This window comes from Lathamus discolor, chromosome 5 (assembly GCF_037157495.1).
Source record: "Lathamus discolor isolate bLatDis1 chromosome 5, bLatDis1.hap1, whole genome shotgun sequence".
Lineage (NCBI taxonomy): Eukaryota > Metazoa > Chordata > Aves > Psittaciformes > Psittacidae > Lathamus > Lathamus discolor.
This window is the reverse complement of record NC_088888.1, coordinates 31,188,365-31,454,111: the sequence shown is the minus strand read 5'-3', so window position 1 is coordinate 31,454,111 and position 265,747 is coordinate 31,188,365. Positions and strand designations below refer to the sequence as shown.

Here is a 265,747-nt window from a genome sequence, read left to right as displayed (position 1 = left end):
GAAAGCACAGTAGGGGCAAGTTAATATGACAAGTCTTCCACAGTGTCTTTGATTTCTGTAGTAAACCCAAAGCACAAGCCTCTGGCAGAAGCAGAGCACATCCTGCAAACCCTCCAAAGCTCCAATTAGTTTCTTCACCTCCTACCAAATGTTCACTAAAGGAAACAAGCCAATTAAATGATCAGCCAGAGACTGAAAAAGGTGCCACAGCACTGGGAGAAGAACAGCGATTTTATGAAAGCCTTTGGAGTTCTACAATCATGTTTGTACAAAACTGCCTGACAACTGCGTGCAAGAAACGTCTGCAGGAACTGCATTTCTTCCATGGCAGATAGAGCTGCACAGCTAAAAAAAAAAATAAAAATCAATTATGAGAATTCTGTGCTTAAAACAAGCCTGATCTTTGTGTCCCAGTATGCAAAAATGTGGAAGGGCAAGAGACTATAACCAAACACACCAATGAGTTAAATACTCTCAACCACAGGAGAGTTAAACAGCAATAGGAAAAGTAGGATCTTAAATTATATCACTGTAATTATTACCACCTGTGTAACAGGTACTTACCCACCTAAACTGGGGATGAACTGTGTCTATCACATTTATTACGGAGATAATTTGTTACAAATGCATATGTGGAATGAAACTGAGCACTGCAGAAACCCTGTAAGGGAAATAATTTCACATGAAGAGTCCCACTGGGTGAACGAACCAGAACAAATATTAACAAAATTGATGTTATAAGCTATGCTGGGAAAAGGACAGAACAGACCCAGCTTCATTTCAACGTAACCCTTCTGCCTCTTAGACCAATTGAACTTAAATAGAGCTGAACTGCGTCATGTTCATGCAGAAACATACTTCTGGGACGTGAATTTCTGATGTGCCCACACACAATGCACTGTAAACAGCAACAGACACACAGATTACATTCACTTTCTGAATGGCATTAAAGTGAGAACAAAAGTCTGCTCATCATCTTAAGTTTAAACTGCTGACATGTAAATAATTTACTTGATTTCTACCACATGTAGTTGAAAGGTAAATGAAAAGGTAAAAGATAAAACCCAATTCAAATGAAAATCAAAAAATTACATTCACAAAAAGAGGTTGTAGCAGAAAATACTTTAATTTGCATTTGATTTTTCAAACATAGCAAAGATTGGGAAGTGTTTAGATCTCAGTAAGCAGTTCCAACACTGATTCTGGTTTTAATAAATATTACATTTTCCTAGGCTAGCCATATGGAGGAATTGTCAGGTGACGAATTGCCAATTGCTACTTTGTAAACATAAGCATCTAGGTTATTCACAACATATTGCAGGTCATTTCCCAGAAAAGCACAAAGCAAGGTCACATAAAGGCAACCCAACCATCCAAACGCAACTCCAGAAAGTGTGGCACAGTGTATTTCATATACATACAATGACATATAGCACAAGTCTCCAGCTGAAGTAGGGAACCACTCCTCCTAGCTCAGCTTACACAAGTCTATTTTCACTGGTTTGCATCTGTACTCTCACCTTCCTCCTCAGGCACTGGAGAGGAAGTTGCTCAGCAACAGTGCCCTACATTCTACCTATGCGGTTTCCACCAAGTCTTTTTTACCATTTCACATAAGTCTTCATGACTTGGGAAGAAGGAAATGTGCTTTGTCTTTGTCTTCCTGCTACCTCTGGGATTACAATCATTGGGTCATTTGTTCAAGGAAATGTACTTTAAAGTGAACAACAGACAATGTTGACAAGCTGATCTCCAATAGAGAGCTGGAATTTGAAACAGTTTACAAGTGACGGGCAGTGTAACTAACCTTGTTCATTAGTATAAAAACAGCTCTAAAACTTAACATATAAAGAACTAAGCCATTCGACTCACATGGCAAAACTTCATAGGCAGCAGCGTCACAGAATGTACATCAAATACAGTAAAAAAAGATGGTGACAGGAAAACTGTTTCAATTAGATTTGTAACAGGAAAAATCTTATGTCCTATTCCTACAATGACAGTGAAATGAAACGCCTTCCTTATTTGACCACCAAGCCAGATGTACCTTCAAATGCAAAAGAACTTACTTAACCCACACACAGAATTTGCTGGTCAGTTGCACCCTGCGTTTTCATGAGACAAAGGAAAAGAAAAGCTTCCCATCTCTATGTCCTTACCCAACAGCATTAACTGTTAACATTAAACTGTCTGCAGTGTGCCAATGAGGGCTGCAAGGAGCGTGTGTCCAGGACCATTCCCATCCCATGAGCAAGTGCATGATGGCAGTACATGGTGCTGCTTCAGTGTCTGTAGATTTTAGCCAGGCACAGGTGGAAAAAAAAGTAGCAAGTTGCACTCCCAGGATAAGGTTGGAAGCAATTCACTTTCCCCATAAAGCAAGGGGGAAAAGGAAAGAAACAATTCTGAAACTCAGGTCCTTCCTGGGGCAGCACAGACAACACTTGCTTTTCAACCAGAAAATCCTGCCTCAAGCTTTAGGCACTATAATACATAACAACACAGATAAATCCCGACTATACAGCATTCTTCTCACAAGTGAGACTACAGGTTCTAGCCTTTGCAGGTCAATCCAAAAGGCAAAGAATTAATGGCCATCTGAAAACTACGCTGTCAGTATATACAACTACTCGGAAGAGTTGGACACTTGGGGGGTAACTCCTTTACCAAACACAGCTATTCACATCTGAGCTAGTTACCCAGATTCCTACTTTAATGGAGAAAAATGAACTCCAGGGTGCAAATGCAGAGTTCAGAATAAGCCAGATGAAGCCACCTAGAAATCACCCGCTCTTCTCCACTAACTAGAAAGAGGAAGCCTGCGGTGATGTGCTCAGACACAGATGGGTGCCCACAGGCAAGAGAAGCTGCTAGGTAAGACTGGCATCAGCTTTCTCTAACACCATGTTAACTACTGGCTTAAACAGAAACTTCCCACTGGTTCATTGCCAAATTGTGAAACTACCACCAAAACTTTGGGGGTGTCTGGTGGTTTGGTTTGGGTTTATTTTTTCCTTTATTTTTCTTTCTTATCCCAGTTTGACTCAGGAGGGTTGACTTCCTTGAAAAACAATATTCTTTCTAGTAGCAAGTGCCAGCAGGATAATCTGTCATGTTTCCAGTCAGGTAGAAATTTGAGGCTACTCTGGAAACATAAGACATAGAGCATATTCCAGCTTTCAGACAATCTCAGCTGTAGAAGACCACATTATTGAAGCCAACAGAGTTACAGTCAATTATATAAACAGGGCACTAAATACCTGGTAGGGTGAAAAATGTTTAAGAGCACTTTATTTTGTGAAGACTTGTTTTAAAAACAAGAGATGCATCTACACTGTACCAGCACTTCCCACATTCGTAACTTCACTTTGAAACATGCTGGTTTAAAACAATTTATTACTTCATTTCAAATTAAACCAACATTTGGTTGCTACTAATCAGTTTCTCGATTCTGGTTTGGACAATGATAAGTTACCACTGACATCTATGGACAACGATACATGAGTAATTTCTTATTTTATGAATGTTATGTTATTAACATACCCGTTTTTTTTTACACTGAATATCCTTTTAAAGAAGACAGTTAGGGATTGCATAGATAGAGTATGCAGTGGTAAATGTCAGTGTGAATGAATTTTAAAAAGGATCATTTTTTAAAAGTCACTACAAAAAGTTGTTACTTTGTGCACTGACCTTATAAACACAGCACTAAAACATAACCCATAAAGAGCAAATCTATTTCCACAGCTCGAAGATTGAAATGTGCTATTTTAACATTTCAGACATCAAAAAGACCATTTCTGGAAACTGAACCTGTGATTACAAACTAGAAAATAAAATGTGGTGGATACAAATTTGATTGACTGAGGCTTTCCAGCCAGCAGAGCTCCACTAACCACCTCCCCACCGGACCACTGCGCCCCCAAGCAAATGCAGGTAGCCAGGGGGCTGCAGAGAAGTCACTCTGAGCTGTGCTGAACCAGAGACAAGGCAGGTGTTTTAAAGGAAAAAGGAAATTGTGAAAAGCAGCATGAAAGGAAAAAAAACGTTGCTATCAGCACGATGCAATAGAGCTCGGTATGAAATGCAATCTCTGCTCAGCCAATTTCCATTAAATAAGTTTCCTATTACAGTGAGAAGGCAGAACTCAACAGGAGCCCCACTTCCTTTTTTATTTTATTTTTTTCTCCCCTCCTTTCTTCTTTCAGACAGCCAGGATCAGCATAACCCCATCCTCAGAATATACTGAAGCTCAGTACTGGGGAGAGGTGAACACCCTCTCTCAGAACCAGCCAAGTCAGGGGAAAGGTACATATGTTTTCATATAAAACAACTGTCTCAGAAAGGCAAGGGAATAAGAACATTTATGAAGTTTCAGTACAACAGACTGTGAGCAGAGAACTTAAACAGATCAGCATAATTTACACATTTAAAAACTATAATATTTCATTCATAAATATCTTCTCTAATTAATAACCATTCGTAGCTTAAACATAAATATTCAAGTTGGTATTCGATTTTACTTTTTCAGTTCATGTGAGTCCTGTAAGGATCAGTTCCTTCTGCTCAATGCAGTCATGTAAATGGTCTTCACTAATGAGTTGTGCAAAGGCCTTCATTACCTCGTTTGTTGTAATAAAACTTTAAAATTCTGCAGCTCTTTTATACTTGTGGAAAGCCTGTAAAACAAAACCCCTTCAGTATTAGTAAGTCAACTATGAAAGAGAAGTGCAAATCATCACCTTCCATCCTTCCGCAGGGGCTTTTTGCTTGGTCTTTAACAAACAGTTTTGTTCCAAAAGAACACACTGGAGATACTACTTTCTCTCGAAAGATCTGGCTCACCATTATATTTATGTATTATATTATAGGGATTAAACCATATATATACACACACTTAATGGTCTTGACTTCATTAAACATGTAAAAAACTCTAAGCAGAGGTAATAATGTTTATTACATTCCTTTAAACAGGAACTGATTGTTAAATTCAAGATGTGAGGAACCAGCATGATGAACAAAGCAAGTTCTATACATCTTTTAAAGCTGTTAATTTATTTCATCACTTGAATAGGATAAAGTTTTAACAATAATTACATCATACACAAATATCCAAAAGGCTAAGGGCTAAAATGACAGTGTTAAAAGAAGTTTCCCAAGTACTTTTCTTCCTTTTCACTAAATTTTACATGCACGCATTTAAAACAAATATAAAATGTGGAATAGCTGTAGTCCACAGCCAAAAAGGAGAACATAAAGTCTAAGGCTTACGGATGTTTAGGAGACTTAAATCCAGCTCTCACAAGATGGACTTTATGATAGAAAGATAAATTAGATCCAAACACAGAATGATGACCAAGGCTAATATATCAACACTTCACATACACAGTCTGATGGCATTAAGTTTATCAGTAACACTAATTCAGCCTTTAAAAAGCTAAAGCTATCTGTACAGTGCCAACTTTCCATAGAACATGAGTGCTGACACTGAAATTGTATGATTTTTCTACAACACAAATGGTATGAACTTACCTTCCAAAGGCATTTACAAGAGCAACTATTTCTTGACGTGTGAGCTGAAAACCTTTTGATGGGCTATTCTCAGGAAGGCTCTGTATTTCCTTCTCAGAAAACAAGATTTTCAGAGCAGTTCCTAAGCCTTGAGTCTACAAAGAAAAAGGTGCAGGGTTTTTTGTTTTTTTTTTTTTGCAGTAAGATCACTCCTCCAAACCCTCAGGAAACCATAAAAAAGGTAAAAAATTACTAATCCAGGCAATTCTTCTATACTGACACTCCCTTTACCCAAAGAACTATGCACCAACAAGGACACTAATGCAAATGGCTTGCCATCGACTATGTACCAGGTTCAGTCACTTTAACATTTGTTTCCTCAGGTATACTTGCTCTTCATCCTCATGTATTTGATCTCTTCCCACCTCTTTTATTTTCAAGCACAGCAGATGCATATGAAAACATGCCTGTCACATGACTTCCAGTCCCTCCTGCGCCTTGCTTTACAGATGCTCTGCTGCGACGGGAGCTGTTGGATCAGATCACCCCTTATCCTCTTCCCTCCCCCTTCAAAGTCAAACTAGATTTTATTATGAGGTATCACACTTCTGCTTTTTCCACCTCCAGTCCTAGGGGCATACACTGCAGTTTCAGTTTCAATTCCTATTTTCTATACAGAAATAGAACAGCAGAAGCTATTCTTATTTCCTCTTTTAATTGGGCAACAGAAAAAAAACATTGGGTTTTGACAAAAAGTGGTTAAGGCTAGCTGCAAGAGAATTTTATAGGTCAGGGAACCTAGTCCTATTCCATTTTGTGTGAGAAGGGATAAACAACAGATCAGAAGTGTTCACTAGGACACAGCAGGCAAAACTCCAGAAATTCCGCTGAGACCATCAAATTTTTGATGTTATAAATGTCTTTGAAAACTGAACTCTGATAAGCTTAATGCTACAGAGGAATATACAGTACAGTAGAAACCTCCCAGGAACAACTATTCTCAGTCTGGACTTAACATTATTCTTGATGTTTAAAATCTTGTTATTAATAAAATGAAAACAGTAAGTGTCCAGAAACTGATACTGGTTTGCAACTTCCAGCTTTACTATGCACCTCTGCATTCATTTGCTGCCTTCTGCATAAATTGTGAACATCTGAACTGCTTCTTTTTCTTATGCCTCAGTTTGTGCAGTTAAGTCCCACACAGGATTTTCTAACAACTAAGCAAGTGCTGTATTTCCAGGAAGGCTTCCCGCAGGTGATTCTACAGATACAGATACAATACTGACTGCCAGTAAAACTTTGCCATGAAGCATCTGGTTTAAATACTTTCCCTTTTTGTTTTTTTTGACAATATAAACTATAGCTTTTAATAAACTAAACAGCTGTTGGCTAAACATAATGACCCTTTTTTTTGAACTCTGTTTTTAGCAATGAACTAAAGATATGCGGATATCAAGTATCAACCATGTACAGAAAGTCTGAATGCTAAGGGAACGGGCATCCTGGCAGACTGAAACAAATGCTTACCTTCTAACCTCCCCCTCCACACAATAGACTGTACCTGTAGTTTGCCCCACAACCTGCATTTGTCACATCCAACACAATCCATTATGCGGGATATGTTCTTGAAATGCAATCTGAATTCTTCCTATCCGTTAAAAAACAAAACAAAACAAAAGAAAAAGGTTAAGTTAAAGTATCTCTTAGCTTTACAAAAACACAAGGCTAACTAATCTAGTACCACTACATCAATTCTCTAGTACTAATCACAGAATCACAGAATCCCAAGGGTTGGAAGGGACCTAAAAAGATCATCTAGTCCAACCCCCCTGCAAGAGCAGGGTAACCTACAGTACATCACACAGGAACTTGTCCAGGCAGGCCTTGAATATCTCCAGTGTAGGAGACTCCACAACCCCCCTGGGCAACCTGTTCCAGTGCTCTGTCACTCTTACAGTAAAGAAGTTCTTCCTGATGTTAACGTGGAACTTCCTATGTTCCAGTTTACACCCATTGCCCCTTGTCCTATCACTGGATATCACTGAAAAAAGCCTAGCTCCATCATCCTGACACCTACCCTTTACATATTTGTAAACATTGATGAGGTCACCCCTCAGTCTCCTCTTCTCCAAGCTAAAGAGACCCAGCTCCCTCAGCCTCTCCTCATAAGGGAGATGTTCCACTCCCTTAATCATCTTTGTGGCTCTGCGCTGGACTCCTTCCAGCAATTCCCTGTCCTTCTTGAACAGAGGGGCCCAGAACTGGACGCAATATTCCAGATGCGGCCTCACCAAGGCTGAGTAGAGGGGGAGGAGAACCTCTCTTGACCTACTAACCACTCCCTTTCTAATGCACCCTAAGATGCCATTTGCCTTCTTGGCCACAAGAGCACATTGCTGAAAAAAACCTCTACTTTTGTGGTCAGGCCATAACCAAGGCCCACGTAAACCCAGAACCTTGTTTACAAGACACTGCTAACAGTTAATTCCATAAATACAAACAACCCCCCAAAAAACCCCAAAATAAACCCCAAAATACAGAACATTCAGGGTCATACACTGAGTTTCTACCAACTATCTCAAAATGTTCTGAGCTGTAAGTACTGTATCTGTGTCCCTACCCAATTTTTCTTCTATTATTCAAATCCCTTTTGAACCAACTCATCTTTCTGACGAGCGGGAAAACAAGTCACAATTCACAAAAGACACTTCCTATCCAAATCTATGGGTAGGCTTGCTGCTTTGCAGCTTCAGTTAGAGCAAAAGCAAGCACAGCACAGAACTAATTAAGATGATTTCAATTAAATATTTAAGGCCAGAAAAAACACTAGCTGAGCTGATGATGGCACCTTTCTAATAGCATTCTCTCTAATGCTGATGAAATTCTACACTATTACTGAGATAAGTATTAAAAGTGTTAAGTATTAAACCAGACTTTTTTTTACTGAGCCACACTCCAACTGTGGAACTGTAGTGCATACCAATCTGAACTCCCACATGGTAACACTGGAAGTTGCTAGGTAGTGACAGCATTCACATTAGGTACCCATGTCTAGGAACTATGCTTTTCTGATGATATTAAGTGTAACATTATATTGCATTATATTATACTACATAGGACATCTGTTCTTTAAGCAGATATCACTATGGCTGTGTGGAGACCTCTTAGCAGCCTTCCAATATTGGAAAGGGACCTACAGGGATGCTGAAGAGGGACTCTTTCACCAGAGGCTGCAGCACCAGGACAAGGGGCAATGGGTTTAAACAGGGGAAGTTCAGGTTGGGTAGAAGGAAGAAGTTCTTTACTGCGAGGATGGTGAGGCACCGGAATGGGTTGCCCAAGGAAGTTGTGAATGCTCCATCCCTAGCAGTGTTCAAGGCCAGGCTGGACAGAGCCTTGAGTGACATGGTTTAGTGAGAGGTGCCCCTGCCCATGGCAGGGGGTTGGAGCTTGATGATCTTAAGGTCCTTTCCAACCCTAACTATTCTATGATTCTATATCGATGTGAAACAGATAATATTTAAAAAACACCATTGCGTCTACTGGTAATCCAGTTCAACTCATTTGCCTCACCACAGTCCTAATGGCAGACCCAAGGCACTAAAACCAGAGACTTCAGTCTGCTTGGTTCAGGACAACACTTCATATTCATTTATTATAATGTAAATTAATTAAGAGGCCTCAGATATGATTCTAAGTTTTTACACCAGTCTTTTTGCCTCGCAACAGCACATTTCTGGTTGGTAGAGAGATTTTCTAAAACAAGACAACTTAATTCCAAAATGGGTATTTTGGATGTGATTCAGAAATAAAGCTTTACCTTTAATGACTTGGCTCCTTTTTTATCTCCAGCAAACATGGACTTTTCATCAAAGTGCATATGGAAGGACCTAATAAAGACAAAATGCAAAAAAAAAAACCAAACCCCAATGCTGACATACTGTGGTCCATCAAGGTTGGTGAGCAGCTGATGCCATCAGTATGCAATACTTTTCAGAGTTCATAGTTTTTACAAAGTAGCTCTAAAGAATTTACTGAATGGTATCAGTTCTACTGCCCAATCACTGTAACTTGAAATATGTTATTTACAGTTTTGTTGAGAATTTTCTTCACTCCATTTCCACTGATCAAGATTTCTTTCTAATATACACTGCAACTGTTTTAAATGTTCACCTTTCCATCGACTGTTGTTTGACTGCATTTCAAATACCTACCAAGATTAGCAGGGACAGCAACAAAACCACACAGAATGTTACAAATCACAAAAATTAGCAAGAAGGAACCAAACTAAAAAAAATTTACAGACTAAACAGAAGAAAGAAGGGATGGCTAAAACCCCAGAAGTTAAGTCTGTGATAAAAGCTGGATTACTCACTGCTTATACCGAAGAATCAGCGAAAGCAACAGAGAGTAGTAGGGAGTCGTGTGGGGTTTGGGGGAGGAGGGGAATTTTTGTTTAATTTTTTTGTTTTTAAAAGACTGGTATATTCAAACTGAAAAATATTCATCTCTTCCTGTCAAACACAGAAATTCCTCTTGTTCTCCCATTACTTAATGTTATTTCTTCATTCCACTCTCCTCTTTGTCCTATCCTGTCAAGGACTCATCTGTTCTCACTTGTGAATATAAATGAGAATTTCGAACAATTCATAAAAAAAAAAAAAAAAAATCCTATGCCTTACTTGGTGTCCCTGAAGATATCCAGTAAGAGAGCTTTAGATTCAGCATCCTCATGGCCATTTCCAGTGTAAAGGTCAACAAATGAACGCTCAAAGTATGGTGCAACCTTCGACAAAGCACGCAGCTCTATCAAATACAGGAAATACAAATTTTTGAGCCTCCTTGGTCCTTCTCCTTTTGTTTCAACAGGGTCAAAGCGGCGAGTAAACTCCTTCACATTTGGTCCCCAGCAAGGCTTCCCCCATGTTTCTATACAGAGGGAAAAAAAAACAAACCAACAGGTGAGGGGTGAGTAAAAGCTACATATTTAGAATGAAAAAAACAACTAACTACACATCAAAAAATAATCAGAAAACAACAAATACATATTACAGATATTGTAGAATTCCATCCAGCAATCTTAAATAGATTTAAATTACCTTCAAGAAGATAATTTGCACACAGATGCAAGTTGATGCTAGCATGAAGTCCAGAAATGAGCTTATAAAACACTCTTTTCTCAAGGCAAAGACCTATCCAGGAAAAAAGGCAAACAGGCCCCAAATTAAATACTGGAAATAATGTATTAAAATGAATATACCTTGATATTTCAGTAATGCAAGTCCACATTGTTAACATTTCAAGAGTTACAATTACAGCACTTAACTATTGTTAATAATTCCTTATATCCATCATGGGAAAAATTTACCTCTTAATTTTTTTTTTTTATACAAAGCAGTACTAAGAATGAAGTTTGACACTTCTTACTTGGTATTTTAGTGCTCTAATAAATACAGTCAAATAAGCATGGACAACTAATACAGATAAATTGCCACACAAAAATACGATGCTCACAAGATTTGAGCAATAAATTTCAAATAGCCTTAAATTTTAACATTCTGGAGGCCAGAACTATACTGTGGCACATCCTAATTAGAATTAAACCTACCACTGAATTAACAACCTTACAGAAAAACATCAAACGCCCCAGGAAACCTTCTGGCATTGGAAAACAGCAAAACTATTTCTTCCCAGCTCTACTGTAAATTCACTGAAAATTTAAATACACAGAGCAAAACCTTGCAAAATATGATTTTGATAGGTACTGACTTCTACAGTGGAAACAGAAATGCAATGGCATTGTGTGGCCAAAGCAGAATTTAATTGCAGAAATTACAATACCACTTAGACCCAGGGACAGAGATTACACTTGGAATTAAGGAGTTTGTTCCTTTCTCAAGGGTATGTTTGGGTGACTTCCCTGCCACTCCAATCTCCACAAATGGAAGAAGGAACAGCTGATGGTGAAGCCTATCTGTGAGGCTGAGATATGACCTCATTTACAAACACTACTTATTAAATAGCAAATAAATTTGTATGCTTTCCTACAACAGCACCAGTCTGAGATTTCCAACTAGACAAGTAAAAGGCTTATGAGAGGCAGAATGAAATTTAAAATTAAATACATTTAACTCATTTACTTTTCCACATACCTCCAAAATGTGATTTTGATTGCTGCTACCACTGTAATAATGTTTTCCATTTAAATATGAATAAAAATCAAATTGCTTTGCCTTCTGAACACACATTATATTCATGTTAGTTTATATACTGGGAACAGAACCATAAAAAACTTAATTTTTTTTTAAAGCTGTTTATAAATAAAAGGTCTTAGCAATGTTATTAATAATAATGTCCCTATTTAAATGCCTAAAATGAGCAGAAAATTCAAAGTAGATGGTATTGTAGTGAACTCCCTCTTTATAAAAGGTAAAACACTGAAGCGTTTAAAGGAGAAGACCATCTGAATGACTGAGATTTCCAAAGACCCTCAAGAAAAAACTATTCTTTGAACAGCACTCAGAAGTTCTGCACAATTTATTAAGGATCCCACACTATGGAAAATATCTGGGGAGATTAAAAAAACCCTACTACAATGGTTCCTCTAGTGAATTTAACATTATATTAACCCATCCAAGAGCTTTTACCTTCTAGCCATGTGTAGAAAGATTCTCCTGCAAATACAAGGTATATGGTTAAACGAAGAGTATTAATTTTCAACATCACAGTAGCTTTGAATTACTACGCATACTAACATTAGCTGCCATCTGGACATAAAGCTAAATAACTCAGCTATTAAAGTGAGAAGAGACACTGAAGTGGCTCAGCACTGAGGTTAGTTTAAATCTGCGGGGGTCAGAATAGAAGAAATACAAGAATGGGCACAACTAAGCTGCTGGTCAGGCATTCAGAAGTGTATAGAAGCACAAGCCTGATTAGATGTGCTAGCGGTGAAAGACATGATTGAAGAGTGTAATTATATCTGATAGCCTTCATCTTGACTGTTTTCTGAAGATTTCCTGTAGGCTTAGGTCTTTGTCTGAGAGCTTTCAGCTGACTGAAAAATCTTAGTCTGTCTCACTGTAGACAGACCAAATTTTCTCCCCACTCTCTCTCCACCTTCCCAAAATCAAGGACATTCAAGAAAGTACAAAAAAAAACTGTCCCTCTTCTTTTAAGTAATCTGACATCAGTATCAACCAGGCTCAGCAGGAGACCCAAGAATCCTTTGATCTATGCATCTCCAGTTACCTTGCTAGTAACATTATCACAACACATATTCTGTTACAAGGATAAGAATCAACAACAGAACTGTATCCTGCTCTTATCCACTCATTCCCCTACTCCAAATGAAAGCATTATCTCAATAAAAACATTTTCTGATCAATCATCTGCCTAAAATCATAGCTTTCCTGCCCCTTAATGCAAGAGCAATAAAGTGAATAAATCAGATATCCAAAACTCTTTCAATGTTTACTTCATGTCTGCAAGTCAAGCAAAACAAGGTGACTCACCATCATCTCCTCCTTAGGGGAAAAAAAGAAACAAAACAGAACAAAATTTAAAAATCCATGAGCATTAAAAAGATTATTTCCACAGCAAAGCAGTAATGAAACACAGGCTTTACTACAAACATTGAGAAAGCAATAAATGCAAGAAACCATATTTAATCTATAAAACGTAGGCTACTTTCCATCTTCCTCTCCTCAACACAGAGATTAAACAAATAATAGTAATGAAAGTCACTAAGAATTTGAAATCTTAGTAGCAGCTTATTTGCACATTCCAGAAAGCTATGTCTTACCTTCAGAAAGATGATTAGGAGTCATCTTCTTCATATTATTCAACAATATTACCCATGTTCCTTTCTGAAACTCTGACCCCCGAGTTTAACTCTCTTGAACTTCTTTTTATTTGTGTACACCAGCAATATATTATCTTAATAGTTATAATTACTAAAAGCTATCTCAATTTCCTAATGTGTAGTGATGTTTTCTAACTCAATCTGCTGGCTAATAGTTAACTTTTAAGGGAAATGAGACACACTGATGGAGGAAGTCGATTTATTTGCAACACCAGGTTATAGTTTTCCATTTAAATTTAAATACTTAAACCTTAAGTCACCAGCACACTTTTTTTACCCATTCTTACAGATAACTGAGCCTTCCTAAGTATCCACTCTTTCTTCAAATAATGCAATTATTTGTACATTTGTAATACACTAAATATTATGGATGAAAACTGTAAAGCTACATTATACCACAATGACTACGAGCTAAAGTGATAATGCTCTAGAAAAAAACCCAACCAAGCAACAACCCCCAGCCAACCAAGGGAAGAACACAGAGTGCTGATTTTTTTATTGAACTTTAACTCCTTCCTATCCATATTGGAAAGTTACTGTGACACTTACTAAACAGAGATGTATTGTAGTTTTCACATTAGCTCCCCTGACATTAATACACCTATTCCTATGCAATAATATTAAGCATGTATGTCATCAAATCTCACAAATCTTCATCTAAGTATTTGAACATGAACAGCTACTGCTACAGAGCAAATTAAAAAAGCAGAAAGCACATCTACAGAGCGAACGCTACTATTTGTATCACTTTTATTGTGAAAGTCACTGTATTAAAAGAAATGCATTAGAAAATAAAACGAGCAAGACCTACCCCTACTAGGCGCCAATGGATTTAAAGGACGGTAAACAGATCGAGGCCTAAAAAAATAAGAAAACATAAAAATCAGTTTTAAGCTAAACTGAAGTGCAAATATAAAAGATAGGCTTCCCCTCCCTTCCAATTACTTGAAGCAGTTTTCTTCGTAGATGCTGTTCCACACTCTCCAAGCAGAGGGCCCCTTGTATCCAGTGTAACGTTCTGGATTCAGAAGCAAATCCACATACTGTGCATCTGGAGATCTCTCATCTAAACAGGAAACCTTTTGTTACATATTCTAACTCATCAGTTAAGACAGACTTTATCTTAAAAAACAGTCACAGATTTTAATATAAGTAAGAGGTCTTATATATAATACTATTCTATCTTCTGGCTGGATTATAGGTGGATTGTACATAAAAATACAGCAAACAAAAAGCTCAAAAGTAGAGAATTTATTCCCAAGTCTCTTATGTGGCCATAATTTCTACGATTTCTGAACACCCACATGGCTTCTTCAACTCCACCAAACACACTTGTCATGCAATATGTTCTCTCACCCTATGCTAAGATATAAACAGTGTTTTGTTTTAAATGGGCTTCAAATTCAGGGTTTATTTGCCTGGCAGTATTTCATTGGAAGGACTGTTTTTTTGAGGTGGGTATATTGCTAAAAGGGCTTCTTAATAAAGACAAAGGCGAAGAAGTGCATCTTGTAGTTGATATGTATTGTATATTTATTAGCTAAATCCCTCCCCCCCCCCCAAGCCCTTGTATACAGCTAGAGAATCTGGATCACATTGCTTAAATGAAGAAACTTTCAGCATATTGCAGAATGCTCTATTGGTTATGGCAAAAAACATGTTATTTCAATGCATTTCATCTCTGAAGCTCACTACAAATTCAAGCAAGATATCCAAAGAAAATTGTGAAATACTACTCTTGCTGCTTAAAACCTCTATATGAATAGAATCTTAAGTTTTGAGCTACAACTAGTAAAAACCAGGGAGAATTCCCTCCTCTTTGAAATTCTAGGTCAAGAGCAACTCATGCTTAAAAAAACCCCACATACAATATAAGCCAGTAGTCCAGAGACTTATTCATAGGAATAAGCCAAGCACTGCCACTGAATATTTCCTCAGATGTAAAAAACCACCACAAAGTGGAAACTGCTCTAAAAAGAAGAGATGATTCTTCATAAGCAGTTAAGCCTTGCTTCAGCAAGAACAGGAAGAACAAAGAAAAGAGACACACAAAAGACACACAAGACAGTGACTGCCAGATGAGATAATGTCAAATTACAGCTTTATTTATTTCTTTGACAGCATGCCTGACTTAAGTAGTTCCTACACTTCCTGGGCACCTCAGGTCTCCACTTTTTCTTCTCATTATCCATATAAAAGAGAGTCTGTGGGGCAGTGCAACAGAAAGGTGGAAAGCTGACCTGAGCTATTGAAGGTTTTTTCAGCTAGATCAATTCCCTTATCTAGTTTATCATTAAGCCCAGCAAAAAGCTTAAAGTAAAAAGTAAAACTGATTCTATTGTCTTGTGCTACCGCTGAGCGAATTAAGAGATCTCTCACCATCAGAAAGAGACAGAGGAAGAGAAAAGGGTTTCTACATCCTCCTGTCACTCCCAGTAGTTATCCTCCCTCATGTCTCCCTGCTCCAGCTCACAAACTGACCTGATAAGCCAATTCATAATAACAATCCAGGAGATGCAAGGGAGAGGGCAACTTACCTTCCTGTTATTCAAATAAGCTGAATCAGCTTAACATGTGAAAAAATGCACTGGAAAAACACAGCTGAGGGCAGTACATCCCCCCTCAGGAGGGCATGACGTAAGGACAGATGGAGTTATAATCAGGAACCACTTAAATGAGTATTACTTCTAAAATAAATGCTCCTAAACTATACCTTTCTCAACTGAGTCCTCTTGAAAATGTAAGCAGGCAGCCTGAAGACAGTGGAGAGAACTGCAGCTTATTGCAAGTAATAGTTCAGATCCACAATAACGTTCACCGACTGTTTATTACAGACACAGCTTATACGGAAAACTGTCACAGATCAGGCACAGCAGAAGTGCTAAAAGAGAACAGCAGTTGGAAAGTCCACCACAGCTGTTACTTTCTCAGGTGACTCCAAACATTAGCCTAAAGGCAGATTAAAACACTTTCTATTATGCTCTAAGTCTTCCTAGCATAGTCAGCTTTTTAAGGTACTTATTAGAAAGCCCTTTAAGCAGTCATTCCTGAACCTGGCAATTCTCATGTTTTTCTGAAAAATATTCCTTTGAGCTTCAACCATTACAAGCAAATAAAAAGATTTACATATGTGGAGCAGAAGGAAGACACAATCTAGTATCCTAGTATTTTAACAACAAGGAAGTCCTTTTAGATAACAGGTGAATTTAGTGCAGAGATCATTTGGAAACATAGCAAGGCAGGAGGAGGAACAAACTCAGTCTAAGCACAGACAGAAGAGCAACAAAAATAATACAGTAGCAAGAAACAACCAGCTGCAAGAAATTCGTGCTGTATTTATGCCAGATGCAATTTCTTTCGTGAGATTTTTAAAAATTAGATGCTAACCCCTCCCATTTATCTTTTTTTTTATTTCCATCAGTCTCCTGTTCACTATACCAAGAGGCAGCTACAGTGAATGTGCACTGTGTAAACTACCAAACTTTCCTTATAAAAAATTGCATATTTTGCATGTAAGATGATATGAACTGTCACATTTCTATTTAGCACAAAATTAAAACTTTTTAAAAACAGTTATTTACAGAGCAACTGTAATGTTTTGTGTTTTTAAAGAGACAGCAAATAAAGCAAGCACTGTGAGAAAGCTTAAACATTTTTACCATCAAGTTCACAAAAATGATCCTGTGAATCATCGTATCTTGCCCAGTCAATGAAAGCCTCCTTACTTTGGTTACTGAGGGGGAAAAAATATATTTGATTTTAAACTTTTAAATAAACAACATTAGTAAGAGCTACTGAAAGAAACACAATCCACATACAGCAGTTAACGTGAAATTGCATTCTGAATTACTGTATCTGAGACTCAAGAATACATGGAGTTACTGCTTGTCAGTTGCAGAGAATTTCAAGCAGGCATCAACTGCAATACTTTAAAAAGTCATCTTCATGTTAAGACAGCAAGAAAGATTTTACCATCATTATCTGAACAAACTGTGCTGCAGCAGTGACTTCCTTCAGCAGGAGCTTGGTAAAATACTTTCATAGCATGCATTTTTAACACTTCAAAATACTCCTTTAGCAGCTGTCACTTAGGACAGGGGAGAGAGGAGGAATAATCATATTTTCATAACCTGTACTTTCAATGAGATCTACAATAGTTAGCCTTGCTTTTTAGTGGGAGACTGGATGTCTAAAAGCCCCTTCTAAGCTAAATTATGCTATGAATATGATTTATCTTAAGCCTTTTAAATAATAATGGTATTCCATTTTCAAAGGTGTACTGTTACCAGAGATAAGTACTTTGAAGTTCCCATACTATGAAACACAAACAGTGCAAAAGCTGAATGCTTTCTTCTATGTGGCACAGAACTACTAATGCCACGTCACAGACAGCAAAATGTAAGCAGTTAAGATTGGGAATTTTGCTCCAGGGCGCAGTGAAGCACTTTGAAATAATGAAAACAACCTATTCTGTTTGATCAAATTAGTACTAGCCCAATTCTACAAACACAGGCAATTCCATAACACAATATATTTCCAACCTTCTGCCAAATCACAACAGGACACTCATACTTGGCATTAAGTGAGGAACTTCCAGTCATTACTAGCAGACAAGATTTGATAATCACAAGTAATACAGATGATATAAAAAATTAATCCAAAACCATGAGGATGATGCACTGCTAGGCAGAGAACATGGAGGTTTGCCTAGAAAGCACAAATTCTTCCTGCACTTACAAGATCCTCTCTCAGCTTTAATTGTCTATCTTACTCTCGCAAAAAACATTCTCTTTAGCTCTTCATATGTGTACTTAACCTCACATTCTTTTGCTCTACAGTGGTGGAGGAAATTTAATAGCTTCTTACTTCTCCTAAAAAAAACTTGGGTAAGGGCTCTGCCCAGTTTGGTTTATAACACCACAAACCAGGCAGAAGCAGTCACTCTTTCATAGCAGTCCCATTTTGTCAGATGACAGAGGAAAGAGTGTCAACATTTCTATCAGGTAGAACTGCTGAAATCTGTGGTCAAAGGCACTATGCCTCTTCATCAACAGTGAAGAACTGATTTTTCTATTTCTGCTTTTGAAAGGTGGGGAATCTAGTAGAATGCAAGTTTTCCTAAGTGCTGTTCCACACACTTTCCTACTCAGGGGCAACACCATCCTGCAGAATTCCTCCCACCCAACCTTGACAGCGCCATGCAACAAGTAAGATCAGGGAACTGATCCAAGCTAAAAATAACTTTGCCAACAACACAAATAACTCAACAAGCTCCCTGACCTGGTTCACTGAATGATCACAAACAGGCGCATCAGTGTAACAGAGACAGAGCAGGACAGAACCCCTTAATCCAGCACAGTCATCAAGAACGAAGACTGATACTGGTAAAAAATAGAAAAAAAGGTAGGGTTATTTGCAAGTTTCTTCTGAGTCTTGATGCTGTAAGATACTATTTGCTGAAGGTGAAAAAGGTATCAAAGTGTACTTACAAGAAGTCTACTTATCACATAATACCTTCAGATGTTCTTGCATCATTTCACATTTACTTTCTAATGAGTTATGGAAAGAATGAAGAACAAAAACTAGCACATTGTAAAAACAAGACAGACAAAATGAAATGTTCCTTTGTTACAAATTTTGGACCGTTGTTAATCACAGCATACCTTAAGGTACTGTTAACTGCTCCCAGTTTGTTAGCTTGCTCACAGTCTTCCAATTCTTTGGAATTATTTGCCGCTTTTGAATACTGGAAGAAAGTTCATATTTAATATGTAAATGAATTACACATAATTCTCTGACAACAGGTGACATGAAAGATATTTCTAGGTTTAGCAGTGAACTGGCAAATATTAGGGAAGATCCTCGGATTCTTGATGCAGTAAATAATTCTGGAACATTTCTTATTTCTTTTTCTTCACTTAATTTTATCAAGCCCGTTGCACTTTGTGGGTTTAACTACCACAGAAAATTCAGCTAAACATGTAAAAAAATTTTTTTCTTTTGCCTTTTCTTTCTGTTTGTTTAAAATGAATGGAGTTCTGAAGTGTTTCAGATACTTATTTACAGTCTTACAAAAAGACCCTGAAGACAAGCAGTGTCATACCTATAAACATACCTTGTATTTTGCAAGCATAATCATACCTCAAATTGCATTGGTCATTTCAGTATGTTTGGCCATTTTCCCCTCATGTTTCACTTAATCCTATTCACTGGCATGCTTTAGACATACACAGGTCTGAAGACAGTCTTTTCAAGCTGAACTCAAATTTTGGTTATTTGAAAGCCAGAATTGAAGTACTTAAGCTGAACCCTGATTCTACAGTATTTTTAAAAAAGTAATCCACTAAAACAGAGTTACTACTAGAATAACTAGAATAATCGAAGAATTAAAGATTCAATTCCACTATTCTACAATAGCATAGTTATGTCAGCAGGGGATTTGTCCAGCATGTCAGCTTAAAGCTCAAAAAATCCTTTTAGCAGTTTTGGAACATAACAGGTAGCATCAGTGCTCTCTGAAAAGATAAAGAAACCAAACTTTCTCTTTTGGGGGGATTTTGGAGTTGGGCATTTTCAGGGTTGGTTGGCTGGTTGTGGGGTTTTTTGTATGAGTCTTTTTCAGACTGAGCCTTAGGTTTACATGGATTTCTATGTTACTGCAGTCCTTAAGAAATAAAGAAAATCATTTAATGTTAAGTAACTGATAGCTTCCATAAAGCCAAACTGCTAGCTTCCCTTCACTTCAGGGCACATACATGCTGACATGAAGGATTATTACCCAAAACTAGCTGAAAATAAAAACAGAAACTAAAGGCCTTGGTCAACCCTTTGGAAAACAACAATAATAATTTGATAAATTCAAAAGGAAAAGGAATAGTTCATATCTGAAGACGGACTTGTGGTCAAGATGCCAGAGGCAAAGCACCAGTGCAATATGTATCCCAATACTTGTCAATAAAAATAAAGGATTTAATTAAACCATTTAGACGAGTAGGCAAGATGACTTCCTTTAAAAATGCATTTGCCAGAACCAGTACAAGGAAAAACAGCAGAATCAAGTGAAGACCAAGAAATGAAGGTGATTAAAACCCCCAAGTATTTTAAAGCTAAAAACCCCAAATAATTTAAATCTTATTAGTGGCCTTGCCCGTAAGAAATATTTACTCTGCAAGGAACTTCTCACTCAATTTTCTTGGATTTGCCAGGTGTGGGGACTCATTCTTTAGCATCATATGGATGTCAAATGGAAAAATATGAACAAAGAACAGATCTGACCTAGAATGAAACAGATACTGCTGATGAAATAACATACTGAGATGCCGAGGTAAACCTTCTGCATGTTTAGAGTTGCAAACCAAACCCTACCCTGAAGTGAAAAAAAATTACTGCCAAGAATATAACCCTAAATTGAAGGTTTCAAACAGAATGAACATTCAAGTCTCAAAACATGCATCCAGTCCTCACTGTTCTCCAGTGTTCAACAGCAATAGCTATCAGATCAGTGCTCTCTGACCACTGACTAGACTTAGACAAAGTATCTGCTCCTGCCAAGGCGGGATCTTGTAAGAGCAGTGTCTGGAAGAAAACAGAAAAGAGGAGGGCAGGAAGTAAAGTATTAAGTTAAATATTGTAACTTGAGTTACTGCATCCCAATCCCTGCTTCCAAGATTAATATAGCAGCTGTCACGACAGCTACTGTAATGTCTATTCTCCCAAAACATGTTCACCAGTCAAACTGAACAGGACTAATGAAAGGGAAACTACTTTGTGCCTCTCCAGCACCATTTCAAAAAGCTTATCTTGGTTACAAGAATTAAATAGATCCTGTATCCCTAGCTGCACTTTCACAGGGAAGCTCTGCAAGTGTAGTCCTTGGTATGGCTTGATGAGCTTTCAAAAGAACTACTCTCTCCATTGTTCAGCAAACAAACAAAAATACCTCTAAATAGCCTAAACAAAGCTAGAGGTTTACAAACTCATCAAGGCAATGGGAAACTGAACTTAAGCACTTAAGACCACAGACAACTTCACAGGATTCTACCCTGAGTATACCTACTCAAGAGATTGTACCTCTCATTATTAAAAAGATGCTTTTGACGTTTTCACCTTTCAAGCCAGACATGGTTAGGACCAAAGAGACCAACTGGGCATGAATCTACCCAGGAGAAAACACATCTATTATTTCTTTTTTTTCCCCCCTCCTAAACTAATACTTCAAGGATAATCCACAAGATGCAGGACACTCCCGAACGGATCAAGCACAGGATAATAGCACGGTACTTGCATAGTCATTGAAACAAAAAATTCATACTAAGATGAATTTCATGTTTCCTTAGAAGGGATATTAAATGGCTCCAAAAAAGACCTTGAACTGAATCATAAGTAAGAAAACGGTGTAGCTAAGATTTAAATCGGCCCTGATGACAGCTTTCCTGCAGAAATATTTAATTTTCTTACAGAGAAGCGACAGATATTAATATCTTTGTTCTGCCACAGATTAAAGGTATGGAATTGCCAAATTTTCAGTACTGTAGCTGGCTGCAACACCTAGAAGGCAATTCAAAAGAAATTACTACAGCAAATATACCGGCAAATGACAGATTCCCAAATAAGCTATCCCAGTTCCTTTACTATGGTGAAAGCAAAAGGTGGCTGATCTGTAACTTCCAAAGTTGAATTCGATATGCCCATGTGAAGTGTCTGAAGAACAGCATATCTTACAGCTATTAATTAACATCTTTGTTATGGCTCTCAAGATTATCAATGAGGAAGTTCAAATGCCTGTGAGAAGAATCCTTTCTAAAACAGTCTTTAAAGTCTTGAAATGCCTCTTTAGGGATCCAGAAGTCAGTTTCTCTACAATTAAGCTTGAGAGAGAATAGTCTCAATACAAAAAAAAAAAAAAAAAAAAAACCCAAAAAAAACCCAAACAAACTAAAACCTCAAAATCTCAAGATCTTCTGCCCAGATAGTGCCAAAGATGTTCCAGAACAAGTACTGTTACTTGTGCTGAAACAGTGAAAGACTGACATCTAAACCATGACAAGGAGAAAGATGTTTTTTCTCCAATCAGCATAAACCTTTAAAGAAAGAGGCACACTTTACTTCTGAGTGAGCTTAACAATGTATATATAAACAGTAGATGAGACTTCCTCTTGAGCTAAAGCTTGGCCAGACTTCCCTGCACTCTTTATGACAGCAGAACACAGAAGTCATCAAATCACAATAAAGTATTCCTCTCATCTATCTTTGGTAATCTTTCTTGGCATAAAGTCTAAACCTAATGCTAATAGTCATTTATGATACAGTGAACCACACTCAGGTATGCAAGCGGCAACTATGCCTGTCCAGCAGAAAGTACTGGGCAGGGTGGAAATATGATAGTTAAGCAAGAGTAAGTATGAATCTGCAACACAGCCAAGGCACTCAACAGGAAGATCTCTCATATGGTCACTATTATTCCATTAACTGCTAAAATCCTTACTCTTGGGCACTGTGTTTAGGATCTGGGGGTGGAGAAGAGTTGTTGGTCTTTCTGCTCTGACCTCTTTTCTAGGCGTATATACATACCCTCTTTACTTCCTTGGGTTTGCTAATAGCACTTGGTGATCTAGGAAGGATCACTTGGAGAGAAGCAATCAAATGCCAGCAGCACAAACTGACTACTTAAGCTTGCACTGATCACTTGAACGTATATTGTCTTTAGACTAACTAGACTAATGACCTGCTCAAGATTAAATATGGCAAAACTACATGTAATCCTTCAGGTTCTTTCAATATTAGAGGTTGTGGTTGTACACGATGCTTACAAAAGACTGCACTGCTATTCCCTTTGTGCATCTTAGCCTGTGGCCATGTACTGATGTCCCTGGTCATTCATTCATTGACTGAGGGCCTGTCATAGCTTGATTCAGAACCATACGACAATACCAGCTATGTCAGAAACACTATTATACATAAAAGTAAAAACGTAAAGCCACATACAGGAACTGATAAGTTATGTTAACATTTTCATCACTATGCCAAGACTGCAGGTTTGTAATAAAAAGTTACACAGCTACCATAATGTTAAATTTAAAAATAAAATATAAAAAAATCAGTAAGAACTTGGCAAACAAATGATTACTTACCTTATTAGAGCTCCCAGCCTTAATTCCAACTGGTATTTTGCTCTGAAAACAAACAAAAGATCAGGTTTTAGACTGTTCACAGAAATCATCATGCCTGATTAAAATCCACAAATTAAAAATCATTCCTACAGAGATCGAAGTAAACTTGTTTTTAAATAATTAACTTCCTCCTTTACCTTTTCAACTTGTTATAGCCAAAACGGTGCTACAGCTTAGAATAGACTTATTCTTCAAGTTATCTGTTTTATTGGTAAAATGACTAAGATTTTAAAATACTTTGGCTGTATTTTTGCTTTTGAAATGGAAAACAATTTTACAGTCACTTATTTAAATTTAAGTTCTCATTAGTAAATATAGTTAGAATAGACACTGAAAATTGGCAAATTTTTTAAACAAATAACCTTTTTCTATTTTATATTATTTGATCCATACCTCAGGACAAGGCTCTACATGACAATCTTTGATAGAACAATGGCCATCATCAGCCCAAAATGGGCATGGTCTCTTCAGGTTGACCTAAACATACAAAGAAAAAGTTTGAAATTGACACTTACATAAGACATTTTTTTTGGGGGGGTGTGTGGAAAATGGAGCTCTCAGAATCAGGAAATTCTTTAAAATTAAAGGAGGGGATACAGTGAAAAAGCATTAAATTCAAGTCTGAGGGTTTTGTAGGAGTCTGGTTGGTTTGTTGAACTACTCTCCCTCTGAGTATATAAGATGAAGCTTGCTACAGTAGAAAGGCTAGTGATAATGGTCTCCAATGGAGACAAACACATAGTATGTCAAAGCACAAACTATATCTCTTACCACTAACTTCAAAGCAGCAAATAAACCACTAAAATGAAGGCAAATCAGTCATATGTTGTTCTAAAATGGTTGTAGTTACAATCAGTTGTACTCGTACTATACAGATCAAGAAAATACATTTGATGTAGGACAGACTAGTGCACAAGTTTCCTCATTCAAACAAGTGCTTGGGTGATTTCAGATTTCAAGAAATAAAAACAGGCAATCATTACTATACATCATAGCTAGTCAAGGAAGAATGAGTATCATAATGTCCTTAAATTAGGGATCTGATATAGCACAAATACAAATAATGAAGAGAAACCAATTCAGAAACATTACCAGCAAACCCTGTGATGATTAGTGCTCCTATTTTTCATGACATGGCACAATCAAGACAAAAGTACCACATATATTAGCATATACTACACTGCAAGAGATTAAAATACTTTACTGTGTTTGGACTGTCAATGTGAAAATCAGTGAAGGAAAAAAAAATAATCCCAGCTTTCCATTAGCCTTACACAAAGAAATATCAGTGATAAAACCCACTCTAAGTGGCCTGGTTTAGGGGGGAATACAGTAATAGAAGCCCAACGGCTCCAGTCACTGAATTGTCAAACCTGAGACTCAGCAATAAAAAAGCCTGAATTTAATTAATTTTTTTTATCATTGTTTTTTTTCTGCCTGGCATTATACATCATATACTAAACACATATAAACACATATAAACATATACTGGGAAACTAGATCAATATGCCTCTGATACAGAACTGGCACAGTATGAAGAATCTGAGATGAATTATAGCCAGATTTTACTCTCCCTAGTCTATTCTATTTTTTATTAATACTATAAAAATACTATAAATATAAATAAAAAGCAAAATTATGGACCTGAAATAAAGACACAACTTCTGCTCCTTGAAGGATAAATTGTTCGGGGATAATACGTACCCAAATTCAGGTAAAACAAAAAGAATTCCCTCTTCAAGTGTTCTGTCAATACCACAAGAGTTCTCCAAAGACTAAAACGTAATGCTTGACTTGCTCATCTGCCCTTTATTATACTAAATTTCTCTACCAAACTTTTTGGCAAGTAAGTTCTCTATTTTCAAACACATACATGCAAAGTTAACTGCTATAGAACATGTGAAGAAAAGATTGTTTTCCAGGTTTCCATTTTGCTGTAATTATGCAGAATGACGAGGAATTGTAAACTCAGCTTTAAAATGTTAAAGAGATTCCTCAGTCAAAAAATCTCTAACAAGACATTCAACAGATGATATGACTTCTTAGAAGTGATGACAACTATCTTCTAGTTACAGTTCAAGCCATACTAGCACAGAAACATTAAAAGCACAGATTTTAGGTTGCTTCACCCCCCTTTCCTCTTGTCACGCTAAAACATCATCCCTAGAAAAAAAAAATATAAAATTCTAGAACTCTTTGTACCTGTTCACTCATCATCTTTTTTTAAATAAAGCACAGTGTTACATTTTACATCACTTTCACAGTAAGACCTAATACATAAAACATGCCCCTCCCACCAATTTCTGACAGAAAAAGACCAGCTGACTAGACTACAACCTCATCCAAAGTAAACTCTAACAATAAAAAATGCTAACAATTTAAGAAGATATAAGCAACTCATGCAGTAACTTCTTACACAGAGAAAACTGTAAATAAAAGAATACTGCTGTCTAAAGTGCAGGTTAATTCAGAAAGAACACCTACAAATATACTAGTCCTAGATCTCAGACAAACTGAAGTTGTACAGTGCTTGTACTTTAATCAATACCTATCCTTTGCTGACTATATCAAACTTCTGCTTTTTTCACAGTGCGAAGTATTCATTTCATTATTATCATTTAGAGTATTATTCAATACTTGTCACAGATAAAAAGTTAGACTTCTTGTCATGAGGCTTCCATAGTCTGCATGCTTTAACATATAAAACTATACAGAGACAAAATTTTTTATTCCTTTCTTTCATTGAGAAATCTTCCACTATCTAGAACTCACCTAGCACAATTTCAGCAAGAGTTTAAAAAAAAGAAATTGTCTTCATCCTTTAAATAAAAATTAGCTAGTCCATTCAGTATTATATATTCTGAGACTGTTGAACTATAACACAGTGGAAACACTGTGGCTGGTAATTAGAAATGTTCATGATCAAATTCTCCTACAAACTAAATTACTTCAGAGTAGGAGTGTTTTCACACCCAGAACAAGCATACTTCCCCTATGCTTACTCAGTATTTACTTACACTGTAGTTGACCTAGATGATCATTGCCTACCCTCACAATTTCCACATGCATCTAAGTGCTTAACAGCAATTTCATGATTCTTTGCAGGGACATAAAAAAACCCCGCTGTTGCTTATTCAGAAGGGAAAGGGTGAAAAAAGATTATTTACTCAGTTTGCTTGTTCAACATAAATTCATTCCTGTCACATCTGGAAGTACTAAGTAATGTGTGGTGACGGGTGGACTGCACACTGGCCCTTGTAATTGCCCATTCATTAATAAAATGGGGTAGGACTGTAACACACCATTAATGTATAGTCTGCAGAACCGCTGCTGAAATTAATATTAGCTCTAAATTTATAGGACAAGGTTACTGTTGTATGAAACCCATATACCTGTTGCTCATCCTCTTCAAATACTTTGTTTTGTACCTTTCTGGTGCTTCTGGAGAATCTAATTATCGCTACTATGTGATTTATTACCACTGAAGTTACACATACGTTGTTTTCCTGAAAAGTGAAGTTAGAATTGTACCATAGAGCAGGAGTTGATTCGGGGTGAAGCTACACATTACTGCTTGCTCGGACTAGAAAAGTAAGATTTTAGCAGTTTTTTCTCCTTCCTCACATTCATAACCCTATCTTGCATGAGTGTAATGCTTGTCTGATACCAGATCAGCTCGATAGCTTGCTACATCCTGAGAGGGAAGAAGAAAAAATAAAAACCAGCAACTTTCAAGCTAAACATATCTGAAAAGAGAAGTATCAGGCTTCAAAGTCTTATTTTTCTTATTAGTCTAATACAGAGACAAACAGTATTTAAAGTCATTACAAAGTGTTATTACATACTACTTGAAAATTGAGTACTTTTACCAGTTTATCAAAGGAATAACAGTTCTCTAGATAGCAAATACTAAAATTAGTATAAAAAATTTAGTATTATTAATATTTACTATTATAGTTGCTTATTATATTAGCAACTTATAAAAAAAGGAAATCACTGCAATATTTCAGCTCCAAATTACGCAGGTTTCTTAGAAAACAAGTACTGCATGCTGTCAGAAAGTTGCTAATATACAATCCTTTTTTCTAGATGCTGCAGTACAAAGATACTGCCTTTAGTAGTTGTCATGATTTACCGTCACTGACTCCAGGATTAACACAGCAAACACAACTTACTACCAACGTAACTGTCAGGGACTGAAAACCTGCTACAATCAAAGAGCTGTTGGCTTCTGAAAGACAACTTAATACAGACAAGTTGATTTAATGTTGTCTTGGGTTCAGCAGTAGCAGTAATTTTTCTCCTCCTTAGGAGCTAGTACAGTGCTGTGCTTTGATCTTTTGGCCTGGGAACAGCACTGATAACGCCAATGTTTTCAGTTGCTGCTTGAATGCTTGGTCTGGCCAAGGACTTTCTGAGCCTCATGCTCTGCCAGGGAGCAGGCGAGGCTGGGAGGAAGCAGAGACAGGACACCTGACCCAAACTAGCCAAAGAGGTATTCCATACCACAGCACGTCATGCCCAGGAGGTAACAGAGAGTTACCCCAAAGGGTGGGGACTGCAGGGTTGGACGAGGTATTGGTCAGTGCTCGGCTGGGGGGAGTGGGGCAAGTTATTGGTCATCTGGTGTTGAGGTGTTGCATTCTTTCCTCTTGTTATTTCCTTTATCATTATTATTATTGGTGGTAGCAGTAGTGATTTGTGTTATACCTTAGTTACTAAACTGTTCTTATCTCAACCCGTGGGAGTTGCATTCTTTTTGATTCTCCTCTCCGTCCCTCCAGGAGCAGAGGGAGGGCAAGAAGTGGGGAGAGTGAGTGAACGAGGTTTGTGGTTGGGTTTAAACCATGACAAATGTGTAATCCTCCCTATATTTTCTGGATTTTATTCAAATTATTCAGGAAAATACCATTCTAATGGTACCTTGTAATATCTGAAGTAATCACGTTCTTGCAGTTTCTGTATTTTGGGGAAGATCTTGAAAGTATTGAAGTCATCGATGCTTTCTATGTCACACAAACAATCATCTAGGACTCCTGTGAGCTATTAAAAAAATACATAAAAATTTATTTTAAATCAAGAAATGCAATATTAACTACAGAAAAATCCCCTAAAGAGAAATAGATGGCAATCACAAGAAATACTAGTGAAATGCAAATACTTTATTTCTCATCATTAAAATACTCTACAACATACCTTACACACTCAGACACAGAAAATAACAGATCTTAGCACTTTTTTTGAGCTTAACTCCACCTCTACATACAGTGTTAGCCAGACTAACACTCTTTATTTCCCAACAGATTCGGCATATAGAACTTTCTGCAGAATGAGCAGCAAGATTTTCCAAACTACAAACACAAGGTATATTAGCCCATCGGAGTTCCATACCGAGTATTCTCCTAGCAAATGTTCATTAATTGAGTTGCCTAAAAAAAAAAAAAAATCACACAATCACACACTGTCATCTTATTTTTATAGTTCTTGTCAAAGCATAGGAACGCTTCAGCTAGTTTCTTTAGAGGCACTGGATAAAGGGGAATAGGTACTTATCTGCCCAAAAAGTTAGTAGCTGCACAGTTAGATTCTGCAAATAAATACTAGGAAAACCAGGCGCAGGCACCTGTACTGTAAGGCTGTAAACCTATTGTGAAACTGTGAACTTTGCAGGTCCCATCCCACTTCTTCTGCCAGGACAGCAACTGGTTCAAGGTACTGCGCTAGCTTAAGACTATGAAGAAGAGTGTACACAAGCGCAGACGCGCTACTGCCAGCACAGCAGAGGAAGGCAGGACTGTGGCAAGCAGCAGAGGGGAAAGGGCAAACTAACTCAGTGGACTGAGCTATAGCAACCCTTTTGTCAAGACTGTGACAGTGTCTTAGCAAAAGGTGGAAACAGTGGAAGTATTTTTTCTATGAACATTTGTAGGCTAAATTTAATTAAATCCAAACTAACTACTCCTAACCATAGCATCTCAAAAAACTACAAACATGTTTGAAAGGCCTTTCAAACATGAGGTTGAAGGCTTAAGATCATATGTTAGGGAATGGAACCAAACACTCCTGTTAACTACTACTGTTCTTCAGCCAGACAACAAATTAATTGACATACGTGATGGCCTAGAAAGCATATAAAATAGGAAAGTCTATCTTGCATGGCCTTGGAAGAGCTTGTAACTATTCCAAGGTTACGTGCAAAAGGAGACAAAGAATATTTTGCGGCACATTTTTTCTCCACAAATTTCACACAGATGAGATTATGAAATCACCTAATCTGTTTTATGCATGATAGATCACTAAAGAACAGATAACCTTATATAACCAAGCTTGATGCAAAAAAGTCACTAGAAACCTAATTGTATGCTTCTGTTCTTTTATGAAGCATAAAAGAGGCCTGGAGAATTAATTTCCCCAGCCCTCTGTGAGAGTAAAGGGGTGAAGGTTTGGCAATAAAGCTTTTAAGTAGAAAATTCAACTTATGTAGATCTTTCATTTCCAGAGGCACTAAACAGGCTGTCACAATTCTGCAGAGTAGATATGGATGGCAATGAAGTAAAACTTATTTAAGGGAAGTTACTTTACCCGAAGTCTTCCATGCTGTTATGCTCGCCTTGTTAATGCTATCTAGCATCAAATCAGAGCAAACAGCAATTACACACTTTTCACAAAGCCAAGAAAGCTCTCAGCCCACATGACTGCCAACTTTAAAGTCAGAAGACAAAACATGTTATTAGTGCTTACAGAAATACTACCCCTCCAATGCATTTTAATCTATAATGATTTCATTCAAATTTCAGAATTTTCTTATCAGTCACACATAGGCAGAAAAGAATTTTGCAGTCTTTACAAGTAACACCATACCACAAAACAAACAACAGTACATTTCACTGCAATATAAAAAAAGTAAAAAAGATAACTTCCAATATTTTGCTCAAATATTTAACTGTATAAACAGTGAAGAACAATTATTAAGCTGAAAGCAGTACAAAAGATCCAAGATATTTTCTTTGGACTCAGGAGATAAAGAGTAGGAAACTATTTTGATGACCACCTCATGGAGCTATCCACTGCTTACAAAAATATTTTTACCATCTACGCAAAACCAAAAGATGCTTTTCCAGGGAAAAAGTGCTCCAAATAAATATGCAGTAATTACACTCAGCATCAAATCCCCATGGAAAAATAAAAAGCTGCAGTTGTCTTATTCAACTAAGATGGCAAACTACTGGAGGTCACCCCTTTGCCAGCTGTCTTCGATAAAAATCTCAATTCTAAGAACAGCTTTCAAAATGCAGTACAGTTTACTTAGAACACTATGAAGTTTCAGGAAAAAGCCCTCCCCAAAAACTAGAATTTCCTAACAAATTATCAAGAGAAAAAAGTAATATGAATAACAAGAGCAATGAAACAAAATTCCCCATTTATTTCTCACAACTTTTTCAAAATTGGAACAGTTAGCTCTCTGTATACATAGAACAGCAAAATCAATGTTTCCTTGGAAGGCATGCTCTAAAATTAAACTATGCTATAGCTGCACCAAACCTCAATTTATAAAATGGTTTGACAGCACACATGAAACACCCATACTGCACATCAGTGGAGTCAGTTAACAGTACTAATAAAACTGCAACACTGGCTTCTAGTATTCCAGTTGGAGTTCTTTTATCAGTCCATGTGTAGCCTTCAGTGCTCTCACTTACATAACGATGTAACACTCTATGAACATGCAGAAAATTGTTTCATTTCTGTCAACATCTGGATCTTCCAATGAATACTTTTTTAAACTGGAAACAAAACTAAGAATAGTGTATTACCCAGTTAAAATTACGTATCATAAGACTTACTTTGCTATTCATACCACTGTTTTTTGCCTTTTTTGTAACTGAACTATACTAGTGAACTTAGTCCACATATATAGTCAACTGTAGTGTAAGTTATCACCAATTTTATTACAGTGGCCAAGTATCATGCCTTCTTTTCATCTGATAATTATTTCCAACTGTATAACAAACTCTAAAAGCATGAGCCTACTATAAGCTGTGTTAAAAAATCCATCTGAAAATTTAATAGCTGCAAACTCTTCTCTATTTCCAATATGCTTATCAAAGTATTTCCAGGTATTGTCCAACCTAGCTTAGTTCTTGTACAGGTATGAGAGCTGTACTGGAGATGTTGAACTTCTAACTCATCTTCTCCAAGATAAATCAAACTTTCAGATTAAAAGGTCACTGTCCAACCTGCATCAACTTCGCCTTATGAAATCTGTAAAGAGAAATTTATTCCGCACTTTAGCATTAAGAAAAAACTGAATAAATGTGTGCACTAACGAGCAGTCTATTCATACAAACAACCTTATTAGTGTTATCAGGTTGTTGTACTTAAATTGCTTCAACAATTAGAAGGCTACTGGGACACCTTGTTCCGTTCCTTAATGTTTTACTTTGCCATAGTTGCAGAATGAGAGAAAAGCTACAGGTAACATGACTCCAAGAACTACTAGCTACCTTATCTTTTCCCTGTGTAAGTCAAATTCGAAGTATTTAAACTCTAAACACAATATGCTAACAATTTGCTGGAATAGAAATAACCGATCTCGCTGTCACGTGTCATAATAAAACCATCCCAGTTAATGGCTTCCTTGAGAATTCAAATTCAATTAGCATTTAGGTACACTAAACCAGTTTTTAAAATATTGGATTTTTAAACTGGGTAAAACCTCAACTTACAACAAAAACAAACAAACCTGCAATCAAAGCTATATGCTAGACGAGTCGTTACTTTGCATGGTCACTTACAATATAGCATGTTATACAAAGCAGAAATTTAAAAAATATGTGAAAAATAATGTTAGGATACAGAAGCCAAATTTTGCTCCACATGGACATTGTGACTTCCCATATAAACTCACTCTAATGTCTTTGACCCAGCTAAAATCCTTCCCTGCTTGACATAAACTATTATTTCAGGAACAGCCACACTGCTGATGAATAGCAAACTCTCAACCTGAGACACCTGCCCTTCTGAAACTGTAAAGGCAATTTACAGAAAGAGGCAGCATTTTCATTCTTCTTTGCAATGTGGGCAAATAGACACAGAGCTAAACACAAGCCAAGCCGGGCCACTGCTATTTCCATTCGACCATATGGCTTCTCACCAACTTCACGAGCACACCCAAGTTTCTGCCTATAGTCAAGGGTATGATCCAACCCAGAACTCTTCAACACAACATCCCACAGACAACAAGCAGAGTTACCTGCATGTAACAACTCTCCTGTATGTCTGGACCGCTATATACGCGTATTGGCAGTGCTTCCCAGACCGACCAACTTCTCCCCTGACCGCAGCAGCGGGGCCCCACGGACCGGAGGCACCCAACGGACCGGTCCCGCCTTGGACCCCAGCAAGGAGGAACCGCAGGGTATAGAATAGGAAGGACTTGGGCTGCAGACTTCAGCGGGAGATCCCCCGACTTCTCCGCCGGGGAGGCTGCACAAGACACGGCCCCGAAGCTGCCCTCTCCCCCACGACCCTCCGAAGCGCCCTCACCACCTCCTCCAGCCCACGACAATGAGGACCTCTGCTCTCCCTTTCCTCAAGAACGGGTCCCCAGCCCTGCCCACGGCCGCGGGGGCATCCCTGCCCGGCCACGCTTCTCTTCCCCCTTTCCTCCCCCGCCATGAGGGGGCTCCGCCGCATCCTTCCACCGCTGGCTCCTACCTGGGCCTTAGCTGTCACGACGCAGCCGAGCACCGCCAGCAGCCGCGCTGCCACCCGCGCCCTCACCGCTGTGCCTCGGCCAGCACCGCTGCCGCTCATGCTGCTGCTGCTGCCGCCGCTCCACCCGCCGCGGCTGACGGGGGAGGGCGGCCCTCGCCCCGCCGCGCAGCAGCCGCTGCTGCCACAGGAACGCGAAGGACGAGTCGAGCGGGAGCGGCGGGGGCAGCGCCTGCTCCCGGCGCGGCCGCTCCTGCTTGCGGCGGGACCCGTCGGGCGGGGGCGCCGCGCTCACCTCAACCTGCCCGCGCGCTGCCGCCGCCACAGCACCGGCGCGCGCGCGCGCGCACACTCACAGACGCTCCTCGCGCGCAGCCGCCACCCGCACGAGCCAGCGCTCCGCCGGCCGCCGCGCGGCACCCCGGGAGCCGTAGTCCGCGCGCGCAGCCCCTGGCGGCCGCAGGGCCGGGGCGGGGCCCGACGCGGCGCCCAATCGGGGAGGACCACGCGCACCTCCAAAACAAGCGGCGAGGGGAGGCGCCGCTGGGCGCGTGCGCGCGGGGTGAGCGTGAGGGGAGGCACGATCCGCCCGTGGGGAGGCCCGGGGCGCCCGCCTCAGGCTGCTGTCTGACCGAGGCAGAGGGACTGCGGGAGGCTGCGCGTCTGTCCGCACCTGCGGCGTGCGGGGAGGAGCCCTTGGGGCTGAATCCTGTCTGTGGTTTAGAAGGGGCTTGTTTTTCTTTCGGGTCACACCGCTTTTTCTCTTAGCGCGGCTTCTTTGATGAGAAGCTGTATACGTGAAGATGCGCGCAGCTCATTATTTTTGCCTTGTTTGATTCTTGTTCCCTTTTGAGAGCAAGTCTGAAAGTTAATGGAAAAACTACAGGCTCTCCATTCGTTGGCTATTTTTTTTTTTTTTTCTTTTCAGTTGCAACACCCATCTCCTACCTCCAGGGTTGGTTTTGGTGGTATTTTTTGGTTGTTTTTTTTTTTTTTTTCAGGGAAGCACAGGCTACTGTGAAGGTACAAGACGTTAAGATTCTTTCAGATGTGGTTTTACATTACAGCTAAGATAATGAAATACTGAGTTGTGTGGAAAGAGGCAGTACTGTTCTTCCATCCATCTCTCCCTCCTCCCAGTTCCTCATCCTCAGTATCCGAGCTAGCACTCCTGAAGCTGCATGTTAGCTCAGCTGCTTGAGTGATTTGTATGTTCTTTATCCTAGGGATAATTTTCTGTCAGAGCAGCTAGCTGAACTGACTCACTCATGTCTACCTGATCCGCAGAAGAGGCAAGGGTGCATACGTATCCCAGTAGGAAGAAGAGAGGGCCCCTTGAGGTGGCTGCTTGTTGTTAGATAAGTTTAGCTACACCTAATTTTTATTTTTTTTCCTGCAAGCCCTTAGGGAGACTGTTTGGCACAGCTGGTTATGGGATGACATCAGCTGAGTTTGTCTAGCTGTGCTTTGCCAGTAGCTATTGGAACTGGTCTAAGGCTTTTACTGCTGCTGCTTTTCAGAAAACTGAGAAACCCCAAAAACAAATGCAAACATCCCAAGATTTCCCACAACCAACCACTACCAACCCTAAGCAGCTCAGACACAATCTTGCTTCCAACAGTTAAATGAGTATCTGTAATTCACTTCCAGAATTGCAAAGTGAATCTCCTGCAAGAAGATGAGTGTTGCACTGATTTCATGTGCAGGGTTGCTAGAATTAGGATTTTATTTTCAGTCCATCTGCTACCCTTGTCAGTTAGAGGAGAATGCTTCTCTAGCAGAGTATGGAAGCAAACTTTAAAGTTGGGGTAACTCTCAGCTTAAAAGTTTTCAGATTTGCCGTTATGATTTACTTACACATTCACTCAAATTAGTTTCCTGTTATGTTTGTCCTTCTGTGTCAGTATGTCACAGATTTTTGCATTGCTGAAAATGTCTTGAAAAGCTGAAGGATAGATAGCTATACAGAGAGCATGAAATGGTGTAGGCTGTAGTTGTACAGTTTGGTCTCAGAGAGATGATGTAATGGCTCCTTCCTTTCCTCTCTGAAGTACAGACAGTACACCTATCATTTGGGAATGATTAAATGAGAATTTATTTCTACTTTCAGCTGAATCAGTGCTTTTTAGTCAGCTCTTGCCAGAATTGAGCTTATACACTCTGGGTATACACAGAAATAATGATCTGTGTTCATCACCAGTGTAAAAATGTGTCTCAGAAATTATTGCAGACTAATTTAAGTGAACAATCAGGCAAACAGGCTGGCTTCACGTTTCATGTTAGGAGAAGTTTGGTAAATCCCAGCAAATTTTCCAAGTTCATGAACTAGATTTCAGTAGTGTGACGTGGATTTTGGGAACTTTTTGCCCTTGAAGCTTTTGCGTTTATTTATTTTTCCAAAGTAACATTAGAGTGAGACCTTTCTAAACTTAGGAGAGTAAACCAGAGGGATCAATACATCACAAACTTCTGATTAAATCTGGCAAACAGGAGCAGTGGGAGTGTGGTGCCTGTTGAGCAATGGAACATCTTATGGTAGTCTAGTTATGAAGATTTGACAGCAAGGCAAAGCTGTGGGTGAGAACTGTTAGTAAACCACCTCATGTGACTACAGACAAATAAAAAGCAGACAAGTAGTGGGGTACGTGAGTGCTGTGGTCTGTCAGGCCTGCTACAACTGAAGAACTGAGGCACCCAAACCCCTGTTTTATCCAGTTGTAGTTAGGCCCAATATGTTTCTGTCAAATATCAAAATTGAGACATCTCTGTACAACTGTAAAATAACAGACCAATATCATTATTGGGAAAGAATGTAGTTTTAACTTTTTAGGTCCTGATTAATTATTCCTATGCCAAAACAGTCTCAGAATTTTAAAGAACTGGCCTAGTAACACACTGAAGCTACTGACAATTGAAAATCAATGATTTTCAACTGATAATTGAAAGTTATCGATAGAATATTCAGGAAAGAAAATGCAGGGAGGTATTTTCTAACTGTACTGCAATACATTAGAGTTGAAGAACTTATGTTGAAACAGAAGTATTTTACTCAATACAAATGTCCTTAGATAAAGATGTTTGAAATGTATAACTCAAAGTAATGAGGAAGAAAAACCAAGATTGCCACAGGCCCACAGTTACCATCCCTATTAGCAACCTTTGTCGGGGGGAAGGTTATACTGTTCCTCTGTGTTAGTGGTATTGTAATCAGGAACAGAAGTTTTTTATTTCCATGGGGAAAAGCCATAGATGATGAGTTAGAAAAAAAGTGTTTTATCTTTTTTTTTTTTTTTTTTCTTTTTTTTAGGTGTGGGGAGAGGGGTGTGTTGGGGAAATAGCAATCATATTGTGCTGGAGAGGAATATATTGTCCATGGGAAGAAAGAGGCTTCATCTGCAGCCTTGTGCTCAGAAGGCAGGAAACCCCTTGAGACTGTGGGTTAATTGCTATTTCGAGCAATAAATTAACTGGCTATGTATTACTGGATAGTTTTCAGATTTTAGGGAGAAGTCTCTGTGCCCGTCAAATATAGCAGCTTTTTTGATGGGGCCAGGAAAGGGGTGAGAAGAGGCATGTGTAGACTTGATCTGTAAAAACTTTGAAAATATTAATTCCGTATTTAAATGGAGATTTACAAAATGCTGAACTCTTCACATCATTAGTTACACTGAAATTAGCACTTTGCAGGGTTACAGCAAGACAACCTTTAGATTTTACTTAAGTATAGAAATTTGATGAGAAAGATAATCTGTTCTAGAGAATGCTGTTACTTAAAGTTATCTTTTTCTGGATTTTGTTTTTATGATACAGTTATATTTAGTTTGGCTAAAATAATTGCTGACTTTCAGGACTGGTCAGTTAAGTAACAAAGATTTCTGTATCACTCATTAAATGATACATGAACAGGCATGCAACAGCCAAATTAAGCTGTACTGTTGACAGTGCTCTAGAAATACTTCTGTGTAATTGCAGACTCTTCCTTCAGCACTAGGAAAAAAATTGCTAAATTATGATGACTAACCTAAGTTTGAGGCAGTAACGTTATCTAGACTATTCACTTATATTATTAAATTTCATTACTTTAAAGAATTCTTAATGAATAATTTATTTAATAAATCTGTTTCAAATTGAAAAGCTGGTGTGATTTACAGATACACTGTTAAAAATAGACAATTTTTAACAACATTAACCAGTTTTGGTTGCTGACGTGTTGTTCAGCTAAACTTATTTTGTGATTGTTTACTGAAGTAATTTTTTAATTCTGATGTAGGATGATTTAATGTTGGAAGTTATCAGAAGAGTAAACGCCATGTTGATGGTAAAACCTGGTACAGACCACAATACCAATGATGTGTATGTTTCTGCAGTTTACAACCGCCTGTGTAAGAATAGTACATTAGGGATATTTTGAATGACATTAATGGATACATTTTTATATAGATTATACATATATTTCTCCAAAGCTTTTTTAGTCACTGACTGTATCTACTTCTGGGGTTAAAGCCAGTAGTCTTCAAACAGCACACAGAGGCAATACATATATGCAAGTCCTGAGGGCAGATACAGCATTCATTTTACTGAGGTAAAATTTGGCAGGTTTAAAATCCAGAAAATTCTTAGCTCTACTGTGGCTTTGTCATTCATTACAGTTACAGGAGAGGCTCCAGTTACTACTCTGGCATTTATTCAGACCTGTGTTGGTAAGAATACACTTTGTTGGTCCTCTTAATTCTCAGGCTGATTATCCATCACTAAAACCATTGTGCCTCTGAGGAAATCTAAGCAAGCATACAGAATCAGCAATTTTATTTCTAATCAGACTTGGTGTTACCCTTTGAAACTAAGAAATGCCTCTGTTCTTTCAGAATGATACTCAGTATTAATGTGGAAACTATCACAGTCAACCTGTATCTTGGACAGCCAAACTTCAGTAATATGCCTGAAAAAGAGTACTACTTCTGTTTTTATACATCATAAATTACAGAAATGTTGGTGATCTGTTAGCTCTACCTTGGAGATTAAAATATATAGAGATATACATGTGTGTGTGTGTGTATAACCTAATGGCAAAACCTCCATTTGTCTCGGGCAAAATAAGGGTGATGCTCTGAATCTTCCAAATAACCATGTCAGTATTCCCACTGGTAGGATAACACAGACTTGCGCTTCTACAAGAATTCACAAATTCAGTACCAGAATCATTGAAGAACCTTAATATTATTGATGTTAATGAAAAGCCAAACAGCAGGATAAGCCACTGTAGTTAATCTAAATTCTGAAATTAATCTTTGTAAGTTTGGGTTTTGGATTTTGGTGGGGTTTTTCTGTGTTTTGTGGTTGGTTTTTTTCTGTTTCTTTGATTTTTTTGTTGTGGTGTTTTTTGTTTGTTGAGGGTTTTTTGGTTGGTGGGGATTTTGTTTTTGTTTTGGTTATTAGATTTGTAACGTGCATGAGAAATTAAAATAATCTGTGGGAAAACACTTAGGTTTTTAATGCTTTATATGGACCAAAGGCTACTTTTAGTATTCCAGTGCAAGCCAGTTGACTGAATTGGAACTCTCCCAGTGTAACAGAGTAGAATGGGGCCATAAAGTTACCTTGTTAATAGATGAGGAAGGTGGCTAACACACAAATGTGGGTGGTTTCTTCTGTTTGTATTGCACAATAAATAGCAATACATGGTATTTCTTATTTTGAAAGTGGTTTCATGCATAGACCCCATTTAAGAAATATGTGTTACTTGAAGTGTATTAAGAGAATTTGCCAGACATGACAATGGGGACCCAAAGCAATTATATACAAAGATTTGACATCATCATGGTATTTGGAGTGCCTGTGCCATAAAAAGATGATTTTTGGTATTTCTGAAAAAACAGTGCAGTTTGGTTGTTGCTCTGCAAAACTTAACTGTGCCTATGCACTGCAAGCCATTTGCAGGTCAAGACCACCTTTCTATGTCTGCAGGTGGTTATTGAAGCATGTAAATATCTGTAAGAGCAGGACAGCGAGCACTTGATTTTATATTGCTGAAATAACTTACCTTGGGTTCAAACTAGTATTACTCGACAAGCCACAGTATGCACTCCTTGCCTGTGGCCGTAATTGAACAGAGTTTTCACACTGTCGAGCACCTTCCGCTCGAAAGGAGTTGCATCATAGAGCCACAGAATGGTTTGGGTTAGAAGGGTCCTTAACGATAATCTAGTTCCAACCCCCTGCCATGGATAGGGATACCCTCTACTAGACCAAGTTGCTCAAAGCCTCATGCACAATTAACCCGACGTATCCATGGAAGAGTGGCGTTTCCTGATAGGAAGTGCGGGCCCCCAGGCGGCCGCCGCACTCGGCCCCAGCGGGAGTAGCGCTCGCGGTGGGACCTCTCTCCCGCGGCGGGCCCTACCTGCAGCGGGGCGGTGGCAGGAAGGGGGCGGTGCAGTGGGGCGGTGGTTCCGGGCACGTCGGCGGCCGCCGCTCGTTCCTCGCACTGGGACCCGCCGCCCCTGCTCGCCTCATGGCCGCTCCGCAGGACCCACTGCCCCCAGGTGAGGAGGACGCCGCCGATGGCAGGGGGAGACGGGCGGGCGGGTTCCCCCCCGGGGCGGCAGGAGGGGGGTGGCGGCTGCGTCTGATGCGGGCGCCCTCCCCCATCACCGCCGGGAGTCCGGGGCTGGGCGGTGCGGCCCACTGCGTCCCGCTTCCATCCCGGCCGGGGGTAACCCGCGGCCGTTTCTCACGGGAGCCGCGCAAGCAGCCTAGCCCCAGGAGAGGTTAAAAGGGTTTGTTAGTTGCGCCCTTCCCCGTCCGTGCACGCTAATTAAGCATGGTAATAATTTATCATGTGCTCTGCTGATGTGATTTAGTGCAACTTGTCTTGTCAAGCCTGCGCCGGTGTTTACTGTGTAGGTTAGCTTGTGCTTGCTAACAGCACATTGAAAAGACATTTTCATAAAATCCTGCACTCCGGGTGGTTGAAAGTCCAAACTTTAACGTGTGTGGCTAATGGTGTAAATGGCCTGAGTACCTCATCTTAGATGTGCCAGCTTCGCAGCTTTTCCCTATGGATCTGCTGAGTGACAAGGTTTTGAGTAGTTAACAGAAAACAAAAATGCTCAAGTGATGATGGACTTGGATTTTTCAGGTAACCAGGTATTGTAATATAATTTGCTGTATTTCCTCCTCTTATCCAAATCTGAAATTCATGTGCTTCTGATCAAAGCACCAGTTGATTTGGGTTTAATCAAAGGGCTCATTGCTGTGAACGATATTAGTACTATGGTGATCAGTTTGAGTTGTAGTGAGTTGTACTTTTAATGTGTATGGCCAGCCTTGGTGTGAAAGAGGTCTTACTATGTGTATGTTTGAATACATAACTGCAGTAGACCTTACGTGCTTCACTTGCTACTGGTGCTGTCAATGCTACGTTGCAAGAAAAGACCTGTAATGGAGGGAATACCATCTCTGCTACATGTTGCTTTGTGAACCCCCTCCTGCTTAATGGTCAAAATGCTGTCATCTCCAAAACTGACCTTCAGACTTCTTTCCAGTTAAAAGGTGCAAGAGCAGATGTAGGATTAGAAGTTTGAATGTGTATATGCATAGACATATATATACATCTGTGTATGTATAAAATTGACAGATTGTTCACACTGGTAAGTGCATAGCATTGCGCCCCTGTTAAGAGTGTCAGTACTGAACAAAGAGAAACAGTAGTGATGCGTACAAGTCTGCTGTTCCGGTTGCACACTGGTTATCCCAGATGGTCTCAGGCAGAAGAGCTGTGGCAGCCACTGACAGCATGCAGGTGATGTGCAGCAGAAGGGAACCCTGGCAGCAGCCACCGAACCTGACTTATGTTTGTTCGAGTGAATTTGCATGTGCTGATTTATGTCCATCTGAGTCAACTCACGTGTGGTTCCTGGCAGAAGTGTGGGGAAGTAAATACAGACCTGCAGGAAATGTGGCTGTATGCTGTCAGTGGGCAGTACAGTGATAGTGAATTTTATAAGGGATCCCAGGTAATGTTGGTATCAGGTTGCCAAAGTGACTATGAAATCAGACAGTCTGCCCTGAATAGTCAGTCAAATGATACCTGGATTTCCTGTTGGCCTTTCAACATGCAAAACTGTGGATGTTTTACATTTGAGATAAACAGCGAACTTTCCACCCTGCTGTTTTGTGCACCTGCATTCAGCTGTATGACATGAGCTGCAGAATGCTGTAGGAAAGAGAAAAGGGACATGGCATTTTAATTGCCTTGTTCAGAATTAAATATCAAGTCTGTGGTTTTCAAATTACGTGCCTATTATCATTGGTTAACAAGACCATGGTGAATCACCTGCAGCCCAGTATATGGAGCCTTTATTCTTAGGTACAAATATTCACAGACATATGTGCCACTTACAGAGAATGCTGGGACTTGGTAGTACTCTACAACCTAAAAACCATGGAAATTACTGCTCTTCATAGAGAACTAGAAAAACAAAAGGGAACAAATTGAGGTATAGGAAAAGAAATCTGTTCTAAAATTTTTTTCAGGATGTATACTCAGTAAGGAAGATACAAAGTGTCACAAAGATACAGATTCAAGGTGACTGTGTTTCTGTGCAAGACCTAGAAAGCACCAGGCAATTAAAGGTGGCACCTTGCAGAGTGGCGCACCCCAGCTCCTCTTGTAGAGGCACCCTGGGGTCTGTCAAGTCCTTATTTCAAATGCCTGTATTCTTGGAGCTTCTCTCATTTTTCCAGTGCTTTCCTCTGGATTGTGAAAAGTAAATTACCAGTGTTGTAATGTACATTGGCCGTATCTTGGAGATATAACAGAGGACAATGGATAAAGCCCTTACCATAGCTGCAGTAGCCACCGGGGTTCACCAGGGCATGGACCTTCTGTGGGCTCTGCTTTCAGCTACCTCAAGGCTCCTTTTATATTGCAAGAGTGAAGGAAGGTTTTTAATTTTTTGTAATGAATCTAAGAATCCATAAGGAGGAGCTGCAAAGCCTTCAGGATAAATTGATGGTAAGCTGCATGCTTTGACATTGGGTTTATTGGGCCTTAGCTGACAGAGAAGGAACAGTGAGACTAGGGATGCCTGGGCTGGTCTTCCACCCTGAAGCCTTTCATTGGCTTTTTCAGCTTTTCTTCACAGGGCGGGCTTCTCTCTTTGCCCCAGCTCCCTTTCCAGTTCCTTTGCAGCTCTCCACTACAGTTCCCAGTTGCATCCTCCATTTTTGCCCCTGCTGTCATGCAGGGTCTTACAACAGTTTATTGTGTTTTCTCATATCCTAGTCTGACTCTCAGTCTCTCTGTGTTTGAGTTGGGAAGCTTATGGCAGCTTGTGTCGCCCCTTGCTATCAAGGCAGGCTTTATCCAGAACATTCAGTTAATACAATGTTTCTAGAGCAAGGTTATCATATTTACCAAAAAGGTCATGTGTGACAGGAATATGGGGTTTGGTTTGGGATTTTTACCTCTTCTACATATGTCTTCCTAAACTTTGTACCATAATGTGAACATTCTCATCTGAAATTTCATAGACCTCTGAATTTCTAAAACATTCGGTGTGTCTGTGTGCAAAGGGTATCCTCAAGCCTCGTAGATGTGCCCCTCTGATGGTGCACCTCCTGCCTCGACAGTGTGGGTGTATTTTCTGTGGGCACTCGCACTGAGAAACACTCTTCCTGACATTGCAAAGAGGGGCTGGGCACAGCACCGGACACCCAGGAACTGCTTCAGCTGTGTCACAGAAGCAGGAGGGAGAATGGCGCTGTCAAAGAGCCCTGGGGCTGCTTCTATCTCACTGCTGGCACCTTTTTTATTTTCAGGCCTGTTTATTGTACTGTCTTGTATTGTCAAATGCTTTAGCTTGTTGTTCTGTTGTATTGAGTATATTTGTAGGATTTGGTCCCAAAATAAACAGTTCTGTGCTATGTTGGGACACAGTGTTTATAAATTATTTTCTGTAATTGATTTCTGGGCCTGTGTTCTAAATGCAGTGATTTTTATAACTGGGAGAAGGTAATCACCAACTACTGATTCAAATCACCTCTTTCTTGAGGAAATGGCAGGATGTTGTTGAGTTACAGGAGTGGTTTGTGAATCCTGACTTCTGTATGAGATTTGTTTTGGATTCTTTGTGTGTTTTTGGTCAGTACACCACTAGTACTTGTCAATTTAGCCATTGATGTAGAGGGGTTGACGTTTCAACCTTGAATGATCTGCAGGTACTATGAAGATTTATTTTTGTATTCTTTTGATGTTAATATAATTGAAGTTTATGATTCTATTGTATACAAATAATGTTTACCTCAAATATGGTTTTTACTAGGTTTTCTACTACAATCTGCTGTTTATTATATTATTAATTTTTGTTGTAGTGGGTATGTTCACTATTTGAACTACTGCTTTGAGGAAAAGACAGAGTGTTGTCATTAGAGAACAGAACCGCTTTATCAGTTTCACAGGATTTTATTCTTTATTGCTGAATTATTTTGTGATTTAAAATTTGTTTCTTTTACTAAAAAGAATTTAGAATTTTTATTTAAGTCTGTTTTTTATTAGCTTAGAGTTGGGTTTCCAAGTTGCATGTAGTTTCTCACCTATGAGCTAGTAGCTCTGTTATTTTCCAGTTTGTCACGTTTTCTTGTGGAAATGTAATTTGACATAATGCTTGCAGTGGCTGCATTGCTGTGCTTATCTTGGTCAAACAAAAAAGCAAAATATGAATTCCCAGACAGAACTATTTTGAGGATTACGAAGTGATAAAGCTTTCTTATTTCCAGCAGATCATGCAGCAAAAGAGCCAGTAGAGGATACGGATCCAAGCACTCTTTCATTAACAATGGTATGTGTTTCAAGTGTAATAGAGTTCAAATCTTTATAGCTCTCTATAGTTAGCTATGTAATGCAGAACTGAGGTAAAGCATTCAAGAATGTTAAACTGTGAGTATATATGGGGTTTTGCTTATCTGTATGATTGCATTAAACAAATTTTAATTTACTAACCTTGTGCAATTAAAGTGTAAGTAAAAATACCAATAGGTACATAAGTTGAATTGGATGATACCAGCTGAGCAGGCTTTCACGGTACCATTTTTCTTTTTAGTTGAAGATTGGTGACTGACCTTCTACTGTAGTATATGGGTTGGAGGGATAGGAAAACCCACCTAGGGCTTAAAATTTCAATTGCACTAAGGCGTTAGTCCTTCCTGTACCTATTTTATCTGATGAGTTGAAGTCATGGAAACAGCATAAGACAGCAGGCATGAGTGAACCTAGGGAGGGACCAAACAGTGCTCTCTAGTGCTTGCTGGCAGAGCATCACCGTTTATGACAAGGTTTTGTGTCTTAGGATATTAAGTTTACCAGTCTTATGCTGATACAGGAGTATATCAGATTGTAGACAGATCAACAAGTAGCAGTTTAAGGGATGTAACTATAATGATGCATTGTCACATACTCTTTCTCCAGCACAATTATACTCAAAAGTAACAAACACCTGTCTCTTGCCTTTTTATGACAGACTGAAAAATACCCTGTCCAAGACACAGGAGTTCCTAAAGGTAAGTATTGTGAGTTCTGTCTGTTCAAGTGTCATACGTCTGTGTTGTTATGTGCGATAAAACAGTTGGTGTTACCCAATATATTGAAATATCTTACTTTTTTTCTTAGATTCATGCAATGCAATGTTTTAAATGCAATGTCATCTTCTGTATTTTTGAGTCAGTTTATATAAAACTTTTGAAATTTCCTCCCAGAGCTTAATTTTGATGAAAAAGTCAATTTAAAATTATCCTCAGAAGATCTTGGTTCTCAATCTGGAAGGAAAATACAGTGGTGCCATTGAAAAACAGTGTTCAGAGGAGAGATGGTAGAAACACAATAGTGTTAGAAGGTGGTTTTGAGGAAATTACCGGTGCTCTCAGATTATCAGAAATATAATCCAGAAATACCTTCCAGCTCTCTTGCCTCTGATTGCATTCTCAGCCCCATAACAAATCAACTCTTCATGCTGTCTTTTACCTTTAACAAGTATTAATACCATCTGAATTAATTTTCACTGAAAATGAGGTGCAGGAGTGCAGGTTCTGTATTGCACTGAAGTCAAATGCTTGGATTACACAGTGTGAATATCCCCTTTATGGTTTCCTTGACAGGTGGGGTGGTTTTTTTTTGTCATCCTAGGCTTCACCATTGGCTTTTGCCCATGGAATACACTGCAGAGGCTCAGTTGAGGAGCGCTCTGCAGGTAGTATGTTCTCCATCCTGTGTTGCACAGCAGGACTGCAGTAGGGACAGACACAGGAAACCATGCAGAAGCTAGTCACAGCGGAAGCTTTTGCTGCGTAAGCAGTGTACCACTGGGGTTAAAGGAAGGTTAGAGACTATTTTGGGGGCTTGAGAGAGCCAGCCAGAGGAAATGAACATCCTCTCAGAATTGCTGTTCAATAGGGAAGGAGAATGTGGGATGAAGACTATTTGAAATTATAATTACTTTATTTGCAGGCAGGTGGTTTGTTCCTTCAAAATTGTTTATTAATACTAAATCAATTTCTCTGTAATACTCTTTTTCATATCCCGTTTTTTATTTCACCTACGACATTAGGTCCTCCTCAAAATAAATTAGATACATTCCTAAATTTTGAATTTGTGAAAGTTGTTTGAAATCAGAGATTGCATGTTTTAAATGCATTTAATATAAAAAAGATTACTGAGAGGAGGTAGAAATCTCAGCACTTTCTGTAGAAAGGAAGTGAACTCAGTTTTATTTTCATGTGAATACTAATGTAGTTGACATTTTACCTCTTAATATTCTGTTCATTTCCATGGTTTAATTTTTTTATGAGAATGATTTTTCAAAACTATTTCTGTAAAAATGCAGACTTGGAAATAGGAATTTATGAGCTAAAAAGTGGCATCAATGTGCATGTCTGTTTCTCTGTAACACAAAGTTATGTTTGCTTCAGATTTAAAGTTTGAGTAGAGTAGGCTTAATGTTTGCATCATGGTTTGATTATAATTCTACCTCTGCTCAAATATGAAACAAATTCACACAGCATTTTTCCACACAAAGGAAGTGGAATTTTGGTGCCCATGCTCTGCATTTTCAGCCAGACTTTTTTGGTTTTTATTATTATTTTTGTTGTTGTCCCTGGACCTACAGTCGTAAAGAATAAAGATGATCCTCATTAAACATTTATCCTGCTGGGGGTGGAACACAGGTTGGCTTTAAGTTTCAACAGTGTTACAAGACCAGAAACAGAGGAAAATTATTATTATTTTTTTTCTTGCAAGTACAAGGATAAATTCTTTGATTCAGCTCAATTTCTTAAGTGAGATAAGGACCTATGCCATGTTTCTGCTATCTGATGATTCATAAATAGCTGTTCTTTAATGAGATCTTACCATTAAACAAACAGCAAATGGAAATGTACGAGCACTACAAACAGCCATCACTATGGCTTACTTGTGCGTAAAAACGTGTAGAATATAATCTCTTCTAATATTGTGTTAATGGTTGGTCAGCACCTGACACAGGAATTATGCAAATGGTTTGATATTAATCACGCAGAGTGAAATTTGTCTGCACAAGGCTTACAAAGGGCTTATATACCCCTTGTACCTTATTTTGAGGGCTGAAGTAAGGCTTGACAGGTAAAGTTTGTGCTCTACTGGGGAATGTGGTGCTTTTCAGTGGGCTTCCAGGTCAGTCAATAAACACACTGAAATAGATTACTTCAGCACTTCAGAAAACTACTGTGTAGTAGCGATAAGTAGAATGAGCTTAATTTAAAAAAGGGTAGAATAAAAGGTAAATATTTGTGTAGTCCATATTTCAACAATTGTTATTATAAGTGTGACAAGAAAAGCAAAGCAAAAACTACAGTGACTTGGAACAGTCGCCTTCAGCCTACTTTCATGTATTGGTTCAGTTCAGCTTTTTGAAAGAAGAGCATGACTCTTGTTTCAAAAATAGTGTGGTGTTTGTTTAAAAAACAACTACCACACTAATACCTAGTCTCTGCAAGGTTTATTTTAATTCACACATTGTGCTCTGCATGATTATTGCAGTCTCTGCCAAGTTAATATTAGAGTTTTTAAACCAGCATTTCTCAGTGGCTGTGGTATGCAGCTAAAGGATGTATGTTAGATACCTATAATTTACATTTTATAGTCTTAATATTTAAATTTGTATTTGGGTGGAAGACCAGTGTTTCACAATCTTTGTCTTAGATGAGGAATACCTAACAGATCAAGTTACACTGGAAATTGCATCTGTGAACATCAAGACCCTTACGTCAGATTCTGGCCTAATCCAGCAGGTAAGAAAAATGATGCCTGAATGTAAACTAAATTATTGCTGTTTTTTTAAATAAGTATGTTAACAAATCTGTCTTCAATCTATATCAGAAAAGTCTGGAATTACTCAGTGAAACAGATCAGAAATAGGCTCTCTTTTTTGAGTTCAATGAAGTGAGCTTTTGTGGAGAACAGCAAAAGAAAGGTTATATAATCATGTGTACTTCATAAGCAGGTTTTGATTAGTGTGTAGATGCTCCAAAGAAGAGCTGACAAAGAATTAAGGCTTTGTGATGCATGCTTTTCCTCTTTCGTGCTGAGAATAGAACCAGAGCAGAGAATAACTGAAGAAGTAAGGAATCCAAGGTTTGGAGTTTTGCCCCTTGGGAGGCATTATACTCTTCTGCTTTGAACATGGGACACTGCTCCTGGTATAGTGGAAACACTCTCCAGTGTTTGTGAAATCTTATGTTGCGGTAGGGTGGGCAATGCTGACTGACCTCCATGCTCCATGGTTACCATCTTTCAACTGAATTTTTTTTGCTGAATTTTAAATAGATTCTCTTTGGGTTGAGCAGAAAACTTGGAGAAGAGAAATGAATGAGCATTTTCCAGCAAGGCAGTTAAAAGGAGTTCCTTAGGCCAGAGTCCCAGCTGAGTTTCATTAGAAAAAAACATGAGTTTGATATGCATTTCACAGATGGTGGAGCTAACAGTCTTATTCCCATCATCAAGAAGAGATCATATAGGGTTTTCATTAGACCTGTAGAGGTCACAACTAAAGTGGGCAAAAAATATTCTTGCTTAATGACTTCCTTTCATGGGCAGTAACACTACATTGTCCTATTGCAGTTACGTTACAAGAAAGTTGTCTTGAATAAATCTGAGTGCATCTGACTTGATAAAAGTGGATTATAAGTGATCAGTAAAACCAGAATTTTTTTAAAACAGATGTGTGGCACAAGTAGGTATCTCTGGTTTTCTTTGTACTTTTTGCAGTACTAGCCATTCTTGTTATTTTTTACCACAAGACATGAGTATAATGACATCTCTTAAAGGCATTTAGATACTAACTTTCACAATATGGTTTGAACTTTCGTGAATTCATAGAGTCTGGGAAATGTTACTGGAGCTCTGGAGCACAGGACAGGAACTTAACTATTGCAAACTAAGTGAATGGTAGCCACCTTTTTTTTCCTCCTTTTTTTTTTTTTCTTCCTTTAGTTGTTATTTACTTGTTTATTACTTTTCAAACAGATCTCTGGGGAGGCTGGATCTGTGATGGGCAGCTCCTCATTTTCCCAGTGATTTATCCTCCTGGGGATTAGTTCCTCATGGCTCAGTAATAATGTTCTACTTTTTTAAGGGATTTGTGGGAATGGAGACAATTAATATAATCAGGACCTCCAGACTTAATTTTTCTTAAACTTTTGGTGCTCACATGGTGCCATGAAGGTCAAGCTCATTAAAAAGCTCTGTCCAGAGAAAACTTAAATAGTGCCGGTGGAAAAGTAAACTACTAGAAGATAATAGCAAGGATTATTCTGTTGGAAGTGGTATGTGTAGTGTTAGATCTCTCAAGCAGAGAGCAGACATTTTGTGGGGTGAATTGATGTTGCACGTGTGTTCTTGCAGTTTTCAGGGAATAAAGAAATGCTGAAAACAGTATGCAAATTTTTCCTTTCCTAGCAAAGTCTTTACATATTTTTCGAGATAGTTTACCTTCTCTGTAATTGGACTGTGCATGGCATGTTCACCACATCAACTGAAACTGCCTATATTCTGTTTTTAGTGGATTTCTTAGTAAACAAGGTGTAGCAGGTAGGAATAGAGTATCTTATTACCCTGTGTTGTTATGCAGTTGACTTGTGTTTGCATGCACTGCCTGCAAAATGTAAAGGAGCCTGCTGTGATAGTTTTGGAAGAGTGAAGTGATAGAGAAAATCAACAATGTTTGATTGCAGCTATCAAAGGGGAAAATCCCCGTCTGCTTTCATCTTGAAATCATCAGCAGAAGAAAGCTATTTCACCTGGCTCCACACCCGCAAAGTTAAAGTAAGGGCAGCTGCAGTTTCCTGCAGTCCTAGGAGCAAGGTACTGCCTTTCTAGGTTTTAGATGTTGCTCTCTAAATAGTAGAATTGAAGTGTTACAATGTGTGCTGCAGACTTAAGCTGCTAAGTAATTTCATGACGTTTAATTAGCAGGCAAAAAGCCGCAGACAGAATGTTTACTTTGAACAGGAGGGTTAGACATGAGTCAGCAATGTTCAAGTCCACCTGTTGCCTAGAAAAGCTTCCGATGTATGTAGAGAAGTTTGTGAAAAAGCTCCTCCACTTTTCCTAGATAAATGAAACAATCCCTTACTGCTGCATATCCCAGGCAAATTCTTGATTTTTTCATTACAAAGCATTTAAAAATGTTTTTAATAAAACCATATGAATTGTTGAACAGCTGTTGACGGTTTTATACCATATTATTCAAAAGATGTAACCCTATAGTGTATCATTAATAAGGATGACCTTGTTGAGTGGATATAACCAACAGGGCAGTTCTGTGAGCCAAAACATGAGAATGCTGCCTGAAAAGACTGCAGGCTGTCAGTAATTCCTTGAGATCAGATATATTCTATGTCTGACTTTACAGATAGCTTGGGATTCTTCTAAGTAATCTCCTGCCATGTGTAAATTCGTCAAATAGTTATTCTGGTGTTCAAATATATTGTTTTGCTGTGATTTATATTTTGTTTTCTGCTTTGTAGCCAGAAGACAAAGACATGCAAAGCCATACTGATGACTCACTGTCAGGTAATATGTCAGCTTTACTGTTCTGTGTATTTTGTTCCTAGGTTATCTTTGAAAGTACTTTATTAAAAATTGCTATTTGTCATAACCAAGAACTGCCTGGGTAACTAAGGCATTACCAGAGTCATTTACAGCTCCCTCTTTGTTCTAAGGGGGTGGTGCTCAATAATACAGACCATACAAAATGTGTGAGTTGGGCTTTCCAAATAAATATAGTATATCCACCTTTATAAGAAATCTTTAAACAGCTGTGGAATAAGCAGAAGCTGGCAGAAGGCTGTGGGGCCTTGCCCCATAACTGTATGAGCTGTGCTGGGGATGGAGTATGTGTGGATGATATACAGCCCTGTTAATCTAACAGTGAACAACTGAGGATTTCCTCTTAGTAAAGAAGCTTGTCCTATTATGTAGCATTAGGATCATGCAATTAGGTGGGTAGGTAGTCATTTGCTTATCGGTATCTAACACCAGGGCATCTTAGAAAAAGCAGGATTCTTTATAATGCTTTTGGTAGTCTGTACACAGTATAGCACAAGAAGCAGGTTGGTTTAGTTTTGTTTACATATAACTGTGCCCTGTGTTTTCCTTACACCTTCATCCCTGCTGCTGTTGGAGGATAAAACTTACTTTGGCATCCTTGCAAAGCAAAGTAAGATGAAATTGAGATAGGTTGCTCTCCTGCCCTTTGAGCCAGAGGCTCAGCAAGGGTTTTGATTGTATATTCATTTTGCCTTGTTTGTGTAACTAGATATTGGTACAAGCGAAGCAAACAAGTCTTGTCTCACTTCAACAAGAGTTTATGGTGCACAAGAAGAACAGAGTACTTAACATAGATATTTCTATACAGAACAGCTGCCAGGCCTGTGGAATACCTGTGAGTGAAGTTGTCACCAGAACATGTTTTCCCTTAGCAGGGAATCTGAGCATTTTTATGAAGTTACGTGTCTGCAGCAGTGTTGCTGCACGTCCTAACTTGTTGAAAACTCCAGAAATTGTCTCTGGCCTGCTAAAAAAGCAAGCTGATGAGCAATGTTACAAAAAAAGCAATAGCCTGTTCTTCTCTTAAAAGCAAAACCTAAAGCCTATGCAGAAGCTACATTCAGCTCACAGTTTGATGGTCTTTCTGGATTTTTCACACAATCTGACAGTAATTGCTACAAATAAAAAAAAACCCAAAGAAACACAAAACAAAACAAGAAAACCCACCACCAAAATAGGACACCTTCCCCCCCAAAGAAAACAAAAAGTCACAACTGTAACAGATGCTGTTGTCTGCATGAATAGGTGGCATTAAGTACCAGATCTGCCCTTTGCCAGGGATACATTTCAGGTCTCTTAGACTGGCACTGATCCAGCACTTGTATATTGTGTGTCACAGTTTTATATTGGTTTTAATCAATCTTTTGATTAATACAAGTTTTTTTATTGTAGTGTCTCTTTTTTAAAGAGTTTCATCCCAGGTAGGACCAGTTATTTTCCTCGTTCAAGCTATCCAGTAAGGGTGAAGGGAAGAAGCTTTAGAAAGTGCTTGTAGGCTGTATTCATTATCTACCACTCTTTGGAGATACAAAGTTCTCCTAGCCTTCAAAAAGGAGCAGGGAGGGTTAAGGTCATATTTGCAGCTAAAATGCTCACACAGTGATCCACACCACTGCAATGTTAAAGATTTGGTATTAGTTTTTAACTAGCAGTATGACTAGAACTGGTTTCTGCAAACTTTTATGGGTTATTAATATGTAATATTGCCTGACAGCACCACATTGTTCACACTGCTGGGGAAATATTGACTGGTGTGTATGGAAGACCTCAAAATGGCAATTTTTGGTATTTGATGCACATTTTGGAACATATCACCACCTGTATCCAGCAGCTTGGTATTTTGGAGGAGTATGCACTTTCTTCCTTTCCATAATGTACATTTAAAACAGGCTTGCTTGGTAGAACAGGACGTCTATTATTTTAAGAGCCCTACAAAGCAAAGGAACATTTCCACTTACTCATTGTGTTAAAATACTAAATGTTGTGTTTGCAGCTGTCAGTGGAGATTCTCCTCGTGAAAATGTCTCATGTAGTTATGAAGGCAGCAGCTCAGAAGTGCAAAACCTTTTCCTTTTTCCTCCATCACATGTTTAGGAGATGCATGTCATGTGCACATAATCCTGTTGGTGATGTAAGCAGGCGTTATGGCAGATTTGAGGAAGTAACATAGTCCAACAGCAAAACAGGGAATCAGCTGGATTGAATTGCATGCCTTTTCTATAAATATGATACTTTCAAAATTACCGCCTTTTGATTATAGCCACTGAGTATAGTGGCTGTTTCATGAGTACTTCATAAGGAAAGTCATTATATGTAACTATTCTGACTTTTTCTGAAATTATTCACAGGAACATAATACTTTACAGCCTTTTGTGCTTTTGTGTTCCTGGTGAAACCACAGCAATAGATCCTAACTTCTCCCCATGTAATGCTTTTCACTGCAGATCTCAAGAAAACCTGCAAGGAACATGGCACCTGCTCCTTGTGCTTATTCCGTGCACCGACCATCAGTGACATGCTCAATGATGAGGACTTGTTGTACACAGTGAGGATAAAGCTGGATCCCTGCCACCCAACAGTGAAAAACTGGAGGAATTTAGCAAGCAAGTGGGGGATGACTTACGATGAATTGTGTTTCCTCGAACAGAAGCCCCAAAGTCCCACCTTGGAGTTCTTGCTACGGAATAGTGACCGGACTGTGGAGCAGCTGATTGATCTCTGTAAATTTTATAAGAGAATTGATGTTGTAAAAGTGCTGCTGAAATGGGTGGAGGAGGAATGGCCCAAAAGAGGGAACAGAACTTACCAGAATGATTTCTAGGTCAAAGAAAGTTGTTAGTCCATGCATGTTAAATGCTGGGACTAGCTGCTACTAGTACATGGGAAGTTTCCCTTGCAAGAGAGAGAGAAAGCCTGTACTGACGGTTTGTATACTGTGTAAGCTCTGTGTACTGTATACACATATATATGTTCTGTGCCCTCAGGGTTGCAAAGATAACCTTGCAAAAGTGGATGGAATAATGCAGGTTGGTTCTTGAGTCTACAAATGCCTTCAGTTCCTGTGCTGTTGTTTGTAGGCTTCCTAAGCAGAGGAGGTATGAAAAAGCCAGATCCTGGTTTCACAGCAGCAGTTGTGAACCATGTCAGTTGTGTGTTGTTGCTACTGGGAAAAGCACCACCAGAAGGCAAGTCTTCTGGCCTTTCTGGGAGCCCTTCCACAGTTTTGTATGTTCTACCTGGTAGAAGATGAGGGGTTATTTTTTTTCTTTTCTTTTTAAGCTTTATGATACTGTTTTTGCCACAGGAACACCTCAGTGTTCCAAGTAGCAGTTTGGATTTGCATACCACTGTTAATCCAGTGTTTCAACATCACGTTCAGGCAAGTTAAGCTTTACATCTTTTTTAGACAAGAATACATGTTAAAATAATTATTTGCGTCATAGGGCATATATTTGCTATAGAAGAAATCATACAATTCAGAGAGACTTTCCAGCCCAGAACCAATAGGGACCAAAAAAGTACTTTCCAAAGTTTTGAAGACAATATATACTCTGAGTGCACTTACTTATATGGCTCTTGCTTTTCAGTGTGAGGTGACAGCTAATGCCTCACTCACAGTATATCCTTAGTATTGAGTATAACTTCCCCTTTCACAGGCTGTGGCTTGACCTACTTTCTGTCTCATGCTGAAGTAGTTACACACTTGCATGAAATTAGCACAAGTTTATATATTGATGAAAGCCACTTTAATGGGAAATTAATAGGTAAATTCATCTACAGTCCAGGTGGATGGTTATTAAAGCACTTACAATGGTTTGGACTGATGTTTCTCAAAGAATTTTGATACTCTGAATTACAATTTATGCTTTAAATATTTTAGAAATTGGTATTTTTCCTACCGTTATTCTGTATTCTGATGTTTAACTCCTGAAAAATCAGTTACACAATACAATGTGTAAAGTACTTAAGCTATAACGCCACACAAAAATGTTGTTAACTTTAAAATGCTTCTGGTTGTTACCCGTACCAAAAGCATCTCAGACAATACTAATATGTACATAGGTGTATATACCAAAGCACTGGTGAACAGTATGTCAAGATGTGGGACAAAACTAGAATGGGGTACAGGTTGATGCACTGTTTACTTTTCTCTAGTAGAAATTACTAAGAATTAGTAGTAAAGCTGAGGGAAGTCTAATGCTGTATACTGAGTTTCTTACTCTAAGAGAATGAAAAGGGACCTCTAGTAATACTATACTATAGATGCTGAGTGATACAGTTACAGAGAAGGTGGGGGTAAAGACTAAGATTTTCAATGTCGGGCACTAGTTCTGAGGTGACAAATTATTTTAGTGACATCAGGAAGCTGAAGATACAGTTTCAAGGGGAAAAGTCTGACCTAAATTTGAGGTTTGGTTTTTTTTTTCTTTCTTAAAACTTGTGGAAGACTGGAATTTTTAATACCTTTTTAAAAAAAAACATTCCTCAAAAAAGCTGCTACTCTTTAGAACAGTAAGTCTTCTAGCTATATATTAAAGAGGAAATTGTACTGCTGTGTCTTGGGGCTACAGTTCGAATGTTTTATGTTCCTCTTCTAGAAACAGGGGTTTGTGTTTCTCTTCTAGAAACAGGGGTTTGCTGATAGATGTCAACTCTAATTTTTTTAAATAATCTGTCTTTAGGTAGGTGCTCTAGAATCATCTTTGAGGACTACTGCTGTGGCTGGGCTTCCTGCTATGTTCAATACCTACAGAGGCAGCCACTTGCATACACGCACATAGCTCATAATGCAGCTTGTCCAACGTAATTCCTATACCTTGGGCCGACTATATCCATGATTTAGGATCATGTGTCAGTGTGTAAGTTGTTCTTCTGAGTGAAGAGTGTTGGCATATATGCCAACAACTTTTCTCTCCCATAACATACCACAGCTATATGTGTATGGTATTATAGTATGCTCTGCTTTGGTAGATGGGAGTCCAAGAAGGAGCTGGAGCCCTCACCTAAGAATCATGATGGGAATATGAGATGATGCAGCAGCATTCCTGAATCAGGATGTTCAACTGGAATCTACCCCTTTTCCTGTTTTATGGCTAAAACTTGTAAAATTTTGAAGAAACGCTGTTGTCTTGTGGAAATGAGTTCTGATCCCTTGAAGATCTTGAAAAGTCAATGTCAGCTGCTAGGATTTATGTCTGATGGAAATAAAGCTGCTTTTGAGAGTTCATAGGTGGATTCTGCATAAATCCAGCACTGAAAGTTGAAAATGTTAGCCTTATACTTCATCACACACTGGATTACTAATTAGTATACTTGAAATATTTTTTTCCTCTTTGTATGGATTGAGATGTACACGCTTTTTTTAGTTTTATATCTATTTACAAGATATGGGGTCTGAGTGTTCAGTTTATACTTGTATCTTCTGTTATAATGTATACTATTTTTAGAAGAAATATAGATTGTCAGTGGTTGACTTTATTGTGTTTGTTTTTATTACAGCTAGGAAAACAGCTGTTTTTCTCTCACCAGTCACCTTGGAACCACTGAACTATCAACTAGGTGTGCTCTGTAAAAATGCATTTTATCTACAAGACTAATGGCATCTTAGAGCACCTATCTTTGCAACAGATACAGCTGTTCAAGAAAGGAAGAACACTTTTTAATCTTTACAATATGAAAAAGGAGTTAATTTTGACAAGATGATAACCAAAGATGTTTATCTAGAAACTTGCAGTGGAGTTACTAACTATAGAGAGGTATGAAACCTACACTGGTTGAACTCTTCCTGAATTAATAACCTATCTGATAATGAAGGTTAGAGAATCACATAGACACTGAAATGGCTATCAGTTTTGTTCCATTACAGCTTCTATTCTTGTATGAGACCCTCTCTATCTTCAGGGTTTTCTAGTTCTTTTTGGCTGCCATCTCTGTGCCTGCAGAATAATCAGTGGCCCTTCCCATCCACTTTAGCTTCTATGAAGATATCCAAACCACTATATTCTTTCATTCCTACAGCTTTATCTAAGACATGGTGAGTCTAATAACTGTTCTTCGACAGCAAAGTTGTGTGCTCCAGGAGCCCCTAGTTTTGCTGTGGGGCCAAGTATGGGGCATCCCTAGCAAAATGGTAATTCTTGTCTTCATGCCTTTCTTTCTGCATGCACTTTGGTCTGTGGAGAGGAAGGCAAGATGAGTTTAGGGCTGTCCTTTGGAAGCCCACTGTAAAGGATGGGGTAATCAGTATAGCCCCAGGTCCTTGGTTGGAAATAAGTTGTACACAAACTGTAAACCATGCTTCTTGATTCACTACTGAATAATGGAGAGCTTGCAGCACTTTGTGCAACAGACTGCGTATTTTCCACTATCTCAAGCTGCCTCCTTCCCACAGTTCCGAGTCAAGCTGTTGGCAAGTGGGAAAAAAATGTGAATTCTGCCTTATGGTGGTTTAGCTTAGGGTCACACTGTTGACTTGTGGCCAGATATATTTGGAAATTTTTTGTCAGCAGAATTGTTTAAATAATATCAAAGAAAGTACATGGCATTTATAATAATGTAAGGAGCAGCCTACTTCTGTAACTTTTACAGCATATCGTGGTGTCCTGTCCATGAAGGAAATGCAATTAATGATTCTTAACTAATTTCAGTGTATCTTGTAAGTCTTAAGTTTTGGGTCAGTTTTGGACAGTAGGGCAGAGTGCTGCTAAATGAGGACTTGGTCTTGTTGCCTGTTTTGACTGAAAAGTGCTTTTCCTAGTCCTTGAGCTCAGCTAGTCCTGATTGCATTACTGTGGTCAGTTGTTGCCCTTAGGGGGTAGAGAAGATATGGATCTACTGGTCATACAGACTGAATATAGCAGCCCTAAGAAGAATTTATTTGGAAAGGTGGAATCTGTAGTGTTTGTTTGCCTGTACCTTGGCCAAGGACTGGGACTGACTCCATCTTACAAGAAATTGATGGCAAAGTGGAGTTTACAGGCTGGGGGAAGGCTTACCTGTATCCTCCCTTGGGGGAAGAGGGGGAGCAGCTAAACAGGTAAACAGACTTACTCGTTGGTTTGTTCTGTGTATTTTACCTTTGCAGAATGGTGATTCTTGATTTCAAAGGCAGGTTGTTGGGGCAAATGTGTATTTGTTACTGTGGTAAATGTGAGGAAAATGGAGCAGTGCGAGTTCTGTTAGGATGGCATCAGCAAGGTTGCTGTCACCTTTTTAAATTCCAGCATGAAAGAGTATTGGTGTGTTTGGTTTATTCTTGCTTTGTTTACTGGCCTTCACAGTACTATGAAGATGAGAATTAAAATTTGAGAAGAGATGATAAAGAAGTAGCTTCTGTCAGAAATAACTGGTAAGAAGTAATGTATGTCTATGGTGTTAATGTTCTCTTTCTTCTGATGTATGTACAGAAATAGTTTCCTTGACTAAAAATTTTAGTTATTTACAACTGCATTATTTTTTATTATTTTTTCTTTTTAGAAAATTCCAGAAACAAGGGCAAATGTATTAGCAACTTGGATAATAAATGTTCTGTGTACATCATGAGATAGACATGCAACTTTATGTATCCACATGAAGGTCCTTTTTTTTTTTATTATTATGAGTTTGCCTCAGAATTGCCCCATGTTCAGAATCGTACAATCCAAGAATGGTTTGAGTTTGAAGAGATCTTAAAAATCATTTAGTTCCAGTGTTTTTTGTCTCTGAAAATAACCAAAGTTTCATGTTCTTGATGACATAAAACACATTCACACAACTAAAAAGTTTCGCAACAGGAACAGCCAAGATAAGAATCAGACGGGCACCCAAATCCTTACACCAGCAAGAATATCTTCAGTCTAAATTGAGGATATTTTTTTTTTTATGTTTGTGCCTAAGATATGTGAGCTTTTCCTACCATTCTCAGGCTTCAGTTCATTCAAAATCCCATAAATAGTTTACTAGGGTTTTTTCTTATCCTAATTTACTTGTGTCTACTTTCTCTGAAGCTGCAGAGTTTACACACTCAAAGGGCTATTAAAAGACTATTTCACTCTAACCATCAGGAAACACCTACCATCTCGTGGTAAGAGGTGATACTGCAGCCCTCTCATATCCCTCGAAAATGCAGGAAAGGCTGAGGCCAAGTAAGCAGATCGGTAAGTGCAAAGACCCACCAAGGAAATCCAAAGACAACTGCAACGAGGATGATGGTGAAGCTAAGGTGTGAAGGTGTAGTCCTAGGGATCTTGAGTTTGGCCAGTATCTCTACTTTGGAGAACATCACACAGTTTTGCATTTTGCACAGATGCATGATGTTTCTTATCTCCCTAGGTAGATAGGGACTGAGGCACTATGCGTAGACTTTGGCAGAAGCATCTTTCCCGGGGCAGACAGGGCAGGCACAGGCACAGGTTTGCACTAGTATCTAGTGGTGCATTGCCATATAAGCAGAAACTTCTGGTTCGGATTTTCCTTGTGGGTTAATCAGTGATTCATTAAAATATATTACATGCTGCCATGGAGCATGTTGTTGAGGCCCAAAAGTGGTGTCATTGACCTAAAAATTAATTGAGAAATCCATGGTCTGTTTATTCTGTAAGATGGTGCAATTGTGGCACCTGGCTCAGAAAATCCAAACCAGCAAATGGTCAGAAGCTGAGGGTGTTGTACTGTGTGCTTCTCTTGGTTCTCCCTCTGCTCCTCCAGGCAGCTTGTTACAGCCACTGTCTGTAATGGTTGTGAGTATGAGACCCTTTGACTTGATGTGGTACAACCAGTTTTGTCTTTACCAGACCATAGATGTTTTGTACCAACCTTGAAAGAAAAGCAGTACTTAAGAAACTGTTATGGTACTGTATGAATCAGAAAAAGGACAAATGTAGCCAGTGGGGCAGCCAACCCTACCCCCAGGCTAAAGTCAGCATAATTTGGGGCTTTGGTACATAAGCTAGGAAAAAAAGCAAGCATATCTGAACATGGGGAAATCACAAGTAACCTATTACAGAAAGTGCTGGATAGGCCTAAAAGGGAAAAACAGCCTCTTACATAAAGGGAAGAATGGTGTTTTGAATTGTGGAGAGAAGTGTTGAACAAAAAAGGGACCTGTGAAAGGTTTTGCAACGTGTTTGTGTCAAGTCTAAGGACTTCTCTTTAAGTAGCTCCCCGTTACTTGGTAGAAATTTTATAATTGGAACTGTGTATAAAATATTGGGCCAAGGAAGTGTGACTGGGTATGCTGTTATCCTGATTTTGGGTAATAACTTGCTGCCCTGAGAGGTACAGGTATAGAGGCTGGGAAGCAAGGATGGGAGTCTGCCTAAGAAGTCTCCTTTAAGAAAGTAGGATAGCATGTAATCATGTACTTTGTGCTGCTGCTGAAAATTGGGAGGACTTGGAGGGCAGGAGCAGATAGCCAAATGGCAGCAGATTGCTAAGGCAGCTGGCAGAGCGAAATCACTGCTGGAGTGACTGCCAAAGAACAGAGCAGCTTGTAATGCTTCTGGGTCTGGTGCAGTTTGGATGCAGCCCTGCTGCCCAGCAGAGAAGGCACCAGCCTCTGCTTTGGAGAAGTGCAGATGTAAGATGAGGTGTTTACTGCAGGATGAAAGAAGCAAACATAGCAGCTCCTTTACCAGGAAATTACAGAAGGGCTCAAAGTTGGTTATACTCATTCTATCCAATGAAGTGGTGTTTGTTAAGCTACTTCAGTGAATATGTGAGGTTAAAAATAGTGTCTGGTCATCAGTTCAGTTCAATTTTCTCAAATCTCTGAGTAAGCTTTGTTACTAGCATGGCCTGTGTTGCTGTCAGAAGCTTACAGTGAAGCATCCTGCAATTATACAGGTGATTGTAACACACTGTATCAAATCCATTTTTGCTGACAACAGACTCAGCAAGCACAATCTTTATCTAAACTAAAAATTGTCACTATTAGACTCTGTAATCTAATAATAGAGCTGCTTACGTCTTGGGATTATATTCCTCTCCCAGTTCTTGTAGTTGGGGCAGGAAAGGCAGGTACATTTTTTTGCTCTAAAAGCAAAAGCTTGAATTAGGATTTGGACAGTGGAAATAAGGGAAGACTTTCTTATTTGCTGTCATGACTGCCATTAGTAAATGGTGCTAAAAATAGCAATCATAAGAAATCAGCTGGGAAATGACAGTCTGAACAATCAACTGCAGTGTAGCGCAAGGCTGCTCAAGCGGTAACCCGACTGACTCATTGTCAGGGGTTGGATAGGGTTGGGGGCTGAAACAGGGGTTTTCCTACAAATTTCATAAACTGCCTTCAAAGAGCTGATCAGCATGTTAATCAAACAGCTGTTCTGCTTCAGTAGAGAACTGGTGCATACTTTAAATCACTGTATTTCTTTGGATCATTTCTTCCTAAAACTAGAGGAGCCCTGAGCCAGAAGTAGTAGTAAAGTAGCAAAACTTTATTCTCTGTGGTTCTTCAGGAAACGCTTCCACTTAGTGCTTCTCTTTTCAGTATCACTACTTCTTTATTCCAGCTTGTCAGCATCTTTTCTGTCCTTGTTGTTTGACCTGCACTTTCAAACCTCCTTTAAGGTTGCTTTCTGAGAAGTCAAGGCATTTCATGTCCTTCTGTCAGTTTAGTTTTATCAGAAGTTTCTACTTTTTAAACTACTGGAACAATAATTCAAAGGAAAATGTAAGTGGTAGTTCAAGCCCTAGGACCTTTTCTTTATTCCTTTTTAGAAGAGTGCTGTGGAATTCTGTAGAACAATTGAAAAGCATGCTTTTTGCTACCTCCTGACTACAGTCAATAGTTCTCAGTTCTCTCTCAAAACCATGCATGACTCTTAAGGTATCTTTCCCCATGCAATCTGCTTTGCTGCTTTTTAATCCAAATAGCTGCTGTTCCTAAATGTTACCTTTCTGTGAAGGAATCCTTCATATAGAGGTAAGCTACAGTATTCCTTAAAGCAGAACTCGTACAGCTAGTAGCAGTACTCTAGCAAGTAGATACGATTTGGTATGTTGTTTGTGCTGGTTAATTGTAGAATAGAAGGTATCTAGCTAAGCTATTGAAATGGTCTTTATGACAAAAGTGGCTGAATACCATTCAAACTTTGCTGTAGCCATGTGCTCTGCTTCCTGCAAGGCAAAGAAATACTGAATCCCTGTAATTGAATAGGGTATGGTGATTTCATTTTGTGGGCATTTTCTGTTGCAACCTTTATTTTTGTACTCATTTTTCCCCCATCCAGCTTATAAACAGGGGGAGCTTTAAGTAATGCTTCTCTGAGCAGCTTGTTACATATCATGAGCTGCAAAGCTACTAGGGACTTCATTGCCTTATGTGCTTACTTGACAGAAAAAGCCAGCAGCACACTTTGTGAGGCCCGTGAGGAAACAGGAGGATGAAAGCACAGCTTTGGTGTGAGGCGTCAAGATTTCCACGTTTCAGAAACTTCACTGTACTGGAGAAGCAAATAATCCAGTCGCCTCTGAAAATCGCATTTGGGTCTGGTCACAAGTGATGGGGTCTGCCTGGGTGATCTACCTAGGAAGAGATGGGTTATGCTGTAAAAAGGGACCTACAGAAGACACACGAAGCAGAGGGGAAGTGAAAGGTTCGCAAGTGAAGCTTGTGGTAGCGTTAAGGATGTGAATTAACTTCGTGACCAAGCTACTTCAGCACTTGTAAACCCGAGCCCATGGGCCAGGGTTCTGTGGCACGGCGTGGCCTGGGCCCAACCGCCCTATACGGGCAGGGCGTGAGCCGCCCCCAGGAGCGGGTCGGTGCGGTGCCCGTGGCACGTCAAACTCACTTGGGTACCGGGCGCAGCCGCGGCAGGCGGGGAGCCGCTGCGGTGCGGCAGCCACCAACACGGTCAGTCCCGCAGAGCAACACCGCCCGCTGCGGAGACCAGAGCGGCGTCAAGTGCACGCCATGCCCTGCGCGGTGACGTCAGAGCCGGCCGGAAGCGTTTGGGAGGGGCCAGTGCGGGCGCGGAGCCGGGGCCGGGGTGCGATGGTGTGGGCGGGCGGGTTCAGCCCGGGGTTCTGCAGGCGCTGCTAGGCACGGAGGTACGTTGTGCGCGTACAGAGGGAGCGTCCCGTTAGCGGAAACCGGAGGGTAAAAGTAGTAACACCTCCCACCCTCCTGCCCTTCCCCGGGAGAGCCTGCCCGGCGGGGAGAGCGGCTGCTCCGCGGTGGGGCTGAGGCGGGCCCGACTGAAGGAGGAGGGTCTGTGCGGCGGAGCTCTCTCAGGGCGCGGTAAGGCAGAGGCTTCCGAGGTGTCCCGGTGGAATTAGCCCTGTGCCCTTACAGCGTGTTGTCGGGTTTATAGCTGGGAGGGGGAGGCCACGGGACTTCAGTCGCTTGCCCAGAAAGTGTCTCGCCTGTTCTCTCTGCAGAAGTCTTGTGTGCTCTGGTGTAAAACCTTGGTTTGATTATAAAGCCTAATTTGTGTTACCCTCATGAAAGACATTTTCTGCATGTCACACTGGGACAGTGTAATACCTGGTTTGTGGGATTTCTGTTTTCCTTTTATTCATTCATTTTTTTTTTTATTGAAGAGGTTTTCAGCTGCTTTGCAATGTGTGAAATAACAAGAAATCATATATGCCTTTTCCAGTTCTAAAAGCAGAGTCAGGAAACCTTAGCTTAGAGTGCTGCATACTTAAGATTCGGTGTTCCATGTTACAGAACCTCATCCCATTGCTTTGCCATAATGCCACCTGGTCTGCCAAGACCAACAGTCCAGGATCCTCATTCAGCAGGATCCAGATTTCTGTTGCACCCCCAGGGGAGTTCAGTGAGCAGGCTGTTAGACACGGGGTTGTAGCTTTTGGTTTCGTTTTCTTGGGGTCAGCTCTTGGACTTTCTGATGCTAAAGGCAGAGCTATAATTTGCTTTGGTCTTGATTTCTTCCATTTCAAAATTAAAACAATTAAATTTATCTGTCTTTGCATATTCCTGTTATGAATTGATGGTGTTATCTCATGAGAAGATCAAAGGTGCAAAACAGGGTACCTTGTATTCTCTGAATTGTATTCTAGACATTGGTTTTAAGTGTGAGAAATAATACCCTTCTGACCCAAATCTCCTGCAAGATAAGCTAAATGTTGCAGTGGGCCACTCCATTGTTGAATCATTGCAGAAGATTAACCGTGGGGCCCTGTGGAACAGGTCGCAGACCAGGGGGGTTTGATTTAGTGGTGGTTTTTTTTATTCCTCTTCTTTTTTTTTCTTTTTTTTTTTTTCTTCTGGTATTATGAATAGTTGGCACCCAGTAGTGATGCTAGAACTCTCACCTTTGACTTCTCCCCGTCTACCTGTCACCACCACACAGTTTGCATGCTACCTTAAGTTGGTGGCATTCTCCATAATGTGCAAGAAATAATTACTTAGTAGTTTCAACTGGGCCCTGACTTTTGGTCACCTCATTAAAAGACTTGCTAAAGAAATTGTAGTGTAGCTGAATACACTCACAGACCGTTGTTTCATTTCTTATTAATGCTGTGCATTTAATGAAAGTAGTTAATTGTGAAGTTCAGGGATTGTATGTGTTGGAGGAAGGAACATAAAGCACCCTTTGCTTCCCTCATATGTCTTTGCCTAGGATCTCTTAACTTTACGTAAGATAAAACTGGGAAAATCAAGTTCAGCCCCTAGGGCTTGTCTGCCTTGGGAAATTTGGGGATAGCACAGAAAGTGTTAAAGGAAGCAGAAGTGGTTGGTTGTCTTGAGAAAACTGCTTTTGTACTGGATTTCTTTTCCCTGTCTGCAGGCAGTAGTCAGCTGCAAATGGAGAGCTGAGGGGCACTGAGGTGTCAGTGTTCCCCTGTACAATGATGATCTTCATGTGGGATTCTGTCTCAGTAGACATAACCTCTGGAAGCTGCTGATGACATTGTGTACCTGTGTGCACTGTCCCTTGTTCCAGTGGTGCCTTATTTCTTTCAGCAAGCTTTTAATTTTTGTTTTTCGAAACTCCAGCAAACTTACTGGAAAGAAGTTTGCGTCATGGCTTGTGCTGTTTAAAGTTATACCTTGGAGGGTTTTACTCCATAGTGTCACTTTGTTTCTTTCTAATTAAAAGGTTTGTTTTCTCAAAGGGATCTGTCCTTTGGTGCTGTCCAACCAGTCAGTCCTCTAAACACACTCCAGCAGTGGTCACATAGAACTTAAACTGGAGGAGGGAAGATCATGGCCTTGAATGGACAGAAGAAGACAATCAATAATCCGGTAACTCCCCTGTCATGTCAACAGCTTTTCCCTTGGGAAATGGGACTTTGCTGTTTTGTGTCAATAGTTATTACTTGTACTGTTTTGAACAGTGAGGGGTGTTACTGAGAACTACTTGCCTCTCTTGCTATTTGAGGGAGAATGTCACAGGTGATACTAGAAGCTGAGGTTTAGAAGTTGTGCTGTAAGTAAATGGACACTTAATGCACAGGACTTTTAAAACGGCAAGGAAGTTCTGTTTGCCTTGGAGGGTAGTCCTTTTTCATACACAGCTTATGTGGATGTCTGGCACATTTGCAGGACATGCTGTATCAAAAGTGAAAGTATGCTAAGCAGTGTTTTCAGTCCTAATACTCTGTAAACATGGGTATTGCCTGGCAGCCCTTGGAAGTGTTTGGGTTTGTTGTACTTGTAACTTGAGTCTGACCAATTAAACTTGGAATCTTTCTTGGTAGTTGATACCTTACATTAGAATAAATCCTGTTGTTTTTTTTTTTTTTAGGGAAGACTTGAGCTAACACAATTCAACAACTGCAGAGAGCAGATTGGACAGAATGTTGTTTGCCTAGCTTAGAGGGTCTGGAGACTTTCTCTGAAAAGCTCTAGTGTTCTTATGATCTGACACTGGCATATGGCTAAAAGGGTGGGCTGGAGCTGGTTTTTTAGTTGTATCTTTAAAAAGGTAGTTCCTTTGAGCCTTCAGGAAATAGTCTTTTTAACATTCTGTGCTAAGTCTGTAGGGTATCTATGTGGAGTACAGAGTAGTGCAGATAGGCACAGTACTTTCTTACCTATTACAGCTTTGCACTGACACACACCTGTGCCCTCAGTGAATCTGACTGTTCAGTCCCACTATATATTCACTGCTTGCAAAGTGGATAGAGCCAGGGATGAGGAGGGAATAGCTTCAGCCTTCTTCATAAGAACCCAGCTGGGAGAGGAATGAAAGCTCTGTGGAGATTAGGTAGGAAGAGTGAATTGCAAAAGGAAAGTTGGTAGATGGAGATTTTGGTGGGAGAGGATGTGTGAAGAGGAGGATCTGTGTAAGGGAGAGAGTAAGAGTTCAGCAAGATTGGATGGCTGCAAGGGGACTGATGTGTATGATGGGTAAGAAGACCAGGCTGGAGAATAAAAAGGGCTAAATCTGGGTTTAGGGATCAAGAGTCTAAGGCAGCAGTAAGTGTGAGTATTTGGGATTGGAATGTGGAGGCACAGTTGGGAAAGAGTGTGCTGATGACCTCAGGGCAGCCTCCAGGCAAGGTAACCTGCTCTATCTGACCTTGCTTTGATCAAGGCATTGGGCTAGAGACATCAGAGGTGTCTTGCTACCTCAGCCCTTCTGTGGTTGTGTCCGGTGTGATACCACAAGATGAACTTAAGAGGGATGGAGGAGAGCAGGCTATAAAGATTTCACTGTTTCAGCAACTGTTCCATGAAAAGCAAAACTTACGAGCTTTATTACAGGTTTGAGTCTGAAACATACTTCTTCACTACTGTAGTGTTCTGAATAATTCAGAAAATCCTGCTTTCCTCTTCATGCCCTTTACTCCACCTGTCTGGCAAGAAATATTGTCATGTCCCATCTGATGAGGCAGCTGTCTGCTACCCAGCAAGCTGGATGGAAGTTGTGTTATCACAGTTTTTCCTCTGTAAGACCATAATCTGTCCTTGCTTAATGAAAACTGGCAGATATTAGGGAGAACTTGATCTTTGAGACCTCTCAAACTCAGTTGATGTTGACCAGTTGGCTTCAGAGGTAATTTTTGGAAGTCTGGAAGAGAGCCGGGATGCTGGTCGATCATATGATGTCACAAACATTAATCGTAATAAATAAGGAAAAATTAGTAGAGGAATGTCTTGAGATATGACAGAATGTGCCTGTAATTTCCTCATAACAAAACCTCATTAAGGCTGTAATACTGCACCCGGGAAATGCTCTATTATGGCCTTGCAGATTCCATAACTTAGCTTCTGAAGACTTGGTGCTGCTGCTTAAGCCAGTAAAATACATGAGACTTAAAACAACTTGACCATCTCTGAGTTCATGCTTGAGGAGCAAGTTCTTTAAGTCCATTTTGCCTGATACAGGAGACAACTGGAAACTAGGTTTTGTGCAAAGCATGGGGAGCTGTGAAGGGAAGTGGAGAGGGGGTAGAAAAGGGTATGTATCTACTGGCAGAAGTAATCAACATTCTAGATTTAGACAGTTTTTGCTGTCATTCCCCCTCCCTCGTCAATTCACAAGAATAGGTGTCAGCAAACACATCCCCTTTTCACACCTTCCTCTTTCCCATGAATGTACATATATTTAAAAAATAAAAATCTCACCTTGTCCTTTTATAGTCCAATATTCTATTAAACAGTCATAGTTTCAGTCTGTTCATTTTTTTGTTGTTAAATTACTGGAACTCTTCTTGACAATTGATGTTTCATTTCAAAGATGTCTGTCCTGGGTTCAGCAGTAGCAGTAATTTTTCTCCTTCTTAGTAGCTAGTGCAGTGCTATGTTTTCATTTTTTGGCCTGGGAAGAGAGCTGATAACGCTGATGTTTTTAGTTGCTGCTCAAATGTTTGGTCTGGCCAAGGACTTTCTGAGCCTCATGCTCTGCTAGGGAGGAGGGGAAGCTGGGAGGAAGCAGAGACGGGACACCTGACCCAAACTGACCAAAGAGGTATTCTATACCACAGCACATCATGCCCAGGAGGTAACGGGGAGTTACCCGGAAGGGCTAGGGACTGCAGGGTTGGACGAGGTATCGGTCGGCACTCGGCTGGGGGGGAGTGGGGCGAGTTATCTGTTGGCTGGTGCTGAGGTGTTGTATTCTCTTCCCTTGTTATTTCCTTTATCATTATTATTATTGGTGGTAGCAGCAGTGATTTGTGTTATACCTTAGTTAGTAAACTGTTCTTATCTCAACCCATGGGAGTTGCACTCTTTTCGATTCTCCTCTCCATCCCTCCAGGAGCAGGAGGAGGGCAAGAAGTGGGGGGAGTGAGTGAATGAGGTTTGTGGTTGGGTTTAAACCACAACAATGTCCTAAAATCTTACACACTGTTCCACAGATAACAGATTTTTTTGGGGGGAGAAAAACAAAAACCCCAAAACCCAACCCAGCCTTAGCAGAATTTTTTGTCTGTTAAGCAAAGCAAATGCAGCATTTGCTACCATTTACTTCCTCCCTCAACCTGAAGCACAAATGATGACATGCGTACTTACAGCTTTACTTTCAGATCAGTTACTTGTGAACTTCCACAGTTTTCTGTTAAGTTGCTCCCCTTCTCTCCCTGAAATGCTACATGCACCAGCTGATGGTCAGGGTAGGGGCTTCTGTCAGCATGTCTGAGCCTTTGACAGAGAGCCATGCTGGGTGTTCAGGGCTTTTATTTTAACTGACATGTCCTCTTACATGGCTTAACAACTCTTACTGTGTTATCATTTAGTTTAGCGTAATGTGTGTGTGTGCGTTACCTTCTCTAGCTATCGATATGGAGTTAAAAATGGAATGATTTTGAACCAGACTGCATGCTGTAGATACCACAAAGACCAAGACCCCTGAATGGGGCTAATTCATTGCACCTTGCAATTTTTAGCTCATTAGGATGAGGTGTTTTGTTGTATTTGTCATGTAGTTTTTACTAAGAAGACAGTCTGTGGCATAGCTTCTTTTCCCATTACTGTTTTCCAAAATGGAACAAGAACAAGCAAAAAGGCAGCTGCTGTAGCCTGAGGTTGTAAGGGTTGTGGAAGGTGCTTCCTTCTACCAGCAAAGGGCTGATAATAGGTAGCCCTTGGCAATGACCTATTTTAAAGTGAATCCTTTTTATACTCTAATAATGAGGCAGTAAAATATTACCACTATTCATTTGAGAGCTGGCAATGGGGGCTGGAAATGTTAGTTTTAATTTTATCTGAGAAGCCTCGTTTACATAGGTGAAAATCTGCTGAGTTTTTCCATCCTGTTGTGGTGGGTATTTAGTGCTTTTCTACCGTTTATTTTAAATAAAATGCTAGTTGTGTTTCTTTTAATGTTCTAGAGCACCACATAGCCAAGTATTATATTATTATTTTAAAAACTGTTGTGGTTTCTTCTGCTTCCATTACAAAATGTTATTTAAATATTTTTTTTTTTTCTTTTTTTCCCCCCTTCTTTGAGATCATTCCATATGTTGGGACAATATTTGGTGGCCTTGCTCCTGGACAGCTGATTAAGATCCATGGGACTGTTCCTGATGATGCAGACAGGTAGTGGTTACCATATCACTTTTTGCAGTGTCACCATGTAAACAGGAATGTAATGAACAAAATGTTTCCAGGGATTCTACTTCTTATGGTCAAAAAGGATTGATCTAAATACTTGTGATATCATCAGAGTGAATACAGGTTTAAGTGGTTAATTAATGGATGAACTGAGTTTTTGCTATATGTTGATTCTTTCTTTTTGATTTTTGCTTTGCCTGCTTTGGCAGTTATTTTCCCTGTCATATGTCTCCCTGTCTAATGGGATTATCTGAGACTAATAAAATTGATAACTGAATGTGTTACATGAAGGAATTAACTTAAGCTGGGATAAGTAGGTATGAACTGTTGTCTCTAAAGCAGAGTTGTCTGGTGTGGAAAAGCCAGTCAACACACTCAGTTGAGGTATTTGCCTTTATTGCGATTCTGCACAGAAGAGCGTACCAGGCAGCTAACACAGCCGGCATATTTTCTAGGGAAACAGGTAAAGCCTTTTATACAAAATGCTGACAAGGGAGGAACCAAGCCAAAATAAGTGACTGGTTACCAGCACTTTACATAATGAAATCTCATACACATCTCTTGATTTTTACCCAGCTCATTGTACCAAGGTGGTCCTATACTTATGTATAAAATCTCCTCTTAGAGGTGTGTCTTGTTGTATTATAGTTACCTAAGGTAACTAGAGATTGTATCTTTGTCAGCTACCACTAGGTTCTTGCCTAGCGTTATATCCTGTTATGGTTGTCATTTGAGAAATAGTTGGCTATAACATAGGTATTCACATCATTCCATTTTAAGCATCTTTGCACCTTTGTGTTCCCATTGTCATGGTCTCGAGACAGGTTGTTTATTTTGTACACTTTTAACTCCTTTTGACATCAAACTAGAGCATGTGCCTGGTATGGGGGTTCTGTTCCCTGACTTTGCCCAAGGTTCATTTGGTTATTTTACTGAAGATGGTGGGAGAGAAGGTGGTGAACACAGTAAGTGAGGAGCTTATGTAATACAAATGGTAACCATTATGTAAGTACTTTAATTCATTGCAAAAAATCATGGGAGAGCTTTTCACAAATGTGTCGAGGTTGGACAAATGTGGGTTTGTTTTTTTTTCCTTCTCCAACAACACTCATTGTGTCAGCCTGTTTTGAGGCTCCACAGTAAAACACAAGTTTATCAGACTTTTAGGTGATTTCTTGAGCTAAATATGGTTTGTCTTACTTGTATGATTAGGTTCCAGGTGGATTTACAGTGTGGCAGCAGCGTAACGCCTCGAGCTGATGTGGCGTTTCATTTCAACCCCCGCTTCAAAAGGTCTGGCTGTATTGTTTGCAACACGCTGGAGAGGGAAAGATGGGGCTGGGAGGAGATCACTTACGAGATGCCCTTTCAAAAAGGGAAATCATTTGAGATTATCATCATGGTTTTAAAGAATAAATTCCAGGTGAGTCTGTGTCAATTCTTTATCACTAGACAGTTGTTCAAGTCTGTAAAAAAGAGGTATTTTGTATAATTACACTAAATAATAGGAAGCCTTGGTTTCTCTGTTACCTAGGTATAGTCTAACTACAGAAAAGTTTGTAAGTTTTTCTTTAAAGCGCTGCTAAGTAAATCAGACCTTTAATTTGTGTTGCTTCCCTCTAAGTTGGATGAGTAGCCAAGTAACTTCCTGCCATGGCTAATGGCTACCCCACCCTTCCCTTATGTATTGACCTTAGGATAAATGTTTTTTGTGACTAGTATAGGACAGCCCTCTTGAGTGAATATGTGAGGTGTATTTGTCGTGCTGTGTTAGACTGCAGTAACAGATTCTGTTACACTGGTAATACCACATTGATAAATGATCAGGTGATAGAAAAAAAAGGTGTGAAATGCAAATTTTAGTGTAGGCAAATAAATCTCATAGTGATGGAAAAAGACTGTATCATAGATGAGCTGAACTTAGTTGCTCTGAAACTTTTAGGATGCTCCCTGCTTCTGTACAGAACCAGTGTAAAACAGATAAATGCATATACATGCTGGTGTGATGTCTGTGTAATATAAGTTTCCTATTTTGTTTCCCGTCTATCTAGGTGACTGTAAACAAGAAGCACTTGCTCCTCTATAACCACAGAATTAGCCTTGAAAGAATTGATACTCTTGGAATATATGGCAAAGTGCAGATCAAAACTATAGATTTTGTTCCTGATGTAAGTTATACTGACAGCTGACTTGTTCAGTTCCTTTTCTCTCTTGCTAAACTACAGAGTAGGATTTTATGGTGTAAAGGAGGTAAAGAAAAGCAGCTATGCAGTCTAATGCTGGTAACATTTTTCTCCCTTCTGCCTACATTTCAGCATGTGAGTCTCATGTGAGGATCTCTGTGCTTCTGTTTTAGCCTTGAAGCTAAGGGCAAAAGAGTGACAAAGTTCACAGCTTACAAAGTTAATATGACAGATGATGTAAGAACTGATGGGATACTGGATCTAGGAGTGCATAGACTTTTGAAATATTGCAGGAGCTCCGGAATGAATTCTCACAATTCAGTGCTTCTAACTGACAAGTTTGGCTGCAGCTGTAAATTGTTGCTTGGCTTCCAAATGCCAAATTCAGCCACAGCTGACACTGCTTTTGCATATAACCCTGTTTTCCTGCTAAAATGACTGAGTTATTGAATGAAGTGGTAAGTGGGAGTGTATGTTTGTTTCTGGGAGGTGAGAAGAGTTGTCTTTTTTCAAAGACTTTGTGGCTTGATTTGCACTTGAACCAAACTGCAGTGCATCTGAAGTGAAGGCAGTGCTGAGCTTCCTCAGCTGCCAGCTCTACTAGAGAAAATAAGCCAACAAGGAGGAGTTGAACAGTATTTTCAGAAGGGGAGATCCTTCTGCTCTGGAAGGGTGAGACTTTTAGAGCAGAAAAGAAAGGTGATAAATTGCAGGGAGATACAGAAGGTGAATGCTTTTTTCTTTTTCTTCCTGCCACTTCATCAAGGCAGCCTACATAGTGCTGTGTAATATTGTGGGTCTCTGCTGCTCCATCTTCACTACCCTGTGGGCAAAGCTTGAGTCTCTTTCTGCCAAACATCAGGTCTAACTCAGGTCAACAGACTAGTAACTGGGTTGATAGTGGAGATGTGGGCCTGAATGAAATGGGGTCTAAGCTTTAAAAATATGTCTATGTGCAGCAGATTTGCAAAGCCTGTGTACAGATTTTAGTGGGCCCCATCACTTGGCCTTTTGCATGTTGCCAGAATGATGTTAATCCAAAGCTGTCTGAGGTCTTAAACAAAAGGTCTTAAAGCATGTAACTCCCAGAAGAGCTTTGGGGGCAAGCAGGTTCTGCAGGTTGATTGCTGTCCCAAACACAAAATGGAACAGAGTTGCTTTAGTCTATGGTTGCCAATGCTGTATCCTTTGGGGAAGAAAGGAAAATGGAGAAGGGTGATTGTTTCCTTTTTGTCTTTGCTTCTAATACACTCTTCTGAGAAGGAAGATGGAGGCTTGTATTGAAATAAACAAACTGAAGACATAATTTGGCTACACCAATAGATCTTCAGGACTTTTTCTTGGTTTGTAGGGCTTTGGTTAACTTTTTTCTTATCATAGCCCTAGTTTTCTGTGTTAACATTTCACACTTTGAAGCAGCATGGGTCCTCATATGGTTCTAAACCAATTTCATGTTAAATTTCTATTTTGTTAGCAGTGACATCTAAATATCTCTCTTTCTGCAGTATTTACAAAACTCTCAGCCATCAGCTCTGGGAGTAACAAAGATAAACACAGAAAATGTATATATGTTTGTAAAAGGTTGAATGAATCTCCCCATTATGTGATAAACTAGTTAATATTGTTTGTTTTCTCATGCAGGGGGAAATGCCAGATGGTTCACAATTCGTAAGTAGACAATTTTCGTGTAGACTTGTGGCAAATGTGAAGAGTAAAAAAAAATTGAAATAAAAACATCTTAGTTATTCATGACAAAAGCATGCACAAAACAAGGGGATCGAGAATCTTCTGGGAGATGACCATCAGTGAGGTTTTGTAGAGAGTAATCCTCTTTTCTGCCGCTAGTAAAAGTGAGGCTATTTGTTAAACAATTCAGAAAACCCAAAAGATAAACACAGCATCCGCAGCCATAAACAGAAGAATTAAAAGAGGTGCCTGAAGTTTTAAAGGACCAAATCACATTAAAAACTTTTTCAAATAAACATACTTGGCTTTCTCCTTGGTGACTACTTGCAAAACAAAAGTATTCTGCAGTCATCTTGCACCAAATGGCCTTATGTTAGTTAATGTGTGTGTCTCAGAACCTATCTGTCTACATCTTCCTCTATGCACTTCAGGTGGCTGGATGCCAGCATTGCACCTTAGGGTTGGAATTCACACCCATATAGCAGGGAGCATCGGTGGAGAGAGGGCTTATCTTTTTGCAAAAAGCTGTAGAGGTGGACAGTATCCAGGCTGGAGTAGGGACCACGCTCAGACTGAAAAGGGGTTGGAAGCCAAGAATATATACAAATAGAATTTGGGGAGAAGGTGAAGTTGCAGTGAGCACCATGATTTTAGTTGTCTCACTACTTGACAGTCAGCCTTCTTCAGTCTTCTTATCAAAACCAAATAACATGCAATATTGTCATTTGCCAGTGGTGGACTTCAACCAAAAAGAAGAAATAAGGCCAGGTATTTCTCCATTCACTCCTTTTCTCTGATTAAAATAACTTGTAACATAACAACGAAAAAAAGGGCAAATAAAATGCTTGCATTATCTATGTGCTGGTGCCAGGAGGACAGGATACTGTTGTGGTTTAAGCCCAGCCTTAAATCAGAACCATGGAGTCTCTGTCTCACTCTGCTCCTTCCCCCCCCACTCCTGGAGGGATGGGGAGGAGAATCGAAAGGATGTAACTCCCATGGGTTGAGATAAGAACAGTCCAGTAACTAAGGTGTAACACAAATCACTACTGCTACCACCAATAACAGTAATGATAAGGGAAGTAATGAGGGAATAGAATACAACTGCTCACCACCCGCCGACTGATACCCAGCCTGACTGAGCATTGATCTAGCCCTTCTGGGTAACCGCCCCCAGTTCTGCATCCTGGGCATGATGTGCTGTGGTATGGAATACCTCTTTGGTTAGTTTGGGTCAGGTGTCCTGTCTCTGCTTCCTCCTGGCTTCCGCTCCTCCCTGGCAGAGCACGAGACTCAGAAAGTCCTTGGTCAGACTAAACGTTACTTACCAACAACTGAAAACATTGGTGTTATCAGAAAGTCAAAACCACAGCACTGCACCAGCTACTAAGAAGGAGAAAAATGACTGCTACTGCTGAACCCATGACAATACTCAGTGACCCTGCTTCTAGTATGTAGGCAACTATGGGACTGAATCATATTCTTTAAAGCATTACTGAAGATTTCAGAGAGGAGAGGTCAGGAAGTCTGTATCTGAATAATTATATGCTACAAACTTAAATTAGTGCAGGGAGTTTTGTGCTTACCTTTTTTCCCCCTCTTTCCACCGTTAGTGATGGCAGAGAGATTTATTTTGAACCCAAACTGGTACTCTAAAGAAAAAAACCTCAATATATTGACATGTTTATCTCAGCATAACTTGGTGCTGTAGTGAAGTTCAGTTTGTATGTTTTAAAAAATCAGTAAAAATTTTTATTGGTGATGTACTTCCAGACTGTTCCTTATGTTAAGAAACTTGATACAGGACTTCGTCCAGGATGCACAGTTACCATTAAAGGAGAACTGAATAAAAACCCAAAGAGGTAAGTGTTGCTGATTTTTCTTTTTTTTCCTTCTATTTAGCTGAGCTACTCTTGAGAATGAGTAGGCTTTTTTTATGCCTCATTATATCCTTACTCACTTACAACTTTGCATCTGGAGTCATCTGAAACTACAGTGCAGTTTCTCAGGAACCTGCAGGATACTGCTTTAGAGAGGACTTTATGAAGAGCAGCTCCCTTGTGAAAAGTGAAGGTAAAACCTGAGTGTCTTACCTGCTCAGTCTGCATCATTCACAAGCTTGTGTGTCTGTTCAGGGTTTCCATTGTGTGAGGCATGTGAGCACACGTCATACAAGAGAGCTTTTATTCTTAAGAGATCAAAGAGTAAGAGAACTGGTAGAAGTAAATGGAAAACGAGTGAGGTGAGATGCTGGAGTGTTCAAATGCTGCATGTTGCAGCATTTCTCTGAGTATTTCTTGATGGCCTCCTCTGGGACAGCATAAGCATGAAAGTGCCTGACAACAAGTGAGTGATTGAAGCTGGTAGGGGAGTATGAGCTACAATTTTGATAGCAAATTAGGAACAAGAGGTTGCCAAGAAGAGATGATTTAAAGGAGGGTGGGGGTGAGGGAAGTGCAACTCTGTCAAAATGGAGCTGAGGAAGTGTGGGTGTTTCAGCATGCCCTTTGCTTGAAGGGTAGTTTTGTCTCTATGAAGCACACCTAAAAATGAAGCAAACAATGAGAAGCATGCTTTTTATGCTGTGTGTATGCATTGCACTCCTGCTTCCTCAGAGCACATAACTTCCCTGCAGCTGAAACAGCACTCAGAATTCATATTTATACAGGAACCCAAGGACTAGAAATGTCAACAATGTGTGAATGACTTTAAATTGGACAGGATAATTAATACTTACATAGGAGCATTTGTTTTCAGACTTTCGGCGTGAAAAGCTTACTAGCTCATCTCAAATGCTGAATGTACTAAGCGTGAAGAGGCTTTTGGGTGTTTAGTTAAAACACTGTGGGTTGCTCTTTGTGTTTGTGCTTTTAAATATATAGAGTTTGTAAGTTATTGAATATCTTTAATTCAGTTCACACAGTTACAGATATTCCTTGGTGAAAAAGAGAGCTTCACCACTTGCTATTTTGTACTTGGACTAAGCAATTCTACTCTTCTCAAAGGGCAATAACCTGCCAGCTGGAGCTAATCTAGGGGGGGAATATTTCTTCTTCAAATGCAGTAAGGTCTTTGCCACATGTTGAAGTATTCATTTGAATTTGGATGACTTTTCCCTCTGATCAGTCTCCTTCAGACTTCCCCTTTAGGCACTCTGTGTTGTGGACATAGCTGAGATTAGAGAGTATTCATTCCGCCTGGGCACAGCTTACTACAAAGCAACACTCTGTATGCGTTGTGTCCCACCACTTTTAAATGTACAGAAAGAATCCTCAGACTTTTCCTTAGAGTCTAACTAGTTGGGTGGCAGAAAGACTATCTTTAGGCAAAACAAGGCTTCCCACTTCACTGCCAGAGTTAAGTAGGAGATGGTGGAGCAAGTAGCAGCACATGGTTCTGTGAGAATGCTGCTTCCTCATGCTGTAGGGGAGCAGCACTTGGCCCTCTTGGCTCAACACCTCCTTACTGAGAAATGAACAGAAAGCTGTGAGTGATGAAGCAAATCTAGGAGGGTCATGTCCTGCATCTACTGCTTGTAGCCAAGTTTTCTGTGTGAAGGAGGCATGTTAACTGCCTGCTTGGTTCTTCAGGTGAATCACAGTCCTGACTTCCACACTGTTCTGAATATTGGCTAAAGATTCGGTAAATAGCATGGACTACTGCATTGTGTCTATAAACCCTTGGTAAACTTAAAAAATATCTTCCAGCTTTACGATAAATCTGAAATCAAGTGACTCCAAGGACATTGCATTACATCTGAATCCCCAAGTGAAAAATAAAGATTTTATAAGGAATTCGTACCTTCATGACAGCTGGGGAGAAAAAGAAAAGGAAATTGCCAATTTCCCTTTCAGCCCTGGGATATACTTTGAGGTAAGGTTAACTGAAACACAGCATCAAACTGGTAATTTTATCAAAAGGATTAGCAGTGGTGCTTAAATATCTTGTCACTAATACAGATTTAAATAAAATTGCCATTCCTGCATTTCAATGTCTTGAGAATACTTAGGATTAAAAGGGAACTGTAGGGAGCAGAGGTTTCACTCGGGTTTAATGACAGCTTTCTTTTTAAACAGTTGCAAGAACTCAGTCTGTGCTCAGAACAAATTGTAATTGAAATGAGTCAGACTCATGGGTCCCTTCCAACTTGAGTTATTCTATAAGTCGATGGATTTTATTGAAGTTTTGCTTATTTTAAAATGTCTCTTTGGCATGAAACATTCCTTGTAACAGAAGCAGGGCTTGCCCAGGTCTAGGCTAGATCATGTTGGTTTTCCATGCCTTACCTGAGCTTAAAACTTAACTGTTTCTTTTCTGTCTTTTCAGCTGATCATTTTCTGTGATGCTCACGAGTTCAAAGTTGCTGTCAATGGTGTTCACACTTTGGAATACAAGCATCGTTTTAAACAACTTGAAAAGATCAACATAGTGGAAATCATAGGAGATATTCAATTGTTAGATGTGAGGAGCTGGTAGTATTTTTCAATCAGTACTAAAAGAATTAAACCTCTTTTAATAACAGTGCCTCCTTGTTAAGTACAGACAGGTGCTGATTTGTGCTGAGCCTGCCTTTATCTCTCTAGGCTTCTGTGTCTGCCTATCATGAGTGAGGCGAGTACCAGAACTGCTAACTGCGAGATTAAATCCTCCTCTACTTTACAGTATCCTGGCAAGCTAAGTAAGTGTTTGGTCAGATAAATCTCTTGTATTACTGAACCTAAGAATATGAAAATGCTGCATCATACTTCATCTAACAATTGCACTCAGTGTATTCAAGTTAAACTACTACTCAGCATTCCTTGATAGCATACATTCAATATAGTGAAGCAGAAACTATACCGAAGTAGGATCTGAAGATATGGTTATCCACACCACAAGAGACATTAATAATTCATTTAAAATAGAATTCTTAAATATACTTTACTACTTATATTAGCGCTACTTTACTAGTTTATATTAGCAACTATAACCTTTTGACTGAAGTGGATTAAGGAAACAATTGACCCATCAGTTCTAGCAAAAGGCAAGGGATTTGATCTTCTGAGCCTGCTGTGCAGTAGGACCTTATCTGACACCTTCTGCTTATAAGCGTTTTAAATCAAACACAGAGCAGCATTTCTAGATTTTAGTTTTCCAAAGTGTCACAAATTAAAATTATTTCACTGGTAGCAACTGTGAGAGCTTTTGAAATCTTGTTTGATCTGAAATGGCTCTGGACTGAGTTGAAATTGCTCAGGGACCGAAATGGATGTTTGCTGTTTTCATTTAGAAAAAATAAATGTGTGAACCCAGGTACTCCAAGCAGGGTTTCAGCTGAGATACAAGACTCAGATACTCATCAGTGGAACAAAGAATGAATCCTTTTCTAGTCTTGTATTAAAATACTGTCTGAAACAAGCTGTTCCTGTTCAGTTTTCTGTGCAAATGTCAGTCTCAATTGTTATACTTTTAAGAAGTTGTTCTTGGCTGTCAATACATGTATGAGGGATGTTCATATTTATCTTAAAAAGACTGAAGCAATTTCAAGAATAAGATGTACCTTAAAAGACTGTTTAAAATTAATCACCATATTTAATGTATAAAAAGCATAAATAAAAACATTTGTGAACTCTGCTTTTCTCTTAATGTAGCTACATAGCTATTACCCCTTCTTGGTTTATATTTTGTCTTGTGTTGCTTATTATTATCTTACTCATATCTCCAGGGTGGCACAGTGATGGTGTCTGGAAGACCACTTCCCAATGAGGAGTTAGTGACCCACAGACCAGTTACCCTGAGTAGGTCTCAGCTGTGCTGGTGTGCACGATCAACTTAGCTGACTGATGGTAATGGAGGAGCCGGTAGGCAGCTCCCACTTGGGTGCCCTTGCCTTTATCTAAGAGTTGAGCAGGAAGTTCTCATGTGAGCATTCTTTTTGTTTGACAGCAGACATGATTAATAGTTGTTTTCTAAGAAAATCCTTTAAGAGCATGAATGACGACAAAGGGGCAACCCTGCTGTAGAGATCTGCATGGCATGCTATATCCTGAACAGAGGCCTGTTTCCAGCACTAAATGGGACATACGAGTACTTTCTTTATAGTGTTCTTACCAGTTGCATTTTAAATCATACTTTAGAATTTCAGTGCCTTTCATATTAGTGATGTAAGGAACCAGCACCTCCTGGTGCAAAATAGGTGGTAAATTTTTTGGTACATTTATTAACAGCACAAGCAATTTATTCTTCAGATAATTAGTGCTATTGCTTTAGCTTGTCTTTAAAGACTAAAAAAAATATTATAATCCTAATTTATTATAACTTCCTTTTCTTCTGTGGCTTTACTTTTTGCTTCCCCTGAAAAGACAGAAAAGCAGATTCTCAGTACTGCAGCACATGGGTGCCATGAGTACCATGCACACAGCCCCTCCACAGGGACAGGGACTCCGTACCTCAAACACAACAGAACTCATGAGTGTCTTGCGTGTCACTCTGTGCCCTATCAGAATTTGCTTATAACTTGCTCCAGTCTCCCACTGCTAAGAAAACAGCAGTTAAGGAAAAGTCATGCAGAAAGTCCCAAGACCATCCAGAAATGACAAAGCCAGATTCTAACAATGTTTTATTAAAAAGTTAAGATCTTAGCTCTGATAAAAATTAGTATGACTGACTAATTTTGCCTGTAACAGTAGCCTGTATCAAGTTAACATGATTCAGACAAAATCTGAAAACAAAGGAAATCAACTTAGAAGTAGCTTTGAAGTGGTTCTCCTAAAATGACTTCTAGTTGTTGAATTGTCTTCTGACACAGCTGTTCAACTTCTTCACATTCATCTAGAAAAAGAAAGCAAGCAGAAATTAAGTAGAGCAGCCACTGAAATCTACTGTAGGAAGGCCTCATCACTTGTCAAGGCCAGAACTGGCTTCAAACACCAGGTATGAAATTATTATTAAAAAATACCCTGGCGCTGCCCTGACTTGGGTGAATTACTTCTATTGTAACACTGATCTAAAACAGGAAACTAGGGAGATGCACATACTGAAGAAACTACCATAAGTGAACTTTTGGAATTGTTGCATGCAACCCACTTCAGTTTGCATCCTGTGCAGTTTAACCTACTATATACCAATATATAAGTTTTACAGCAACTATAGCAATCATACTGTCTGAACCTTTGAAATGTGACCCTTATTCTCTTTTTTTGTCTTAGGCCAGTTGTCTGCACCAGTGCCACTTTAGAACAGTACCTTCCATGAGCTCAGCTAAGAATGGAATGGATTCAGGTAGCAGGACCAGGTAGTTCTCTTTCAGTTTTTGTGCAACTTCTACCACAGCAAGCAGAGCAGCAAATCGGACCTAAATCAAAACAGTAATCTTTGTAAGGAAACAAACATTTCACTATAATTCTGTTTTCTCCCCTGCCTGCCTCCACTTTCTTTCCATCTAAGTTTGTAAACTAGCTCCTGCTACTGAAGCAAACTAGTTTTACACCAGTTTAAATCTCAAGATTTGGGTTAGGATAATGTGAAAGGAAAATATAGGTCGCAAGAAGCAGGTAAGTTGATAAAATGGTCTTGAACATCCTGTTGCAATGAGACTGTTTCACTGTATCAGAAGGACTTAGCTCATTACAAGGACAACCCAAGCACTCCCCCTGAAGAGCTACAGCCTGTCAAATAGGAGAGCCTTGTATGTAGTAAAGTCTGAAGGTTTATAGATAACTGTCTTCCAGTTCCCCCTCTTTCTTCTTACACAGCGTTTATTCCAACAGCTACTTCATTCTTTAAAGAACCCAAACCACACAGGGCGGAAGCTATCCACATGTGGAATATTGACTGCTTACAGTAAGAGCAGAAGGCCATCTTGTTCACATCTCTCTATGGCCTGGGAGTAGCACAGTACTCCCAATACAGTATCAGTATTTTAACTTAGGTGAGTATTTTAGGAGTGACTTGGCTAATCCAATTCTGGTTTCAGATGCACTGGTCCCATTTTCTAATGCAACAAAGAAAACCAGTTTGAATGCTGACAGCTCCCAACCTTAGAAGAGGTGTGCCTCATTTTCAGCAGGATCTGGTAGTTCAGTGGTTTCCAAAGAGAATCATCTGCCATTGCCACGGCAAACTGAGCTATGCAGGGTATCAGGTGTGCTGTCACTCTGTCCTGGAACTTTTCATCTCCTCCAAGTGTATTTTCTAGCTGTGAAATAAAAAGCTTGTCAAACAGATCCAAACAAATAAATCAAGCCAAAAGCACTTCTAGCTTTGGCTTTTAGGTACTCAAGAGTTGCATCAAAGACCATCAACGGGAGTGCAACTGGTCTGCAAGAACTCAACCACATGCATGAACCTTACAGAATGATGATGTTTAGAAAGAGGATAGAACAGTAATTCAGAACCTTAGGCAAAGCAATTAATACTGCTTTGTCTTTGGGCCACAGACAATAGGTTGTCTGTGGCCCAAAAAGACAATAAATTAATTCCTCCCTTTTTAAGGGAGAGGATTGAGGTGAGGTTAAATAGGTAAAAATAAACCTTTCAGATAGGGAAAGAAAAGTCAGTTTTGAATTGTTTTTCCTGTGTCTGTCAATACCTGATCAACCAGAGGCATCATCAAGGTTTCAGCTCTTTCTTTACTCAGGAACTTCTGGGTGTCAAACAGGAAGAGCTTATGCAGACAATTCATGGTGAACTGCAACAGCAGACAGCTCTTCTCTGTGCTATTCTCACAGTCAAAGAAAGCTTCATCTATATGTCAATCAAGAAGGGAAAAAAAACATAAAAATCCCTGCAACTTTCGCACAAGATAGAAACATTATTCATTTGTGAACACAGCTAAAGAAAGGATGACTACATAGCAATTATGTACTCATCACTCAGAACAATAAAGATGCAATATATTAATCTGGCTTTTAGCTAATGCCCTAGCATGTCTGCCACTGCTGTTCATAGTCAGCTGGGGATAAAAGGGAGTAGACATGGGCTACAGGAAGACACAGGCCATACCAGTGAATGTGGAGAACTTCTTCACTACAAATAGGATGAGCAAGTAAGTTTCCCGTAAAAAAAAGTAGTATCTATTTTTGCCAAGAAAGCAGGGGAGTCTGAATACACCAGGTAACATGTAAGAGAAGTCAAAGTATGGAAAAACAAGAAAAAAGGCTAAACAGAAACAAGTTGTCCTTTTCCCACACAATTTCATTCTCATGGAATTCACTGGGACTGACACTGAAAATTTTCATGTGGTCTCAAGTTTGTACTGGCAGCCCAGAGCCCATGGATGAAATATGTCCTTTTTTCCACCAGAATAAGAAAGATGCCTTACTTATGAGAGAAAGAAGAAAAAGAAATGAGGTATGTGCCATGAAGTAAATCCTGTAAGACTAAGCTTTCATCGATTATAATTAACCTAGTTCAGCAATTAAAGTTAGCCTGCCAACACCTCTCTATAGTTAGTAACTGAAAACCTACCAGTTTTAGAAACGTTGACCTGGTTCAGTGTCTCAGCAAATGGCTTCAATAAATGACCAGCAAATAGGGTGAAGAGGCCCTTGAGCTTGTCTGCGATGCAATCTGCTATTCGGTGGAATGTCAGTAGTCTGTCTTTTAGGGCAGACTCAGTTTTGGACCAGTCAAAGAGCTGAAAGTGGAAGTCAGATTAGCTCTTTCCTGTGTCTGTCCACTGGAAAACACAATTGTGCTGATGCAGATGTATTATATTTAAACTTCTTACCTTAAAGAAGAGGGGTCTGAAAGAAGCCTCAGAAAGTTTCATAACCATACTTATTAGACAATCAATAATGTAAGTCTCTGTCTTACCAACTTCCTCTAAATCATCCTGGGAAAAATTGGAAAAGAGAATTCCAAGTTTGAAATGTAAGAATTTCAGTTTTCAAAGCATATTTTAGTTTGTTTCAGACTAAATACCTAACTGTGATGCTTTCTACCCCAAGAACAATTCCAGAACACAGAGTATTTGATACCCAGAATTTCCAAGCACAAATGCCATGGAAACTACTAATATTTTTTTAAAAACAACTGACAGAATTAGCATGCAGAGGTTGAGCTGCTGCTGTTCATCCCCTAAACAAGCCACCTTGGCATGATCTGTTCTGAAGTCCAGGGCTTTCATGAAAAATGCTGTCAGCTCAGATTGATGGGAGATCAGGTGCTCCTTCTCCATAGTAACAATGTGCTCCTTCAAAATGTTCATAAGGGGAACCAGGCAGTTCTGCAAAACAAAAGCAAAGCAATGCAAAGGCAACTGTGATACTGACAGTAACTGAGAAACATAACAACAAAATAGGATTTCAGCACTTCATACATTTACTCATTAAAATACTGTCGATTAAATAAATAAGCTTTTCCTGTAAGTTTTGGGGGTTTAAGGTAATAGGATTCCTGAAAAGAGTTTGGTCTCTCTTGGTTGAAAATTATGACTCAACTTGTGTTCTCAGCAGATAAATCAAAGCCTTTATGAATGGACAATCTCTCAATCATCATCCAACATGCTAAGGATATTAAACTGGTGCATTTCTCCCAGGTCTAACTTTCCTGAATCACCACTGCAGTACAAAAGAAAACAGAGATAATGTAAAGACTGTGCTAGGTTTGGCTGCGATGGAGTCAATTTTCTTCATAGCAGCTCATATGGTACTGTGTTTTAGATTTGTGACCAAAACAACACTGGTAACACATCGACCAGTGCTCACAAAGCATTAAGACTTTCTTTGTTTCTCACTCAGCTGCCCCAGCAAGTAGGCTGATGGTAGGTAAGAGGCTGGGACAGGACACAGCCAGGACAGTTGGACCAAATTTTGCATTGCTTGGTTGTATTTTTTTCCCCTTTCATTCTTTTTAATCACAATGCAAAAGAATGAAAAAAAAGTCCTTACCTTCCGGGTATTTGCCACTTCACTGTAACACTTCATAACCGCAGGCAAGAATATTCGGGGAGCAAGCCTTGTAGCTAGAATAGTTTTCAATGATGATACACGTAAGCTTATCTGGGAAGAAGGACCAAACTCGACCACAAACTTTTCCAAGCGGACAACCTATCAGGAAATCCAACAAAAGTCAGACATACTTAGAACAAGAACTTGTTTTACAATAATCTGTTGCAAATGGCAGAAAGGAATTTTGCTGTTTGCAGCACTCGAAGCACCTTGTGTTAAGATGTCTGTGTACAAGGTTTTGCTGTCTTTTTCAAACTGAAAAAACACACGTCAGCAGTAAGGGGTCAGAATTACCCCAACACATTTGAGGATATCATGGATATTATAGAATGATCCTCCAGGATTCATCTTCCTTTCCAAACAGGCAAACTACAATCTATCAGAGGGAGGAATAGCAGATGCTCTCATATTCTTTGTTTTAGTTATCTGCATAAGAAGATGAGTGGAAAAGTGTCCCTGCCAATGGCAGGGGGGTTGGAACTAGATGATCTTAAGGTCCTTTCCAACCCTAACTATTCTACGATTCTGTTATGACGTTCCACACAGTTGGCACATCTATTTCACTTCCAGACAGAAAAAGTAATCTCTGTTATCTTCTTCTAGGAACTGGGGAGATCTTGTCCCCCTTTACATATCTGTAGGAATTAAGAGAGCTCACCTGCAGCAAGCAATCCAAAAGATAAGGGCTAAGGAAGTGTGGTAATGTTTCTGCAACCTTCAGCAGAGCAGTGACAGCACTCAGCAAGTAAATCTCATTGGAGACCAGGTCCTTCTTATTTTTTAAAGTCTTCAACAATGCTGGCATCAGCCTGTGAATAACCAAGCACAGACAGAGGAAGGTTAAACCACTGAGCAGTTGGCGGCACGCTTCCAATCCCATAAATCCATCTGTTAAGCCTGCAGGGACAAATTCTACACAATTTTTTACACATGTATTTGAGAAAACTCAGTATTTTTTGGCTATTCTGCTGTATTTCATTTTTTCAAAGCTAATGAAGGGCATTAGATTTCAAACTGCAGAATGGTTCTGGTCAGAAGCTATCGTTAAAATCACCTAGTCCAATGCCCCTGCCATAGCCAGAGACATCTTTCACTAGTTCAGGTTGCTCAAAGCCCTGTCTTTTGTTTAAAGATTTAATGACAATAAGAAACTTGAACTCCGTTGATTCTAAAACTCTTACAATTTCACCACTAGCTTCTTAAGTTCTATGACCAGGAAGCACCTTTAAGCACTATGAATATCTTCATTCTGATCTACACAAAACACATGCAGGCAGACTGCCACTTGGCCTTCACCAGCATTCCTTCAGTAATGCATTGTAGTATAATTCCTGCTGCAGCTGGTTCTGTTAAAAAGAACCCAACACTACCTTGGTAGCTGAGGTATTGCTTGGGCTTTCAGTGTATAGGTGACTTCAGCTATACATAGCAAAGCACTTCCCATCACATTCTTTTCCTCTTTCTCTGAAGAAATTAGATCAATGGCAGTTTTCAGAACAGGAACAAATGGCACTGGATTTTCTGTGCCAAAACCTTTGCAGAGTAGCTTGAGGCTGAACAAAGCAGTTTGCCTGTTGATGGCTTGCTCCTCCTCTTCCTCTTTTCTTTTACACTGTGCAATAGCAATGAGCTCAGGAACTAGCTCTAAGAGCTGCAGGATCTAAAAGGTCAAGAGAACACACTTTAGGCATGCAATTAGAAACTCAGAACATGCAAGGTAACGATGGTCAGGGAGCCTACATCTCACTACTCCTATGCTGCCTGCCAGACTTGGCTACTTGTTGTCTTTACATAGAGCAAACCACTTCTACATCTATCTCTCTCTGGTTACTTCTGCTAAAGAAACTGAGCTTAACCACTTAGCCTCACCTGGCTCTTCTGCCACTTTGTGCGTTGCTGCACCTTATTGTTCAAAAGGTCCATTGCCTTACGTCTCACAGATGGAAGCTGATTCATTATTAGTCCCCTAATAACAGGGATGAAGGTTTCTGTTGGCAATAAGGCATTAACCTACAAGAAAACACAAACAGAACAATACCATAAACGCTATTCCATGTGCTCTGACCTGGTAGCCTCCAAATAAAACAGGAAAACTCTCTTTGACTTCCCACATGGGTTTCAGGATCAAAGAGAGGACAGGCCAGCAAAGAACAAAGCAGGTTCCAGTTACAGTACTTAACGTATGTTCACTGGCTGCTAAGCAGCCATTATCTACTATCTCTGAGATTTTGTTAGCAATTCCTCTTTACACTGGTGAGCTCTCCCTCCTTATCCTAAAATACTTCTGGTAGTGCCCTGTGCACATACATCAGGAAAACTGGAATACACTTCACAGGCAAAAAAAACCCCCAAAATCCAGAAATAAAGACACATGCTCCACAGCATGCAATGAGATAGCCAGTCCGATTCTACAAATATACTTCTGATCAGAAAAAGATTAGAAAGAAAAACAAGGATTTTTTTTTCTCAACTTAAATTCCATGTAGAAATATACAACAGTTCCATTAGCATTAGTTAAACTCTTTTATGAGTTAACAGTGAGAAATGCTGCCAAAAGCCATTATTTTCCCCTGTGTAGTGCAATGACTGCATCCAGCCAGAATACTAACTAAAGGAAACAGGCATTCCTGTCTAAGCTGTTAGCTGTAGTTATTGAAGTTGTTAGAGGAGTTTAAACAATGATGCACCAGCCTGCAGACCATCCAATAAAGATTAGTACTAATCCAACAGGAAATCCTAAAAAAGTTGTATTAATAAGCAAAAGCAGAAATGTCCCACTGCTAACATGAGAGCTAATAAGACATACTTTATCCAGCATATCATAGGACTTGTTAAGCAGAACCCTCCAAAATTTGGCTGTTGGCTTGTCCACATTTCCTTCCACTGAAGATGCCACAGTGTTAATATAGTGAAGAACTTCTTCTAATAGCCTAGGTAGAAAGGAAGCATCTTTTAGTAATAACAAGGACTCTACAGAAGTTGACTTTCTTTCTGGTAAACATGAAATTTCACAAAACAGCAACAATTAAAGAAAATGAAACACCTCATGGAGAGACTAGCAGATCACATCATTAACAAAAAGCTATGGCAGTAAGGACAATCACATGCACATTAAGTAAGTCTACCTATTAACCCCAGATTAGCATCTACATACAGCAGTAGTTCTACTTAACAACTTTAAAGCAAAAATGATCTGGAAAAATGTAGATGTTTAAAAATGAGCTTTTAAGGAACACAGCATTTAAAATAAATCCTATACCCTTTTTCACTTAGAACAAACAGAAAAGTTAAGCCTCCACAAAAGAAACCCTCTATTTTGTATCATTGGCTGTTATAGCCCAGTGACTACAACTGTGATCACTGATAATTTTATTACACCAGCATAGGAGCACCTGTGAACAATGTTTTATTTTTTTTTTTCCTATTAATGAAGCAACATGTTTTGCTAAAAAACTGTAATTCTTTAAGAGACTCCATCAGCAACAGTGTAACAGTTATGGCCAAGTGTGCAAATAAGCACCATCAGAAATGCAGAAAGAGTGGATATTGGGTAGAGCAATCTTTCAGAAATAAAAATCTCCACATCATATAAAAACCAAAAAAGTCGGACCCCAAACAAAAAACAAAACTGAATAACTTGTATATAATAAGTACACGTTGTTGCTGAGCACAACTGAAAGTGTCCTTGGGGTGGAAAAAAAAAAGTCTAATGGAACTATATTTAAAAACAATCCCAAGTTGTAGTAAAAGCTAAAAATAATAGCGGAGCAGATTTAAAGCATACCTCTGTTCCAACTTCTGCAGCTCTTCTGTTTCTTCACATTCAACTATCTGGTTTAAAAAGGAAGAACGAAAATGCCAAGTGTGAAACTTCCATCTCCCCACTGAGTTACCATCCCAGTATATGCAAATTTGTTTGCTCTAAATGCAATGTCCACTAACATGGTAAGCATGAATTCCCCACATCTGCACTTAATCCATCATTCTAGAAGGAAATCTAAGAATCTTAGGCAAAGCAGCCACAGTAGCAAATACATTTGATGCTGTTGGACAACATACAGTTGAAAAACAGGGAAGTACTTCTAGCTAGAGCCGCAGCCTAAAATTGGTAACATTTATTTTCTCTTTTCAGATTAATAGTATGAATCCCACTCCAAACTTTGAGTTAAAGGCTGTGAGTGAAATCCCAGACTCCATAAAGCCAGTGGGAATTCACTGGGACCAGAATTTCACTTGATTACCTATTTATCAATCACACAAACAGTCTATCTGGAAAAGCTGTATTAAAAACCAATTAGCATTACTGAGAGGTTTCAAAACTCTGTCAATAAAGGTGTCAGTAAGATACACTGGACTTCATACCCTTTGCATATGAGGCCATACTAAAAAGCAAATTAAATCTCATCTACTACAGTACGGCAAAATTACTTAATGTGGTAAGTTTAAAAGCAACCTGCCAAGTTTAAAAGCAATCTGCCATTATTACCTTCTTCACAAAACTCTGAGAGGATAAAAGCTGTGACATGAAGGAGACTGACAAGAATTTGAAATGCCGAAGTTGTTTGTCTGAGTGACACTCCACATCAAAGAGCTGCCCATCCTGATTTTTCAGCTTTGTCTTGCATGTTTTTGACTTTTTTGGCCCAGGATCATCTGTTGAAAATGTTCACAAAACAAATTTGTAGCCAACAGAAGAAGATAAATTTTGATTTCTGGTTACGGAAACAAAGTAAAATTACGGTCAGATGTCTCTCAAGGATAGTCATTCTGCAGTACCCAAAATAATGTCAAATTTCTAAGGAAGATACTCTGGAATACCACAGCAGATTAACTTTTCATTTCAACAGCCTCCAAAGAAGCAGTGCCATTTCACTGCTGTGCCATCTGATCATTTTTACATGAAGAATCTTTTTTCTTGGTGCTAAAGCTATGGTAAACTGGCTACAAACATGAGTCTTTAGAGGCAGGACCATATACACTGCATCACACACCAGAAATGACTGGTAGTCCCTGTGGTCTTGTCTTCTATAATAGCTTTTCATTTCAGCTAAATGATTTACTTGATCTTTTAAATGAGGAATACTGTTTGATTCTAAGTGCTCAAATTAATCTGTAATTAAAAGGATTAAAAAAAAGGTAAGCACATATCAGCTGTATTATTAAGAAGTCATTATAGTAATTCATATCCCTCAGTCTTCTGTCTAGAGGAGTAACAGAATCATACAATGGTTTGAGTTGGAAGGGACATTTCAGGTCATCTAGTCCAGACCCCTGCCATGGACAGAGACACCTTCCACCAGACCAGGTTGCTCAAAGCCCTGTCCAACTTGGCCTTGGATGGTTTATATGCATTTTGTGGTTACCTTCTTTGTTCTCAGGCAGTTCTGTCAAATACTGGATTATTTTCATCATGCCCTGGAACTGAGTCTGTACATTAAATTCACAACAGATGGAAATCCAAAATGCAGTGTCTGCTTCCAGAACAGCATCCTGTTTATGGTTTCACAATTAAAAAAAAAAAAAAGAAAAAAGAAATAAAAAAAGATCAAGAATTAGTATTACTAATAATGATGAAAAGACTCAAAAACGCCTTACAGAGTTTGTGAAAATGTCAGAGTGAGCTGGATTAACACCAAGGGTAACAGCAGTAAGCTTTTGGAGAGAACGCAGTTCCACAGTGTAGAGATTAAACTGCTACAGCAAAGGCTGCATCTTTTCACCAGTGTTGCTTTAATCTTTTAATTTTCCCCCAAAACTATGCTTTCACCTAATTCATGGGCCTGCCTGCACAAAAACATTATAGTTTTTATTTTGCTCTGTACAGGAAGACCTGTATCATGTGTCACAAACACATTTATTAGAAAAAAACCACCTTTTAGAATATTGGAGCCCTTCATAATCAGATTATCAGCTCTTCAGGTCAAGCACTGCTGTACAATATGATCTGATTTATTTAGGCTCCAGGACAAAACAATACTGCATCTGCAATACAAATTGTGTTAACATCACCATGAAGTTCTGCTATAGCACAAGCTCAGAGCTCACTATGTATTTTACTATAATCTAAGGGCTTGTCTTGCACCTCCTTAAAGGACAGATTGTGAAGATAAAGGGGAAGCTCAGTCTCTTGAGGAGAAAGGTGACCCCACTTGTCTTCTAACCTTGTCTGTGCTTGATGTTGCAGTCACAGTTTTGGTGACATACTGCTCGAACAGCAGCACTAGGAGAACCCAGAGGAACTTGTCTCCCCCCACTGTAGTGATCAGCTGGGCCAGGATTGGCAGGCGGCGGTGCTCTGGCACGTGGGGCAAGGCATCCACAAACACACGGATGATCTTGATCACCACCTCTTCCACGCTTCCAGAGGACTCTGACAGATCACTGTCTTCAGCCTACGTACAAACAGGTACAGCAGTTCAAACGGATTAATGCAGGGGGGTACAAGTTTGCTCTTGTAAATTCAGAAAATAAGACAAAGCTCTGCGTGCCTGACGATGGTATTACCAAAAGCAAAATCTCAAAGAAAAGGTCAGTGCTCCAAAATAAACAGTTTTCAATCACACAATTCCTTCCCAGTGTTTCAGGAAGATGCAGCAAATAAAATCAGAAAAATAGGAAGGGGAAGGGAAAAAAGTTAAAGGAAGGGAGGCAGGGAAGGAAGGGAGATGAAAAAAAGGTGGGAGGTTACTTGGCATCAGTACGTGGCATCAAACCTAAAGTACATTTCAGGTCCTCTTTAGGTACAGGTGTGATACTGTTTTAGCTAAACCATTTATGAAGTGCAGGAGCTCATAACATTAAAAAGCAGTGGTCTGATGAACTGAGTTGGTCAGACAAGGAGCAACCTGTTAATACAGTTATAATTGAATTTCTATCTAAAAATAATCCTAGATTAGGCTACAATTTATTCTACCACTGATATTCTAAACCACTTACTCAATAATCTTATTGTTCACCTTTTTTGACACTTCTGCATCACATAGACAGATTTACCTGTATAAGAGCTGGAATAACCATCTGCACTGTCTTATTAATTACTTGGAATGTGTAAGTATCATCCAGACGCAAGACATTTGCTCCCATGAATGTAAAAATGGGCATAATATTGTGGAGAACTTTATCCTGGAAAAGACGACAGATGAGATTAATTTATTTTTTTAATTCTGCTGCTCTGCATATGATACCTTAAGGCATTTCTCCTTCCCACAAATGCTACAAGGCTCCTATAAAAGAAAATGAGACTCATTAGTATCTTCAAAAATCTCCACTGAATTAATTTTTAAATGCAGAGTGTCCCTTAAAGCCTATTACTATGTGATTGTTATTGTTCTAAATATTTAGAAACCCAAGATACACTTCTAAGCAAGTAATTCTTGAGTGGAAATTGAGAGTTTAATCTGATGAAATACCTACTGCCATGCAAAATCAGCTATGGGGAGATTTGCAGACGCACACGTGAGTGGGGCGCAGTCATTTTCATACCTTTCCCACCCACCCTTTTTTATATCTGTAAAACATCTGCAGTATCTACAATCATACAATGGAAACCAACCATGTTCATTTTAAGTTTTGTCTTTTTTGGGGGGGTTAGACTGTAAACACAGTAATTAGTTTGAGGGCTGGATTAGAGACGTCACCTAACTCGAGAGTTAAGTTTCCCAGTTTACCAAAACTTAGAGCAAAAATTATGGGCACATTTTTCATTCAGTTTTAGTGAACTGAACTAGTGTTTTAGATTTAAAAAGAAAGATGAGACTCAGACAAAAGTACTTCCTTGTACTCTGACCTTGAAAACCTTGTAAGAGCTAATATTAATGTAGAATAAAAGCTTGGTTCTATAGCAGGTGATGGCAGTACGATGGAGACAAAGGAAAACAACCCCAACAATCAAAGTCCAAAACCTCCACGGATTTGTCAAAAACAGTCCAATTTTTGCTTTTCAGAAAACGCTATCCTTCCAAATGTGTGGAGAAAGTACTGCAGTAAAGATGAATATGCAAACTGAGTCTGATACCTCTGGATACATTTTGCTTTTATAATTTCAAAAGAATCTTATTTAGAAGAGTGAGCATACAGTCGAATTTCAGTCCATAGAGGAAAAGGCCTGCTTCTTGGTCAACTAAAATCACACCAACCTGGTTTTACCATCATTCAACTACATTTCCCAGTGTTGTAAAAGTTAGGAACTTGTAAGAATATATGTGCTACATATTCTTACATAGAATAAGTATATGGGCTGAATGTTTTCTCTGGCATATGAAAGAGCAGAGGGAAAAAGAAACAAGATACAAGAACTTTGACCACAGTGGGAGAGTGAGGCAAGACCATTGTCAGAAAGCTAGTTCCATTTTTAATGCACTTAACTGCAAGTCATAAATGACTCGTGACCAAAATATCAAGACAGATTTGATCTCAAGTTAAGTGGAACAGAAAGCCCTAAAAGAGCAGGGAACCTGTATATTCTGCCTCTTGCTCCTTTCAGAAAGTTTATCCCTATACAACAGTTCTATCTGTTCTTCAATCTTCCCAGTATTTGGAACCTGAAGAGTCAACACGTAAGTTTTAGGTACTACTTACAGGAAACATTCCAGCAACAGCACCAAGGAGAAGCAGTGCATGGTGGTGTGTCTGGGGCATTTTAGAAATCCTGATGCACTGAACTATCAGTTCCACATTGAATTTTTCTTTGTCGATGGCATCTGCCAGTAAAAAATATTCACTATTAAAAAATACTGATACTTCAATGGTCAACCATATAAGGAAGAAACAGCACACTCAAGCACTGGTTTCATTTTGCAAGCCATACCTAAGGGATCTATAAAAAATGATTTAGAAAGCAACTTTGTGTACACTGTAGACTCTCTCCTTAACAATACTATGTAGACTGAAAGACAGAAAAAGTTAGAGGCCATTGTTTTAATGTTGTACTGGTGAAAGAAGAAAGGAATCTAGAAATTTTTACCTGCTGTTTTCTTGCTACGATCTGAAGTCAGTTTCTGACATATGCTTAGCAGGCAGCTGAGGATTAGCTGTTTTGTATATTCCATATTTTCTTCTTCTGATGCCATAGGTTCCAGACACCTATACATTCAGGAATTACATTAAGAGATTGAAAGAAGAGACAAAAGGAAGTGACCAACTGCATACTAAGACACAAATAACCAATGGCGATCTTCATTCTACAGAAGTTCTAAATTGAGGCTTCTAAAAAGCATGGAAAAAAGTGTCTCCTTTTTTGTTTTCAAACACATCAACTGGTCTTATAAAAGACATTTAATCAAAGCACTGTCAAGAGCATAAGATGATTACCTGAAATATGATTGCCAGCCTATGTAAAGTCAAGTCTTAAGTAAAAAAGATAAATGCCCAACCTCTATGTAAAATTTCCTAAGTGTCTGGAGATAGGGTTGGCAGGAAAGCAACAATTTTATTGGGTTGCACTGCATGAAGGCTGCTGCAGAGCGTTTTGAGAGGAATTTCAACACTGAAAGAGTATTATTATAATAGCTTTGCAAAATACACAAGTCCTGTCGATTGTGCCAGTTTCAGCACTGGTATCATCCTTCTCAGCAATCCCAAGCAGTCCACCTGAGAAACAAAAGCTTCACTAAGAAGCTATGCATCTTAAAAATCTTAAAAAGCCCATCATATTGTTTAAAGGGAAAAAAAGTCATAACAACTTCCCATTCCCCCCATCTGATTTACATAAAAGAAGTTAAAGTAAAAAAGCAAAGCTAAGCTACCAAACATGGCAAAAAAGTAGAGAGAAAGTAGCTCATATTTAACACTTTACAATGTCTGCTGCAGAAGGGAAGGGTCAAGGACTTATGTGTTATGGAGGCATGATTACCGGCTCAGCAGGTTAAAAAGTGGAGATACCAATGCCTGCGGATGTCTGAGTTTCTTCTTATGCTGCAGCAATTCTAGAATAAGCATAATTCTCTGCCAGCTGAACTGGCTTGTTTCTGGTGCCAATTCTGCATCTTGAGGCTTTCTAAAAAGGTAAGACAATCAGTCAGGATACACAAAGAAAACAGTAAAGTGTTTCAGGGGACAAACACATGCGTAAGTGAATAAAAGACAAGTTTTCTTTCACATAGTAATAACCTTTACTGCTTCTCCTGGGAGAGGTAGCAATATGTGGGCTTTTGATTGAAATAGTCACACATTTTGAACAATCACCAGAAAATCCAGACCAAACTTGGAAAAACAAACAAGTATAGCATGCCTTCTGCATGTAACAATTCTACACAATTAAGCAGTCTTCTGTGGAAAAAAACCCAAAATCTATTACCAAATAACTGTCCAAATAGTGATCTGCTTGCCATCCAGGAAACTTCCATCTTAGACCTGTTGTCTCACCACTGACTATGCAGGAAATGGGAGTGTGTGTAAAACTGTATGTGTTTATAAACTCTGACAGACATTTACAGATGGACCAATCTAATGGGTGATGATGGCTAAAAACGGTCAAGTGAAGGAAAATAAGAACAGCTATTCTAGGTCAAACCAAGAAAAGCAACTCAATATGCTGTTTCAACAACAGCTGACAGCCAATGCTTAAAGAAGAGAGTAAGTACAGTGGACAAAACAGCTCTTTCCTTATGGAAACGGAGAGAAAGAACAAGACTAAGATTTCTAAAAACTACAGAATCACAGAATGGTTTGGGAGGGACCTTAAAGATCATCTAGTTCCAACCCCCATGCCACAGGCAGGGACACCTTCCCTGCTGCTACATTTTGACTGTACCTATTTTTAATGTCTGCACTTTTAATGATTATATTAACAATTTAACTGAAAATAAGATAAATACTGGTTTTCAGTCAACTACCAGGAACACTTTGATAAGTATCTGTAGGCTTCCACCTACATATATGTAATATACCTACATATGTAATTTGTCCCACATATCTTCCATTACTGTCAAAGTTTAATACCTAAGAAACAAAGAATCTCATCCAATTGTGTCAAACCAGATTTATAAGAGCAAATGTCAACATTAAAACTACTGGACCTTTAAGTTTGGGGATTTTTTTATTTATTTACTATAGTTCCATCAGTTCTCATACAGCAACAGGAGTTGGTTTTCTCCTACCCAAAATAGCTCGGTTATTTTACTATGCAGAGGAAAAGAAGAAATGGATGCTTATGCTTTCAAGACAAACCATGCAACACAGTAAAACACGTCGCCTTTCCAAACTGTACAGTAGTATTTTGGAGTTTCTAGTTATTTTACCTCTGTTGCTGCATTTTCTGCCGTCTAGTTTGCTGAACAGTGGCCAGACTTGTGTTTTTTTCAGGAGGCTCCAGCTCTCTGACAATCTGCTCAGCACACACTGAAATCTGAAACAGTAGCAACAGTACCAATGAACAATGTGTTGTATCACGCATCCATACCCCCTCTTTTTTATTTTAAAATCACATCCCTTTCAGGCACATATGCATACATAATCCACACATTCAAGTCATATTGCAGAAAATGAAAATCAGTGCAGCAGAAAGAAGTGATTTTGGGTGAATTCATTCGCATGGTAGAGTGACTAACGAATGGCTTTTAAAAAAATACCTTCTAAAGCAGTCATTTAATAAACTTTTCACGCATTAACCCGATTATATCCTGTGACAAATCGTTTCTGATTCCTTTCATGGTACGAATGATATAAACAACAACTGTTATTGAAGCAACACAGAACTACTGCAACAGGTTTGAACATATTTCTGTGTTCTAGAGTTTGTCACTTACCCCTTTAAACACACTGCTAATTGTCTGGGCACAAAGTGGATTCTTGCAGTTTAACAGTAAGTCAAACAACACTTTCAATAGCTTCTGTTGCACCATTCCATCTGACAGAGCTGCAAAGAATGGTTTAGTAATCTACAAAAGGGAAAAAAAGGATACAAAGAAGTTTACTGTAAGAGGGCAACAAAAATCACAAGCTCTGGAATTCAGGTATGTTGGATTATGTATCCAATGACACATGCATGTTAGTGTGAACATATATCATAAAATTATGCATATTAACTATGTATTTGTGTATATACAGGAATCCTCAGATGCAAAGCATATACTTGTGCAATAGCCATCAGACCTACTGATGTATGAAATTTTTCACATAGCTTGCCTGGTGGGGGAACAAACTTGCTATTGCCAGCCTTTGGTAATACCTTGCTAATAGAAGGCCTGAATTTGTAGCCCCCTTCAAATGAGACCATTTCTCACCTACTACATTTTCTTGACAATTTTCCCTCAGAAGACAAACATGAAGTAAAGCTTCTGCCTGACTGACAAAAACTAAGGAGAATGGAACAGTAGTATCTGCAGACAACAATAAAGGTATTCATTTGCATGTAAATACAGTGTTATTTCTATTTCATACTTGTCAAAATGCAGAAATAAACCAAGCAGCAATTTCTCCCTCTGGTAAATTTAAAAGAGAAAGTTTTGCAACCTGTTTAGATGTTTCCAAGACACTATGGAGACCATTAAAACTTGTGCTAAAAGAAAAGCAGGTCAAAAGCTATGGACTCTTTAACCCTGAAAGTCCTGAACACTGCTGTTGGCTTTAAGCATAAAAAGCCATACCTGCCCAAGAGCTGTGATCTGAAATGGTGGAATTTCTTCATAGATTTTCTTGGCAACATGCAGGCTTTTGATAAATAAATCCAGACTCTGCTGATTCTTGCACAAGAGGGTTGCTGAATATTCATTAAACTTTCCAAGGATGAGATGCAGGAGAACAACTTCATCCTTCAACATTGCCTCAGGATTCTTAAAGACCTTCTCTAGCAACCGGTCTAGTGCAGGCAAGAGGTGAGAAAGAATCATCTGCAAACAGGGGAAATTCATAACAGAAGTTTTTATCCCTTCTTGCTTCAACAAACGTCCAATAGCACACCTTCGTTTTACTGCGACATCCCCTTTGGCTACAAACCAGTCACAGTATTTCATGCAACAGCTATTCAAGAGGAAAAATACAAGACTTATTGCAAGATCACCACAAGTACATGCTCATCTGTTACTTTTCTATTCTCCTTTGCAGGGCAGTATTTCATATTTTCAAAGAACAGAAAAAAAGCAATTCTTTTTCACTGATTTATGATTGCTGTCTCTTACAAAACCCGAATTTGAGCAAGAACACTCATCCTCTATGCAGTTCACAGTCCTTTTGTGACACATACAACTGAACAGAGCATAAAAATTCATAAGTTCATTTTTTGAATATCAAACTCATGTATTTTCCAGCATTTAGAGAAGTCTGAATATACTGGATAAGAGGAAATTAATACACACAAATAAAACTGGTATTATTATCTAATACATTATGATTCTGTACAGAAAGGTCTATGTTCACTGATATCTAACCAAGGTAATAAATTTCTTCCTGCAAAACAGTCTTTTTCAGTAACATCAAGGGAGTTTCCTTAAGAACTCTACTACAAAATCCTGCACCCCTTGCATTCCTGGAGTATACAAATATTTTGTTTCACTAAAACATAGTTTGCAGCACTACTGCCTATTATTAGAGGAACTGACTTAAATCCCTAATAGTCTAATACATTAAAAAGTTATTTAGCAGCATTATTACTAAATGAAATTTTATTTCAGCATTTCAATCAAATGCAAACCCGAGAAAACAACTAGAAAGGTGGTACTTACCTCACCATGGACTTCATGAATAATTTTCATTAAGTTTCTTGTAATATATGATGGAAAAATGGGGTTCTGTACACAATCAAGTATATTTTCCAAAGCTTCCGACAATTTTTTCTGCTGGGATTTCTGTTTTGGTTGAGTCTCAAGCTCCTCAAATAGAGTTTCCATAATCTAGTTCATTAAGAAAGTGATAATTAAGTTCACTTAAGTGATAATTAAGTTAAGACAAATATGCCTTAAGCATCTATTGAATGTGTCTGTAATAATGCAATCTAAATACAGAGTTCTTCATCTGTAAATAAACTACAAGTTAATACCTCTTATTTGACTGATATTCTCAATTCTCTGTAAAAAATCACTTAAAATGTTTTTATAGCCTTAAAATAATTAGGCTACTGTATTCTACAATGAACTTTCCCAGTTAACTTGATTTCTTTTAGAAAAGATAACAGCTCACAGTAGCAGACAGAACTTGTATTAATGTACACTTCAGTAATGAAGATACCTGTGCTATGTATTTAGGGTCAGATACGATTTCTTCTGTCTTTTGCTCCAAATGTTGAAGAACAGGATGAAATAGAGACTCCTTTATCCCTCTCAAGGAATGGAGGCAGTTGAGAGCAGCCCTTCGTACTTCACTCACAGGACTACCCAAGTTAATTAGCAAAGATATCACCACTGCAAAAAGAATGAAGGAAAGAAGGAGGAGGAGAAAACAGAATAAAGTGAGTGGTCAGAATTCAACGTATCTGTCCTTCTAGAGGCATCAACATTACTCTGGAATTAAAGAGTCATCTCTTTTCACTATAAACCACTACATTACACGATACCAACATGACTCACAGATCATGGCTCTGAACTTCATCACAATCCTTATATTTGTGTTTAAGCTCAGAGAGTTCATATATTGCTACTGCCTGCCACATCCTATACTGCACAGAAAGTAAGGTGCTGTAGCTGACTTTTTCAGATTAAGTGTGTGTTTCTAAAAAAAAGAAGTGGCTTCACCTACTTTCAAGCTTGGGCTGGTAACTGCAGCAGTGATTCAGCAAGAGCTGTCTCTGCCTAGTACAGCTGAACATAAATAACCACAGATACCCTTTGTGGTCTAAAATATATTAAAGTAGCATAAACTTAAGAGATACTGTGATTAGGTCTTAAGGTGAGAGATATAAACTGTTTTACTTTACCTGGAGATGATGGCAATAGCAGTTGTTTCTTTTTTTGGTATGTCTGCGATTCAAGCAGTGCATAGCCAATATATAGAGCTTGAGTCTGTAGCATTGCATTGACTTCATAGTTCAGCTGATTTGAAAGGTTATAACTGTAAGTCCACAAAACTGAAAGGAATTTGAAGAGAACCTCTGAATCTTTTAGATGTACCTTAAATTTAACAAAAAGAAAAAAAGATAAAACCACTTGTTTATTAACTAATTTATTTGGCAAAATGCTACTGGCAACATTTAATAAGCCATACAAATTCAAGGAGTATATAGAAAGAGAATTAGAGAGTCAGAAACAGTGTTTTTTGGGAAGAAAAAATTACTGAGTTGATGCATTTGGGTAAACAGTACTTGCATATCCACAGGTCCAAATGCTTCTTAATGACTGGCTTATTTAACAGATAATTTGTAGTCTATAGGTATGTAAATACAGTGGGGTTTTTTTAGTCGTAACAGACTGAAAACACATCCACATGAATATTTTTATAGTGCACTGCACTATTGTTATATGCACAATAAATAATTTCTATTTGCTGTTTTGTGCAGCAGTAAGCTCAATATTAAAAGTTCTCCAAGTAATTCCCAAATTTTTCAGTCAGTCATACAATGTGATTTTTCAGAAGTCTATAAACCAGTGTCTCAGAAGGGCTGGGCAGCACAGTGTTCTGCGCTGAATATGCACACCAAACTTCATTCTTAGAATTTATCCTGGCCGGGCTCTGGACAAAAAAACTAACAAACTCTGAGTCACAAATGTATCACTGACCACCACAGACACAGGTCAGAGCGCCTTCTGCCCTCCCCCCAGTAGTAATAGATGCTCCAAGTAGATAAATTTCAGTTTTTCACTCATCTCAGCCTGTAACTAGCCAGGCACTGAATCAATCTCCTTAACAGCTCAGTGTCAGTACAACTTCACTAGATCTTGGAGTGCCTGATAATTAGACAAAGTTATATACATGAATTAACATCAGAAACATGTTTTCTTATGAAGTTGTTGCTATTATATCCTTCCACTGTTTGTGCTTGTTTGTTCTTGCTGAAACAGATCACATTCTAGCAACAACAGCTTTGTGTCAATTACTTGCTTTTCTTTACCTCAGAACGAACAGCTTTTACTCTCTGTCATCTAAAACCCAAATTGCCAAAATCCTTCATTCTCTTCACAAAAGTGCATCGCTTGATGGGGATGAGAAAATGTGGGATGATGTTACAAGGAAACATGTAAAGCCTTGTAAAAGTTTTCTTTTAATATTTTAATTTCAAAACTAAAATTTTACAGAGCAACTGTTTGTTTTGCTCCCAGGTTGGACCAAAACTTTTAGCTCAGACTTCAAGCTCTTGACCTTCTCCTGCAAATCAGTGTGATGTTTCCACTTTTGCCTCAGATGGGCCATTTATTGGCTTGTTTGGGTTTGCCTTGATTTTTAAACTTTAGTTTTTCTCATTATTACATGTAATCTGGCTTAACTAACCAGGTGAAGCTTAGACTTCCATCTGCCCACATCTAGCATGCCATGAGCAGCGCTGCATGATCAGTTCTCCGTTTTCCTCAGTTTTCCTTAAAATTATGTAACTGCAGTAATAGTTGATGAATAATAATTCAGGCAACAAATGCAAAAGTAATACCCTGAGTAAGAGGTTCATCAGTGCTCTGTACTGGACAGCATTGCTTCCCTCGCTTGCACCACAGACAAGCAGGTCAAATAGCCCCAAAAGGAGGTGCAGGTAACCTTGGCCATCTTGATTCAAAGATTCGGGATTCCACCAAGTTTCCTCTAAAAAATACAGGTTATAAGTAAGACATAGTGGATGCATATGAACACCTTCAGAAACTAGAACAAAACACACATCTCTAGTTAAAAGAAGACAATACACTTGGCTGATTTCATGTTCATAAGTAAGTCATCTTTACAGATCCCAGTAACAGTAAAGGAATAAGGTTGAGGAAGCAAGTCTTGTTTCCAACAACTTCTGAACACAAAATAATTCACCTTCCTTCTTCAGTTCATTGACATAAAAGACAGTTAAATACTTAACACCTACCTTCTGAAAAGGAAAGAGGAGATTTTAGGCCATTAATGAAGGTTTTCAATAAGAACAGGAACATGGCTGACTCTTCAGCATGAGCAGTCTGATCACTATTGAGTTTATCTATAAAGGCAGTGAACAAGTCCTTAGGCACTAAAGTTTCCTCTGTTGTTTCAAAAGACCAGTTTAGGGGAGTTTCCTGTGAATGAAAATTCATTTTAATTCATACTGTCATAATTTCATGCCATGGAAGACAGAAACTGAGCATTAAAATTCAGCAATATTTAACTTCCAATCCTACTGAACAAGCCAGCAAACCATTTACTCAGTGAGTAAAGACCTGATATTCCTAAGCCTAACAATGACATCACATGATGCCATGGGGCAGCTGATGGAAAAGACCCATACTTTGTGCCAAGCTCACAGCACTGAATTAGTTGGTGGGATGCTGGCTTAAAGCTCTGGAATTTAATTTTTCAATGCAGACTCACCAGAGTGGTAAAATAGAGGAGTGATTTTTAATGGCAGCTTCTAGTACTGCTGCCAAGTGTGTGGTTTTGCTCTGAAAAGAAATGAAGGTGAGATTTCCAGTCTTTCTCAAGGCTTCTGAACTTTTCTCCAGTAAAAGCAGATTTCCCCATCACAAAGAACATACCCTCTCCACAATGTTTACATCCTTACCTCTTCAGTGTCATAAGTTCTGAGACTTTTTATTTTTTTATCCAAGAAACACAAGACTCTGATAGCCACTGAAAAATAACTCTCCTTCATCTGTGTATTGCAGCAGCACTGAACAAGCACTGAACCAATTATATGAGTAGTTACTCTCTGTCTCACACTGTCGGATTCCGATTCAGCAACAAGTATCAGATTATCAACCTTAGAAAGAGAGTGGAGGAAAAACAACAAAAAGTACATAAGACACTTAACTATGTCTTTACGCCTTTTTTCACTTCCTTGTCCAATAAAATCCTTGTTACTTCTATCATCTGGCTGCTGTAATGGTACTCTCTGGAATCTGGGAATGCACAAATATCTATCAACGAACTGCAGGTATACTTGTTTGATCTCTGGAATTTTTATTCAATAAACAAGATTCCTGGAATTTAGTTACACAAATCATTTGTTCAAAAAGGTAATAGCTTTTCTTCTTTTCCTTATATGAAGGCAGAAATCTGTTTTATCTAGATTGTATTAGGGTTTGTTATGCAATGTATACATATCTGCCTAGCAGCTTGATGACAGCACACTAATGCTAAGAAGAGCACATACAAAGTTCGTTGATATCATGTTTGTTCTACTCCAGTGTCCACCTGGAAAGTGGGATCTCTGAAGGTTAGGGTACCATGGTACACCTACCATTTGCAATAGTAAGGAAGGGTCCCCTGAAGTCATGTTTTTAGCAAACAGCAGAATCATTTTCGTGTTGGTCGCTGCAATTAACTCTGCAGTCTTACTGGTTTTAATTGCCTCTTCAAGAGCTATTCCAAGAAAAAATAATAATCAGACAATCTAGGTATGCAAGTCACATTAAAAGACTGGTGTCTCAGTATTTAGAAGCACTCAGAAACACACTAGACAATTTCTTCATCTTCTCAAAGAGTTTTTAAAAGAACCCCATGCACACTCACAGCACAGTAACTTGTTAAGGACAGCCAGTCTCCCCCAGCGGGTGCTCAGGTTCAGTGAGGAGGATGTTCTAAACTGTCACAAGTTTTTGTTTACCAGATTAGTTACAGTTAATGCTTTACCTTCTCGCCAGCCTTTCAGTAAAGGGTGTAAGGAGCAGAGATCAGACTCTGACAGGTAAACAGCTATTTTCCAATCTGAAGATTTTGAATTTGCATTAGTGATTACCATAAAAGGTAACAACCGCATTACTGCTTCATCCAGGAGTTCCTTTTTCTCTCTCAAAACCTCTTCTGTGACCAAAATTTTTATTGCTTGCTCCAGAACCTTGCACCTAAAAAAGAACAAGTCACGTTGAAAACCCATTGCTCAATCATACCAGCAGCATTCCCTTGACTTGTTCTCCATTTTTCATGGGAATTTTCTGAATCCAAATAGCAGTGAGAACAAATAAGGAATTCATGGGAAAGAGTATGCAAATAATTGAACATTTTTCTTGTCATAAAAAGTATCTGAAGTAAAAATAATTTTTTAAAGTATTCTTCGGAGTTAGTTTTTAAAATGTGGTTTATACAGTGTCCTGGGTTTACCAGGAGCCGTTTTGCTCCTTCTTAGTAACTGGTGCAAGCTCTGTGTTTTGACTTCCAGCCTGGGCAGAGAGCTGATAACACCGATTGTTTTTAATTGTTTTTAAGTAATGCTTATTCTGGCCAAGGACTCTGTGAGTCTCATGCTCTGCTGGGGACGAGGGGAGGCCGGGAGGAAGCAGAGACAGGACACCTGACCCAAGCTAGCCAAAGAGGTATTCCATACCACAGCACGTCATGCCCAGGGAGGTAACTAGGGGTTACCCGGAAGGGCACACTCTCTCTCTTCGGGGTGGTCCAACTCGTTCGGCGGTGGTATCGTATTCTCTTGTTATTTTCTCTTACCAATATTATCATTGGTGGTAGCAGCAGTGATTTGTGTTATACCTTAGTTACTGGGCTGTTCTTATCTCAACCCGTGGGAGTTACATTCTCTTGATTCTCCTCCCCATCCCTCCGGGAGCAGCGAGGGTCGGGCGTGGGGTGAGTGGACAAGCTGTGTGGATCGGTTTAAACCACGACATACAGAAAGAATGTAGACTGAAAATGGCACAAACATACCACTTTTCATCCTTTGAAATGTCAGCTTTCTGGAAGATGTTCAGAACACTTAAAACTACTACTTCTGGATTGACTTGTTTCCTGAAAATCTGAAAAGTAATCAAGAAAAATAAATCAGAACATAATAAAATACATATCGTAATGGAAAATCCATCTGCTATATCAAGTGGAAACAGGGATCTACATCACTAATTGCATTGCTAGTGATAATCATGTAATAAGAGTATTATCAGGGTAAACAGAAGCATATTGAGAGATATGCTAAAGTCCACAGAATTTGTTGCATGCAGAAAAGTCCCTTCCAATCCTAACTAATCTATGATTCCACGTCTGGTAAAATTGACAAACAATAAGCAAACCACTTTATAATTAAGAATTGCTTTTACTTTACATAGCATCAGTATGACAAAAATATAAGGCACATTAACAAAAGATACGAAAGTTTAAAGAAGCAGTCATGTGCTTCTATTCCTAATTTTTAGTGATTGAGAATGAATGAACACAAGAGACTGATAATACTACTGCTAATAATATTCTGCACTACTACTAGCAGAAGCAATAGACAGACAGTTACTCTAGCTGGAAACAATCAGCACAATGCATACCACAGTCCCATCCAGTAAACCTGAGCTGGTGTTTAGGACTTTGTCACTATCAACTGACCAAATGACTCTCACATGGAAAAACTCAACTGAGCACTTCTCACTAGTGTAATGACTTGTCACTGCACCATTTTCCATCCAAAAAGCAGGTAACATAGCTTGGTTTTTTATAGAAAAATGTATAGGATGAGCAGGGAGGACACTTCAAATAATAATCGAAGAATAAAAAAACACATCAACACAACCAGGTTAACTGCAAACACTTTGGGAAATATCAGCAAGCAGAAACTTGAGGTGGAATTGTGAGGTAGTAAACACAAGCCTCCTAAATTTGTGCTGCTTCATCCTGTTAAAAGACGAAAGCCGTACACCAAGGACACGAGTAGAATAAGGGCAATTACAATGAATAATTTCAGATACACATATTCAAGAAGAGCTAAAATCTTATCTGACATATCAAAAGCTACACACCTCCAAAGAACTGAGAGCAGACATTACAACATCTGTGTTGTCATCCTTGAGGCGATCAAGAATTGCTTCTTCTATGAAAGACTGATCAAAGCCTTCCTGAAAAAACGAAGGAAAATGAAGAGCGAAATGAAAAAAATATATCATTTTTGGTAGCACAATTTACAGGCTTTTAATGAAATACCTGAATCTTTGTACAAGAAAAGTGGTAACATTATCTAAATTAAGCCTCACAGGCAGACTAACTTTCAACAACAAAAGAAAGCCACATGTAAACATTAACTTAGATCTTAGAATACAAGCATCTCTTAACAAACAAAAGCAGCATCCAGACTCCAGAATATGGGGAAATGGTGACAGAACCCTACTGAAAACACCACAAAAATCAGTGAGGATGACATACACATAGTTTAGTGTACCACCCATCTTCAACTGATGTGTCTGGCAAACAGCTTTTTGTCAGTTCTGTAAGTGACAGACTCAGGACACAAACCTTTGATGTTTCAATAATATCTTTCAAATGCTGAAGAGCCAGGACCCGCACAGCTGGCTGAGGATGATTCAAACTAAGTAGAAGGGAGGTATCAGAGTCTTCCAGAAACTGAAATACAGATTTCAGAGTGACACGCTGCATGTTAAAAACACTTCAAGTATATAAAAGGGTAACAGCAGTAGTTCTTTTAGCACTTTTTGTACCAGAAGAAAACCTGTATAATTCAGACCCAGAAAGCGTCAATTACGGATCAATGATATTGTGCAACTGTTTCAAATTTGTTCTTCTTCACTTTGACAGACAGTTTTTGGAATATAGCTTCAAAAGTACAGTAAGCCACAGGCTCCTTTTTGTCCCAGGAAAGCACTACACTTATCTAAGGATTCTGAGAAAGCTCTAGTGACAATGTCAGTGTGACAGAGCACAGATAGAAACCATTAAAAAGTTATCCCTGCCAGTCCAATTGCGTGCACTTATCTCAGGAACCTTAAAGGCTAGAAGAGAGTCATATGAGCCTTTGCTCTGCATTCCTTGTTCTTCTGTTAATCCATTTGCTATGCAGTCACAGAATCTGTGCCTTTGTTAGATCAGTATAAAAAATACATGAAGCACTTTTTTATGTAGTTTATCATTTTTTCCCAAGTACTTTCAGTCTTTCAACAATTGCAAACAACAGCCGTAACACTAACCATCTCTTAATAATAAATTCCTTGGACATAGCCGTATCTGTTGTATTTGTGGTTATTCTGCGTTAGGCTGAGTTTCAATTGCTCTTCAGAAATGCCACAGCAGAACTCTGTAGTCACTCTATTCATCCATGTTACTAACTGTGAACATCCATAAAAATCAATGCAACAAACGGGACCGTATCACCTCCTCTCAACAGCAATAAAGTTGTCGACTTTCTCAAAGCAGACACCTCTGACACTGACAAAATCTTTAAATGAGATGAGGCCTTGCTGGGCACCACCATGTTGTCACTTATCAACCACAACAGTATATGTAGTGGCCATGTTCCTAAGGAAAAACTATCGATAGCAATTGGGGCAGGTGGAAATGTACACATTTTAACCGTGAAAAGAAGCTCACACTGCTGTTCATGATAAACAAACTTAAAAGATATGATAGCTTTTGATTGTACCACAGTTTTGATCAAAGCCCTCTCACAACACCACATTTAAGTAAGTTGTTGGGGTTTTTTGGTGGGGTGTTCTGTTGTTGTTTTTTTTCTGTGGTGAGGTTTTTGATGGGAATGGTAGAGACTGTTCAGAAAGAGGAAAAAAGACCAGAACTTCACCAATACCAGCCTTCTGACAGTATGACCAGATAAGAGCTAGGATCATGGACTGAGCTTCTACATACCTTGTATTTGCCACAGCTTAATGAAAGAGAAATAAATTGGTGAAAAAGATTTTGGTCAGCTTCATCTGTGCAACCTTCCAGATGTTTCTCCAACACAGACTCTAATGCTTTAGGATACCTGCCAACAAACAAAACCCCAACGTTTTCCCACAGAGTATTACAGAAGAATGTATATTTATTAGAGAAAGACAGAGAAATACAAGGAAGCTGAATGCACACACACTCATCTGAATGCATATACACACTCATCTGAACCAGCTGCTTTAAGTAGCTTTGCAAAGGCAATCAGTCATTATGTCTTAACACAGATGAACACTATGTAGACCACTAGGATAAATAATGAGCACAAAAGGTAATGCTACACAGCAAACAGCTGTACAAAGCCAGTAAGTCTGTGTCCACGTATTACAGTGATAATAAAACATGCAAGGACAAATCAGTAAAATAAAGTTTGGAGACAAAGATTAGGAGTCAGTTATTTTTACTGTATTTACTTGGGCAAGAATATTGTGCTTACTATAGCCAATAAGTTGAGATCATAGCTGACATCACCACTCTACAGACTGAGGATCTGTCATAGCAATATGGAACTTACTTTCTCTCAAGAAGTCTGATAAGAGGAAGCACCTTTTGATTGAGTGCAGCCATTTTGGTGGGATTAGATTCAGTCTCTGTACCACACGAGATAAACTCTTCAAGAAACTTGCTAAAATTACAAATGAAAGAAAAAGCCATGTTTTTGATAGAAAAGTTTTCATTAATGTTATAAAGCACATTGCTAAGCAGGTTAGGATTAATACACATTACTTATTGCAAGTACAGATTTGCTGCTGGTCTGAAGTCTCACTTTGTCCCACAGGTACTCCCAACCAGCACTAAAATCATGGCTTTTCTGGATTATGGAATGTTTTTCTTTCGAAAATCCAGGTTTGCAGTTAACTCAGAAAAACATGCCCATATAATGCTAATGCCATTGTCAGGAATTAGTTATTAAACCAGAAATTGATGTAGTACTGCAGAAGAAAAATAAAGTTAACTCACGAAGCCAATAGATTATCTAAATCCTTTTCCAGTGGTATACTCTGAAGAACAGCTTCAAGATGTCTGACATAAATTTCTCTCTCTGTCTCCTCAGATTCTTCTTGTTCCTCTGAGGACAACACATAATCATAAAACATGAGCAACAGCTCGAGAATAATCCCCTCATACTCATTAAAGCTAACAGCTTGTACAGGCATCATGATCTGGTGAACCAAGCACACAACTTGAAGACCACAATGTTTATGGATTACTACCATTAACTCTCTGTGAGCTGCTAGCAATGCTTTATCCCAATTTCATTAAAATGACAAAGGCTGTATTGATACCAATAAATTCAAGAATGCTTTAGAACGTTCCAGACCTGCTGCCACAACCAATGACAACAACTCCCCACAGCACTCCCTGGTGTGAATCTGGACCTCTTCAGCAAAAGTTTTCCCCATCACAATCTGGCAGTTACAACCCCACAGTAAAAACAGACATAATAGTGCAGACACAGGCTACTGTGTACTTTACCCAAGATGGTTTTGCAGTACTGCGATACATCTCTAAGAGTCAGAATTCATATATCAAAACTGAGCTAGTGCTGAAATACAGCAAATCAACACCTAAATCAAAGCAATGTAAATATAACAATGCCTAAATAGCCTCCACTGTAGAGCTTGGAAAAACAAAAAACAATATACAAAAGCTCAGACAGGCCTTCAAAGGTATTGGTGCAATTTTAGTAGCAGAAGCAACTAAAATTGGACAGCTACAACATTTACCATAGCCATCTGTCAACAAAACTGTAATACTGTATGCTAACTTACCTGTATCACCTTTCATGACAGTGCTAACAAGGTGAGGCAACAGGTAATGCAGAAGCGGAGAAATATCATAGTCTGTTGAAAGGCCTTGCAAAAGCGTTACAAGTTCTGGGGTTTTGCACAGATAATGAAATGGCCTGCATAATGGAACAAAAGAAACAAGGATGTATGCTCCTGATTACCAACACTTCCAACCATGCAGAGTTCCTAAGGATTCAATTTTCAGCAATAAGGGTAACAGCCTCATTGTAAACAATGCCAAAAAGACTCAAAGGGTTCCACTTCCTTACTGCCAGAGGTTCATTGGCACCTTTAATATCCAAGAAGAAAACAGGCTGCTGCAGTCATGTTGAGCAGAGCTGCTGTGATGGCACAGTAACATACCTATGTTTTTTGCAAAGTTGGTAGTACTAGAGAAAGTACTTGCATGGACTGCATGAAGAGATATCCCCGTATTTCAAGGAGTATATCTATTACCCAGTGACAGCAAAAGGAAGGGTGGAGAAGTAACAGCTCAATGACAGGAGATCCGCAGAAAGAGTAGAAATAATTTCCCTTTCTGCTAATAAATTTCTCTCATCTTGTCTCCTTTTATGCTGACTGGCTGGGTGCTGCATAATGCCTCCCCTTAGTTCCCCACACCTTAGCTTTTAACTTATTTTCCTTTACTATGACTGTGTTCAAGTATCTGGAAGGTAATCACTGTACTTACCCCAGCAAAGATTTATTCTATTGGAATACCACACTAACATCTCTGCCAGCAAGCAAACTCCCTGTGTCCTGCAGGAGTTCCACCACCATGTTCAACATGTTCATGTCAACAGCACTAGCTAACTGTATCTGGGCAGTGAAGACAGATCAATGGGAATGAAATAATACATGTACTTCCAGAACACCTGACTTGTGGAACCAAAGAATTGCTGATATAGAAACACATACACTTTGCGTATATGAAGCTATATGAACTCAAAGCTATATGAACTCAAAGCCCTTCCACTGAAGGAATGGACTATTTTTTTCCAAGCTATTCAAATAACCTCTAATTTGCACCACCATCATTATGCTGTCTTCTCTTCCAGGATTCCCACTTTCAAGTAAACCTACTGGCACAGTTCAGTTTTACACACTGACAGCAATCCTTCACTCAGGGAAGTGGCTGAAGATGGACCAAAAGATGACACTCACACCACTGAGACTCCTTTAGCTGTATCCAACATAAATGTTTTCAAAGCAAGCTCAAGAAACTTCCAAGCCCTTTGAAATATCAACCACCAAAATTTCTGATAGAAAAGTATCCCATTAATGAGGATAAAACCCTTCAAATTATCCAAGTGGAGTCTGAGCTTTGAAAAAGTGGGAAAACTCAATTCATGTAGACTTACTTTTTCCCAAGTTTGTCTCTCTTCTGAGTTTGCAGAAGCAGGTTCAAGCACGCCAGCCCATCTCTGACCAATGAGGGCACTTTAGATAATGTTTTGCTTATTTGTAACATCAAGGAATGCACCAAGGAAGGCTCTACTGTCACTTTTACTGTCATCTGGCAGATTATCATGTATGTTGCAGCTCTGTAATCCTGTATAGATGATTTCAAGCCCTAGGAAAAGAGACAAAGGTGAATTTTTAACACACATACACACATAGAGCTACTAAAAAATAACCACAATACATTAAAATAAAACTAATTGTTGTTATGACATCCATGGAATCACACTACCTTCTCTATGGGTTAACTTCTAAAGGATCTATAAAGTAACTTTCAAGAAGAGAAAGCTGTCATGCAGGGTGCACAGATATAGAAGATAAATCCATTAACAACTGCTCTGTTCATTAACAAAGTAACAATCCTAGAAGAAAGAGGATATTAACAGGGGCTGTCCACCCTGACTCCATTTCCTCATCATTTAGCACAAGTCTCTGAAACAAGAAGGCTAATTCAAACTCTGTATCCATTTTTCATAGCTCCAGTCCTCATGCACCGGGTTAAGTCCTCATCTGAGGTGTGAAAAAACATTATCCATGGACCTTTTCCTGCCTGATGTTTCAAAGCAGGCTGAGTGATATGATACATTTCACTTGGAAAGTCCCTCTTAAATGTTAGCTGCAGATGGATGTCTGCAGAACACAGTACACTTCACACAGGAAGCAAAACAAAGCTTCAGGTACCTTTTGAATGTAAGGAAGCAGCATAGAGACTATAGTGTTTGTTATCTTCTCTGCGGCACCAAGAGCTGATACAATGGTGGAGGCATAAAACACAAGCAGAACTCTCAATTGAGCCGAGTTGCCAGGACACTCTGAAAAGACCTGGACCACAGAGAAATCAGTTGTTCACACATCAGGAAAAAAGAAAACACACACAGCTTCCTCCCAAACCAGCAAAACCTCAGAACCCCAGCATGTAAGATCTACCAGCTCCTGCTGGCACCATTGAAGTCACCACCTCCTCCTAGCAGTAACCCTCATCAGAGATTACTGCTCCGTCCTGTAGACAAGGTAGAAGTAACACATTCTAGTTCTCTAAATAACTTGAGCTCTCTTACATCTTACGCTTCTGACACTATGAAACTAGTCCTCTCTTTGGCATTAACTGAAAAAAAAACCCAAATAAATTTACTCATCTCCTAACATTCTCAAGTTCTCATTAATATTTGAGTATGTACATTTGAAAGACCTATGACAACCCTCAAAAAAGATACCCAAATTACAATCAGTTACAAACTAATAGCAGAAATGACTTTGTAATAGAAATTAAGACAATGAAGCACTTTGAAGCGATACAGTATCATTAAATAATACAGTATTGCCAAATTGTTTTGTCATGTCTCATTGGTTCTCAGCCACTTCCTTACAAGAATTTCTGATAGACTGTTCACATAAATAATAAGATCTTTTCATATTATTTACTAATAAATTACTCCTTATACTGTTTGATCTGTAATTCAAAATATCAGTAAATAGCGTAACATTATACAATGATGGGGAAAATCAAGTGATAGCAAACAAATAATATGCCAGAATAAATGAACAACCTTCACAGATTTTGCCACCAGCCTGCAGATGAAATCCATGAAATCCAGGTCTTTGTAGCAGTGTGTAATGACAGTACCCCTTGCCAGTGGGACTCCAGGTTTCTTTACATGGTGAAGAAAGTAAAATCAGAACACTCCAAGGTAAAGTGAAGCACCCGAAGCAAAAATTAATATAATCTCTAAATTAACCCTACTGATAAGTTAACAGCACTTAAACAGAAACAAGCAATGGAAACCCACACACCCCTCTGGAATTTTTTGTATCTGCATTCAGACAGACAACTGAGAGCACTACATGTAATCTATATTCAAATAAACATGAATTCTAGTAACTGACATATCTTCCTAGTAGTAGCAAATACTTGCACCCTAAAAGCACACTTTAACTTTGCCAAAGCAAAGAGAAATTACAATCAAAACTTTTTATAAGTAACTTTATATTTGAAGAAAGACAGGAGAAACAACAGGTGGGCATCCAGGCTCCAACCCTGCAATTAAATCTTTCAGTACGGTTCTACAACTAACCACATGAACAGGTGGACCTGTTCATAAACCCAGTAAGAGTTATTATTAATAAAGTCACTCATGTTTATCCCAGCTTGCATCTGTTCAATACTTTACCCTTATTGGATCCATCCAGTGCCATTTATGAGTTGGGCTTGTTATATTTAAAAGCTGAATAACTCTCACAAATAGATTAGTCTCGTGATACGGCAGAACACAACCAATCAAACTGTCTTGATTGTAGAGATGGATGTGAAATCTAAGGGGGAAAAAAAACCCAAAGAAAACATTACATCCACTTTGTGCATGTATATATATATACATATACACACTTATTTTTTAGCAAGACGAGAGATCACTTCCACACTGACTCAGATATATGGTCCACCTAAAGTCCAGAATCCCAAGGTGGCCCCCAGCCTGCATGTGCTACAGGAGAGAAACACTGCTAGCCATTTTTTCCTCACTGATTGTAAGTCCCTACAGAACTTCAGATTGCTGTATTTTCTTCTGCATAGATTTCAATATTAAACCGGACATAACAATAATCTAGCATGGATTTCAGTATAATACATATATTGAAAAAAAGTTGTGATTAACAGGCTGTATCAACAAAATCACCCACTCTTCCATGCCATGAAACATTACATTTTCTGCATCTGAACAAGAAAATGTATATCAATAAATATGACATCAATCACAAAATAATTGGTTTGTTTTTTCTTCACACCTTTCTCCATAACCCTGAAATAAGAATACTTAGCTCATGTTATAATACAGGGCCATGCTAGCCATGGTTCACAGTTAACACTGAAAATCAGCCATTTTACACGGTCCATTGCTAGAAGTGTATTATGTAAATGCCTCTCTAAGTCCTCTGTAAGACGGCTAGAGCTGGGCAAATTTGGTGAAAAACAGGCAAGGAAATTACTGCTTTTATATAGAATATCATGACAGATCAAAATTTTCACAGGAATTTATCAAAATAAAACATCTAATTGGAAAACAAGTCCATCTGGCTCCATACAGACTAAGCCTAAATCTGCATTTTTAACATTTTATCCTGGGTTTTGGTTTGTTGGTTTTGTGGGGGTTTTTTTCCCCCCAAAGAAAACTGAAGTAATATTATTCCAAATTATTCTCATTAGGGAAAATAATCTGACATTTCTAGTAGCCTTATCTGTTGCCATGTAGGATATTCAGTGGATTACCTGTGAATCAGCCATTCAAGGCACTTCTGGGCTGGCTTAAGCATAAAATAAGGGGACAGGTGAATCAGGAACAATGAAATATTCTTATTGAGCTGCTGATTTACTGCCTTAGACTGAACACTGCGTTCCAGGCCTTTGGATGTGGAACTAAACAAACTGGACTGGAACACTTCAAATGAAGGATCAATCCCAATCAGTTCTTCTAAGCCAGTGCATCCTGTGGGAAAAAAAAAAAATGGAAGAACGCTTTAAATGCAACAGTTCTGTTTACTAGTCCTATCCACTTAGCTCCTCACTGGTATGTCCAACTTCTTTGCTATACTGGTATACATCACAGTCACTAAGAACACTAAACCAAATAGTAAACAGGTCTAACAACAAAATGTTTGCTACGCTTACAGTATTTAGCTGACAAAGAACTTCAACAAGTAGCCAGCAGGCTGAGAAAGGTGAACTGTGCTCTCCATTTGCACGACTGCATCTGGAGTAAGTACTACATACAATTCTGAGCTTGTGAGTAGAAGAAAAACATTGCCATATAGGTGTTAGTCCAGCAGAGGAACACGAATATGGCAAGGGGAATGGAAAATAACGCAGAAGGAAAAGAAGGAACTGAGTTTGTTCAGCCTGGAGAAGACAGAACCAAAACGAAATCTTCCTGCTGTCTAACTACTTAATGGGATATAGTGTTGGTTTCCTAGAAGAGGGAGCCAGACTCTCCTCCGAGCTGCACAATGGAAGGATGGGAAGCAACAGATGCAAGCTGGAGTATAGGAAACTTCCAGCCAACATATGGCTTTTATTCCTTTTTTTTAAACACTAGGGTGGTCAAACTGAATTAGAGGCCAAATATTGGATCAGAGACCATAAAACCCCCATCCTCAAACTGAACCAGATACAGCCCTGTAAATATTAATGGCTAATCCCAAAGGAGGCAACTTCAGCTGAAAGAAACAAACCAGGCAGCTGGCTGAAATGTGGGGTTTAAAAATTATTATATGCAGCAGTTCTACAGTAACTATTTAAGAAACCCAAAAATGCTCTGTGTTGCATCAAAGACACATGTATCTACAATCTTGTTACTTAAAATTGATTTATGGTATCAATCGTCATCGTTTTAGAGAACAGTTTTCTTATTCAAGAAGCACCCCATTCCTAGGTAAAGTTCTGTATAAAAATAAAAAGAGATAAGCACAAAGGGTTTGAATATTTTAAATCTCTTCTGCCACTTTACATTATTTGTGGCCATAATGTCACCAAAAAGCAGGGCATCTCTGCAGCTTATCATGAAATCAGAGAATTATGGTTGGAAGGGACCATGGAAGATCTCCAGTCCAAGGCCCCACTTAAAGCAGGGTTAGCCCTGAAATCACACCAAGTTCCTCAAGGCATTACTCAGTTGGACTTTTCAAAAGGATGGAGAGCACAACCTCCCTGGACAACCTGTTCACCTGCTTGACTGTCCTCAGGGATAAGATGCTTCTCTTATACCCAGTTTGAACCTCTATTGTTTCAACTTACACCCTATCCTCCAGCCATGCCCTTCTCTGGACCACCTGATCCACTTTTTTGAACTCTCCGCACAGGTATCACCAGGCTGCTCTTAGAGCCCTCAGAGCCTTCCCTTCTCCACTTCTCCAGACTGAGACCAGAGATGTTCTTCCCACCACCCTCCCATTATAGTGCAAATTCTCCAGCTCTCACTCACTTTGGGATCCCTGATCCTTCACATGCCCAGAAATGTGCTCCAAGAGGACCCGCTCCATTATTTCCCCAAGGACCGGAGTGACGCTGACTAGCCTGTAGTTTCCAAATTACCCTTCCAGCTTCTCCTGAACACGGGTTTGACTCTCCCACTTAACTTTTTGGGGTAGATGATTTTCAAAGTCACGGCACCTGGGCAGCCCAACTCACCCATTGCAAAGAACGTGTCCCTGTCAATGGCAGCGGCTTCCTTGCTACTGAACAGCAGCGATGCTACTTCGCTGCGGTTTAGGAGGCTGGGATCATTCTGGGGAAGCGCCAGCCGCTTCAGCTGCTCCGCGAGGGACGTCATGCTCCGTGGGCCCGGGAAGGCAGCCTCCAAACCAGCCTAAGGAAAGGCAAGCAGACCAGGCCCGCCGGTAACGCAGCTGCGCGGACACACGCCGCCTCCCTCAGCTCCCGGTGCGGGCCCCGCTGACAGCTGCCCGCCAGGGGGGCGCACAGCCGGGGATGGTCAGGGCCCAGCCAAGCCGGGAAGAGGCGAGATAGCGACCGGCGGTGACAGAGCAACAGCAACAGCAACGGCAACGGGTCCGGGTCCCGGGGTCGGGGTCGGGGTCGGGGTCGGGGTCGGGGTCGGGGTCCCGGTCCCGGTCCCGGTCCCGGTCCCGGTCCCGGTCCCGGTCCTCAACACCCACCTAGCTCCGCGCAGAGACACTCCAAGCCGGGCCCCACGTGTCCTGCGCGCACCGCTAACCCGGAAGCGGAACGGGAAGTTCCCTCTCAGCCCCGGCGCAGCGCCGCTGGCCCGGTGCCGCCGTCGGGAGCGCCGCTGAGCATGCGCTGCCGTGCGGGGCCGCGGTGTGTGGGGCCGGTGGCTGCCGTGGTCGGGTTCGTGCTTCCTGGCGGCTGCCTCAGAGCGCAGCGCCCGGGCGGAGCGCGGCCCAGCTCTGCCCGCGCTGGGGAAGCAGCCCGGGGCCAGGGGAGGGTGCGGAGCCCCGAAGCGCCGTGCCGCGGTGGTTTGGATGCCACAAGGCCTGTGAGGAGGTTCTGTGCTGACTCCGGCAAGGCAGCAGCTCCGGCTGCCGATGGGTCCCTCTTAACGCGGAGTGCGTGTAAGGGTGTGCGCAGCTGCTGGTGTTCACCCTAGGGTTTTTCCATATCTGGAATGAGGTGGTACTGTCTGCGGAGTGCGGGACTCCTATGAGGGAAAGGTCTTTAAAGCTACAGCAGTGCGTGTAGGCTAGATCCCAGCTGCAGAACCATAGCTTTGTAGGATGGAAGAGCCCTCTAAAAATCAGCCAGTCTAGCCCCAGAGCAGGGCCATCTTAGACCAAGTCGCTTGGAGTTTTGTTCACTTGCATTTGGAGTACCTCTTTGGAGAATTCCACAGCTTCCCTAAGCGTCTCATCCCAGGTTTGGTTACCTTCAGATTTAAAAGAAATCCCTAATACTAAACCCCATGGTTGGACAGGTTGAATGGGGCTTTGAGCAACCCGGTTTAGTGGAAGGTGTCCCTGCTCATGGGGTTGGAACTGGATCAGCACTGTCCCTAGAAGTGTTCGCAAACCGTGTAGATGAGGCCGTCAGTGACATGGTTTGGCAATAGAGTTGGCAGTGCTGGGGAACTGTTGGACTTGATGATCTTAAAGTCCTTTTTCAACCTAGGTGATTCTGTGATCCTGTGACTCTACGACTTGTGACAAACCAGGAGAAGCCTGAAAAAAAAAGGGGGCAGAAATAAAGCTGACTTCAGTTGATGTCTGCCAATGGACAAAATGGTGCCAAATGTAACCATTCCAACAACTGATCTGTAAAGTTATTTCCGTATATTGCTGAGAAGCGCATAGCTATGGCAGAAATAACAAATTTGTTCACATAGTAAAGCTGCCTTTATTGGCGATCATTTAGCATACAGTAGAAATACAAAAAGCTGATAAAACATTTAGGGTTGCAGAGGATTGTTTAAATGCTTAACTGTATCCATTAGGAGTATCCACTGATTTCAGCAAGACTCTTTGCTTGCATTAAGTTAAACCTGTGTAGGAGTAGGATCAAGGGGAGGAAATGAAGCTGGATGTCTGACTTTGTGCCTAATTGTATTTACTGGTGCCTTGTCAGAGAGCATGCACTAACTATATATCATATTATTTCTGACATGGTATTACCTGGATGTAATGACAGCAGCTGCTGACCTGTTAAGAGTTGTTACCACTGGAGTTATAACAACATTAAGGTGTTTGAAGGATATTAATGTTTGCTGTAGTTTTTCTGATTGTTCTAACACTGAGATTCTGATCATCTGGCAGATGAGCTGGATAGGGGTGGTGCATACTAAGAGACCAGTTTATTGCACTTTTCCACATTCCCTGTGGCTTCTGCATATCTTGTTCCTTTATGAAGCCTTCATGTGACCTTATCTTTAGCATAGTTTAAATCTGCATAAATATGCATGTTTCTGTGTCTAAAAATACCAAGCATTAAAATATGCAGATTTCACAAAGGATGGAAAGCTATTTCTAAACCAGAAAACTAGTCATTTTTTTAGCAACATGGTTCATTATTTGAATACTCTAGCCAGAAAGATAAACTAGAAGTTTTAAATGCTAAAATGTGTTCAGGTTTTCCAGTACTCCAGGTTTTCCGTGGAGAGCTGCAAGACAAGAGTTTTATATCTTTGTGCTTTCTGTTCCATCCTTATTTGGTTTCAAAGGAAAGCTGGGATTCCCTTTGAGAACTAATTGGAGGAACAGAGACACCTGCAGAAGGAAAAATATTTGTTCTTCATTTAATTCTAAAAACCTGTTTCCTGGGAAAAACAGAAACCCAGAAAATCTGTTAAGAAATATGCTTAGTTTGCACTGTAGTTCTCCAGTGGTGAAGCTGAATATCACAGAGATTTGATCCATGCTAGACTACAAGGAGGTGCTTTTCTGCACTTAAATCCAAGCCACTTTCAGCTAGTTGCCTCAGTTCTCAGTGCCTGCATCTTCACAGAACTAGTCTGTACAGGTGTACAAAGCCATACTACTGTAGAGGTCACCTCTGCTGATGGCTGCTATTAAACTGCATTTGACCAATTAGGTTGCCTGTTAAAAAAAACCCTTATTTTTATGTGGAAAAAAGGTCTGTTTTGAGTGTTTTCTGCCAGCCTGTTCACTCATAAGCATTCATGTTTGAAAAGATTTGACTGAGAATTGCAAACATTATGGCATATTTAATGTTCTTACATCTGGGTAAATTTGTGCTACTGCTGGGCAAATAGAATTGACGTCTTTACAGAGAGAACTATCTGGTCTTTATATTCCTTTACTTCCAAGTCACCTCACCAGCTGTGCATATATACCTGTATCTACCTTGGGAAGTGATGCAGCCCAGGAGAAAATCTGTAGAATGAAGTGGTACTGAAGAACCCTCACGGCATGGTGTGTCAGAGGTTTTATGCGGACTAGATCTTGTTATGCCCTATACAGCAAATTCACATTAGGTACACTCCCAGAGTGCATCTTCTGGTTTGATTTCATGTGAGGGCAACAGATGGTGAAGAATTTCATTTTAAGAGGAAAAGAGAATAATTTCTCATACAGTAGCATTCACTAGCAGTAGATCAAAATGGGTAAGGAATTGAGTACTGCCTATAGAATTTATTGTTTACATACAATGAGTGCTCTTAAGTACTCTTGAAAGCTTATTAATTTATTTGCTAAGATGATGCTTCTTTTTCCTTCTTGCACCACCTCCTGTAGTCCTGTGAGCCGCTATGATTTTGGATTGCTACAACAGTTTGGAAGGAGATGGAAGAGAACCACCTTCTGTGTGCTTCACTGTCACTTGCTAGTAATCTTGGTATGTTCTCTGACGTTTCCCCGTGCCATTTCTAATAGGGAGTGTGACAGTGCCTCACATCTAAAATGTAATCTGATCGCAGCATAATGAAGTAATACTAAAATCTTTCTAGTATGTGCAAAGGAGACTGTAACTTCCTTAGAGTGTATCAAGTTTTCTAATTTTTTAAGCAACAATAGATGCTAACAGGTGTCTGTGTTTAATGTGGCTACAGGTATGCTAACTGACCTGTAAACCAATCTGTATTCTGGAGCAATGGCTTCATATTTTGTAAGTCAAGCTAACCGTGTTGTCAAAGGACGTATTTTGTTTTGCTGTTGATTGTAGGAGGCATGCCAAAGTTTTGTAGTTTTGCAGGCTGTGCAGTTAAATCTGCTACTTGGAGCTCATCTGTGTCCTTTGGTCTTAATTTGTGTAAACATCTGTTCCTGTTGGAACTTTATAGTTAAGATTGCATCAAGGGTCTCTGAATTTATAGAGTTACTGTAATTATGAGGCTGCAGTAATGTATTTTCCTCTGTTTTCAGTTCTTTATTGTCTCTGTGCCAATGCAGCAGTCACTCTTCACCTCTGGGCATTATAAAATGATGAGACAATACTCTTCTGCAGTGTATACTTTGATAAGGCCTTGAGGCCTTTATGCATTGCCTAAGCTTTTGTTAGAAGCAATGAGATTGGAGCCATTTTATCATGTAGCAATGCAAATACATAAAACGAGAGAGTAAAGATTTGTTTTCCCTACCTGCACTTCCTTGCATAAGGGCTCGATCTTTTATGCTCACATTAGTGAAACTCGGGAGTAACTCTGATGAGGTCAGTGAAGTTGTATGAACATGCAGCTGATGTAACTGGAGGCAGAAACAAGCATGATTTGATGATGGTTACAGGGAATTGCAGTTCTCATTGCTGGAGCATGACTGAAGGGAGAATAAATCTTCAGCTGAACTGAAGGGCTGGAAGAAGCTTCCATGCTAGGCAGTGTATCAAGCACATCATCGACTTACTGACCACTGTGGCAGGCAGTATCACATTTCCCTGGCTTTTCTTGGAAAATCTACTGCAGCTTCCCCCAGCCATAAATTCTCATGTGTAGCTGCATTCCAGATCTAATAATAAATACAAGGCCTCTGGATGGGGTGATGGGAAGCTATTTTGGGGATTTTACTGTATCAAAGGCTTTCTGATGTGGTAATATAAACTGGGTGCTTTTGCATGAAAATTATTGAAAAGGAAGATTTTAAATATGTATTCTGAATACTTAGACATAAAACTCAAATAAACAAGCTAGCTTCAGCTAGGCACATGCAGAAAAAGCCTTGGCTTGAAAGGGGTAGGTAACAGTCATCCTTGTAGCTTTGTAGGTCTAATTTGTCCCAGAAGCATCAGAGAGTGTAAGGAAGATAAATGGAGATGGTGAAAAATGGAAGAAAAAAGCAGTCCTTTCAGCACTGAGAGACTTGATGAATAGTGATTTTTTTGTTTATTGTTTGAAAACTCAAACTAGGAAGTTGAATTTTAATGACTGCACAATTGTTGCAATGAAAAATAAGAAGATGTCTCATAATTGCTGTGACTGTGATAGTCTCTTGTCATGATGTGATATTTATTAGGCTGGGAAATATGATACTGTGTGCGTATGTTAGCTGTTTATTATTGTGAAAAGGTACCTGTGCCAGACAGTCTACTGAGAGAGTAGGTGTCAGATCTGCTGTGTGGTAGTTGTGGGTCACACTGTTTAATATATTGGGAGAACTTTGTAATCAGAGCATAGCAATGTGGCCATTAGGGACTTGAATGTCATAAGCAGTAATGAGAGTTTTGTGTACTAGATATGTCTCATCTTTCACAGCAGGGCTGTAAACAGTAAAAGAGACAACAAAATGAGGGATGTGGAGAAGGAAAAAGGGATCAATAAGGAACATACTTAACACAGATACATTTCTTACTGCAGTATACTGTCTTGCTATCATCTCCTTCAATTGCCAGTTATTCAACAACTGCCAGGCACTGGAATAGGAGTAGACCTCATATAGTGCAACTATCCATTCCTGATCTGCAGCTGTTGGAACCTCTATTTGCTTGTCAGACAGCCATTTGTTGGGGTTTTTTGAAATGTTGATATGGATCACAGCTCTTACCCTGAAGGAGAATGTGTCATTCCTGTCTGGATGCACATTTCAGCCTCTTTCCAGGCTGGCCATTGGAGTCAGTGCTGCTTTCATTTCTCCATTTGCCCCAGTCATTGCCAGTCCATGGGCCTTGTCCATACCTGGTGAACTAGAATGAGCTCCCAACTTTACATGGTAATGCCTGACAACAGTATGATCCACATTTAATAGCAGAGAGAAGAATATTTATCTGCCAGTTTTGCTGTTCCATTATATTCAGTTACATGTTTTTATCTATCCATTTTCAAAATTTTTTTTATTTTATATATATATTGTGTAGGAATGAGTCATGTGTTCATGTAATGTCCACTGGGAACACTAGGAACAGCTGAACATTTTTTAACATATATATTTGTGTGTATCTGCATTTCAGTGCCATTTTAAAACCTTTTTTGCTTTTGTATTTGCTTTTATTGTGCATTGGAAGCTGTTTATGCTGTTAGGCATCTTTGGAATGCTTGGGAAAAGCCCCTGTTGTTAGAAGAAATAATGTGTTTGATTTAGATGATGAGGGCATGCAAATGAGTTTTACTGGTAGTAAGCCTCAATCTCCAGGTTTGCTGATTTACTAGATGTACCATGTTTTCAGAGTTAAGATAGTGGCCCTGCTGTCTCGAGATGATGTAAAGACTCTGTGCTGCCTTTCATAAGATAATCTTGACAACTGGAAATGTTCCTTATAACGGCTAATAAGTCTTACTGACAAAAGTATATGTCAGTGTTTTCTTTGATGTGTTTCTTACCCTGTCAATTCTGCATTCTTTGTGTATGCCGGTGACTTAAGAGAGTTCTCTGCAGAGAAACTACTTGAGAGAGGCTTGGAGGCCCAGTGACATCAGAGGCAGCTCCTTGGGCATGCTGAGAGAAGGGTGCTATTTCTGCAAAAGGCTAGACAGGCATTTAGTATAGTAGGTAGGAAGGCAGCCTGGACTTGAACATGTGGTGAAGGGGAGTGTGTGGTGCTAAGAATCACGTGATTCTGCCACTGTTTTAGTCTGCAGAGGGGGAACAAAAACTTCGTAAACAATTTATGACTTATTTAATCTTGAAAATGTATGTTAGAATCATAGAATCATAGAATAGTTAGGGTTGGAAAGGACCTCAAGATCATCTAGTTCCAACCCCCCTGCCATGGGCAGGGACACCTCACACTAAACCATCCCACACAAGGCTTCATCCAACCTGGCCTTGAACACCGCCAGGGATGGAGCACTCACAACCTCCCTGGGCAACCGATTCCAGTGCCTCACCACCCTAACAGGAAAGAATTTCCTCCTTATATCCAATCTAAACTTCCCCTGTTTAAGTTTTAACCCATTACCCCTTGTGCTGTCACTACAGTCCCTGACGAAGAGTCCCTCCCCAGCATCCCTATAGGCCCCCTTCAGATACTGGAAGGCTGCCATTAGGTCCCCACACAGCCTTCTCTTCTCCAGGCTGAACAGCCCCAGCTTCCTCAGCTTGTCTTCATACGGGAGGTGCTCCAGTCCCCTGGTCATCCTCGTGGCCCTCCTCTGGACTTGTTCCAGCAGTTCCATGTCCTTTTTATGTTGAGGACACCAGAACTGCACGCAATACTCCAGGTGAGGTCTCACAAGAGCAGAGTAGAGGGGCGGGATCACCTCCTTCTACCTGCTGGTCACGCTCCTTTTGATGCAGCCCAGGATACGGTTAAATGTTGTCTGACTGTGTCATCGTAACACATTTAAAGGCTTTTGTGTGAACTACAACAGACAGATCTGAGATGCAAAATATGGTGATCTTTCTTGAGCAGAAGCTGTAGTGGTTATGTAACTGTAAGGCTGCACTGAAAACATTGAATGCTTTCCTTACATTTTTTTATTAAATGACATTCAATTCAGAGCTCATTTATAATTACTTCATTTATAATGTATTTATAATTAGTTGTGGAGTGTGTATCTTAAAAGACCATCAAGATCACAAGTCAATGATTGGTAGACTATGCCAGTTAAGTTTTCCAAGTGATCTTAATTCAGCTGTGTCACAATGCAGACCTTGGTTGAATAGCCACAAACTACTTCCTTTCCAGAAATCCTCCTTTTTCAGAGTATTGCATAAGCAATGAGCAGTGCTCTGCAGCATTATGATTTCTCTTTTTTACTCAATGAAGGTCTGCTGCACTCATCTGAAGCATACACCTGGGTCGGAGCAATCCCAGGCACAGCTACAGGTTGGGCAAAGAAGAGGTTCAGAGCAGCCCTGCGGAGAAGGACTTGGGGGTGCTGGTCAATGAGAAAATGAACATGAGCCGGCTTCAGTGTCTGCCCACAGCCCAGAAAGCCAACCGTATCCTGGGCTGCATCAAAAGGAGCGTGACCAGCAGGTCGAAGGAGGTGATCCTGCCCCTCTACTCTGCTCTTGTGAGACCTCACCTGGAGTATTGTGTGCAGTTCTGGTGTCCTCAACATAAAAAGGACATGGAACTGTTGGAACAAGTCCAGAGGAGGGCCACGAGGATGATCAGGGGACTGGAGCACCTCCCGTATGAAGATAGGCTGAGAAAGCTGGGGCTGTTCAGCCTGGAGAAGGCTGCGTGGAGACCTCATAGCAGCCTTCCAGTATCTGAAAGGGAGCTATAGGGATGCTGGGGAGGGACTCTTCATCAGGGACTGTAGTGACAGGACAAGGGGTAACGGGTTAAAACTTTAACAGGGGAAGTTTAGATTGGATATAAGGAGGAAATTCTTTCCTGTTAGGGTGGTGAGGCGCTGGAATGGGTTGCTCAGGGAAGTTGTGAGTGCTCCATCCCTGGCAGTGTTCAAGGCCAGGTTGGATGAAGCTTTGTGTGGGATGGTTTAGTGTGAGGTGTCCCTGCCCATAGCAGGGGGGTTGGAACTGGATGATCTTGAGGTCCTTTCCAGCCCTAACTATCCTATGATCCTATGATTCTATGATTCTATGTTCATGATACATAATTTATGATTTTCAGCTCTGGTCATCACAGTGTTAGTATTTGTCTTCAAGTATTCCACATCTATTGGGTATTTGATTTTCACATACTTCCTTATACCTCATAGCTTTAGTATTATTCCTGGCCTACAAAAGGAAAACTGAGACACATGCTCCAGACTGTTCATAGTTCCATTTCCCCATTCAGTGGGTAGTTTTAGGATAATGAATGTTGGTACTATGAAATCTTGTCTTTTCCCTAAATGCCTTAGAGAATACAATTACGTACTGTCCTTTTGCGCACTTGGTGTTTTGCACCTTCAGGTCCAGCAGAATCCTGTATTTGTCTGGTATTTCCATCACGTGTTTTAAACATTCTCTCCTGCAATTGAAAGCACAGTCTGTGACTCTCCTGACTTACATACTTGTACTTAGTAAAAAATCAAGCCCTGCAAAATAAGAGCCTGATTGGCCTAATTTTCCATAGGTATCTGCGTGCCAGGGTTACCCATACGGGAGATGTAATGGGGATTGCTGAGCCATGCGGAACAACTGAAAAGGTGTCTTCGTGTTCTAGAAGTGCATCTGTAACTGAATAGACTCCCCTAGAGAAGTCCAAGTTATATTTGAATCTGCAATTTGAACTGCAAAATAAGCGTTCTGCTGAATGCTTTTATCTTGGGAAAAGAGGCCAGGAGAAGATGTGCTCGGACACCTTAACTAAAAAATAAATTCCTAAGTTTGTATAAATACATGTGTTCCAGCCTATAAGGGCAGGTTCACTTTTCTCCTAGTTGCTGACTTCACGTCCAGTAACTATTGTCCATATGAACCAAAAAAATACCTACAGCAGCATCTGGCTTGAAAATAAAACCGTACACAACCAACTCTTGAATTTGGCTTCGATATGGAATTTTGGAAAGCTACGGGTATTCTGGGTTTAGCTGTGGGACACAACAGAGATCTAGACTGCACATTAGCATAACTCCGCTGCATTTATCCTGTAGACAAACTGGTTTCAAAGTGAAGAAACACACAGATACTCTCCTCTTTTGCTTATGCTAAACGGGACTTACACAGAGAGAGAGGTGAGCCAGTTAAGAAAAAAAGGACTTGTCCACATTCAGAGAGACTGAGATTCTGCAAGAGCCTTCACCATGAGTAGGTTTTGCTGGTAAATCTCAAGAGCAACTGGTCTCATACTGGAAGGTATGTTGTGCAAAACTGATATTGTTGCTCCTGAGATAAGAATATGGCCAAAGTCAGTGAGAGAGATCATAGTTGGACAGGGAACAATTGTCTTCAGAACAGGAATTGGAAAATTCAAGCCTTGCGGCTTTCATGTCAGGCATAGCAGGAACGTTGCTCATTTTCTCAGTGCTGATTCTTAATACAGCTGAGTGTCAAAGTAAAGCTTTGTGGGACAGGATATAAGTGCAACAATTCTGGAAAAAGAAAACTTGTGCTGTATGTGTTGCAAAAAGAACATGTTATCCTTGTTTGTCAGTAATTCAGGTTACGCCTAACACTGCCTTAGAGATGAATTGTCCCTTTTACTAATCTTTGTATTGCTGCTGTGGAATGAATAGTAAGTTGTAGCTAGTATTCATTGTGACAGACTGGCAATTTGTTCAACCAGCTTTCCTTTTTGAATGTGTAACCTTGATTTCATTAATGTTAGTGAAATTACACCAGTATATCTGGAAAGAGAAATGAGGGCATTAAGACTGCAACTTCTCTAAGGTCATTCAGTCAATCCATACAAATGCTGAGTGTAGAACACAGCAGTGTCTGATATCCAGTCCCCATATCCTGTGCCCATAATCTCTACCTCATACCTCAGTGACTTAAAACCTGCCAGGTCTCCTCTGTGCCCCTTAGATAATTATTGTCTGGAAACTCTGACTTAGTTGATGATGTTTGTTTCTAGATAAATAAAGGTATGTTGTCTGTGCATTCCTCACACACATCTCTGTTCTCTCTTCAGTGTGGCCAAAACTATTGCTGAATAATGTGCTTTTTTAGACAAATAGTCTCAGGTAAATCAGTTACGGGTCAGAGGCTGGCGCACTAAGGGATTTTTTAGCTAGTTCATGAAGTACAAATTGTATAGCCAGTTGCAGGCTTTTACATTGTTCTGGTCGCACACCTTCTTCCTTGCTTAATATCTTTGTGTGATAAGGCTAAGCCAACATAAGACAGGAAGGTAGACAGGATTCTGGAAACACATGATGATGTGAAGGTTTCTTCAGGAGGTTTGTAACAGGCCATGCTACACCCCTAGTCCTGAGCATTGCATTCTCGTCACTGAACCATTTTTAAAATCCTGGATCTGCCTCACCATTTTTTCCGATCTTATGCCAGCACTATTTGTAGTTTCCCCACCTGTTCCTGTGTGTACTACGTTGTAACCGTGCATATTGCTCTACAACTTCAGAGTGCTAACAGTCCAACTGCAGCGTTGTGTGTGAATTGCCATATACGTTTCCCAGGTTTTCCTTTGATGTTACATTTCTAATCTGTGCAAAGCATTTGTTGGCGCTTCTGATATTATTTAGTTTATTTAGTGATCTAATCTGTGAGTTGCATCTACCCAGACAAGAACCATTAAACACAAAAGCCACAAGAGGCTAGCTGAAGGGAGAATGGTTTATTCTGAAATATTTAATAGAAATACATCAGAATGTAAGGTCTGAGGGCTCTTCTCTCATTCAGGAAAGGTGATCTCGTGTAGTGCTGCCGGGCAGTCGCCATCACTAGGGTGTTTGCTGTCTTCTGTATTACATCTTTCAGTGCTCACATTGCAGTTTTTGATTGTTACGTAGCACACTACTGCCTAGTGATACTGTGGCAGAGACCAGATGTTGAATGTTTCCAACTACTATCTGCCTTGAAACCTCTCTAAGAATCAGGACCATCCGCCGTGTGGGCTGCAAGGCAGCAAGTATGGCCCTACAAATAGTAGGGACATCCCCTCCAGAGTATAAGGGACCCTGAATGCCTGAGCAAGCCTGACATGCTAGCTAATGCTAGGCATTTTTTGGTGCAGGCTACACACAGACATGAGACAAACTGGGAGGTGAAGGGTGTACAACAGGCAAAGCATGCTGTAAACGTAATTGTTCTGTAGGCTTTTCAGGGCTTTTAGACAGGAAAAGCCTCTACCCCTGAGAACTTGTGTTGTAGGTGGACATTAAGGACCAAAGGAAGTATTGCTGACACTATTTTAGAGATGGGAGAGTGCAGCACAAGAAGCTTGTTTCTGTTTCTGTCAGTAAGAATAGTCTGATGGGCCAACACTTAGCTTTTGGGGAAAATTTTACCTGAATTGACATGCTCAAGGTCACACAGGGCATGTTAAGCCAGTATGGATCATCCCATGTCTCAGCCCCGTGATTTTCGTTCCACACAAAGGGTTGGCAAAAGCTAGTGATCTCAGCGCAGTCAGCATTTTCTCCATGCTCCTGAAGCCCAAGATATGCTTTGGTAGTATTTGTCTGTCCTATAAATGCTTCTTGCTACACTTCATCCGTGGCTGCATTTCAGGGACAGAGTAAGTTGTCTCTATATATAGCTGATGAAACACTTTGGGATCTTCTGACAATGTCAGTTGCTACTATGAAGCCAGCAATGCAGTGTTTTTCAGATTTCTACACTTTTATTTCCAAACCTGTCACTTGAAACAATATACTTTCAAAAAATATAAGGTACACGTGGTTCTGTATAGTTCATATCATCAAGTATGAATAGAATGGGTATTTTTCAGTCAGAGTTTGTGCCTCTTGCTGCAAGATATGGGAGGGCTAATATGTGCAATGCCCTCAACATTTCTTAGCTCAGACTAAATCGAAAGTTTGGTTCCCAGATAATGTTCTGTTCTTCTTCCTTTCTGCCTTTCTTCTGTATGTGTTCATCTTGGGAATATGAAGCGAGTGTAACATTTATTCATGTTGTCTTTGTACTGGATTTAATTCCTCATTTTGTAAGTTTTTTCTAAACTTACAAAATAGTGCGTTTCCTCCATTGAAGAAGATGGCTTGTGTTTATTGTGTAAAAAAAAAAAAAAAAAGGCTATTTCTCCCAAACTACTAAAAATTAAATACATTTTATAGCACACCCCACTGTTCTGTTTAGCTTTGTCTGGGAGATTTAGCATAGTTTTTGATACAATCCAACATTTTGGCCCAATCTAAGTTATCAATACCTTTAAATAGTTCAGATATTTGTTGGCTAAGCTTTAAATGAGTGGATATTTACCACAAGCAAAAGTACATTTTTAGGGACAGTTATGACATGCTTTGAAAATAAGAGGGCTTTTTGACCCCACTGTTACGATTCTTCTAACAACTTACACAAGAGGACAATCACTTTGAATTTATTTTCTTTTATCTTTCATTGACTCCTTTCTTGAGAAACCATCCTACTGTTCTTTTTCACAAAGAAACAGGCTGTGCCTATGAGAAGAGGATTGCTTAAAGACTCTTTAAATCATAAGATGTCATAAGATTCTTCATTTTACTACAGCCTTTCTGAGACAGTTTTGGCAGAGATGAACTATTGTATTCCTGCACAGAAGTGTAACACCTGAAACTAATGGTAATCATTTTCACATCAGTTGCCTGTTTCACATATGATTATTTAAGTAGAGAAATCTGGCTAATTTCTTATTCTGAATCTCACTAAGTTCAAATAGAAGAATGATCTGGTGAAACATTGTTGCAATGTTCAGAATTTTGGAAGTTTTATTAAAAATCTAAGGTTTTGCGAGGAGGAAGAGCAAGAAGCAGGTTAGAGGGATTGAAAGTCTGATGAACATTGAATATACAGAGGAGTGAGTTCTGGAAAGAATGATATGGTGGCTTTTGGGGAGCAAATGGGTGTTAGATATAAACTGAGTGAAACAATTTCCATTTCATTTAAAAAAAATAAAGGTTGACAAAGGAGGTGAAAACTCCTTTAGTTAGAAAAACCCTTTGATTCTCAAGGAGCTTAATGCAAAGCATGCCAAGAGGCTTTCACTTAGGTGGTGTTAGATTCAAAGATCCCTCCTAAGTTGGAACAGTGATAAGAAATGCTGAGTAAGTTCACCCACAGGCCTGCTGCTGCTGTTAGGAAAGTTCTGGCCTTCTCTTGGGCAATGATATCTTGTTGCCACAATGTTCTCCTGGGGTAAAGGCATTCTTCTAGATAGGCCCTTACTACCATTTATGTTAGCATGAGCTCACAACTTTTCCCAAATAAAAGATAAAAATAGTTGACAATTCAGCTCTGCCATCTCCATTTCTGACCTCCCTGTGCTACCTTATTTCTTCTGATCTGTTTGGCAACCATGATGGTGCTTGAGTATCTTGCCATGTCAGCTTAAAATTCCTTATGTATGGTTTACTGTGTTTCTTCCTCTTTCTCTGCTTTAGGTTTTTGTCCTTTCTTTCCTTATTTCTCTTTTGATTTGATTTTCTTTCTCCTTAGGCATATATAGTTTGTAGCTGTGAGGCTCTGCCAGCTTCAGTGGAGACAGTTCTAACCTACCTCTGATGTGGGAATAAGCTGACTGAAGCACACTGCCTTATTCATAACTACTCTGCTGGGGACAGCTTTCCTTTTCTCTAGGTGAGCTGGAAGAGGCAGATCCCTTTCCATTTGAAGTTTGGCATCAGAGTTCCATTTTGGCTCTCTTTCCACTACGGATCTCCATTCATATGCTTCCCATTTACCATCCACACAGTTCATTTATAAAATTAAATTAAAGTAGTAAACAAAACACCAGATACTCCTCCTAAAGCTCCATCTATAAATATCTCCCCTGCCTACTCATGCTGTCTGATTAAGGGGAAGTAAGCAGTTATTTAAAGAACCTGAAATGGGTCAGATTCCATCAAGATAGGCAGGTTTTTAAAATGGGGATATTCTCTTTAGCTTGCTGTTTCATAGGTAAAAAGCCCAACTGTCTCAAATGCACATTGAGGAAGTTGAAGACCCTTATGTTGAATTAAAAAAAAAAAACCAGATTTTTCCTTCTGAAATATTTTCTTTTTCATCCAAAATGAATTAACATAACATACACAAAGTGGTTTTTGAAATATTTGCACCTTATAGAAAAATGTGAGTTTATTCCTGTTTGGAAGTAACTTGAAATCTTTTTATTTTTCAGACTAGATGAGCAATACTGTGTTTCTACCTGTTGGTTTCTCAGGACAATGATGACTCCAGCGCTAATCTGTAATGTGACTGGATACTCTTTGTCATCATAGTGCCTCAGGTTTTATGTCATGACATGAGCACTCTGGCCTGTGTTACAAGATAAGGGTCAGCAAATAAAACATGGCTTTTAACTAATACCTCCCTGTATGAAGCCACCAGTACCCGTAAAGCTCCCCTGTACTGCACAGTGGGAGTGGTATGGTACTGTCTGACTTCATCAGCCTTTAAAGGTTGGAACAGATGATCCTTGAGGTCTCTTCCAGCCTGGCATTCTACGATGGCATTCCATGATTCATCCGAATAGATCCTCAGAGCAGGCAGTGCCAAGAAAAGGCACGAAGCCGGTTGCAGTGGCTCACCTCTAGTGAGGTAGTGTGTAAAAAGTCACAGGTCTTGGCAGTACAGGAGAGCTCTTTGCACGGGAGACAGCTCTGGTTCAGAGCATTACAGCTTTGCATGTGTACTTCTGGGACTCCTCTGGCTTCTCCCTGCTCTTCCTCTAGAAACTTTTGTGCTGTGTATAGTGAATAAGAAGAAATAGTTTTACTGACTTCAAAAGCTTACATAGTCATTTGGGTGATTGAAATCAGACGTGTCACAATCTACAGATGTCTGCCCAGCTGTAAAAATAAACCACACAAATTACACCAGGATACACATAATGTGTGCATACATTAAATATTTTGGTTTGTAATTGCTATTTGATATTGTCTGAGAAGTATCCTAAGAGAATGCGCATCACAGGTGGAAATGTAGCAACCTTGAGAATACTTGCATTGACAGGTGAAAAGCATGTGATTCTGACTTTGCTGCTTAGATTTGAATTTGATTTTTAGACTGTTTATCATACAGTATATATACATCAATCTTTGGAAGTTCAGCTTGCTTTGCATGAAACATGTTGCAATCCTCTTCTGAATTCCACTCTGCAACCTTAGTGCTGCATTTATGACATTTTTTGAGCTGATGGGTAAGGTATTAGTGGTGCATGTATGTATGTTCTTCTAAATTGCATAGACTCGCGGGATAGAAGGTGGCTTGGCAGAAAGCACAGCTTTAGTTAGCAGTAGGAAGTGGAGGACACATGATGTTAATTGCACTGGTTATTCGTTCACATTGGCTTAGAGACCTCTGTTTGCCTCTACTGAGCATAGTTTTCCCTTGTATCTGACTGCCTTTTACAGCTTCCAAAAGCTCAGATTTGTGGGCATTTTCTTTTTTCTAGGTAAGGTTGGAATTGTATCCAGTGTGGACACTGATGGACGGGATGACCTTGGCTAATGGTAGATGCAGGCCTTAATGACAAGCTACATGAAGAACCTAGTAAACTTGCCAGTTCCCAGAAGAAACATTGTCGCCAGGGCAACTGAAATGATATGTATGACATGGGAGATAAGGGACAGGCTTGCCAAGATGCATGATCTCAGGGCTGGCTTTTCAGATTTTACCCTGTGGAAAGTATGGCTAAATGCTTCCTGCCACATAAAGTTACTAGTTCCAGAGACCTTTGTATGTGCTTCTTGGGATGTACTGAGCGCATTTCCTCATGAAAAAGACAGATGTTGCTTTCCTACATTGTGCTCCCATGCTTTATGGCTTAATGCCAAACCTGAGCTCCACTGGAAAATGGTTTTATCTTTTGAGTATCCTTGTCTGCACTGGCTCTTGGGAGCCTTCCTCTGGAAAGAAAAGCGTAAAGAGGTGCAAGGGTCCACTTGGACTTCAGAGTAATGAGAAACAGTGTCCAACTACATTAGCAAATTATAAGTGAAGTAGAAATCATGTCAGCAGGGGGAAAACGGGACGGAGGCCAGGTGTTTTGTCAAATTGGAAGGAAGGCAGGACAGACAGACAGAGGAGCTGACAGTGATTCCTGGCAGGGCGCTTGCAGGCGGTGCGCTCCTTACCCCCGCGCAAGGCGGTCCCGCTGCCCGGCACAGGAGCGGCGCCGCCCCGCCCGTGGTGCGGGGGGTGGCGGCCGGGCCACGGGCGGGCTGGGTCCCGCCGCCGCGCCATGTGACAGCCCGGCGGGGATAATAAGCGGCAGCGGTGAGCCGCGCTGGGCTTCTCCGGAGGGTCAGCCGCAGGGACATACAGCAGCAGTAGCAGAGGGAGAAGGGGCAGGAGAGAGAGCGAAGGAAGGTCACCACAGGTCAGCACCTACCTGAGGGTTTCGGCTTCTGCTCTCAGCAACTCATCAGTGTTCACTGCCTGTCACCTTGAAAAAAGAAAAACAGAAAGAAAAAGACACTGCTACTTACAACCCACCAGCAAGTAAACTAAAAACAGAGTAGAAGCCACAGCAGCTGAAGCTGATCCCCAGGTAGCATGAATAGCGTGAACCAGATAGATACAAACATGCAGTACACCTACAACTATGAAGAAGATGAGTACATGACCCAAGAAGAAGAATGGGACAGGGACCTGCTCCTGGACCCAGCATGGGAGAAACAGCAAAGGAAGGTCTGGAAGTAATGTGTGTTTGCGTATGTGCCTCTGTGGGGAAAGGTGTCCTTTCTTAACTGCCGTGCTCCATCTGGAATTGCCAGGGCAGTGCAGTAAGGGCTTCTAGTTTTGTAAGAGAGTATATTTTACATTGTATAAAGTATGTGTATGATGTGTATTAGCTATGCCATATTTTGAGGATAAAGTATTCACTTTTTGAATTCTTAAACGAAACCTATGTAAGGTAAAACTAATTGATGAGAGTCAGCAGTCTCTTTTTATATTGCACTGGAAGTATTCTGTCAGTACCTCTATATTTATATATTGGTATTTCAGTAATTTTTAACTTTAATTCCTGGGTCTTCCTTTCAGAAAGCAGACTCTGAAATGATGTAAAAGCAGTAAGTGGCAATTATAAACAGGGACATGAAGGTAATGGTTCACAACCGGTGTGCTAAAATTTTTGCAGTATTCCTGAGAACACACTGAGAAATCACTTTTGAAATTGTGATCTTGCAAGTCGGCTTTATTAGGGTTTGCTTAATCCTGACTGAATGGTCTGACAAGGAAAATATTGCCTAGAAATACATCCAGGCTATAACTGAAAAACTGTATGTCATGATTAGGTTCCCACATGCCAATTCACTGTCCGGGAAGAAACAGGTCTGTAAACTCCTTGCAATATACCACTGCAGAAGAAATGCTTCTTACCTTTTAGGTGTAAGAAAACTATTGCACAAGCAAGTACTGCCCATGCTCTTTTTCTGAGCACAGGCAGAGATTATGTCCCACCAGTACTTTTGTCAGTGGTTTGGTACTTTAGTGATATTTGCAGTATTTAATTTCAGAACACTGAGTTTTAAGCAGCATATAGAAAAAGAAAAATGTTGTAAAGGATTTGTTACTTCCTAATGTAAAAGGTGATGCTGAAGGCGCAGCTGACAGATCTGGGATTAAAAGGTTATCTGCTGGTTACAAGAATGAAAAAAATAGAAAGGGGGACTCAGAGAAACAGTGCTCTGGGCAAGAAGGTTGAATATACTTTTTGTGAGCAGCTCACTTAGTAGAAGTTGCCCACTTATGCTGATGACAGTCTGGCCCACTGTTACCATCACAGCTTCTATAAAAGCAATGTTATAAAAGTATAGCTATAAAAGTAAGAGCTGTTAGAATTGTTGGGACCACCGGGTCTGCTTTCCATTAAGATTGGTAGAGCCAGTATTTCCCTCTCAGTTTTTACTTATAGCCTTCCTTCTTCCTGAGTTTTAGGTGGTTTTATTCATTTTCTTGCATTTACACTTGTTAGGATTCTCCTGCACAAGTATAGTGGGAGAAATTCTGGGGGAGGTTGAAGTTCACGTTTGTTGATCTAGCACCTGCTGCAACTCCTAAGCAATTACTAAGCTGTACTCATCAACACATTTGTTTTAATTTAGATGGTGGACTATTCTTTTTTTTTTTTTTTTTTTAATAGTGAAAACGGAAATTATCTTGGTGCTTCAGTGCTTTAGTGATTTGAAACTGCTCAGCCAAAACAAGTCTTGATTACATCTGATTAGGATTCAATTGTCCAGCATTTTGGATAATTCTGTTTTCAAAATAAAGAAATAATGCACTGGTTACTAGATAGCACTGAGGTGCAGTTTTCCTACGATGCAGATAAATAATAAAAAATAAAGCTAATTTGGATTCTCTTTACAGTAAGTACCTTGATTTTTACAGAAGAGTAAGGAACAGTTTGTATAAGACCCCATAGCAAATGTTTTGTTTCTATTTCTCCAAACAGACAGTGATTTTTCAGAAAGTCAGGTTTCCACATTGAAAATTAAACCAAACTTTGCTTTACTTCCACAGAGTAGGAAGACTGCAGCTTTGCTCCTTTGTTTTGGCTTAGTTTTAATATTAAGGTGGTACCCCTTCCAAATAAAATTCATGAGAGGGGATCCTCATTGCTTGTCCTGGAAAGGAGCCTAAATTTAATATTACATGAAAAATAGGTACTTTTGTGATAAAGGGCCTGCTAAACTTTATAAAATTTCAAGGCTTCTGTATTTTTTCTAAGTGGTGCTAAAAGAGTTGCAGCAAGTGCTTTCTTTATTTCCTTATTTATGAGGAGAAGGTTGCAGATACACGGGCACAGATCTTTGCTCTAACTGGTAATACAATATTGAAAAGTGATCTCAGTGGAGCCCTGGCAGTTGGCAGCATATATTTTCTATTAGATAGTCTTGGAACAAACCAAAAATAAATGCCATTGTTTCTATTGTGGGCTGCCCTCTCCAGACTTGCCATTTCAGTGATATGCCTGGTATGAGATCTGTCAACAGATGCTGGTAACACATGATGACGTCCATAGGATTACAATGGACGTGACGCCTAATTATAACCATGGTTCATAGAGTATTATGGTCTGCTGTAATCCAGGCTCCTTGGTGGTTGCAGATGTCAGATTAAATATGAAGTACACTATAGGAAAGGAGGCTGAGTTGTACCTTACCTCTGTCTCCCTGAATGTGAACAACAATTTAAATGCTTTAGTTGGAGTTACGTTTAGCCTGTGTCAAATCAAGAAATCAAGAAAATACAAGAATTCAAGCATTTGCTGCATTAGACAGTATTGGTGAAAACTTAAACAGGTTCATATGGTTGGAAGTTTCAGGCAGCAACTTTAAAGACAGATTAAATGACAAAAAAAAAAGTCATATTTTGGATGGGCATGCTGTCTTCAGTGGGAAGTAATTAGAGAACTAATTACAGCCTTGGTGACTTCTAAGCATGTAGATGGGAAGCATGAGATTGGAAACTTCTGGAATCGACTTGACCCAGCACTCTTCCACTGGCCACGTGTGCTTAAACAGCAGTTGAAAGATCTATGGAAGTGATCTCTTGTTCCTTCAGCACCACATGGAAATACAAAAGTATATGGGAAACCAAAAAGTTTGGCCAGAGGGGGTGGGATTCTCTTGTTCACTCTGCTCTGTAACCTTCGGCAAGGTCAGCTCACCTCAGACCTTGGTTTTCCCATTGTTAAAAAGATGACAGCAGTGATAAAACAACCGATAGAAGTGGTTGGTTCTGTGGGATGTCAGACTAGTGATTAGCGATCTTTCAGTCCCTGCCCTGATGGACTGGAGTGGAAGTAAAAATCATGCTAGCTCATCGTAGAAGACTTAAAACCTCATTTCTCTTCTCTTGATGATAAATTTATTTCTTAAACTTCAAAAAAAATTCAACAGATTCCACAAACTTTTTAATTTTCACCGAGCCTGTGTCTTAATGTAACTAAAAGGAACATAGGAAAATGCAATGTCCCTTGGCTTAGGAAACCAAGTACAACAGTGCTACTCAAAATGCAAACATACTGTATACTCTTTGCAACATGTTTGAACTGCCAGCCCTGCTTAGTGAGCTGTGTGTTAAATGGTGCTCTTTCTTATTTGTAACTTTTGCTATAAATATTTCACTTCAGGAGTGTGGGGGTTTCGAGCTTTGGCATGAAATGTGGCTTGTTACTTTTTCAAGGAAGTCTTCAGCCTTCAGCATAAAGATCTGAAGCTTGTGATTTCTTCTTCAGGGCAGTTTTATTGTAAAGCACTCAACTGGTTCCACGTATTTCATGTGGGTCTTCTCCAGTCATTCAGACATGTCTGTGACACTTCTGCAGTAACACATGTAAGAAAATGAACAGAAACATACTTCTTGCCTTGCTGATACTATTATAGATGAATGATCTTATTTTAGCTTGCTTTATGGCCCTGATACCACTGCTTTGTTAATGCAGAATGGGTTTTAATGTAGGTCAATGCAATTTCTGACCATTTTGATGGGGTTTTACACTGGAATAGAACAAACAAGCAGACTCAGAATATTTATTTACCTTCATATTGCACTCTGTGAACACAAATATACTTGATGACACTGAATGCTGTGCATGAGTGAGGACTTTGGGAAAGTTTTTTGGGAAAGAAACTGTGTCTTTCCAGTCTTCAGCAGTACATAGCAGATTACATTTTCAGTGTGACCTATAAGGATTATCTGCATTACCTCCTTTGGCTGGTAACACAACTCCTGTTGTCCTTGCGAATAAGTAAAAAAAAACCAAACCAAAACAAACCCCAAACATTTGGAAGTTACATACATGGCAAATTCTTTGGAAGAAGCTACCAGGACTATGAATTATGGATGACATCCTTCTTTTTCTAGTGTTGCTGCAGCTTCTAAGTTCAGCAGATTTGAGAGGTTCATTGCAGTCTGCAAGAAAAGTTGACCTTGTGTTCAGTCTGATTTCAGTGTCTATAAATAGAGGTACAGTCAGTGTCCTGGATTCACTCTGAAGCTTGTGGTCTTCTATGGATGGAATCTAAACTGATTTCTTATCAGAAACTTTTTCCTGGAAAAAGTCTACTGGTGAATGAGAAGACAGATGAAGTAGTGGAAAGCTTTATGCTTCAACCAGGAGGAGAAGGAGAGAAATAACCAAGCCTGAATGAATGAAAAAGAAATGTAAAGCAGAAAAATGTTGGCAGGAGAGGCTGGATGCTACTAGCAAAATTTAGTACTGTAGAACCACTCCTCATGGATTTACAAGCTCTGAATTGAAATCGTCATGGAGAAAGTGTAGGTCTAACAGTAAAACAGAAACAGAGGTAGTAAATGGAGAGTATAAGGTGGTTCCAGCTAGAGACCGCCTCTTCCTGTCCCAGTACCCATACAGTATTGAAGCATGGAAGGGTCACAAGAAAGCTCGGGGGTGCGATGAAGGCTGAATAGATTGGAATGTAAAATCCCTATTTTCACAATTTATGTGGAAGTCCAGTGTTGTGGAGTATGTGGATGGTGGAAACCCTTTGTGAACTTGAGGGTTAGACTAAACAATCTTTAAAAGTCCCTCCAACCCAAACCATTCTGTGATTCTTTAAGAATACAGCAATATCTACAGTGTGCCCAGGGCATTCCAGCCTAGGTCTTGCCCTTTTACAGAGGTAATCTGGAAATAATGAAAGCTGGGGGTTTGGGCATGGTTTTGAGGGGAGGCAGTGTTTGGTTAAGCTCCCATAGCACACAGAGAAACCATCCATCTGGAGGGCTTTAATGGGGTGACACTTTTTACCCTTGTGGAACATCAGTGGGATTGTTGAGAAGGCACAGAGATTCATCTCAGCAGTGAATGTAGGAGGTGTGAGGGAGGCAAAAGATACACTCCTTTCTAAGAGAATATCAGCCTTCTCATTACTTATTCCCAGTACTGACCTATTAACAGTTGGGTATTTCTTATAGAGGTGGTGGTCCTGGGTTGAGTATATTTAGGACTAATTTCAGGAGGTGATTTAATTTGTTAGGAGGAAAATCCTCCAGAGTCAAAAGCAGAATGATAGTGGGAAAATCATGTGCTGTACTGAGACCTACATTGCAGTTCTTTGCCTCCTTTCCCCTTTATGCACCAAATTAGGATGACATAGGTACCTTGGAAAATATATAGCCTGAAATGCAGGATCTGTAGAAGAACAATGTCTTGCCAAATGATACATATCACTGTAGTTGCTGGTGTGCCTTTTGGTAACATGAAGTCTCAGCAGTCTAAGGCCAAATGCTTCTCCTCCAGGTGCATCAAGAATTTTCAAACAGTGGATGCCAAAACCTCTAGCATTAAGAACACACATGTGAAACATGTTATTTCCGTTCGAATCCTGGGTGCTCTTCAAGTGACCTTCTCAGTGGTAGATGGCCCCATATAGGGTCTGACTCAGAACTTGGTAGTGGTCGGACTTCAGGGTTTTTTTCCTGCCACATCATGTCTTGATTTTTCAGCAAATACTACAACTGCCCTAAACATTAGACATTGATACAACACAAGGGCACGAAGTTGCAGTTTCTCCCAACCTAGGAAGAGTTGCCATGAGGGTAGAGGGACTCTCTATAGAAATATGGGATGTGTTTATGGCTTGTTCTGTACAATTGGCCTCTTAGAGATTAGTGCTTTTTAAAATAGTAACATGTTAAATTCCTCTTGCTGATGTTACTTGCATGGAATGGTGCTTGAGAGGAGCATGCTGAAAAGAGTGGAACAATCATATTTTGTCAGTGTGCTGCATATTCTGTCTTGGAAGCTGTCAATAAAGTGTGCAGCTAAAGAGGGCCCTAAATACTGTAGTGATGGTGTATGAAGGAAAATTCAAAAGAAAGCTATTATAAAATTCAGTTAAACTAGAAATGTTTATGGAGGTTGTTTTTCTTTTGAATGGGTAGGTTTCCTTTATACTAAGTGTGAGAAATCAATACGTTACTCAATATTATCTTTTTGCTTAGAGTCAGATAGCCCTCTGAATGCTGACCCGTTCCAGGGTCTGTGTGCTTTTGTTAGTGCCATCAAATGGGTAATTCCTACAGTCCCAATTCAGCTGCTAATTGCTAATCACCCCCCAATATCTGCCAGCAACAGAACTGGATGGTTATGAAAAGAAAAAAGAACCATTTTATAATGGGAAGCAAAGACTACCTCCTGCCTGCACTCACAGTACACACCATAGCTTCCCCTGAAATTCATATAGAAAAATGTCTGCAGGTGCACTGATCCAATTAGTAAGACAATAAGGACTGGAAGAAAGTATGGGTCTAAGTGGGTTTCCATAAGCTGCAGCCAAGGTGCTTAAGAGCTAGAGAAAAGCTGTGTGTTAAGCAGTGGACTTTGCTATAATCTGTTTGGGGCAGGAGATCTGCATCTTGCTGTGGATCTGTTTGGGTTACTGGAGAGCTGGAGAGGCATGGGAGGTGTTTGCTTGGAGGAGTACTGAGAGTCTTCAGCTCTGAGACTGCAGAAAACAAGGAATCCGTGCTCATGCAGTTTGTAGCCCTGTGGAAGCAAAGAGGAGCTGCAGTGTATTTTGTAAACTAATGAATCGTAGTAAGAAAATACCATGATTACATCATCGATTTCCAAATTAAACTAAGACAGCTCTGCAAGCGGAATTTTGCCCTTTGCCAGTGGGGTAACACAGTTCAGAGTCTTCCACCAAACCCCTTCCATCTTCTTACAAGCAAGACAGAAGTGGTATTCATCATTATAATGGAAAAAATGGAATACTAAATGCCTAATATAAATTTAATAGCTGTTGTAAATTCTGATCTCATTTAATGATGTTTAGTTTGGATAGTAATTTCTGTATTGCACTGTACAGTTCTACTGAATTAATTTCAGTGTGACTGAGCATTAGGATTTTCTTCAGTTGTGAATGATGGAGGTTGAAGCTAGGTGATCTTCAAGTCCTTTCCAACCCAAACTATTCTATGATTCTATGATAATGGTAGTATTTTAGAAGTTGTACTGCAGAGCCTGCTTACAGAAGAATGCACTGGATTTGTATCTGGACTGCAGAGGGACATGATGAAGGAAGAAATGTGTCAGTGAAATAGAATTAGGTGGAAATTTGTGCTGCTTAGCTTTGTCCCAAGTCAAAAGACATCCCTCCCACATGTTATTTTATATCCCTGCAAGCAAACAAATATAAAAGTGCTTTAACAGTTGGCAAAGTTGAGTTGTTCTGGATAGCTTTACTACCAAGCATATTTTCTTCTGAGCTCTAACTGTCAGGATAAACAATGTGTAAATGTGGTTGTATTCCTTTACTGTGAGCAGTGAAAAGTTGCTGACCCTGAATGTGTCTTTTATGACTATACATCCTTTACTCTTGGCTGATACCAGAAAGAGAATGCATTTACATCTAGCACTCCATTTCCTCCTAAATTAAATTTCATTCCTAGTAGTTTAGGGTGATTTTAAGTTCTTCAGTGTCTGAACATCATTTCGTGAAATGCTGTGAAGAGAGTACATGACTTTTGTTCTTATAATTTCACTGGTTTTGTTGGTTTTAAATATGCTTCATGTTGAGAGACGATGTGTGAAGCTGATCATAACTATAAAGGTGCTATACAGTGCTCCTTTTCTACCTGATAAAATTGGGCAGGTATTTAAAGACAGAAATTACCTCTTTCCACATCATTTAACTAGCAAATACAGTGTTGTGATCACCCTCTGTGACTGTTTCTGTACATATTCTGTAGTTGCTCTTCCTGCTGGCAGTACAAGTAACACTTCAATACAGATCAAGATGGCATGGTCCTAGTAATCCTCAAACTACTGGTATGAAATGATTACAGGCCAGGTGTTACTGCTCTGCAGAAACAGAGCATCTGCAGAGATAGGCGCAGCAGACTTTGAAATGCAATGTTCATCTTTTAGGAGGTGTTCCACTTGAAACAGTAGCTGTGGAAATACACTTGATTCTTTAGAAAGCCTGTCCAGAGGGAAGCAGAAGCTGACAGTTGTCTAGCTAATGTTTAGTTAGTTTGCATACATGTACCTCAACTTTATATGTGTGCTAACAGGTGAGAATTTATGAATTTATGTCCTACGTGCAAGAATGGGCACTGCTGCTCTTGTGTCTGGTCCTGGATTTCCCTTTTTGAGTTGTAAGGAAATATCACTTTATGTCTTCCTCTCAAAAACAGTGGTTGTAATACATAAGTGCTGACTTTACAGATGAAAGTGCTAAGTGTTTACTGTACTTGGTATGGGTAAGATTTTCCCTTTACTTCAAATGCTTCCTTCCAACTATTCTTAACTGTCAGAATCCTTCAACTTGAAGTCTTATGCTTGTTCTTCTTTCTCTTCAAAGCCAGTGAGAAAATCAGTCCAGCCAGCCATTATTTTGATAAACGGCAGAACCTAATTTAGAGCAGATTGCTTCTACACTGAAGATCCCCCTAGAAAAGCCTTGCTCACCAGCACTACCGTAGCAGGAATCTGTGGAAAGTGACTACCCAAGTCTAAAATTAGTATCTGTGATTATTCCTTAAGTGTCTAAGGAAACGCTCGTATTTTTTATAGGTGTTGAACACCCAGGCATTTCCACTGACGTCAGGAGGAACTTCTGTCTATTTTTGCACCTCTGAGAATCAGCCTGCTATTTTGGCACTCACAGAAAGGCCTCACATCTAGCATTAAGTGGTAGTTTTATTTAACTCCGTTTTATGTTCAGTCTTGGCACCAGTGTAGCTTTTCACTGCTGCATGACTTAAGACATTGCGCTCTTTAATACGAAGAAAATTGGTACCCAGCTGCACTAAATACAAATAAAAAAGAAAAAGATACATAAATGACTGTGTAGCTCTGGTGTGTTATTTCACCTAGAGGAGTTTCTTCAGGCTATGGAAAATCTCTATAGCCCAAGTTTATTTCCAGCTGTACTCTGGAGTGTTAGTTCCACCATGAGTTTTCTTTGACAGAGCAACTGACCACCTTTGACTCTACTGCTGTCCATAGACTTCTAGTCCCCTTCATTCTCTTCAGTACAATGATCTTCTACTATAGACAAGATCACTGAAGAAATTTGAAGCAACCCTCAGTGTTCTTAGCAGTTCGTAAACCAGTTTGCATTGCAGCCCCACAAGCTGTGCATGTACACATTATCTAAATGAACTTAGCATCCATCTGACATTGATACCAGAAGACAAACAAAACACCATACATGAGGCTGAAGTTGCTTCCCTTTTGTCTGTTGCCTTTATTTCCATGACCAGGCACAGTCCCAGCATGGCTCCTGTTAAGAATAGGTATGCTATGAGCAAAGAACTGGGTGCTTAATTGACAGAGCAGTTTGCTTATCACACTGTGCTGTCTAAAACACAGGTGTTTATGCTTTCAGCAGTTACAGCCATCCTTGTTTGTTTACCCATCTATTCTTAGCTAAGTACTTGAGAACAGGTTACTTAGTTAAATTTCATACTCCTATATAATCAAGCCATCCAAAGATCTGGAGTAATTATTTGCTTTTTATTTTGGTTTGTGGTTTATTTTGTTTGTTTCTTTTTTAAAAAAAACCAAACAACTCAGTAATTTAGGAACCTGAAGCTCACTAAAAATTATTTAGGAACTGCAGATTTTTTCTGAAAGTCTGCTGGTTTACAGGATATTTAAAATAGCTTAGGAAATGTTACTCTGTAGCTCATGTCTCATTAAAAAAAAAATCAACCCAATATGTTTTAGCAGTATCTTGAACAGCAGAAGCTACCAAATTCTTAGAAAAACAGGTTTTTAAAACAAACATGAAATAAAAATTGATTTTTTTATTATTAGTTACAATAATAAAGAAATTAACACAGATTATATGCTTTGTGTACTGAGAAATATTGCATCGGGTAGCCTGGCTTATATATCACAGAGGAATTTTCTGTTGCATAATTGGGAATTAACGCATGAGGTTTTCCTTTCTCCATAAGACTCTCAGCTGAAACCTTAGTGTAGATTACAAGTAAAACTAGATTGGGTGATCTTCAAATGTACTAAATAGGAGAGAGCAAAATTGACAATTTCTGTCAAATATTGTGGGTTCTGACTATTGACATTCCTTTCCCATCATTTATTAATGTCTCGGACTTAAAGATGTGTGTTGGTTTGTGTGGAATTGAGAAAACTTTCAGAACCTGTTTTAGGTTTTTCACTTAGAAGGCACGCTTTTCTGATTATGGCAGTATTTTAAAGAATGTTGATATACAGGATCATACTTCTATCTCACTCTGACTGTATTGACCGATTTACAACGGATTTACTTACCTGGCAATGTAGTATATAATTACTGGATAAAGATAGCATGGTGAAGAAAATCAACAGAGAAAGCAAGGGAAAGACATTTGGAAATCCAGTCAACTAAATCCTGGATTAGCCTACTTTAATAAATCCCTCTATTTCCAGAGAGTATACCTTTAGTTCCTTCCATACTATAGTGTGTGAATATTTCTTTAATCTCATCCTAAATAGTACTTGGTTATTTAAATATGTATCTGCTGAAACAAAAATGTTAGCCAGCCCTGTCTGGATACAGGAGCACTGTAGAGCACAGCTGGTGGAAGAAGGACCTGAGACTGGAAAGGTGAATAGAAGATATCTCTTTATGAGAAAGCTCATTTGGCACAGATAGGGTAGTGGTAATGCATCTTCTTTGTTTAATATACTTGAGAGAAAGCCCCAGGCAGTATAAAAGGCATAGAATCCACCTTTAAAGCACACATGCAGATTTGTCCCTTTCAGATCCAACACAGTATGGGACATTTTGGCTTACCTATAATTTGTTTTCCATTGGAAAAGGCAAATATAACAGAGATTGGATTTGTTCCATAACAGCAAAGATGTGGCCAATTGGAAAAGAATATAGGTGAGAGATAAAACCCCAGAAAAATAACTGATCTCAAATCTTTTATCATTGTTGAAACAGTTTCCTCCAAACCTGTTGGCATTTTCATTGTGAATCCTTTTCGGAAGATGCCTTCTAGTTTGTTGGCGCTCTTGTGAAGTAGAAATGCTGAGCATGGAAGGTAGTGCTCCAGAATTAGCTCCTTTTGAGCCATGTAGCAATGCATGGATTTCTTTTGACCTTATAATGGTTTGACTTTTTTGTATGTATTTTGATTCCATGACATACTAAGTACCTTTTTCTACCTGTGTTTCTTGGTTTTTCAGTAGTTAGATCCAAAAAATGTGCCTTAAGTGTGGTTCTTTGTCTAACTAGTGCTTACAATGAAACCTCCCAAATATCACTTTGCTCAGAAGTGAGCTGGAAAGCACCAGAATGCAAATAGCTCACTGTTCCATTGAGTATGCCTTCAAAAGTATCAGGAGTTGTTTTGATTTTGTTCACAAACTTGTAAAGTGCAGGAGAGAGAGGGTGCATGCAAGATGTGTATGCAGCCATGCATCAGTACATTGGAGTTTCTAGCAGTACCCACACTTGCTCTGCAAGCTCACTACTTAGGTCCCTAGTTTCCTACCTGATTGGCTGGGGAGAGGTAACTTTTGGCAGCACTTTGAGATACGAATATTTCTATATAAATGCAAAGATGCAGTCTTTGTTGCAAGGGGGATAGAGTCCATTAAAGGTTTTACAAAAATGTGTGCAATGCTTCTTTGCTGCACTCAACTTTGTGCATTGGCAAATCCATACGACTGGGTATGAACTGCCTTACTTGTAGATATGCACTGTAAAGTTTTGTGGTGTAAAGGCATCAGGAATGCTGTGTAAGGTGTTAGTTACTATAGCCATACTACTTCATGTTGCAGTGTTAGAATTATTTGGTTTTCTAGCGTAAATTCAAGGTCTGCAAAGTGCAGTGTATTAGAAGAGACTATGTATGTATGTTAGTATGTTCTAAAGTTAGGTTACCCCATTAGAGGAAAATACTGTAGTGCCATGCAAATAGTTGGCAGTCCTCAGAGGTTCTAGGTGCTGTACACTCCCAGCCATGCTGTATGGGAGTACTGTGGTACAGTCCTTGTGGGCAATGCTGCTCTATTCCTACAGATTTCAGTAGGAGACAGTTTGAAGGGCAAAATTTGGCAGTTGCATGTAAAAACACCCCAAATCTACCATGATCTGTTTATTGTTAAATTATTAAATGCTAGAAACAATGTGGCCTATTGAAAGAGATCAGCATGTTCATAAACTTTTCCTTCAAGAGAAATACAAAATAAACATCTGAAAACAAAACAAAATCCTTGACCAAAAACTGATTATTCAAAACTTCGCACTTGAATTGCTCTATTAGTCCCTTTTTTGTTTGGTTTTGGTTTTAAAGCTTTAATCCTATTTAAGAACTGTATTCTGAATATGCTTGATTCACAGATATTTTTTTCAACAATATTTGTTTTTTGAGACTTGTGAAATAAGTTTTTTGCACTTGCTACAGCATTTTAAATTTGTGAAACGTACATCAGACTGTAAAATACTGCACAACCAAATTGAGAGATGAACAGCGCCCTCCTAATTCTGCATTTAGAACTCTTAGTCCATGGGGCATATTTACATTTCACCTCTACTGTGGGGTGAAGTTTTTGGACAGATGTGTGAAGAGGTTTTACTACTTGAAAGAAGTTGTACAAAAAAGCAAGAACTCAAATGTTGAGTCTTTACTCATTGTCTGTCTTTTCACTGTCATTAGAGAAAGCAATCTGAGGGCTATTATAAATCAGAAATTTGTTTGTGATTTGAGAACTTCATAGATTATACCACTTATTTACCATTCTGTAGTGCTAATCTTGTACATTGAGAGTTTTAATGCATTGAATCATGGTATGTAATCTGACAGAGGTATTAGTTCTAGTATGACAAGATATTAACATACCTGGTTTTTTACATAAAGGCAAAGAAAGTAAAGTCATCAGAAAGGTGGTGTATAACTCTAAATGATGTCATGCATATTGTTGTTGAAGATGACAAGGTAAGATCATTGCAAGCAGCACTGAATTACTCCCTGTTACTCCAGGGCTGCTGTTATACAGCCAGACATTCTCATTTGAACAAAGTGTTCACAAAGAGTATTACCTGTAAGCTGTTTGTGACCATATTTCCTCAACGATTCAAGCATATGATGTGAATGGACAAACACCACAGCAAAAATAGTCATTCACGTCCAAGAAAAAGCTGACTTGTAAACCCCTTGACTTTTGTCACTGCTTTGCAAGGTGGTGACAATATTCATTAAAAGCATCAGTACTGCAAAGCCTTTCAAGTGGAATATTCTAATAACTCCTACCCCCAACTCATGATGAAAGATAACCTTGTACTGAAGATGGACTTTTAATTTATTGGTTGGGAATGCATGGCTGGGGGAACCTTTCACTTTTAGGTCAGTGTTTTGAACCCAGGCCAGGTGAATAAGTGACAAGGTTGCTAACACATGCAGACTGTTTGGTAATGTCTATGAGGTGAGTTGTACTCTCAGTTTAGCTCTCCAGGGGACAGGTGTCCCCATCATTTAAACCACCAGAAATGGCAGCTTCACTGGAGGTGCCCAAAACTGACCTTATTAGTGAGAGGTAGCAACAGTGACTTTTCAGCCTAGAGGTGAAAGCTAAAACAATTTCTGTATGTGAAAGTGCTTTCTCAGATTGCATCTCTGAGGTTATTCACAGACATTGCTCTTCTATAGCAGTGCACTTAGCGACTTCTTTCTCCATACTTAAGTGGCTGGCACATTTCATAATTCACTAAGAGTTTAAGGAGGAAAAGATAAGTAGCAAGAACTAGATTTACAGTAGTAAGTAACTGGTTCATGCTAAACACCTAGCTTTGATTTTTAAATGTAGAATTAACTTTGGATGAGTGAGAACAAACGTTGAAGATGTTGGTAATCGTTGTGTTGTTTTCCATCTGTTCACAGTAGGGTCTGTTTCTGATTAAAGTTCTTTAATGACAAGGCATTTACAGTTTTGTCAACTTTCTTGCTACTAGCTCTTTTTTGGGTTTTTTTAAGGGTAGTATTTGAGCACCTCAAAAGCAATGGGGAATTTTCCCCCACAGTAGTGCTGTGGAATATGGAGGGTTTATTATTCTCTTTATCCTTGAATACTGAAGTGGGACACTTAAAAATACTCAGCTATGGCTGACATCTGCTCCCATTAAGCTTATAGTCCCATATGAAGAATCATGGGTCATAAAATGCTCAGCATTTAGGACAAAAGCATTTTTAAAATTCAAGTCTTAAATTACTTCAAGGCTGTCACAAAGCTGGGGAGAAAATACAAGTGTCAGGATCTCTTCTCCAGAATCATAATACACACCTGGGGAATGTGTGTACCTATAGAACAGATAATTGAATCCACTTTCATTTTAATCCTTCATTTTAATTTGGTTTGTTGAGCTTTCCATGAACACTCTGCTGCCTGTTGATTTTGAATCTTCCTTTTTCTTTTTTTTTGTGATTCTCTGCATTCGCCCTTCTACTTTCTGTTTCTCCCATATCCACGACAAATTTCCTCCAAGGTTATTATTATTTTTTTTTTTGTGAAGGGACATTAGAGGTCATATGAAAGTAGGAGGTGGAAATGGGGATCACCATGCAAAGAACATGATGACAGAAACAAAATTTACAACTATCTGTTGCATGCCAAGTGCTTGGATTCCTAAAAGGGAGATGCTTTCTGCTGCTGAATGACTTCTTGTTTTGTAGTCTTTGGATAACATATATAACCAAGTTTTAGGGCTTCTCAGCCACAGAATCTGTAAGGGGTCTTCTTGCCTATTCTCCCTTTTCAGGACTGCAGTGTAGATGCCAGTGAGGATGGGAATATTCCATGAACATCATAGAAAGTATGGCTGGAAAAGAATTTAGTCCCCCTCTTGGGCAGAAGCAAGTATGATCATGCTGTTCCTGACATGTTTATGTCAGGATTCACGTTTACCCAGCCAGTCTCTTCCAGTACTTCAATGCTTCCAGAGTTAAAAGTTAATCTGAATCTTCTTCGTTGTTTTTTTAAGATCATCACTATCTATCTATCTCAAGCTCTATCTTCAGTGAACACAGAAAACCAGTGTATTCTTTTCTTTGCTGTGACTTCTTAAATGTTTGAGACAAGTATTACTCTCTTTTCAAACTCCTCATGATTAAATCCATGCAATGGTTCTGTTATTCATAGATGAAGTTTTCTAGAATTTTATTCTTTTCATGGTTGTTTCGTGGCTTCTCTCCAACTGGTCCATGTTCTTCCTGAATTTCATGCCCCAAAGAGGGGGCAATATTACAGCTGATCTCTTTCCAGGACCGAGATTGGAAAAAATACTTCAGATGTTGATACATCATTCTTCTACTTAGGCATTCCAATATTGTATTTGCCTTTCACAACAGCACATTTTTTTTAATCGGGTTAGGTTGTGATCTACTGTTACTCCTAGATCCTCTTCTTCAGTGCTACTGCCCTGCCAGCAGTTCTCCATCCTGTGTTTTTGCACTTACTTATCAGTGGAGGAGGGCAGTACTTCAGACTTGTTGCTGATCTGCATCCAGCTTTCTTCAAGTAATTTCACTGATTTGTCAAGATCAGTTTGAATTGTAGCTCTGTCATGAAACATGCTCACAGACCCATCATTTTGCTGTCATATTCAAATGTCATAAACACACTCTATTCTGTCATCTAAATGAGTAAGTGAAGTGTCCTATAGGAAATGCTTCAGGGCAGCTTCCTACAGAAGTATACTTAATAAGCCCTTCTACTTAATAGTGAGCCGTTACCTATCATTAGTAGGAATAAACACAGACTTGCAAAACATTCCTTTCTTTCCCTTGCCCCCTCATATGGTTTTGTGTTTAGTTTTGGTTTTAGATAAATAGCTGTCTGCTTTTGCAACCAGCTTAGCTATGTGACGTAAAAGAGGTCTGCTTCTGTAGAGTCCTGATGCAGGGAACCTTTAAAATGCTCTAGCTTAACTGGTGGAACTAGTAAGAACGGCTAGATAGGCAAAATCATGAGGAGAGCGCACGCACGTACCAAAATGCTGGCTTGGAAAGGTAGCACAACATACAATTTTTCTTGCTTGTCCTTGGAAGTTTAATTTTTCAAATATAAGATTGGATTCTGCAAAAGTTGAAGTTCTATTGTGAAAATAAGAACAGGTAAAGATGTCTTGCAGGTTTTTGTTGTGCAAGATAAAAGCATACCTCTGCTTTTACTGAAGATTTTAATAGGGTTCTTGCCTCTTTTATTTCTGTGTTGTTTTCCTGAGCAGGGTTCTGTTATTTGAGTGGTTCTTGAAATTCCAAAAATGAAAGGTAGACTTAGACCAGAGTTGTACCTCAGATCCTGAATGCTTTTTAGTTTCAAATAGGATTTTAAATATTGCGTGTGCTTTTACTTCTAAACCATCAATGTTTCTGATTGAAATACATTTAAAATAGACAAAATTATTTTAAACTGATCAAAACACTAAAGTGGACAGCCCTGTGGTGCTGCATGTATTTTGAGAAGTTGCACATACAAAACTTTCAGATACGAGTGTCATCTAGTAATGAAAAAGGAAGGGGAGTAGACCTGTTGTAGCATTATACTGATGGTCCATCTAAGTCCTGAGTTGTCTGAACACCTACCTAAATTTTCATGCTTAGACTGACACTTGTCTTTCACACATAAAGATGAGTTTCTGTGCTGAAAACTTGTCTGTATTTCCAGCTATCTTAGGTGATACAATAAAGATATTATGTGTTTACTACTAATAAACCTTGCAATATTTTAGCTGGTTTAGTCCCTCCAAACACCTTGTGAAACCCCTTATCTTCCTTCTTTTCCTTCCTGTTCTTCCTTTAAGAAAAAACCACTGAGGTGAGGGCAGTGCAGGCAGTGACCATGCTGAATTTCCAATACATCTTGCTGCCCCCTGAGTTTTCTTCCGTTTTAGTCCAATGGGACAAAGTAACCTTTCTTCTTGTCTCTTCTGAAAATAAGAGCAACACTCACTTTGTAACAAAAGGCTCAGTAATCTTGACATTTACCAGCGTTCAGCCTTGCCAAACTATTCTTGAAGGGATATTTAAGTGCTCTGTTTTTTAAGTTAATAGTGAGCAGTGTTAAACAGACGTGCAATCATTCAGTGCTGGGAGGGGGTTGCATGTTTTATGGGAAACCCTAGACTCTTGTAGGATTAGGCCACCTGCTTTGTAAGGGTTGAGGTCTCCCCATGCTTCTCTATGCAAGCAAATTGCAGAGTGCTACCAAGACGTGTGCAGGGTCCTATGTGATGAATGCATCCCGTTGACAATGTCTGCTGTGAATGATAAAATTAAGGAAGTATGACCAGCAGATCAAGGGAGGTGGTTCTTCCCCTCTACGCTACTCTTGTGAGATCCCACCCAGAGAACTGCGTTCGGTTCTGGGGCCCCCAGTATGAGAAGAATGTGGACCTATTGGAGCAGGTCAGCAGGAGATTAGACATTAGGAAAAAAATCTTTACTCTGAGGGTGATGAGCCACTGGCACAGGTTGCCCAGAGAAGCTGCGGCTGCCCCATCTCTGAATCGTTCAAGGCCAGGTTGGACAGGGCTTTTAGCAATCTGGTCTAGTGGAATTTGTCCCTTCCCATGGCATGGGGATTGGAACTAGATGATCTTTAAGATCACTTTTAACCCAAACCATTCTATGTTTCTATGAACTGAAAGTTCCCTAGAGCTGATCTGCTGACAGTGCAGAGTATGCTAGCATGTCATCTCTGACACCATCTGTTCAGCTATATATATGGATGTGGTTAAGCAGAGAGGGCTTTCCCCAACTTTGTATTCGGGGGGCTTGTGATAAAGCTTCTACTAACTTCTTTTTTAGCCAGTTCCATGGTATCCTCTCTCTTCTTCCCAGAAATCTGGCTTTGACATACTGCCTATGATTTGAGGGTTTCCTTTTAAAGACCTTTTGGAACACAGTAAACATTTCCCCTACTTTAGCCTTCATATCAGCCTTCATTATCCTTTCACTGTGCTTCAGCTGAGTTGTTACTGTGCTCTGGTGTGTTCTGTTTTAAAATCCCATTTTGTCTACCAAGTGTTTTGGAGTGATCAAGTTGTACTAGTGAACCACCTCTCCTTTTATAGTCCTTCCAGCTTTTTTAGTAACATGTACCAATGCATTGAAGCAAGGGGAAATAAGAGCAAGGGGGCAGTTAATAATAATTCAAACCAACAAGTAAAATGTAAAGGTCTATTTATTTTCAATTCATAAAAATATGTTATTGCCCCTAATATGCTAAAACTGCAGCCAATCTAGATGTTCTAGGAACGTCTAAAAGATACATGCATGGTCATTGGTTCACATCAAGCTGATTAATAAAGGCTGTGCAATTTTCTGCTGTGTGTCACTTTCATGCCTCTTCTTTTGGGAGCAGAATTAAATAGTTGAAAGAATGAGGGCCAACATAGACCCTATCCCAAGCCCAGAGAAAAGCCCTGATCCTGCAGTCATTAGAGCGCTGTGTGGTTACATGAGCTAGGAGATCATGTTGCAGGTTCACAACTTATATTTTAAAACATGGATAACAGACAGATGGGAAATTCTTCAAGGGGGAACCTCAGTCTGGCCTAGTGGGAATGTTCTGGCAGAACTCTTTCTGTAACACCCTTGCCATGTGCTCAGAGCCCAGTAATGTTCTGTATAGCTACAGAGTGAATCACTGTATCCCATTTAGCCTAAAAGTAATGAAGACCCTCAGCTAGCTAGAGAGGAAAAAAACTTTAGAAGAAGAGTTATAAGGAAGAGTTTTAAGGAACAACTCTATCAGACTGAGCTAATTAGGGATAACGTATGTATATAAATGTGTTCAATGTTTGCATTTGAAGTTAGTTTTCTTCAAGTGTCTTCTGCCCTGGGTGTTACAATTTAAGGTCCACTTAAAATGACTTGTGCTTCTGCTGTACTTAACAGACACAGGAAGTATCACGTTTCCTATAAATGCAATATTTTTCATAGCTCAGGTAAAAATTGGATTTTGTCTTTATTTTCTTATGTAAATGTTACGGAAAGTCCAGAAACTCAAACCCGAATGACTCATGTGGGCTTGTAGCCTTTGTGGAAGGGGCACAGACAAGCAGACACATGCCTTCTAAAATCAATATTTTAAAACTTGTAAATATTATAGCAGACAGGAATTGATTTGCCCTGGAGAAAGTTATGAGACATAGGTGCTAAATAGGATACAGGTCTGCAATCCTTTATTGGGCTGGATCCACTTCTCAATTTCAATTCTGAGGGCAAGTAAATAGATCTTCCTGGCATGTACCCTGTACATGTCCCTGTGCAGGGTATGCAGCTGTTTTGGTGATGTACATTTTGGACTTGCTGTAGGTGCCTGACTTGCCCTGAATCTTCAGCAGGGGGAACAAGTTGTCTTGTGGCCCACTGATGGGTTACAGTTTTGGAGAGGGTGGTTACCAGTGCCTTCTCAATTCTTGTTATCCCTGTTATCACATGCGCATATAAAAATTAGTATTATAGCATCTTGTTTTCTGCCTTTGAAGCATTATCAAAAGTAAGTTATCATTACACTCACATAAAAATGATGTGTGGGTTTACTCAAGAGTGTAGGAGAATTCATCTCTTAGAGATACCACTTTTTCCATCAAAGCATATCCTTTACTGTGCATGTGTAAAAATACTTGCGCAGAATGGGTGTACCCTATCATTTTTTTGGAATTAGCTGCAGCTGATTGATAATTGATTAGGGATAGTTTCTATTTCTGCCCATTGGTTGCACTCCTACTTGTCAAGGGCTTGTAAAATTAAGTGGATTGAGTAAATTACCAGGTATAGTTCAGTTTTTTTTCCTCAGGTACACACTTTGCTGTCACAGCTTTATGAATCCAAATTACGGAGAATATGCCATTGCCAGTCTTCACAATGAGGCCAAGTGGGCATAGAACATAAACTGCGCTCCCTTTTCTAGAGCTAGCTTTTCTAAAATAGACCAGTGACAGCAGTGGACAATTAATAGTGCATTAAGAGAACATTTACCTGTGGGACTGCAAATTCTTTGGCTTCCTGCCCCGCAGCCTCTTCTGTGGTCTCTCATCTAAGAATGCCAGCAAAGTTTCTTCTGTAGTAATAATTTTGGAAAGGAGAAAATGTGATTTATTTATTTTTAAAATTAGTAGAGCTACCTATGGTAAATACATTATAAAAAGAAATGTCCAGCTTTCTAGGCACTTACTTATATCCCTCCTGGTATTCGTCTTGGTGCCTTCTGTCCTGCCTTGTTTCTCTGGTCAATCTGATATTCTGAAATGTGCTGTACAGTTCAGCAGAAAAAGGAATTTGCATTGTCTAAGTCATTTAATAGCTTTTACATCTCAGTGGATTACAGATTTGCAGGGTACGATATGCTGGCTGTATCTTGATCTCCCTGACTTAAACGTGCTTTGAATTGTTTCTTAATAGCTATGAATAGAATTGTTAGTTACAGCCAAAGCAGTGAGAACAAGTGGTGTCACAACAAGAATAGAAGGATGAGGGTGAAATAAAATGTAGGTTATGGAAACTGTTAAAATTTGCAAGTTAAGTTTTGCAGTGGCTTCAATAGAGTCACTTACGAGTTGCATCACTGAAACATAGTAAACACTTCCTTAAGTAGCATTCCTGTAGCCATGTTTGGTCCCAGTAAAGTAAGCCAGTTTGTAAGGCATCAAGCTATTAAGCCACAAGCCGAGAGTCTGCTGTAATGTACTGCAGCAACACTTCCCATGAGGCTCAAGACAACTGTCATGAGGGGATAGCACCATTTCATGACTTGGTGCACTGGTGAAACAGAAAGCTCTAAGAAACCATGGTTTACATAAAAGATCTAAATCTCATATTCAAGATACAGAAGATAATCTAGGCTATCTAGATACAGATAGTCTAAGTAAAGAATCCACACACAATAGAGTGCTTCAGCAGAACTTCATATGAATGGAGGCTTTTTAGGTAATTCCAAGTTTATCCTTTAAAATGCTACAATATTGATGACAAACTCCAATGCTACTGGAAAGTATCTTAAATAACCTGCAGATATAAAAACGCAGCCCATAAAACCAGTGACTGTCATCAAACTGTTTATTGAAAACACCTTAACTCAGCAGTTGTAGCATCTTTTCCTTGTTTATATCATAGCAACACTGGCTGCTTCATGTCTTCATAAAATGAACAAGATTGAGAAGAGAGCTTGTTTCTCAGCAAATTCAGTGCCATAAAAATGTCGGTTTTCAAGAGAAACTATTTAAAATAAATGAAAACTTTGTGATCTTTGGATAAAACTTGTGTATCTATCAGTGTGGCACCCAGCAAGTTGAAACAGCTGTTGTAGGGGCAAAGTAGAGGACCACAGTGAGATTAGAGGTGGACAAAATTCTAATTTGCTCTTATATATATATTTATATGTACATATAGGAGGTAACGGGTGCCTGGTTCCATTTTTCCTTAAGAAACTGAGAAGTAGCTTTCTTCACAATAAGAATTAGATTTGTATTTTAAGACTGCTCAACCGGTGGGGTCATTGCCATTAAACTGATAATTAAATGAAAACTGGGGAAATCTCATTTACTTGAGTAGTACAGGGTCAGAACGTTCACCATAAATGTCTAAAAGAGGAGATAAAAATGGCTGAGATTTTTCTTCAAATTCCTTGTTGAGTTTACCATGATGTGCTGGAAAAATTCTACAAACTGCAATAGTATCTGCAGAGAAGCCATCACTTAAGCTTAATTCATGAAAGGCTCATTCATTTACTGGTTCAGCTTTCTAATAGTTTTGCCAAATTGCCATGCAAGGTTCATGTGCATTTACCCTTGAGTTTTTTCAGCTGTTTTTTTTCTGTATTACCATAATATTGTTCCTTCCAAGGATACTTGTTATAATTTTTTGGTATTAACAAATGACTTAATGTGGTGCTAAACCTTTCTAGATACACGTCACTAGAACAAGATACTACTTGAGGCAGGCAAATTAATCTTATAAACTAGATCCTACCCCTATAATGATCCAAACCAAATACTATCCTAAGACTCCATCATGTTGAGCCATGAGGGTAGAGGTGCCTAGTATCTCTGCCGTGTTGCTTGATACACTGATTTCAGGTCTCCCATAAGCTCAGTAAAATTAGTTGCCTTAAAAAGAGGAAAGTTCGACCTTCCTGAGGGACTGCTTTTCAAGCTAATATCCCTTTATTAAAATAGATACATTTGCAGAGATGCTTCAGTGCAGCTATACTTACCTTCATCTGTGCATGCAAAGATTTTCTTATGCTTCTTATGCTTCTACAACTCATCCTCTGCAGGTCAACAGAAACCCTGCCCAGATCCTCTTCCAGTACTGTTTTTTCTCTTCTCTTTCTCCGAATATCAAGAATTAGGGATTTCACTGAACAGCTCCCCCATATCCATAGCACTTCTTGCTTCTTCCTTTCAATTGGATAGAAGTGGATGAATCTAAAGTTTAGCAAGCTGTTCCTTGTCCCTGTAGGAGCTCTGAGAAGAGAGCCCAGCAAGCTGCACATAAATTCTTTGCATAAACTGAGTGTAACCCAGCGACAATCAGAATGTTATTCTTTAACAGAAAGTTGCATTTTCAAGAGCAAACCATTTTTGAAAATTCAATCTATATCTTCTTAAGGTATGAAATCTGTCTAAAATTTATGAGATTCAGTTTCAGCGAACGCTTTTGCCTTCATCTAGTTGCCTTTCTTATTCTGTTTCTGAAAGGTCAGAAATTAAATAGTTTAAAAAAACAGGCAGGAAAAAAGCCAACAAAAATTTCATTTTGACAATGGGGATTTAGAACATATTTTATTTTTTAAAAACTAAATACATATTTTTAATCATGGTAACTACTTAAATTATATATTATACTATAATAATATTATTATCATGGCAACCATGGTAATAGTATTTAAAATCATGGCAATTTGAAATAGCAAAGGAAAGAGAATTCCAAATATGTGGCAGTTTTAAGCAGCCGAAGTCTAACTTACCCAAATGTATGACCTTGTTACGTACCTAGAGATAAATACCTGGTGAAATACCTAGTAAATTTGTTTTCTGTATCTTAACTGCAAAGCAAGGAGAATTTGTCAGAAGGCTGAGAAGTAGTGGGCATTTGAGAAAGGCTGATTTTAACAACTACATTTCCTACTAGCCCATATTTTTATTTCATTCATACAAAGGTAACATATATATGACCTATTTAGATCAATGGAGTTAGTTCTGCTTTTCTCTGCAAGTAAAAGCAGACTTGGTTATTCTCCATGGAGAGGGAAATGTGAGTGGTTGCTTTTGTGACCTATTTCCCCGGCACATTTAAGTACCTGCATTTGTGTTTCCTGAAGTTGTAGCAGTTTTCTGAAAATTATACAGCTAAGAAATAAAACCACTGGTAAGGCATCCCATAGCTGCAGGATATGAATGCAAAACTTCTGCTGTTGAATTATTGTAAGCTTTCAAAATCCATTCTAATTGTCCATGTTTTCAAAAGGCATTCTGTTTTTCACTGTAGTTGCAAGTAGAGAAGTCTTCCTTCAGTTACTTCGTCCTAAAGAGTGTTCTCACAACTTCATGCCTGGGAGAAATGCATGTTATTTGCCCCTGGCATAGATAATCTGTATAAGAACTGTTTGTCATGACATGAGTTCAAGTAGTGGAAGTTTTTGCTTCTGTGCTTGCTGTTGCCTCCATTTTTCTGTTACCCAGCTTCCTTTTTACCATATAAATCTTTCTTTCCGGAAAGAATGTGTAGCAGATAAGTCCTGACATAAAATTATGCGCTCAAAGAATGTTGAGTAGTAATAACTATTAGATAACTTTTGCCTTTATGTTCAGATCTTTTTTTTTTTTTTAGGATGCATTTATGAGCAGAATCTAGCATATTGCTTCTAATCAAGCAATTCTTTGCATCTTCATGAACATCTGGGTTAAGAATTGTGAACTCAGCAACATGTAAAAAATTAATGGGAGTTGGACATCCAAATTTTAAGACTGCAGTAGTGAAAATCTCAGATGCAGCTTTTACTCGCATGACTTAGCAATTGTTTTAGAAAATGCCTTGTTGATAAGATTCTTTTTTAAATTACTATTACAGACGTTTACAGCCTGGTGCAATTCCCACCTCAGGAAAGCAGGCACGCAGATTGAGAACATTGAGGAGGACTTCAGAAATGGCCTCAAACTGATGCTCCTCTTGGAAGTTATCTCAGGTTGGCTGAAATGAAGTTTGCTATGTATTTACAGCATGCTAACTGAAACACTGTTAAGGAACAAAACTGGTTAACAATTCAAAACAGTGAACATATCCTGCCTTCTTAGTATTCATCTACTCTACCACAAAGAGGAGCAATGACCTAGAAGCTGAGTAGCAAGAAGCGCTCACCTGTCAAGGCCAGGTTGGAAGAGCCTTGGGGGACATGGTTTAGTGTGAGGTGTCCCTGCCCATGGCAGGGGGGTTGGAACGAGATGATCTTAAGGTCCTTTCAAATCCCAACTATTCTATGATTCTATGTTTAGGGCAAAGATAACACTCCTTGGGGTGTTGTTCGAAGCCCTATGACATGCTTTCAGAAAAATACCTGTTAGAACGACTGCCTACTGTTTTGATAGTGTTAAGGTCACATTCACTTCTGAGTTCTAATCGCCTGTGTGTCTGTAGCCAGGTGAATGTAACAATAAACACTACATTTGTTACTCTGCAGGGGAAAGACTACCGAAACCAGACAGAGGGAAGATGCGCTTCCATAAAATTGCTAATGTCAACAAAGCTCTGGATTATATCGCCAGCAAAGGAGTGAAACTTGTGTCAATTGGTGCAGAAGGTATGTGACAGAGCATGACAATGCATCGTGTTTAGATCCTAGGCATTCACATGGCGAAGATGTCTGACAGAGACACTTGGCCAAATCACGCGGGTTATTCTCCGTATATAGATGCGTCAAAAATCCATTAATATCGATTGCTGACTTATATCTGTGAAAGGACAAGAGGTGGAAATTTGTGGACACCTGGAGAGAGATGGGGTATAAATGGTCTCTAAAATCAGTTTATCTTCAGCGTTAAATTGAATTGTCTGTGTTTCAGTGGGTGTTCAGATAACAACTTCTTCTTCCAGAGCATTATGTTTTTCTTACACATTATTAAAAGTAAGGAGCTCCTTTAGAAATCAGGTTGGATTCTAGGGTGTGCTTTATCCAGTCTGGGACGTTTTTTAATCTTCAGAAGGTATTATTCAGATAAGACAAAGGCTGACATCACAACCAGGTGGCTGGGACCTACTCCCATTTTATTATGAGACTGACTGTGGATGGCAGCTCTGTTTCTAAAATTCGCATGTAGAGTTAAGGGAGTGATCAAAAGAAATGATAGCTCAGGAGAGACGGAACATATGAAGAAAGTGGGGTGGGATGTTATTTACTAAAGTTACTATTTTTTTATTGTTCTGTTGTTCGGGTAGTTAAATACCAACATGCAGCTGGCTAGCTAAATGCTCATAGATGTAAACTGTAAGCAAAAGAATGCAGGCTCTCACTGCAAGTGAACCTACACCTCCCATGAGAGTCAATTCATTGTTTAATTAGGGTTAAAAAGGTCTGTCGAGGACTAGCTGCTCCATGGAGATAATCATATTGCTTCACATCCCTAGGCCTTTTAAGATTGATTTGTGTGCCTTCTCTTCTGGTTTTCTGATTTCTCCAGGCTTATATCTGTCTTTATTCTGGCTTTCAAACCTTGATCTCAGGGAGCTTAGTGTAATTGTGCCTGAAACAGGAAAATTCTTAGGTGGGATAGGAGCATCTGTAGAAGTAGTGGAGAGATCTATCAGCATTCGTTGATTCCTCCGTGGTTTGACCTAGCCCATTTTGTTCTTCAGGTATTGTTTTCCAACTGTGTTCAGTTTCTAGATCTAGAACTCCAAAATCCCAAGAAATACGTGTTCTCTGGGCAGAGCAGTTGTTTGAACTCACCCTTTACTAATTAGAGTCTGAACTGGTTGGCCCATCTGAGGCCAAATCCACGTCATCTGTCTGTAGGCACGTAACAGATGTTTTTTGGGGAATATGCCATCAGTGGGGAGAAACAGGCAGTTCCGTAAGCTGTTTCAGATCTCAGAAGAGCTCTACTGCATTCCAGAGGTGGCTGCCTCCCTCCATAAGTTGTACAGGCAGTCAGGGGCAGCTGGGCCTTTTGCTTAATTACATAAAGTGGGATGGAAAAATATGCCATTACCTCTAAACCTCTGCTACTAAGGTTATTCTGAGAGCGACATGGCATTGAACAGACAGCAGAGGGTACTGAAGAGACAATTTATGTGTGGAAATGAAAATTAAGATAGCTGGTGCAGAAATACTGAGAGTACAGAATGTGGAGCAAATGAATGGCAGTTTCTCTCATATCATGCTGGGACTCTCAGGCTTCATGACTGAAAATAAGAGTGTAGCAAGAAGAGTGGTCGTGGGACAGGGTGGTGATTGTCTCTGATCACAGGTTGTACTATGTTTTGCACTAATGTTTTCACACCTGGGTCCTTCAAGTAAGGTTGGAGTATTTAAGCCAAGACACATCAGTCATATCTGCTTCTGAAAGGAGCAGGCCAGCCCTCTGCACTCCCATCTCCCTCATTTTGCCCTGCTTATTGCCGCTTATTACTTTCATGGTACTCAGCGCTTGAGCACTTTCTGTATCACCTGAAGGCAAAGCATCTGGGACAGCTCATATCAGCCATTAAACTCATTTAAACTACCCCTGCTGCTCTCCTTGGCAGCAAGTGGCATGAGTTTAGATGCTCTGTCACAATAGGCAATGCTCTCTGGGAGTGAGGCAGGAACAAGAGGCAGTAACTTCCAGCTTCTTCAGCTAGTTGCTGTAAGGTGATGTCTGTCCATGCACTCAATGTTTCTTCCTGCATGTAACAGCAGGCCATACTTAGTAAGCCAGGAGATTAAGGTGATGTTCTTGGCTGTGCTGCAGGTTTTTATTGCCTGTTTCTGGAATTTTTGATCCGTAAAATGGAGGGATTAGAAGCAAAAATTCATTCATTAGCATTAACAGCCACATGTTAAATTCTTGGATGGAAGCACAGGAGAAAAATCCACTGCTACTATCATAGCTGCAGAGAGGATCCTGTCATTGTAAGACATTGCACTATGTCAAGTATGGCTGCTAACACACTTTAGATTACATCCATGTGGGCAGGAGCAGATAGGTTTGTGTGCCTTCCACTCCTACACTAACCAGGCTGAACACAAAGCCAGCTCTGGCCCAGACGTGCTTAGTGCTCTGTTAAGTTTACCACATCCCCTCTACTAAATTTGTTATCTAAGGCACAGTGCCGTGCTGATGCAGCAAAGCAGTATCACATCTGACTGGGTATGGTTTCAGAGTGTGGGACCTCTGGCACCAGTACATGTTTAAAGAGTCCCTGTGCCCCCTTGTCCTGCATACTTGCTCCCACACTGCACAGCCCTGCCCTGTCACTTAGGCTGACAACTGTTTCTTGAGCTATGCTGGAGGCTGGATCAGCAATCTGATCTGGTTTTAAACCACACTTCACCTCTTTTTTGTCTTTTGTTACATTTTTCAGCATTCTTGACTGGGCAGTCATTTTAGGATGAAGATGGAATGAATGCTGGCAAGAAGGCAGAGGACAGGCTCCTTAAGCTTGTATTGTTATCAAAGTCCTTAACCCCTTAACTCACTGCCCCTGTGTGTAAGCATGGGGTATATGGGCTTGTCTGCATCCATCTGTTTTGGCATTCTCTGAGTTACATGGATGATTGGAATACTTTTTAATTTCCAAAGCATGGAAGTTTTGCATCTAAATCTGCTGAGGATCATGTTTTATTATCTGACATGCTGAGGGATGTATAGCGTGTAGGCCCAAGGGGACCAACTGGCATTTAAAATGGGGCCTCAAAACAAAGATTAAACTGTGATTCCTGTAGGAAACTAGTACAAAACTCAATTTAATATTTTTAAGGAGCCGGGGATAGTCTTTAAAGACATTATTACTGTTCTGAGGCTTACTTCTTTGGGCTGTGTAGCAGAGACAGGTGATCACCTTTAACTGTGATGCTGAGCAGAAGACTAATTTAGGTACTCTGATCTGCCTTGTGGAAGAGTCTTTCTCTCCACTGGTGATGAAATGAGACTAGGGAGTCAAGAAGCTAAAACAAAAGCTGTGAAAGTAGTCCTTACGAGCCATGCACAGTCCAGGAGTTAGAAGTTTTCCCTTAAGCTTTAAAAAGTGCAATAACTCCATTTGTAAGGGAATTGCGTCAAAAAAAAAAAAAAAAGAACTGAGATATGGAGAAACATAACAGATAAGTGTCTTGTTAATAGGAAACACTTCTTTTACAGTTGTTATTCTGCAGGGGAAATGTATTGCTTTTCCAGGGGGCAGGAAAAATCAAATCAAAAGGTCAAATGATCTGTGAATCTGCTACAGGGAGGTTAGAATAAAAATACATAAATAAACCCAAAGCAGAATGAAAAAATGACACTAAAACCTTATAGAACTTGCCACACTGCCTTGCTTAGCTTTCTCTTGAGGTAGTTTTTATTGTTTCCCCTTCCCTTTCCCTTCTCTCCTTTCCTGTCTTCGTAGGTCAGCAAGACCTTTTATTTCCAGAAAGCTGTAGCTTTGTGTATGTGAGGCGTAGGAACTGTATTCCTCCCAGAGCAAGCGGTGTGAAGAATATATTGAAGTCTTTTTATTGACCTGTAGAGGAAAATGATAGGATTGAATTGGTATCTTTTCATCACTGATACTTTTCAACATTTAGCAACTTTGTTTTCCTTCTGTTTAGGTATTTTCCTGTCTTTTATACATGTCTTTTTTGTGTGCTATGCTAGCAGTAGAAAATAAGAAACCAAACCTGGCAAATTGCTTGAAAGTCTCCTTGAGTCACAACATAGAAAAGTCCCTCTCTTGCTCTTTCATTCTGTCTGTGTGTACATATGGGTATGCAAATCAAAACAACAATGCATGAATTGATTGCCTGACAATCAGCAATGCCTCCTGAGTATTTAAACTCATTTATTTTACATTTGAAGAAATTATTCCTTACTGTATATGCATATCAGACATCCTAACAAAATACAATTAAATACTTGACCAAGGAGGCAGGAGGAGAGAGAATTACATGCCCTAGTTGCCATTTGGACTTTTTTGGCTGGGAGAGTTTAATTCGAAGACTTGAGGACTTTCAGGAGTAATAGGATAATAATAATGCATGGAAGGCAGGCTAAGGGAGGTAAGGATTCTGGTAAATTAGTGTAGAACCCAAATGGGAAATCTGAAAAATAGCCATTCATATATCAAGTTGGATTATCACACAAGAAAAGTAAGTATAGAATAGTGATGGGTGGTATATCTCCTACCACATTTGTTAATCCCATAGGTTCAAATGACAGCTTGTGTCACATACTACTGCAATTTAACATGTAGCTTAAGTCTTGGAGGTAACAGCTGCTTTGTTCTTTAAAAGTTGCCCCTGTATTCAGAGATCTTTTAAGTAGCAGAGCGACTGCATTTTCTGCTGGCACCTCTATTGGCATTTGATGTTAAATTGAGGAAATTCCTCCTGCTGCAAGTTCCTCCTGCTCCTTCCCTGGAACACCAGTGGGCCCCCAGGCAGTCACAGCTGCTCCACTGCTAGAGGAAGGCTGGAGGTGACTTTCAAGTAAGAGAGCAGCTGGTGCCTTCCTGCTCCACTGCTCTTTTGGTGTGAGGTGACTGGGAAGGCAGCCTGTAGTTCCCCTTTCTCACTGTTCCACTGTCTCCCCTGCTAGTATTAGACCCTTCTTACAGTCCCACTATGTTTTCCTGAGTCTCTCACCATACTTTTCAGGTTGATTTCATTTTCACCATGCTTAAGTGGTCTGGCTGTACATTTTTTGGTGTTGACAAGTTTAAGTGGTATCACTGTTCATATTGCAATGTAGGAGCACTGAATTCTGACTCACCTTGTGGAAGGGATTCCCACGTATATGTGACAAGGGTTGGAGGAAGCACCTTCCTAGAACCCTCTGTTACAGGTTGACTCAACCAGTCCTGAAACAAATTGAAACCTCAGAGGTAGAAAATCCCTTTTAATATCAAAGATACATAAATGTGCATGGCATCAGAGCTGTACAACATTACAACGTTGTGGCCATGTTTTTGAGCTGCTTGGCAGGAAGCTATGTAGCTTAGTCTCAGGTAGTGCTGTGTCTCCTGAGCTGTTCTTCATGTCTAGTCTGTGCTGGTACTATAGGTAAAATTTTCAAAAAGGTCTAAATAATATAGGGGAATTTTTCATAACCATTTTATTAAAAAAATAATTCTGTTAATGGCCTGTAGTTTCTTAACATTTGTGGCAAGACCATGTTTTTTTTTCAGTTCCCTTGTATTTGAAAGCAGTAAAGCTGATGCTGTTCAAACTTTAAGAATTAATTTCCTCTCAGGGTCTCTTAAAAAAGTCAGCCTAAGAGGTAAAGATCTGGAACAGTTACAACTACTTGGAGAGAAGCCTTTCGGTGTGGAAGGGCTGAAGTGACCATGACTTCAGTGATCTTCACTCCAACTGCCAGCGTAACACAAGCCTGAGTTTGTTGAAAATAGAACCCAGATGAACTCTGCCTAGATAAAGTAATATGGTCAATAGAAAACAAACGTCTTAGATGCAATATATTATTTATTGAGATATGTGATTAAAATAAGAGAAAGTGGAAAAAAGTCTAAAAACTACTACTATCTCTTTTTTCATCTTAGAAATTGTTGATGGCAATGTGAAAATGACGCTGGGTATGATCTGGACTATCATCCTTCGCTTTGCTATTCAGGATATTTCAGTGGAAGGTAATAGTAATGCAACTATGTTAAATAATTAGGAAATTTCTTCAAGACATTTGCATGTGGATTGTGCACAAGGGAGATGACTGTTTTAAAAATTAATTATTTTTTCACAGAAAATGATGCTGAAAGTTGCCTTCCTGGTGACAAAATAGATTTCTGGAGGGAAAAAGTAATTACCCTCCTTATCCTGACAGAGACCTTGAGGCAGCTTTCTAAACGCAGAGGTTCTGGGCATGTCTCTCAGTTATAAAGATAGATACATGCCTGGGTTTCTGGGCTTCCATGGCCTCAAACTATGCTTACCTTGTATGGTTGTCCTATTCCCAGCATACTTTCTTAGTACTGTCCATTTCTTCCATTCTTTGCAAATATTATCTGATTATATCCCTCTTCTTTCTAAAACTTCACCCCCTCCCCACTTTAGAATTTATTTTCTTAACTTTCATTGGTAACTGGCTCCAAACGTGTGTTGTAGTTACAATATTATTTAAATCAAGTCTATGCTGTGGAAAGTCTAGAAGTCTAGAAAACTCATCTCAATTTTCAACACAAGTAGTCCATTCAAGCTCAGCACGCTGTCCTGCCCGTAATTTGTGGGACACTAAATGTAGACCTAATGGTCTGTTTGATCGTTTCTGTCCTTTACTTATGCATTCAAATGCCCTTAGGGTTCAGATAATAAAGGTATTTGTTCAGCACTTACACCTTCCCCTAAGCAAACGCGCTGAGGCTACAAGTATTTTCTGTCTGGCTCTATTATATTTGTATTAGGTATTTTTCTCCAGATATATATTCTATTAACCCATATAATTTCTTAAACTTCTAATATACCCAGAATTATTGTGCAGGTGGAGACTGTAGTCTGAGTTGTTCCATTTGAGCTGTCCTCTGGGTCCTAATGGAACCTCGTTAGTCTATTTGTATCAGTTATCTTTTAGGATTAAATGTTGGCTTATGCCAGGCAGTTTCAGGTGGCTGACCACATTTTAGATGACAAGAAATTAATTACTTGAGCACTTGTTACATGATTCCTTTTTTTTTTAAAACTCCCTGGCGTCTTTTACAGAGACCTCTGCCAAAGAAGGGCTGCTGCTGTGGTGTCAAAGGAAAACTGCTCCTTACAGAAATGTGAACATTCAGAACTTCCATCTTAGGTAACCTTCCATTATTTCAATGGGTAGAAGCAGTCTAAAATATTATAGGTAATTTTTTTCCAACAGTTATGTAGGTATATATTTAAAGGAGAATTTCACTCTTCACTGTTAACTAGATTAGTTTCAAATTTTCATGCTTTATCTTCAAACTCGTTTTTTGTTTAGCCTTTGTCATTACTTACCATGGCTTACATAGCATTTAAAAGAAAAAAATCTCTACTACATACAGAATGACCATATTACATTATTAGATGTCCTTGGTATATGGGAATATCTGCAGCATACTGACTTGGCAAATGACTGCTTTCAAATGAAAGCCACTAGCTATAGACTGGTGTTGGCAAAAATACCACTGTGTGGAGTATGAAAATATCTCATTATGATGAATCAGTCTTTATAATTTTGTAATGTAACTATAAATAAAGAGCCAGAAATGCACTCAGTACACAGCATTAGCACTTCAATTGCATTTTTTTTCCAAATCAGGACCATGACCTAAGCTGGAAAGTTTAGGGAAGCTCCAGCCTTGTGGTTCTGTGTTTTCATTAAGGGCTAGAAAAGGAGTTCCAGGCCATATGCAGGCTGCCTGGTTTGCAGACTTCACTGGGCTAGTTCCTGTAGCTCTGCCAGTGACCTGCCTCATTAAACTACATGACTTTTAATTTGCACTGTTTAACCATGTAATCTTGCCTTCCCTGGAGCCCTTATAGTACTTACAACAAGGGCTCTGTATTATAGTGCTTTAGTATTTTGAATTAATTTGTAATGACAGCACCTAAAGCCCATGTAGTGATAGAGAAGGTACAGTTCACACATGCATCCTCAGATAAAAAGAATTTGTTTTATTTACAGCCCCTGCATTGCCTTTAAGAGATTTGAAATTGATTATGTGTTATTTTCCTTGAATGTACAGAGGTATATTTCACTAGAGATTTATATGGATGCAAGGTATGCTGTAAGTTACAGCATGAGAATCCTAGTATATATGCATACATATGTTGGTCTGATACATGGCATGGGGAAAACATCTTGAGTTGAAGTACCGTGCTTATTGTTTGGATTGATCAGCTCTTACAGAACTACTTTACAATGAGTTTTCCAGACTGCTTCAGTCTATACCTTTTGGAAAAAAAAGTTTTTTTGTTAGTTTCGTGCTCATTTTCATTCAGTTTTACCTTCTGGATGATTTTATACTATACATCATATGCATTTTCTACTTAATTTGATCACATTTTTATTGGAGGTGGATCTATTATTTGACAGACCTAACCAGACATCTTCATGACAGGGATTCTAACAGTCTTAACATGTTTAATAAACACAATTACTGCACAGGGTAAGACCTCAAACTCACAATCCCAGTGATTGCATAAAGTGTTTCCATAAAGTATCTCTAAGAATAATTGCTTCTGGCTGAAAGGAACCTCTCATAATCTTTCCAAATAGATGTTATTTGTAGCTCCATTCATTGTCTATCCTTGCCTCAAAAGGTAGTGGTCCTGAAGTCACATTGAAGTGTAAGAGCTCAGATTGAAGCTGTCATATGTGTGAAGTGTTTTAAATAAACTAAGCTGATTTATGACTTCTTACTTCTATGAGCATGAAATTGTTGTGCTATTAAAATTGTCTGAAATAACACACAAAAAAAGCCGATCACTTCAGCAAATTCAAGTATTTGCAGGTCTGCTCTCCTATTATTTTTTCACAAACATGCTGTAGGTGTAATAGGAGATTATGCACTTTCATCAATGAACATGTAATCCTGGAACACTACACAAATTAAGCAATTGAAATTGGGACAGGTTGTACATCATGTACACTGCCTAGAAAGTATTGTGGAGTCCTATGTGTATGGAGTGTAGAGTAAGATATGTACTACAGGAAAAGGAGCAGAGTAACAGAAAAGATCAAAGGGATGAGACTTGACAGAATATGTCAGAATTTGATAGGAGAGTTCCTGCTTGACTTAGGCCTTGAAAAAGGATCACAGTGTAAAATGCCATGACTTTATTAACTAATCTTTTTCCATTCTATTTTTTATTGTAAAGCTGGAAAGATGGCCTTGGATTATGTGCACTTATCCACAGACACCGACCTGATCTTATTGACTACTCCAAGCTAAATAAGGTCATCAGTCTGGGTGGTACAGCATGCTGTCCTGCAGTGATTTGGCTCACTTCTGGTTTGCTTAGCATGTTTGCTACAAGACAAGCTGAGGAGTGCATACTAATTCTGACTGGCTTTCTAAACTCCCTTCAAAAAAATGGTGACATGGAGGAAAGGACCCTATGACTGTCCTGTGTCTTTTCCTTTCCATTACAATGGCTTTAGCATGTAATTGCAAATAATCTAGTCCTCAACTGCCAGGCAGTTGATGAAGTCTTTTGCACTGGCCAATATGGATATTAAATCTGATACATTGGAATTCTGTATTCACCACTGGTAGCATTTTACAGTCTCTCCTGTTCTGAATCTGGTGTAAATGACTGTAGATTGCAGAGCAATAAACAATCACTTGATGATTGATCCTAAACTTCCTTAGAACAAACACCTTGGTAGTCAGGACTACTCAGTAAATTACTAGTCTACCATGAAAAACACCAATTGCACTGATTATGCTTTCAGACAAGCGGAAATGAAACCAATGCCCTTACTTCCTTAGGGTAGGACCTCATGGGGATTACAAAACTATTTTATTACAGTGTGCTACTCTTGGCAAAATGCATGCTTTCTAAAAGATACCAGCCACTTTGGCTTGAGGGGGAGGAATGAGAAGCAAGTAATAATGTGAGAATTTCTGAGTACCATTACTACAAAATAGAACCTAAAAAGAAAGTGGAATGTTGTCTTTTCATGTTAGCTCTCAATTCATACATACCATTTTCTGCTCCCTCGAATGAATGCATCTTAAGGTCTCACATAAACATTGGTAAATCAGAAAACTTAATCATGGGTTTAATTTGTTGAGTGTAACTTCTTATTGCTGAGAGACAATGGAAATCATAGACTATATTTTTGATTCCATGCACTTCCATTACATACTGATTTTACTAGGGATCAGCTGTTATTAGAAAGCCTTTGATGAGTGAAAAGATAAATGAATGAAATGAAATTATTTGAAAACTTAGTTTGCTTTACATATATGTCAGATCTATGCTGGGGTCTTCAAGATGTGCAGTGGTGAAAATTAGATGAACTAACTCCTGAACACTCAAGATTTTAATCTAGGCAGTTGTGAAGACAGCTGCAGATCTGAACCAAAGGGCAAAATATTAACTATCAGCACTAGCTTGGTCTCTAATGCTATATATAACCTTTCCTACAGATAAACATATTCATGGAACGAATGCAGAGGCAGCTACCTGTCTCTGCATACATGTGCTAAAGCACTGCACAAACAGTAGTTAGTTTGATTGAGTTTGTGCTTTGAAAAGTGTACACAGTAGTAAAGAACTTCACAGTACAACCATCCTATATGAAAGTACTGAGAAAAGGGAATAGAACATAAGCAGATTGGCTTCAGTATTACTATTTCCCTCTTAGAGGTTTCCAAAATAAGAACAGGTCAGGTTTCAAACGGAGGCTGAGCTGTGGCACATAAAGCACATGCAGAAAAATCCTAAAATAGATCTTGCTTTTCTGACCTGGCTATGTTTGATTGACTGCTCATTTTGGTTACATTAACAGCTGTCTTGGTGTCTTGTTTCGTGGTTACTTATCTCCTGCATGCTGTCCTTCCTTTTTCTCACCAATGTGTTTTGTGTAAACCTGTAGCTGGAAAGATGGCCTTGCTTTCAACGCCCTTATCCATAGACACAGGCCTGGTCTTCTTGACTATGACAAATTAGATGAGGTATTTCCTTAGTTGTAGCAGAGATTTTTAGTTACTGTGGCTTGTAGTTTTGTTTAAAAGGATGGATGCTGGGGATCTCCAATTATTCAGAAGTTTCTGTGATTTTAAACAAATTCTTTACCAGTAGAGCACTATTTACTCATGGACTTAGTACCAAACACACAAATAGGAGGTGCTCATCACTCATCCATAAGCAAAGTGTTTTAAACTAGTCAATAGGTCTCACTTAGATTTAGTGTATTTTTGTCCCATTTAATTTCAGTAAGCTTTTGTATACACAGTTATGTGCATACAAATGTTTTATTACATATGGTGTCTTATGTAATAGAAAAAATAAGTTCATAGGTTTTAAATATTCTTCACATTTGAAGTTTCTCTTACAGTGATGCATGAAACTGCTAAATGATGATAAAGTGATAACTTATAATTAGAGACTTTGTATTTTATTATACCCAAATAGTTAGGTTTCAAAATGTAAACTGTTCTTCATGACATATTTTATTGAACATGCTACTTTCAAAAGAAAGGCTAACTAGTATTGTATGTTTATATGATACCTGACATATGTACATGCATGAGGAACAGTCTTCTGTGAAACTTAAGCAATTGCTGTCATTCCATATTAAATAATCTTACTAAGTTTATTTCAAAGGAATGCAAGAAGCATGCTCGAGACTAGATCCCTTTCTATAAAGTGTTTGTATTCAAATGGAAGCCCTGGAAATTCCCTATAGAGAACAAAGTAACATTTTTTCAGTGCCATGCAACATCTCTAGCTTTGCTCTTCTGTGTCTTATTTTCCCAACCTCTCTCTGTAGACATTGGCATTGTTCAGAATATGTGAAAATAATGAAAGCGTTAATGGCATGGACTGCCATTTCATGTAGGGGGTTTACTTTCCAAGCTGATACGGGAAGGCTGCCTTAAGATAAGCCCCAATATGTCACTGTCTTCCATTGTCTGTAGTGTAAGACATGAAATACGTGTTGTTTATCTGAACTGTGCTGTTTCCTTTCTCTTTCCTTCAAAAAACCAAAATCAAAATCTCGAACCCAGAGGAAGTTCCATTTGTAGAGGCATTACAGATTTGTCTGTCCAAGCCAAAACTGAGAAATTTTGCTCCTTCTGGAGAGTTGTTTTGTCTGTGCTTGCTTTGTCTCATGCATGCACCTGACCAACCAAAAACTCAGTAGAATTTGTATCACTATAACATAACGTAGAGTAGCTATAAAACGTGCAGGATTAACTTTATGAAGAATTGTCTAGTATAGCCTACTGGACCAGTGGCCTTGACTGTATGCATTACTGCTGTACTTCATTCAGAATTTGCTCAGAATTATGAGTGTACACTGCACACGTTATTTATGTTCCGCTCCAGAATAGAGTCCCAGTCGTACATGATTGATAGGCTTTGAAAGTATACTTTTGAAAGTATATTACTTTTGAAAGTATAGCAGTAGATAAACCAAAAGTTCACCTAGACTCAGCTTTTTGAAGAATAATAGTTGTGACTCCAATTCCCAGTTTGGAAAACAGAGTAAGTTTTAGTGTACATACTGTAGTCTTGCTTCAAGGAAAGACTATCTTTAGCTCATTGTCTTTTCTTCTTTGATACAGGATGACCCCATAGGAAATATCAACCTTGCCATGGAAATTGCTGAAAAGCATTTGGATATCCCTAAGATGTTGGATGCAGAAGGTGAGAGTTGTATCTTACTGAAGTTTGTGTTACTCACTAGTAGAAGACAGTAAAACATCTTTTGTAACTAGCAAATTTTCAACATTCCTTCCACTGGAATCATAATGGAGCAACCTGCTTTGTTTTCAGACAGTTTTTTTCCTTCTTGTTCCCCACGTATTGGATAATTTCACCCTGGTGGTTTGCTGTTGTTTTATTTGTTATAGTACTTTGGACCCTCATCTCAGGACATCTCAGCCCCCACAGTGATAATTGGAGTAAAATGCAAGATCAAAAGATAATCCTTGCATTCAAGAAATAAATATCTAATAAAGGGAAATAGAACTGTTAGCAGTTTAAAGCATATTCGCTTTTTAAGATGTTTAAATGAGAGGGACAGAAATAGAAGTACAGAACTTTGAAAATATACTAACAACATGCGTCCTATGGAAGAGAGCTAGGTTGAGAGAAGCAAATTTTTTGTTTATTTTAGCTATAAACCTTTTGCAGTGATGGTTTTAACAATAGTTTGATATTTGGTTTCTCCAATAATCTTTAGAATTTGTTGGCAAATTACAAAAAATATTTATTAAAGTTTCTGGTATTTCTTCAAGACAACCAAACTTTTGTGCTCCAGACAAAAATGCTGCCAAAATACTGGAATTTGCCTACACTAGTGCAAAGCCTTCTTCTCCAAGTACACAGACTCTGCTCTGGTGGTTTGTCAGTAGAGCAGTAGTAACACAGGAATTATCCAGAACACTCATACTGACAGTGTCTGCTCTTCTTGAAGTCTTTGGCAGGAAAGTTAGGCCAGTGTAGAATGATTTGGAAAATCGAGGTTGTAATCCCTTCATTGAAGAGGTTTCTTGGTTTCACCTTTATGCTTCAAAACAAATTGTTTCAATCTTTGGAACTGCAATTGCCATTTGAAGTAATATTTAATTATTTTACTCTGAAATACTGTGCAAGGGAATATACAGAAGTGCTACCTCCTTACCATTGAACCTCATTTTTTTCTCTTCACATACAATGTAAGACACCTCTTTTTCTCCTCACCGGATTTTCTGTACATTCTAGTCCTTATCTTACTATTCTCCTTCTTGCAGAGGAGGAGGAAGTAAAATCACGCTGCTTCTAATACCCTTTAAGTATTCACCATCACTTTTTGCTCTCTTTATTTCCACTGCGTTCTCAGTGGAAACTTTGTAATGTTTAGTTCACAGCTATGTGAAGTAGATGCAAAATCAATAAATACTTCTGTCCTGAACTTGGAAATGTCGCTGTTAATACAAGAAATTGTCACCTCATTCCTGGGTCTTTTCACACCAGTATCTTCCCACTCCTTAAATTGGCAGGAATCCTTACGTCTTGCACTGGCATCCTTCATCACTCAGCTCTAACTGGCGTAAACCCACCTTTTTCTGCCTTTCTCTGTTAAGAACTGTAAAGGTCCATTTTTACCAATGTATCCATATGTTGATTGCACCCTCTGTACTTCTTTCTTGCTATAACAGGGACAAAGCTATCAGCCAGCCAAGCCAAACTCTCCTGTGATTTATGCTATTAACTAAAAAGACAGAGTGGTTCAAGGATTGCAAAACTGTTACTGTCCAAGCTTTTCCTAGCACAAAATATATTTCTACACTGCAGGAGTTATACAGGTTTCATATATATGTCAATACCCTGTCAGTCATGGAGACCCTGTGCTAATGTACACTTTACACACTCCTATTTTGTGACTGTCAGTGGTTGTGCTTAACTCTGGAGTAATTCTAGTGATTTAGATGAATTTGCTTTGGAGGGAGTGAAGCTGAACGCAGTAGATCTGCCAGCCATGCCATTTGCTTGGAAGTTTTCACAAGCCAGAAGGTAGCGATACAGTCTCAGCCTTCAAATGTTTTTCCATTTCAGGGAGCGTTCGATCTTTTCCATTTACTGATTCCTAAAGCTTGGGTAGTTTTGCACTGGTATCAGTAAACAGATGCAACCTGAATAATGGTGTATTTATTTTGAATCCTTACAGCACTGAGGTGGCATCATCAGCGCAATCTGATGAAAGTACCTTGTGAGAATTTCTGAGCAGTTAACCCTCTTCTCTCTACACAGATGTAGTAAACACTGCCAGACCTGATGAAAGAACCATTATGACTTATGTTTCCTGTTACTACCATGCATTTGCTGGTGCTCAGAAGGTGAGATTGTAGAAGATGGATCAGATCTCATCCTTCACCTTCTGTCTTGTTTCTTTCAGCAATTTTTCCTTTTCTGATCCTTTTCTCGCTAGTTTCTAGAACAGTGTCTTATAGCTGAGCTCATTTCCTTTTGCCTGATTTTCTCTGTGAGCTGCTGTCTTGGTAGAGCCAGGAGTAGTCTATCCATTTGCTCCATAGAAACAAACCTTCCTATCTCATCTTTCTGTATATTTACTAATAATATCCAGTAGGTTTTTGAGAGCGGGTTATTGAATATAATAGAGGACATTATTCTCTTTAACTTATGTTAACTGAACTTGTGTGCATTCATTTGAAGCACCTATAAAAATGCAAGATGAAAATAAACTAAGAGTGGAAAAAACAATTACAATAGCAGAATGCCATTGTTTCCCTGCCTGCTGGATATTATTCCTGTTACAGATGTCAAAATCATCATAACAGATGCTCAGAAAATAAACCCTTCTCTTATGCTTTCAGGACTGTTTTTAAAATGCTAAATGCATAATGGTAAGTACAAAGGGCAACATAAAATGTTTATGCAATGCAAAATGGACACGGAATCATACACAGGCATCTCAGAAGAGCTCTGGAATCATGTCATAATGAAAAGAGGGAAAATTTTAAAAAGCAAGGCTGTTCAGAGTTGAACATACTTGAGGTATTAATAATGTAAACAATACAGATATGCAATGCTAAGGTTATAATTAATCCACATGCAACTTCCAGAGAACATCTCCCCAGATCAAAATGTAGTCTGGCTTTCCTGTGTCTTAATAACCCCCACACACACATTCTAAGTCACCAGACATACAAATGCCAGTTCTAGTGCAAATAGTCCTGGCAAAGCCAAGGCCACTTCCCTTGTGACAATACTGCAGGATCAAGCTTATTAAAAAAAGTCCATCTCTTTGTAAGAGCTTGTGTTGAATTTCTAGTATACGTTTTATTCTGTCAGCACCCATCGATCTAACACTAAATTTATTACAGCTTCGTAGAGTTTCTAGAACACAGCGCTATGGACAAGAAAGCAATCACAATGACACAAGTTGTGCTTCAATTTATGCATTTTGTTTTCTACTCCTCAATTCTTTCTTTTTTTTTTTTTTTTGGGTTTTGTTTTTATTTCTCATCCCCTCTTGTAGATATTGTGAACACTCCCAAACCTGATGAGAGAGCTATCATGACATATGTGTCCTGCTTCTACCATGCTTTTGCTGGAGCAGAGCAGGTATCAACTGTCCCTTCAGGTTGCTGTGTTTTTGACTGGTTGTTTCACATTTCCACTAGTGTATTAAAAACTCCCTAATTTAGTTCTTTGTGGTTTTAATTAACAATTGCAAGTATTATTCGAGCACTAATACTTGTTTTTAACCAACACTTGAACCTGTTTTAGTTACATGTTGTGTAGCAAGTTGAACTTCATTAATTCCAATGGACCCTTCTGTTTCTAACTTTGGGTCTTTATTTGGTGGTTATAAAGACTATTTCAGAAAAACTATATTGGAAAATATTGTGAAATGGAGTTGTTGCTTGTTGCTACATCAACATCTTATGCAGTTGCTGCATAAAAGGATGTTTGACTTTTGGAGATGGAGGGTATTCCAGACATACTCATGCTGAGTAGTAACGTAGGACTAGATTTTCAAAGATGCCTAAAGACACAGAAGGGCACAGAAGACATCCAACACAGTATTTGTGCCTGCTTCCCACTGAATCCAGCAAAATTATTTGTGGATCAAAGTACTAATATAAAAGACAAGAACAGCAACAGCAGATCTGTCATACAGAATGGGATTCTCACTTACAAATGTGTCATTTCCCACTGTTCTGCTTCATACAGTTCTAGACTGTAAATGGACATAAACCAAATTATGTAGGAAAAAACCAACCAACCAACCAAGAAAGAACTTTTAAAGTAGGCAAATTTTGCTTCATCCACAGGATTCAATTTCCCTTCTGTCTAGTAGGCCCCCTACTCTCTACAGCTATGCCATTGCGTCCTCTTCCTTCTGGGTATGAAGGTTTTGCTGTTCATGCAAAGGGGATTCCAAATACTCTGTAAGACAGGAGTCTCCACAGATATTTATTTGATTAGACGTACTCCAGACTCACATTTGTATGAAAGTGTGACCTGTGATGCCAAACTACTAATGGAAATGTTAAATATGGCAGAGCTACACAGTGCCTTCACAAATAAGTTTGGCAGGAGGCATGAAAAGATTTGCTGTCATGGTTGAGCTGCATATATTCTCAAGGGTATATTTACATATGATGTGCAGGTATAAAGTGGACTGAGAGTCCTGAATCGCATGTGGTGTCTTTCCAGTGTAGCTAACAAACCTAATACTTCTTGGTGTGATTTAAAAAAAATAACCTAATAGGATAACTTTAGGAATGGCCTAAGTCATCTTTGCAAGTAAAAGATTTATTAGATGACTGTAGTGGCAGTGTGCAATTCCCCTTGTATAATAAGGCCACTGGAATCTGTGACTGTGGAAGGAGATTAAATATACATTCAAGTAACCTAGGAGCACAAATCAACAACTATAAACCAATGTGATTTGTATTTTCAGCAGCCACATTCTTCAAGCCTGTACCTTGCTTGGAATGTGTTTATGAATATGTCCTGTTTATTTGCTGTGTTTTACAGGCTGAGACTGCAGCTAACCGGATCTGTAAGGTGCTTGCTGTGAATCAGGAAAATGAGAGGTTGATGGAGGAGTATGAAAGACTAGCAAGTGAGGTAAAGACAGCTGTTATCTGTAATGTGGTTACAATTATGCCGGTAAAGTACTGAGAGATTCATGTACTCTCTGCAAGACAGCAAAGTGAAGACATTATAAGCGTAAATGTCACAGTGGTAGGGTACAAAGCTCAGATGCCCAAGGTGTCAAGGTTCAGTGACTCCTTTGCCGTAGACTTTCTGTGAGACCTCCAGCAAATCACCCAGTCTTATTAATGGGCCAAAGAAGATGTTCTGAGAAGTGTCACCGGTTTGCCCCAAACCCAAACTTGCTGTCTGTTTGTCCCTGTAACATCCAAAGGCAGTCATCCTTGTCCGCATGTGGACCATCCAGGTTCCTGTCACTCCAAGCAAGCCAACAGGCTTTGTGCACTGTAAAGCACCCCTGGACAGGGTCAGTCAGGGTGTTAATGATGCACCTGTGAACACAGGCAGCAATGAATGAAAAAGGGGGCATGTTGTACCCCTCCTGTCCTTTGTTGGTAAATGGCAAATTGTCAAGTCAAGACTACAGATGTGTAGTACACAAGTCAGAGCTCCCTTGTATTTAATGCATAACATGCAAAACCATGCTGAGATCATAGACACAAAGACAGTAGCATTATGTTGGCAGTAACTGACTTCTGAGTGAAGGTTTTTATATGACCTGAGTTACTTGGCTGGTGTCTGTCCTGATCTCGTAGCTTTGACTACCTGGGACATCACAACCAATAATTTTGAAGGTGGCAAGTGATTTTAGGTAACTCAGGTTTTGAGTAAATAGCTAGAGGCACCTTACAAGTGTGTTCATCTTCTGAGAATTGGGGTATTTCTAGAAACACCTAGAATATCTGGGAAAACTAGTTACAAGAGTATTGCTCAGCCTTAAAAACATTATTACTTGCCTTTAAGGCACTGATACTAGCTGAAGTCGTTAATATTAAAATGGAGCAAACTCAATTAGGATTTGTGCATTCAATATGATCTTTTTTTGGTTGCTTTTCTGTTGCCTTTATTTCAACTGTTTGTGTTGGTTTGAAAGCTTTTAGAATGGATTCGCCGGACAATTCCTTGGCTGGAAAACAGGACCCCAGAAAAAACAATGCAGGCTATGCAGAAGAAATTAGAGGATTTCCGGGACTACCGCCGCAAACACAAACCTCCCAAAGTCCAAGAGAAATGTCAACTGGAGATCAATTTCAACACTCTGCAGACAAAACTGAGAATCAGCAATCGGCCAGCTTTCATGCCATCAGAGGGGAAAATGGTTTCAGTAAGTAAAGGAGGCATCAATATTCTGTTCTCCTTTTTATTAACATTCTCACAAAAATGTCAATGTGAAGGATCAAAATGCCATTTTAAATCATCCTCGGAAGCTTCAGTTTGTTGCACTTCATTAACATCAAACCACTCTTTTTACTCATCACCTTTCATTCTAGAATCTTGCTTTCTCCTAAGCATGCTCATGCCTCTTTGAAACCTATCCCCAAGAGCAAATTGTCTTGAAATGTGAGACAATGCAGAGCTTCCTTTTGGAGTGTTATCAATACCTCTCTATCAGTGAGGCCAAATATGGTTTATTTAAGCAAAACTCACAGTGGTTTCACTGACATGTTGGTCATCAGCCTCACAGAAATAGACATTGCTTGATGTATGTTTCCGCTTGTTTATAGTTTTCAAATTCGTCTTTTTCTTCTGTCTGTAAAGATGAGAATAGTCAGTACTAAGAATTCTCATCTGATAAATATTGTGAGTTGGCTGTGGCTCAAAACATTTCCTGTGGAAGACAGCAAACCTGTTTCTGTACTCTGTTCTATCATTGTGTTTTGGCTGCTCAGATTTGACAAACAGAGGATTGCGTTAACTGAAAAGGGCCATTGTCCACTCCCATGTGCAGAAAATAAGAGCCCTGTTACTTCAGTTTCCTACTTATGCCTTTGAGCTTCTGAGGAAGCTCACAAAACTTTGTGCACTACAGAAAGTGAAATGAATTTGTATTCCAGACAAAATATGCTTCAAATCCTCTCGATGCTAATTATTTTGCTACTGTCAACTTCTGAGAGCAAAGCACTTTTATTTTGGGAATAGATAGGATTGTCATAAAAGAGCATTGTAAGATGGGAGGTAAAATGGGAGGTATCATGGAGAAACTGAATGTGTCTGCACTTGAAGACATTTGTGAAGGGGTTCCTTTATGAACCTCCCTGAATAGGATGCACTATTAGGAGTAAATGTCTGGACTGCAAGACTTCCTGAGCTGCCTGACAATGTTTTCTATGATTCTGTCATTTTACAAAATCTGGACATAAAACTTCTGGTTTTGGAGCAAAATTGTGAATGAATCTGAAATCTGCAAATTTGGATTAAAAAAGATTATGGTTTCATCCCTTCCCTCCAATGTATTCTCTTCACAGGATATTGCCGGCGCTTGGCAGAGACTTGAACAAGCTGAGAAAGGCTATGAAGAGTGGCTGCTGAATGAAATACGGAGGCTAGAAAGACTTGAACACTTGGCTGAGAAATTTAGGCAGAAAGCTTCCACTCATGAACAGTGGGCATATGGTGAGCAGAGATGGCTTCTAGCATTTTTCATGTGTAAATGTTCAAAGTTGAACTGTCAGTGCTGAACATTTGCCAGCCAGAAATTCACAAGTAGTTTGGACAGGTTTAGAAATCTAAAATAATAACAGATAAAATTGCAGTTTTGTTGACTGCAGTCATGATCCTAACTTGTAGGCATTGATGCTAATGAAATGCAACTGTCAAAATTATACTCTTGAGGTAGTGAGTCAAACTTCATGGGAATATTCAGCATTTGAATACAGGCCATTACTGGTAATGGATTCCTATGTATTTGTGCATCAGCAATCCAGTGGCACCACTGGTTAAGTGTGAAATTATTAACAAAGTAATTCTGAGTTGATTATCAGTTGGTCATCATGAGTAGTCCACATAAATAACATGATAATGGACTCATTTCTGCTTTGCTCCATACCACAGATTAGACCCCATTTCTAGTTCTATTTTTTAAAGGTAACCTAACCTTACATGAAGTTGTAACAACCATAGGACCAAACACTGGCATACAGTTTTGTTTGGGACAATTAAACATAGATCTGCTCTATTATCCTATTGTTTGTTCTGACAACAGTCTTCCTGCTTCTGCCATGCTTCCGGCTTTTTCCAGCGACAATCTTTTCACACTGTGAAAGGAAACCGGAGTCCACACAGTTGCTTGAAGCATACAAGGCTGTAAACAGCTGCCAAGCAGATACTAGAAGGGAAACTACAATGTTTATCATCACTGAGAGCTTATTTTCTGAGCATAAACTACTCCTGGTAACATGTTACATGTTACGCAGGGAAAACTTCACATAAGCGGGTACATAGCGAGGAAACAATAGTCTCTTATGGCTCTAGAATTCAGAGAGCTGTGCAATGCCATGTGGTGAGCTGCAGTTGTAGGGGCTATCTGCATAGATTCAGCTGTCCAACAGAGGAGCTACTGAAGAGTGGTATTTGAGTTTCTGATTTCCGCTTCGCTTCTCTACTTTTGCAAATAGGTTGGCATTTTCCATTCAAAATTCAGTGTTTGATACAAAAGGCAGCCACACATTTGTTTTTTAACCCTCCTTTGGAAGTGCTAAAATGAATTGAAGGCAGGACATGAAAAAGAATAAAAGGACATTAGTAAGAGTGAAGCTGAGCATAGCAATGTGATTTCTGGTTTCATAAGTTTACTCTGCAGACTTATCACAGCAGTTTAGAGCCCCAGTTTTTGCTGACACACCATTTTTATGCCAGTTTCTCAAGCAATGTGTTACTCGCTGTTTTAGACTAGTATAAACAGACTATGCAAAAATAAAGGAATTACTGACAGATCTCCAAAAAAATGTATTTCTAAATAACACTGTTGTGCTGACAATTTGCTACTGATTTCAGTGGGAGTGGGACTTCATCTCAAACATGTGATTGCCACTGTGCCTCAGTTTAAAAACTTGACTAAATTTGCAATTGTTCTAACCAAGAAATTAATAAAATATTACTAACACTTATATTTCCTCATTCAGGCAAAGAGCAGATCTTGCTTCAGAAGGATTATGAATCTGCTTCTCTGACAGAAGTCCGCGCCATGTTAAGGAAACATGAAGCTTTTGAGAGCGATTTGGCTGCTCACCAGGACAGGGTGGAACAGATCGCTGCCATTGCCCAGGAGCTGAAGTATGTTCCATTTAAAGGCTTGCAGCTGCTGACATTTAACTTTGCGATAAACTCTTTCCAATGAATTTGATAGTCATAGGTACCAACGTAGGAATTCCAGAGATAGCTTTGTAAGTATATTATCTGAGCTGGTCACTGAGACCTTTCCCTCATCTCCCCCTTACCCCCAACCAAATATAGACATTCATCAGACCAAAATTATTTGAAAACAAACATTTTAAAAGTGACTTAACAATAATCTTTTAGCATTAGCACTACTGATGAGTCCATTACATGTTAATGGGAATCCTGGAGGTGTTTATTTTTCAGTTCATATGGTCTGCTGAGAGGTACTGGCTATGAGTTGCTTAACTTAGAAAATACTTTCACTTACACAAATTACAGGTCTAGCATCTTCACATTAAAATTAAGGATTTTCCCCCAGGTATACTGGTCCTTTCAAAAAGCTTCACATCCCTAAATTATCTCTATAGCAGTGGGTAGTGCACTGGCTTTTCTGAAGATTAGTTGTCTCCAGCATACTTACTTTCTTATTATACTGGGAAGTGCCATTGTTTCCTTTTTACAGAAAGGACAGCAGGGCATATGGGAGCTAGATAACTTGCTCAGGGTCACACAAGCAATCCAGCACACAAGCTCTCCTATAGGAGAGCAGGAGTTTTCACCTATAGTTCTGTCAGTTTAGCCACAGGACCAACACTTGCTTACTCAGCATACTATGCCCAGTTAAGGCTGTTAATTCACCTACATGAAACAGAGTTTTGTCAGCAAAGCTCTGCTCAGGACTGTACTGTCATATACTGATGTCGTTAAGTAGTAAAATCATCTTGGTATCTGCACCAAGGTAAGCACATTTGAGTTTATAATCTTTTGCAGTTAATTGTGGTCGGTTTGTACTGTAAGTCAGTGGCACTACCCCTGATCTTAGCAATTTGGCACATAGTTAAACTCATTGCTCACTCACAGTATAAATCTGGAAAGCCAACAGGAACAAATGTGCAGTAGTGGTCGAAACAGGAGCCAAGATCAAAATTCTCGTATTCCTGCCCTTGGCTTCAGCTCTCCAAGTTTCAATTTCTCACCTTCTTGAATAGGCAAAAGAGTTACTACTCAAAAATCAAGTGTTAAGAACCATGCCCTCTTTTCACTTGGTGAAGGACCATGACTCATAAACAGCTCCACATTCATTAACAATTTAAAAATCAGAGTTGTATAAAAATGTAGTTCATTACTGATAGCAGCAGCACTTACAGTAATCATCTAATTCAAATGGATTCAGAAGAAAAATCCTAATTTTTCCAGACTATTTAAAGGAGGAAAAGTAAAGCAGAGAAAGTACTGGGGCTTAGTTAGTGTGAAAGAAGTCTGAAAAATACTGAGAATGGAGATTTTATCGAGTATGTGAACTTATGAAACACCTTCTGGCATGCCTTGATCTCTGCTGTGAAGTTATTTCACAGAGTTATAGAATGCTTTGGCTTGGAAGGGGCTTTAAAGATCATCTTGTTCCACCTCACTGCCTGTGGCAGGGACACTTTCCACTAGACCAGGTTGTGCAAAGCCTCATCCAACCTGGCCTTGAACACTTGACGGATGGGACATCCACAACTTCTCTGGACAGCATGTTCCAACGTCTCATCACACTCATAGTGAAGATTTTTTTCCCTACCGTCTAATCTAAATCTCCCCTTTTTTAGTTTAAAGCCATTATGCCTTGTCCTATCACTACATGCCCTTGTAAAATGTCCTTCTCCAGCTCTCCTGTAGGCACCCCTTAGGTACTGGAAAGCTGCTGTAAGGTCTCCCTAGAGCTTTGTCTCCTCCAGGCTGAACAACCCCTACTCTCTCAGCCTGTCTCCACAGGAGAGCTGCTCCAGCCCTCTCATCATCTTCATGGCCCTCCTCTGGACTCACTCAAGCAGCTCCATGTTCTTCTCTGTGGGGCCCCTAGAGCTGAATGCAGTACTCCAGGTGGGGTCTCATGAGAGTGAGTAGAGGGGGAGAGTCACCTCCTTCGACCTGCTGGTCACGCTGCCTTTGATGCAGCCCAGGACACAGTTGGCTTTCTGGGCTGCAAGTACACACTGCTGGCTCATGATGAGCTTCGTGTCAACCAGCAGCCCCAAGCCTCAGGACTGCTCACAGTCCATTTTCTGCCCAACCTGTAGCTGTGCTTGGGATTGCCCCAAGGTTTGTTCCTCTTTATACTAAAGAAATATTGTGGAACACCTAATCATTTTTAATGCAGTTTCAGCTTCACAAGTGTTGAGTAACTTTGGGAATGTAGTATACATAGCGCAGCATCTGCTTACCAGTGTTTTGAACCCTGCGTCCTTTACCTCTGGTGAGGCCAGTGAACACTGTATCCTGTCTATTTTAGGACTGTCTCTTCTCAGTTGTTTCAGTAATTCGCTGTGTGAAGTTAAACAAGTTATTTGTGTCCTGGTCTGCAAAGGTGCTGAAAACCCGTTGCTTCTCTGCTTCCTCATACAATGGGCTGTCAGTGCCTGATTTTTCACTGAGACTCATAGTTCAGTCAGGCTTAATGCCCTTGGAGAACACTGAATGAAAGGTCATAAAGGTCAAGTTTTATTATTAGCTGCAAGAAATGGGCAGCTTTTATTTAAATACTGATTTCAGGGACAATTCCTCACACAATGCAATTACAGAGGAAAATGCTTGTTTATTTCTTCATTCGTATTTTTAAAGAAGGATTGACTGATATCTGAGTGCCAAGAAATGAGCATTGGCACCTGATAACAGAGTATTTTAGTCAGTGTGGGTATATTTTTCCTCCACTTTTTTTGGGTGTTTTTTCATCACTGGATCAGGCCCTTAGAGAAATCGTCATGATCTGTGTCTAAATGCCAAGGCAGTACAGCTCTGTGGTTTGTTTCAGCAAATCTCTTGGCTGCCTAATGTTGCTATTTCAAAGTAGAAAGATTGCAGTGTGACCTTGCACTCTACCAGTTATGGTTTCCTCTCTGTTTTGGTATTTTCTGCTGCAGCAGCTCAGTTCACTGCGCACTTAAAGTTGCTACAAGCTTGTGCATTGGTGCTGTTCAGATAGAGGATTTGTGTTTATGTGCAGGCAGGTGATTCCAGCCAGGATACTGCTAGAAGATTGTTGTTGTGTTCCAGTCTATGTAGACTTAGATATTCCTTGGCAATGAGGCATGGCAAGGCTTGGATAGGGCCATATACAAAGCTGTAAAAAGTCAGGCATTTCTAAAATGGAATTTGCCATTTATGACATAGCAAATGCTAAATAGAACTTGTGTGAACTGTACTATGAAATGCTGTATTCATTTATGCCATACACAGTTCTGAACTCGTATGTTCATTTCAGTGAGAAAAGTTTTAGAATGTAGTTTCTCGTGCATCCATCACTTCTAATACAGCAACTGATTTTCAGCCAAGAAGACCACTAACTGCAACACTGATTTGGAGAGTATTTTTATTTCTGGGAACCTGGGCTCAAATTGTGCTTACGTGTATGATTAACCTGAGCTGGTTCTGAAGCTGTGTTAAAGCATGTAGCTCAGCAGGTTATTTCTGTGACCCTATCACTGTTGCTAGAGTGACCTCATACTCAAGTGCTTCTCTAGATCAGGGCAAAATTTGAGTAAATTTTTAGTTCTTTACAGATAAGACTGAATTACTTGTAGGATCAATAGGAATTGCTTAATGATTTTTAAATTCCAAAGGCTGTAGACTTCAAACATCTAAATTAATAGAAATGACCGTTTCCTTAGAAGGTCTGTAACACATGTGCAGCAATACTTCGTGACAAGCAAAACTTCCTTTTACAAAATGTCTCTTCACAGCTTAAATGTTGACATACAAAAATTAATAGGACAAGGAATGTAAAGCTGTGCTTTATTTCGAAGTAAATAATCTCCTGAAGGTTGTTATTTCTACATCTGCTCCTGCTATGAGCAGAAAAATGTTGTTTGATACCTATAATGTACTTGAATATTATATATATAGATATTTGAAGTAAACTACAACAGGCCCAGACACATAGTGGAGTGATGCTATTTAATGCCACTTGGTAATTTAACTTACATTTTTTGACCCACCGGTGCCCTTTGTAAAAGTTGTTTTGATATGATTCCTTTCCTACCTATTTGTCCACAGCATGTATGCCTGGAAGAAATAGGATAGCAGAGATCTTTTGCGGAATGACTGAACCTCTCTGGCAGAGCTGGTGGAGGACTGTTAGCATATTAACTTCCAGAACTTTGACCAGAGCTGGTACAATCAGTCCCTTGCTTTCATAGAAGGTCACCTGCCCTTATCCTAATCGACAAAAGGAGATAAGTGATCTACTGAAGCAAAAATACAATTTGCAGTACTGTCAGGGATGTGACCTGGAGTATCTGGAAAACCACCTTTCCGTATTCTCGTATATTAGATGTGGTATATGAAAAGAGATCAGAATACAAACCTCCACATCCCATCCCCTTAGTGAGCTCACAGCTCGCACAGAAACATCATCTAGTAATCTCAATATGCTATAATGAAAAAAAACCCCAACAAACCAACTTCCAGCCAAAAACTTACAGCAGCAAACTATCTCACCCTGTTTCATCCAAAACTCCAAGCTTCTGACCTGAAATTTCTTAACAGATAGATGGCTTTTGTTGCATCACATAAAGGCCTACAAAAAGGCTTGCTCCAAAGGAGGAGTAAGTTTTCAAGTTCAGGAGGCCTTTTATGGTATGACTTGGTAGCAGCTTTCTCTTTATGTGTAGCAGTTCTTTCAGTTTTGGGTTGGTGTTGCTATTTTTAAAAATTGTTATGGCATTTGATTTTTACTTGTTTTAGCGTTCTTCACTTTCAGCAATCAATACACTGCAGCGCATCTGAAGCCTCTTTAAACAGAAAGGTTTACATACGCCTCAACTTCATCCTGACTACATTGCTCTGACTGAGCTTAGAGGAGGAAGCATGAACACTGCCCCTGCCCTACAATGTAGCTTCACAGAGGAAAGCTACCTGTTTTCTCATTTTGACCTCTATGATTCTCTAAGTTATGGCAAAGTGATCTGTACATTCCTCTTGCCAGTTGTCTAGAGAAGAATGCTCAAAAGAACAGAACAAATTCTATCTGCATTTAATGTCTTGTTCAAGTCTTAAAGTGAATCTTAGCTTCATATTGCCACACTGTCGCGTATCATAGACTCTGCAATGTTTAGTATTGGGCAAAGTGTCCTCAAGGAGCAGCCAAGAGCTAAATTCAGTGGATGGTGATTCACCAATAAAAGTGAGCTTCTAAAGAGCCAAATACATGTATTTTATTATGGTCATGATGACTGCGGCAGAACCAAAGGGATTATCTGCCACTGAGGTAAAAAAATCAGTTTGAGATAGACTTAGTGCAGAATCTCAGGACAGAGCCTTAAAAAGTTACCCAGTCTTAGGCAGAGCAGTAAGTTGCTTTCTGTCAGGATAATATAAGCTTATTAAGCAGGTGAAAAAGCATTGCTAACTGCTACATCCTTTGCGGGTGTGCTGATTCATGCTGGTGGCATACACGGGTCTGCTGATCCCTGTCCTCTGAACCATCCAGCTCTGTGGGGAGTTCCTGGAGAGGAAGATGAAAATTGTTCTCTGTCCCAGATCTGTGCAGCCCATATTGGTATTGATGGGCTTGTGAGAGAGATTATGCTTTGAATGCAATCTGTGTTCTGTTTCTCCGTTAAATAATTTCAGAGCATATGAAGCTGGAAAGGATCATTGGATTATTTAAAATGAAATGTATGTTTCTGAAACTCTATCAATCTTCAGAAACTTGATAAAGCCCCAGACTGAAGCATTCTGTTCTTCAGGAGATCAAATTGCTTATGCCACAGGAATAGCTGAGACAAAGATGGTTAGACACCTTAATTCTCTTTGATACCTGGATGTCACAGATAGGTACTTCATTTTTCTCACAATAGAGGAGGGATCCTGTTCCTGTGCTACACTTCTTGAAATGCTGAATGTCTAGATCACACATGTCTGTACTGCCACACTTGCTTACCTGGAGGAGAAATACTGCAAAAAAGAGGGGAGGTGGAAGAATGTGGACAATGCAACTGCTCCTGTCTTTCAGAAAGTCACGCAGATTTTTGTCTTCAATCTTTCTTAGTGAACTGGACTACCATGATGCTGCAAGTGTCAATGATAGATGCCAAAAGATATGTGACCAATGGGACAGCCTGGGAACACTTACTCAGAAAAGGAGAGAGGCACTGGAGGTAAACCTCATAACAACGATCAGCAGCTCAGCTGAGGCGGGTAGGGCAACGAACCATTTGTTTCTGATCTGGAAACAATGCCATTGAGCATCCCCTTTGGAATCCAAACAACAGGAAATCCTTTCCTTGAATCTCCATTTCATTTTGGTGTGGTTTAATTTGCAGGTAGAATTGCTCAGAGCAGACTTGAGAGTACTCAGCTCTCAATGACAGTTCTAAAGAAACAACAAATGACATGCAGTTTGTAGCACCACTCTTTAGGAATTTGATGTCCAGCAAGGATAACAAAAGCCATTAGGCGCTTGCCTTTTCACACTTGTTTGAGGTTAATTAGGTGAGGTATAGGATAATGGCCAGCACTGAGTTCATTTTTTGGTAGTGAGTATTCCAAAGCACTATTCCAAAACCTTGTTCCTTAAGAAAAGAGGAAGTCATACACATGTATGCTAAGATGGAAACGTATGTTTTAAGTCTTCCTTCCTATACTTACCAAGTAAGATTAGCAGATTTTAATTGACTTGCAAATAGTAATTCACCTGTCATCCTTTTTTTTGGCATGGACCCTTTTTAACATGTTGCATATGAGAGTATCTACTGCAATTAGTCCTGTTGCTTTGAGTGAGAATACTTAAAGCAGGTGGTGAAATCAGTCGGCAGCACAATCAGTTGCTTTTGAAAAGAAGAGGCATGACTTTGTGCATGGATGGGTATGTGTGTGGAGTCTTGGCCTGGTAACAAAGGAATGTACCTTTCCTGATCTGTACAGAGGACGGAGAAATTGCTCGAAACAATTGATCAGCTTCACCTGGAGTTTGCCAAAAGAGCTGCTCCCTTCAACAACTGGATGGAAGGCGCAATGGAAGACCTACAGGATATGTTTATTGTTCATAGCATAGAAGAAATTCAGGTACATGGTTGTTTATTTTTTGGCATACAGTCACAGGGAAAACAAGAAAGGAAGTTTTTCCTTCTTGGAGGGTAGAACGCATGTAAGAAAAAAACAAAACCTATCTGTCTTGGCATTTTCTTTATGATAGGCAATGTCTCTCTATTATAAACAGGGGGTTTCACTGGTATGAAAGAATATTCCAGAGATCATGGAAGAAGTGGTAGTCCTGATAATGAGGAGTGTTTCATGGATGTATCTACCTGTATTATTTTCTGTATCTACAGATACACGTAGACAGGGTGTTTGAAAGGCTGAATAGGATCTGTGCTTATTTACAGCAGATCTTCCAGATGTTGGAAGAAACGTTGAAGTTCTCATGTTTTCCTTCTCTCTTTCTGATTTTAGAGTTTAATCTCTGCACATGATCAATTTAAAGCTACTTTGCCAGAGGCAGATGGTGAACGACAGGCCATACTGTCAATCCAGAATGAAGTTGAAAAAGTTATTCAGAGTTACAGCATGAGAATAAGTGCAACTAATCCTTACAGCACTGTTACTGTGGACGAGATTCGTAGCAAGTGGGAAAAGGTAATGTATGCTAAATACATGAAAGACATTTTAACATGGTATTCTAGTTTAGGAATAGTGAGAATATTCACCAAATTTTACACTAAGTCTGTAAATTATTCTAGATCATCAGATGCCAGAATGAACTTTCTACAGTATCTTATGCTCTCTCTTATGTTTGCTAGGCTTGCTTCACAATATCCCTTCCTCCCATCACTCAATCTTACCTATGTCCTTTTTGGCTTTTTGGCAGGCAAGAGAAGCATGAGTTAGAGGTAGTGCAAAGCTGGTGGCTAGCCAGCAGATGAGCCAGGGGGTGCTGTCAAAAGAACAGGAGATTATTGTGTTCTTTCTCTTGGTATAAACAGTAGTTTGTGTGTCTCCTCTACCCCGCTGCTGCTTTTCACAAATGTAAAAAAATAGCATCTTTGGGACCATTAATGTCCTGTGCAATTAGGCTGAAATCATCAATAACCTTAAAAAATTACTGGGGAGGGATTAAAGAGAGGCTCCTAGAGCAATCACGCAAGCTTTATTTCATTTGGAACCAAGACAGATAATATGCTGAAGGTAAATGATTGTGTAGAATGTGTGGGTTTACCAAATATATAAACTTACACGGACAATAATACACCTTCAATGGGTTATAAAAAACAAGCAATCAGGTCTAAATTCAGAATGTCCCAGGCAATCCAGAAGGATAAGCCAAAAAAGAAAAGCAAAGCATTTACAGTGCCTTAGATACCTTCAGATATACATGATGGACAGAATGTGTCTCATGTTATCCTATTGTAACGGCTGTGCTCAGATAAAATGTTTTGCACTGACTTTTCTTAGAACTATTACTTGGAGACTGAAAAATCAGCTGTGTTTCAAAAGAAAAACAAAGTAACTGCTCTAATAGCAGTCTGAGTTGAGTAATTGTCTTGAACTTGAATCCAGCCAGAGGTGAGAATTTCTTCTCTTTCCATGTCAGTCTCTCTCTCTGGTCAGGCTGTCTAAGATCATGATAGTAATTTCTTATGTTAGTACAAAATTGGTAAATAGAATAGTGATCATGTTTCTGGCTTGTGCTGATATCAACCTTCAGACTAATAAGAAAAAACAGTAACTGTAGACTTATTTGCTCCATTTGTTTTGCTCCACAACTGTTCAATTGTGCCTACTCACACTCAGTGCTTTCCCACTCTAACAGGTGAAGCAGCTGGTGCCTCAGAGGGATCAATCCTTGCAGGAGGAACTAGCCCGCCAGCATGCCAATGAGCGCCTGCGTCGCCAGTTTGCTGCTCAGGCCAATGTCATTGGGCCATGGATCCAGACCAAGATGGAGGTGAGTCTCAGACCCTCACACAGAAGTTGATGGACAAAGTGGTTTATAGTTTTCAATCTCTGCTTTGTATGCAGGTCAGCAGCAATCTCCATGATAGCTCACCAGCTGTTTGATTCTGAAGTATTTAGCATCTGTTAAAATGGCTTTTAGAACTGTGGAAGCTTGTACAAGTGGTAACTGGATGGTGAGCAGGAGATGCAGCTTTGCTTAGCTTCTGCTAAGGAAAGATACCAGGATCACTGGAGTCCCAATACTAATTCCTTAAATAAATCTGCCTCATTTATTTTGAAATATGTTTTCTACTGTAAAATTGATCATCTTCACTGTATGAAGGTTTTATTAATACTGTTTCTTACTATGGAAGTATTATATATTTTTATGAACATTGGTCAAATTAGCAAATCTGAAGCTTAAACACTGTGGGTGGGGGGTGTCTTTGTCTCTTTTGACAGGAAATTGCCCGCAGCTCTATTGAAATGACAGGGCCTTTGGAGGACCAGATGAATCAGCTGAAGCAATATGAGCACAATATCATTAATTATAAACACAACATTGACAAACTGGAAGGAGATCATCAGCTTATACAAGAAGCTCTGGTGTTTGACAACAAGCACACCAACTATACTATGGAGGTAGCCATTTACTCCATTTTGTACTTGTCAGTTTATTCTGCCCTCTTCTGCCATGTAACTACCTTCTCCGACCTGAAGAGCCTGCAACAGACGATGGTCTTTGGCAAACTTTCTAATTATCTCAGGAGACCTGTTTTAACTTATTTTTACTTTTAGTGAAGAAGTACCCATTTAGAAAACATATTTTTATGAAGACCATTTATATTTTTATTGATCTTTGATCATAATATAGAGATAGTGGTATGGAAAAGGTATCATAAACACTTAGAGCTGATATTTTTCTTATTGTACTTTTTATACTCAGAAGAATATATTTGATTCCTTAATAAATCAGTATTTTCTCTCTCATAGCACATCCGTGTTGGATGGGAGCTCCTACTTACCACCATTGCTCGAACTATCAATGAGGTTGAGACTCAGATCCTCACAAGAGATGCCAAGGGTATCACCCAGGAACAAATGAATGACTTCCGAGCATCATTCAATCATTTTGACAGGGTACAGTACTCCTGCTTTTTCTCAACTCACAACATGCATTGCTCCCAAATGCAAGTTTCTTTTCATTCCAAATGGAAGCCTTTTAAAAAACTGCAAATTTAGTTGCATGGTCTTTATTTTAAAAGAGCAAAAAAAGATCAGTTAACAAAGAATTGACAGCCTTATGAAATCACAGCATTGTACAGATAAATTAAAGATTAATTTCTACTCTTTAAAGGTAATGAAAAAATACAGTTCTGATAACATGGTTAAGTATTTGTTCAAATAACGGGCAGAAATGGATAAATCTCTGTGGTTTGGAAAATAACATGCCCGTTTATTTTAAGGCAGTGCAGCATGTTCTACTTGCCAGAGGCTTCCACCTCATTAAATTTAGCTGTAATCTGGATTACAGGTTTTTTTTCTTTGAATCACAATTTTCCCCTAGAAAAGGTTTGTAGGGAATATAATTGGGGCACTGATAGCTGTCAAGGAAAATCCTTTTTTTTTTTTTTCTGGCTGCATGTGGGCAATAGGAGGTTGGGGTTTTTTTTTGGTCAATCTAATCATGGATGAATAAAAGTAGGACTGAAAACACTATTGTAAAGAAACTCAACTCACTCCTTCTGTAAATTACACAGCATTCATGGATAAAAGATTAAAAAGAGAGCTACTAATTGACTCAATAGCAAAATACATGTAGACAGCAACCTAACATTCCCAGCTGGAGAACAGTCTGTGTATGTGTTAGCTCCGTTGGCTCCATGCTCACATGAACCCACCTTCAAAACCAAACTCACATTTATGATACTGACAGAAGATTACCATAATACAGCACCAGGCTGTGCATTTTTTCCCGGTACAGATTCCTGAAGTTAGCAGACTGTGCTTAAACCCTAACTGTAATTATGATTATTCTGTAATCTCATGAGTCGGATCCTTCAAATCATTTCAGGCTATAACAAAATGCTGTTTTCTTTTCACTGATGTCCAGTTTGTACAGATCTACTGAAAATGGTCACCCATATCTGTACTTCTACTTGATGTGCATTGGATGCTGACAGTCATAGTTTGATAAATGTTGTTTAGAATATCCTTAATTATTTGGAAAGAAAATCAAAATTGTCAAACCTCTGTTTTCTGAATAAACACATAAGCATAGGGAAGGTCAGCTACACAGGAACCAGGAACAGATGTTATGGAAGATCTTAATGTGATTCTAGTGCAGCATAATTCCTTTTTGTATTTTCTAAGGAAGCGGAAGATAATATCACAGAAGCAGAGATAAATTTCCTGGGGTGGAAAGAAGTAGGCTACTAAATGACTTTCCCAATGCACTGGAGCAGATAACTGAGCAATTTGAGCTATTAAGAGCAGACAGAGTACCAGGCTGGACAAACTACAGGCCACTATTTGAGAGACCCTAACCCTATTAAGGCAAATCAGGGACTTTGCACAAAGATTTGATAGCTCTCTAAAGATGAGGACTGAATCCTAGTATATCTTACTCCAGATGGCCATTTCTAGCATCCATGTGTCTTTGTAGTTCATAGATGAGTTCTCTGCCGCACTCTTGGCAAGGCTGGTTCAGTGGCTAAGGGGATATTACAGGCATCTTTGGTGCCTCAGAAGGTCTTGAAGGGAGAAACTAAATCCTACTCAACCAGCTCTATTGTTACAGACCTCTAGGCTTTGCAGATACAGTAAAAATTTGAAATAGGAAAGGATACAATAGAGCAAGGCAGGTTGTGTGGCCTGGAAGAGGGTGCTGGTGTCACACAGCTGCAGGCAGGTTGGAGATGGGATATGACAATAATGCATAACATGGATGTACTTCTCAGCTCCTAGATCCTTGCCTAACCCTGGCTGCCTCCTTTCTTCTGCCTGTAATGAGTCATGGCTTCAGGCAGTGTCCGTTCTGCCCTTGCCTCTGGTGCAGGAAGCCTTAATGGCTGGGTCAGAAGTGGGAGATGCTTCATCAACTTCTATGGCCTCAACAGCCTGGGTCTGGACTGCAAGTTTAGATGCAGACCTTACCTTACCCCATGACAGATATAATCCAGAGATTTAAAAAAGAGGCCTGGAGGGATCATGATAAGGAAAGAACCATTTTGCATATTCCTTTTAGTATACTCCTTCCTTTAGCATTGGACATGGGAAATTGGTCTAGAAGGATTTTTGCACTGACACAATGCAACAATTACATTCTCAGTAGCCTAATACAAATTAAAGAAAGGAAGAAGGTAAGGTCTAAAACCACCCAGTCATCAAGCCAGGCTTTCTGCAAGAGACATATAGTAGAAACACTGATAAAAGAGAAACTTAAACTGATTAAATTATACTGTAATTTGATGGACAGTTGTGACTCAATCTGCACAGGCTAGGAGGAGACATTGAACAAACTGTGTTTGAGAGAGGCAGGCTTGTTTTTCATTTTTATATCCTTCCTATGTCAGATGGAATTAGCAGTGTATGTATAAAGTTTTGTTGTGCTTAGCAGCATTTCTGAATGCCTGACAGGGTTTAAAAAAACACGCTGAAAGAACTGGACCTCTATTCACAGTCATGAACAGCCAGAAAAGATCCCCAAAATGAATACTGTCCCTGAGGAGCAGGCTTTAAATACCTAAGCACAACAGAATCATTTATGCATTCTATAGCTCTGACTTCTGTGGCTTTTTTCCAATGTAAGACATACTTTAATGTCTGACTCTTAGTATGTGTTGAGGATGTGAGCAACGTACTAATATGCAGAGTAGTTCCCTTCCCTGTTTTAAAGAATGTATTTTGGTAGACATAAACCTAACAACTTCTTTTGCTTATAGATCTGAGGAAGGAATCCCTATCTTCCTCCCCAGGAAGAATATATATATATATTAAAAAAAAAAAGAATCTTACAGTTCATAATCCATTATGGGGCTTAATTCTGCAGTTCTCAAGCCTTTGAAAGAGAGCTAAATAACTGAGTGAATTGTTTTAGCTGGCTTCTTCATCTTAAATATCTGGAAGAAAACTATTCAGGATACAAGTGTTTTTGAGGGGGCTACATGCCTCTGACTCTCAAACCGCAGTAAGTGGGCACCATGCATAGAAGAATTACACGGGCAGGAAGAGTTGTGCCTCTTTCGGTGCATCCACCAGCAGAGGTGAGCTAGCAGAGAAACCATAACAAGTTATCCTTGTTAAAGACAAGTGGTAAATATGCTACCTCCCTTGGGTCACGGGGGCAGCCCTGTAGGTTTCTGTGTAGGCATGTACACACACTGATACACACTGATACCCAGAGGTTATTCCTGAGGAGGATGCTGCTTACCCACTACTCCTTGCTGGAGGCTGTGCCTGCAGGCACAGTCTAGTTGTAGGTACAAATATAAATCTTTAGCAGTGCAGGTTTTATTTCCTTCCTTAATGTGACTACATAGAGAAATAAAGTCGGACACAATGTCTGAATCACAGAAGCGGTTTAGAAGTGTTCAAAATGGTGCATAAGCTGAATAATGGGATGCAGACAAATTAGGACACTAACACAGATGCATTGTCAGTCACTGATCTTGAAGTCTTTCTATGCAAGGATTCCTTTTTCAGATTCAGTATATTTACTACATTATAATAAGATTGCAAAATATGTGACAAAATATCTGCAACTGCTGTGCATGTAATATCCTAATGGCTGTTAATGTATTCTACTACTGATTTTCGTGCAAACTACAGATTTTAAGTAGGAGCTCTGCATGCCAAATGATAGCATCATGCTGCCCTATATTTTACTAACAGAAAAACAAGAGCTCCCTATTAAAGGAACCACATGATCAGGCTTATGCAGGTCAATTAGCATTCAGGAACCTGGAGGATGTATTTAAGAATGGATTACTTGGACTCAGAAGCTCACTTTTTTAATATGGCCACATATAAATCACAAAGGAGAAGGAAAAGATTTCCGGGGACTAATAATGAAACAAGAAAGGAGATTTCAGTGTTTTACTTTTCATTGGCAGGAAAAGATGAACAAAGCAAAGTTATTTATGTGCTTTAAAAAACTAATTTCAGTGCTTAATGGTGGTCTGAAACAATAAAAATAAATACAAAGAAACATTTCCCAGTGATACAGCACTTGCACGGACTTGATCTATGCATTAACTGCAAAATACCATTGTATCCCATGAAACTCTGATGCACTGCAAAGGCAAAGATGCCTTTTCAGGACCTATATGATGCAGATTAGAAAAAATCACTACGAGAATGTGAAAACCTGCTGCAGCATGTGGCACAGCTACTTGGACCCTCACTGGAGAGTCTCACTCAACCAGATGATGGTTGTGAGCTCCAACACAACCACTGCTCTCCTCTCCTAAAGAAAATGGTTTCTTGGTGGAACTGGTGGCATTTCGTACTCCCATCTGCCTTTCGATACCTGTTGCACAACTACCACTGCCATGTGTGCCTGGTAGGGGGCTCATGCACCCAGGGTAGTCAAATAGCTAATAGTCCTCTACCAACACCTGATAGATAAGGTCACCCAGTATATCTTCAGCTTTAGAAATAAGGTAAAATGAGCTGACTTCACTCCTGGTGCAACCTGTCTCAGCCTGTCTCCAGGATGTTTTTTGAGAATTTCAAGTCAGCCTAGATCATCATATTCAGAATGAATTTATATGATGATTTATAGCAGGAATTATCCTATGAAATGGAAACATTGAAGGAAAAAAGTTTTACTGTGCTTATGGCTTTTAACTAAATGCTGCTTCAGCTTTGCAGCTTTGCTTTATCTCTCATCAGTGACTTCCTATTGTTATTTTTCATCTTTCCTTTATAGAGCTGGTGGAGGTTGGTGCAGAGGGAGTCAATATAATAACAGCAAGATATGTCAAAAATGCATGGTGTTACTAACTTTATAAAGCATCACTTGATCCTATTCCTATATTAAACAAGCCTAGTGCATTTGTTAAAACTCATATAATTTTAGTTGTGCATAACTATACAGAAATTTTAAAAAATAAATTATTCATTTAGCAGGCAAATATGGAGCAGACAGAAAACCTTGGATCTTCTCCAGTATGCCAGTCTGTAGGGTAATATTTCATCTTAGAACATCTCTTTAATTGTATTCAGGTTAACTCAATTTGAAGTACACCACTGACAGGACACATTTGGTACGGACAGAAAGAAAACAGTGAGCCAGTCTGTTTTTAAGACATTAATGTGGGTTTCTTGACCTGCCAGATGGAAAATAATATTGGTTCAAAACAATGATCCAGTTTGATGTGGTGTTAGTAGGAGCCATTTAACCTGGAATTCAATGGGACTTTTTGAAAGTCAGTTTTTTAAGCAAAACTTTATGTATAGGTTATTACAGAAGACAGATAATTTAAAATATGTTATGCCAGTAGTAAATTCATTTTGTACTTCTACTGTCTTTTGAGATATGCGTATTCTGTTGTAAGTAATATTATCGGTGGGAAAAAAAGGTTTTGCTCAGATTCAGTGATCTTTTTGCTGCATCTTGCATACACTATATGACAACAGAAACTGAAGGAAGCAAATGGCAGTTTGGTGGAATAAAAAGTGCTTTGTCAGCAAAAATGTTTAAAAAGGACCTGTAGCTGAAGTAAGGATCTGTAGTTGAAGTAAAGACCCTCTTCTACTAAGAAAAAAACCACATCATGAAACTGCAAAAGTTGTATCCTTTTTAGGTAATTCATCGCAATATGTAGAATGTTCTTTACTAACCAACTAACGTGATCTGTGATTTGTCTTTCTTTCCTTTCACCTTCCCAAATGCATGACCTGTGATGGGATGCTAGGATGAATCTGACAATCTGCATTCTGATGAATTTAAAGCCTGCCTCATCAGTCTAGGCCAGGTTGGAAATGACGTGCAGGTAGAGGAAACCAATATTGTTCTGTTTGCAGATAGATCAGATAGTAGCCAAAGAAATTGTGGGTTTAAATTCCAATGTACTGGTCATAATGCTTTGAAAAGATCCTGTCTCTGGGAAGACAACTGGATTAGGTAGACTGTCATCATCACTTGGAGCTGTATTTTTCTATGCATTTTTCAAAGATCTTTCAGGTTGTTTCTTTTACTTGGTTTGAGATGGTTTATTTGGAATCTACTAGGTAACTCGAGGAACTCCTACACTTCTTACACTCAGACTTTTGCTATTTTTTCTTTTCCTCAGGCTCTAAACAAGCTCTCTATTGCTGTGTCCTGATTTAGGATGACACAATTCTCCCCTAACAGCTACATTATATCACAACGTAGAGGAAACATTTATTTACTTTCTAACTATAATACATTTAATGCTTACTCAACTTTGAGTCAGGAATGCCACAGATATGATATTGCCTGGAAAATGAGCAATCTCCTTTTGTACAAGGTCATCTGCTGTTCTCCTTCCAAGTCTTGTAAGTCTCATCCTTTAAGCCAGTGTGCACATCTCTCTGCTGTAGTCCAGGTCTTGCAGTCAGAAGAAAAATCCCTTTACTTACTTCCTGTATGTCAGCAGACAGCTCTCATAATGTACCTGCCTTAGCCTTGGAGTGGAGTATTTGAAACAGTCAGTGACACACTATTTTCAGACTGGTTTTAACTATACTTTAAGCCACTACAGCATTCCATGCAGAACCTTTCAAAGACATTTCATATTAGGGAGGCAGCTTGAGCATCTCCTGAATTTGACTAGTTTAGTAACAAACTTTTCTCATTGCCCTTCTCTTTGTCTTCTCTGGTTGTGTTCTCTGTATTTTTGTCTCCTTCACCTCCTTTTATCCTTTATCTCTCCCCTGACCTTTCCTGATGTTACTTTTTGTGGTGAAAATGTCTGTTTCTTGTGTGTAACATGTTAGTTACTTCTTCCTCCTTTAAAACTGATGATGATTTGGGTGACCTGCTTGGACAATATCAATGAATATGTTCATACACTGGATCAAATATGCCAATGGTCTAAACTCGTCATCTCTCTGGAAACTGAATTCTTCAAACCTTCCCTTCTATATTCCTTACATTGTTTTGGTGAATAGAGGAAGAATGGACTGATGGACCATGATGATTTCAGAGCTTGCTTAATTTCAATGGGTTATGATTTGGTATGAATTTTAAGAAACAATGGCAAATCATTCTGCTTACAGTTTATAACATTAACAGAGTGGTGCTAAAGCTTATTTAAATTGGCATATTACTAACAATATAATTTACACTTTAGAGATTCTTGTTTGCCTTTTCTCTATTTCCAAATGGTGAAAAAAGAAAATGAAAAGCAAAACTAGACAGTTAAAACCATATTCTGTAGTTCACTGCACTGCTTTTTGAATTAAGGAAACTTTAAAAGTTGAAATTAGCAGTTAATTATTGATTTTTTTTTCTTTCTCCTTTTTTATCTGCATGAGGAAGAATGAGTTTGATGCTATTTAATTCTCCTAAGCTAGCTTTGGGCTTGCATTTTCTTTTCTTCACTTATTTACTCTAAAATTTCACCCCCAAATGCACCCTTTTTAGTAGAAAAAAGGATTAGCCTTAGTTCATCTGTCCTATATTTGGCATGAAATTTTCAGAATTGTTTCCCCTGTAGACACACTGAACCAAGAAGTAAGTGCCTGCTTCTTAGGCTATCGTTTCACCTCCCTTTGTGGTACCTAAATTACAATGGATTTAAGATGGGTGGAAAATTAATGTTAAGTTAAAACAAGCTAAAAGGGCACTGAGTGAGGCTGGGAGGGTGGAGAAATTACAGAAGGTTAATTGAAAGGTACATACTTCGTACTTACGAGAAGGAGTACATTTTTCAAAAGCACTGAGTCCTTTTTACAAAAGAGGGGTGCACATTTAAGATCCCAGATTTCACTGACATTTATGTTTCTAAGTCAAGAAGATGCTTTAAAGACTTTGTAACCGCTGGTTACTTCTGGTTCATGAGAGACATGGGCTGTTGGCGACTGATGTTATGGTGACCACTTTTTTTCTTGTTTTGGATTCTGTGAAAGGGTGAAGCAGAGTTTGCCCGAATCATGTCTCTGGTTGACCCCAATGGTCAAGGAACTGTCACTTTCCAGTCCTTCATTGACTTCATGACCAGAGAAACAGCAGACACAGACACGGCTGAGCAAGTGATAGCTTCCTTCAGAATCCTGGCTTCAGATAAGGTCAGTCATCATGCTGCTGTCTGGGAAGAGTCAACAGCTCTCCTATTTAGCTCTTCTTTGCTGAAAGTCTTACACAAGCCTTTTAGTAAGAGTGAACTTTTATTTTCAGTTTGTAAGACTTCAGAGAAAGTCTTTGCCTTTTCTTCTTGTTTGGAACCAAGACTCTTAGCTGAAATAGGTGCAGAATTCAAGACTTTGTCTGTGTACCCTCATATCACAAAGAGGCAACATAAAATTGGACATCTTAGACAAGACAGGCAGTCTGTTTGTATAACGGATGTACTGTACATCAGGTTGTTTCAACACAACAGCCTTGATTAGAGGGGAAATCATTCTGCCTTTTGTGCTGTTGTCTGGATGTTTCAGTGCAGAGTTTGGCCTTCTGGAACGCAGCCAGGGTCAGTTGCACAAAACTACACCTAGTTGTAAACCGTGTTGCAACCTGACAGCTCATACAACAGGATGATGCAGTGTGGCATACACCTACCCTAGGAGGAGCAGGAGGAGAAGGAAGCCTCCTCTAGTGACTGAGTTCATGGAGGAAGCTTTGAATTTGGCATACTTTCCTCCCTGCAGCCAGATCCACTGGTGAATGAGTGGTGTATGAAGATGAAAGGGAGGATAATGGCAACACAAGAGCTTCTGAAAGAGTCAGGGCCATAAACAGTGCTGCCAGGAAACCAATTCTGTGCTATGGAGAAAGAAGAGATCACAGCAGCCCTAATTGCCCAAGCTCGCTCTATTGATTTTCTCCTTCTGGCTGTTTGTATTGATTTTGTGATCCCAGTTACTGCGGATCACATTTTGAATTCCAGACATGTTTTTAGTAGGAATTCATGTGGAAGGTGAAAGCCAGGGTCTCAGGAAAAAATGATTTTCATTACATTGCTTTTTAAAACAATGTCAAGTCTCTTAACAGGTGGGTATCCTTCATATCATAAATACAAACCATTAAGAGCAACAATGCATCTTTATCGCAAACACATTAGGACCTCAAAACTAACAGGATCTAACTGAAAATGTGCCTGTCCTGTTGCTGTGGAAGGGGCAGCTGTGTGCTTTGGAGATACTGACTAGCTGTCCATGGATAGATGAGCTGTTATCAGTAGCAGTCTACCCACGGCTGCACACTGCTTGGTAGCTAACATGTAGACACATAGCCTGAGACTGGATTTTGATCTAATCAGTTTGCTAGTAGGATATCTCCCTTCCACTCAACATCAGGGATGGTATTTACTGAGGAAAATACTGGTCTCAGAGAAACAGGCAGGATGTCCAGGTTTAATAGTCACAGATACAGAAAATATTTTGTGTATGAAGAATACATTCTGAATTTGTCTATCCTTTCCCCCCTCCCAGCCTTATATCCTGGCAGATGAGTTACGCCGAGAGCTGCCTCCTGAGCAAGCTCAATACTGCATCAAGAGAATGCCTCCATACACCGGCCCAGGTTCTGTTCCTGGGGCTCTGGATTACACCTCATTTTCATCAGCACTGTATGGAGAGAGCGACCTCTGAATCTGTAATTGGCCATCTTCACGGTAGACACTAAAAATACCCACCTTATTGCCCAGATTGCTTCTCAAAAGCTTCAACAAGCTGATTTAAAAATGAGTTTTACAAACACAGTAGGTACCGTCAGTGTAAAGTGCTAGTAACTAAAGTAACTAGTGTATATTCAAGTGTGCAGCATGCTAGATTTCTGCATTGTTGATTTTAGGTTGTCTGTCCCATACAGTGATAGAAAAAATAGATAAAAAAATTACAAGCTATTAACTTTGGAAATATCCATTCAGAAAACCTAGAAGTATTGAAACTCACAAAATATTTCTCCATTTTCAAAAGGTTTCAATGCCATATGCGCTTCTTTTACAATGTTCATGAAAGTATGTTAGAAGTCATGCTTTTTTCTTTCGTAGAGCAATATTATTTTCCTCTATTGATTTCTGATTTTGTATGCTTCTACCGGTGCAATTTAATAAAATAGCAGTTTTTCAGGGAAGACATACAGCAACCAAGTAAACTACTTACTTGCAAAAATAATCCAGAATGCTATGCTATTGTCTCTTAATGATGGTTTTATCTTATCACAAAGAGTTGTAATATAGGGGAGAAAGCTGATTAAATTGCAGGTTTAGAGTTCTGTAAGCAGTACTTTTCTTTAAGGCCTTTAACTTTTACATCTGAGGGAGTACAACTTTTATAATCTGAAATAATAAGGAAGCCAATTTCATGTGAGCTTTTTGTTTTGAAACCCTCATTTTTGTCTTGTGTTGGACAGTCTTTGTTTCTGAGTACGATAAAGCCAGCCCCTTGTTTTATTAGTGGGCAACATTCATCTCTATCCTGCATAATGCAAAATCCCATCTGAGCAAATGTAGTGTGGTTGTCTTGCAGCTTTAACTGTTCAATACTCAAGTTTCAGTTTGTCTTGACTTCTCCGGGATCGCAGGCAGTTCTGTCTGTATTGTGCTCCTGTGTGCTAGTTGTTTACTGTTTTTTTGTTTTTTTCCATCTTGAGAAACGACAGAGAAATAAAAGCAGTAACTTTTTTACTTGAATCCTACCGACACTGAGGAAATGCAATGTAATCGAACAAAACCATTTACAAATGGTGATGTGAGCTGTGCAGCCCAGTGCTATTAAAGCAATGATGTGCCTATTAAATAAAGTATGCTTTTCAAAACCTTATGAGACTCTGTCATTAGCAGTTATTTAGTGGAAACACTTCTGAACATTAAAGGAGGTTTCAGTCTGCTAAAAGTTCAAAAAAGCGTGTTATGCATTTCTGTACACTGTGTTTGCTTGAACAAGAATTGCTGCATGCTGGAGGGAGACATATGACTTCACAAAGTGAGGTGGAACTCAGAATGCACGGGACAGAATTTCCATTTAAGTCACCTGAGCACAGATGTCCATAGCTTGTTAGACTCCTAGCTTTGATTCAAATAAGACTTAGGCACTAATGCTTTTGAAGATGTTGGCCTTTTCTGTAGCTCTCCTTTTCCTCATGCAAAAGAGATGTTAAATACGCAATGATGTTTTAATGGCCTTTGCTCTGCAATCAATGAATGGGAAGCATTAAAAATGTGTGTGCGATTTCAGTTCTGAAGCAGGCATCCTGCAGGAAAGGTGCGTGTGGTGGCAGTTCAAAACAACCCTGCAGGAGACAGGCAATGACCAAATGCCAATTCCTCCTCCACCTTGTGTTCAACGACCAGCAGAGGACTTAGAGAAATACTAGGCCTAGAACCACATCTCCTACAGTGCATGTGCAGCCTTGCACACAGCCAGAAGCTGCTGCTGCCACTGCTGATACTGAAATGTGCAGTGCTATCACCTCTTTTTGTGATGACAGTGCCCATTCAAACTAAGTTGGGAAGCTCTGCCATAAACTGGTGGCATTTACAGCTAAATGACTGCTGGGCAGGCTGAATCCTATTAAGAAATAAATCTGTATATCTCTCATTGGAACAGTTTAATCCAACTAGAAGAATAAAACCTTCAGCTTCCAAACATGGCACAAAAACAAAATCTCAGTGCTGTAGGCAGGATTATGCTAAAATTTGGCATAGAGACAATTTATATCTGACAGCTTTATCGAGTGTCATTTATATTCTCTACCTGCTAATTTTTGTGTTGTCATATTCTTCCTAATTTTCATAGTATAGAACAGACTTCTAAACTGCTTCTTTAGCTAAATGTTCTGTTGATCAAAGAATGTGAGAGATAATGTTATCAGCAGCAAAAGACTTTTGCAAAGTAGTTCTTTCATTCCCATATCAGGTTTCAAATTTCTAAAGCAGAGGGAATAGAACCAGTGGCAGAGAGCTGCAGGGTTTTACTCCCCATCTGTACTTGCCTAAAATGCTATATCATATTTATTACTTCATATTTATGAAAGAAATAAATGTTATATGGTGAAAGTTGTATTCATATTTATTGAATACATCTTTCACGTAAAAGAAAGATGTATAATAAAGTTGTTTCTCCCAGCATCAATTATTTTTAGGGTAACTAGATTAAATAAATTAGCTGTTTTATCACCTGAACTTTTCAGGTTCTTTTGTCAAGTTCCAGGGCTATGGGCTTAGCAGAGAGTTTTCCTTTTCTTCTGAGGCTCCATTTTTAGTAGATGGCATTTGTATTTTTCTGTAGACTCAGAAAAATACTCACTCTGATCACATCTGGAATCAATGCAGTGGCACTTTCTGTCTGTGCAGTTCCGGCAACAAACTAGCTTTTTGCTGTAAAGAAAGAGCACAGTAACAGCACAGTAACTAAGCCCAAAGATAAAGGATACAGGAAAATGGACAGTTCTAAGCTGGATTTTATTTTTGTCTCTTTATGAAAGGTGTGATTCCTTCCTAATTTTAAGCCAAGGTGTGGGCTGCCACCACAAAGGCCAAGTCTATCTCCACTTTTTCAGTGATCCTATTTATTTATAAATAGACCAGTTCCCTGGTCCCGTTACCATGCTGGCTGGCAACAGATATCCAGGACACTGAGAATGGCAAATTATCCCCTCCAGCAGCAGCCTGTATTTGCATTGCCTTAAAGTGATGGTGTATCTGTGGAACTGGGGACACAGCCGCACACTTTCACTGGAAGTCCCTTATTATTCACAACAGAAGAATGTTCATGTGTAGACAATAAATCTTGAGCCAGTACTAGGAATACCACTTATTTCCCTTATAAAGTAAGACAGCTACATTAAATCACAAGCCCAGTTTTTCCTGTATGTGAGCTTGACAAGGATTTTATATTCTAAACTTCAAAAGAAGTTCCTCTGCCAATTTGCTAGGTTTTGGGAAATTTCATTAGCATTTGTAATGCTGCTTTGCACAAATTTATTATCAGCATATTACTTTAATTACTTGAAAATTAAGTACATGCATGCCATGAATGTCCTGAGGGGATAAATCTCCTGAGGCTATTATAATACCCATCCAGCCCTTGTCTACTTGCCTCATCTACTGGCTGTTCTGTTTCAAACCCTGGCCATTTTATTTGGCCCCAATTCATAGAAATTTTATTCCCTTCAAGAGACCTGTTAATGCTTTAAGTGAAAAATGCCCTTGAGCTCTGTCCTCAGGAGGACTGGTTATGACATGTGCTCTCCTGAGCTGGAGCCTTCCAACTGCCCAATGGCTACCTGTGTCAGCAGCTCAGGTATAGAAGAGCTCTGCAGGCAGACCACAGACACAGAGGCTCCTGCTTCAGGTTTTAGCTAGTTTGCTGACTAAAGCAAATGTTTGCATAAATTGCCAGCAAGTCTTGTCTTGATTTGGCAATATAGGCACACCAAATGAATGTAATTTGAAGAAAAAGCCACCACAGCAAAGCCTAGAATGCCTATATCAATCATTTGGTTCAGACTTGCATCCTGGCTCTGACAGTTACTAGTAGTAGGCACAATGGGAAAGTATAAAAGCAAGGTAGTGTGTGGCCATCTGTGCCCAGAAAAGTCTCTGAGCCTCCAGCAATTTGTGGGTCGGGAAGTTGTGGAACTGCGCAGTGGTGACAAAAATTTAGCTTGTCTTTTCTGCTAAAGCAGTATCTTCTCTGAGAGCTCTTTTTGTATTCCTCTCAGTAGGACCTACTCCTATAAATTCTCCAGCAAGCTATTGGATATGCTTAAAAAAGGTCTACTATTTGTCCCTTTATCTTTTGCAAACTGACTTAACCTGCCAGAATTTATAATCCTATTTTTCTCATATGGACATGATACCAGCTTTCTGAAGGATGCTTGCAAAATGCAGGCAGTCCAAGAGAGAGGAAATCCTACCTCCTGTGAGATAAAAAAAAAGAGCAACAAGCAAACAAAAACAAAAACAATAACAACAAAAAAACAGTCACAGTTTTAATGAACTTTTTAGCAAACCTGATTATTTAAATGAAAATCAGACACCAGTAATGTTTAGTGGATGCCTGGGTGAGCATGATGAATGTATCTGGCAGACACAATGCTGTCGGACGTTACATCCCTGAGGTCCTACCTACTGACATTGTGATTAAACCGAAGACACAGAATTTAATATTGTACAACCTGCTGATTAACAGTCTTGCTGTTATTTGTGCATCATCTTGGGACAACACTCCAATTCCAACTTTTAGCTTTGTTATTTGCTAACAGAAGGTGACAAAGCCTGATTTGCCACAGCAAGTTGGCAAGCAACCAGACTGTCCAGCGAACAATTTTGCTTCTTGTTGGAAGTAACAACTCTGCCATTACCTGAAACAATTTGTGGGAGAGGGGGCTGTACCATTAAGATTTTGATATAAAAATGTACAAGTATTATATTCTTTAGCCATCGTTCTATTGTTTCCCATTTTTCATTTGAATATGGTTGCATATTCACTTGTAAGAAGCTGAAATTATTCATTCTTCTCCTTAACAATACATTTCTATCAGCCACCTAAACTTAAGATGACTGTCCCAACATCACTCCAAATTAAATATTTTAATTATGCTTGTGCAAAACCCTTCCATCAAAAACTGAGTAACTGGCTTTTTCAGTTTATTTCAGCAAGAAAATCTGAAACCATCCCACTATGACTGACCCCAGTTGACCACCCTGCCACTCTCCCTCTTCTTGGGCAGATTTTTTGTAAGACTCATTGTTCCTTCCAGCCAGACCAAGAACCCAGATGGCCCAGCTGCCTATATTTGCAGAGGACAACTGGAATAGCCACAGCAGAGTAAATATTCTGCCAAAGTCCTCTGGAATAGCTTGTTATGGTAACACCTATCTCAGAGCCATTACCCTTTTTTATAACAGTGGCATTTAGCTGAAGTGCTGCTCTGCAGACAGGACTGCCTTTAGTAGTGGCATCTCGCTGCAAGCATTACTGTCTCTTCTCATTGTTTTCCTTCCTTAACCAGTCACCAGCCTCTTTCTGTGACTGCCCTTTTCCCACTTCCAACAGCTGTCCTTTAGAGCTTAAATGTTCCTGACTGGAGATGTTAACTTAAATCTAATTTTAAGATTTAAAGGCTCCCTTGCATTTGATTTGTAAAGGAGACATTTTATTTCTACTTGATCAGAATGCAGTTATTCTTGATTTGTCCTAAGGCGATTAAAATAAAGTATTATTCCCTTTGGTTTTATTTAAAAAAATATTTAATGTATTTTTTCATATCTTAAGATACACAAGACCTTCAGCATTAAGGTTCTTTTCTGTATGGTAAGTTTATACTGTTATACTGCTTGTGTATTTCTTTCATTTAATGTTTTGAGAACAGTTTTCTTTCTTCACAGTTAGTATTTCCAGCAAAAGCAGTTCTCTAGAAGGGTTCATATTTCTGGAACTGGTTCCTTAAACTTGCTTTGTAGCTCATGTCTGGGTCTCAAATCCATGCCCTCTGTCACCTTGCTCCTGACCTCATCAGATTCCTGCTCACCTGTTTCTGCTCTCCTACCTAGAATGAACTGACTGTGAGAAGTGAGAGCATTGCTCAAACCACTCTGAAAGAAGAGAGTATTGTTATTTTACTTTCTATGAAGGGCAAAGAAAAAGGTCACTACTATGTCTGTCTATGAACAGTTTTCACAAAGGGTTGAAGCCTATCGGGTTAGACTTTAAAACATACTAAATGAAGCGTGCAGTCTCAAAGTCCTTTAAAGGAAAGAGGACTGCCTGTAAAACATGCTTTTCTAGCAGGGAGTTGATAACATACAGGATTGTTTCTACATGTAGGGCAGAGAAAGCCAAGTAGAGCACCGGTCTTTCAAGGAATTTTATGCAGGAGTGTTTCCTCTGCCCTTGTTAAATATGTGAACAAATTCACTGTTCCATTAAAACAATCTACGTTAATAAAGGCTGTTCAGCCCCTGGAATGGAGTCATGACTGACAGCTGGTAGCACTGCAGAATCTCTCCAATGCCACTCATACCCTATGACCTGTGCATGTCCCTATTCTCTGCCTTGTTGTGCTATGTCTGCACTACCAGGATGCAGATGGCTGCACTTGGCTATGTCTGCACTTCTCATGTTGGCCACCCCTCCAAGTTCACCACACGTTTCTACAGTCTTCCTTATTAGACACATTTTCATAGGTCTCAAGCTGTGTTGAACACAAACTGATGTGCTTACCAGGTGAGGTGTGATCCCATTTATAGCACACAAGCATTTGCTGTGTCTGTATCTGAGCTAGTCCACCTGTTGGTAAGACTGTAAGAACATCAGCAGACTCCAAATGCCCTCAACAGCTAGACATCAGACCTCTGCCCCTGCACCTCGCACCCATTAGCCACAGAGATGCTTCTAACTCAGGCCCTAATCCTTCCTCCTTCCCATGCTGTACGCATGCTACATCCCGCCTAGTCTACAAGATTTTCTTGCTTGACCTTGGACCTGTCTCATGGCTATGGTATCTAAAACATATCCAAAAGCTGAAAGAGTGTGCTAACCCTCGTGTTTCATCTTGCACACACATGAAGTGAATATGCCATTTGAATACACAGGTGTGCAAGGAGAGTAACGAACTACTAAACCCTGGCCCTGGAAAAAAGAATCAAGATAAGAAGATGTCTTTCTTTGCTTCAAACACTTCCCGGTTTTAAAAGATCTGTGAGTTAAGCTGTGTGTGGGAGGAGCTGGGGAAAGTGGTAGTTTGAAAATACCTTCAAATATACTTGAAATACCAGAATGTGATCTGACTTAAAGATTTATTTTTTTTTTTTCTTGTGAAGGATATTTGGATTTATGGTTTAATCCTGTTGCAATTGGGAAGACATTAGGTTCACTGAAGCACCACTTATAACCACCTTCAGAAGTCAGGACTCTCACCTTGATGATAGATGTTTGCATGATATTTAAATAGGACTAATTTCCAACAGGTTTAAGATCAGGTTTCTCAGACGTGGGAGTGATGGCACCTTTGTGTTCTCCGTTCCTTTAGGCCATTGCTTCAGGAACTCTAAGCTCCTCCTGGTGCTACTCTAAATGTATAAAAGGGAACAGTATTTTTACAGCCTAATTTAGTAAAATAAAAACAACTGCCCGTAAGACAGAGAAAAAGCATTTTTCAAGCTTAAGGGCATGCACACTGCAAATCCTTGAAGGTTTCCTGCAGACATACCATGTGGTAGTGCTTCTCGCAGAAACAGTTCAAAAATCTTAAAACTGCAGATGTGCAGCAGCCTCAGCATACAGATGCGCACCAGGATTCTTAGCCCTGTGCAGTGCTGTTGTCACTGAAACTAAACCAAGAAGAGGGACCTCAGATCCTCCTAACACTGCAAAACATAGTGTGGCTGAAGTTCTGTGTTGATACTTGCTTTGTTGGACGAGCTGGTGCAATAATCACTACCTTTAACTGCTCATTCCTCTTTCTTTCACCCTCTGGAGTGTCTTGCCTTGGTTGTGCTCACTCAATTGTCTGTACAGTTCCAGTTTCTCAAGCAGATAAACACAGTCTGAGGCCAGGCAGCTGCTGCCCTCTCTTCCTGCTGCTGTTCCTATGTCAGCCCTGGAGACAGCTCAGCTGCAGAAAAATTGGACCAGAGACCTCTTCCCACTGTTCCTGTTCTTCCATCTTTAAGGAAGAATTGTGTTCAGGGGCTAGCATCTGCACAAAGAAAGGCATGGAGATAATAGGGCGTTGTAGGATGGGATTTGGGACTGACTTTTCATAGCACCACACACTCAGACTGGCTCAAATGGGTTGTGAAACTGTGGAGTAAATGGAGTATGTGAAATGATCCTTTTCAAAAGCACCTTCAAATATTCAGCTTGCTTTTTTTTTTGTTTTCCGCACTGACCTACTTTGTAGCAGTTACACAAACAACTGCATCAGCACGCAGAAGGACGTGCTGAGCTGTGGTACACAGATCTGTCACCACAAAGCAACTGTGGAGGCAGTGAGCTTTTTAACCTGCATTGCTGACAGAGAAAATTTTCATAGCGTTATGTAGCATGACAAAAAGGTTGGAAGTTGTCTAGAAGTCGAGCAAAAAAAAAAAAAAAATAAACACCCTGAGATCTCTGAATGAACGGTTCTCAAAGCACCGCCCATCTCTCTTATGTCTGCAAATTATGTGTAAGAAGGATAAAATGAAGCACTCTCTAGGAGTACCTGACTTTTACCTCTGTGTAGCGCATTCCACTTCTGTTGTCAGGCTTTTAAAGTTTGTAAGTTTCCAGACCTTCACATCTTGCACTGGAATTCTGGAGCACATTTTTGCAGTGGGAGCTCAGGCTGACCACTGCACTGGCTTGCCAAGAGGCAAGGTCTGCTGCTCTCCAGCAATGTCTCCTGGCATTCAAAACCAGTGCATGGCCTCTAGAACTGACACTGGGCTGCTATCTATTTAATTCAGACATATACATTATTTGAACATAAAGCTACATTTTTCATATGTACTTGCACCACCACTGACCAAAGTAACAGCTGATCATAAAAATTCCTAGATAGCGTTGTACTCAAGGTGTTCGTAACCAACCGGTTTGCATCTCAAAAGAAGTATCAAGAGTAAACGTTTGGTTTTCAGGAATCCCCAATACTAAAGGCTTTTCACTAATTTTGAGTCCCCCATTTCCAGGGAAAATGCATCTTCACCTGCAGTATTCACTCTGCTTAAAATGTTGGATCAGCCAAGGACAACAGTAATCCATTTCACAGACTTGCTTCTTGTTTTTATATTTTGAATGCTGTACTAGTTTAAATGACACTGCTGTTAATGTGTATTGCAGGCTTTTGATTTATTAACACTGTAAATGAGAGCAGCGGTTATCCCCTTGAGCTATTCTGACCCTTGACAAGCAAGCATTCGCCATGCACTGTGCAATGCCAGAAAGGCTGCTCCACAGTTGTTGCAGGGAAGTGTTTCTTTCTTCGAAAATGCGGGTCCTCAGATAATAAATTGGAAGGATGTATCATCAGAAGCTAAACTCTTGCATTAAAATAAGGCATTATTTTACTTTTGTTCAGATAACTATCCATTTATTTGCTCCATTATAAACTTGTGCCAGCTTTACGTGCCATCAACACACATCCATAAATCGCTGGCAAGCCTGATTTCCAGTTTATGCAAGGTGTATTTACATCCACTTCGTCACAACACTAAGTTTGTCTTTAACCGCATTAGAAGTGTTGTCGGCATTTTAAAGACTTCTCCTGGATGAGGTGACAACACGTTTTGCTTAGCCCTGCCTGGTACCAAATCACCCCCCAGTAACTACAGGCGCATCTCAAGCTACCGGTATTTAACGCCAGGGGAGTTAGGCGGCCAGGCTTTGCTTTCCTCATAAAGCCCGAAGTTTAAGAGCTGCCGTCCTCAGGCCGCAAAAGGAAAACTAACCCGTTCCCAGGGGAGTTTTCAGCCCGCTACCGCGGCGGTCGGCCCAGCGGTACCGCCGCTCTCCGGCCACGCCCATCCCGGGTCAGAGAGCTCTGATCGGGGCCTACGAGATCGCTGCCAGGCGCTGAGGGGCAGCACCCGGAGCCCCGCAGCCTCCGCCTGAGGCACCGCGTGTAACGGGCGGGAGCACACCGCCCGCCCGCCCGCCCGCCGCCCCTCAGGCCGCTAACGGCCGCCGCGCTCGGGGCGGAGCTCCCCTGTCAGCGGGGTGACGCGGCGGCGCTGACGTTTCGGCAGCATGGCGCCCACGGGACTGGCCGGACCCCACCCGCCGGGTAACGGGCGCGAGCGTTGGGGGGGGGGGGGTGGTGCGTGGGCGCGCGCGCGACGGGTGCGTGCGTGGGTGCGTGCGTGCGTGCGTGATGTCGCCGTGCCCCCCGCTCCCTGCTCCAGGCGGCGGCGGGCAGGGTCCCGCCACGTGCCGCTTGTTGTGGGGGCGGTGGGCGCTGCCGGGCGGTCCCTCCCCTCCCCTCCCCTCCCCTCCCCTCGGCTCCTGCTGCTCACCCGCCGCGGGGCACCCGCCGCAGCCGCGGCTCTGTCCGGGGCTGGCAGCAGTTCGCGTTTGTAAAACCCGCGTGTGGCTGCTCGGCGGGCACGGGAGCGTGTCGCCCTGTGGTGGTGCTGGCGGCGAATGAGGGTGCTTGTCGCAGGAGCCGCGCAGTTGCAGAGCCGGTCCCTTGGGGTAGGCTTCGCTGTGCCTCGGAGGGGTGCTAGGACATCAGTTAAACCGGGAAAATAAAAACCAGCTGCGTGGGAGGCTGCGGCTTGGTGTGGGGAGTGCGCCGGTTGCGCCGGGGCTCTAAGCCAAAAGGGCCTTTTTGCAGGTTAAACACAAGTCGCTGTAAGAGAAACAAAATCAGCTGCAGGTTGGCACTGCTGATGTTTTAAAATGGACAGTTCTGTCAGTGACTGCTTTCAGTGGTGCTGCTACCTGCAGAGATCGCAAACACCTCGCTTTTTAGTGTTTCTGAGGGAATGCCTGTTGCTGAACGTGTACTTCAGCCTGGGCTTGCATCCCTTGGCTTATTAAACAGACCTGCAGTCCTCCTCACTGCAGAGCTGTGTAGGGTGCCCACTTCATAATCACTTTCTGTGGTCTGAGTTTTTTCCAGGTTCCTCTGGCAGAGGACGTTGACCTGCCCTTTCTCCTGTGCTATTTAGGGTCAAGCCGTGGCTAGTGACTGTCCTGGTCCTGCAGAACCAGGTTTGGGTTGGCTGAGATAGGAAACATGGGAGGGTGTTTCAGCAGCAGGTTGAGAACTAGTGGCAATGAGAGGAAAGTTCTGCTTGGATGGCAACAAAAATCGTGTGGTGGAGGTGTTTGTGGAGCCTTTTGAACAGGCAGAAGGCAGTAGATGGTGGTGTGTACCTCTGGCAGTGATACAAAGGACCCGTGTTCGGCAGCAGGCGGTCAAGGAAGCTGATCGAAGCACTTCTCCCTAGCCTTTCAGCCAGTGGCAGGACATGCCACAGAGTGAGACCACGTTGGTCCGGTGGCTGGTTTGTTTCCCCGTGGCTCCTGCCTGTAATGCATATCAATCTGTTGTGAACAGTTTAATGCTGAGATGGACAGTTGTAATTTCAGTGTGCAGCACAGCAGCTTTTTGAATGACAGAGAAACTTGTGTTTTGAACTGGTGGAGAAAATGCTGGTTTGCTGAATTGTAATGTCCAAATGTGGGGTGGCTGTGTTGATCATTAGGACAGATCAATCTGGGAAACAGAGGATTCCAGAAGTGCCTAAAACTCCTTGTAGTTCTTCAATTTCTATTCTTTCACATTAATGTGACAAAAATACTGTAATACTGTCACGGCTGGGTTGATCCTTTATTAAAAGCTTTGTAAATAACTTGCAATCCTTTATTTCCTTCCTCGTATACCAAGACTGCTTTATACTAAGAATAAATTCTTAATAGAAGTGTATAAATAATCATAGAATAGTTAGGGTTGGAAAGGACCTTCAGATCATCTGGTTCCAACCCCGCTGCCACGGGCAGGGACACCTCACGCTCAGTCATGTGTGCCCCTCGTAGGCAACACAGCTCCCTCGAGACCGGGTCAGCCCGACAGATGCGTGCCTCTGTACCCTTCAAAGTCGAGTCCCCTACAGCTGTGACCCGCCGCGTTTTCCGGCAGGCACCGGTAGCGATCCTCTTCGCCGCTGCATCAGCAGGTTGTTCACTTGGTGCGGTGGCCGTTTCCCTGTTAGCCCCCTGCGGAGCTGCAAAGCGGTTTTGGAGGGGGAGTTCGGATTTTGGAGGAAGCCCCTTGCTTTTAATTGGCCTCCTCCTTTTTTGTTTTCTTGTTGTTACCAGCTCCCCGCTTCCAGGATTAACACCCTCCTCCATAGCATGCGCTATGTCGGACGCTTGTGGCTCCTGCACAGTTTGGATTTGGAGCAAGCAGTCCAGCTCACTCTCAGCTCCCCTGACACCTTTCAGCGTACCCACAGCGTCCCGCAGCTCAGCCTCTGCTACCCGGGCGCACCGAGCGCGGCCCTGCCCATTGCGCGCCCTCCCAAGAGCAGTGCAGGCACTCTCTGAACCGCGAGCTCTCCCCTCTCACCGGCGCTGCCGCCGCCGGGGCACCCACAGCCGAGCCTCCAGAGCGGCCCTGGCCCTGAACCCTCCCCACAGACCCTTCCCGCTAGCGCTGCTGGCGCCGACTGCCACGCCACACCCTGTCCCTGCGCCGCCTGGGGCGGGCTGTAGCCGCTCGGGGCGGGACCGTTTCTCTTGGCGCCGCCCCCTTGGAGACCCTGCCCGCCTCAGCGGCGCTGCCGGTTCCTGGGCAAGGCTGGGCCAGGGCCCGCGGCTCCCTCGGTGGCTCCCTCGGTGGCTCCCTCGGTGGCTCCCTCGGTGGCTCCCTCGGTGGCTCCCTCGGTGGCTCTTGCCGCTCAGAACTGAGGCTGCTGGGCGCGAGGTTTCCGTCGCTCCGGGGCCTCTCCCTTCGGCAGATGGCCGAGGTTTTTCACCTTTTGAGGATCTTTTCAGACATCAAAAAATAAAATCTTTTTAAGCAAACCGTCAGCCTCGATGTCTTGTTTTTTTTGTGAAGAAAAGTTTATCCCTTCGGTTATGCACATATGGCGTTTATGTGGGTTGGGATGGAGAAATATCATCTTGCATTATCCCCTAAGCCGTTTAGTTGCCACGTTGTGGAAACGCAAGATTACAGTTGAACAAAGTTTAGAACTGTTTAGAACTGTTAGCGTTAGAATCTCTGTAGGGATGAACAACTGTACCAGAGAGACCCTGAATGCTATGCAGGCTTACTTGGAAACATCTGTAAGATGCAGATGTTGTTGTAGCTGATATAGTTTTGCCTTTCCAGACTAATAATTCCCTTGTTCACATGATCCCAAGCCAGAGTATTTACCTTGGGGAAATGAAGGAGGGCATTAGGATTTTTTATTCTGTGTTCCATATCCCACTGACTTTTAAGCCACTGCTGCCGGGTCACTTCTATTCTGTCTTGGTATGGTCTGCTAAACTAGTTCCAGCCCTAGAACACTCTGTGGTAATGTGCTTTAAAGTTTCTGTAGAGTGTAAACCCAAGGTAATTGGGCCTGGGTCCTGTTATCACTGCCTGTTTCTTACGATTTCTGTTGTAGCTATAGAGGCAGTTTTTCTCCTGGACACTTCTGAATAGGAGAGGGAATCCGTTTCCCGAAGTTCACCAATGATCTTCCTAAACTGAATCTTAGTCAACTTCCGGCTGAGCAGAGGTAGGAGTAGGGTTTGTAAACAAAAGACAAAACAAACAAACAAAAGGCTGGCATGATTTTTTGCTGCTTAGGGATTTCTCCAAACATTTTTTCATTTGTTTGGTAACAAACTCTCGTGTCCTCTCTGTGCTGGAGAGGGGAATTATGTGAGTTGAATGCTGAATTAAGATTATGGTACTTGTTTAGCAGAGCTGACTCCCAGCTGCCCGGCTGCTTTTCTCCCAAGGGCAGAGTTCAGCACTTTTTAGTATGGCTTTATAAATCATAAAGGTTTTTTTCAACTTAATTGATTACAAGGTCATCAAGTGCAACAGATCCGCCAGGGCTGCCAAGTCCACCGCTAAACCGTGTCACTTAAGAGCCCCATCTGCATGGGTTTTGGACATTGCCAGGAATGGTGATTCCACCACTTTCTTGGGCAGCCTGTTAACAGTACTTGACTACCCCTCTGGTAAATAAATTTTTCCTAATATCCAATCTAAACCTCCTCTGGTGAAGCTTGAGGCCATTTCCTTTTGTCCAGTCACTTATTACTTGGGAGAAGAGACCAGCCGCCGCTTTGCTCCGTCCTCCTTTCAGGTAGATGTGTTACCATGACCGAATTGATCCTTTCTGATTTCTGGGATCTTTTTGGACCTATCTGCAGGCTTTGTTTCCAACTTAAAAATTTCATTGCCAGTGTGCCAGAGCACAAACTCAAGTAGTGCAGGCTCCTAATGGAAGAAGAGTCAAGTGTTACCCGTAACAGGGACAGGTAAACTGGGGCTTGATGGGGTTGGAGCTGTCATCCATTTGTAAAATTTAGCATCTGTGTATCTCTGGCATTGATGGTCACCTTCATGATTCCCACCCTATTCCCTGCAGCTTTTCAAGATTATGCTGAATCAGCACAAATCTTGAAAGCTTCTTCAGAAAAAAGAGAGACTTGAGGCAGATACCTGTGCTCCTATAAGCAGAATCCCTTACACAGAAATGGCATCTGTTCAGTGAGGAAAGCTGTAGAGAAAGCAAAACAGACTATATGCAGTGCAGTATTTAAACCCATAGTATATATATTTGTTTGCTTTCCAGTGTGCATGTCAGGAAGCATAAAGGGACAGAAGCCTGCAGAAAGGAGGACTGGTTCTGTGAGCGCTCCAATGGCCAGGCTCAGCTGTCTGAGCTGCAACTCCCGCAGTCCAGGAGTTGAGTCAGGAGGCTGCATTAAACCAAAAGCAAGCTCTAATATGTGTCTCACTGGGTTGTAGCTCTGTGCAGAGCATATAAGTTATGCTCCATAGGAGTCTGCATTGCAGGCGTACTTTCAGATACAGTTTTTTAGTCTTGCTTTTGACAGCCTTTAGCTCAAGAACTGATTTTATTTTCATGAATATTTTGATGGCTTAATGTTAGTAGGTTTAAGCTGTTGTGTAAGAAGTTGCTGAGCCTGCCTGTGTGATGTTAAAACTTCAATTTGAAATGAGAGTGGCCTGCTTTTTTGTATTTTAATCTCCCTTCAAATTTTGCATACTTGTTAGAGAGCAGATTTTATTTGGCTTCTCTTATTTCTGAGACTACATCTGATTTAGAGCTCTTTTTCCAAAGTGCTGGTATAAATGTAACCTTGCGATACTTTACTCCTGGCCTCATCTTCTTTCCAGCATAATAATTTTTAACAATACTGATGACAAAAAAGAAGTTGCATTGCAAGAAGACAGAAGGAAAAAGTCAAATCAGCTAGCAGTTGCTAGTGACTTTTAAGTACTACTGTTGCAAGTTATATTGAGATGTAAGGATATTTTTGTGCTTCAGAAATTACTCATTTTTACAAGTGTTTTGATGATAGTGCCTAGTCAAAATGCAAAATGGGGTTTACTGAAACTGACTAAGCCCAAGCTGGATGAAGGAGAGAGATGAAGAGTAAACACATTGTTCATCTACACAGTTGTGAAAGTGAGGTCCCATTCTTGTTAACTGGGGTTTTTGTGGTGATTTTTTTTTTTCTTTTTTAATGCCTCAGATTATAGTTTTGACTTTTTGCTTGATGTTTGGGATGGGTTTTATTTGGGATCTTAAAGCAGTACAACTCTGCAACTTCATTCATAGCAACAGCTCTGAAATGTCCATAGGTTTCTGTTTCAGTCATTCTTAGACTTATCCTGTCTAGTACCATATAATTAGCATGTGACTTGCCTGGTTTGTTTTCTTCTGGCAGAGAAGAAGAACATCTTGCTGTGTTTGTGCAAAATAAAGCAAAGCCCAGCAATTTTCTTTTGGTGTTTGAGTGGCATTTGCTCACTTAACAGAAGTACTTGGGGGTTTTGATTGATGAGAAACTGAACATGAGCCGGCTTCAGTGTGCACTTGCAGCCCAGAAAGCCAACCGTATCCTGGGCTGCCCCAAAAGGAGCATGACCAGCAGGTCGAAGGAGGTGATCCTGCGCCTCTACTCCGCTCTCATGAGACCTCACTTGGAGTATTGTGTGCAGTTCTGGTGTCCTCAACGTAAAAAGGACATGGAACTGTTGGAAGAAGTCCAGAGGAGGGCCACGAGGATGATCAGGGGACTGGAGCACCTCCTGTATGAAGACAGGCTGAGAAAGTTGGGGCTTTCAGCTTGGAGAAAGCTGCATGGAGACCTCATAGCAGCCTTCCAGTATCTGTAGGGGGCCTATAAGGATGCTGGGGATGGACTCTTCATTAGGGACTGTAGTGATAGCAGAAGGGGTAACGTGTTAAAACTTAACCAGGATATAAGGAGGAAGTTCTTTACTGTAAGGGTGGTGGTTTCCCAGGGAAGTTGTGAATGTTCCATCGCTGGTGGTGTTTAAGGCCAGGTTGGACAGAGCCTTGGGTGGCTTGATTTAGTGTGAGGTGTCCCTGCCTGTGGCAGGGGGTTGGAACTTGGTGATCTTAAGGTCCTTTCTGACCCTAAGCATTCTATGATTTTATGATTCTGTAAATGCAAAATCGTTATTTAATCGGATGAAGGATTGGTTTTGCTCACTTAGTTTATCTCTATCATTATGGTACAGGCAGTTAAACTAGTTGGGTTTGTTTTTTCTTTTTTTTTTTTTAGTGCGCTAGTTTCTGGTTTGCATTTGTGTACCACTTACAGTATGGTGTCTAAGAGGGGGCTCTGTGTTGCTGTTCAAATGTTGCTATGGTGGAAATTGTAACATTTTTTTCAGTGTTGGAGGCTGGTTTATATAGAGCGTTTGTTGCTTGTCCTTGTGAACTTTCAATGCTCTTCTTTTTGTGCAAGTGACTGTACTTTGGTGAAGGACCAATTGAGTCTAATTCTATTTAGATAGATGCAGCTGTTACCTAACATCAGGTGATTGGAGCTGTAGGTGAAATAAACCAGTTACTGTTTGATTTCAGTAGAGGATTGGTTATTTTTTTCAGTTTCTTAAATAGGAAGAGCTCAGGTTGCACAAGTGTATAGATAGGGAATTTCAAAGCTGCTGAAATACTGGATTTTTTTCTTACAGCAGATCTCCAGAAAAGCGTGGAAGATGAAATTGAATCAATTCTGCAAGAGCGGATAATGGTTCTGGATGGAGGCATGGGTACCATGATCCAGCAACATGCCCTGTCAGAGGAGGATTTCCGAGGGCATGAATTTAAAGATCATTCCAGGCCTTTGAAAGGCAATAATGACCTTCTCAGTATAACTCAACCTGATATAATTTGTGACATACACAAGGTAGGTGTTCTGATTTCTGTCTCTTCACAAGAGAAGGAAGGAAAATTGGGCCTGTACACTCACTTTTTCCATGCCACAGGCTGCTGGCTCTCCTGAGTCTTTCGGGAATAGGGAAGAGAATGCTAGGTAACCATGTGAAAAAGAATGAGCAGATTTGACTGTTCTGGTTGTGTGAGCACAGCATTCGTGTCTTGGTTCCTGATGTCTCCCAGGCAGTGTTGTTTTTAAATCCCTTTCTAACTATGTCCCTGATGCATTTCTATTAATTGCAGATTCTGATTCATTTAGTTTTTCTTTCTTTTTCTCCTCCTCAACCAGCACTTGAAATGTGTCTAAGTAGGACATATTCTGGAATTCTGGATGCATATTTCCGTAGTTGTGTATTAAATAGCTGTTAAATGTGGCAGCCTGAAGCAGGCTTCTCCACAGTTAATGACTATGTGGGCTTCCTAATGAGTATGTATGTTTCCATGTTCTCAGATTTTCCCTAGAATATTAACGTGTGGCCCAGAGAATAAAACAGTCTAGGGTTGATCATTAGGGATTTGCAAACAGATTCTATTATCTTTCTATCTTCAATTAGACTTCAAAAAGCAACTTCCTAAATTGTGTATTTTTTAGTTGCAGCTATTTACTGGTCTTACTGTAATAACTGGCACATTTGAATAGCATGGCAACTAGTAGATAACCGGTTGGAACAGAGCCTCACATCGGTTCTGGGTTTTTCCAGTTCTTTATTGAAAGATCTGTATTTCATTGACTAGAATCATAATTGGCTTATCTCTGTGAAACTTGTTACATAGTCTGTATTTTTATATTCTTGCTGTCATTCTTTGGATTTTAAGAACAATAAGTTAAAAATTTCATGAGGAAATATTTGTAGATTGATTTCAGTCCCTAGACTGTCAGCTGAGCTGTAGTGGTCATGAACTTTGGAATTTCTAATAGCCTGTGGTTTTAATTCGGTAAGCCGGTTTAACAGTTGAATTTGTAGGTTTAGCAGAGCAGTAGCGATGTGACTTGAGAATTAATGTATCGAGTCCCCATACCTGCAGCAACTTTTTGAGTCAGGTGCTTTCTTAGCTGTGGGTGATGACTTGATATTTTATAGCTACCAGTTGTTATTTCTTCTGAGAATCGGACAGAACTTGAAATAATAGATGAAAATATTTCTACAAAGTAACTGTAATCCCACTATATGTAGGGTTGATGGTGGGATTTTTTTGTTGTTATGGTTTGTTTTTGGGGGGCTTGTTTGTTTTGGTTTGTTTTTTTTTGCCTTAATGGCCCTTTGACTCATTTGCTTAATGAGTCAGATCTCACAGGTATCTGTAACTTGAAAAGTAAACATTGGGCTTTAGCTTGTCTGACAAAGTTGGTAAGAGAGGTGATGTATTTACAAAGGCAAAGATGATCTTCCTGCTTTTAGCGTATTATTTCCTTTATGGTGGTAGGCAGTAAAATTGAAGGGCTTTTGCTAAAATGATAGATCTGAACTAAACAAAAGCTGGTATAAAGCTGTACACATTTAACATCTTTCTTTAGTCTAGGTGGTTTTCAGAAACTTCATGACTTGGTTATTAGTGTACACCTAAGACCTTGTGTATTTCCATATACCTATTTGTAGGTGTTTCCATGTGTATCCAAGAGGAGTTGAGAGAAAGCATGGTTTGCAGCAAAACATGTTTAAAGCAATTTAATTATTTTCTGCTGTTATTTGGATCAAGACTTTATTTGTCTTGTTGAAGCTGCTGAGCTCATCTGCTTCTTGCAGGAAAATCCAAGTGGTTTATTTTTAATATTTTTTTTTTTTTACTTTCTAGCATTTCAGATCTCGTAATTTTCTTGAATATGCAGGGGTCATCTAAGGGTTAATGTGATTAAAAAGAGGAATTAGGGAGGGAGGGGGGCAACTTATAGAGGTTATAAAACCACAGGCCAGGATGTGAAAAAGTATTTCAACTTGCATTGATTTCAGCTTACTTCAGTGGGAATTAGACAACCAAAATGGAGCAGAAAGCTTAATTGCGTTGTGAATCTCGGCCATTAGTTAAACTTTAAATGTGATCTGCACAAAGCATAATTCCATTGTTTATAATCTCTCCCAGTATGCTCATGTGCTGTACAGCTCCTTTCAGAGTGTTTAAATTCTCTAATTCTCTGTTGTTTTTTTAACTGGTGCCTTTTCTGAGTTTGCCCACAGCAGCCCTCGCTTGCTGATGGCATTTGGACTGTGTCTGACCATGTCTCTGCGGAAGTCTAGAATGTGCTGGAGGTACTGGACTTGGTGGTAGAGATGACTCTATAAACATCCCCTGTTGATAGAAAGTGTGGCTGACACAAGCACCCCAAAAATTGGTTACGTGGAAGACTTCTGTTGCTTTGGCCCTGTGCTGTTGAGTAAGGTGTTCAGAGTTTGATCTCCTTTGAATTAGGAGATTACTTGTGACTTTTTGTCAACTGAACAACTTCGAGACAAAGCAGTTGTGTTGCTTTCATTCCATATCTCAGATCTGTGGGTCTTGGAGGTTTTTTCTTTCATGTCTTGCAGGAATACTTGTTGTCCGGTGCTGACATCATTGAAACTAACACCTTCAGCAGCACTCGAGTTGCACAAGCTGACTATGGACTTGAACATTTGGTAAGAATGCTGAACTGTCGACACTTTAAAATATTAATAAAGATATCTGTTTTAGCAGCCAATATTGGCTTAGTCCCAGAGTACGTTGCTGTTCTGTTTATTGACTGTGTGCTGCCTCTTGAGGCATGTGATGATGTAGTTCATTTCCACTGCTCTGGACAATTGTACTTGCTGTGTGTTATAGTCATAGTGTGCCCCTTGTTGCTGAAGTCACAGGCAATAATAATTTGTCCTAGATTTTGCTTGAATATTCACAGAATGCTGCAGTTCTGTTTAAGAGGATGTTTTGCGTCAGTCCTTCCAATTTACTAAATGCTACACTTGGTAGCATTTGGTTATTTGTGTTGTTTTTGTGCTGAGTATGTAGAAGTTCTTTCAAGCTTGCATTTGTCAGACCAATTCTGTGTTCTGTTGGTTTGAGAATTTGAGAAATAAATGAAAGAAAATACTTGGAAATACGCTACTTGAACAAAAAGTGAATGAAAAGTATGTTAATTTTGTCCTCAAAGTCCTGTTTTTCAGCATCTGTTGACTTCTGCAGGATTTAACTGGTGCCTTGCAGAATGAAATGTTATAATAAGCAGCTGTAGGCTGGGGCATACGTGAAATGAGACCATGTAACTGTTGCTGAGATGCATAGAGCTGTTCCTTTTAAAGCTTTGTAATAGTGCTTACATGTGTTTTTATGACTTAGGGAGCCTTCAGTGTACTGTGAGCTGCTGAATGAAAGTGCAGTGTTTCAGCATCCTCATAGATAAGCTAAAGAAGTGTGGGCTTGACGATCAAGTAGTGAGGTGGATCGAGAACTGGTTGAAAGGAAGAAGGCAGAGAGTTGTGGTCAATGGCACAGAATCTAGCTGGAGGTCTGTGACTAGTGGAGTTCCTCAGGGGTCGGTGCTGGGACCGGTGCTGTTTAATATTTTCATCAATGACCTGGATGAGGGAACTGAGTGCACCCTCAGCAAGTTTGCTGATGACACAAAACTGGGAGGAGTGGCTGACACACCAGAGGACTGTGCTGCCATTCAGCGAGACCTGGACAGGCTGGAGAGTTGGGCGGGGAGAAACTTGATGAAATTTAACAAGGGCAAGTGTAGAGTCTTGCATCTGGGGAAGAACAACCCCATGTACCAGTACAGGTTGGGGGTTGACCTGCTGGAAAGTAGCGAAGGGGAAAGGGACCTGGGGGTCCTGGTGGATAGGAGGATGACCATGAGCCAGCAATGTGCTCTTGCGGCCAAGAAGGCAAATGGCATCTTAGGGTGCATTAGAAAGGGAGTGGTTAGTAGGTCAAGAGAGGTTCTCCTCCCCCTCTACTCAGCCTTGGTGAGGCCGCATCTGGAATATTGCGTCCAGTTCTGGGCCCCTCTGTTCAAGAAGGACAGGGAATTGCTTGAAGGAGTCCAGCGCAGAGCCACAAAGATGATTAAGGGAGTGGAACATCTCCCTTATGAGGAGAGGCTGAGGGAGCTGGGTCTCTTTAGCTTGGAGAAGAGGAGACTGAGGGGTGACCTCATCAATGTTTACAAATATGTAAAGGGTAGGTGTCAGGATGATGGAGCTAGGCTTTTTTCAGTGATATCCAGTGATAGGACAAGGGGCAATGGGTGTAAACTGGAGCATAGGAAGTTCCACGTTAACATCAGGAAGAACTTCTTTACTGTAAGAGTGACAGAGCACTGGAACAGGTTGCCCAGGGGGGTTGTGGAGTCTCCTACACTGGAGATATTCAAGGCCCGCCTGGACAAGTTCCTGTGTGATGTACTGTAGGTTACCCTGCTCTTGCAGGGGGGTTGGACTAGGTGATCTTTTGAGGTCCCTTCCAACCCTTGGGATTCTGTGATTCTGTGTGATTCTGTGATTCTTTGAGGATGGGTTATGTTCTACTGAATTAAAGGTTACTTGGTAATTTTCGTAATTGTTCTAGGCATATCGGTTAAACAGAGTCTCTGCACAGGTGGCCAGAAAAGCAGCAGATGATGTAACTGCTCAGACAGGTAAGCAATATTAGTTTTAATTTCTTGTTATTTTGTGGTTTTGACTGTCTTGTTACAATCTTTGAGAAGTTGCTAAATAGAGGGTAGCTTTGTGGTTTATTTCACAGGAACATGCAGACATTCACACTCTTCAGTTTAGGCCCAGGAGCAGTTTTGCATAGCGCACTAATTTGAGCATGTTTGCAGGTTCTGGTCCTTTACTGGGTTCTGCAGGATAGCTATCCTGTGCCTTCCTGTTTTAGACTGCAGACGATACATGTATTCCAGATGTGTTGTAAGTTGCTTAGGTTTGTATGGCACAGGTCTGTACTTCAGTGATGGGATAGCTGATTGTAGGTAAATGTGGATTACCAGTTACTCCTAATTGTTTTACTTTACTCAGCAACTACTAAGCTGCTCTTAAGTTTGTGACTGTCATTTGTAAATGTGCAGTCATTTTATCTTCAAGGCTTTATATTGAGAGGGTTACAGCTCATTCACACTGCTGTAGACAGTGCTGTCTTTCCAAAGAAAAGTAATTTCCTCTTGTATTCTAGCATCAAACTGTATTTCAAGCTAACAGTGGACAGTGAGAAGAGCATGCAGCAAGCTCACTGCTCTGGACTTCAAGAGAGCAGACTTTGGCCTCTTCAGGAGCCTGCTTAATAAGGTTCCATGGGATATAGCCCTAGAGGGGAGGGGAACCCAAGACTGTTGGTTGATATTCAAGGACCACGTGCTACAAGCTCAGGAGTATTGCATCCCGACCAGAAGAAAGTGCAGCAGGAGGACCAGGAGACCTCCTTGGATGGATAAGGAGCTGCTGAGGAAACTTCAAAGGAAAAAAGAGGCTTATAAAAGGTGGAAGCAAGGACAGGCGGCCTGGGAAGAATGCAGGGATGTTGTCCGGGAAGCTAGGGACCAGGTTAGGAAAGCTAAAGCCCAGTTAGAATTAAACTTGGCTAGGGATGTTAAGGATAACAGGAAGGGATTCTATAGGTACGCTGCAAATAAAAGACAGATGAGGGACAATGTGGGCCCTCTCCGGAAGCTCTCGGGAGAACTGGCTACCCTGGATTTGGAGAAGGCTGAGGTTCTTAATGACTTGTTTGCTTCAGTCTTCGCTGGCAAATGCTCTGACCGCACCACCCAAGTCTTGGAAGGCAGACACACGGACTGTGAGAATGAAGACCTTGGGCCAAGTGTAGGAGAGGATCTGGTTCGAGACCATCTTAAGAACCTGAACATGCACAAGTCCGTGATACCTGGTGAAATCCATCTGTGGGTGCTGAAGGAGCTGGTGAATGAAGTTGCTAAGCCACTGGCCATCGTATTTGAAAAATCATGGCAGTCAGGTGAAGTTCCCGACGACTGGAAAAAGAGAAATATAACCCCCATTTACAAGAAGGGGAAAATGGAAGACCCGGGGAATTACAGACCAGTCAGTCTTACCTCTGTGCCTGACAAAATCTTGGAGCACATTCTCCTGGAAGGCATGCTAAGGCACATAAAAACAACAAGGTGTTTGGTGACAGCCAGCATGGCTTCACTAAGGGGAAATCCTGCCTGACCAATTTGGTAGCCTTCTATGATGGGGCTACAGAACTGATGGACGGGGTAGAACAGTTGATGTGATCTACCAGGACTTGTGCAAAGCGTTCGACACTGTCCCACAAACCATCCTTGTCTCTAAATTGGAGAGATATCAATTTGACAGATGGACCACTTGGTGGATTAAGAACTGGCTGGATGGCCGCATGCGAAGAGTTGTTGTCAATAGCTCGATGTCCGGCTGGAGACCAGTAATGAGTAGTGTCCCTCAGGGATCAGTGTTGGGACCAGTCTTGTTCCACATCTTTGTCAGTGACATGGACAGTGGGATTGAGTACACGCTTAGCAGGTTTGCCGATGGCACCAAGCTGTGTGGTTCAGTTGATACACTGGAGGGAAGGAATGCCATCCAGAGGGACCTTGACAGCTTGTGAGGTGGGCTGATGCCAAACTTATGAAGTTTAACCGTACCAAGTGCAAGGTTCTACATCTGGGTCAGAGCAATCCCAGGCACAGCTACAGGCTGGGCAGAGAAGAGATTCAGAGCAGCTGTGTTGGGAAGGACTTGGGAGTGTTGGTCGATGAGAAAACGAACATGAGCCAGCAGTGTGCGCTCGCAGCCCAGAAAGCCAACCGTATCCTGGGCTGCATCAAAAGGAGCATGACCAGCAGGTCGAAGGAGGTGATCCTGCCCCCTACTCTGTTCTTGTGAGACCTCACCTGGAGTATTGTGTGCAGTTCTGGTGTCCTCAATGTAAAAAGGACATGGAACTGTTGGAAGAAGTCCAGAGGAGGGCCATGAGGATGATCACGGGACTGGAGCACCTCCCGTATGAAGACAGGCTGAGAAAGTTGGGGTTTTCGGCTTGGAGAAGGCTGTGTGGAGACCTCACAGCAGCCTTCCAGTGTCTGAAGGGGGCCTATAAGGATGCTGGAGATGGACTCTTCATTAGGGACTGTAGTGATAGGAGAAGGGGTAATGGGTTAAAACTTAACCAGGAGAAGTTTAGATTGGATATAAGGAGGAAGTTCTTTACCGTAAGGGTGGTGAGGCACTGTAATGGGTTTCCCAGGGAAGTTGTGAATGTTCCATCGCTGGTGGTGTTTAAGGCCAGGTTGGACAGAGCCTTGGGTGGGATGGTTTAATGTGAGGTGTGCCTGCCCAGGGCAGGGGGGTTGGATCTAGATGGTCTTTAGGTCCTTTCCAACCCTAACTGTTCTATAATTCTATGATTCTAACAGTGCTGCTGTTTCTGTCCAGGTAACACCTTACTGACATGATTCATAGTATCATAGCCAATAAATTTTCATAGGCAACATGATTTTATTTGCCAAATCAAAAAGATTTGAAATATGCTTTTAAAAAAGTGGGGTTTATGAGCACATGCCAGAATATTCAGATCAGGTTATCTAGTGAAAAATGCCACAAGAGTTCTGTGCTGTGCATTTAGATTAATTCAGTGAAGCTTCCTGTGTCAGAGACAGGTGATACTTAAAAGAAAAATTAATTGAGCCGGTTGCCTTTTTTGTAGATGTTCTGCCTGGTGTGTATACACTGAACATCTTGTTGAATAGGATTAAGACACAAGTCAGCTGTGCTGGGTAATCTTGCGTGGATCAAACTCTTGATTTGAGACAAGAGTTTTGTGTTTTGTAGTTATTCATCTCTGAATGATGCCCATGCCTTGGTGTCTTTGTGAGGTTTTTACGTTGACATTCCTGTCATTGTATAACCAGAGGTAAATTGTCTTGCTAATTTTCTTTTTTTATTTAATCTTCCCCCTCTTCCCCTGTCTTGGTTTAGGAATTAGGAGATATGTTGCTGGAGCCATGGGTCCAACAAACAGGACACTCTCTGTGTCACCGTCTGTGGAGAGGCCAGATTACAGGAACATAAGTAAATGTTTTTTACCATAAAATTATTGAACTTAGTGATGGTCTTGAAAGAGATACCTCCAGATGAAATTAATATAATTCCCATTTTACAGCATTTGATGAGCTGGTTGAAGCTTATAAGGAACAAGCCAAAGGACTTTTGGATGGAGGAGTTGATATCTTGTTAGTGGAAACCATATTTGATACAGCCAATGCCAAGGTGAGGCTCCTGGAAAAAAAACAACATAGTAATATAAGTATTTTGGGTACTACCTAAGGAAATTCAGTGTAGTGGTTGTAAGAGGTATCAGGTACTGCTTACTAAATACATGAAAAGACTCTTCAGTTGATGGGAAACAGGTAGAATATAAGGAGATGTTTTTGTAATCAACTTACTCCAGAGTTTTCCTTTGTCTTGTAATACGTGCTGTTAGTACCTTTCTGGCTGTCTGTGCTAGCTCTCCTCTTATTTCCAGAAGCTCCAAATGCATCTGATCGTATTTTTCAGCGTAAGCATGTCTGTCTGTTGTGATGCACACTGGAGAGGAAATGTCCAGTGCATTTCGTCTTGTGAGACAGCCCTATTAAAATGTGGGGGTTTTGGGAACTCTCACACTCTGCCATCAGCTTTAAAAAAGAACAAGCGGAAGTAGAGAGTTAAAAGGATAAAATAGGAAGATGTGGAAATATGCCACAGTTCATGTGATTTTTGAAACCTCCTTTATTAGATACCTGCTTAGGGCAAGTGGTGGAGGTGTTGGGGGCTTAAAAGTGTCTTGCAATTTTATGTGGGAAAGTCTAGCTGGATATGCACACAGCATTTCTTGAAACTTTTGCCACAAGCTGATTAACGTGTGCAGTGGCATGACTTGTCCTTCACAGATTTGACCAGATCTCTTGGAGGTTTGGGTAGGATCCTATGGCTTAACATAGTGCTGAGCTTGTGTTCACATGCAACTTTCTTATGCTAAGGAGGGAGGAAGTTCACACGGTTTCTAGGGGTCACTGCAGTCCTTACTGTTAAAATTTGTGGTGGTTAGAATCTTCTGCAAACTGCATGTCTAAACAGAGTCAAGGGCAGTGAATGTGTCCTGAGAATAGCACATACAACTGTGTTTGAGACGGTGGTTGTGCTGCAGATGTGAGGGAGAAGTACATGCTGATGTTATTTAGGTTTCAGACCAGTATTGGTCTTACTTGGTTACTTCCTCTCTAGTTGTTATCAGAATGTGTTTTGGAATATCCGTTTAGGGGTAAGGTACAGTCTTGAGTGTAGTAAGTAAGCAAACCTACACAAACAAAAAACTCAACAAACTGAAGAATTCCCAAAATGTCCATTAATATTTTGCAACTTATTCTTCTGTAGGCAGCTCTTTTTGCACTCCAGATGTTGTTTGAGAAAGACTATGCCCCCCGACCCATATTTGTAAGTATATATTATTTATTTAATATTTTACATATACTTAGGCTTGATTTGTGAACTAGGTAAGGTGGCAGTTGATTAAAGTGCTTTGAAATGAAGGAAATAAATGTCTTGGAAATGTACTTTTTTCATGTTATTCTTACAAGAAAAACTCCTGATGTTCCATTGTAGCAAAAGGAATAACCTGCTTTTAAGGCCAGCCCCTTTCCCTTTCTCTCTCCACCGCCCCCCCCCCCCAAGTTTTTCTGTTTAGGTTGTGCCTCAGCACTTTGAATGGCGATCCCTCTGCTTTGACTTTTACCAGTTCAGCTGTTGAAATAATTTTTGTTAACTGAATTATTTTCCTTTCTCTATGTTCAACTGATACTTAGGTTTCTGGAACCATTGTGGATAAGAGTGGACGTACCCTCTCAGGCCAGACAGGAGAGGCATTTGTCATCAGTGTTTCCCACAATAAGCCACTTTGGTAAGGAAATGTATCTTTCTCATAGTAAGTTAACTGTAGATTGTGATTCTTGTCTATTTTACCACCTTGCTTGCTGATAAATGGAAGCTATACTGTGATCATACTTAATCGTGTATTGCTGATGTGTTCTGCTATCATTCCCTTGGCAGAAATTATGTTTCCAAAGAACACTGAATTTTTAAAACATTGCTCTAAATAATCTGGGCTTTTGTGTTCGCACCAGCTGCTGAAATAACAATTAAGTCAAAGCATTAAAAAAGTAATTCTGAAACTGTAGTTTGCTGTCTCCTACTGTCTCAGATTGCATGAGGAACTAATTCCTGATATGCGCAAGGTTTACCTCTCTTTCTTAGAGGGGAGCACTGCCAGCTCAGAATGTTCTAGCTTTGCTTCAAAGAACAAATCATAGGATTTCATTCCAGTGTCTTTATTTACTGAACTCCCACAAGCATATACGTATTCCATGGGTGTTTTTCTCAAGGATGTGCATTGTTTTGATAGCTCCTAATGCCTCCATTTACTTGCACTCTTTTCTGTTCAGGCAGAAAAGTTGAAACAAGTATGAGATTAAGATCTGTGAAAACACATAATATAGCAGATTTTGGTCACTGTGCAAGGTTTCGCACTTTAATTTGACTACTATTCCCTGTTTCTCTGTTCTTCTCAGCTTCTATGGCCTAGTCTAACTCCTTCTTGCCTTCTCTTCCCTCTTTGCCATTTCTTCTCTCTGGTTGGTTTTTACATGAAAACTTACACTGGAAATTGATGGGTTTTTTTCTAGAATATTCTAGTTTAAGACATTTAATTCACTGTTAGCAATGCACACCATGCACATTGTGATGAGCCATTGTTTGTTTTTACAACAAAATTCCAGCTGAAATGTGCAATCTGTCATCTCGGTAATACAAAAGCAGAAGACCGCATTCACGGCTTTCCTGACTGCCCTTGAGGCTCCGCTTTCCCAAACCAAACTGTGCTCCAGAAGTAACATATGGAGCCTCTTGGAACAGGGTGATAGTTGACTCCTTCTCTCAGCATCACAGCCTAGTCATCCATTCTTGGCATGAGTCTGTCTCAGATAATCTTGTTCATAAGTCTCTTGCCTTTGAAGAGAAGGGCACTGGAGCAGAAATCAGGAATTTATTAAACCATATTTTATAAAAGCTAACTTATGGGTTTGAGTGCTTGGGGCCTCTCTCTCATTTCTTCAAAAGCTACTATACAGCACTGTGGCAGAAGGGTTTTATTTCTGGGAGCAGATTGCATTTAATGTTTTTTCTCTTGCCAAATTGGTACAGAGTGGCTTTAGAGTTGTGAAAAAGCTGATTAATAGTAGTATCCTAGGAATCATGTTATACATGCTCACATGTTTCCATTTGGGTTTTGTATGTCCTGTTTAGTGTCATGTGTTGTCCTTACGACAGTTTGGTTTGGAACCCCTCCCCACCCCCCCCAAAGTGTATGGTTTGCATGTGGTTGACACAGGTAGCTGAGAAACTTGTGATCTGTGCTTAATAAGTGCTGAAATATGTGTGGCAAGCTGCTTGCTATAAAAGGTGCTCAGATGTGTTATGAGTTCCCTTCATGTTATTTGGGATACTGTGGTTGTTTCTTTTGTGGTAGCGTTAGGAAAACATACACAGTGTTTAAGGCCCTAATGTGGTGTTTGTTCTGGTCCCAAGGGTGCTCTGCAGCCTTAGCTTTCACAGGACCTGATGTGTGGCTGCTGTGAAGAGATGAGCAAGGGAGGGAGGGGATGTTTTAAGATGAGGGTATGATGGTTATTACAGTAGGGCAGCAGTGACAGCATACTAGCAATCTGATTGAAGGCTGCTAGCTTTTAGCAGTTAACAGTTTGCTTTACTCAAATGTTTTCTTTCATGATACTATTCAGTGCTGTGGGGAGATGATACCATACACAGAAGATACTTTTCTGGAATTAAATGTGCATGACTGTGTGTAGTTTGTCTTGGCAGTTTTGAAACAGGTAATGCTTGGGGAGTGTTCTGTTCACAGATACATTTATCAGCAATCCCTGTGTTGGGTAATCATTCAGGCAGTCTGGAGGGCCAGTACGCTGTAAGTCAAGCAAGAACATCAAGAAGTGCTTGTTTGCTGGGTATGTTGGCTGCTTTTACAGTATCTCTCTAGTAAGATAAGGTAAAGAGAGTGACAGATGAGTTTGAATTCAGAACCAGAGACTGATTTGGTATTAAATATGGAATGAAGAGATGAAGCTGCTTAATACAGGAAGGAGCTTAAAAAGAGGGTGGAGGGAGTGTGAGCTGAAAGTTTGTAAACTGAATGACTCAAGAGTAGGAAAGACATTTGCATCTGATAAGGATGGTCTTGTTAACCATTTTTACCTTGCTTTACTTTGAAAATCCTGAGAGATGAGCCCCACTTTGAAATAAATTCCAGAACCTTGTTGCTGGAATTTATTGTGTATTCCCTGTGCATGCTGTTTGCATCCAGGAGAAATATATGAAGGTTTTAAATGTATGTAAATACCAAATAGGGAAATGGGAATTAAAGGGCTCTTTTAAAACTTTTCTGTTTAAATGGAATGGCCTGTATGAATGCATTTGAGAAAGCACTTCAAAGGTAGAGCTGGCTGCTTCAGAAAAAACAAATGTATATGCCCACCCGCCCCTAGAAAAACCCAAATCAACCCACCACTAAGCTATTGGAAGAAGTGGTTTGTGTATTGTTTGGTCTTGGTATGTTACTGTGTCCTGTTCAAGGCCCTGGTTTTGGATGTTGCTGTGAGCCCTCAGATCTCAGGGATTTGTCATTCTGTCCAAAAGTGATACTGGCTGTAAGCATTTACTGCTACGACTTGTGAAGTTACCAAGCCCCTGCCTACTCCTTGGAAGAGGGAAGAAGGTCAAAAACCATTTTGTGCTTCCAGTCGTATGCAGGGCTTTGTTGGCTTTGTCTTCTGGGAAACTAAGTGGGCATACATGTAATTCATTAATTTAGCTACCTGTGAGGCAGCCTCTGCATCTCAAATAGTTGAGAGATATGGCTGTTATCCATTCCTGTTTCAGTGGGTTAGCTTGCCATCCCCTCTGAGACTGCTATTCCAAGAAAGGAGAAAGCTTTTTTACGTCTTCCTCTTCCAGCAGCACTGTGAGCACCTTTCAAGTTTTGCAGCCCTCCTGAGGTGGTTTCTAGAATGGTGCAGAGAGATCAGGAAGCGTACGTAAAAGATCTTTTACATGCTTTCTGAAAGAGAGAAGTTTCCCGTTTTAGTATTAATGTAGACATTTCAAGCACCAGTCACGTTTATGTCTGTCTTGTCATTCAATGAAAGAAAGCACAATCGTACCTTATATACTGTAAAATTGGTTGAGAAGCTTATTCATGCAAAAATGCTTCTGCTGCAGTGCTGTCTTGGTTACTAAGATGTAGGAGATTTAGTTGGCCAAGCTTAGTGCTGCCATGAGGCATTTTGGGGGATATACTTGGTTTCTTCTAAGATTGGCATAATTAAGAATGTTGTGACTTAGTAGCTTGAAGTAGGTCTTGCTTTTTCAACCTTACTCATACTAATTTCTGTAGCACAAGTCTCCTTTCCAGTCTGTCATTCTCATTCCACTTGTTCTCTTTCTCACCTGGAAAATACAGAGCCGTCATGTTGCTGCAGTTGCTGTCAAAATGCTGCCACTTTCCTCCTGGATTTTGAAATGAAATCTTGATTTCCTGTTCCCAGTTCAGTTCAGTCAAGCTGCCTTCTCCCTTGTGCTTTTCTTCCACCTGAGAACCCTCCTTTTGCAGGGTCTTGCTGTATTGATGATGATGATGATTAAAGAAATTGGAGATCAGGTTGGTTTTGTTGTAGATAATTGTGGGAGTTAGCAGTTGCCAGCACTAACATTCATCTGTTTTGTATGTAAAAGGTGTTTTTATCTCAAAATAATTTTTGACAATTTATTTTCCAGTATCGGCTTAAATTGTGCTTTAGGGGCAGTTGAAATGCGACCATTCATTGAAACAATTGGAAAATGTACAACAGCCTACATCATCTGTTACCCCAATGCAGGTGTGTTGGTGCACAGGTTCCTGTGCCTACAGGCAGAGAAAATGTAACTAAACCATTCTATCTCATTAACAATAGTAGAGTTGAATTAGCTTGAAAAGATGGTTGGTTTTACTATTAAAAAGAGATAAAAAATATTATAAATTGCTTGAAGTAACTGTTGTTAGGTCTGTGACAGTGAACCCAGAATGCTATTGCATAATTAATAATCTATTGAGTAATGATTGCAAAGGTGATGAGGTATTTTAGTTCTCATACAAGTGTAGCTACTTTAAGTAGGTCTTTTATGGAATTTAGTTCGGTTCTTGTGGGCTTTAAACAAATAGTAATACTAGAAAAACTATGTTTCAAGGTCTTCCCAATACTTTTGGTGGTTATGATGAAACTCCAGAAGTGACTGCCAAGCATCTAAAGGTATGAAGTATTTCTTGTGAGTGTGTCATATCTGACATAGTAGTAGACGAGAATTCTCTGCTTGTATTTTTTGCATATTTGTTATAGTATTGGAGGAGAGGGGGCTGGTGGTGGGTTTTCTGTTTGGTTTGGTGTCCATTCCCCTCCCCACCCCCGCGTGGTGTGTTTCTCCCCCACCCACCCCACCCCCGCCTCCCGTATGGCTGTATATATAATTTGTATTGTTTGTAGACAATTTGCTGAATGGTAGGGGTTTGAGATACCAGGTTAGGAAAAACTACTTGGGATACTCTGAAAACCTTAATTTTAACTTTCATATACTACATTAAGTAGCTTTCCTGCAGCTTGGTCTGTGAATGTTACTCATTTGCACTCCTATGTTCTCACTTTTACATTTGGAAATTGTTCAGAAAGCTGATTTTTTTTAACGACTTGGTAGAATTTGACAGAGTTGTGTATCTAGGAACCACTGATGTTGGTGGTGTTCCAGTGCAGGGTGTCCTTCCACATGCCACTTGATCTGTGTGAACTGTGTGGCTGGAGCTGCAGAGTGTCAGTGACAATCCAGTGTCTGCTGCATGTTGGTTGCCCTTATAATACAGTATGACTAGTCTTTGATAATCATCCAAGTTGTCATCTGGGGCTTCAGTATAAAATAGGCCAGTTTATTTCCTAAAATTAGGTGCCGAAATTGCTGATTAGCATTGGGAATTCACATCTCAAATCATATAGAGAAGAAATAGTACTGATTGGGTTTTTTCATTTTTTTTTTCCTTGTGATCCCCCTGTGTTGCTTAACATATGGAGAAAAGAAAAATAAATATGTATCTTAAAACCAAATATATGTATCTTGAAATACATATATAAAAGACACAAAATCCTCTTTCCCTTGCTTTTACAGAATTTTGCTTTGGATGGTTTGGTCAACATAGTTGGAGGTTGCTGTGGTACTACACCAGCACACATCAGGTACATCATGAGCTACAACTTCAGGTGCACTGGGGAATAAATTAAATGCTGCTTCTGAGGAGTAGTATTCCATGGCTTGCTTTAAAGTTTCCTGAAAAGATGGATCACTTGAATGCTAATAGCAGTGACATAAGGAGTAGAAATAACCTGGCTTTTCATAGCCATGTGTATAGTGAAGAATAAGAGGCGTGGTGTTCAAATGAGAATTATACCTCTGCTATTTTGTCATCTAAAATTGTCTTGGAATGTAAGTGTGTGGGAAATGTCAGAACAGAAAATACAGGAATGCTGTACAGCTGGTGCTAGTCCTGGCCAGTCAAAAGGAGAATTTTGTATCTTTCTCACTGGATATAGGTCAGTGGGAAAACGTCCCCTTTACACCTGGGCTTGAAAGAGCAGGGGTCCTTGTGATTAATTTTTACCCTGATACAAATTGGAAAGAAGTGGTTTATGAACATGTAGAGGACACTGTGTGTCGCTCCTGACTGTAGCAAAGAGAAAGTGAATGTGAACACCATGAGTCATTCTGGCATCTGAGAAACGTGTCTCAGTACAGAGATAGGTTTGTTCCTTTCTTTTCTGCAATCATCAGCAATTGCTTAGCAAATCATGACTATGGTAAGAGTAAGTGTGGTTGTGGACTGGTTCTGATATCCATTCAGTATCCCATTGGCATAATATCTCATGCTCTGTATTTGATAAATCTTCAGCTTTTTAAATTCCTGAGAAATAGATATGATAAGGTCTTCTAGGAGTATTTTTTTGCCTTTGACCACACAAAGTGAAACTAGCTAATTAGTCTTGTCTGCTGCAAGGCTAAATCGGAGGTGTAGGTGTATGTCTAATATAATCTGTTTGAGTCTTTTCTCGAGTGGTTTAATTTTAATTGAAAACTACTTATTCCTCTTTTTGTAACTCAGGGAAATTGCTCAAGCTGTGAAATTCTGTAAGCCTCGAGTTCCCCCTTCTCTCTCTCAAGGATACATGCTGCTGTCAGGTAAAATGGAGTGTAACAGGTTGAGCTTTGTAACTCATGCAACTTTATTTATAAATTTATTTGCTGTTTTATGCTAATCAGAATTGCACTCTGAGTTTCTGGTTCTGCCTGAATACCGTGCTTATGGATGTGTAATCAGCTCTTAGTGATTTGGCCAAAGGATTAATGGAACATTTTATCGCAATCTAGTAAAGTGTAGCCAAGATAGCATAATTTATTCTGCAAGTCTCAGACACGTTGTAATGTTGAGTGAGAAGGTTTATTCTCACTTTGCAGCAGGGGAAGGCCAACTACAGAGAGATCAGTTAATTTGACTATAGTTAATGGCAGAGCTAGGGTGAGATCCTTGTTTACCTCCTGTGAGAGGGCTGTCCTGTATTACCTCGGATAACAATCCAGTTGTACTGGGACAGGGTTCCAGCAATATATTCAGGTGTAGAATGTAATTTGTTTTAGCAGAATTTAGATCTGTATGTTCTTCAGCCAAGCCTGGTTTTAAGCCTTTGGGACATGTATCTAAGTAAAACGGTACCTTCATTTTGGTCTGGTGTTTTGATCCTAAAGTTTAGTGTAAATTAAGTAAGTCATAGTTGCCCTGTGGTGGTTTCATGCATCGGCTTATTTTGTTCTGCTCTAAGTTATGTTTGCCTCTCAGTTGCCTGTTACCTAAGGGTTCCAATTGCCTTGTTTTTCTGAACTTGGGTATGTGGTTAAGAGCTGTCCTTGGTTGCCAGTCAATTCAGCACGCTGCTTGTCTGGCGGTGGTAAAGTCAAAAGGTAGCATAGTTGGAAGTTGAGAGAAAGTGTGAATGTGCATATAAATAGATGCCTGAAGAATCGTGGCTTCATGTCATGTTGTATTGGACAAATTGGCTGTTATTTTTTTTTTTTTTTTGTTGGTCAGGTAAATTATTGACTGTCACTGAGGAAGAATAACCTTTTGCATATGTGTTGGGAGTTGTTTCATTGCATTTCTTTGCTAGTTACTTTTTAGGTGTGCTGAGATGTGTTACATCCTGATGTGCTGAGAAATCACTATTCCTAGAGATCTCTATTTCACAGTTTAGAAAAGGGATTTTGTCTGTCTTAAACAGTTTTTCTTTTCTGTTTTTACAAATATGTTCCAAAATATCTTTTTAAGGTCTGGAGCCATTCAGGATTGGGCCGTACACCAACTTTGTTAATATTGGTGAACGCTGCAATGTTGCAGGATCACGGAAGTTTGCTAAGCTCATAATGGCAGGCAACTACGAAGTATGCATTTTAACAATAATCCTTATAGCTGATACTCCGATTGTTTCATTGCTCCATTGCACTGTTACTAGTTGGTTGTTTTTCTGGCACAAGGCATTATTCTACACCATTACAAGAATAAGAAAGCAAGGAGAATTCACTTTGTCACTGGCCTTTGCTTCTGTGCTTACCGTCTCCTAATATTTTTTGTGAGAAGTGTGTTACAGGTATTGTGAATTTCTGTTTAGAATTGAGTTACACACCTGATAATGGCTTAGAAAATGTCCTGGTCTGTGCTGTATCTAGGGGTAGGTTTACAGAGGAGGGAGGAGGGAATGTAGCTGTAATTACACTTCCAACATGTGGGGTACATATGACTTGAAATAGATTGTGGCAGCGTGCAGCTCTCACGTTTACCCTCACTTTCCCGGTCCTGGTCAGCATTATGGTTGCATCTAATCTTTATATATTTTGATCACTGGCTCCAGAATGCTGCATGACAGTTGTTACAGAAGAGTTGCTTAGAAAGTAGTTCCTTTAGTGAAACAGCTGCAGGGCAGGTCTACTGGTGAAAATTGCTACTGTAACATTCAAACAAATAGTAAAGTGACATTTCTTGAGAGTGGAGACTGCCTCAGAATATGCTGTGCTGTTCTAGTTGATGCAATCAAAATTAAAGCCTTAATTTGTTTTTTAGAAAGTCTAGCTCTGAAGCTCTTAGAGTAACGAAGCAGGTTAGACCTCTTACATAAGGAGAGCTTTAAACACAGGTTGTTAGGGACTGGGAGCAACTATAAACCTTTTCCTTTTTTTGTCTCCTCACTCTGCAGAGTGACAAAAAAAGGGAATGAATGGGTATAGGTGTTCAGATAATTATGTGGGCCAAAGGAAAAAGCTTTAATACTTCCTTTGTACCACTTGGTGATTATTCTGCAGCTGGAAAAAGTGTTGAACCTCCTTCAGAAATTAAGTACTCTATGTTGTAAAACAGCAGAGGTTGGGATGCAAGACCCTTATTTCATGCAATCACAGAGACTGTTCCTGTGATTATGTGCAGTCAAAAGTCCTTGTTACCATGCAGATCTTAAATCATTCAATTTATGTGTATGACCAGCTGTCTAAAATCAAGGAAATTACCAGCACATTAGGTCTCTGGTGTCATATTTTTGAGAACAAATTAGTTACCGGTTGTGCCATACTAACAAGTTCTGTGTGTTGTAGTGTATCACAGACTGCTTCCTTATTCTTTCATGGTATGTCTTAAATTTGTTTAAGTTTTTGGCTGTGTGCGTAATTTGGAGCAGTGAAATGTTATCCTGAGAATGCCTAGGCTTTTTTCTACTGACTGTTGGTTTTGTTTTTGACTTTGCTGTTTAGGAAGCCCTGAGCGTAGCCAAATTGCAAGTCGAGATGGGGGCCCAGGTTCTTGATATCAACATGGATGATGGGATGCTGGATGGCCCTGCTGCAATGACCAGATTTTGTAATTTAATTTCTTCAGAACCTGATATTGCAAAGGTTGTAATTGAGTCACTCCAAAGCACAATAAAGATCATTTTATTGAGTTGGAAATTGCCTTTCAGAAAATTTTGATACTGATTCATTTAGTAACCAGTTTAGATGCTTAATAAGCATATGTAAGTGTCCCCAAAGTGGAAGAGGTACTGTTACAGAGAAGGCCTTTGGGGTAACAGAGGTTTTAACATTCTCTGTGTGATTCGAGCTAAATATACGCCAGGCCTTTTCATTGGTTAGAAAAGCTGGATGCTAGTTCCTTTTGCAGCAGTTATGAGCCATAATCTATATATTGGCTGTGCATAACAGTATTGCTTTCCACAAAACTTAAAATTGATCTGGATGTAGATGGTTTTAAAAGGTACTTCTGTCATGTGAATTTTCTGAAAATGAGTATCTAATTCGAAACACAAGACAATACATGGAGAAGTAGGGGTCTCTCTGTGATATGTGATGGAGTTGCCATAGAAGCTCTTGAGTTAAATTTGTTCTGAGTTTAGCATTTAAAGCAAAGTGAATCTACAAATACCATCTGGAAACTCTCTGTTCATAAATGATGATTAATGTGTGTGCATTTTTATGTCCAAATGGGCAAACAGCATATGGAACATGAATTTGTAGCTTGTATGCCTGGCTTACTTCTTTGTTATTTACAGGTGCCATTATGCATTGACTCCTCAAATTTTTCAGTGATTGAAGCAGGTTTGAAATGTTGCCAAGGGAAATGCATTGTAAACAGCATCAGTCTGAAGGAAGGTGAGGAAGACTTTTTGAAGAAAGCAAGGAAAATTAAGTTATATGGAGCAGCGGTAGTTGTCATGGCTTTTGATGAAATAGGGCAGGTGAGTGTTGCTTTAAAAGAGTTACTTTTCTTTTGGAGTGCAAGTCTTGTGCAAGATGAAGTTTTGTTTTGTTGACTCAGGTGATTCAAAGAAGTCTGTGTAGTCTTAGCAGTAGTTTTGACCCTGATATGTAATCATTTATTATGCTGCTTACGTTTGAAGAATCCAAGTACTGTTTTAAGCCTAGCTCTGCTAGCACATGAGCATATCTCTTGTTATTCAGCCACTCTAAACTCTTCCTTCCTTCATAGAAGATTTTTTTTTTTTTAGTTCAGAGGCTGAGTTTAGCATGAGAGTGGAATCCTTATGAATTAATTTAGTTATTAAAAACCAGATATTAAACTTAGCATTGGCTGATGAAATGGCAGGGAACAAAATAATTTTTTGAGTTGAGTTAAAGCTCCAGGTACAGGTGCGGGGATATTTTTAATACAAAATTCTTACATAGATAATCCTTTTCTAACACTTGTGATGTGCGTATTCTCAGTCTTGAGTCACTAGAACTATAAATGATTTCTGGGGAGTTTATTTTTGTGTTGTGTGTAAGTTTCATGTCAAAATTCTTTTTCTCCTCTAGGCAACAGAAACTGAAAACAAGATTGCAATCTGTTCCAGAGCTTATCACCTCCTTGTGGAAAAAGTGCACTTCAATCCAAACGATATAATATTCGACCCTAATATTTTGACCATAGGAACTGGAATGGAAGAACATAACCTTTATGCCATTAATTTTATAAATGCAACTAAAACCATAAAAGTAAGTTGTAAGCTTATTTTAACTTGAAGTGTTTTGCTGAGATTACTTAAAAACCCAAACCACCCCAAAGCACAACACCCCCCACCCCATTCGCAAACAACCACAACAAAATACTGCTGCAAAATGATATGCATTTTAAATTAGTGAGGGGGACTATTTCTCTGAATAGATGTTTCCCAGTATTTCTGTATTTCCAGTAGAAGAACTTCAAATAGTTCTATAAATACATTTAAATCTGTTATCTCTACTATAAATATACTACATGTATAATTGAATGAGGTAAAAATCACATTCATGTTCTACCTAAAATGACTTTGTTGAAGGCATGTGAAAGCTGCCTTTGTAAATTAATGAAATTTCTGTTATGGTGGGAGGGATTTGTGCAGTAACCTGACCTTTTATTTAGCCAAAATGTGTGTAAGGAGGTACCGCAGTGAAGAGCATCACCTGAAAACAGCCAAAGAAGCTGCACTGTTGTGTTTCACAAGGCAAATTGATGGCCTGGTGGTGCTCTGTCTAGCAGTCTCGGGCTTGAACACCCCACAGGCCATTTTGTCACCACGGGGCTTCTGGAAGGGAGGCTGCACCTATGAAGTTAGCTATTAAGCTACAGGCTGTTCCTGAGACATGTAAGCAGGTTGGCTGCTTCTGTTTCCAGAGGAGTTGGGGGATGGAAGAGGCATAAGTAGGTCTGCATGGGGAAAACACGAAAGGCTGCTGTGGGAGGACTGGTACATTTAGAATAGCATCTATGGCTATGAAAAGCATGGTAGTTGCTTTCACATAAGTAGGCTGGATCTTTCCTTCTACTTGTATCTTTTCTACAGAGATTCAAATTGGTTTTTATGAATTTGAGTAACTAGAAGGGTCTGGAACAGGTAAGAGAGAGATGGTGCATAGCCAATGCCCTGCAGCTCAGGGGCCAGCTGGTTTGTGGACTGAATGCTTTGCTTAGGTTTCATTTTTGGAAAGTGCTTTTCTAAAAATGTATGGCAATTCCCATAGGAAACACTGCCAGGAGCCAGGATAAGTGGAGGTCTTTCCAATCTATCTTTCTCCTTTCGAGGAATGGATGCCATTCGAGAAGCAATGCATGGTGTGTTCCTTTACCATGCAATTAAGGTACAATGTTCTTTTTGCTTCTGTATGTTTGCACTTTGCAGATGTGGAGTGCTGTGTCTGACAGCCCTGGTTGGGGGATTCTTCATGGGTTTTTTTGTTGGTTTTTTTTTTCTAGTATGGCATGGACATGGGAATAGTGAATGCTGGGAATCTGCCAGTGTATGATGATATTCACAAGGAATTACTACAGCTGTGTGAGAACCTAATCTGGAACAAAGATCCTGATGCAACAGAGAAACTCTTACAATATGCTCAGGTAACCTCCAATGTTAAACTTTAACAGTAGATAGCTTAGCACCTGGGCTTTAACACCTCCCTGCTAATGATAGATACAACCTATAAACTGCGTATATCAATCTAGTAGCGGGGTTAGAAGTTACAAGTGGTTCAGTTATTAATATAAAGTAAAATCTGAACTGTGTGATAGATTGAGCCTGTCCAATTTCATAGGTGCCTTTAAAGATCTTGCATCAGAGTTTTTCAGGAGACCAAGCTGCACAGGTGTTCTTTCTGAAAAAAACAAACTAAACCCAAGAACAATAAGAAGCAAAAAATTCCAATCAAACTTCCTAAAAACAAACAAACCAACCCAAAAACACACACACACACAAAACCAAAACCCAAACAAAAACCCAAACCAAATAAACCAAACAAACTAACAAGAACCCCGGAAAGGCTAACACACAACTGAAGCAAGTCTTGGTGCTGAAGACTGAGTGACAAGAGCATTGTGGGAGACAGAGTAAACCTGTCTCTTCAGTTGTAAGGGTTTGCTTGGAGTATATGTAAAAGGTAAAAGTAGTCGCTTGCATTTCCTGGCTATGCCATAGACTTCCAGTTTATGTAACTTGTGTCAAGAGTGAAAATCAGCTATTTAGTGTTTTTGGGATGCTGTAATGATGGTGGTGATTAGAAGACAAAGATTGCACAGCTGAAGGTTTCCTGATTATGCAGCTATAAGACAACTGGTGAAATCCTGTTCTGAACAGAGCATATGACAAAAATCTGTCTGGGTTAGGTGGCGCTTAGATTTAAATGCACAAGAAGGTTTGCATGCCTGTTTTGTAGCTCCTGGAGTTACTATTTCTGTGCATGGCTTCATTTGGCTTGTAGTTTGCCATGTGGTGGTGCATGCTTTGTAGGAACAATGGCAACAGTTGAAAACCAGTGCAAGAAGACTATCTCTTGTTGTTAGGCTATTTTAAATGGTGTTCTTAGTGTCTAAGCAATTCACTTGAGAGTGATCTTCTCTGTATAAGCGGAGTTTTACCATTGGAGTATTCAGGGTTGCATAAAGAGGAGGGGAAAATAAGAAGGGGAACTAGAAGGGGATTGCTTAAGTGGTGTTTCTGCAGAAGGCAGAATGTGAACTTGAATGAAGCATGAGAAGTAGAAATGGAAGTGGATGACTGCTCCGTCTAGGTATTGAAGTTTTGGAAACCATTGTTGGAATCTCTGCTTTTATTCATCGTGGTAGTTTTACTGTGGGAGTAAACCAGTCCCCAGCTGCAAAAAAAGGCAGACATTCTTGATTTGAAACATCTTTAAAAACTATTAAAATGTAACACAAAATACTACAACTTTCAGGTTTTCACTGGAGGTAACCATCATGATTTGGGTTTCATCTTGGTTCTGGATAAGTGTGTCTAAATAGATAGTCATAGCCAGTGAGAAGCATTGTTACATAAGGTTTTGGAGTTTGAGGCATATGTCAAAATATTTAGTCAGACTTTCCTCTGATAATAATGGAATTAAATGGCTCTAAGTTCTTCTGTCTGAAGGCTTTGATGGGTTTTTTTTGTGTGTTTTTTTTCCCAGACACTAAGGTGTGTTCATTGGTTGTTAAGTGCATGTGTTCTTTTTATTTCCAATCACTGCAGTTCATTCTGCACAAAGAACATAGAATGTGCAATCCATTTCAAGAATTGCACCTCTAATAGAGTGTCAGTGAAGTTTCTTCCTAGTTCCATCAGGTAATAGTAATGTACCTTTCCAGTTGGTTGAATGCCAGACCTTTGGGGAAAAATGAGGAACTTAATCCTTGCAGATTTAGAGGATCAATCTTAATGTGAAATTTGAGATTAAAAAGCATCTTCCATAAAGTTTATAGCTCTAGACCTTCTCAAACTGAAACTTTGTCCCATTTATGGCAGTGGGAGTTGTGCTTCCAAAAGCAGTTTTTTTTCATCCTCAGCGTGCAGTATAATCAGCCTGTTTTAAATATCTTCATGTAGTGCTTGCCACTGTGATCACTGCATACCCACCCTACAGCTTCATGGGTTATTTTTGAATTGGAATGGTTTCCCTGCTGAGTCTGGCCAGAGGCTGAGGAGCAGTTGGTACTTTTTCATTGAATCACAGAAGGGCTGGGATTAGAAAGGGACCTCTGGAGATCATCTAGTAAAAGACCTGCTCAGAGCAGGGACAGCAAGAGCAGGTTGCTCAGGGACATATCCAGTTGAGTTTTCATTATAACCAAGGATGGAGACTCTACAACCTCTCTGGGCAACATTTTCCTCTATCTTTCATTCTCTTTTTACAAACTAGACCTATGAGGAGAATAAGGTTTGGCAATGAGAAGCTGTGAAGTTAGCTAGCATTTGTCTAAACGTGAATGAAAAGTTGTTCTGGTTTCTGTTCCCATGAGTGAGATCTTGATTCTGTGAGTTTTCCCAAGTCTTTAAAAATTTGCTGATGAACACTCAAGTATAGGAGGTTCATAAGGACTGAAAGATGTCAGATTGTGTTGAATAATGGAGCGAGGAAAAGAAATTACTTGCCTGAAGTGTGGTGGTTAAAGTAATGGATAGGGTGCTCTTCCACGAGCCTTCCTGGGTGGCTGCTCACAAGGTTTTTGTATTGCAAAGCCCTTTTGGCCTCTGCATTCATAGCAAGGGTGAGTGTAAGGGTTTGAGTGTTTTTGGCCAGTTTGTGTCGAGGAGAAACAGTAATTCTGTTGGCTGCCTGATTGAAAACACATCTGTGATATGGAATAACATAACCTATTCCAGCAGAAACTGAATTAGTGCCAAATTAATTAGAATGAAGTGTACTGTGTGGGCCAGGAATCGATTTAAATTATGTTTCCCAAAGTAAAACCCTTAGGATTAGTCATTTCATCATTTTTAAGAGCGTCAAAATTAAACTGCTCCTTTTTAAACTTTTGTTATTTTTTTCTTTGTATGAGGTGTATACTCTCTGGCATATAGACCCCTTAAGTGTCTGTGGTATATCACAGATGTTTATAATATGATTTGCATGTATATAAAACACCACTTGAATAATCTAAAATTATTTTATGTTAGTACTTGAAATTATCATCGCTTTTCTGAAAGTAAAGTCATACTTTATATGCTCTCAAGCTCTTATGGATGTCTTTCCTTTTCAGAATCATGCCCAAGGAGGAAAAAAAGTTGTACAAACTGATGAGTGGCGGAAAAGCTCTGTGGAGGAAAGGCTGGAGTATGCTCTCATAAAGGTGAATCAGTGCAGAAAATTCTCCTACCACTCAGCTTTGAGATGAGATCTCAGCTCAGACTTTAAGGGACATTTTTGGCTTTAGAAATTATTCAAATGCCATTCTTTTAAAAGCTATTAATTAATAATGAGTAATATATTTAATTAACTGCAATAACAGAGAAAATTGTGGTGATTTGTCTTTGAACTTCACAAGTCAAAGTCTTCGACACTTAATATTTTATTCTGCTAGTGTGGTAAAAAGTGTACTGCTTTTACTTTCTAGGGTTTCTTTTGGTCCTTTAACAGCACTTCACTGAGGGGCACTTGCACTGAGGAAGCAGTCTTTGAATGTTTGGGTTTTGTTATGGCATGGTTAAGAAAAAAAAAACAACCTGTAAATACTGGCTACTTTTGCCTTGAATATTTATATATGTGTAAGAGCTACAGTGTTTTGTTTCATACAAAAACCTATTTTAAATACACATTTGAAGTATTCTTAAAGACTAGCAGTATCTAATGTATCTTTTTGTACTTTCATTGTGCTTTTGGGGGGTGGGAGAGAAGGCAACTAAATAAAAGCTGTATTTCTAGCAAGATAAAATATTTTTTTTTTTTTTTTTTTTTTTTCTCAGGGCATTGAGAAGTATGTCACTGCAGATACAGAAGAAGCAAGATTAAATCAGGAGAAATATCCTAGACCTCTAAATGTAATTGAAGGGCCTTTGATGAATGGCATGAAAATTGTTGGTGATCTTTTTGGTGCTGGAAAGATGTTTCTGCCTCAGGTAATGAGAGAGTGATTTCGTATATTTTCCTATTTTGCAAAAACTAGCATTGTAAAATGTAGCCAAAACATTCTCTGCTGGCTGTTGTCCAGATATACCATGTGAATTGTGAAAATTCAGGTGCTGCTAAGAAGCAGCCGTATTTTTTCTTTACTTTGGAACCTGACTTTCTTTATGTAGTTTAACATGTTTGTCTCCTCTCTTTCTTAGTGTTTTAGCTGTATTTGAAAAGCAATTTTAACTCTGGGTCTGTGAAAAAGAGAGAGAAAAAAGATCCAAATAAAAATTGCTGTGTTTAGCACCTTCCCAGTCTGGGCTTGTTTGTAGCTTCCAGTTGTGTTGTGAGTGGTCCAGGAGGTTGTACTGTGAACACAAATGTCACGTATAAAACCTTGATCCAGTAGGGCCAGCAACCTGCCACCACAGTATGCTCTGCAAAGCTGTAGTCTGGGTTGGCAGATGAAGATTTGTTTATTGTTTGAATGGGTGCAAAAAATAGTTAAGAGAAATCTGAGGTTATTCCTATACCTGCTTATTATTGTTTGCTCCCACCCCACACCTTGTTTACCTGTGCAGGTGATAAAGTCTGCTCGAGTTATGAAGAAAGCAGTTGGTCACCTTATTCCCTACATGGAAAAAGAAAGAGAGGAAAGGAGAGCCCAAAGAGGCGGCACAGAGGAAGAGGCAAGACACAGTCGTTTGTTCTCTAACTTTTATAGTGTGCCATAACAAATACTGGAATTATTTTTGCTAATGACATCTAGTTGTTTTTCATGTTGGAGGGTTGATGCAGTTGTATGGAAACTGACAATCTTGGCATAGTTTAAAGTAGGTCGGAAATTCATAAAGTGCAGATTTTGTGGAACTCTTCTTGGTGTGCGCTTAAGTTGTTGTCACAAGTTTCCTGAAGGATGCCTTTGTAGGCCCTTTATACTAGTGTTACTAAATTCTTTTATTTTAAGGTTAGTTATTTATGGTACTTCTAACTTTATGGCAGATTTTGCCATTTGCTTCTACGACTTCTGCCCTTGGTGGACTCTGGAAATCCCTTTTGCATGTTCAAAGCCTGTTACCATGTTGAGCTCTTCCCTTCCCCCTTTCCCTGACCATTCTCCCAGCTAAACAAACCAAATTCTTCCATCCTTTTTCTTCACAGGCTTTGACCTTAGGACCTCTTGTTAGGATGGAATAGTGTGTTCATTGCATGTGTAGCCACAATCAAGTTGCAGGGGACAAGTGCTTATACAAACAGAATCTGAATATAGTTGTGTTTTCATATGTGTTTTTCCACCAGTTTCTGAAGACTATGTGTTATGCAATATATAAAATATATATAGTTGAAAATATGGGCCTTTATTTCATAGTTTTTCCTGTTTCACAGCCAACAGCTAGTGATTCCTGAGAATAGTTTTATCAACTACCAGTGCATATACTTGAACTAATTTCTTTCAAATTTGGTTATTGGAATATATAATAGGAGCATTGGAAAATGAAGGTATAGGATGTCCCTTATTTCTCTGTACTGACAAGATTCTACTCCATAGAAAAGAGAGTTCAGATGAACTGGATAAAATCCCCTTTTAAATCCTCATGTCTGCTGCTTTCTACTATATTTACAACAGAATATCATATTCTAACTCTAAATATAAATTTAAATTCTAAATACAAAAAGTAAAAAAAATTTGGTTATTTAAATATAATTCTTCTCTTGTCATTATCTGACTATCAAATTTAAGTTTCATGTGTATTCACTTTTCGTTAGTCCTGTAGAACCTTACCTTCATGGGCTGTCAGAGACAACTGTTACCAGAATCTGTGTGTGTATTTTAAGACACACACAAAAGAGGAAGAATAATAGATTTTCTCTAAACTGTGATATTTATGCATTTTCTTTGGTTTCTGTTCTGTAGATTTTTAAATGGTTCCTAAGTCTTCCCTTAAAATCTTCTTACACTGCATCTTTCCGTTTACTGTGGATCTGCTATGTGATTCTCCAGTATAAGTGGAATAAATACAGCAAATTTAGAAAAAAAAAATGACCTGATAATCAGACTTGACTAATCTTAATGGAAGAAGGAGAATGCCTAGTCTCTTTTCCCATGCTCTTTCCAGATGTAAAGAAAATGTCTTCTTTCCAGTATCTCAAGTGGGTCTGTTCTCTGGCTGTCATGAGTCACCTTTCAATGTGTCATCTCTCTCCTGCTCATCCTGTTCTTTTTTAATTTTAATTCAGATGACAATGCAGGTATCTGGCACCTTCTGGTTTGTTCTGATGCTGTTTGAAGTCAGAGAAAATCATTACGCCATTGCTTCTGTGAGCTCTGGATTAGGATCTACTGTGATCTTTTTGGCACTTAATTCTCTGGCTAAAAAGAAGTGAAGTGGAATTCGAGAGATTCTTAAAAATACAGGTAGCGCTCTGAAGAGATCAGGAGATACTCTGTGTGGCTGAGGAGAGCAGGAAGGAAAAACTAGGGCTTCTGTCCTCCTGCTTTCTCTACCTTCTGCTGAGCAAGGGATATAGTGCCTTCCTCTTAAAAAAAAAAAAAAAAAAAAAAAAAGGAAGAGTCACTGTGTAGAGAATTGGTGACAGAGTTAAAACCAGCTGCATCTGTCTCCAAAGTTAGATGCTGACTTGAAGGAAAATGATTTGTAGTTTCTGGTAGCTGATCTGTCTGGTGCTACCCAGGCTATTGTAACCTCCAGGAGAGTTTTACTCACAGACTGCCAGGAAATGCAAAGCATTGAGAGTTACATTTGAAGATAAATAGCTGTGTCTGTGGATCTCTATCAAGATTAAAAAAAAGAAGCCCTTTGGATGTATGCCCAGAACTTGAGGACTTCCCTGAGACAGTTGAAATCACTGTGTACTCTAAATAGGGTTTATTTAAAATGGCATGTGCTCTGGCCCAAGTTGTTTGCTGCCCAGCATAGATTTTCCTTCTTCCATGTGCAAATCATTTTTTTTCTTTCATATCAAATCGCTAGTGTCAATCATCAGCAGTTATTGGGTATGATACATGTGGGCAGCACTTCTTGTTCTTCCCCCAGTCCTCAATTAAGCTCTTTCCTCAGTTTTCTCTAACATTCGAGCAGTATATTTTCAGCTGCAAACTTGTTTTTACTGATGTACTGAGATGGCTGACTTTCAGACCTCCATTTTGCCTTCTCTGTTCCACAGTCTTCTGTACAACAGGAGCACTGGGGAGATAATAAATTTTTGTAAACAGCAGAATTGGTTGGGATCCAGGGATTTTATTCAACAAATGTATTAGGAAATGTTATTATCACTCTTGATAATATATAAAGTTGCTTTCTCCCACAAAATTGCAACCACAGAAGGCGATGCAAACTCATGAAGTAGAGAGCTACTTGTACTGTCCAGAAATAAAACATGCTTCATAGAAGGATCTAATCTTCCAGTTCTGCCATCTGCAAAGGAGATGAGATGCTGGCTGGAAAACTGTTTTGTCGTTTTACATAGAATATGCTCAGATTTCTACTTTATTTAAATTCTGTGCAATTCAAGTAGTCTGTTACTGGCATCTTGATCCAGCTCCTGCACTGTGATAGCCTGGAGCTGCTCCAAATGACAACACTGATTATACAACTAAAAAGTGTATCACTGAGGGCTGTGCCCTGGTGGAGAATTGCTGTAGGAAACTGCACTGTTGCCCTTCTGGTAGGCCCTGTTGTCAGGGCTGAATCTCATCTAGCGTAGGGACCAGTTTATGACAGTACAGCTTCCTTTCTTCAATGAGATCCTTTTTCTAGCCTGTTTGTTCAGCTTGGGTAATGTGAAGTAGCCTGATCACTACACTGAAATGTCTCCCTTGCTGTTAGCGTTGCGTAAAAAATTAGTCTGTTCTGCTTTTGCTCATTCTTCTCAGCATTGCATTGAAAGTTTGTTCTTGATGCACAAACAGGAGCGTAATTATGAGTGTTCATGCACTTTTGTTCTGAATATCTATTTAAAGTCTTTATTGGTGAGGTTTCTGTTTGGGGCGGAGGTACATTAGGAGTTCAGTTACTGGACTGAACAAAATGCTATTCAGAGCTGATTTTTTTTAGCTGCTGGGTTTTTTGTTTGTTTTTTTAAACACAGCTTTTTGAATAACATGCATGCAATTTTCAAGAATAATTCTTGTGTGAGTTTTAGTACCTGAATCTTTTAAACAGGTGTTTTTTTTTTTTTATTGAATGTATTACCTCTGTTGTGCTTTGCAATTTCTTGTACTACGATGGTAATCTCAGTCATGGAGTAAGGTTGCACTGTTGAAGGATCTGTGCAAACATATGTTGAGGGATCTGTGCAAACATACTGAGTCTTCTGAGTAATTTAACTCCTGTGTTATTTGTTTGATCTGCAGGATCCTTACCATGGTACAATAGTGCTAGCAACTGTGAAAGGAGATGTACATGATATTGGCAAGAACATTGTGGGAGTCGTTCTGGGCTGCAACAACTTCAGGTAAGCAGACTAACATTAGGTAGCTGGGAAGCCAACTGGCTAATTAATGTAATTAATTAATTAATACTAATTAATGGCTAGCTGAAGCTGTGGTGGTAACAGAAGTGGGCATTTCTTGGGAACTGACCTCTGTTCCTCAAGTTGTGGTTGAGAACATAGATTGTATCAGGTAATACTAATGGGGAGGCGAGAGGGAGTTCAACTTCCTCGTTTCATACTTTTTTATTTCCTAATAAATTGTGAGGTGAATACAGTTTAACATCACCTGAAACTTAGATGAAAGCATCAATTTTTGGTTTTGTTTTATATTAGTTGAGTATGATGTCTTGAACACGTAACATCTGAAGAAATCAGGTATGACAATTGCAGTAGGCAAGACTATGTGTGGGCTGTGTGTTGTGTTGTGGAAAAATGAAGTCTTGTGAGATTCAAATCAACCTTTTAGTGTCTCTCTCAAGCTGTTTGCTAACTGTGAGGTTTTAAAAGCATTTTGGGGTATGTTTTGTTAAATAAGAGATGAGATTCTCCTCTTGTTTGAGCTTCAAAATATGGAACTTCAGTGTATGTCAGCTCTTTCAAGCCCTGTGTATGTGCAGGGGGGTTGGCAGCAGTGTTGGAACAAGTGGTCACGTTTCCATCAGAGCCCTTTGCCAAGTGTCTGTCAAATGCTGTGCAAAGCTGAATCTGCTTTGAAACTCTGTCTTATTCTTCATTCCTTCCATTTGTTTGTTTTTCTTGATTTTACTTGGGGCTGTAATTTGCTCCAAAAAGAGCCAAAATGATCTCTTGTTTTAAAACATAAGGGGTTGAAGCCAGTAAAAGTGCTGTGTATAGGCAGCATGTTTTGTTTCATTATCTCTTGAAAAATCTGTTGACTGGTTTCAGGCTTTCTTGAGCTTTATTGGGACTTACTGAACTGATGTCATAGTGTTTTCTGTCAGTCTGAGTACGAGCGAAGCTGAGTGAAGCTAGGAGGCTGGGGTGGCATACTTGAAAGAAATAAAAGTCTTGGGAATTGCTAGGGTTAATAGGAATAAAAAGTCTCATTTCATAAAATGTATGCTTTAATAAGACAAAAAAAGCCCTTGATGTGAATTATTTTATGTTTCTGACATAAGATGTGATGTCCACAAAACCTAATCATGTTGTCCAAATAACCTCAGAAATGCTGCTGCTGTTGGTTAACCCTGGCAGGCAGTTAAGCATCACACAGCCATTCACTCACTTTCACACAGCCAAACTCAGTGGGATGGGGAAAGAGGACATGAAGAATAAAACCAAGAAAAAATGATGGTGGAGATAAAACATGTTTAATAAGTGAAGGAGAAGCGAGAGAGAAGGAAAAAAACAAAACAAGTGATGCAGAGACAGTCAGTGTTAACTCCCGTGGGTAGACCAATGCCTAGCCAGCTCCTGAGCAAAAGATGGCTAACCCTTGCTGAATTCCTTCTTCTCCCCTTTTATTGCTGGGCATGACATCCTATGCCATGGAATAATTATTTGGTTAATTTGAGTCATCTGTCTGGTTGTGTCTGCTCCCAGTCTTTCTCAAGGTTTTGCACCCTTCAATCTATTCTCTGAAGTGTTAGAATGAGAAACAGAGGCCTTGATCTGAGACAAATTGATAGGTAAAACGTCAGTGTGTTATCAGCATTGTTTTGGTCACAGATCTGAAATACAGCAGGATACCAGCTGCATGAGGAAAATTAACACCATCACAGCCACAAACAAAATGGTTTTGGTTTGGTTTTTTTTGTTTGCTTTTTTCTCTAAAAAAAACCCTAAAACCAAACCCTCTTACACTTGTATTTTCTTATCTACTGCATCATCTGGAACTCTGATGTGTTGAAAACTGTGCCAGACTCAGAGGTATTTCTTACATTAAAATTCCCCACAGAAGTCTTAAGAGAAACAAACCCCCCAAAATCTTAATTTTAACTTCCATTTTAGGCCAGTCATTTACAGTAAAAGCAATGTATTTGCCCCTTAGCGGAAATATGACCTGTTTTTTTAAAGAATCTTGTCATCTCACTTCTTTTCACAGAGTTATTGATTTAGGAGTCATGACTCCATGTGATAAGATACTGAGAGCTGCTGTTGAGAACAAAGCAGGTACAGAGAGATTTCAGTAGTACTCCTGAACTGTTTGATTTTTTAAATCCGCTTGCAGTTTTTATATTGTTACTCATTGCATTCCTGTGCTGTCTATGATTTAATCAGACTATCTTCAGATGATCAGAACTGCTGCATTAAAAATAGTAATAATTATTTAGTATTTGGCACTTCTGTGTAACTTAGCTTCAGGAGCTAAAAACCTATATCAAAAGGAGAACTCCAAGAGAGACGTTTTAGTATTTGTTTGGTTAAACGGAGACTTGGAAAGATTAAATAACCTTGTGTTGGGCCTTAAACTGGCAAAAAAAAAAAATTGGCATTCAGCTTGCCAGATCAGCAAGTGTGAAATCAGGACTAAATTGTTCTAATAAATAATGAACTTCCTGAAACAAGTTACAGTTGGTTTGAAACAGTCTAATGCATCTTGGGAAAGATTAATTGTGTTGAATATTCTAGTGACGTTTAAAAGCATTTGCTGTTTCCAAGAGCAGAGCTTATAATTATTTTGTCTTTTTTCCCTCTTCAGTGCCTAACTTCTGAGGTTTAATGCTTGCTGATCAGAAGTACTGTGTATTTATTGCTGAAACTAGAGGTGTTCAGCAGCTGTGAAGACTAAGAAATATTGTAAACCAGGGATTTGGAATCACTTTCATTCTTAGAAAGCCTTCACTTTCTAATTAGGTCAAACCCCATTTATAGGCTATCAGCCACCCTGCTTTTTATCTCACAATTTTCTGTCTGACACATGAAACTATTTGATGTATGAAAGAAACCTTTCTGTAATAAATCCTGTGTCTTTCTCAATGTATTTACTCATCCTTTTGTGTATGTTTGTAAATTTGCAATAGATATAATTGGCCTGTCTGGTCTCATCACCCCTTCTTTGGATGAAATGATTTTTGTCGCCAAGGAAATGGAGAGATTGGCAATAAAGATTCCTTTGCTGATTGGAGGAGCAACTACTTCTAAGTAAGATACCTGAGTTGGGAAGATAGGGAATGTGTATGAAAATAGCGTTAACCTTGCAAAAAGCAAGTTTATAGCTATTTCTCTCCCACCTTCCCTCATTTTCCCCCAACATACATACCAATATGTATTTAAGAGTGAATGTATTTACTTAAGAGTGAACGTTATTTCTTCTACCAGAAGTTCTAGAATATAGAGGTAAAATGTAATTGAGACACAACAACTAATAGATACATGAAACATTTCATTTTTGTAAGTATTGTGTATTTTGCATGTGAATATTGTATGTGGAAGTACGGTATTTCCTCATAAAAGTTCACGCACGTACGCATTTGAGTACAGTTCTGTTCTTCTAAGGGGTTGTATGGGTTTTGATTCACCAAAGCATTGTGAGAATGCAGTGTTTGAGACTAGAAATGGTCATGCTGACATTGGGGAGCTATTACTTTTAAGTTAATGTTTTTTTCCTGGAATACTGTTCAGTGCTGTGCTGACTGGGCTGCGCCCCAGTCCTGTTTGGGCAAACCGATAGGGGATAAATTCTATCTGCTTGCCTTGAAGTAGTTACCATGTTGCTTTTGATAGTCTGAGCTTTTCTATTGAGATCTTGTTCTCTCAGATCTGTGCAAATGAAGTAATACAGCTGCTATGATGTCCTGATGACCAGTGTTGACAGCTCAAAGACACCTAGTTATTAGCATTAGCACAAATGTGTTTTGGGCACATGTAATGGCCTTGGGTCACGCTTTGCTAGCTGGTTTATGCACAGTATGGTTGAATAGGTGACATCTCAGAAGGCTGTGGAGGTCCTTTCTTGCATAACTAGAAGCTGTTAGCATTGTTGCTTTCTTTATCAGAGCCACACATGCTGTAGCAGAATGAGTGTATTCTGTATTTTTTGCCTTAGCAAATTGTCCCATAATTTGATAGACAGTGAAGAGTACGATCACTACCTGTCTTTAGTGGTCCTGTAGTTATAATGCAAGGTTAACTGGATCCTTTTTTTTTTTTTTTCTTTTCTGTATGAGTTGCTTTTCCTATGGCTTTAATACTTTAAAAAAGAAAAGAGAGAGAGAAGGTGGTGGTGGTGACTTTATTTTCAGTGAAGGTCTTAGGAGAGCCCTTTCTTCAGACCTTTTTAGTGTTTATTCACAGGGCATTAGTGGCCTAGTAATTCATGTTAAATAACTAGCATCACACAAATCTGTAGAATTCATTCACATGGATGAATGAGATGAATGTAGCCCTCAGCAAGGCAGCCCCGATTTTATTCTTGAGTATGGAAACTACTGAAGAATATATAATTTTGTATACATAAATAATGATTTTATTCATGTGAACTGTACATACATGTGTACTTATGCATATGCCTAGACACATACAATTTCTATAAAATATAGGTTAAGTAAAGGTGTTCTTATTGAAGACCGGATTGGTAATATATGTTTAGTTTTACTTCCAGAGTCTCAAGTTTAACGTTCTGTGTGTATTCTCAAAGGTTATGTACATGTCAGAGGTTGATAGTGAACCATCTGCACTTTTTCTCTGTAATAAGTAGACATTGTTACTTGGAATAAGGAGACCATATGTACTTGGAAGGGTCAAAAGTGAGATTAGCTTGAAAGAGAGGAGGCTGATTTTGAAAGAGAGGGAGGCTGGACTTGAGCAAAGCGTTCGACGCTGTCCTGCATGACATCCTTGTCTCTAAATTGGAGAGATATCAATTTGACAGATGGACCACTTGGTGGATAAAGAACTGGCTGGATGGCCGCATGCGAAGAGTTGTGGTCAATAGCTCGATGTCCGGCTGGAGACCAGTAATGAGTGGTGTCCCTCAGGGATCAGTGTTGGGACCAGTCTTGTTCCACATCTTTGTCAATGACATGGACAGTGGGATTGAGTACACGCTTAGCAGGTTTGCCGATGGCACCAAGCTGTGTGGTTCAGTTGATACACTGGAGGGAAGGAATGCCATCCAGAGGGACCTTGACAGCTTGTGAGGTGGGCTGATGCCAAACTTATGAAGTTCAACTGTACCAAGTGCAAGGTTCTACATCTGGGTCAGAGCAATCCCAGGCACAGCTACAGGCTGGGCAGAGAAGAGATTCAGAGCAGCCCTGCGGAGGGTGTTGGTCAATGAGAAAATGAATATGAGCCGGCAGTGTGCGCTCTCAGCCCAGAAAGCCAACCGTATCCTGGGCTGCATCAAAAGGAGCATGACCAGCAGGTCGAAGGAGGTGATCCTGCTCCTCCACTCTGCTCTCGTGAGACCTCACTTTGAGTATTGTGTACAGTTCTGGTGTCCTCAACATGCAAAGGACATGGAACTGTTGGAACAGGTCCAGAGGAGGGCCACGAGGATGATCAGGGGACTGGAGCACCTCCCGTATGAGGATAGGCTGAGGAAGTTGGGGCTGTTCAGCCTGGAGAAGAGAAGGCTGCATGGAGACCTCATAGCAGCCTTCCAGTACCTGAAGGGGGCCTATAGGGATGCTGGGGAGGGTCTCTTCATCAGGGACTGCAGTGACACGACAAGGGGTAACGGGTTAAAACTTAAACAGGGGAAGTTTAGATTGCAGATAAAGAGGAAGTTCCTTACCGTAACGGTGGTGAAGCACTGGAATGGGCTGCCCAGGGAGGTTGTGAATGCTCCATCCCTGGCAGTGTTCAAGGCCAGGTTGGATGAAGCCTTGTGTGGGATGGTTTAGTGTGAGGTGTCCCTGCCTATGGCAGGGGGGTTGGAACTTGATGATCTTGAGGTCGTTTTCAACCGTAACTATTCTATGATTCTATGATTTTGTCTACAGAATCTACAGTAGAGTTTCTTCGTAACTTACAATAATGATGATGATTGCATTCTTACTGTACTGCTTTGCTAAATTCAGATGGTGAGAAATAATTTTGACAGGTTTTTTGTAATGTTTATTTTTTAAAAATAGCAAGATATTAGTATGTACAAGTTGATACAGTGACATTGTAGAACCTGTTTATTTCCTTCATATGTTCCTATCAAAACAGAAGATACAGTGTCTTCTTCTAAAGAATAGAGCTGCTGATACTTAAAGTGCATTGCCTAGAAGCGAAGAAGATCCTGGACAATTGGTTACAGAGTTGTGTTGCACAGTCATCGGTAACTTCCATGTCCAGGTGCTTGAAATATTTGACAGAACCTGAAGAAAAGGGAGATCTTTGCTGTGGAAGATTGCTTCCTGGGCTCTGATTTAAATTTGTTTAAAAACCAGTGTTTAACCCTAACATGCAAGAAGGCAAACTGTACTTTGGCCTGCGTGGTCTTTGTTCCTGCTCTTGCTTGCAGTTTGCCAGGACTTTGAGGAATGTGGGTAGTCAGTCAGCTGCAGTTCACATGATAGCTTAGGCCTCGGTTTAGGACTCCAAACTTCAATCTGATAAGCAAAGTACTATAATATAGAAGTGATTATTTATTATATGCTGAAGTATTTGAATGAGGACTGGAATATGAGTAAATGCTAAATAATTGGCTGAATTGGGAGTTTGTGAATGACTTGACTGACCAAGCAGGTACAAGTTTGCAATATTTGTTTGACCACTGGCCAAATTCCTTCTTTAGGTGAGTAAAGGGCTTGTGCCTCAAGGTTTGAAGTAGAGCATTGTAAAAATTGAGTAATCATCACTGAAATATGTTAATGCTAATCCAGAGACCCAGAAACTAGCATGTGGGAGGGAGAAACATAAGATGGCAAAAAAAGATTTAAAGAAAAAATTACTTGGTAAGCTTAGTTTGGAACAATCATCACTGAAATTCTGAGATTCAAACTAAGGAGCTGCTGATTTTCAGTCAGCTGATAAAACAGTGAGGGGATGTGAGTTGGCACATTATTTATAAAGCATTCTGATACTCTTTGAAGAGAAGTATTTATGTACCTGTTATTAAAATCTGTGTTTAATCATTCATGAGTAACTGTCCTGGCTTCAGCACACATCACCTCCTTCTCTGGTGACATTTCAAAATCTTTGCCCTCTGGCAGTCCATGATGACTTCTAGGATTCCTGGGTGACTGGGATTTCCTGTTGGAGCTCATTGTGCAATCAGAGTAAGCACTACTTAGCAACAATTAAAACACTGGTGTGTTTTCAGCATTGTTCTTAGACTAAAGCCAAAATGCAGCACTGCACCAGCTACTACGAAGGAGTAAATTAACTGTTACAACTGAACCCGGGACAGTAGCAGATGGATGAATTGCTTTCTTTTATTAAAGTTCTGGTCTGTGCATTAAGTCAGGATTTATTTTGCTGGGGACTGTCTGCTTTTTGTTTTATTTGGGGTTTTTTATTAGTTTGTTTGTTGTGAAATGCTCACTTTTTCTCTTTTCCTTTGAAGAACACACACAGCTGTTAAAATTGCCCCACGATATAGCGCACCTGTAATTCATGTCCTGGATGCATCCAAGAGTGTTGTTGTTGTAAGTTCTAAATTATAGTTTTTCTTCCATGCAAAATCATATGCCCTGTTTTTCTGTTGTACCTCTCATCCTTAACACTAAGGTTTAATGTTATGGCAGAAAATTGAAGGGGCACAATTAGAGACCAGTTTCTAAACTACTTGGTTCAGTTACTTTTTGTTGCCACATGGTTATCTCCTGCGACTTTTGTCAGTTGTTGTCACTGGATACTTCTGTTTAAATTTGCTGCCTTGCTACCATTTTTCTAGCAAGGGTGGCATGATTCACTTTGAGTCCTTGATTGTAGTTTTGAGATGTGTTACAGTGAAGAGCAGTGGGGTTAGATGTGAACTGCTATTCTTTCTATTTTGCGTATTTTTCTGAAGTTAGTAGTGCAGCAACATTAGTACTATGAAGCGTGTGGTTGGATTTTTCTGGGATAGATGATCGTTTCTTCAGACAAACAGGTAGTCTTAGGTGGCAAGTACCTGCTGGAAAGACATAGGCCAAACTGTGTGTTGCTTCTACAATTATCCAGTCTCTAAATTCTTGGTATATTCTCCTCTCGGGTGTTTCCAGAGCCAGACTTGGCTCTGCTAATATCACCTGAGTGTAGGGCAGTGCTCTCAGTAATAATCAAGTTCTAAATATGTTTCCAATCTGGTTTGCAGATTAGTGGTAAGGCTTAGTTTAGTGTTGTGAAGTGTAATTGGAAGTGAGTCTGAAAGACAGTTGGCTTAGCCTGAAGTTCCTACTTTGTTCTTACTATAATATGTTGCAGTATGTACTTAGTGCTTTCTCTTTCCCTTATTTCAGTGCTCCCAGCTCTTAGATGAAAGTGTAAAGGATGATTTCTTTGAAGAAATACTAGAGGAATATGAAGAAATTAGACAAGAACACTATGAGTCTCTCAAGGTACAAATGTAATTGAGTTATCTTTTCTTCTGTCAATTGCTTGGTACTTGTCTCATTACCAACTCTCAGTTTCAGCTCCTTATGAAACCTTTCAGGTATATTTTGTTGCAGCTTGAAACATGCAGTAGAATTGATGGAAAATTTCCAGAAGTGCTTATGAAATTAACTTTTCTAACCTATAAAGGAAAATTCTGCCTGAGCCTAACACATGCTTGATGCTCCTCAGTGGGCAATCAGTGGTATCTAGGACGTGTCCTTGGAGCTGGCAGTCATTTCAACTTAACTAACATACAGGAGACGAACATATTCTTGGAGCAGTAGCTGGAAACAGGGAGCTACACTGGGATAATTAAAATGGCACTGGTTGCTTTTGCTGATACTGAGCCACACATGATTGGTTATTTTACCGCACCATGCTTTCCTGATGTGTTTGTATTGTTTTAGATGAAGGATCTGAGAAGTCTCAAAAGTGGAGAGCTGAGGCTGCCATTTTAGGAAAGTGAGGAGAAGAAAGTAATTGAATACAGAGCTGGACTGTGCAAATTAATAATAACAAACAAAAAACATATGACTTCTCTGAGGCCAACTTTGTGAATAAACACAGAAGCGAGATGAAAGTCATCTGGCTCTTACCTGATCTCTTCTAAAAGAAATATAAAGTGTGAGGCCTCTTACTGAGAATGATTGACTTGACCAAGTTTAAGACTGTCTTTGCACAGGGAGCCAGTCCATTAAGCTGAGATCAGTGAGTGCAACACTCTCCTTTACACAGAAGTCAGCTGTGAATTCATGGACCTTACTGAAGTTGCTATAAATCTTCTGTGCCTTTCCAAAGAGCCAGTGTTTTCGTCAGACGCATGCTGCAGTCAGTGGTGGTGGTGTCACTGCAAGCCTAAGCTTTTTGCAGGCAGTAGGAGAATATCTTGCTGTACCTGTATTTTCATGTATTTGAAGTAATAAAGGAACTTTTTGTGTAATTCAGGGGAACTATAAATCTTGTAGGCCAGTTTCATTAGAAGTCTGCAGGAAAAAATAATGCTGTGGTTGTGATGTAATCTTACTTATGCTTGTGAACTGGGCATTGTTGGAACTGAAATCGTCAGTTGTCAGCTTTGTCCCGAGGACTGTTTTGAGTAAAAATCTACCACCAAATCAACAGTTACAGGTTATCAGTCTGAAAGATGGCTGGCTTTGTGAAACTGACCTTTATGTCCATATAGGAAAGAAGATATTTGTCTTTACAACAAGCTAGAAGAAAAGGTTTCCATGTTGACTGGTTATCAGGCCATAAACCAGGTCAGTTTAAATGTTGTTTGTTACTGCTGTGCCTTTCCTTTATTTTATGCTTTTATTTAGTATATATTTTTAATTAGATTATGCTTCATTAAACTTCGGGGTATAGTAGAGTAAAAACTTGAGCAAATTCGTGTCTGTCTGAGAAGAAGTTTTTTTTTGTTTTTGTTTTTTGCATTAATTTGAGCATCCTCTTTCTGCTTTTTATTTTTCACAATATATTAAAAAAATTAATAGTTAATAAAAAGATTGGAAAAAAAATTCCTTAAACAGTGAGTTACCCATAACACTGTAGAATCAAAAGTAAATCTGATGCCTACTTTGCAAAATAACGTCAGACTGTCTTTTTCTATTGCAAAGCTTACTATACCATATTCAGGGAACTCACATAGGCATTTCTATCAAATTCCTCCTTACACTTTTGCCTACCCTTCCCCCATCAGTTTCTATACCAGTTTGTTTTGATTTTTTTTAAATTAGAGACTAGAAGTATAAAGAAAGAGCATTCCACAAGAAGTTGCACCCTGCAGTGACATTAACGCTTCATTGAATTCTGTCATTTCATTTACAAGACTCAACAAGATGCTAATTTTCATCTTAAAGGCTGTGTTATAAAGTATTGAACAGCTTGGACAAAACAAGTGCAGAGCTTGTAGCTACATCATAACACTGGTCCGTCTCACTTTTTCCTTTGTGTGCATGCATCTGAACAAGTGTGTGATGGTTGCAAAAGTTCTTATAAATTACATACTAATTTAAAGAGCTATTCTACAGTACCATGGCACGTAATATGGCTGTGTACAGAAAGCAGGATTTGTAAATATGAAAGGTATATGCCTGTAGAATATGTTCAATATTGATAAGTTGCATAGGTTTTTTTGCTCTTACGTTTTGGCCAATGAAATAAGCTCAGGAGTCCAACACCTAATAAGTGTTAATTTATATGAAAGAACAAAAGGCCTTAAATTTTCTATTTCAACTTTATATGCCTTTTATGCTTTAAATCCTATTGTAACTGTAGAGTAAGGTAGGACTTGGGAACTATATGACAGTGAGAATTCTAAGCCAATTATTTTGAAAGAGGTCATTTGCAGTGGTAGAGGCTGGTGAGTATCAGTTATGCTGCACATACACGAGCAATGTTAAATTATTTCCATCATGTCAGATTGTACTTTTGATTCCTACAGTTAAACCAAAATTCATTGGCACAAAAGTCTTTGAAGATTATGACCTGAAGAGGCTGGTAGAATACATTGACTGGAAGCCTTTCTTTGATGTCTGGCAACTTAGGGGAAAGTATCCCAACCGAGGTTTCCCTAAAGTCTTTAATGATAAAACTGTAGGTGAGTATTGAAATTATGTTTGCTTTATCTAAATAATCCTAACAGACCTACCATATTGCATTAGGATTCTGAATGTTTTGAAATACATAGACATAGGGAAAATACATGGAAACCTAGTGTCGCTGAAATAATTTGTTGAAAGCAACACTTAGTGAATGCCAAGTATTGTCATGTGAGGCAGTAAAATAAGTGGAGAAAAATGCTCAATCATCTTATTTAGAATTCACCGACAAAACCACAGGGAGGTATTTTAATGAAATGGCAACAAAGCTTTTGATATATCTGTGCCCCTGTTGTGGGTGAGGATGGCAAGAGGGCTCTGTCTCCTTTTGAAACTATTCAGCAGGCCTTGAAATAAATCATATAAATGCAAGGGTGATGCTGAAATCGGTGTGGGTCTGCTGGACTGTGGTAATATAGGTGCATGCATATGTCGTCTGTTGCACATTTTATTCTGCATCCTCTGCCTATGCTAGAATGGTGCTGGCTGAAACGATTTTTTCCCAAGATATATGTTGTTACAGCTGTATAGGCATAATCACACTGTGCTGTCTCTGTCTGCTGGAGCTGACAGATTGTTGCAGTCATCAGAGAATTATGTGGAAAATGAACCAATCTTCAGCAATTCTTAAAGCTATTTTGATGGTTGTGAAAACATAGAATTTCTAAAGGTATCTCTCTTGTTTGATAGGTGAAGAAGCAAAGAGAGTTTATAATGATGCTCAAAATCTACTGGAAAAGTTGATTAATCAAAAGAGATTACAAGCCAGAGGTGTGGTTGGGTTCTGGCCAGCTCGAAGTGTCCAAGATGATATCCATTTATATGCTGCAGAAGAGGCAGTGGGATCTTTGGAACCAATAGCAAAATTTTATGGCTTGAGGCAACAGGTACCATGACAGAATATTAAATAAATAAAGTGACTTACTCCCCCAGTCCTCCTGAATTGCAAGACTATAACTGAAATGCTCTATTAAAAATCTGTGCAGAAAATAGTTGTTATCTGTCTGCAGATGCTGTCTTGCCTTTTCTTTCAGTAATAACAAGATCTTATTAGTGATGGCCCATGTATTTGTATTGTAGTAACTAATATTTGGAATTGTAGTAGCTGTACAAAATGCCTTATGGATTTGACATCTTCAGATATGACATGCATTTTCTGGCTTCATTTGAATATTTAAGGTGTCCTAAAGCACTGTGCTGTATAAATTCATCACATGGATTCTGTGTGCTAAATTAGAATCTAATGAACATCAATTTTGTAATATCACTGGATTCTGCCTTAAATGAGAAATTCTTCTTGAGCGTGTAAAGGTTAAAACCACTTACAATTCAAATACCTGGAAAATAAAGCTCAATGGAGAGAAGTGTTTTTGATAGTCTTAATTTTTACGTGAAATCCCCCATATGAAGAGTCAATTCAGAATTGATTAGCTGGCTGCTAGTTCTGATTGAGAGAGTTATTACTGTAAGTGTTCATGCTTGAGTCATACTTGCCTAGATTTGCATTTATTTTGATAGATAGATAGAACCTTTTCAGGATACTCTGCCTCTTCTTCTTCCCTAGCCTTCTGACTTGGCTTCTAGATAATTCACAGAGCCATCAAGCATGGCAGAAACAAATTTAACAACTACCTAAATTTCTGGAGTACAGTATGCTGTGGGAACGGGACTGTGAGAATACTGGAGAACTGTACTAAGAAACACATGACTTCAAGTTTATCTGTTCCATGGAGATTGACCTCATGTATCTTGACAATCCGTGGCAGATGTTTACATAAACTCTTCTCAGAAGCATTCAGGCAGGGCTGTTCCAGAGCCTTACCACCTAGTTAAACGTTTTGATATCCCCAGTAAATCAAGTTTATTACAGGTTCTTTTCCTGGACTTTTCGCAGGGTTCTCTCAAGGAGAGCTCTCATTTAATGTTGTTCTTGTAACAATTTTTACTATTGTAATACCATTACTTTTGTTAGACTTTCAGATTCAGGCTTTTCTCAAAGGTTAAGTTCATGCTATTATGGGTACTATTCTTCTGGACTCTACATGTTTTAGCCTCATATCTTTCATTTTGGTGTATGTAGTAATTCAGCAGAGGCTTCAGCAGAGCAAAGCTGAAGAGAATAATTGCCTCCTGTTTCACATATAAAATGTTCCTTTCAATACACAGTTCTCTCCTTGACACTGACAATATTAAGGATGTGATGTAAATGTAAAAGTTGGAGATATTTTCCTTAACTGTACTCCTTACAAAAGAACCTTAAAATTACAATAGATTTCACCTGTGGAAAAAGGCTATTTCTTCAGTTTTGTGGTACATTCTCTAACCTAGTAGGCTGTAGGAACTAGGGAGTTAGTTCACCTTTTTTCTTCATTTTTTTCCCTGGGTAGAGGTTTATTGCTCAGTTTTCATATAGTTGGGAGAGAGCAGAAAGTACTGTTAAAATACTGTCATAAATAAGTCAAATTGGAGTGGAATCCTCAACTAAGTGATAGCCATGAAATAACTTTATCTATCTGTAAGTTGGGTAGGTTTACAAGAACTATGCCACTTCCTAAATATCAGTCATGTTCCCACAATGAGTACATCGATACGATCCTCAACTGTAAAACTTCTGTTAGGTGCTATGGCCAGCATTCAGTCCCCTCTTTCTACTCCCTTTCTTCCATTTTGGAAAAGGATACAGTGAGCAGGATGTTTCCTGTTTGCGTAAAACCACTTGAACTTCGCTTGGCGTTCAATTTTGTTTGCATTTGCATGTGGCTAGTGTAAAGCTACATCCTGGGGCGCCCTTTCGTCAGGATTACTGAGCACATGGCTTGAGCATAGGAAACTAGGAGTGTTTATAAACTCTCACAGACATTCTAAAATGGGAATTGTAGAAGAATTCTGCAGTTTGCAGTTTAGGATGTGAATTATCAACCATCATTTTTGCTAACACATGGGGAATCAGTGAGTGCTAGAGATGGAAAATTCCTCCTCTTACCCAGCAGTTAGTAGTCCCCCATATTTTGTAATAATTTGTCTGCAGAATAAGCTGTTAAATCTTATCAGCTGTGAATATAAGCAAAATATCTCTGTAAATGTGTTTAGCACAGCATCCCTCCTCTGACGTTTTATTCTTCAGTGAACCAAATGCCCTTAGACTAAGTGAGGTGTTTTTCTTCTAATTCATGTGCAAGAAAGCCATCATGGCTCAAAGCCTTGTTAGGTGTTTGTCAGAAATATCGTAAGCCCTTAGTCTTCGAAGTACTGGTCTTTAATGACTCACTAGTACTTTTAATTTTTTTTTAAATATTCTGATGTATTGCACTGTTTTTGTTACTTTAGGCTGAAAAGGACTCTGACTGCACAGATCCATATTACTGCCTCTCTGACTTCATAGCACCGCTGGATTCTGGCATTTGTGACTACTTAGGCCTGTTTGCTGTGGCCTGCTTTGGTGTAGATGAGTTATGCAGTGAATTCAGGAAACAGGATGATGAATACAACATCATCATGGTAAAGGCTCTTGGTGATCGTTTGGCAGAGGTATGAGGTTTTACCATGTGTTTCCTGGCAAATTTTCTGTGTGCTAGATTTGCTTGACAGTTTGCTGTTCCAAGTTTTAGCATAAACTTAGACTGTTGCCTATGATGTATTCTCTGCATTAAATCTGAAAGTGAACTGGTTCTGCTGAAACTGTCTCAGGAGGACAGTCCTCTTCTGAGCCAGAGGAACTCTGCTATCTTTATCTTCCAGCTGTAGAAGCATCTTTGAGCTCTTTAGGAGGGTTTTGACGATGTATAGAATTTAGTAGATTTTAAAACAAGACTGTTTAAAACCTACCTTTAAATCTTTATATCTTACTTTATCTACATGAGAATGTTTGGACCCACGTGCAACCCACTGATTATGTTCTTGAATTACGGTCTTGAATTACAGACATGCCTTCTGCTTTTAATGGTGACCATGCAGATGTATCCAGGGTGCAAGTCTTTTAACATGTCTTAAGTTTAGACAGCCATGCTCTTAAAGCTCTAACTGGAGTGGTTTAGAGGGTGATGTCCCTTTCCTCTTATCCCTTTATCCTCTTGTGCTTGCCCCCATGCTTACATCCAAGTAACTGTGTTAAAACTTACAGCAGCTTTAGTGCAATGCAAATGGGGTTAGCTCTAGTTGTGTGGTTCAGCCTATAAGAGTTACAGAAATTACCATTAGATGCCATCTGAAGTTATTTACTGAAGTGGAAATTTCTCCTGAGGGTGACCATCACTGGCAAAATAGTGTGAGCTGTAAGAGCAGTTAAGAGGTGCTGTTACCCACTTTCAGGTAAAGTCCTCTGCTAAAAAGAGCAGGGGCACTTACTTATATCTGATGCTAGCATGGACACAAGAATGATGTGGTCTTCCATAGCTACATCTGGACAAGATACCCAGGCAGTCAGGACATAATGACTTTGGTGCTATAAAGATGCATTGCTACCATAGGATAATGAACTCCATCTTTTGTGGTTACTTGTCCATGTATTTACCTCTTCGAGTATGTAGGATTTTAAAGTAGAACAATAAAAAAAAAACACTATCTCCTGACAAGAGAAAAAAATTAAATGCTTGAATAAGCAAAATACGTATTGTGTGTGAACTGTAATGCTATCACATTTCTCACCTATGATAAGAGTTCCCTTAAAATTAAAATGGGAATGGTGAGAAAGTCTCTGTCATTGTTTGTCTTCATCAAACAGCTATTGCATCCATCTGCAGAAATGAAAATAAAAAAAATGTTTGCATTCTATTCCAAGGCATTTGCCGAGGAGCTCCATGAAAGGGTAAGAAGGGAATTCTGGGCTTACTGTAGTGCTGAGCAGCTGGATCTCTCTGACCTACGCAGAATTAAATATGACGGAATTCGCCCTGCCCCTGGATATCCAAGCCAGCCTGACCATACAGAAAAACTGACCATGTGGAAACTTGCAAACATTGAGGAAACAACAGGTACCTCTGCCTGCTTTATCAAGATTCTTAAACTGTTTTTATGCGAATGAAAGATTGAAATGCCAACAAACAGCGAATTGGGTGGTGCAAGGTACATAAGCAACCTGAACTGAAGCGGTTCCAGAAGTTGCTGTCTTCCCCTTTTTATTGCTGTTTTTATTTTGCCTCATTCAAGGGGAATTTGCAAAATAGTGCTAGTGCTTTTGGTGAAGGAGTTATGTCCCTAATTACCAGATTGCATGCCAATGAGGTTCTGCTGCACAGAGAAAAAAATCTAGCATCCTTATGGGTGCAAGAAGGCTTTCCAGATATAAGCAGGAAAACAAGCCAGTTCAGCAGTGTATTTCCTGGTCCACAGAAACCTTGAGATGGTAACTCTTAAAAAAAGGAATGTATTCCCTTTGTTTTCCTTTGATATTTTACAGGTCAAACATCTGACTACTACTTCCACAATTCCAAAAATATCTACCTGTGTTTCAAAACCTGTAGTTACCCATTTCATTTGCCAACTAAGATACTGTACAGTTACTCTGTAGCAATACTGTAATGAAAATCTGCAATATATTTAAAGCTATGTGTTGAAAATGATTTTGGTTTTAGGTTCATTGAAAGTTGTTTGGGTTCTGAGCAGCTTGAAGCTGCACAACAAAAAAAGACACTGAACTTATGCTTTTTACCAATTCAGAGAATAAGAAAATTGTCATTTTCTTCTCCAGGAATTGGTTTGACTGAATCACTGGCAATGATTCCTGCTTCTGCAGTTTCTGGACTCTACTTTTCCAATCCCAAATCCAAATACTTTGCTGTTGGCAAGATATGTAAAGATCAGGTAACTTGCATTGTCCATTGTGTAGAATTAAAGCATTCAAAACCACCCTTGAGAACAGATGTTCCAAAAAATTTTGTAAACGGTGAAAGTTGAAGTTTCCGGATCTTCATCATGTTTTGTGGTTCCTTTGCAGGTTGAAGATTATGCATTGAGAAAAAATTTGTCTGTGGCAGAGGTGGAGAAATGGCTGGGACCCATTTTGGGATATGATACTGAATAACTGTGACACTTGCGGGCAAATGTTTTCCTTTGATGGTGTGTTTGCCAGAAGGAACAAGAAATACATTCCCACTGAAAACAGCTTTCTTCCATCCATCCCAATAGCTTGTCTGATTGTTTTAATTTTTTATCAAGGAACTTCAAATGTGCCCTGTGCTCTTGCTTTGGGACCATGAATGCATTGCAGAGCTCTTAGTCATAGCAATGTACTTTTATTTATTTGTATTTTTCGCACAAATACTCCACCTGAGCAGCTATATGTAGGGCAAAATGTGGAAGCTGCAAAACTCTGTTGTCCTCAGGCAGGCTTTGAAAGCAGTAGCAAGAATTTCTATCTCATATAGATACATGGGTATATGTAGAACAAAAATCGACTTCTAATATTTTAATGTCTTTTGGCAAGTCCAGGTGCAGAAATATGATGTGTAAAGTCTATGAAGGTTTTATACTGAGTGATGAGAACAACTGAGTAGCAGAGATCTCCTTTTTGAAAATCTGTCTACTCCCTATTTAGGTCTTGTGGTTGGGAACAGAGGTGGTTGGTCTTTCTGAATAATATCAGACCTTAAATTACTTTGTGGTTGTGATTGTGGTTAAAACTGTCAAAATAATACAGTGTGCTGGAACAACTCCAGAGATGCTGTATTATGATCAAATGTGGAATGAAACTGAGCCCATGAAGTTGTCCACCTCATGCTTCCTTTTTTCTTTCCACAAGTCCTCTTCCTTTCCACAAGCCACAATCTGTTTTTAGTCTATGTAAAGGATAATGGCACTTCCTACCTTACAGTTATGTTGTGAGGCTTAATTCATACTTAAACAATCTTTTGTATGTGAAAAATATCAGAGAGGCATAATTGTTACTACAGACAGACAGAAAGCTTGGAGCCAACTTCAGTATCACAAACTCTAAGCTTCTGGGTACCTGGATTTTAGAAGCAAATAAGCAGCAATACTACAGTCAGTAGCAATTAATACTGTAGGGTTACTCTTCAGCTTTACTTCTGAGCGAGCTAATTGTTCATAGCTTTTAATAATCTCTGAAAAGTGCCTCAGATACTATTTAAACATGAATTTAGTAAAATATTATGACAAAACCTCCTCATTTTCCTGGTCTCTAATTGTAAAGAAAAGACCAATATTACAAAAAAGAATGTTCTTTTAAATAGTTTATCTGTAATCTATTAATAGTTATATAATTTTTGTAATGTCTTCATCTGACACTAAAAGAATCATCTTGTATCAATAGATTAGTAAAGGTTAAGCTGTCAATGGTGTTATCCTATTAGAATCCTTTAAATGGCAACAATAAAATGTGTGCAATAGTCTGAACGGATAATGTCAAAATTAATCTGCACATCGTACCACGAATCTGAAATGATAAAGGCTGCTTTGGGGCTTTCAAAGTAGTTGAGTAAGTGTGTTCTTAACTGAATGTTTTAGAATGTCTCATCCTTTAATGACTTACAAAAATAATTTCTAAATGGATGTCTCCCACCCTCCCACCTCCCATCCATGTCAAGGGATTTGAGACATGTCCTTGTTCATCAGCTAATTCACACTGTTGGAACGGTTCCTCAGAAGAATGCTCTTTTCAATGCCAAAAATACAGTAAAATGTCAATATAAAGGAAAATTTGTTCCTGAAACATGTAGCCTATAAAAATTGAAATCCCTTTTGCTTTCTTTTTGGTACTTGCACTTTGGCAAATCAATTCAGTGCTTGGAATATCTCCTCTCCGGCACTCTTCCACATTCTTGCATTTGGAAGCAGGGTGCCTTATTAGTCTTGAAAATTTTATTGGTATGAATAAGGTCAAAGCTTGGCTTGTACAGTGTAGTTGGTTTGTTGGTTTATTTTCTTGAAATCAGTAGCACATAGTTCAGTGAGTATGGCTTTAGCAGAACCAGACTGACAAAGCAGTAGGTGCACCACTGCCTAACAGTGGTGCGGTTAC

At 39.7% G+C, this 265,747-nt stretch overlaps 6 protein-coding genes across 20 annotated transcripts; 4 read left to right on the top strand and 2 right to left on the bottom strand.

Annotated features, from left to right (window-relative positions):
- Positions 1-1,107: 1,107 nt before the first annotated feature.
- ERO1B (endoplasmic reticulum oxidoreductase 1 beta) lies at positions 1,108-33,550 on the bottom strand. Of its 2 annotated transcripts, XM_065680223.1 has the most exons (16): positions 33,265-33,550; positions 28,471-28,590; positions 23,941-24,024; positions 23,509-23,550; positions 19,042-19,124; positions 17,038-17,111; positions 14,324-14,444; positions 14,190-14,236; positions 13,029-13,040; positions 12,162-12,188; positions 10,614-10,706; positions 10,197-10,443; positions 9,335-9,404; positions 7,076-7,162; positions 5,533-5,666; positions 1,108-4,679 (listed from the first exon to the last, which is right to left on the bottom strand). In XM_065680223.1, the coding sequence occupies exons 1-16, from the start codon at positions 33,361-33,363 to the stop codon at positions 4,619-4,621; spliced, it is 1,401 nt and encodes a 466-aa protein (XP_065536295.1). In that variant the 5' UTR covers positions 33,364-33,550; the 3' UTR covers positions 1,108-4,618. The 2 variants fall into 2 exon arrangements, with proteins under 2 accessions (XP_065536295.1, XP_065536296.1); XM_065680224.1 differs by lacking the exon at positions 13,029-13,040.
- A 6,069-nt stretch (positions 33,551-39,619) lies between these two features.
- On the top strand, positions 39,620-57,937 carry EDARADD (EDAR associated via death domain). 3 transcript variants are annotated; one of them, XM_065680221.1, is made up of 6 exons: positions 39,620-39,803; positions 44,044-44,102; positions 44,781-44,820; positions 47,492-47,580; positions 50,317-50,362; positions 52,843-57,937. In XM_065680221.1, exons 1-6 carry the CDS (start codon positions 39,773-39,775, stop codon positions 53,217-53,219), a joined length of 642 nt encoding a protein of 213 aa, XP_065536293.1. In that variant the 5' UTR covers positions 39,620-39,772; the 3' UTR covers positions 53,220-57,937. The 3 variants fall into 3 exon arrangements, with proteins under 3 accessions (XP_065536293.1, XP_065536292.1, XP_065536294.1); XM_065680220.1 differs by having other exon boundaries at positions 44,041-44,102; XM_065680222.1 differs by lacking the exon at positions 39,620-39,803 and adding an exon at positions 40,366-40,399 and having other exon boundaries at positions 44,041-44,102.
- Positions 57,938-62,328: 4,391 nt separating this feature from the next.
- On the top strand, positions 62,329-78,334 carry LGALS8 (galectin 8). Of its 4 annotated transcripts, none has more exons than XM_065680216.1 (9): positions 62,329-62,431; positions 64,466-64,595; positions 68,749-68,837; positions 70,065-70,275; positions 70,904-71,020; positions 72,677-72,703; positions 74,495-74,583; positions 76,429-76,594; positions 77,048-78,334. In XM_065680216.1, exons 2-9 carry the CDS (start codon positions 64,557-64,559, stop codon positions 77,195-77,197), a joined length of 888 nt encoding a protein of 295 aa, XP_065536288.1. In that variant the 5' UTR covers positions 62,329-62,431; positions 64,466-64,556; the 3' UTR covers positions 77,198-78,334. The 4 variants fall into 4 exon arrangements, with proteins under 4 accessions (XP_065536288.1, XP_065536290.1, XP_065536289.1 ...); XM_065680218.1 differs by having other exon boundaries at positions 62,389-62,431; positions 64,450-64,595; XM_065680217.1 differs by lacking the exon at positions 62,329-62,431 and adding an exon at positions 62,444-62,621.
- Positions 78,335-79,306: 972 nt separating this feature from the next.
- Positions 79,307-115,307, bottom strand: HEATR1 (HEAT repeat containing 1). The gene is made up of 45 exons (XM_065680215.1): positions 115,260-115,307; positions 114,772-114,949; positions 112,858-113,074; positions 111,764-111,905; positions 111,143-111,244; positions 110,277-110,417; positions 109,496-109,707; positions 108,117-108,250; positions 107,305-107,413; positions 106,859-106,969; positions 106,264-106,381; positions 104,902-105,009; positions 104,412-104,507; positions 103,339-103,427; positions 102,313-102,524; positions 101,921-102,042; positions 101,243-101,440; positions 100,577-100,760; positions 100,160-100,308; positions 98,498-98,690; positions 97,813-97,985; positions 97,311-97,478; positions 96,237-96,479; positions 95,397-95,528; positions 94,890-94,996; positions 93,503-93,646; positions 92,615-92,733; positions 92,230-92,351; positions 90,646-90,774; positions 89,814-90,044; positions 89,016-89,142; positions 88,139-88,305; positions 87,437-87,483; positions 86,459-86,582; positions 85,522-85,662; positions 85,023-85,312; positions 84,311-84,461; positions 83,593-83,751; positions 82,794-82,928; positions 82,431-82,535; positions 82,169-82,337; positions 81,291-81,445; positions 80,739-80,897; positions 79,946-80,054; positions 79,307-79,531 (listed from the first exon to the last, which is right to left on the bottom strand). The coding sequence occupies exons 2-45, from the start codon at positions 114,911-114,913 to the stop codon at positions 79,443-79,445; spliced, it is 6,474 nt and encodes a 2,157-aa protein (XP_065536287.1). The 5' UTR covers positions 114,914-114,949; positions 115,260-115,307; the 3' UTR covers positions 79,307-79,442.
- A 2,842-nt stretch (positions 115,308-118,149) lies between these two features.
- ACTN2 (actinin alpha 2) lies at positions 118,150-200,091 on the top strand. 7 transcript variants are annotated; one of them, XM_065680213.1, is made up of 22 exons: positions 131,669-132,149; positions 156,534-156,648; positions 157,141-157,260; positions 163,194-163,280; positions 164,344-164,431; positions 166,480-166,558; positions 169,902-169,983; positions 172,072-172,157; positions 174,829-174,921; positions 175,943-176,173; positions 177,315-177,462; positions 178,971-179,121; positions 185,258-185,366; positions 186,133-186,273; positions 186,661-186,843; positions 188,018-188,152; positions 188,605-188,784; positions 189,136-189,282; positions 195,063-195,140; positions 196,282-196,347; positions 197,242-197,400; positions 198,760-200,091. In XM_065680213.1, the coding sequence occupies exons 1-22, from the start codon at positions 132,015-132,017 to the stop codon at positions 198,916-198,918; spliced, it is 2,772 nt and encodes a 923-aa protein (XP_065536285.1). In that variant the 5' UTR covers positions 131,669-132,014; the 3' UTR covers positions 198,919-200,091. The 7 variants fall into 7 exon arrangements, with proteins under 7 accessions (XP_065536280.1, XP_065536283.1, XP_065536285.1 ...); XM_065680208.1 differs by lacking the exons at positions 131,669-132,149; positions 172,072-172,157; positions 195,063-195,140 and adding exons at positions 118,150-118,407; positions 173,321-173,406; XM_065680210.1 differs by lacking the exons at positions 172,072-172,157; positions 195,063-195,140 and adding an exon at positions 173,321-173,406.
- Positions 200,092-208,821: 8,730 nt separating this feature from the next.
- MTR (5-methyltetrahydrofolate-homocysteine methyltransferase) lies at positions 208,822-265,118 on the top strand. Of its 3 annotated transcripts, none has more exons than XM_065680206.1 (33): positions 208,822-209,041; positions 215,969-216,180; positions 218,732-218,821; positions 220,749-220,818; positions 224,153-224,245; positions 224,337-224,443; positions 225,590-225,649; positions 226,018-226,112; positions 230,057-230,157; positions 230,507-230,568; positions 231,470-231,537; positions 232,458-232,534; positions 233,676-233,788; positions 235,145-235,285; positions 235,939-236,124; positions 236,702-236,881; positions 237,887-238,003; positions 238,119-238,259; positions 241,392-241,481; positions 242,095-242,247; positions 242,824-242,931; positions 246,618-246,718; positions 248,763-248,830; positions 249,682-249,802; positions 254,160-254,241; positions 255,037-255,135; positions 256,356-256,431; positions 257,616-257,771; positions 258,463-258,659; positions 261,100-261,300; positions 262,550-262,742; positions 263,459-263,571; positions 263,705-265,118. In XM_065680206.1, exons 1-33 carry the CDS (start codon positions 209,005-209,007, stop codon positions 263,789-263,791), a joined length of 3,795 nt encoding a protein of 1,264 aa, XP_065536278.1. In that variant the 5' UTR covers positions 208,822-209,004; the 3' UTR covers positions 263,792-265,118. The 3 variants fall into 3 exon arrangements, with proteins under 3 accessions (XP_065536278.1, XP_065536277.1, XP_065536279.1); XM_065680205.1 differs by having other exon boundaries at positions 208,823-209,041; positions 215,966-216,180; XM_065680207.1 differs by lacking the exons at positions 208,822-209,041; positions 215,969-216,180; positions 218,732-218,821; ... (7 more) ...; positions 231,470-231,537; positions 233,676-233,788 and having other exon boundaries at positions 232,482-232,534.
- The last annotated feature ends 629 nt before the right edge of the window (positions 265,119-265,747 follow it).

Excerpts from the sequence above, each read along its gene's own strand:
- MTR (XM_065680205.1), top strand. The coding sequence starts at position 209,005 with ATGGCGCCCACGGGACTGGCCGGACCCCACCCGCCGG. Across the intron at positions 226,113-230,056 it reads TCCCACAATAAGCCACTTTG|TATCGGCTTAAATTGTGCTT; the intron begins GTAAGGAAATGT and ends TTTATTTTCCAG. Across the intron at positions 236,882-237,886 it reads ATGCAACTAAAACCATAAAA|GAAACACTGCCAGGAGCCAG; the intron begins GTAAGTTGTAAG and ends CAATTCCCATAG.
- LGALS8 (XM_065680216.1), top strand. The coding sequence starts at position 64,557 with ATGGCCTTGAATGGACAGAAGAAGACAATCAATAATCCG. Across the intron at positions 64,596-68,748 it reads AGAAGACAATCAATAATCCG|ATCATTCCATATGTTGGGAC; the intron begins GTAACTCCCCTG and ends CCCTTCTTTGAG. Across the intron at positions 72,704-74,494 it reads TGCCAGATGGTTCACAATTC|ACTGTTCCTTATGTTAAGAA; the intron begins GTAAGTAGACAA and ends ATGTACTTCCAG.
- ERO1B (XM_065680223.1), bottom strand. The coding sequence starts at position 33,363 with ATGAGCGGCAGCGGTGCTGGCCGAGGCACAGCGGTGAGGGCGCGGGTG. Across the intron at positions 19,125-23,508 it reads AGGCTGGGAGCTCTAATAAG|TATTCAAAAGCGGCAAATAA; the intron begins GTAAGTAATCAT and ends ACTTTCTTCCAG. Across the intron at positions 17,112-19,041 it reads GCAGTTAACAGTACCTTAAG|TAACCAAAGTAAGGAGGCTT; the intron begins GTATGCTGTGAT and ends TTTCCCCCTCAG.
- HEATR1 (XM_065680215.1), bottom strand. The coding sequence starts at position 114,913 with ATGACGTCCCTCGCGGAGCAGCTGAAGCGGCTGGCGCTTCCCCAGAAT. Across the intron at positions 92,352-92,614 it reads TCGTAGCAAGAAAACAGCAG|ATGCCATCGACAAAGAAAAA; the intron begins GTAAAAATTTCT and ends TTTTACTGGCAG. Across the intron at positions 79,532-79,945 it reads CTTAGCTGAGCTCATGGAAG|ATGAATGTGAAGAAGTTGAA; the intron begins GTACTGTTCTAA and ends TTCTTTTTCTAG.
- EDARADD (XM_065680220.1), top strand. The coding sequence starts at position 39,773 with ATGGCCGCTCCGCAGGACCCACTGCCCCCAG. Across the intron at positions 39,804-44,040 it reads GCAGGACCCACTGCCCCCAG|CAGATCATGCAGCAAAAGAG; the intron begins GTGAGGAGGACG and ends TCTTATTTCCAG. Across the intron at positions 44,821-47,491 it reads AGACACAGGAGTTCCTAAAG|ATGAGGAATACCTAACAGAT; the intron begins GTAAGTATTGTG and ends TCTTTGTCTTAG.
- ACTN2 (XM_065680213.1), top strand. The coding sequence starts at position 132,015 with ATGAATAGCGTGAACCAGATAGATACAAACATGCAGTACACCTACAAC. Across the intron at positions 195,141-196,281 it reads AGGTTGGAAATGACGTGCAG|AGGAAGAATGGACTGATGGA; the intron begins GTAGAGGAAACC and ends TTTGGTGAATAG. Across the intron at positions 197,401-198,759 it reads GAATCCTGGCTTCAGATAAG|CCTTATATCCTGGCAGATGA; the intron begins GTCAGTCATCAT and ends CCCCCCTCCCAG.